This window comes from Aricia agestis, chromosome 10, assembly GCF_905147365.1.
Source record: "Aricia agestis chromosome 10, ilAriAges1.1, whole genome shotgun sequence".
Classification (NCBI taxonomy): Eukaryota; Metazoa; Arthropoda; class Insecta; order Lepidoptera; family Lycaenidae; genus Aricia; species Aricia agestis.
Window position 1 is genome coordinate 14,943,511 of NC_056415.1, and position 243,793 is coordinate 15,187,303.

The window sequence follows — 243,793 nt, forward strand, 5'->3', positions numbered from 1 at the left end:
AAAAAAGAAATAAGTATTGTATTAGCTAAATTTATAAATATGTGTGTTAAAAAAGGAGTATATCCGAATCTGTTGAAAAAATCTATAATCCGTCCTATTTATAAGCAGGGGAGTCATCTAGACTACAGTAATTATAGGCCAATTGCAATATTATCGGTTATCAATAAGATAGTAGAAAAGGTTATCGTATGTCAGGTAAGCCAGTATTTGGAGCAACACAAAATAATATCAGACGCGCAGCACGGGTTTCGGCGTGGGCGCAGCACCGCCACAGCCCTAGCGGAATTCACCGACTTTATCAACGACAGTCTCAACGAAGGTAAATTTGTAGGTGCTTTATTTATTGATTTTAAGAAGGCTTTCGACACCCTGGATCATAACGTTCTACTACGAGCAATGGATGAATGTGGTATCAGAGGTCCTGTCAATAAGTGGTTTAAGTGCAACCTAGAAGACCACACTCTTCGCACTCGGATAGACGAAGAGACTGGAGATGAGGTAAGCATAACAGATGGTGTCCCCACTGGCTCAGTATAGACATGAGGTACACAACTGGACCATAGGGTCCAGTTGGGTACCATGCATGTAAATCTATACATATAATAAAACTGTAGAAATGACAATTCTGTACATTAAAGATATCCAAAAAATAATAAGCGGGGACTGTTACTACATCGCTATGGAAGCCAAAACTGTGGTTAGTTTTTTGTCTGTCTGTCTGTCTGTCTGTCTGTCTGTCTGTATGTTTGTTCCAGCATCACACGAAAACTACTGATCCGATTTGAATGCGGTTTTCGCAGATATATTTGTCTTCTTCCATCTTAACATCTGGTGTACAAAAATTTTTCCCCCCACCTCTCTAAGGGGTCAAAAGAGGGGGTAAGATTTTGTACCAAACTTTTTTCGTTAACACGAAAACTACTGATCCGATTTGAGTACGGTTTCCGCAGATATATTTATCTTCTTCCAACTTAACATCTGGTGTACAAATTTTTCCCCCCTCACCCCTCTAAGGGGACCAAAGAGGGGGTCAAATTTTGTATCAAACTTTTTTCTTCAATAGACTAACTTCATATTATTAACTATATTTTCCAATTTAACATCTGGTGTATAAAATTTTTCCCCCACCCCTTTATGGGCGCCGAAGAGGGGGTCAGATATTGTATCAAACTTTTTTTTTAACATAAAAACTACTGATCTGATTTGAATATGGTTTTCGCAGATATATTTGTCTTCTTCCAACTTCATATCTGGTGTATAAAATCCCCCCCCCCCCCCCCCCCCCCCCACCCCTCAAAGGGGACTAAAGAGGGGGCAGATTTGGTATCAAACTTTTTTCTTTAATAAAGTTACATCATATTATAAACTGTATAAATAGACATAATGTTGTAAAATAATGTAAAAAGTCTGTCCTGCACCTGATCGCTCGCCGGTCGTGTCGGTCGTCCGTCCCACTGAGTTATGAGAGTAAAGGAATAGAGAGTGCTCTTGTGTACTGCGCTGACTGCGCACATACTTGGGCACTATAAAATTACTCCTGCGTAGCTTGCTTGGTTTCAATGAAACCGGCCACCGTCACCGAAACCGGTGTGGGAGTTATTATTATTATAAATGTGAAAGTGTGTACTGTGTACTCTGTCTGTCGGTTACATCTTTACGAATCACGCACAATCGGCTGAGTTCCGGGAAAGGGCATAGGATACTTTAAATCCAGAAAAGATGTTCGGTTCATCGGTCAACTAGTTATAATATATTTAAATTAAAATAATGGTAGAAGTACAATTGTGATAATAAATGGATGATTATTACTCATTCGTAGGCTGATCACCTGATTGTCTGACAAGTAAGATGATCCATGCGTCGGATGGGCATGTAAAAAGTCGGTCCTGCGCCTGATCTCTCGCCAGTCGTGTCGGTCGTCCGTCCCACTGGGTTATGAGAGTAAAGGAATAGAGAGTGCTCTTGTGTACTGCGCACACACTTGGGCACTATTAAAATCACTCCTGCGTACCTGGCCTGGTTTCAATGAAACCGGCCACCGTCACCGAAACCGGTGTGGGGGGTATTATTACTCATTCGTACAAGGTTAAAAAAAAGGAAAAGTACAGTGGGTTAATTTACGCATGTCAAAAACTATAGTGGGTTTTACGCACATTGCATAACCACCTAAAAATGATTATAACTTTTGTTGTTCTTACGGTTAGACTTTATTGTTATTGCTTTAAATGACACTGAAAGCTTATAATAGCATCTACAAAATATTTTATAACTTTTAAATGAAAATGTTTTGTATTTGTAGCCCAAATATTTTGGTAGCGGCATACGCTGTATTCGACGACATCTATATTTTGATAAACGGTGGGTGTTGTCAGCATCACATTATTAATTAGTATGAACGTCACAGTTTTACGACAGTTGGTTGATCCGAAACACGTAAACGACTACGACTAACTCGTTAACGTAATTCCAACGTAGATTCAGATTTTAAACTGACGACGTAATTTTCACGCGATGAGGCGGCGTAGAAATATCGGTCTAAAAAAAGATTGGCATATAAAAACTGGACATTAGAAACCACTCTACTGTCGCAATAAGTAGTTTGAGTAGAAATATACAGTAGACGGCTTTAAACTAAAGCTTGTTCTTACTACAAAAGATTTAAACACCCGTTGAACAGTTGATTAGAAAAAAATTCAGTACAAAATGGTCTCAAAACAACTGTTCAACAGCTGATGTTTAATTTTTTGTGGTCTGACCGTTAGTCTTTATTATTTAAGATGTGAGTGAAAGAACCAGATAACTAACATTTTATAGCTTATAACTTTAACAAACCTTGTGACTTACCTTCTGTATCATCTAGCAGCTAGCTAATATCTAGCTACGTATAAAATTCACAGTTTTTTTATTTCTAATTATAATTCCGGCTCAAAAACCTGCATTTATGCAAAAAACGGCTTAACTATTGCAAAGTTGTAACCTGTTACTTCCATTAACGTTTTCAATTGCTTATTATTTAAATAGTTTATTATTAAAAGTGATCAAGTACTGCAAAGCTACAAACGAAATCGGAGCCTCTTTCAGGATTCCGTATCCAAAGGGCAAAAACGGGACCCTTTTATTAAGATTTCTGGTTGTCTGTTTATCACAAGGATCAATGTAGTTATATAATAGTTAGGTAGACAGTTAATTTCTTTAAAATACTCAGGTAATGAGGGTTGTTGTTATTCTATTTGCCACCAGGTGCCGCGATGCAGCCGTCAGGTCTATCGTGATTCGTGTCAAACTGCTGTCATATTATGTGACGAGCTGTTCGGTGTCGCTAAGTAGCTATCATGTGTCACAATAATATGTCTATTTGAGAGGATAAACCCGAAGGCTACATCGCGGCACCTGGTGGCAAATAAAGTTTCATTAACCTCATTTAGAACCGATGCCGTGTTCAAGCAGCCAGCGACATCTTTATAATTCGGTTTGATTTAGAAAGCAATGAGTTCAGGCCTTCCATGAATGTAGCTACCAGTTCCACTTTGTGCTACTAGATGTCGCTTGCTCTATCATTCATAGACAAGTACCTATATAGTCCGTCAAGAAAGTGAAAAAATTTAAAAGTCGCAACATCGTAGTGTCATCCCTTTTTTCTTAGATTGAGTTGAAAGGGATGACACTCGATGTTGCCACTTTTTAATTTCTTCACTTTCTTGGCAGACTATAGCTTTGCAATGAAGTTTTTCCATATTTCATTTCAAGAGTGGATATTGCCGTAAGATGTTTCTTGTCAATTATCGTGTTAAACAGCTGTTATATGACAAGAATTAAATAATTTCGAGATGTCTGACATTGTTTGACACGACATTTAACATAAAAGACTCTACGGCCGGCTTAGCTACATAGCTGAGCTATGATAGCTCCTCATGGCAAATGAAATATCAACCATAATTTGGTCAGGTTTTGTAAAAGTCAATAAGTCAGTTACGACTGATCATTCAGCTGGGCTCGTCATAACTTTAATGAATTATCTGATACTTATACAAAACCTAACCCAGCCTAGCTTTTAAAAAGGGCACTGTCTAGTATTAGACCTCACCATCTAGTACTAGATACACACAAACACATTTTTATAATATTATTATTCATTCTTATTCCATATCGACTAGACGCCAAAAAGTATAAAAATGTTTGGAGACTTTTGTCAAAATATATTTTGTAACAAGTATTATATTTACAAACATCCAAGCCCTTATCTTTTGTTCTATGATGTTGACAAAAAGGTGAAATCTATTTACAATGGTATAGAACGGTTTATATATCCAACGAAATACAATTTAAAGCAGTTTATCCTAAAGGGTTGGGTCGGGATGGAATTTCGGTCCACCACAATGGAAACAAAAATTGAATTGTATCAAAGGCGAAGGTATACATGTAAATGTGCACTTATTTATACGATAAAGAACAAGGTGTACAGTGCAGACGGGATGCTGACTAGTAGCTGCTTCACTTCTGTGGTCTAGTGGCTTTTGACTCGGAAGTCATTAGTGGATTCTAGCGTCCAACTAAAAATGTTGTTTCAAAGCTAGGTTAGGACAATGTTGGCTGATCACCTGATTGTCTGACAAGAAAGATGATCCGTGCGTCGGATGGGGATGTAAAAAGTCGGTCCTGCACCTGATCTCTTGCCAGTCGTGTCGGTCTTCCGTCCCACTGGGTTATGAGAGTAAAGGAATAGAGAGTGCTCTAGTGTACTGCGCAAACTTGGACACTATATAGGCGTCCATTATCTTTAATTATGTTAATATTAGTGTTCAGCTGTATGTTTTTTTACATCCTTTGAACTCAACTGGTCTGCACTGACGGTAAGATTGAGCTAAATATGTAAATTTTACAATATATGAGGGAAACTTCTTGCCTTCATTAAAGTTGCCTAACTTTTTCAATTTTCTCCTCACGAGACTTAAGTTTTACATTATAACCTCTTTAGAGTGCTCCTCAGGTATTTATTATTCTTACTTAAAGTTGCCTATACACGTTCGTGTTAGGGTCAATTCATAATATGAACACAAAATATAACTTAGCGAAGCTTTTGGTTTTCTATCTTATTTTCCATAGAAAAATAAAATAGAAAACCAAATTGAAGTTTGAATATCTTTTAAATATTTTCTAATATATCCAAGATAACTGAATATTTCGAAACTCAGCATAATATGGCACGAATTATGTTGGACAGGAAAAAGATATATGTACAAGAAAAAGTAACGCCAAAGTTAGACTTATAATGATTGTCCTAAATAATCCTAAAATGGGGCTATTTATTTGACCATGCTTGATTTCGACATGCCAAGTTGAGTCTAAGGGTAAATTTACACCGTACCAAGACATATCGCGTCGCATGCTACAATATAACATCGCGATACAAAATGGAAATGTCAAGCAGTGACACCGCTTGACATTTCCATTTTGTATATCGTCGCGTCGCGACTCGCGTCTCATTACGTTTAGTTTTATTGTTAAACTAGATGACGCCCGCAACTCCGTCGCGCCAAAATTCGTTTATCGTGCGGGACACAACATTTTTCCGGGATAAAACGTATCCTATGTCCTTTCCTGGGACTCAAAGTATCTCCATACCAGATTTCAGCAACATCGGCTCAGCGGTTTGGGCGTGAAGAGGTAACAGACATACAGACAGACAGATACACTTTCGCATTTATAATTTTAGTATGGATGTTCCAGGTCTACTCAAACCGGAGCGGTATCCGCTACCGCCGCGCCGCGCCGTGGGTAGCGGTAATATTAATTAGTAAGGAATCGGGTACTCATCGGGATACCGCGCTACCCACGCACGGCGCGGCGGTAGCTAGCGGATACCGCTCCGGTTTGAATAGACCCTTAGACACATTCAAATAATGCTCACGGAGATTTGACATAATGATAGGATATTGTATTTATGTCAAAATCTTTAAATTAAACTCAAGTTTTCATTGAAAATCTCTAAGTGCGACCGTTATTCGTGTTTCTTAACTTGCAATTTGGTGAAGGGTTTACATGAAATGTTTTCTAAATAAATGGCGTCATAAATTGGGTCTCACATGTACTTGGCTCCGACTCCCAGGGCCGTCGTTAGATCAAGGGTTCCTCGAGACCTTCACAGACCTAGCGATGTGTAGATAGGGACGGCCAATTATACTATGATCCAAATCAGGGGACAGAACTTCATATTTAGCCCGGCCACGCATTATCCGTTTCTGATCGGAAAAATTCGGACGCCCGCCGGAACGCACTCTGCTCATACATTTTATTGTGGGCCCTCATACTATCAGAATTCTGACATGTCAAAATGTATAAAGGGGCGGGGCGTCTGAATTTTTCTGATCAGAAATTTGGATAATGTGCGGCCGGGCTTTATATACTTATTGTGAGTTAGAAACTCTGTGACTCGTGATTTGTTATTTTTTTAAATAGGGAAAATAAATAAGATCTACATGAATATTGAAAGTCCACCTATGGCTGTCCAAAGGGTCTGCGAACTTTACTTTATATTAACGTTAAAATATACTCGATTTACAAAAGGTCATTTAACAATGACTGTTAATACCTACCTGTGACGCAAAAAAATGGTGCCATGATCAAATCTCAAGATGATTAATCTTGTTGTAAAGCGTAAGATTGTTGTAAGGCCGGGGTTCATTAGAATTGAATCAACATCTACTGCGTACTGAGTATTGGATACTATTAGTTAAAATGTCAGTTCTCTTGATCCCTAGCTCTAGGCTCCTTCCCCGATGTGCTGGTGTTTGTCTCCCCTGGATTAGTGTAAGTGTTTCCACGTTCACACCTGCGGCCCGTCACATCACGTAAACGATACGACTACGTACCGTATACGTGAATGTCACGTTGACGAAAATATCACTTTTTCACCTTTTGAGAATATTAATTCTTTAGCGCACATGTAAACATAAGGCGCAGGTTTTGTCAACTACGAAAAGTATAGCCATGGATAAAAATCGAATAGAATCAAAGCTACCTATTTCTTTAGTGTACGAACACATTTCTATCTTGTTTCTACATTCTATAAGGATACGCTGTCGTTATAGCGTGACAGGAATACTTTTGTGGTGGGAATAGTTTTGGAGATGAATCGCTGGACTAACTTTCAACGGGTCGCTACTAGATTATATAGGTAGCATAATATAGTCGCTAGCAATTTGATATATAGCCTTAAAAGATATAGGTTTTGAGGTCAAAAAATAAAATAAACAACAGGGTTTGATACAATCATTTTTTTTTAATACGAGAAATACAAGGCTTCGAGTATAAGGAAATTTAACGACCTGTTTTTTTTTAACTAATATGCTTCAAGACCTACGAATAATAAAACTAAAAAAAAGTAACTCCGTCGAAAAACATGTTCTACAATACTTGTCAAAAATGTGTACCTAGTACCTAGTACCTACACATCTATATATATATAAAACTCAAAGGTGACTGACTGACATAGTGGATCTATCAACGCACAGCCCAAACTACTGGACCAGTGGTAAGGGCTGAAATTTGGCATGCAGGTAGATGATATGACGTAGGCATCCGCTAAGAAAGGATTTTGATCAAATCTACCACCAAGGGGTTAAAATAGGGGATGAAAGTTTGTATATAATAATACTTCTTAACGCGAGCGAAGCCACGGGCAAAAGCTCGTTTTCAATACATTTGCAATATTTAGGTGGCCTTCAGCGGTATCACTTTGTTGACGACGATCGACGTTCGGACAGTTCGAAAGGAACCAAATTTAAAACGGTAATAGTATGGGAGTTACGTTTCCTTAGTTTTTATTATTCGTAGTTCAAGACGTATTTAAAACGTTTAGCTCGAAATATTTTCAAACAAACACACGTCATTTAAATTTGACAATGACCATATCAAATGACTGATTAGTCTCATGATTAGTCATCAACAGTGACACCTCCAACAATAGATGATTTATTCGACCATAATGATCATGCGCAGACAATAGTAATGAAGTGGGTAACTAACAATTTGGAAACTTTCGTTTTTGCACAAATTGAGGCTTTAGGACCGGGAAAATGATTTGAAATCATAAAAATATGGATTCTGTGTATAGTTAGATATAATAGCTATATGATGAAGTAGGCAATTTACAAGGTTCGTTCAAATTATAAGCGAAGATTTAGTAATTGATCTTATGTTGCAAAATGTTAGTTACCCACTTTACTCGTTCACGTCTTTAATTCTGTAGAAATTAATTACACGCACAAAGCACTAGACGCCTTTGATATGGATATGTCTTACATATCAACTGTCCTAAACAATTCCGACTTTGACAAACGGCTTCTCTGAACCTTACTTAGAACTTAGAAATCTAGGCAAAGTTTCTAAGTTATTTACGCAGAAATGTATGATTACTGTTTTCTGTGAATCTTGCTCAGCTGGGCCTTATTCTCGTAATCTTGTCGTTTAATGTTTAGGCTTCCCTGCAGTTGTGGGACAAGAGTCAAGACCTAAATTTGATGTGGGCAAGATGTATTTTGCGAGGCCCCCTGATGGATGAAGAGGACAATTTTTTTGAGAGAAAGAATGTTTTGATACTTAAATTTTTATTTGCGGCTACCGCCCACGCCTTAAGCAACCTCTGCTCCCTTGGGTACTTAGTCAACTTGCATTAGATAATTCCGATCAATAAGTTATAAAAATAAATAAATTAGAATTGATTTAAAGCATTGCAAGCGTCATGTTACTTAGGTACCGTACGTTGCGTTATGTGAGTACCTATAAATTTTGCATTTCTCACTAAGCTCTCGAAATTATCTAAATGCAATTTGTCTTATCGAATCTATAATTCAAGGTATGAGAATCGCACCCCAAGTTTATAACTTTCACAGAATATATCCGTCGCGCTGTTGCAGAGCCTCTACGCACACGCTACATCGTAGCTGTTCTACGTCACATACGTCACGTTTGGATATTTTTGAGTCTCGTAAAAATAATAATAATAATAATAGCTCCCACACCGATTTCGGTGACGGTGGCCGGTTTCATTGAAACCAGGGCCAGCTACGCAGGAGTAATTTTATAGTGCCCAAGTGTGTGCGCAGTACACAAGAGCACTCTCTATTCCTTTACTCTCATAACCCAGTGGGACGGAAGACCGACACGACTGGCGAGAAATCAGGCGCAGGACCGACTTTTTACATGCCCATCCGACGCATGGATCATCTTACTTGTCAGACAATCAGGTGATCAGCCTGCATTGTCCTAACCAAACTTGGAAATAACATGTTTCCAACGCGGGAATCGAACCCACAACCTCCGAGTCAAGAGCCGCGCTCTGTACCACTAGACCACGGAGGCGTCAAAATATTAATTTATTGTCTATATTAATTTATTGTCAAAATATTGGCTGTCTCGTAAAAATATTAATTTATTGTCAATCTTATAGAGATTTTTAATTTTAAGACAATATAAGCGGTTCCTATTTTGCTTTCAATATAATTAAAATTTTTAGCAATTCGAATTAAACCTTAACCTGTTTTTGTAATACGTCGCTTACTGTTGTGCGAATTCTGTTTTGATAACTTCACAATAACAGTATATGAGGACGTAAAGTACTGGTATAGAAACGGTAAATAGCGTAATCATTTCTGCTTTGTCGCGTTCAATAAGTGTAATAGAAAAGATTTAGAGTTTACCGTGTTACGGCAATATCACCCCTATAGGTATAATCTTAAGACTATACTGTTACAGTGGCGGATCTAGCTGGCCTGCGGCGGACGCCCGTAAATCTGGGCACTCGCGACTGTCGTCGAACCTGCAATATACGAGAGTTATAGGACAGGAAATTAATTCTGTCGACGCAAGTAGGGTTAGGCAGGAAGCGAGGGGTGACCATGGTTTCGAGTGTTGATGGATATGCTATTGATATCATAAGCCGGTTCTTCTGGCCGGAATAATAAAAAAAGGTTGTATACTGTATAGGCATCATTACATACTCGTTAGAAAAGTGTATTTTTTAATGAAAGAAGGGGGCAAACGAGCAAACGGGTCACCTGATGGAAAGCAACTTCCGTCGCCCATGGACACTCGCAGCATCAGAAGAGCTGCAGGTGTGTTGCCGGCCTTTTAAGAGGGAATAGGGTAATAGGGGAGGGTAGGGATGGGAAGGGAAGGGAATAGGGGAGGATAAGGAAGGGAATTGGGCCTCCGGTAAACTCACTCACTCGGCGAAACACAGCGCAAGCGCTGCATCACGCCGGTTTTCTGTGAGGACGTGGTATTTCTCCGGTCGAGCCGGCCCATTCGTGCCGAAGCATGGCTCTCCCACGTATTTACCTAAACAAAGTCAAAGAAACATTTATTTAAATAAAGAAAAGTTTCTCAAGGCAAAACTGAAATCGTTTCGAAACAGCTTCCTGTGAAAATTAGATTGTTCATTATTTGTATAAATAAACATTAAACAATGATGAGATTATGCCAGTTAGCACATTATGCACCTTTTGTATGAAACAATTCACTTCAACTGGATATTATGAAAAATGATAGTCACCCTAACGAATACGACAAACGAAATCGATTTTTCTCATAAGCAGCTTAGATGGGCGGCTAATACTCAGCCCTAGGGCCCTTACAGAGAGGGCTATATGAAGGATTCCATTGAAATTTTTTTATGTCTGTCCACTATTCTGCAAAATGATGGTCACTGGCGCATCACCTATGATTTCTGCGTTTAATATCTGTGTTCGTAACAATATCTTTGGTCCCTCCTACACTATGTTACTAAATCTTAAGGACTTGTGTTAAATATATTTGGCTTATTCTTCTTCCTAGTCGTATCCTCATGGCTGAGGGACGTGACCACCAAAATTTGCTTTCTGGGATAAGGCTCTCCACCCTGTTTTTAACACCCTGATTTAAAAAAAAGGAGGTTATCAATTCGACGCGTATGTATGTAATATTTCCAGAACTGCCCAGTTTTTTTAATATATATGTCATATATATTAAAAAATAATCACCTCCCGACTATTTTAATCCAAATAATTTGGATTTAAGCTATATTTTGCATTGTAAATACTTAAAAACAAAAGTTTAAGTGTTAAAAACTATTGTTACTCTTCAACCTTTAGCAGTATTTGTGTAAAACTGTGTAATTTTGTAATATAAAATTCAAGTCAAGTGCACCTGTCAACGACTGGACGAATTCAAATAATTGGAGCTGGATTATTCTCAAGGACTGCTTAATCCCGGGGAGTATTGCTTTTTTTTTTAAAATCTTTAAGTCACTTTTTACGATAATTGTAACAATAAATCCACTCCACACCTCTCACCCCAGTGAGATACGTCCACAATCACACTTGGCTAAGTTTATTTCTCTCTTGGCTTGACAAGTCGTGGAAGCGAAGTTGTAGATAAAAACAACAAGCTCAGACAAACAGAAACACCAAATACTTTACATACATTATACAAGCAAAGAGACATCCTCAAAAAGACTCAGAATTTAAGTTTGCAAATTCTGAGTTGTACAGTTATATTCATATAAACTATTCAATTTGTCTATATAACTGTCTTCCGCACCTTGTTCTTTGTTTCTTTGTTTATTAGTAATTCTCAATTTCAATTCTATTCATTTCTTATCATTTTGCTTAGTCTTTCCATTTCCTTTGTAACTGTACATAAATGACATTACTTACATTAAAATATTGAGGCTGGCTTTTGCTTATAAAGTAAAAGGTGACTTGCAATATTAACTACCAAAGTCGTTTAAGCCTAACATACTAAAAAACCAATTTCAGTGCTTGGGAATGGACAGCAAAATGATGACTCGCTCAGCCGTGGCCCGCCGTACTGAGGAGCAACTTCGTGTGGCCCTCGCAGAACTAAAACAATATAAGGACCAGTGCCAAATGCTGTTAAGGGAGAGAGATGATAATGAAAAAGAAATGCTATCTGTATTACAAAAGAATAAAGAGTTAAAATTAGAACTTAACAAGTTAAGCTTGGACTTTGATGACATTCAGAAACAAAACATGGAACTACAGAGCATCGTCGACGGCTTCGACCAATGCAGGGAGGAGTATGAAAACACTCTCAAGAACTCGGCTAACTTAAAAATCAAACTGAATAATGCTGAGGACTATATTTTAAAGCTTGAAGAACAAATCCATGTTCAAAGTGCCACCCAAACACAAACTTTATTTGATGAACTCATTTGTAACAAAAGTAAGTTTGATTCTAACAGAAAATCATGTAACGTTGACATTTCTACTATTGATTTGACGGGTGACGATACATTACCACTGTGTAAAATGAATAGTAAGAAAAAATTAAAGAAATACATTAAAATCAGAAAGTGCATCAAACAATACTGTAAACTGTCACTGAAAAATAAAAAATGTATAAATAACTTATCAAAACTTGCTAAAGAAAACCAAAAATTGAATAATAATTTGCTAAATTGTAAAATTGACTTAGAGCAAATTAAATGTAGCTATGAGGCCGATGTATGCAACCTTCAGGCCGAAATTTCAATACTCCTCGACTCCTTGGATAATTTGAAAAAGAAATATGAATTGTCACAGCAAGAAATGCAGGGGCATATATCAGCTATGAATGATCTGCTGGAAGTGACTCATTACAATGAGGAGCGGGTTTACTCTCTATTGAGGGTCAACGGCTTCTCAAATAAAACAGATCGCTCTGTCTTAAATAAAGTAGCAGATATATGTTCCAGTCAGAAGGTGCATACTGAATGCCCAACACACATTACTTTGTTCAGTGACGAGTTAGGTAAAGATTTGGGTGTATATTTGAATAGAATGTGTATCGGACAATCTATCTCTAATTTTTGTATGCCCGGAGCTACATACAGTGAAATTTTAAAAAGGGCCTTAACTATGAATTATTGTCCGAATACTACATTAATAATTTTAGTTGGGAGGAAAGGAAAGGTAAATAGGAAACAGATGACTGAATTTTTGGACCAGTTATTTAGTATTGAAAATCTTAAAAAAGTTATCTTGTTTACTTTTCCTTATATACAAATGTTGCCAAAGAGTGATAATAAAGAAAATTTTGCTAGATATCAGCTGAACAGCCTTATGTATACTGCTGTAAATAATAATTGTATAATTTTGAATGACTCACATAAGGAATGTCAGGTTATAGATATCAATAATTTAGATTTTAAGGTATCCACAATGAAAAGAGATAAGTTCTTCTTATCTAATTTTTATAAACGACGTATAGCCAAGTTGCTATTTAACTTTTTATATATAAACCCAGCCAAGTTTTTGGCTTCCCCGACTACTGCTTTTATTGAGCAGAATATTAGTCATAGTGTTAACGATTTGGAATATGTTCCAAATATTTATTTAAATTAGATAATAAGACAATGGAGGACATCTCTTGCACAAATGAATTAAGTTCAAGTCTAAATGTTGAAAATCCTACCAATAACTTGATAGACTCAATTAAACTGAGGAAAAATAAATGTAATTTGATTAATCTGGTGCATCAGAATTTACAAGGTATGGTAGGTAAAGAACTTGAAATTGAGTTATTTTTAAAGGAATTTAACATTGATATTATGTGTATATCTGAACATTGGTTCAGATCACATGAACTCATTTTCAATTTCAATGATCACCAGATAGCAAGTTCGTTCAGTAGAGAAAATGCCATTAGAGGAGGCTCTCTAATTTTAATCAGAAACAATTTGAAGTTTAAGGAACGTAAGGATATCGTGAGTCTCTCTACTGAACGAATAATAGAGGTGGCCTGCATAGAGCTGAGCCATCTAATCATTGTGGGCGTATACAGGCCTCCATCAGGGTTATACGATTCTTTTGAAGTAACAATGGAACAAATTTTGTCAAAAATATGTGCATCTAATAAAAAGGTTATTATATGTGGTGATTTTAACATTAATTTATTAGATTTAACCTCCACTACTGTTAGATTCACATCTTTATTTCAATCGTATAACCTTTACAGTTTGTTTCAGGAACCTACAAGGGTCTGTGAGACTACAGCCACTTGTATTGACAACATATTTACTAATCTTATTCCTGATAAAAAAGAAATAATTAATAAGCTAAGTTCTGATCACTGTGGACAAATAGCTTCTTTTAATATGAAATGTGACAGTGACGCGAAGAAAAATCTTGTGTTTATTCCTGTGACCACAAAACGTATTGAGCAATTTAGAAGTAAATTAAATTCAAATATCCATTTATTGGATAGGTCACATAGCTCTGATGAAGCTTTTAATAAATTATTTAAGGTGATAAGAACTCAATTTAATTCAATATTTACTTCTAAAACAGTTAGAAACAGTAATAAAAAAACTAAATTTATTGAATGGGCAACAAAGGGGATTAAAATTAGTAGAAAAAGATTATATGAACTATATGATGAAAGGTGTAATAACAATAGTGAAGTATTTAAAGCATATGTTAAAAACTACTCAAAAACCTTTAGAAAAGTTTGCAAAGCTGCTAAAGCCCTGTACATAAAAAACAAAATTAAACACTCTCAAAATAAAATAAAAACAACATGGCAGGTTATAGCTGGTGAGACTGGAAATGTATCCTGTCGCAGCTCTGATTTTGAACTATACTTTGAAAATAAAAAGATTACTAATGATCAAGAAGTTGCGACGGTCTTTGAAAAGTTTTTTGCTGACATTCCGGTCTCAACGACAAAAAATTTAAATTCTTCACCTGAAGCTGCCGAAAAGCTACTCAGAGACAATGTAAAGGAGTGTGATGTCAATTTTAAGTTTAGAGAAATTAACCCCAGAGATATTATTGATACCTTTAAATTGTTGAATATTAAAAATACTGCAGATCTCTGGGGCATGTCTACAAAAATTATTAAATCAATAATTGATATCGTAGCTCCTCATCTAGCAATGATTTTTAATAACTGCATAAAAAATGGTGTTTTTCCTGACTTGATGAAGCATAGCAAGATTGTTCCTTTATTTAAAGCCGGGACTAAATCGGATCCCACTAATTTCAGGCCTATATCGATTCTACCGACCTTTAGTAAAATATTTGAAAAAATTATTTTAAAACAATTACTAGTGCATTTTAATTCAAATAATTTGCTGCACGATAACCAATACGGATTTACTAAGGGTCGATCCACAACGGATGCTGGTATAGGACTTCTTTATAGTATTTTTGAAGCTTGGGAGGAGTCGCAGGATGCCTTAGGTGTGTTTTGCGATCTCTCCAAAGCCTTCGATTGTGTTGAGCATGCTACATTGATCAGGAAACTGCGCCACTACGGCATAAAGGACTCTGCTCTCAGCCTTTTGACTTCTTACCTTAAAAATAGGACTCAAAGGGTTGAGGTAAATAGTAAAAGGTCCAATGGAACCAAAATAGAATTAGGTGTCCCACAGGGATCTATCTTAGGCCCATTTCTTTTTCTCATCTATATAAATGACTTACCTTATCTAGTAAAGGATAATAATAATGAGATAGTGCTTTTTGCTGATGACACTTCACTTATTTTTAAAGTGAAGCGACAACAGTCGAACTACGACGAGGTAAACAGTGCTCTCTCAAAAATAGTACATTGGTTTAATGTTAATAACTTACTTTTAAATTCTAGTAAAACTAAATGTATAAAGTTTACTTTGCCCAATGTTAGGCAAGTCCAAACCAATGTGCTATTAAATGATGAGAAGATGAATTTGGTAGATAACACTGTATTCCTAGGTATTACACTTGATAGTAAATTACAGTGGGGTCCTCACATTGCTAATCTAGCAGGTAGGCTCAGTTCTGCAGCATATGCAGTCAGAAAAATTAGAGAAATTTCTGACGAAGACACGGCACGATTAGTATATTTTAGTTATTTTCATAGTAGGATGTCATATGGAATCCTTTTATGGGGAAACGCTGCCGACATTAATACAATATTTGTGCTGCAGAAGCGAGCCATACGTTCTATTTATAAAATGTCTGCTTTAGAATCTCTGAGAGATAAATTTAAAGAAATTGGTATTCTAACTGTTGCTTCTCAATACATTTTGGATAATGTAATATATGTTAGAAAAAATATAAATAAATTTAAAGTTAAAAGTGACATTCACTGTAGAAATACTAGAAATAAGCACAAGCTGGACATGCCAGTGATCAGACTTAGTAAAGTCAGTAAATCTTTTAAAGGTCAATGTATACGCCTTTACAATAAAATCCCAGAAAACGTTCAAAATCTTTCCATTAATAAATTTAAAAAAGTAGTCAAAGAGCGTTTGTGTGCCAAAGCTTATTATAAGGTCAATGATTTCATAGAAGATGGCACATCTTGGGAGTAGGATGGCTTCTTGCAAGGCTACTTCTACATTATTATATTATGACTTACAATTATGTATGTTGACATTGTATATAATATTAAGTTACAAAATTGTAAACTTTATTTTAAAAGAATAATTTTTCTCTCACTTTTTTGGTAAAAAGTGGAACCCGTGCGAGTTTCTTACGCCGGTTCTTCTCGCCGGGGTAGTTCCCGAACCGGTGGTAGGCATCAGGTAGACATTCTGAAAAAATTTGATTCAAATTTACTCAGAAATAAAACATTTTTTTTTTTTTTTTTTTTTATTATATATATATATATATTGCATATCTATATCAGCTTCTGAACAAAATATGACGTGCCAAATTTCAAAAGTGTATGTATGTATGTATGCTTGTTTGTGCACGCATATCTCCGGAGCTACGAGTCCGATTTAAGTCATTCCTTCTTTATTGTATCAGGCATTGTTCAACTAAGGGAATACTGCAAGTTTCATCAAAATCGATTCAGTAGTTTTTGAGATAGGGAATTTTAATTCTTAATTACTTACGTACAATTTGAAGTCGGTTTTATCTTTTTAAAATAATAATAAAAAACATTTATTAACAATCTCAATACATATTTACATGGTTAAAAACAAAGAACACTTGGGAAGGCCTATGCCAAAGAGCAAGACAGTCAAGAAACCGGTGTCTAATAAATAAAAAAACATCTTTTTAAAATACTATTATTTAAATTGTAGCATTTTCACTATAACGTTCAATGATATTCTATGTTACTAACGTAACTAGATTGGAAGTTTACGGTAGCAACGCGTTGCCACTTCGAAGATGCCTGCAGGCATATCTCACATACATAATGACATAACGAATATATGAATTGACATTGTCTTTTGAAAAAAAAAGTGGTTACGCATTTCTGAGAATATTTTGTAAGACATTGCTACTCTAGTATTTTAGAAACTCATTGATAACGTTACAGACTCAAACAATGTAAATCTGTTTATTAATACCGATGTCAAAAGAGATTTATTAAATCACACATCAACCTTCACAAACACCTGCACAAAGTATTTACTGAAACTTTAAGATACTTTGAAGAATGGCGAGCACTTAGGGACTTTGTCAGTTGTTTTGCAAGTCAGGTGAGCTGTGACAGTCTGAAGAGCGGTCGTCGTGTGTAGGGTGCTTTACGTGTGTTTGTACAGTGGAATTGCTTTTTTACATACCGAAACATATGATAAACGCTGGAATACAGTACTATTTTAATGATACATAAATTTAGGCTTTTAAGTAGTGATATTAGAAATGCAAAAGTGTATGTGTCTGTCTTTTTTTTATGAAGTAAGGGGGCAAACGAGCAAACAGGTCACCTGATGGAAAGCAACTTCCGTCGCCCATGGACACTCGCAGCATCAGAAGAGCTGCAGGTGCGTTGCCGGCCTTTTAAGAGGGAATAGGGTAATAGGGGAGGGTACGGATGGAAAGGGAAGGGAATAGGAGAGGGTAGGGAAGGAAATAGGGTAGGGGATTGGGCCTCCGGTAAACTCACACACTCGGCGAAACACAGCGCAAGCGCTGTTTCACGCCGGTTTTCTGTGAGAACGTGGTATTTCTCCGGTCGAGCCGGCCCATTCGTGCCGAAGCATGGCTCTCCCACGTATAAATGTCTTTTACCTCTTCACGCCCAAAACGGTTTAATTGATTTAGATGAAATGGAGAAACTTTCAGTCTCGGGAAAGGACATAAGATACTTTTATCCCGCTTTTATGGTAGGAATGTAAGATGAAATTGATTACCACTAAACATATTTCATTTTTGAAGCGAGTATTTCATTAGCCTTTTTGTTAAGAATTGTAATTAATTCGTTTGTTTCAAGCCCCCTTCAACAATAAACTATTCACAACTAGGCCCACTGACATATATTGGAGGATTGATCAAAATCATTAGCCAGCCCGCACAGACTATTCAATGTTGATTTACCTTTCTATTGGACCTTATGTCATCAGGACAAGGGTTATAGTACAGGTAAAATAACCCTGAATGGTCTGCAAGTACCTGCAATTAATAATTCAATCCGGGCGCTACACGAAATGGGCGGGAGAGCACCTGATTGATAGATTGATCGAGTGTAGTGGGGTAATACACTAGTGTAACAAAGGATCTGTTTTATTAGCTTTGCTCGCCAAATACACTTTCGTCTAAAGGTAAGATTTAACTTCGTTCGCGCTTTGTTGTGCTGCCATGGAACCTTTTTTCCATAATGCAATACAAACTGTTTATGTAATTTCCTGGGACCCAAAAATAGAAAATTCTATGGAAATTGGTTTAGTTTACTCAGTGGTTCAAACCAAGCGTGAACAGGAAAAGTCAGACTACCCTCAGTACAAAGTTTCTTAAGTTCGTCGCTAAAATTCATGAATTCAGCAGATATTCTATTATTATCTTTCATAAAAAATTGTCCGGCTCGAAGGACCAAAGCGGCCATTACGACCGCAATACACTCAATTCAATAGAGCCTGATGAAGCAACTTGTAGACGCAAAATCACATTTAAACCCAAACAACTTACTCGGGGGGATATCTTGGAAATGACGAAAAATAACTTGACAAACAGAAATCTGGAGGGGAACGGCGGAAGGAAATATCAATCGTGATAGGGGAACGACTTACCTAATGACGCATTACTACCATTCAATACTTGAAGGTGACGTCTTAAACAGAGTTAAGTCTTAAACAATTTTGGTAATAGCACAAGCTATTCCCAACTCTGTTTCGGTAGGTTAGGGCACAATTTCGCGTGAAAGATGTTTGTAGTTATGGTGTTTTTGTCAGTTTGTCACGGGCAGATGGCTTCGCCACGTTCGGAAATCTATTCATTCTCATTGTCATGTCAGACGCAGTGACACTCCCTGACATTTCGTCACAGGATAAATAATAAGAAGTGTGAGTGGGCTTATATACAGACTTGTAAAATATTATAAGTTATAATGCTTTAGATTTTAGGGTGTGTAGGAGTTTCTTGCATAGTCTGAAAGTATAAGCGCTCATGACGTTGGGGCATTTTGATAAAAAAGTAGAAGTCAAAAATTACTCTTTCAGCGTTGCCACTTTTACAATAAACCTATATAAGAGACACATGAACCGCCTATCATTATTACTTTCATATGTTAAACCCCTATACGTCTATATAAAAATTATAAAGAGTTTTCAATGTCTGTTTGCAGAAGGTTCTAAAATCGCTGGAGTAGTTATGATGGCATCAACTGTAATAGATTTCGCAACGGAAAAAGACATTTATTCATTCCTCATGTCATGATAAGTACATATTACAGTAACTCTCTTATTGTAACATATTTTCCAAGCTGCACGACCGTAAAGAAGGTAAGAAAGGAAGAGAGAAATTTAAAAGAGCAAATCGCAAAGTACTAAATTGCTCCAAGGATATAAATATTTTAAGCGAGTAGAGAATTCCCTCTTCCGGGTGCAAAGCTTTTCACGATTCTTTGAATTAAATATTTGAATTTGAACCTTAATTTTATACTGTGACTAAATCGGTAGCAATAGCTTAGGATTCTTTAAATTATTATTGAAATCCATTATGCAAATCATTCACCAATCATCAGGCTTTCTGACATAATAGTAGGTGTAAAAATGTATGATGTTGATGCGTTAAAAATTGATATAAGGAGACTTTTTATTTTAATGATTACCTACTAAGTAGTTATTTAACGAAGACTTTGACAGTAAAAGTATGAACTTTTCCTGAAAACCCTCACTGATGTGCGCCTTAAAATGTCGCGAATAGGAAAAATGTAGTTTTAGTTTTTATTAAAATAAACCAGATTTTCTAGATATTTCACTATTTACTGTAGCTTATAGTTAGATTTCATCTCATTGCAGCGTTACCAACTAAACACATAAGCAAGTAGATCGCACTCTAAGCAAATAAGTCTCCGACCGAAGTTGCACAATACTTGTCAAAGGGCTGCAGTGGTGGAAAGGCTAAAAGCAAACAGCGAGAGGGCTAGGGCGGCACCACCTGTCATTGCTGCCAAACAAAGGGAGGTGAGTGGTGCAAGGGAGGCACTTACCGCGACGGCGAAAATTCTTGTAATCTTCGTTGGTATGAGGTTGGGAGAATCTTGAATCTTTTTTATCATTCTGTAAAACCAAAAAGGGTATTTTTACCTGATAATAAGGACTTTTATAATTATGTTAGTAAATATTTACAATGAAAAGCAATCGATAAAGGAAGACCATCTTTTGTAAAGTAAGAGCCATAACGATTCTTTTATAAGTTCTAAATTCCTAATGGATATATTAATGTTAAGTTGATAAAGAAAATTAAGGTTTTGATAACAACATCGGCATGTAACTAGCTCAAGAAGAAAAAGTATTTAATGAAGCAAAACAATCAAATAGTTTTGAAGAATCTTTTGCACTGACTTCAAACGTCTTTACCCGTTATTATTTTTTATTAATATACTTTTAACCTTTTATTTTATTTAAATATCTAACTCGCTCAGCTCATAACTTGGGCCTCGTCGGTCGACAGGTGTGTCGGATTGTCGATGACGTCACTTGAATTCTTGATGCCGGGAGTTTTAAGCTTTTAGCGCCAGAGTCCCGAAGACTAATCGAGCGGCGCTCAAATGTGCAGCCGAAGGGTTAGATGCACTAGGGTTAGGCACAGGGGTACACCCCTAAGTCTAGGGCTCTAAAATATTACAACTAATGGATATGAAGTGCCTTTGTGTGAACGCAATAAATGCATATGAGGAAAAGTTATTAGGTATTGATTTTTAAACGTACGTGCTATATGTAATATTATAAAGTATCAAGTAAGTTTTTAGATACTTGGTATAATATGCACTGTTATTACTATTACTAAGTTACTATAAAAGGCCGGCAACGTACCTGCAGCTCTTCTGATGCTGCGAGTGTCCATGGGCGACGGAAGTCGCTTTACATCAGGTGACCCGTTTGCTCGTTTGCCCCCTTATGTCATAAAAAAAGATGAATTCATTTTTTAATTGACGTTGACACTTTGAAACAAACTTTACAAACTTTGACGACCTCTGTGGCTCAATTGGTTGAGTGTGTGGCAGCTCAAGCCGGGGGTCGCGGGTTCGAATCCCGCCGACGGAACAAAAAGTTTTCAATGTTCCCGGGTCTGGATGTGTATTAAATATGTGTATGATATAATAAAAATCTTAAATTTATGTATAGTATAAAAGTATTAAATATATTTCCGTTGTCTGGTACCTGTAACACAAGTCCTTCAGGTACTTAGCACGGGGCCAGACTGACGTGGTGTGAAACGTCCATAGATATTATTATTATAATTAAACTTTATTTAAATATAGACTGCCAAAATCAAAACACTGTCTTCACCATCAGGTCAAGCCAGTCTATGCGGTAAGTATATTGGCATAAATAATGCAATATTGAATTCTCACTGTGTAAAAGTATTTGATTTCTCCGGCGAGCAACGTGAGCCATAATTACCCAGGCTCTCCGGGAATCCATAAGAATATCCGCCACGCCATCAACTGGGAGATTCACAAAGCTATGGAGTCGCTTTCATATTTTTTTTTTCATTCCGTATTCTAAATATCAAACTATCGTCTAGTTTAATTATTATTGTTGTCATTTGCAGTTTAGGCCTTAGGGAAAATGATCATCACACCTTGTAGGTAATATTTATATTATATTTGTAAAATTTTTATTCCTATGGACGCATATATAACTAACTAGTTGATGCCTGCAACTCCATCGCGCCAAATTTAGTCTATCGCGTGGGAACCGTACGTTTTTCCGAGATAAAAAGTATTCTATGTCCTTTCTTAGGACTCAAGGTACCTCCATACAGAATTTCAGCAAAATCGGTTTAGTGGTTTGGACGTTAACAGGTAACAGACAGACAGACATACAGACACACTTTTGCATTTATAATATAGCATGGATATACATACACATGCGCACAAGCAGATTTCTATCATAATATTTAAAACTTAGTCATAAGCAGTGCGTGATGGACCAATTAGTTTACTCAAAGAAATACACAATATCATATTTGAACAAAACAAATATTTTTAGATTCATTCTAATGCTCTTGTTCAAATTCGAAATAATAAATAAATTAAATTTTAAAATCAAATCTTCAAAATATTTAGTAAAAATGTTCGATACGGCTCCATATCTTTATTGTTCTAAAACTAGTCAGGTAATAGAATTACAACTCCTTGCCGCTGCACACAAAAACTGTGTGGGCTTCGAAACTTACTGCGCTCGCTCCAACAGTTCGCCATTTCATATGAAGCCTTGTATGGAATGCTAGTTTATGTTTGGAAAATACTCGTATTCCAAGCTTACCTACATCTGGGCACAAAACTTTCGCTAGAGGAAGGGATAGTAGAAATAGTTATTTAGGTTTATATCTACTTATATAAGTGGGAGAGCTATACTTCGGCACGAATGGGCCGGCTCGACCGGAGAAATACCACGTTCTCACAGAAAACCGGCGTGAAACAGCGCTTGCGCTGTGTTTCGCCGAGTGAGTGAGTTTACCGGAGGCCCAATCCCCTACCCTATTCCCTTCCCTACCCTGCCCTATTCCCTTCCCTTCCCTACCCTCCCCTATTACCCTATTCCCTCTTAAAAGGCCGGCAACGCACCTGCAGCTCTTCTGATGCTGCGAGTGTCCATGGGCGACGGAAGTTGCTTTCCATCAGGTGACCCGTTTGCTCGTTTGCCCCCTTATTTCATAAAAAAAATATACATATAATATATTTTATACTCTTATTATAAACATATTTCAGGACATTTCATGGGAGGTTGCACCCAAGAAAATATTCGTCGAATAGTTCTTGCGTGGATATAATTTATTTACATTCGAGTAAGACTGATCAAAAGCGTAAAGATTTGACTCAGCCTTAATTATAATAACCTTATAACATATTGTATATAGGTACTAGAAATATGAACCGGATACAGGCATGTATAAATATGAACCGAATACCTTATACATTTTAATCTGTGAAATACATGAAAAGCGCAGTAATTTACTCGCTAGGGCTTCCGTCTTGCGATCTATGAATACCATCATCAGACGGGGCGATTATCATATTTCAAGTACCAGTGTTGACCCCTGAGTTTCCTAAATTAGACCTTATTGTGTTAAGCATACGGGTTATTGTGGGAGAAGTATCGTGTAGGGAGCTCTTAGGGAGCTTAAGTCACCCCTGTCGATCCGCTGGTTTGTGTGGTTAGATGCATGCGAAATATTTGAGGTACAGCTATTGTTTTCCGCAATACAGAAAATGAAAGAAAAAAAAGTTTTTTTTAGAAAATCCTGAGTTTTTAGTAGCTATGGGAAACAAAAACTTAGTACGTTTTTACGGCAACAGAGTATACCATGAATGTAGCATTAGTTTAAGTGTATGCTTTATTATTTACCTCAACAATATTACCTACATTCTTTCACACACAGGTTTCAACTGTAATTTAATAGTTTAAATTACTAAAAAAGGATTAGTATCCTTTTCCCCAGGAGTTATAACAAATATATTATATAACTAGGTGGTTCCCGCTAGTCAGTTGCGCCAAAATAATCCGGGATAAATATTAGTGTCCTGGAAAAATTTATGGTTCTTGCGCGATAAACAATTTTGGCACCACCAAATTTCGGGCAAAATGTTGTACCTGTGCAATTATTTAAATACTTTGTCACGTTCCAAGTACTATCAGAGAAGTTGATTCATAGGCAAATGGGGGACCTAAGTTATTTAGTCGCGTTATGTGAAACCCAGCAGACAGATAACAAATCACAATTAACTTGAATTGACATAAGCCGATCAAAAGACGTGGGTCGGTCAACTGCCTATGAATCATTTTCCGCGATGGTACATGGGGCACCTAAGTAATTTAGTCGCGTTATGTGAAACCCAGCAGACAGATCACAAATCACAATTAAATTAACTTGAATTGACATAAGCCGATCAAAAGACGTGGGTCGGTCAACTGCCTATGAATCATTTTCCGCGATGGTACGTGGGGCACTTAAGTAATTTGGTCGCGTTATGTGAAACCCAGCCGACAGATCACAATTAACATTGAATTGACATAAGCCGACCAAATGACGTGGGTCGGTCAACTGCCTCTGAATCATTTTCCTCGATGGTACATATTTAATAGACTTTACCAGCATACAATCTTTTGGGCAACATTAAGTACAGTCAGCGTTCAAAAGTCCAGTAGCACCGTAACGACCATATTCGTTTGCCGGTATAGTGCGTATTTATGTGTGCGTCGTGTTACCGTGCACACACTTAAATGTCGTACAGTATCAATACAACAAAGTTTAAGCGTGTAGTGGATGAGAGACAAAGATAACATATATTTTTGTCTTCTTCATTCATTCTTCTTCATTTATGCACTGCAGTGTGTCAATAAATGCAAAAATGTCGTTGGACGCGTAAGACAGTTCATAGCTCCATCAGTAAATAGTTGGCCTCGCAAGGTTGAAATGGTCACGGTTCAAATCTCAGTTATCATAATTAGGTTTTCGTATTGTTTTTACAATCTCAGCATTCTTAAAATCTCAAATTAAGTATATTTTAATGAAATGACTATTTTGAAAGCTTTTTTTTAAGTGAGGATATTATTATTATATTTTGGTTACTTAGATAATTACTTATAATATTATATTATAAATACTTATATTATAATAAAACAACATTTACAAAAAATAAAATATATATTTATTTCAATGACATACCAACTTAACAATTATTGAACATAATTGACGGACGACGGTAAAATCTTTGATCCGCAGATCTATCAATATAATAATACCTATTATATCTATTGTGCTATCAATATTTCATGCTATTGAGGTTATAGTTTAATTATTCGTTTTCCAAGGAAAAGAGGATTAAAACTTAACCTCAATATAAAAACCTACCAATTTATTGGCCAGCACGATCCTTTGTATAATGCCCAATTGAAACTTACAAAATATAAATATTATAACAATTAACACTAATTATTGCGACATAGAAATACATTTTTAATTCAATAATAAGTATTAATGATTATTAATATTTTGTGTAACCTCCATTATTTTCGATACAACTAAGAAGACGTCTGCGCATGGAAGCCACAATATTCTTACAAATATCTGTTCCACGTAAGTCCTCCCACAACTGCATGCAATGGGATTTGAGCAGCTCCGGACATCTTTCATCGCGTGCTCGCCATCTTTGCACCATTAAACCCCATATATTTTCAATCGGGTTTAAATCTGGGGATCGTGCTGGCCACGGAATAACCTTAATATTAGAATGATCACTGAACCAATTGCGAACTACGGAGGCTCGGTGAATTGGACAATTATCATGCACAAAACTTATTTCGCTATCACCATACACATTTCGCACAGTAGGCAACATAATGTCCTCTAACACTTCCACATAATTTGCACTGTTGGCTCGCGTAGGTATAAATTCAAGTTCACCCGGCCCTTGCGCACTAATCCATCCCCACATGTTCACACTTATTCTGCCAGATTCAGTGTTTGATACGACGTTATTTTCACACCAACGGGTGTTATCTTTACGCCATAAATGTAGTCTTCCTTTTTGAGAGGATTTAAAAGTCTTTTCATCGGAAAAAATTGTTGTTTCCCAATCAAAATCTAAATACTCTCGTGCAAAGCGTAACCGTTCGTCTTTATGCCTTTGAGTCAAAAACGGTTATTTCGCTGGCTTTCGGTGGTGTAGTCCCTCGTCATGAAGTGCACGACGAACGGTGACCAATGACGTGTTAAATTCATCGGCAAAACGTCTTGTCGGTATGAAACCACACGTTTCATACTCCGCTGCCATATAACGCCGCTGAGTCTGGTTAATAAGAAGTGGCCTTCCACTTCGTTTACGACTCTGCAAGCCACCTTCTTCCTCGAATCTTTTCACCCATCGACTCACAGTATTTCTCTAAAAAAAAAGAACAAATTGTAAAATACGATTTTTACCAATGAAAAAATACACATCAAAATAATATAATTAATTTCTACTTACTGAGAAGCCAGTTTCGTTAGAAATTTGAGAAATATTCAGGCCATTCGAATATAGGGCCACAATATTAGCTCTTGCTTCGATAGTAATATTTGCTTGCATATTGGATAAATTGTAAATTGCAACAGTAAGAAGTAAGAACACAAACACTCGTAGCTGAGTTCACCAACCAACAACATTATTTTTAATATTTTGTTTTCTCCAAGCCTTTTTTTAATCTACCCTCACATTCTTTGCTGTGACTAGAATGTTACGTTTCTAACTAAAGTTGCTGTGCTTTTAGTTAGAAACGTAATTTTTATATTCTACATAGTTGTATCAATACTCATAGTTAATAATAATTTATAAATATTTCTCAAAAAGTGTTAAACGCAACACTTGGGTCGGATTTGATCCTGTAATTTAGCTGGTGATAATACTTCTTAGTAGACGCACTTGCTAAACCACTGGGCCACGGCATTGCTCGCGTGTTGACACGAAATTGACGATATGAATATACAGACAAACAAAGTGTATGTGTGTGTGAATTGTCTTTATGGAAAAAGGTCACAAGTAACGTTAAGTGTTGACGCTATCGTTGCGTTCGATTGCTACTGGACTTTTGAACGTAACTGTACCTATAATATATCTATGGACGCTTCACACCACGTCAGTCTGGCCCCATGGTAAATACCTGATGGACTTGTATTACGGGTACCAGACAACGGAAATATATTTAATACTTTTATACTATACATATATTTAAGATTTTTATTATATGATACACATATTTAATACACATCCAAGGCCTAGGAACTTTTAAAACTTTTTGTTCCCTCGGTGGGATTCGAACCCGCGACCCCCGGCTTGAGCTACCAACAGCCCACCACAGAGGTCGTTAAACCTATGCAATACTTTGTTTCAAAGTACATAATCAATTCACCAGCATGCAAACATGAAAAATAGCAACAAACATTGCGTCATCAGCGACGTAAAAGGATTCCGTGACAAAGACGGGAAGCTTTTCCGAACAATTACCATAAAAGCGCACACAAGTGCTTACACACACGTTCACCCATTTCCACCCATTTCACCCATTTTCACCCATTTACCTCCATTCTGTTTGTTTGTTACTTTTGTACAGTCGCGGATAACATTGTACTATCAGAGAAGTTGATTCTTATGCAAATCGGGGAGCTAAGTAATTTGGTTGCGTTACGTCAAACCCAGCTGACAGATCACAATTAACATTGAATTGACATAAGTATTCGACCAAATAACGTTGGTCTGTCAATTGCATAGGAATCAACTTCCTCGATGGTACTTTGACCTATCGTTACCTGCATCTTTCTGTTGAGTTGAAAATATCGCTGTTCCGTAAGTTCCAGGTTGATAGGAGGTTGATAGAATATCTATTCATGGAGTGAAAAAGAAAACATTATCCGTTTAGTGTACTCTTTATCTTTTCTTACTAAAAATGAGCATTTTTATTACTGCATAATATCATCTTGATCATAATATCTTCAAGTGTATTATATTGTATTATATTATATTATATTATATTATATTATATTATATTATATTATATTATATTATATTATATTATATTATATTATATTATATTATATTATATTATATTATATTATATTATATTATATTATATTATATTATATTATATTATATTATATTATATTATATTATATTATATTATATTATATTATATTATATTATATTATATTATATTATATTATATTATATTATATTATATTATATTATATTATATTATATTATATTATATTAAGTATATTATATTACATCTCATAAAATATGTTTAAAATATCTAATATTACATACCTAATATTTATATAGTAGTTTGATGAGACACGTATACTTGTCCATAGTGGATGTTTGAGTTTGGCTGGAACAGAAGGTTTCAAGACCTAATATTATTATGTCCTATTCTTGACACCGAAAGTTATATTAATTTATATAACATATAATTATTTACTAATTTCACAACGTAGTCTCAATTTGTTTTTTTAATTAATTTTGTTATTATGTTTCGTTTAGTACAATTTTGTATCCAAAAAAGCAAATCGTATGTTTTGTGCGATTCAGTGCCCAGATAAACTGATCCGGTTTATGGCGCACTATTTTATGTTGTTAAAAAAAACTGTGTTTCTAATAATAAATAAATAATTTAAAAAAAATCTCCAATATAGAATTACAAGTGTATCTTTGATAAGACCGGAAATATTTCTAAATCTCCTGATTTTATATCGAGTACGACGACCATTATTTCCGAAACCATAGTACACATTTCTATCTAAGCTGGCCTATAAGTTTTGAAACCAATAACAATTCTTAAACAGTAAATACTGTATTATCTTTTAAAGATTGCGACAGGCCATTCCATTTCAGAGATAGAAAACTGTTGCGCCTACTGCGGTCTTTTGAGCCTACAGATTCCATTTAAGCCGCTTTTACATTAGTCCTGCACAATGGCTCGCAAATACGGCGGGATTGTTTACATGTCTAGACGTAATACAGCCTGTCTACGGTCTACTGTCTACGTGCAAACATGTTTAACGCTCGTATTGTCAGCACGTTCTGTTCTCTTCCGGTTGTTTGTGTGAAAGTGTAAATTGTAGTTTTTACGAGGACATATCCTAATATCTCTATATATTAATACGTGAGCCAAAAACTTTGTATACCTTTTGACGAAAAATGGGGAAACGTAGATGAATGAAATTTTGCACAGTTATAGTTTATAATATGGTGAATGAGTGCATCGAGCTAATATTATTTTGAAATTATGCTTTTATCATACATTTTTTTAACAAATAAAACATTACACACACTACAACACACATACTAGGAAAAATGACAGATTTTTGAGTGACAAACCTATACATACGAATTATATTCTTTTATTTATGGTTGAAGTCTGTTGACAACAAGTTGACAAATTGAAAATGTATTATAGTTTTTTTTATTGAATCTGAGATACTATTAGACAATGCTTACACGGCCAGTCTGAGATCAGCTGAGGCCTGAGTCCCAGAGACAAGAGTTGAAAAAAATGTGATAAAGTCAATATTTTTTTACAAAATATAGGTAGAGGTACTAATGTCCTTGAAACTAAGGTCGAATTTCGACCATTGGGCGATCTCTAGTTATTATAAATTTGGAAGTGTGTCTGCCTGTCACTTACCTGAGTCAATATTGCTAACAGGTATGGAGATTTTGAGGCTCGGGACATAAGATACTACTTATTTCGGAAAAATGTACAGTCTCCGCGTAAAAAATGATTTTTTGCACAATCTAGTAAGTATAATTATAAGTTTTACAGTTTTTATTGCACTTTGAATCACCATTCAAAGTGCAATAAAAATCTGCGACTAAGCTTTGGAAAATCAACTTTTGCAACTTAATATTAAAAGAAACAGCTCGCTCTACTAATGAAAGCGAAAAACATTTTTTTCCGTAACAAAAATAAACCTAACACAGGGAGTGTTAGGTTTATTTTCCGACCGGCACAGCGGTGCGGCGTTGCCGCGCATCGTCTGACGTAGTTTCAGTTCGGAAGGCTTCGGCACGGTGTTTGTGTGCTTGCGACTAGACATATGTGAATTATAATTGCATACATTGATAAAAAATGCTATGAAATAGCTTTACCGCGGCATTCCCCGAGTGCCACACGTATTTTTAGTAAGGAGACGTTTATATCTTGCTCGATATATTTTCCGAAGTAACAGTATTTATTTCAGGTACAATTTCACGGTTTCTTCTCTACCTCAAGTTCTTATATTTTATTCCGCAGGTGGCATTGTTTCAGATGAAAGGGCCGGAAGCGGGCGAGGGATGTAGGGCGGGCGGAGCAGGGCGGAGGGCGGAAGGAAGGCCCACTAAATCAGCCCACTGTGGTACCGTGGTCTGCCGGACGCATAAATCCATTTTTATGCCAACAAAAACTTCATCTTCATTTTCACACTTGAATACCTTAGTGATTAATTAATGAATAACAATGCTTAAATGAGCGGTAAAAGAAGCAGGAACATAATATAAAAAAAAATGTTTTTCCTGCCTTTCATTTTCTAAGAAAAATATTTCAAGTGATGGCATTGGTGGTTGACAAGTAATATTATAGCTAATATTATAAGCAACATAATATTATACGTGGGAGAGCCATGCTTCGGCACGAATGGGCCGGCTCGACCGGAGAAATACCAGGTTCTCACAGAAAACCGGCGTGAAATAGCGCTTGCGCTGTGTTTCGCCGAGTTTACCGGAGGCCCAATCCCCTACCCTATTCCCTTCCCTACCCTCCCCTATTCCCATCCCTTCCCTACCCTCCTCTATTACCCTATTCCCTCTTAAAGGCCGGCAACGCACCTGCAGCTCTTCTGATGATGCGAGTGTCCATGGGCGACGGAAGTTGCTTTCCATCAGGTGACCCGTTTGCTCGTTTGCCCCCCTTATTTCATAAAAAAAAAGCAAGGTCATAACAATTATTATTTTCATTCGATACTATTAGTACAGCATATATATTTATACCTTGAAGCATATTTGGATATATATTTTACGACGGCCTTAAAAATAATAATCGTACCAGATTACATATTCAAAAAAGAAAATTGAATATTTTCGTCTAAGGTTTTTTACCTACACAAAGACACAATAATATCTAAACCGGTACAAGATTACAAGATTAAGGGCCTGTTTCACCTCTTCCTGATAAGGCTATCCACCACTTAACTTGACAGATGAAGTATGGAGAATCTGTCAAAACAGTTGTGAATAGCCTATTCGGCACTTTATCAGAAAGTGGTGAAACCACAAGTTAATTGGTGGATAGCCTTATCAGGAAGTGGTAAAACAGGCCCTAAGTCAGATGTCACGCAAACGTTATGGCTTAATAGCTTCAGGGTTTATTAAGGGCTCGGCAGATTTATATAAGCTACCTGCCGAATGCAGTTAAGCCATAAAAGCTGGTTTGAGGGAATTACAAAGTTTTGGGGGCAAAGTTTTAGTAGAAAGTAAGCGTGCGATTTGCTGAAAGGGTTATAACTTATAAGAATTTATCGTTTGTAACTCAATGCATTAGAATTTAGGTCAATCATAATAGACATAGGTATCCATACTTTCATACTAATATTATAAATGCGAAAGTGTGTCTGTCTGTCTGTTACCTCTTCACGCTCAAACCGCTGAACCGATTTTGCTGAAATTTGGCATGGACATACTTTGAGACCCGGGAAAGGACATAGGATACTTTTTATCCCGGAAAAATGTACGGTTCCCGCGCGATAAACGAATTTTGTCGCAACAGAGTTGCGGGCATCATCTAGTCTATTATAAATGCGAAAGCGTGTCTATCTGTCTGTCTGTTACCTCACGCCCAAACTGCTAAATCGATTTTGCTGGGTATTGAGATACTGTGAGTCCCAGAAAAGGACATGGGATAGATACTTTTTACCCTGGAAAAATGTACGTTTCCCGTGTGATAAACAATTTTTGGTACAAAAGAGTTGCAGGCGTCATCTAGTAATGAATTAATGAAATAATTTTATCTTCAAATTTTAATGTTGTGGATAATGATTTTGGTTGTGCATTTGCGTTAATATTATTTATTTATTGTGTTAGAACCATAAAGTTAATATAGGTACCTAAATAGAGAAACAAAGGCCTGAGCATGAGAGATGACAGTAGCACTCTTTTTTTGACGTTCAATCAGCACGTGCCGCACGTTGACAATTTAATCTCATAGAATTCATGTTCAATCATGCTTGATTGAACATGATTTTCACACAGATGAAAACCAATTTTGGTTTCGTTTGACAGCTCGAGATTGTTGCTCTATTCCGCTAGTTATATTATCTTTATGATTAGAACTTAGAATTTTATTAAGCAATAATTGTTTGCTGTCACAAATAAAACAAAATGAGAACACCATTTTGTAGTTCTTTAGGAAACGAATGAATCTAACTAAGAACGTACTTAAATGCAGCTTGCAATGTAAATAACAAAATAATAGAATCAGGAACACGAATTCGATGGCTTTTAACACATTTTTTCACAAATGAAGGCCAAACCTTGACAATTTACAAAAAAAAAACGTTTTTTTCGTTGGAAAATTATACTCACAAATTACTAGCCCTTGGCGCCAGATGGTGAAGGATGTTTAAAATTTCCTTTTTTTCATTACATTGAGATATTTAAAATTGGCACGCCTCGTCGGAGGGGCTCCGTCAAAGACATAATCACTCTGTAGGGCAACGCTTTCTGCTGATGAAAAATATGAATTCCACGTTCAATTTTATGTTTTGTACTGCAAGTTAATGTGTAATTTGAATGATACTCATTTCTGTATATAACTGGGAAATTCCATTCATATTTTGCTTAAGTGTGACGCAATATTATGTTGAGTTAAGGAGTGAGCACACTGAGACGGGCCGTGCCGGGGCTAAGCGTGCCGGGGCGCAACTCAAAAATCCGCCTCCATGCAATTTGTATGGAAGCGGATGCGCGTATCGCACACTGTTCCGGGGCGCATCGGCGCGGATTTTTGCTCGGCGGATTTCCGTCAATGCGACACGGCCCGACAAGACCCGCAGCGCCCCGGCAACAGTGTACTATAGCAAGCGGCGCGCAGATGTGATGCAATGCGGCCCTGCAAGCCGCGGCTCAAAATCCGTCAATGCGTTGCGCGCCGACCCGCCCCGGCACGCCCCGGCACAGTGAGCGTTAAAATCCGTTAATGCGATGCGACCCGACCCGGCAATAATGTGCTATAGCGCTTTTGCGCTGCGCTGCGCCCCGACCCGCCCCGGCACGTGCCGACAAAGTGAGCGCGAACCTTTAGACTGCAGTTAATGAAAAGTCTGATAGCACTCTTGCATTTTCTCCGGTTTTACGCATATTTTATTTCTCAAGAAAAACTTAGTTATGCAATAAAGACAATTAAAACTAATAGAATTAACTAGAAGCCATTCAAGTTTTTACATATAAATTAAAAATTAACTTATTACTCAGTTCAATACCTTAACTTGTGTAGTAAGAAGAGTGCCTTAAAAAAGCAATACAATATCTTATATATAAAATTCTCGGGTCACAATGTTAGGCCGCGTACTCCTCCGAAACGGCTTTACTGATTTTAACCAAATTTTATATTATGCATATTCAGCGGGTCTGAGAATCGGCTACTGGGTACTTATTATATTGATAAGTGCATTTGTTGAATAAATAATCGTAAATTATTACAACTCAAGACTGACGGCGACCATTGTTTGTGCGACGGGATAGCGATGGACGTTGCCATGGTGACATACTTATTTAGTCACTTCAATAAAATAATATGGGCGAAATACTTTATATGACAAAGAAACGTTCGCCGAGACAGCTAGTTGAAATATCTAATATCGACCCCTCTGGGTAGAAACGTCGTAAAAGCCATTTTGGCCAAAATGAGTTTTTAACGGTTTCTTACTCAGAATCGCGAGCTCTATCGATCTGTATATTCCAAATGTTAAATTCGCAAAAAAAAAAATGTCTTTTACAGCATTTTTCAACTCATTATAAACCCAGTTTTCTTCTTTGAAAATGTTGTAATGCGCAATTTTTTCAATTAATTTTTGAAATTTATGTAGTAAGCGACAAATTTTTAATTTCGTGGTTAATACTACATAATATATACAAAACTTGAAGATAATACTATCAAACATTTTGTAGTTTTTATTTTTTATTATTATTGCTAATGTATTTTGTTTGTCATAGTAGGATGTCATATGGAATCCTTTTATGGGGAAACGCTGCCGACATTAATACAATATTTGTGCTGCAGATGCGAGCCATACGTTCTATTTATAAAATGTGTGCTTTAGAATCTCTGAGAGATAAATTTAAAGAAATTGGTATTCTAACTGTTGCTTCTCAATACATTTTGGATAATGTAATATATGTTAGAAAAAATATAAATAAATTTAAAGTTAAAAGTGACATTCACTGTAGAAATACTAGAAATAAGCACAAGCTGGACATGCCAGTGATCAGACTTAGTAAAGTCAGTAAATCTTTTAAAGGTATACGCCTTTACAATAAAATCCCAGAAAACGTTCAAAATCTTTCCATTAATAAATTTAAAAAAGTAGTCAAAGAGCGTTTGTGTGCCAAAGCTTATTATAAGGTCAATGATTTCATAGAAGATGGCACATCTTGGGAGTAGGATAGCTTCTTGCAAGGCTACTTCTACATCATTATATTATGACTTACAATTATGTATGTTGACATTGTATATATAATATTAAGTTACAAAATTGTAAACTTTATTTTAAAAGAATAATTTTTCTTTTACTTTTTTGGTAAAAAGTGGAACCCGTGCGAGTTTCTTACGCCGGTTCTTCTCGCCGGGGTAGTTCCCGAACCGGTGGTAGGCATCAGGTAGACATTCTGAAAAAATTTGATTCAAATTTACTCAGAAATAAAACATTTTTTATTTTATTTTATTATTTGTACCTATGACATCCCGCTAGCAATTAATCTGACATTTTAATTTTATTCTGACAAAAAATTAATTGTATTATTATTATTGCTAATGTATTTTGTTTGTTTTTACCTGTGACATCTCATTACTTGTAATAATTATTCTGACTAAATTAGATTCTATTATTATTATTGCTAATTAGTTTCAACCGATGACACCTTGTTACTAAACTTGTAGTTATTCTCACAAAAAATTAATTGTATTGTCTTTTTTTTTCTTAATTGCAATGAAATAAAATTAAATATTAGTTCTTCTAATTAATTGTAAGTTTCTTTATTATATTAATTATTACATTAAATATTATAGTAAGTTAAGCATTTCTTATGGCACACTTCTAGTAACTTATTTTTAATGAAAGGAGCAAATACCTTTAAAACAGTTGCATACGCCTTTAATTAACTATTGTGTTAGTTTAAAACAAAAATGTATTTGTTTTTAAGTTAATAATGTTGTCATAATATGTTGTTGGTGTATCTTTAAATAAATAAATAAATAAATAAGTAGTAAAAGACACGTCACCAACAAATATGGCTTTATAACATTTTCTCGACTTCAAACATTTTTTTATTCTTTGAAGTTATAATAAACTACTATAGCTCAGTTAGCTTAGATTTTCGGACAGTTAATTAAATAGAAACTCAAAATATTCTACATTCAATAGTTTCAGAGATCGCATGGCTTTTACTACAAAAAATCTAGTTGTGAATGGCTTTTACGACATTTTTTTTTTGCTTCGCGATTATAACCATTTATTCATTTGGTTGTATAGTTTTTCATTATTTTAACGTAAAATTGTACTTTTCCGATAAACTTTAATAAAATTATTGAAATAAAATAAACTTTACCTCTAAATAATGCAAAACTAGGTAAGTATTTAACAATAATAGCTTTAGAAAATCAGTTCTTCGTATTTTTACTCTTGGTAATAAGTCTTTTGGTGGAAAACTTCCTTAAAACATTTTCTCAACTTACACATTAAACAATCTTAGATAGTAAAACTAAAAAAAACATGAAAGTTATTAAAGACATCTTTGGAAATAACCGGAAATTGTATACAAACTTAACAACAAAAATAAATGACATAATATTACGTAATTTGTTATTCAGTCAACTGTGTTAATTTTATTTTAATAATGTCACTGCAGTAACATTATTAAAATAAAATTACCACAATTATGATGTGCCATTCACTATTATTCCAATCTCTAATGTTTACTTTAGTTTAAAAAGCTAAGATTGTTTCGTATATCAAGTTGAGCAAAATATACCTGAGCAGTTTTCCTCAAAAAGATTTATACCATATGTTATTGATTGTACTGTCGGTTCTTGGTAGAAATTCATATTGAACACTAATAAAACACAACTTTTCGTGCACTTTTTCCACTATATTAAGATATTATTACAACTTTTAACAAATTACACGACCGGTTTCGAAACAATGATGATGATTTGTTTCGAAACCTGTCGTGTAATTTGTTAAAAGTTGCAATAATATCTTAATATAGTGGAAAAAGTGCACGAAAAGTTGTTTTATTAGTGTTCAAGATTTATACCGTCGACAATATTACGAATATATTACAAAGAACTGATTTTATTAAGATAATGTCATTATTGTTAAATGCTCACTATTTCGGCATAGTTAAAAGATTGTGTAGATCTTATATTGATAATGTTACTGCAGTAATGAGTGAGTTGACTGAATAAAAAATTACGTATGTCGTTTATTTTTTGTATTTTTTGTTGGTATGTTTGTATATGTCGTAGGATGATTTGATAAATCCGTGCTTTCGCGAAATCCCTAGAATTTTCGCGAAAATTCGATTTATCAAATCATCCTACGATGTCGTAGGATGATTTGATAACTCGAATTTTCGCGAAAATTCTAGGGATTTCGCGAAAACACGGATTTATCAAATCATCCTACGACATATACAATATCCTGTTATTTCCAAAGATATCTTTAGTAACTTTCATGTTTTTAGGGTTCCGTACCCAAAGGGTAAGAACGGGACCCTATTACTAAGACTTCGCTATCTGGTCGCCTGCTATCTGTCTCCAGGCTTTATCTTAGCAGGCAGGCCGCTCTAGCTAGACTTCTGAAATTTTCACAGATTGTGTATATCTGTTGCCGCTATAACAAAAAATACTAAAAATAAAATAAAATTAATATCAAAGAGGGGCTCTCATACAACAAACGTGATTTTTTTGGCCTTTTTTGCTCGATATCAATAATGGCACTTGAAATTTTCACAAAGGCCTTACTTATATGTGTAATTTAATAATTTATAATAATTTTTAAATAAAATAAACATTGAAGGGGGCTCCCATACAAAAAAACACAGAACCCTTCGTGCACGAGTCCGACTTATATTTGGCCGATTATTTTGATAATTTTATACCTATAAGTTTGTCGAAAAAGTACAATTATACATTAAAATAATGAAAAACTATAAAATAATTTGATATTCGTCACTAATGTTTGTCGCATTTAATACACAAATGACACTTTCTTATTATTACACTTGTCTTTTAATTAAAAAATACCTTCAATAAAACGTTGTTTTAAGTCTTATACAACCAAATGAATAAATGGTTATAGTCGTGAAGCAACAAAAAATGTTGTAAAAGCCATTTACAACTAGATTTTTTGTAGTAAAAGCCATGCGATCTCCGAAACTATTGAATGTAGAATATTTTGAGTTTCTATATAGTAAACTACCCGAAAATCTAAGCTTAATGAACTATAGTGGTTTATTATAACTTCAAAGAATAAAAAAATATGCGTGAAACAAAATTACGATTTTTGTTTTTTGGCCGTACTGTAAAATGGCTATTTGGCTTTTACGACGTTTCTACCCAGATGGGTCGATATATAAAACGGCTTGACCGATTCTCATTAAATTTTGTGAGCATGTTGAGTAGGTCTGAGAATCGGCCAACATCTATTTTTCATACAAAAAAAAAATATATATGGCAAAACAACGTTTGCCGGGACAGCTAGTAAAATATAAATATCAGAGTTAAAGAAAATGGTAAGTGCTTTCGATTACGCTATCCGTTTTTTGACTTGCCCCCAGTTTTTAGAAAAAATGTCGTCTCAAAGACTCATATCTAATTAAGTACTAATTAGCTATTAAATAATTAAAGTTATTTCTTGTTTTCGTTAGACCAGACTCTAGTCTCTACCATTCATTTTTACTTCACAATAAATGAGCCGTAAGCCAAATCTGTATCTCTAATTACACGGAGCTCGAAAATAAAAATGTGTAGACGAAAGGCTCTAAATCTAACCTTCCTTTCTAAGATCGAACCTTTTCTAGAAAATACAACGAGCATTCGCAAAGAAAAGGCCATTAAGTCGACAGGACAGCTGACTCAGCTGTTTTATAAATACCGCGGCTTTCAATACGGCAAAATCTTATTTAACAAAGAAGGTTTTTACAGTGCTTAAATATACCCACCTTTAAACAGATATATCCCTACTTCTCTTATCGGCATCACGCGTATGGCGTAAACAGCTGGACCAATTATATGTATATCGAGAATTTTCCCAGATAACCACTAGTCAACGGGAAAGGATACAGGATACTTTTTGTGATACAAAAGTACACGATTCTTGTGAAATTTCATTTTACAGACCAGCCTGCGTAGCATGGCACCATAGAAACGGTTTCTTTCTACGGAAGAATAGACAAAGTGACAGTTCGATAAGACAAAGTGACAGTTAGACAATGGAAATCCGCCATTTTGTCGATAAAATCTGTCAGTATGTCGATTCCTCCGTAGAAAGAAACCGTTCCTATGGTGCCATGCTACGCAGGCAGGTACGAAGTCGCGGGGCACAGCTAGTCTTCAAAGAAATAAAAAATTTTACCACCTCTGTATTTCGCGAAATACAATTTCGCAGAATAATCGCTTCTAATTGCGTATTGCCGAAGGGTGGGATTTGCATAATGTGCTCCCCGGGGAACCGTACTCCGCCTGAATAAACGCGAAACCGAGCACTATCGAGTTATGCCTCCGTGTCGTCAATTTTCCGGGAGATTTCCGCTTAGTTTTTTCACGGAAATACATAAATTTGAATATTGACTGGAATATTTTGGAGCGATTTCCTTTGAGATATTGTATAATTCTTTTGGAGAGCTTTTACAGAGAAATAAAAGTGTTAGCTACGAATACGGATAGGTAACCTTTTTTATTTACCTACTATTTAATTATTCAGGTTGGCTTTTACTTATTGTTGAATTAATCTAGCTAGCTTTAGGTTTTACGTCCTTAATAACTAAATTTTTCCCATTTTATTTGATAACACGAAAGTACATAATAAAAAAAATGTTTAAAGTTTTAGTTTGTAAAAATAAAAGAAATTAAAGCTACAAATATCAAATTAGTACAGGGAAAATTAAGATTTTCTTACTAAATTTTAATATTCATACCAATATCATTTTGTATAATTGAATTGCCGTCTAAGTATGAGTTAAGAGGTTTGAAACTACCAATAAAAAACAAATAGCGATAAAAAATACTCTAACAACTACAGACTGACAGACAAATGGTAGCATAAAATAACGCCTTTGCATCGCTTCAGGCGTTTTTCAGGAAGAATCCTTTGTTCAGTGAGTTAATATTAATACATATGTAAACGGCGGAGGCCTCAAATTGCCGGCCTGCGAAATGCGCCCTCTTATTAGTGGCGCGCCAGGCCCGCATACCTGATAGTGTTGCTACGTTAGATACTATTAAAACAGCTCCTTTTTACTTTTAGCAGGTTTTACTATTAAAATATGTATTACATTTGATGCTACACCTCTTTCAAGATAACTTTCAAGAAGATACATGTATTGGAGGTCGAAGATCTATTCAAAAGTCCCTATAAAACAGGGAACCGGCAGAGTGATTTTATTTCTCGTTTGAAATCGGAAGATCTTCCTTTGAAGCTTCCCAAAGAGTAAATGGGCAAAACAAAGTTTTCCACACAGAGACGTAGACCTACTACGGCTGATAACACCTAACTTTCCACAGCTAGTCTACCTACTTATAAATAGTTTAGCAAAAATTTGGAAGAAACTTAAAATCTTCTTACAAAATATAGCTTTCAACATCAACCGAGTTTGCCGTAACAAGAGTGCGATAATCGTCGATTGTTTGACGTCGGCATTAAAACAGAAATGTCAATATTTGAGCAGGGCCGGCATCGGCAGTAATCCGGCAAATACCGGCGTCCGGCTACCTGCCCCGGAATTTACACAAACTTCCCAATTCCAAAGTAAAGAGAGAAGAAATCCCTTCCTTGCCTTTTTACTTGCCATACATTTTTGCCCGAAATATTTTGATGTACGAAATAAAATTAGTAGCTTTACTTATTAGTAATTTACTACTATGATAACTCAAGTGTGTTTGTTACCTCTTCACGGGCACTAACGGCAGATTTATATGTAATTCCGTATATACAGATGCTGTGAGTCTGGAGAAAGGTTGTTTTATGCGTGATATACAAATTTCAAATGGAGTTGCGGGCATTTACTATTATTAAAATATCTTTCTACTTATACGTACACATCGTTGTGCAAATTGGAAGCATTAGTAGGACTAACATTTAAAAGTTTCTGAAGTTATCTAATATCTATAACTTAAATGGTTCCGGTAAAATTAATGGTGTTTTTTGAACTTTGCCGCAAGTATTTAAATAAATATATAAGACAAATACTTATATAAAATGCCACTACATGAAATGGGCTATAGGGTTCATTTTGCTCTACGTCACTACAAAGCAGTGGTGCAATGTTGGTAGAAAATGAAACCACGCAGATTTTTTTTATACAACAATCAATTAAAAAGTGATTTTGGCCAAAATGCAAGTTACGCCACTTCCGCTTTCACCCGTCGATATGTATAGAAAAATCTTTGTTATCTGATACTTAGACACCCCCTTCGAACCCATACATCAAACGGTTTTAAATAAGTATTTTTTGTCTCAAAATTGTCGTGTCTGATTTCTCGTGTGTCACGTATTTCGGTTCATTAAATGTCTGTTTGTTCCGATGTGGATTCCCTTTCAGAAGCCGTGGGTAATTGTCGTGAAATTTACATTCCTATGGAAAATGGTATCGGGAACATGTTCTTTATAAAAATGTTAGAGTACAATATTTTTTACAAGAATATTTTTTTCAAACTCATGCATGCACTCACTCTCAAAAATGCGAAAGTGTGTCTGTCTGTCTGCTACCTCTTCAACCAAAAACTGAACTGATTTTGCTGAAATTAGGAATGGAAATACTTTGATTCCCGGGAAAGGGCATAAGATTTATCCCGGAAAAATGTACGGTTTCCTCGCTATAAATGAATTTTGACGCAACGAAGTTGCGGGAATCATGTAGGCTGTAAGTTTTACTAGTTTATGACCTATTTACTAATCTATGAGGTCTATGATACTAAATATAAAACAACGTTTTCATTTCATTTTAATACGAATGAAAATCGCATGTATTTTCTATCACTGACATACAGTATGTTATTCACCAATAATATCATCTCACACGGAACACGTTAGGGCTGGTTGCATACACACGTTTTCCACATTCGTTTTCCTAATATAATGGCCGGATCCCACCATAGAAGGATCTTATTATTCTGGACTGAAATTTAGGCAACCCACTTGTAACAAATTTATTGACATACGTAATTATATATATAAAATACTTTTCATCCATTAACCAGCTCGGTAAAGGTCCTTCTATGGTCCTAGGCCATAATGTGGAATTTTAATTCGGAATTCCGTGAGTGAGACTCGCAAACGTTCGTTTTTCTTCACGGGCGAACGCGCTGGCTTGCACTCGAAACGTACGTGCGGAATTCGTTCCGTTCAGAGAAAAGGTGTGCGTCAGTATTTTCTACCGATTCTATGCATTCGAATTTTACGGAAAACGAAATCGGAAAACATGTGGACGCCACTAGCTTAAATCGCAGTGCTGTCCCGATGTCACGACGTCACGGAAAATGCGGTGTCACGTCGTGTTACGTTCACGCTCGGCCGGTCACGTCACACCTACGCTAGCGACGTTGTACTCAATTATTTCACGTCATTAACTTGTAACTTTGGAGACATTTTATGCCTACGTATGTTTAATTTAATGAAGATTTCGACATACAATGTACGGTGCTTGATATGTCAGAATTTCCAAAAATGTAAAGTTAAAAGTTAGAGCAATAATTAATTGCAAAATTTAACATCTGATGAGCAATAAGATTCTTATCCATACTAATATTATAAATGGGAAAGTGTGTATGTGTGTCTGTCTGTCTGTCTGTTATCTCTTCACGCTCAAACCGCTGAACCGATTTTGCTCAAATTTGGTATGGGGATACTTTGAGTCCCGGGAAAGGCCGTAGGATACTATTATAAACGAATTTTGGCGCAACTGAGTTGCCAAAATTACTCGTTATTAATTATTATTATGTAACGCCAACTTATTCGCTGCTGCAAGTAAAATAGACAGTACAACCCAATTAGCAAAAATATGATGATTGTAGGCTATGTTACGTGGGCCATTTTTTATCTACGCAAAAGTTCTGAATACTCTTATTTACATCGAATTAATAGTTTATACCATAAAGTTAATATACCTAGCGGAATAGAGAAACAAAGGCCTGAGCAAGAGAGATGTCACTATCAGTAACACTACGTGGTAAAAAGAGATGTGTGATCCAGCAGCACTCTTTTTTGACGTCCAGTCGGCACGTGCCGCACGTTGACAATTTAATCTCATAGAAATCATGTTCAATCATGCTTGTGTAAGTGTATACTTACACATATTTTTACACACAGATGAAACCAATTTCGGTTTCGTTTGACAGCTCGAGATTGTTGCTCTATTCCGCTAGGTATATTAACTTTATGGTTTATAAACGACAAAAATTCAAACATGCCAATAGGCACCCAAAATCTTTACCCCGCCAATCATGAATCACCTTTTCGTTTTTACGGTATTCTGCAGGTAAAAAGAGTGTTTAGTATTTTGGATTCTGTACCATTACCGCGGTACCAACTTCAGGTAAACAACATTCAAGAAAATCGTCGCGCTATCAATTCTCCCGATTTCGCCGCCACGTCGCGTCGCGTAGTGTAATGTATTCCCTCAGCGGCCCATAACTCACACTTCAGCAGGGGACCGCTTTGTCCCCTGATATATCGCACAACGTGGGGACAGTTTATAATATCACTGACCCGGTAAACGTTGTTTTGCCATATATTATACGTACTATCCATATCCATACTAATATTATAAATGCGAAAGTGTGTCTGTCCGTTACCTCTTCACGCTCAAATCGCTGAACCGATTTGAATGAAATTTGGTATACTGCTACTTTGAGCCCCGGGAAAGGACATAGGATACTTTTTATCCCGGAAAAATGTACGGTTCCCGCGCGATAAACGATTTTCTGCACAACGGAATTGCGGACATAGACTAGTCAAAATATATACATCAAGATCTGTCGAAAAAATCTAGCAGGTGGTTATTGGCACTTTCCGTGGCCCATTTTTGGCTTATTACGGTTGTAAATCATTATCTTAAAATGCTATAATCGTAAATATAGTTTTAAAATGCTATTGTCGGTTTCAAGCTTCACAACTGAGACTTTGGTATAACCATACGAATATTAGATATAAATATGCGAAAATATGTCTGCATGTGTCCAGTCTGTCTATTCTCTTACGTTGAAATAGCTAATTTAATTTGGTGATATTTGGTATTTACACACTTTGGATGCGGAAAAAGACAAAGGATAGGATACAAAGGATAAAGGATATGGATCCTACAAAAACGTAAACGAATTCAGAGCAACGAAGTTGCATAGCCATGGAAGACGTGATTGGATGAAGATGTGTAACTGACAATTTAAAAAATGTAGTTTTTTGCATAAATAGGGGTATAAGGAGCGGGAAAATAATTTAAAATCACAAAAATGTGGATTCTATGTATAGCTGGATATACTAGCTAGATGATGAACCAGGTAAGTTACATTGCTATTGTAAAAATATGTAAGTTACCCACTTCATTCACTCATGTCTATAATAATTGAAGAAGTAGGTATGTCTATTTTTTTTTAATGAAATAAAGGGGCAAACGAGCAAACGTGTCACGTGATGGAAAGCAACTTCCGTCGCCCATGGACACTCGCAGCATCAGAAGAGCTGCAGGTGCGTTGCCGGCCTTTTAAGAGGGAATAGGGTAATAGGGGAGGGTAGGGATGGGAAGGGAAGGGAATAGGGGAGGGTAAGGAAGGGAATAGGGTAGGGGATTGGGCCTCCAGTAAACTCACTCACTCGGCGAAACACATCGTAAGCGCTGTTTCACGCCGGTTTTCTGTGAGAACGTGGTATTTCTCCGGTCGAGCCGGCCCATTCGTGCCGAAGCATGGCTCTCCCACGTATACAAGGTGTATGTCATTTACCCTGTATACGTGGGATTTATAGTACGTCTAGTACTATACAGGGTGTAACAAAACTAAGCGAATAATATACGTTAGGGTGTGTACGTGTTCCTTGTAGAGAGTTCACTGTGAAAGTAGCAGCGCTGAAAGACCAATTTTTTTACAGTGAACTTTCTATAAGAAATACGTATACACACCCCAAAGTATTATCACTTAGTTTCGTTACACCCCGTATAATATAGTTTGAAAATAGCTGGCCATAGTTACTTATTTATTTACGTAAGTATAGGAAGTAATTAAATTAATTGTCCCCCAATTACAGAACAATATTATAGAGGCAATAAAGAAAATCAATAGAGAATTAACCATAATAACCCTCATCAAGGAAAGAGGCTAATTAGTACAAATACTTATATTATACACATTAAAATATTATAATTGTTCTTTTTGTGTTGGAAAATGGCAAATACGAAGTAGGTATACAGTTCACCTTAAAATTTATACAATTCTTCAATTGTTCTATCAATTAAAGAAGGGCGTTGACTAATTTTATAGCAATTACGTATACGGTTCTCAATAGATTTTTTTTGGCGTGTACTTAGTTGTATAATTCATTATACTTTGTCCTTGGTCTTTCGTCTGTTTGTAAATATTGTGTTTTTTTTTTTAAAGAAGGCAGGTGGCTGTAGCCCTGACGTCACTGCGACCCATGAGGATCTATTGTGACTCCTTCGCACTAGAGTATCCTCCCCAACCCTATACTGCTCATAAATTGAACGATATGGTTGGGGTTGGTGCCACGAATTTCCTCTGTCGACGAGTATTCGTGGCGACCAAGGTGCCTGTTCCTGCTCTGTAGTAGAGCAGGGCAGTCGAGGAGAAGGTGAATAGGTGTTTCATCCTCCTCCTCACAGAATCTGCAAGTCATTATGCTACAAATACCCATTCTGTTTAGGTTATGTGATGTGGAGAATAAATGTTTCTTATTCTTATACTTGTTCCACCAATAAAAATGTGTACCATAAGTAAGTAAATATATTGTGAATATATAGTAATCTAGTACCACGTCATTTTGTTAACTGCCGACTTTAAAATATTAAATGACATCCTAAGTATAGAACAGGGTGATGCAAATAACAGTTTATCAGGGAGACAGTATGTCACTTACATAATAACACAGTCGGATTCCTCAATATAGGAAGGTGACACTAACTACTTTAACCGTAAGTTTTTCCACTAACGGGCGCCGGTTAAAATTACAAAAGTCTGAAACGGCACTGTAAAGAGTCTGTTACCGTGCCGTTTCTGAGGCGGGACAAGATACGTCATTAAAAATATATTTCGCAAAGAAGACTTCCGTTTCCAGATTTATTTGAGCTGCGTCGAGTTACGTTGTTTGTGCAATTATTATACTCCTTGCGTTGTATATATTACTTACTTTTACTATATTTACTATACTATAATATTAAAAATGCGAAAGTGTGTCTGTCTGTCTCATACCTCTTCACCACTAAACCGATTCTGCTGAAATTTGACATGGAGTAATTTGAGTCCCTGGAAAGGACATAGGATATTTTTTGTCTCGGAAAAATGTAAAATAATTTTGGCGCAACGGAGTTGCAGGCATTATCTAGTAGTAATATATAAACGTACATTTTGAATAGTGATTCAGGTAACGGTCCAAATAAGCCGTGTTTTCGTCACCTTTCTGTTTAGGCCAATACAATAAATGTTCATTAAATTAAAGTTAAGTCACCAAATCTCTTTGAATGAAGTCATACGTTGTAGTATGTCAGAGTCTTGATTAACTTGAAGTTAAATAATCATTTAGCTTCCCTTTGACGGATTGGGATGTGGAACACCGTCCATTCCCAGCAATTTCTTCGTCATTTATGAAATTATAAGCCTATCATTACACTACTATTGACTTGTATCTATCCGATACCAGAAAATAAACCGTAATTCATACAAATTAAGGTTTGATATCGCTCAAGGCAGTGATTAGAGTCGACGTTTTTAAGCCCCAAAGGTTCTTTGTGGTATTGTAAAAAGACAGTGGAAAATGTAGGAGCCAATGCCAATATTTATTTTTAATTATCTTTGTGTTGGAAACGCTTTATTAGACAAAGAATAGGTAAGTGGGGGAGGGGGATAAAAATAAATCTAAATTATAAGCTGTGAATCCCTTGGCTTTGTAAGTCTTTGAGTCTTTGGGTAAAAATGTTTAGACGTTAGTTTTAGGAAATTTAATGTAGATAATAATTATTCAAGTACTATATTCGAAGTCACTAAAGAGATAATATAAATAATTTTAGAGTCTCAAGTAAAAACCTTGAAAAAGAGACCTTTCCCCCTCCCCCCACCGTCGGCTCATTCATCTGGACACCTTTAGGAACAACTGTACCAACTTTCAAAACTACATGAATTATTTGGTCTGAATTCCTTAATTTTGAATGAATAAAGATTAAAAAATTTAATGAATAACTAGCGACCCGCCCCGGTGTTGCACGGGTATAAAATATATAGCCACTGAAAAAATGACTAAGCCCGGCCGGACATTGTACGACATTTCTGATCAGAAACAGTTGAACGTCCGCGCTGTCTCTTACATTTTGTACTGAGCCGAGTGAGCTCGAACTCGCCGGAAGGATATTTCGGATACTGTGCGGGGTGGCGATCCGGCGGAATTCAAATGTTTCTGATCAGAATTTGGATAATGTGCGGCCGGGCTTAAATCGATAGCCTATGATCCTTCACGTGGTCTACTTCTTATCTGTGCCAAATAACATAAAAATTGCTCCAGCAGTTTTAAAGGGAACAAAGGGACATGAGGGGAAAAAAGCGACTTTGTTTAATAATATGTACTGATAATATAGAAGAAGTAAAACTTGTATGCGTTGCTAGGTGGTCTACGTCGTAGCACTCACGTGCTACGTAGCTGCTACGGCGCCTACGCTCATAGCCTGTCTACCGGCCGCACGCAGAGAATTTTAATCTATTTTTTTTTTCTTCGGGCATTAAAGGCCCAATTATAGATACCTTTAAACTAAAATACGTATAATGTTATAAACTTACTAGCTATTGACTCTGACAGACAGACATACAGACAAAAATTGTAAAAAAAATATTGTTTTGGTGTATGTACCCGTTTTATACTACATGCATATTATGAATGTATATATTAGATTCATATTATATATATAGTAAAAAACGGTTCTTTCAATATTACAAACAGACACTGCAATTTTATTTATAATATGTATACATAAATTACACTTTAATTACTTATCATTAATAATAAAGATTTTTATAGAAAATGTTTGGAGTTTATGTTATAATTTTAATTATATTTAAGTTAAATAATAATTATCATTAAGTATGCGTTGTTTGTGTTTTAAATTTTGAATTTACAATACGTGTTTCTAACTTTGACATGATTTGATTATTTTCGTTGTGTTTTGAAACTAAATAAAACTAATTCATAAAAAAATAACAACTGATAGTTCTTGTTTATACGTTTAACAATTGTTTAAGAAAATTCTTTTCAAACTTCACAAATAAATTAACCAACTGAAAGTCAACTAAAAGCTCTGAAAGGGTAAAGTTATCCAGGAGCTTACTGATATAATCTATAACCACAGTCTCACATACCAATACAATGGCCGCCGCGGTGTGTGGGACCACAAAGGGAGAGTATTGTTTACCTGTACATTAGTACAGTACCTACTGGAAGAGACTAAGCACATCAGAGACATTTAATTATGATTAACCTTCAATTTAATCAAGAGTTTGACGAATAATGTATGGGGCTTATGTGAAAATTTTGAATTAATTACAATTAAGTAAATAATGTTCCACTCTGAGTGCGGCAGTAAGCACTCAGAGATGAACATTAATCATCACTCAACTTTGACGACCTCTGTGGCTCAGTGGTGAGCGCGTCGGTAGCTCAAGCCGGGGGTCGCGGGTTCGAATCCCGCCGACGGAATAAAAAGTTTTCAATGTTCCCGGGTCTGGATGTGTATTAAATATGTGTATGATATAATAAAAATCTTAAATATATGTATAGTATAAAAGTATTAAATATATTTCCGTTGTCTGGTACCTGTAACACAAGTCCTTTAGGTACTTAGCACGGGGCCAGACTGACGTGGTGTGAAGCGTCCATAGATATTATCATAGATATTATTACTCGACTGTTATTATAAATAAATATTTTGACATAAGCCCCATATTTTCAGTCAAACTCTCCATTAAATTGAAGTTAAATCACTATTTAATATCTCTGAGTGCAGCCGTGAGTATTATTAGTTTTTCAATTTTTGTAGTTTTTATATGCTGGAAAATTTTATTTTTCTATATACTTTTTTAGGAATTACGCAGGATTTGGCGACGTCTGCCACACCCGCCTCACATCCCTATCTCTTAAATCTCAATTCTGTGTGGCGTGGCTATTATCTGCTCTTGAAGTCACAGTCTATCATCAAAGTAATAGCTCATAATTCACACCTTCATTATAGAAAAATTTTTGAACATCTATTTTGCATACAAACTTTAAATATTTCACAAATAATTTGCGAATTTCAATCCCGCGTCCAATCTCAAATATGAAAAATGGTGACGCAAAAAATATCCCATATAACATGTGTCAGCTTAACTTTTGAGGGATAACAGTCGCAGGTGTGCACATTAACGTGACACATCCAGGGTGACATATATCTGTGTTTGTTTGTTTCGGACGTGGACGATAAATTCACTGCTTTGTGCGATTTTCCGCCATTTTTTGTCGCTTTCATATATTTAAAAGCATCGCTTCTTGTTTTTTAATGGGCATTATTTAATGTGTGATTGTTTTTTGTTTAATTTCGTGCTGTTATTATTTAAATAAATAATAATTGTAGATAACATTGTTTACTTTTTTGTTGTAGTTAAAATTATGTAGCACCATAGACTTAATATATACTTAGCATTATAGGTTTATGTGTAGCATCGTAACGTAGTTTTTATTATAATACACTTTTCTAGTATTATTTGACCGGGCAAACATTCTTTTGCAATATAAATACATTATTTTGGGCATGAAAAATAAATGTTGACCGATTCTCAGACCTGCTTAATAAGCCCACAAACATCTCATCATAACTAGGTATTTCAGAGACTTTGGCAACAAATCCGGAGAGTCGAGATAGGTGAATATTATATACTAGACGTTCCGCGCGGCGTACACGCGCGTACGGCGTAAATTAGATATTACACAGACAAATTAGTCCACCAAAAAAAACCTATGATCCTTTACGTATTCCAATTGTAATATGTGCCAAATAACATAAAAATTTCTCCTGTAGTTCGTGAGATAAGCCCTTTCAAATAATTTCCCCCGTTTTTTACACATCTTCCTCTATTTTTTTTTCCTATTAGTCTTAGCGTGATAAAATATAGCCTATAGCCTTTCTCGATAGATGGACTACCTAACACTGTAAGAATTTTTCAATTCGGACATTAGCGCTTTCAAACAAACACAAACAAACTCTTCAGAATTATAATATTAGTATAGATTAAATAATTCGAAGAATAAAAATATCTGTTCTGTTACACCCTTAAAATCCATCTCCTTTCAAACAAGTATATTGAGCTACTAAAGTCCTTTATTCGAGTTCTGTTGACTTCACAATGCGTTTCAAATATACAGAATCTCAATATTCTCGTGTAGAGATAAATCGATCGATACATATAGAGATATACATTATACATATATAGAGACTCTCGGGGGTGCAAGAGCTGAATACGTCCCTTTCAAGATGCAGTCGAAGCCTTATTTATAATGTCAATATTAGATCTCCTCAGATATGGAATAAGTACGATGGGGATTTCAGAGAATTGCTTTTTAAATTCTTATTTTAAAGGGGTTGAGAAGAAAGAAGGTTCTAAAAAGCTGAAATGAAGAGCTAATTGTTGTTACTTTTCTGTAATACCTCGATCGTGGGAATGGCAGACACAATAGATTTTCAATTGTTATACTACAGCCGGGTGCCGCTTGGGGATTGATGGGCTAAATGCATTTTCGCTACATACCACTTTTACTGGTCCATATTTTGTTTAGAGTGCTCACTTGAAATGTATTCGTATGACGTAACTATATACCAAAGTATCGAAACTGACAAATGCATTTTGACCGAGCGCTCGGGAATAGGCATAAAGTTAATATACCTAGCGGAATAGAGCAACAATCTCGAGCTGTCAAACGTAACGAAAATTGGTTTTCATCTGTGTGAAAAATATGTGTATGTATACACTTACACAAGCATGATTGAACATGAATTATATGAGATTAAATTGTCAACGTGCGGCACGTGCCGTCTGGACGTCAAAAAAAGAGTGCTGCCGTCATGTATCACACGTCTCTTTTTACCACGCAGTGTTACTGATAGTGACATCTCTCTTGCTCAGGCCTTTGTTTCTCTATTTCGCTAGGTATATTAACTTTATGGGAATAAGATAACAATATTTAGCTTACAAGTGTCAAGCGGTATAAAATATGTTATGTAGGAGCTTAGCAATGAGAGTACATGATCAACGACCGGACTTTAGCGATTTTTGGGCGATTTCAGACGTAAAGTCACTTTGTATAGCATCGAATTTCCTCGACTGTATGAGCCCTGGACGTGGGAGAACCATGCTTCCGCACGAATGGGCCGGCTCGACTGGAGACATACCACGTTCTCACAGAAAACCGGCGTGAAAAAGCGCTTGCGCTGTGTTTCACCGAGTGAGTGAGTTTACCGGAGGCCCAATCCCCTACCCTATTCCCTTCCCTACCCTCCCCTATTCCCTTCCCTTGCTGTCCCTACACTCTCCTATTACCCTATTCCCTCTTAAAAGGCCAGCAACGCACTTGCAGCTCTTCTGATGCTGCGAGTGTCCATGGGCGACGGAAGTTGCTTTCCATCAGGTGACCCGTTTGCTCGTTTGCCCCTTATTTCATAAAAAAAGCCCTTCGAAGCCTCGCAGCTAGTTTTAATCTCTCGCCGGAACGTCACCCGGCAGGCGATAAACGCTTTAATGAAAACAAATTGAACGAGACTCTAAAAACAAACGCCAAAAATACGGATAGGGCGCGTTATAAGGACTCTCAAGTCTCGACGAAGATATTAAAGAATACTAGCTGTCCCGGCAAATGTTGTTTCGCCATATACAGCATTTCCCCCATAAAACATAATATTATTTCATTGAAGTGACTAAATATGTCACCATGGCAACGTCCATCGCTATCCTGTCGCACAAACAATGGTCGCCGTCAATCTCGAGTTGTAATAATTTACTATTACTTATTCAACTAATGTACTTATCAATATAAAAAGTAGCCAGTAGCCGATTCTCAGACCTACTGAATATTATGCATATAAAATTTAGTAAAAATCAGTAAAGCCGTTTCGGAGGAGTACGGTAACTAACATTGTGACACGAGAATTTTATACAGGGTGTAACAAAAATAAGTGATAATACTTTAGGGAGTGTACGTGTTCCTTATAGAGAGTTCACTGTGAAAGTAGCAGCGCTGAAAGACCAAAAATTTTTTTCACTTTTGTATGGGGAAACTCGTGACGCACGGGCCCTTGCCCATACAAAAGTGAAAAAAAATTTTCGTTTTTCAGCGCTGCTACTTTCACAGTGAACTCTCTACAAGGAACACGTACACACCCTAAAGTATTATCACTTATTTTTGTTACACACTGTATATAACCTGAAAAGTTGAATTATATGTAAATAAACCAGTAAAGCACAAAGATGATCGTGACGCCTTTTGCCTTTGTGTGCTTTCCCCTTCAAGCTCTATGTTAATCTATTAGATAAAAATTGGTCAAAGTTAAAGAACTTTTTTGTATTTAAGTGTTTTGCTAAGAAAGTGTTCCTGTCTACCTGTTTTTATATAAGTCTGTTTGTAATGCAATAACGTTTAAACCACTAAACCCTACCTGATGGAAAGCAACTTCCGTCGCCCATGGACACTCGCAGCATCAGAAGAGCTGCAAGTGCGTTGCCGGCCTTTTAAGAGGGAATAGGGTAATAGGGGAGGGTAGGGAAGGGAAGGGAAGGGAATAGTTGAGGGTAGGGAAGGGAATAGGGTAGGGGTAAGGGGATTGGGCCTCCGGTAAACTCACTCACTCGGCGAAACACAGCGCAAGCGCTGTTTCACGCCGGTTTTCTGTGAGAACGTGGTATTTATCCGGTCGAGCCGGCCCATTCGTGCCGAAGCATGGCTCTCCCACGTAAAAAATAATGAAAAATTATGATAAAATACATTATAACGCGTCCTTTCACCACTCGTCACCTCCGAGCCCTGAACAAATTAAATCAATTAGGACACCCTGTTGTCTCCCCGCTGTCCGCGTAAGCCGACTTTTTTATTTGTCTGTCCGTCTGTCCTGTTGTTTATCGCACAAATTAAAGACCGAAAGATCAAATAAATCTTACACATACTTTTTCGCTAATATGTGCTTTAGAACCTGGAAAGAGAAATTTCATTATTAAGTAGTATTCATTCAAGTAAATAAAAATTTTAGAAATTTTAGCGATAAAATATTATTATGTAGGAACTCTATTTATCGCTGGCGCAACACGATGCGAGACCGATGTTTTTATACTATATTATAATATACTAAAAACCATTAATCTATTATACTTAATAAAGTTAAAAGATGAAAGTATTATAACTTTGATAGAGACTAAAGTACAAGTAAACTTATTAAATTATCGGATCGGCGCTGTACAGTTTCCAAGATTTCTTCTTCATAAAATAAACATAAATATCGTGTGTCCTCAATAGAAACGTTAAAGTAATATATCGTCTATATAAAAACAATGTCCAGTTTCACAGTATGTAGTTTGTAGAATTCTAGCGGTCGCACAAAAAGAGCGCTGAAACCGCCGGCAAAAAGTTGGAACAAAGCGAAGTAGTATTGACAAAGTTGACCGTGTGTCCGGCCCTCTTTGTATTTACACATATTTTTTACTCAAAGTTTTTGTTTAACTTTTAAAACGGATTTGGTTTAGCGTGTGTGACATCGGTTATACTTTTTGGGGTGGTTTTAACATTCTAAATTTCTGGTGGTAAATAATGATTAAAATATAACACAACAACCCCCACGCGGGTTTCCTTTCTAAAGCCAGTATGGAAATAATTTTCTGAGTATGTACGCAATAAACATGAACAATCCATACTAATATTATAAATGCGAAAGTGTGTCTGTCTGTCTGTTACCTCTTCACGCTCAAACCGCTGAACCGATTTTGCTGAAATTTGACATGGAGATACTTTGAGTCCCGGGAAAGGACATAGGATACTTTTTGTCTTGTATTTCATATTTTACTTTTATCGCGACTAGCGATGGTCATCGCCACTACACTATATGACAGGTCACTAGCTGTGATCTTCCAATACTCTAAGACTCTAGAGTTTTGTTTTATGAAATAAAGGGGCAAACGAGCAAACGGGTCACCTGATGGAAAGCAACTTCCGTCGCCCGTGGACACTCGCAGCATCAGAAGAGCTGCAGCAGGTGCGTTGCCGGCCTTTTAAGAGGGAATAGGGTAATAGGGGAGGGTAGGGATGGGAAGGGAAGGGAATAGGGTAGAGGATTAGGGGTCCGGTAAACTCACTCACTCGGCGAAACACAGCGTAAGCGCTGTTTCACGCCGGTTTTCTGTGAGAACGTGGTATTTCTCCGGTCAAGCCGGCCCATTATTGCCGAATCATGGCTCTCCCGCGTCTAAAGAGACGTCTAGATATTAGTAATTTTTATGATTTCTATAATGTAATCAGTTTTCTATTATTTTGTAAAATTTACCGCAGCCACGTAAAGATCTCTTCTTCCATTTATTCGTACATCCGTCACTACTAACAATCAGCAAATGTGTCGCAACACTGACGAGTTGCGGCTGCGGTTGCGGTCCGTTTGTACGTAACAACGACAGGGAAACAACAGGATAACGGCAGAGAAACAACAGGATAACAACAGAGGCACAAATCCGCTTATTTCGTCTTTGCGGCTAGTTCATGCGGTGAGTGTATTCCACGTTTATTATTTCGTTCTACGGACGGTTTAAATATTTTAAACTAGTGTTCACTATAATATCTTTTGATAAAGAGTATTATTGTTAATTTAATCTCAAAATGTAGTAATCCTGTGGGATAATATGCATATCAACGTATTATTGCTTAGGATTAGGTATTACTTTTTGGTAAGAAGTCAAAAGTGCATTTTTGGTATGGCGATAGTTACTAGCCACGACATTAACGATAGCTATTTGCACCTCCGTGGTCTAGTGGTTAGAGCGTCACTCTCGACTCCGGAGGTCGTGGGTTCGAATCCCGCGTTGGAAACATATTATTTCCAAGTTTGGTTAGGACAATGCAGGCTGATCACCTGATTGTCTGACAAGTAAGATGATCCATGCGTCGGATGGGCATGTAAAAAGTCGATCCTGCGCCTGATCTCTCGCCAGTCGTGTCGGTCTTCCGTCCCACTGGGTTATGAGAGTAAAAGGAATAGAGAGTGCTCTTGTCTACTGCGCACACACTTGGGCACTATAAAATTACTCCTGCGTACCTGGCCTGGTTTCAATGAAACTGGCCACCGTCACCGAAACCGGTGTGGGGAGTATTATTAGCTATTTGCAGGTAATAGTTACAACATCGCAGGGGTACCGTACATTTTCTTTTGTAAAGACTCGAAAAGTCTCCATATCGTATTATTATTAAAACTAGTGAAGCGGTCCAAGTTTAAAGAGGTTACGGAAGGAAAGACTTTTGAATTTATAATATTAGTATGGATAGACGGTTCTTTCGCAATCGTTTACATAATGTAGTAATAAGTATTCAAAGGCGGATGATGCCATGTGCTATAATATTTCGCATAATCAACACAAAATTACACCCGCAGCTGTGAAATTGAAATAAAATTCTCGTTTTAATGTCCAATTTTTTCATAATATTTTATAATTAATTTTGTATTCTAGATAAAAAGCACAAAACTTTCTAAATGTATTAGGTTTAAATAAAAGTTACAGTTGTGTTCATTTCTTAAAACTTTAAGCATACAAGAGTAAAGGAAGAGGGAATAGTCTCGTGTACTACGAACGTACTTGGGCAACATAAAATAAGGCGTATGTAATGGCGTAGTTACAATAAAACCGGCCACCGTCACCGAAACCGATGTGGGAAAGAATGTAAGTACCTCTAATTAACCCATCAATCCTTGGGGATGGATAAGGATTGACGGCACCCGGCTGTCGCATAACAATTGAAAATATATTGCGTCTGCGATACCCACGATGGAGGTGTAAAAGCATACACGTTAACAAAAATATTTCCTGTTTATGATAATATGTAGTATATCTACCAATGATCTCTATATTAATTTAGATTATACTCCTACTATTTACTATCTACTATCGACTATCTCAAATCATTAATTCTCAGGATAATCAAAGGATCGATAAGACGGAGATGTAAGAAAATCTCTGAGAAAATAAATCTGCGCTCCATCGCCAGACTGGCGTCTATGGATCGTCCAAAGCTGTTTTACCTAGAAGTTTTACGAAAATAAACCTTATATTGTTGAGATAAGGGTCTTGTGAGAGGTTAAATAATTCTAAATAGATTTGTCTGTGAGGAATATTACGTATCTGAGGGCGACATATAACTTATTCTTTATAGATGTATTGACATATCATTTATTGTGATAATATTTCTCCACTCTTGTATGAAATTCTGGTTTATATATGACGATGGTTACTGCTCTTATGTAGTTCAGTTGCCATTACGAAAAACATATTTTCACACAAACGTAAGTAAATTTGAAAGCGATTACCTTTTCATGCTTATTACAGTAGCTGATTAGATGTTTGCTGTAAAGATGATTTGAGTGTTGGAATTTGGGTACACTGAATTTTTGGTCAACAGTTAGTAAGTACCATGCCACACGATGCGGTGCGGCGGCGGTGAGGCGCCTGACCGGTGCCGCTCCGGTTTCCTGCATATAAAAATGTATGGTATGGCACACGGCGCCGTCCGGTGCGCTCCGGCGCTGCACCGCACGCGCACCGGAATCGAGACGAGGCGGGGAGGGGTGTATGTATTGGTGGAGCTCGAGTCCGTCACTGCTACAGTACTGCAAAAGGTTCCGGTACCGCACTTACCGTGTGGTCGGTAGTCCGGCGAGATGACCTCCGGTGCGGCACCGCACCGCGTCGTGTGGCATGGCTGTTATATTTTGCTGAAGTCGCCTCTAGTCACACTCAGTGTTACGTAGCCGGGCCTACTAAAAATAAAAATATATTAAAAAAATATGTAGCATGGGGGCCGGCCGCCGTAGCACATTAGCTAAAATATTTTAAATCAAGAAAGTAGATCAAAAGTGATTATAATCATGTAGGAATCAGAATGTTGAAAATTTGATGAGCGTTCTACCGGGCGTCTTAGACCGGGTCCTGATTACGGATATCCGGGTGCTTTATTGGATTAGCTTTGATGTCCGTTTAGAGCGTAATAAAAAACGGGGAAGACCCTCCTTGGATTCTTACTTTAATTCCTTGCGCAGCCCTACATTGTAATTATAGGATGCAAGATTCTTTATGTTCAATTACTTAGATGATGTTTTTTAAATTACTAAAGTTCTCAATAAATAAATAAATAATGGTATTAAGAACGGTCGAAGTCTATCTGTAGACTTTTTAATACCATGAAGACCAAAAGAAAAAAATTACCCTACTAGCGAATTATGATATTAATTTTCTGATGACTTACGGTTTTTTGCAGATCTCTCGTACGGTGAAGTGAAAGCATCATGAGGAAACCCGCAAGTGGTTGGTCCCTGACGTATTGACTAGTTCATTCCTCTGGACTTGGCTATGTTGCGAGAATGCCGTATGCGCTTGGGCAACCATATGGTTGCCGGTACGGTACATTTAAAATCTTGTCCCAGGAGAAATATTATTTTATACGTTTGAAGAGTATAATATGATACTTCTCTTTGAAAGTACTGTATAAAGGTTATAGCACATTTATCAGCACACACGTGCCGAACACCCCGTATTTTAGAATTTATTGTATGAAAATATGATGTGAAACCTCGCACATTCGTCCGCACCGTACGCGCCGCATTTCGTATGCGGTGCGTTTGACGTGTTCGGCGCGTACGGAGCTGACAAATGTGCGCAACAGATGCTTTTTTTGTGATCTCTGTAATATTTATCTACTTAACATGCTCATTATCACAATAATAAAAACCTTGGAGAAATCCAACAATAAAATTCAAGTGTGAATTAAATTTTTATTCCTCGTGAGATTTTAAGGAGTTTTTAATTTGGCCCTCGGGGTTCGTCGAGAGGTTAACAAGTAAAAGTGAAAGGTGATAATGGCCACCATTTTGTCGGGACAAAACAATTCTTCTGTTTTGTTTTGTCTCGTCGAATTGTTTTTGGATAGTCCGATAGACGAAGCATTTTAATCGAGATTTAAAATCAATTGGGGTTGCTTGGGGCTTAAATGACTTTGCTATGAAAGCTTTACATTGTTATCACAAACTATTGGTAAGAAATTACTCAATTGATACTAAATGACAAACTTGCCACGTAATGTCAAAATTACTACGAAATCGTAGCACTGCTACAAAATGACAAAGTTGCTATGAAAATGTCACATGCTACGAAATCAAAGATTTGCTACGACGAAATGACAAATTTGCTACAAAGTCACAAACTTGCTACGAAAACTGATGTCTACGAGATTCGCACATGTGTCTACGAAAACTGTACAGATGTCTACGAAATCTGTACAGATGTCTACGAACTCTTCTCAGCCTACGAAAACTGTACAAAAAACTGTTATTTATCTAAGTCGAAAATAATGAAACTTAAGTCAAGTTACTTACTACTTCACGCGAACGAAGTCGCAGGCAACCACTATTTATATTGTGCTTCAACCAAAACATTTATTCCCGAATGCACCAAACTAATGTGAAATTAGAAATATGTTAGTGCGTCCACAGTTTGACTGTGATTTATTTTATGCATTTTATCCGAACAGAATTTGGAACAGTTTTAGTTTACTCGTGGTATGTAAGTTATGTTGCAGCATTTTGTACATTACAATATTATTTTCGCGATTCTAATGGTCAGATCGCACTGAAACGAAATGAAACGAGACGCGTGACTACTTTTCTACGACAATATTTTAACTATACAGTAGGTTGAGTTTTGTTAAATACTGTAACTTGATTTTTTGCGGAAAAAGAAAATTGTATCGCGCCCACAGAAATAAATCAAGATAGAACGGCTAAGCGGGTGGAGTACGCGTGTTTCAATTTTGCACAAGTGAGCAAGATTTGTTGAACGTTCATTATAGTCAGCGCACACGTCTCGACTTGATTACACCGGAGCGGTTGTGCAAAAATGCCTCATTGTGCAGTGTCTAATTGTAAAAACAGAAGAACGAAAGTGAATCGGTCAAATTGAGGCATTTCTTTCCACGGGTAAGTTATTTGTTCTAACTTCTAACTAAATGCAAAGCAAAAATTTACACGATCGAATTCTTAGCAACGCACGCGCGTCGCCGTTCTATCTTGATTTATTTCTGTGATTGCGCCCATCGGAGCAGTTAATTCATAGGCAGATGGGGCAACTACGTAATTAGTTTGCATCAATAATATAAATCCAGCCGACTTCAGATCACGACTAAGGGCGTTTGTGCACTACACGGAATTTTACCATCCGGCGCGGCGCGGCGTCCCGATTTCTTACATTTCGATATGGCAAACGTGAAAGTTATGAACGCCGGACGGTAAAATTCCATGTAGTGCACAAACGCCTTAAAGCTTCTTATAGAGTTAGTACTCTATAAAAACCTAAGCCTAGCTTTATTGCCCGCGGCTTCAGTCTTCACTCACGTTAAAAAGTATTATTATTATAAAGGTATCAAAGTCTCAGCCCAATCGGTTTAAAATTGACAAATACATACAAACTTTCATCCCCTATTTTATCCCCTTGGGGGTAGAATTGATCAAAATCCTTTCTTAGCGGAAGCCTACGTCATAACACGTACATGCATGCCAAGTTTCAGCCCGATTTGTCCAGTGGTTTGGGCTGTGAGTTGATAGATCACCATATCAGTCAGTCACCTTTGAGTTTTATATATACGGCAGCAGACGGCAGCCGTCGACGCGTGCTGTCGACAAGTGCCGTTTGTATGTAAGTGCCCTAACTTTGAATTGACATAACCCGATCAGATGAGGTAGGTCCGCCATCTGCTTAATGAGTTAAGCTCTTCGATGGAACTTTTTTGTTTGTATGAAAAACTAAATCATATAATTTCGGTATAGCTGTACTGGTAACAGCTACATAGAACTTTCTATAGGATGTGCCACAACCCACACGGCAGGTAATTTGCAATTTTATCACATAGTAAAGGTAACGCAGACACTATACAATGTACACACATTGTATTCCGTTTGTAACTCATTGCGTTACAGATAGCACTGGTAGTAGGGTGACCATAACTTCATAAGTTTGTAGTCCATTAGAAAACCCATAGAGAAGGACAAAAAAAAAGGTTTTGAAGTTCTATGTATACAATGGATTTTCTTGTCATTGGTTTATGCTGGAAAATCACAAAATGTGCTATGATAATAATATTATTGGGCAGCAGCGAGGGCTCTCTTATACGAATATTTCAAGACAAAAATTGGGCAAATCGGTTCAGCTGTTTACGAGTTTTAGCCAGACTAATAAAATTAAATATTTTTAATCACATAGATAGATAAATATGTTATTGTATGTTTACTGTTGGAGTTCTAAATCCATATCCATACTTACACTTACTTACAAACGTAAGTGTGTATGTCTGCCTCTCAATCTGTAACCTCTTCACGCCCAAACCACTGAACTGATTTTGCTGAAATTTAGCATGTATAATGTATATTGTAGATTCTTTGAGTCCCGGGAAAGGATATAGGATATTTTTTATCCCTGAAAAATGTACAATTCAATACAATATGTATATAATACAATTGCGGGCGTTATCTAGTTAAATAAATCCCATGGTCACCGTACAGCGGCGCTAATGCCCCATGGTAAAGTTTTTGCTAATCAGCCATCACACGGGTGCATCAGCTGAGTTATGGCGGACGCATGCAAATCTACTATCGCCGCGATCTCGTCGTAATTGCACAGGCGTTTTGTTTGCAAATTACTTTTAAACTCTCCCATATACGTGGAAGAGCCATGCTTCAGCACGAATGGGCCGGCTCGACCGGATAAATACCACGTTCTCACAGAAAACCGGCGTGAAGCAGCGCTTGCGCTGTGTTTCGCCGAGTGAGTGAGTTTACCGGAGGCCCAATCCCCTAACCCCTACCCTCAACTATTCCCTTCCCTTCCCTTCCCTACCCTCCTCTATTACCCTATTCCCTCTTAAAAGGCCGGCAACGCACTTGCAGCTCTTCTGATGCTGCGAGTGTCCATGGGCGACGGAAGTTGCTTTCCATCAGGTGACCCGTTTGCTCGTTTGCCCCCTTATTTCATAAAAAAAAACCCTTTACACACAATGTAATAAAAATATATATTATAGCATCGTACTTTATTATCGTATAGAGAAGTTGATAAGCTTTGCCCACACTGTGCCTTTTTTGTTCTTCAAAGGCATGCGTTATAGCGCAGTCAACATCGCACTTGTCATTTTCTTTCCAACGCGGGTGGATTTTGACGCATTCAATTATTGAATAATTATGCCAAACGAAAATTGAATAAAAAGATGATGACGAAAATTGAAGATGAAATTGCATAGCGTGGACATAGCTATTCATAGGCATGGCAGCCCAACGGAATTTGCTCGTGTTATCTCAAAAAGATCACAACTTACATCGAGTTTCAAATAACTCGACCAAATGACGTAGGTCCGTCAACTGCCTATGAATCAATTTTTTCGATGGTACAATGTTCATAGAAATCATGGTACTAGCTTTTAAGCCGTTCGCCGAAACCTAAGACAAATATTATGCTGAATTGAGGGTTTCATAGAAACCTTTCACTGTAAATGAAATGGATGGGGTTTTAACCTGGTTGCAACATTTTATTGTTTCTCAAAAATATACGGTATGTGACTAGAAGACGACCGCAACAACGTCGCGACAAAATTCGCTTATGACGCGGGAGCCGTACATTTTTCTGGGAAATAAAGTGTCCTATGATTTTTTTTAAGCTTAAAGTATCTCCTTTCAATAAAATTTGTTCAGCGTGAAGAGGTAATAGACAGATGGACAGACATATTTTCGCATTTATAATATGATAACATGTTTCCCGCAATGTCATGTCGCAAAAATAAATATTAATTTTATAAAATTTTTTAATGAGGATACTCGATACAAATTAGATTTATAAATAATTGAGTAAGTCACAGTACATAGTCAGTTAATTTTCTAAATCATTGACGGGGAAAATATAGCCTTCAAATGTTCAAAGGGAGGAGATAATTTGCTATTAATACTTCTAAATAAATATTGAAATGTTCGTACTTATTCAAATTTTATTGGATAGAAAGAAACGAGAAAGATTATTTGAATTTTGTGAAGGATTTGTCAAAGCACATTATATTTACATACTAGCAGCAAAATTTGTATCTGGCAAAAATCTGAAAATCTTAGATAATATAGAAAATAGATTGTTAGATGAAACTTAAAAGTACATACCTTTTCAAATACCTCAAGCCACCGAGACCAAAATAGTTCTGAATAGCATAACGTTTTTCTAAATTTTATGTAAATCAATTCAGCAGCTTAGACGTCAAGGGGTTACAAACAGACAGACAGTTTACCCTTCTTTTGCTTCGTCGTAGTCGGATAAGAGCCCCTACCCAAGACCTTTTCTTTATCGTTTCTTTATAGAATCTCCGATCAAAATGTACGGAATTGACATATTTATATTCGTCAATATGAAGTTGACGTTTGACTCGTGTAATTTCAATTTCATACATTTTGATCGGCTTGACAAAAGGTCTTGACTAAAGGGCCAGGTCGCTTTTATATTTTTGCCTCAGCACTCTTAAACTTTTTCCTGTATTTATCACTGCATGTCTATGTTCTATCAGATGTGCCCTTCGCGATCCCCGCACTTTAAGAGATTCCTTTAGCATAAAGCCCTTCAAGTAAATGCTTTGAGGGCTGTAAGGACAGGTAATTGATAAAGGGTTAGCTCTCAGCCATGTAAGTTTTTAATATCTCGTATCTTTTTAAATATTATGTATCATTACAGATGTAATTTTGCTGCAATGTTTTGACGGGAAACGTTATTTTTAATAACATTGTTAAAAGAATTGCTGGGTTTTCGTATGACCATTATAATATAATTATGATTAGGTAGTCAAGTAGGTAAGACAATCTTTCTAACGTTTTTTTAATTGTAACTTTTCAAATATACGGCTATCGTTTTCAGTTTTCAGTAGATAAATAGTCAAAATCATATTTTGTACTTACATTGGTTGTTGACTTACGGCCGTTCCCAATATATTTTGATCTATCTCTGGTTTTGCCCTACTAGAGATAGGAATAGCTCACAATTGACATAAAAATATTTTATGTCTAATGTGAGCTATTCCTATCTCTAGTAGGGCAAAACCAGAGATAGATCAAATATTGGGAACGGCCGTTACAAGGTGTATTGGCACGTTGGTGACATTGTCATGTAGAGGGTGCGAGGGTGAAACGGGGTTTCTAGCACGTTTCTAAGTAATACTTATCAATTTGTCTATTGTTAGTAGTTGGATTTTCACGCACCAAAACAGTTCGTAAGTCTGTAGCATCGTATTCTCCTTTCCCGTTTCTACTACAAAATCTTAAATCACACAATATTGATTACACAAAGTAGAAACGTTGTATCTTTTAACCCCCTAGTGCCATGTCTTTTGATTTCCCCTTCGTCACGTGTCGGCCGGCGTCACGGCGTCACCGCGTCATCTCGCGTCGCAGATCACACGCGCGTCATTCCTAATTGTTACCCGATAAGGGGTCGCTAATTGGTACGTTTTTTTGTTCTGTACAATATAATATAATAGGAAATAATTGAGTGAGTGAGGAAAGAAGTAAATATAATGAGATAAATAATAACGAGTGAGTTGTTAATAGTGCTGTTATATCGAAAATAAATAGTATTCAACAACAATGAAAGATCTATTTGAACCATTGATTTACAGTTGAGGTCTTCGTAGTGTTGAACGTATATATGACATATGAAAGGTTGTGTCACTGGTAAGAATGTGATGTAGAGCTTTGTATTACAATGTTGTGAATAAATGCTTAGAACTCTTATTGGTGCTTTCTTCATGGTCCATCGAGTAGCCGGATATTATAGAAGAGCCAGCAGCAATATGGAGAAATGGTAATAGGCAACTTTTGGTGAGAATAAAATCGGAATAAAATTATTGAGAATTTGTGAGCAGTTGCCTTGACAACCGATAAGCAAATTTGGTACGAACAATTTTGCGACTATGGAAGGGTCTATAAGAGTACAAAAGCATCTTCAGACACAAATTACGACAGATTACGCTAAGTTTCAAATATCATCTAAGAATAGATCGCGAGCCTATATAAATGCTCGGCTCGAGGGCTTAGAACAAACATGGATTCAGTTCAAAAAGAATCACTACGAGCTGCTGAGAAGTCAAGAGTTTTCAGATGATTGCGAGTATTTTAGAGACGTAGTATTTGAGGAAGTAGAGGAGGAGTATTTGCAATTTAAGGCCGCATTAAAGGAGAGTCTTTTATGTACTACAGAGGTTGTCCCTACCGCTGTGAACTTGCCCCAAATTCAGATTCCTAATTTCTCGGGAAAATATACAGAATGGTACACTTTTCACAATTTATTTGACTTGCTTATACATCGAAAATCCAATTTATCAAATATCGAGAAATTATATTATCTTAAGAGTTACCTAACGGGCGAAGCAGAAAACTTAGTTCGTCATATACCAATCACTGAAGGAAATTATGAAATATGTTGGAATATAGTTAAGAAGAGGTACAATAACAAAAGATACTTGGCAAATAATATATTGAATCGTTTGTTTAATCAAAATAGTCTGGCTTCTGAGGATAGCAAAGGGATAAAAAGGTTGTTAGATACAACGAATGAATGCTTGAGTGCCTTATGTAATTTGGATTTGGATACTTCCACGTGGGATATACTAATAATTTACATGGTGTCACAGAAATTAGACCGAGAATCAAAGAGGATATGGGAACAAAGAATCAGTAGTAACTTGGAGAATTTACCTTCATTAATGGAATTTTATGAATTTTTGGAAAGTAGATTTAGAGCATTAGAATTCTTAGAGTTAAGAGAGGGAAAGACACGCGTAGACGAAAGGAAAAGGACTCATGTTTTTGCCATCACGACAGTTGTATGCCCGTACTGCCAAAAAAGTCATAAGCTAGATCAGTGTCGATTGTTTCAAAAGCAAGATTTTGATACTAGACTCTACTTTATTAAAAATAAAAAATTATGCTACAATTGTTTTAGCGCCTTTCACAGGCTCTCTAGATGTAGACATTCTAATACATGCCATCAATGTTATCGTCGACATCACTCACTTTTGCATAGAGAGAAGGAAGTCACTAAGTCCTACTATTTTTCAAATAAGGAGATGGCTCTGTCAGGTGATGAGGACGAGGACAGCCTAATAGGACAAAAGCCTGTCGCCCAGGTACTGCTACCCACTGCTATAGTAGAAGTTAATACAAATAAGGCGAGCATGACTTTAAGAGCAACACTCGATCAAGGTTCCCAAGCGTCGTTTGTAACAGATAAAACGGTGCAGTTATTAGGTCTTCAGAAGTTCCCGGTAGACGAAGTTGTGACAAGTGTGGGGGGTGAGAGTCAGAACATACAAATTAACCACAAGGTAGAATTCCAGATACAGTCCACTACAAGTAAATACACGTGTAATATCGAAGCCTATGTTCTGAACGATTTATCCCCAACCCCCGGAACCGATGGTGTCGACATTATTAACTGGCCTGAATTGACATCCTTGAAACTTGCTGACCCGCGCTGTTTAAAAGCTGGTGAGGTAAACATATTGCTAGGCGCAGACGTTTATGGGCTTATTTTGGCTAATGGTATAATCCGAGATCCATCACATAGGTTGACTGCCCAGAATACGCATTTCGGTTGGATCTTGTCGGGTTGTGTTCCAGAGAGTACTCGTTACGCACGAGACAAATGGAGAGATGGAATTATTACTTGATATTGAGATTGGAAGTTTGCTCTTTGCCTAGGAAGTACCTATTCGTATTTTTTGTATTGTTTCTTATTATGGTTAAAGATTAATGTTGTTAATTTTTAGTTACTGTTTTGTACAGGGTCATATATTATTACATTTAGACGATAGAGTATGGTATCATATTATTTTTATATTATTTTTCTTAAAGATTTTAAGTTGCATTCTGTGTTAAAGCTAATTTAATAGTCAGTTTGAGACTATATTGTTATGTTGAGGAACAGCGCTTAGTAATGATAGAAGTGATAATATGAGCTATCGGCATACCATAGGTATGGTTCAGAATGGTCGATGTAAAGTATTGTGTATATTATAAGGATTTAAAGTATTGTTAAGAATATATTCAAGAAATATATTCATGGGGGGCGGTATGTTGAACGTATATATGACATATGAAAGGTTGTGTCACTGGTAAGAATGTGATGTAGAGCTTTGTATTACAATGTTGTGAATAAATGCTTAGAACTCTTATTGGTGCTTTCTTCACGTAGTGTATGCTTTATCATCTTAAATTCCGTTAAAAATTGGTTCAATAGTTTGTAATGCTCGCTGGAGAGGCAACTGAAATTCCCTGTGACCTCCCAGTAGAAAAGTACAAGCACTCACCTGGAAATGTGAGAACTGAAGGAATCACCAACGTCGGGGCTTCGCCGGCCGGCTAGCAAAACACTTCGATGAAACAATAACTTTTATTACAATGCAAAAAATATGTTGAGCTAGGTACAATTTAGTCAGTGAACCTTTAGTTAGGTTATTAGATTGATGGTTCTGAATTACTCTTTCAGATAATAACACGTACGCGAGGCTCTTCGTGGCGATTTTATTTTCTTCTGCGCTCGCGCTTTTGATGGGCTAGCGTGCGGATGCATGCGATGGTGCGATAATATTATAGCGTTCTCGGCATCTAGAACTGCCCCGGAGTAGGGCGGGCCGAAGGCTCGGGCGACGGACTGGGGAATCCGTCGCCTATCGCACGAGCTCTTCCGATAGAAGAGCGTCCGATGCCTCGGACCGCTCTCCCGGGGAAAGCGGCAGAAGCCGCGCGGATGGTTCAGCTATAGTAGAGCAGATGCCACAGACTGGGCCGCTGCAGTTTTCACCTCAGGCGGGTCCAGCGGCCCAGCGACTCGCGGAGAGGAGGCACCGTTGGATTTTGGCGGGTAAACAAGGGTGCTCCTCCTTGTCGCAGCACCCGAAGAGTCCCACATATCCAGGCGGCCCCCCAGGCTCTCGGGAATGCATCAAGCATTTCCCAACGAAAAAAAAGGCCGGCCGAATGCAGAAAATTGCCAAAAGTTTAAATTACTAATTAACTACGTTATTACTAGTACTAAGTGTAAGTGCTTCGTGGATCACCGGTTGTGTTCGACGGCTATTTCCGGATCCATTCGGCCTGCCATGCCTACGCTGCCCCGGGGCAGTTCTAGATGCCGAAAACGCTATTTGAAATTGAAATGTTAGGTATTGGTTCATGTAACATGTCTATTGTCTATACAAATATTGAAATATTTTTTCTTTAATATCATGGGAAAAGAAATTAGTTACCTAAAGTAAAATTTAATGTAATCTGGCAAGTAACGCGACGCCACATATCTATTATAGCAGTTTAATTTGAAACACGTAAAGTAACAGGCAGGCTGTATTCATTCTTGGCACAGTAATAGGATTTTCATACTAGAATCTGGCCAGCCATCTGTGCCCGAATCTTATTTGAGACACACGAGCATCGCGATTGCAGAATATAATAATTTTAGCACTAGAAAACTACGTCGCGAAAGTAGATAAACTATTATCTAGTTTAGTTTAGTATTTTAGTTAGTGAATAAGTAACAATAAAGCTAAATGAAAATTGAATACATAATATTATACGAATTACATAAAACCGGCCATATTTTGCGCACTCATATTATAGAGCATTTACTTTACAACATGGCTCAAGCATAATTTGGCCAATAATAAAACATTTGCATTGACATCATTAGTTTAGGTAACTATTAAGTAATAGCAGAATTTTAAGCTACACATAATTATTTTACCTATGCGTGAAGGATATTTATACGTGGGAGAGCCATGCTTCGGCACTAATGGGCCGGCTCGACCGGATAAATACCACGTTCTCACAGAAAACCGGCGTGAAACAGCGCTTGCGCTGTGTTTCGCCGAGTGAGTGAGTTTACCGGAGGCCCAATCCCCTAACCCCTACCCTATTCCTTTCCCTACCCTCAACTATTCCCTTCCCTTCCCTTCCCTACCCTCCCCTATTACCCTATTCCCTCTTAAAAGGCCGGCAACGCACTTGCAGCTCTTCTGATGCTGCGAGTGTCCTTGGGCGACGGAAGCTGCTTTCCATCAGGTGACCCGTTTGCTCGTTTGCCCCCTTATTTCATAAAAAAAAAAACCCTTTACACACAATGTAATAAAAATATATATTATAGCATCGTACTATCAGAGAAGTTGATAAGCTTTGCCCTACCCTATTCCCTTCCCTACCCTCCCCTACTTTATTCCCTCTTAAAAGGCCGGCAACGCACCTGCAGCTCCTCTGATGCTGCGAGTGTCCATGGGCGACGGAAGTTGCTTTCCATCAGGTGACCCGTTTGCTCGTTTGCCCCCTTATTTCATAAAAAAAAGGAAAAACTTTTGAGTTCCATACTTTTTTCGCCAACCATAATATCCGTGTGTAGAGAGTATTAAAGAGGTCGTTAAAATTCAATTGTAGTGGCTACCCCCCAATAACTCTATTGAGACTGCATAATTGCAAATCATTTGTGGGTTTTTTGTTCCCGTGGTCCATGGGGTAACCCTCGGGTCCGTGGGGTCCATCACAGCATGAACACCAAGAACAAGATAATTATTTTAGGGGAGATTAGACCTCATTGAAATGCACCGTGATATGTTATAGTTGCTACGGCTTCTATTTGTGTGCTTCATTTGCTACATAAGGGCCTGTTCACATTGCAACGACAAGAGGCGTTTCAATTTGGTACGGGCAACGGCAATGTGTAATTTTCTGTGTAGTAAAGTCGGTTTTTAGGGTACGGAACCCTAAAAACGGGACCCTATTACTAAGACTTCGTTGTCTGTCCGTCTGTCTGTCTCCAGGCTGTAACTCAAGAACGGTAATAGCTAGAGAGTTGAAATTTTCGCAGATTATGTATATATGTTGCCACTATAATAACAAATACTAAAATAAAATTAATATTTAAGGGGGCGCCCATACAACAAACGTCATTTTTTTACCTTTTTTGCTCTGTATTGATACAGAGCAAAAAAGGTAAAAAAAATGACAACAGGTAGGTACTTGAATTTTTCTCAAAATGACATATGTGTACTTTTAATATTTAATAATAATTTTAAAATAAAATAAAAAATTAAGAGGGGCTCCCATACAAAAAATACAAATTTTGTCCTAATTTTGCTCTATAATGGTACGGAACACTTCGTGCGCGAGTCCGACTCGCACTTGGCGCATTTTTATCAATCTCATCGCTTCTCTGTGTCCCATTGCAATGTAAACAGACCGTAACCTTCTATGAGGTCCCAATTCTCATACCTCGTATAGAATAGCGTAGAAAAAAATTGAATAAGTAGGTATATGAAAATTTGTTCCAAATAATGTTTTGACTTTTTAAAAGCTGCTTGTGACTTCGAACCCCATAGTACAGATTAGTAAATAGTTACCACCTACTTTATCTCTAAAAATGTACGATCGAGAAAATTAATTCCTAGGCAGTTGACAGATCAACGTTATTTGTCGGACCATGATAAGTAATTCAATGTTAATTGTAATCTGTCGGCTGGGTTTGACGTAACGCGACCAAATTACGTATGTCCCCCATCTGCGTAGTCCTAATCAACTAATCTTCTGATAGTACATAAAAAATTAAAAATAAACTTATTCATAATTAGTTGACAGATCTATTTATTTTGTTGATTTTATTTATTTTATTTGATGTTGGATTATGATAAAATTTTAAGGTGCCTCTTCACAATGGTCCATGCTGGCCCACTACAAGCCAGCGCCATTGTGTAAACGGGGTAATGGTGTATGATAGCATACGATGGCCAGTGGAATGCCAGGCAGTAATGAGCCATACGCCATCGTGTTTAACACCAAGTGATCGTAGTCTACAGTTCATGGTAGCCTGAGGTAGGCCATCGTGGGCCATCATGTACTGGGGGCTTGAGTTCCTAATAAGCTTACAACTTGACATAAACCTACTAAATGACGTAAGGGCCTGTTTTCACTTTGTAAAAACCGGCCCTTACGTCTTTAGTTTAGTGCGAGTGCAGGTGATTAGTGATTAGGAGAAAATAAAGGACTTGCAATAATCAGTCGCTGTCCAGACTTACCATTCACTGTTTACTAATCACCTGCAATAATCACCTGCACTTATCACTAACCAAAGTGAATTCAGGCCATAAGTCTACCATATCTACCTCTAAATCGATTTCTCTAATAGATTATTGATTTATTTCGCTTTTCAATATTAGTATAGAAGAGTAGATAATTCTAATAAGATAACGAGAAACATAAATTCATGGAAATGTTGAAGCAATCAAACAATTCAGTCGCCCCCTCTGTAATAAAGCTGCGAACGTTTTTATAGACGACTCAATAGATTGGCGTTAATGATTGTGATTACTCAGCAATGGTATTGATTGATCAGTATTAATGACAACAAAATGTTGCTTACATTTATTGTATTTTTATATTTTCAATAAATGGGCTTTAAATATCGGATACATTATTAGTTTTCTTTTACCGCCGTACTCAGAGATATTTAATTATTATGATGACCTTCAAGTTGATGAAGGATTTGGCAGATGGAGCTTATGTAAAAAATTCGAATTAATTACATTTTAGTAATAAATGTTCCACTCTGAGAGCGACAGTTAGTGTTACTTATTTTACTTTCATGTACCATCAGAAAAATTAATAATTCATAGGCAGATGCCGGAGCTGAATTTATAGTTAGGGCTAATATCAAGTCACTACTAACATTTTTTTTAATCTGTCGGCTGGCGTTTAAATCCCACTAAGGGCCTGTTTCACCACTTTCTGATAAAGTCCCTAATAAGCTATTCATAACTTTTTTGACAGATTCTCCATACTTGACCTGTCAAGTTAATTGGTGGATAGCCTTATCAGGAAGCGGTGAAACAGGCCCAAAATATCGTAAGTTCGTCATACCTGTGAATCAATTTCCCCTCTAGTACTTACATGTTCAAGGCTATTAGATATGACTGTGAGTGTGTGACACTACAGTACCGAACACTACAGTACCGAACCGAAGTTGTACCGTATTTATACTTCGGTTGTAGTCAGAAAAAAATCAGTGCTTTTAGCTAAATTGCCACCGCTATGAAGATTAACACTAAAGTGTCTGATAGACGTACGAACTTAAGGTACGCGGGTTTTAAGTTCGCGAACTTACTCGGCTCGCGTCGGTGACACACGGGAATCGCTCACACTGGATTACCATGCCCCGAGGCCCGCGGTTCGCGGCTCGTGGCTCTTTACTGACACACAGGCGATTAAGATCGTCGAGCCATAAGTCCGCGTACTTACTCGCACGTCTGTCACCCCCTTAAGGGCCTGTTTAACCACTTACTGACAAGTTAAGTGCTAGATACGCTATCCATAACTTATCTGACTGATACTCTATTCTATATTGTAGAATTTTACACAACGCATCAATAAAACGTGATAGTTCTGCCACTTGCAATTTGCAACTGTTGAGTGTAGAGTAGATATAGGCGGCGTACCGCTTACTATCAGTCGATCCACCTGCTCGTTTCCCCATCATTCTCAAAAATATTATTATCTAACAACGAAAGTGATGAGTCATGTCTTCTAAAGATCTGGACAATGTTAAAGATGATAAAGTAAGAATCCTTAAAGCGATGACAATCCAAAGTAGTCCTTAATAACGGGTATTTGTGTCGGAATTTCCATGAAGTATTTTCGAGAAAATTGTGAGGAATTCAGGGTCATCAAAGACAGGGAGACGGAGGGTAGATTACAATACGCCATTGTATAAGTATATTTAATAATGTAACTACATGTATTATGTTAAGGACAATGATATTCTATGTTACTAACGTAACCAGCGAATATTAAATCCATATTATATTAATCTATACTAATATGTATTATAAACGCGAAAGTATCTCTGTCTGTCTGTCTGTCTCGCTTTCACGCTAAAACTACTGAACCGATTGTAATGAAATTCAGTACACAGATAGTTTAAGGCCTGAGAAAGGACATAGGCTACTTTTTAACTGGAAAAAGGGGTTGTAATGGGGGGGGGGTTTATGCGTAAATTTGTTCAAAATAAGTTATTTCCAAAAATTTATAACAGATGGCGCTAGGAGTCGTCTAGATCGCGCTAGCGCTTGCTCTTACGTGTTTATATAAGAGGTGATACCATCTCGAGTTATATCTTTGATTGTCATACACGCTTTTTCAGTACTTTATCCATGCAGTGACGTAACCTTAAACCTATCAGCAGCCTATCAATGATAAAATATTATAGTTTATGGGTAAAGTTGTGTAATAAGGGGCTAAATAAGCTTTAAAATTTGGCATAAATAAAGTTTAATTTAAAATAATGAAATATTATGTGCACACTGCACAGCTGTTTGTGGGTATTTTGATTTAAGGGGTACTAGGGTTTTAAAAAGCTTTTGGCACCAATTTTGTTGACACCGCGCGCTTTAAACTGAAGTCCACGCGGAATAAATCGCGGGCAACAGCTAGTATGTATTATAAATGTCGAAGTTGCAGGCGACATCTAGAATGAACTATCGAGGAATAGAATAGAATAGAATAGAATAGAATAGAATAGAATAGAATAGAATAGAATAGAATAGAATAGAATAGAATAGAATAGAATAGAATAGAATAGAATAGAATAGAATAGAATAGAATAGAATAGAATAGAATAGAATAGAATAGAATAGAATAGAATAGAATAGAATAGAATAGAATAGAATAGAATAGAATAGAATAGAATAGAATAGAATAGAATAGAATAGAATAGAATAGAATAGAATATAATAGAATAGAATAGAATAGAATAGAATAGAATAGAATAGAATAGAATAGAATAGAATAGAATAGAATAGAATAGAATAGAATAGAATAGAATAGCATAGAATAGAATAGAATAGAATAGAATAGAATAGAATAGAATAGAATAGAATAGAATAGAATAGAATAGAATAGAATAGAATAGAATAGAATAGAATAGAATAGAATAGAATAGAATAGAATAGAATAGAATAGAATAGAATGGGATGGAATGGAATGGAACGGAATAGACCGAAATGGAACGAAACGGAATGGAATGGTATAGAATAGGATGGAACGGAACAGAACAGAATAGAATAGTGATAAACTTAATAATGGTAATCAGCACGAGACTTCCTGGCAAATTCAATCAGAAGATCAGAGGAGCAACAGTTCTGCACAAATCCCATAATTTTTACATATTTTGGTATTCGATATTTTTTACATATTTTTTTACATATTTTGGTATTCGATAACATTACGATTATGCGCTATCTACAGCAAGTAAGGCTGTGTTTCAAAAAGCTGAGCTGTTTCTATTTGATCTTTAAAACACATTCCTAACAACGCAGCAACGCAGTTCAGCTGCTACTCCGGTGGAAACGACGCCTTATATCCTCCTCTCTCAGCAGTCAGCAAGGCATAACGAAAACACGATATTGCCTTTAATTTCTCAGACAAATAATACCCACACCTACTATTTTAATATCAAAAGCCTTATATAACTTGTATTAGATATGAAAAAATGCAGAAATTCACACTCCCCTCGCAGATTAGTTTTACGAGGGAGGGTCCAGAGTGACACAATTACAGTAAGCCCTGCGCCCTGCGCCCGGCGCCCTAGAGGGATGGTTGGAGCAATTATCAAGGGCATCTCTAATTCTTCTGGTGCTTAGCATCATTAGCCCTGTTTATTTAAGGGATTTTTTGGGTTATCTACAAAGTTTTTTGATATTATAATGATAGAGGGATGTTTTTGTTTTTGAAATAAAAAACTTGGTTAAAACAACAAAATATTTGTGTTAAGTTGCAGTTTGTAATATAAGCAATATAGATATAGTTATTGAACACAAATTATTTTATTTTTATTTATTTTTGCACTTATTATGTTACCTAGACAAAGTGACAGATTTCCTTTTTTAATCTGTCACTATGTCTAATATTGTGTAGGAAGAAGCTCTTTGTGGTCATTGGTACAAAAGTGACATTATTAATAATTATAATATTATTAACTTAAGCTACTTTAGTGATTTCTGATTTACGTAAATATTTGGGCAAAATTGTTGAGACTTTAGTAGACTACCAATAAAACACTATTTTTCGTGCACTTTTTCCACTATATTCAGAAACAATTATAAATTTTAACAAATTACACGACCGGTTTCGAAATAAATAAATCATCTTCGGGTGTACTTAGTGTAGGTAGGTAAACTACTTTCTGAATATAGTGGAAAAAGTGCACGAAAAATAGTGTTTTATTGGTATTCAACATGAATTTCCACCAAGAACCAACAGTACAATCAATTACATATATTTAGTAGACTGTCTTATGATCAATGATATTCTACTTATACAGATCTGTTACGTTCATACTATTTTCCGGCTTAAATCTCTTCCGAACAACATTGACAAATTTGACAGATAAGTGAAACAATAGATACGAAATGCCATTTACATAAAAGAGACAGACTAAATAAAAGACGACCCAATTGGGTCGTATTTGAAGCTTCACAACGCGCGCGGTAGTAACATATCTGCTTTGAGTTTTTTTATATAATATATCATTGCATAAGATAGTGTTTTTGGTTAGGTACACTTGGACTAAATAGGTACCCTATATCTTATCTTATATCTTTAAACGAGCAATTCTTGCTTTACCTATAATATATAATTGGAATCTCGGAATCGGCTCCAACGATTTTCATGAAATTTAGTATATAGGGGGTTTCGGGGGCGATAAATCGATCTAGCTAGTCATAATTTTTATAAAATGTCATTTTATTCGTGTTTTATCGAATACCGAGCAAAGGTCGGTCAAATAGCTAGTTATATTATTATACTATTATGTTACTACCCAACAAAGCTTAATTCTTTTTAAATTGGCAATTACTTGCGTCAATCGCTAGAAGTAAATCTGACGTGGAATAGAACTTCAGACCATTCAGAGCTTAACATCTATGGACCTTTCTGCTGTGGACATAAGGATCATTATAGAAAGTCTAAAGGTAAAATACATTGGAATGCAGTATGGACTGGACCCCCTGTAATTTGGCGATGCCAGATAAGACAGTCTGCGCCAAATTGCAACGCCCGATTCAATTTGGCTACATCTATCATAATATAAAAACAGTAGATCATCTTCATACTAGACGAAAATCGGGCATACTCACAGCAAAATGGAATGTTCGTCAAACAAACCTCAAAAGATTTTTTTTTAAGATTTTACCAAACAAAACACGTTTGATGAATGTAGTTTGTAGTTTGATGAGCATTATTTATTTTGCATTGATATTGTATTATTTTTTTAAAACATAGAATTGAGGCACATATTCAGAGGCGGCAGAAGCGTGGGCGACGTGGGCCACCGCCTAGGGCCTTTAGTCACTACAAAAATAGCGAACATATAAATCAAATGATCTTCTCGAACATATACGAAAAACTTGCATCTTTGGTGAGCAACTTTAATTTTAAGGATACGGCTGGTCACTCTACTAGATAGTATTTACACTGTGTAGTTTTCATGTATTGATAACGTTTGATAAATTCTCATATGAATGTGAATATTAATTTTTTCGAATCATAAATTCCGACGCTCTCAATTTGTTTGCAAAATACCGACGGTCGATTCAAATTGAGTTTTTAGAGTTCCGTTGTAAGTAATAATTAGAATAATGAGTTATTTGGAAATTAATTTGTTATTGAATAATTTTGTGTTGAATAATCTAAAATTCTAATAAATTTCATTTATGTCATACAGTATACGAATAATAAAATACACTGAGGTTATTCCTTCTATATAAAGCCATTTCAAGACAACATTAACTCTTATTTTGACCGCATTTTTATGCTTGTCGCAAAAGAATACTTAATATTTAAAACAATAATATTATGCGTGTAAAGCTTCATGATCATCGGCTGTGTAAGTTTTCACTTAGGGGCTAACAAACAAACTTACATTCACAATATGTAACTAATATGATAAAATTGATAACCTAGGTACTAGTATATCCCTATTCCCTACTAAGATTTAGTAGGGAATAGGGATATACTAATATGTTATCACTTGTGCTACGAGTATGATGTGGCGTTTTCGTTACAGATTGCGTGGAATTCGGGTCGGCCAGAAGTTTTTGCTCGTTTGGAGTTGAGGCCTCTTTGTAGCGAAATATAGATTAGTCACGTTATTAAATAATTGATTCTGGTGGCTATGGTATCAACCACGAAGCAAGTCACTAAACTTCATAACAAATGTCAATTTTGTGAATAGGCTCGTGGTTTAGATCATAGTACCTACCATAGATATCACTTTCGTGAAATCAGCCCTAGCACAATTTTCTTTCGCAAAAATTTCCTCCACGCACTATAATTTTATATTATGCTCTTGGCCGAATGAGCTTTCAAACGAAAAAAACTACATCAAAATCGGCTCACCCGTTTGGATGCTACAATGCCGTGGACAGACATACACACATCTAGGCAGACAGGTAGACTACCAGACAGACAAACAGACGGATACGTCAAACTTTTGACCTCCATTTTAAATAATTTTAGTTGATCATTACTTATTAATTGAAATGTCTCCCAATATTTGTTCCTTAACCCTTAAACTCCCAGTATCTCGCTTCAGTCCATTGGACCCCGGCTGCTGAGTCATGTTACCCGTAAACCTTCGCACATGAAAGGGTTTACGATGTTGGCCGATACTAACGCCGTATCTCAGAAACTGCACGAACCCTAAAACGCTGACCGGTACCTTTCCGCTTTTATGGTTTTAAAGGTGCAATTTCTACCCCAACGTTAAATTTTATCAATTAAGGGTTACGTATATTAAATCTGTTTGTATACTTAGGTCTACCAGAATCTGATGGCAAAAAATGAGAAAAGAAATTGACTCTAACAATATTGGGGTAATTGTCGAATAAAACATTTTGTTCCCTTTTTTCTGCTTATAGCGGCTGATTTTGTGTGTGAAACATGCAAATATAAACATTTATCCAATGATCAAGGATATTTTTTGAAAATCTGCCATCAAACTTTGCCATCAGATCCTGGTAGACCTATAATTAAGCTTTGCTTTTTATTTACGTTAATTTTGAAGGATTTCATCAACCCAAAATAATGTTAAAATGAGCCAAACTCGTCCAAACTGTTTTAATAACTTTCTTCAATAATTGCTCAACAATATCTGGCCTACGTCTATGATCATTGCGCTGATGATTCGTTTTAAGCCTAACGAATATACCATAGGTATACCTTTTACAGTTATACATTACAATACAATAAATAAATATTATTATATATTGTAGCCTGTAGGTACTAGGTAATATTTTACTATTACCTATTCTATTGTATATTGTATGTATTATTGTAACCTACTTTCATACATTTTAATACAGAAGTATTCATCATGTAAATTTTACTGTAAACAAGTATTTTCATTTCCCAGGATAAAGCATTACATGACGTGAAAGATAACCCTGCGCTGTGCTGATGACAATCTATGGTGCAGAAATGTCCCATGGCGTATTATTCTTTGTTTTTAACGCGGAGATATTTTTCAAACAATTAACCCTTCCGCTGCAGATGTCGCGTTATCTTTTTTTTTGATAACTTTATGAACTTACATCCTTGGTTTTGCGTTAAAAACTCACTGTGCATTTCGGGGACAATACTAGATGTTACCCGCAAGTTTGTTCACGCCATAATTCGTAAATATCACGAAAATAGTACATTATTCTGCGGCCAAAACTATCCTTCTAGTTTTTATTATTCGTAGTTCCCGAATCTAAAAGTGTCTCTATCACAAATGTAATCATAATAGGCTTAGCGAAGACATACATACTATTCCTTAAAAAAATATCGGTAAGTATGGATAGTGAAGACAATTTACTTTAGCCAGACCTTAAAATCTTAATACTGAAATTTAGGTCCCGTTAACTTGGAGGCCCCGTTGACGTAAAGTTTAATCGACTATCTAGTTTACTATTGTTATTTTTAATTAAAATGTAGATTACTAATCCCAATTTCATAATTTACAAAATCATTTTTTATGTGACTCATGATGACAATGATTTCATCCTAAAAATGCAAATAAGAATGTTTAAATATTAACAAAAGCGTCGCCTCATCTCTCATCTCGGGGAATCTCTTTAAACCGCCATTTGCACTTTCCCGACGTCGCTAAATGAGAGATGAAATTTCATCTCTCTATTGTTGCGGTAAGCAACGATTTTAAATATAATCTTAGTTTTGTTGCTTAATATTGAACTTTTAAATTGTTGTCATAAAGATTTCGGGCTGTATTTGTTAAAATATTTAATTTTTAACAAATGTTACAGATTTTGTCTCCTTCAAACTCAAATATGGCAGAATATTTGATATTTTTGTTGCATTGATATCTTTGTCGCAAATCACAAAACTATAATCGTAAGATTTTTTTTTTGTTCTTAATTTTTTATAGAGAGTATCATAAGCTTTCCTTTTTCTTATCTCTCTCTCTCACACAATCACTAATATGGGTATTTTAATAATATACTTTCAAGACAAGTGTTATGAATGTCCATTCCATTTCATGTCCATTTTGTTGGAAAATTATTTTACTCCGTAGGGTTTTTATTCACAATTGTACCTGTCATTTCCATCTGTAAATAAGTAAAAGCGTAGTCGTGTAACACGGTGTCCGCGGGAAAATGGCCGAGGGAAAACAAAATGGATTTACCTGTATTGACAGGTATTGACGAAATGAGGGGCTCCGTCCAAATAACTGTAGTGACGTCATTTCTGTAATGTCACATAACGCCCTTTAGTCCAGTGGCTTAGAGCGCGGCTCTTGACTCCGAGGTCGTGCATTCGATTCCCGTGTTGGAAACACGTAATTTCCAAGTTCATTTGTCACAAAGGTCCCAAAATTACTTCATAATACGCAAAATATCACAAATCATCATCTTGATATTCTTTGACACAAAGGGTATTTGATAAATTACCTATTTTTATATCTAGGTCACATATCAAAGGACCTATCTAGATCAAAGGCATTGAAAGTATTTTGTGATTGATGTTCCTATCAGCCCTTTGTACTATCATTCTGAGTTATCTTGCACATGACAGAACCTTATTATGACCACATAATGATCATTTTTGTAGAAAAATTCTGAGATAATATTGCTCGGACTGTTGTCTCCCCATTTGTATAGAAAGGTTTGTAGATAATGTATTGCGACAAACAGTACAATGTTGGTCTCATATCTCGTAAAATATATTACCACTTTGTTGGGTCCCGTATATTTGGATATCGATGCTTTGATATAGGTAGGTTAAACAATATTCGTTTTGTGCATTGCACGAGTTTGGTCGGTCAGCCTGCGATCAGTCCGACTGGAGCGCTTGTCCTCATGAGACTTTAAAACGTTTATTTTGATGCTTTTAATATTCATACTACTTGAGAATACTAAGGCGTGGTTGTCTATGTATATAATATGTGTTTGCTAACGCAAGACTACATATACATATACGTACTTAATTACTTATTTTATATCCGGCAATACCGTTTGATTCTTTGAGTCTCGAAAATATGTATTACTTATTTACCAAACATTTTACATAACTATTAATTTTGATAGTAATTTTCGTATATTATGTTTAGGTAGTAATCTTTTGTTAGCAATGTAAGTAATCTTGATAGTGGTCCAACAGTCTCCCTTCACAAGTTACGGCACAAAAGTCTATCGATGGCTGGAAGGCGTTCCCGCAACACGATAATAAATAACACGAGGGCTGCCCTGTGCCTTGTGGTACGCCGTACGTGCTGCGGATAAGGTGATATTCTGGACCAGATTCAGGAAATCATGCAACTATTCACTATAGGATATAGTTGTTACCTAACTAGAATATAAAAATATGGTAGCTTAGGATATGGATAATGGACCTTTCAAGAACTCAAAGTAAACTGAAGTTCAGCTATTTAGCTGTGACAAAAACATTCATAGAGATTGTACGCGTGTTTTAGCGTCTGCAATAGAACGAAAAGCAATTAATGTAGTATTTATTACATTAAGTTATTAGTAGGAACAGTGTTTCTGGCATGTCATTATTGTACAGTCATGTACGTATATTATACCGTCGCACTGAAATGGCGTTAATACTTAAGAGGTCCGCGTAGCCTGTAAGTAACATAGGCTATGTTACATTAGTATTTAGTAATCTTTTTTTTAGCATAATCAATCTTTTACTTCAAAAGTAAGAGGGGAGGGGGGGATATTTGGCCACTTTAAAAGTGTCTTTCGCGCAAGCTATTATAATACACAATATACTATACAAGTATAATAGGTCTTATAGTTTTGGAGAAACTGTCCGGCTGCGACATACGAACAGACAGACAAACAGCCACGACGAATCTATAAGGGTTTTTTACCATTTGCTTTCGGAAAATAATTAAACAAAGTTGTTTAATTTTACGTAGCACATCCAAAATTAGTCGCACATTGAAGTAATTAATTACATCGTTCGTTCGATTCGGGCGCCGCCGTTTCTTTGGCACCGACCGGGCTCCCCTCTGTGACTTGTTACCGAGTAATATGTTGGCATTGTTGTATGTTGTACTATATCACATGTGTAATAAAAGCTTGGAAAATTTTTATTCAGATATAAAGAAAGCTCGTGAAGACGTCGAAAATTCGTATGTCCAAAGTTTAAAAACGACTGCTTTCAAAAAAATCCTTAGGAAGTAGATTTTTATTTTACGTATTATAGGGTTACTGGTAAATCGTGACATTTAGACTAATTGCAAACTTCACGCGAAGCGCCAAACATAAACTCCAAGTCTAAAAAAACTTATGCCTGAGAAACCGCCCCCTTACGCAAAGTGCAGCGTTTTTGACCATTATTAATCGTCTTTCTCTAATCTAAGAACATAAAGGTCACCGTAACACCTTACCGTACCGTAGCGTACCTTATAGGGACATCTACCTAATAACCGTTTGTTTTGGAGACAATAACCATTAGGGTACGCTTGGTGAACTATTTCAGCCTGGTTCTTCTAGTCAGGCATCCAATTTAAAATAAATATTTGAATATAAAGCACACTAATAATGAGTACAATTAATGCTTTCATTCGTCACATCAGCGGCAGGCGGCCATAATTGTTTGCGGGCTGTAATTTGTTGATCACAGACCGCGGCCATTTTGGCCAACTTTACAGGGTCGCCACGCGTCGTTACACTACTAATTGCGGTCTCACGCCTAACCCTTGTACAGGGCTGGCGATTGCTCATGAAACTTGTTAGATGCCCTCGAAAAGTCTATATTTTACTATATCCCTCTATCTGCTAAAGGTTACACAGCAAATAACGAACTGAAGGCAGGCCAGCCAAGCTGGCCAACGGTAACGCAGAACAAGTAAGTGGAAGAATTTGGGGAGGTATGCTAAAAACTATTTATAGTCACTCAATTTGTATAGATAGAGGAGCATCTGAAAGAGAGGGAACTACACTTGACACCTATGAAAAACAGCTACGTAAAGTGGATTTACTCCTTCCTTTTGCTGCAGCTGGCTATTTTTTTTTTATGAAAGAAGGGGGCAAACGAGCAAACGGGTCACCTGATGGAAAGCAACTTCCGTCGCCCATGGACACTCGCTGCATCAGAAGAGCTGCAGGTGCATTGCCGGCCTTTTTAGAGGGAATAGGGTAATAGGGGAGGGTAGGGATGGGAAGGGAAAGGAATAGGGGAGGATAGGAAAGGGAATTGGGCCTCCGGTAAACTCACTCACTCAGCGAAACACAGCGCAAGCGCTGTTTCACGACGGTTTTCTGTGAGAACGTGGTATTTCTCCGCTTGAGCCGGCCCATTCGTGCCGAAGCATGGCTCTCCCACGTATAAACTAGGCTAGGCTTCAAGATATAATTAAATACCAGCAGTGCACCTACAGCTCTTCTGATTTTGCGAGTGTCCATGGTCGCCGATACTTGCTTTCCATCAGGCGACCCGTTTGCTCGTTTGCCCCCTTACTTCATAAAAAAAATCATTTTTAGAGAACTTGAAAATGGCCAAAATATTTAACATTTAACTTGCAAATAGGTCAAATGACTAAAATGTCTTTACATACTATTAAACATAAAATATAATATTTAAGATGGCCGTAAAGTTTCCCACACTTTACAAACGAAGTGAACTGTTTAAGAAACGGCTTTATAACATCTTCAAAATCAATTGATCAAAGCATCAAAATCGTGGCATCCCTGCTGAAGGTTTTCGGTCAATTAGTTAGAGTTATATATACTATCGATAATAATTGGAGGCTTCGGCCGCTTTGTTCTTCACCCGTGAAACGTTTGATTTTCCACTCGTTTTGGACACGTGTTTGATTTTCCTCTTCTGCCTTTAGGTTTATTGGAAAAACAAGCTATAAAGTGTATTTACTGTGATTAAAAATAAGGGAGAATGACTGTAGAAGAATAGAGGAAAAGTAGAGTTTGGTGTTTTTGAAAATTGCATTTTACACTATGTAACCAATATGTCAATAATAGGATGTCGCAAGGCTTTAAAATAGGCGTAGCAACGAGAAAAATCTAGATATCTAAAAAATCTAGATAATAGTGTGTCTGTCTGATTGTCTGTCTGTTACCGGTCTCTTCATTGCTGAAATTTGGTATAGAGATACTTTAAGTCTCAGGAAAGGACAATATATTATGATATTTTTTATGCTGAAAAAATGTAAAATTTTCACGCGATAAATGAATTTATCCTGTGTAATTTTAAATAGGTACTAGGTAGGTACCTAAATATTATGGCCAAAATTCGTCGAGTAATAAGTTGAAAGGATCTTTATCCTGTCCCTCGCCATCTTGGGATATTTCAATTATAAGTTATTTTAACACGTTTGGTGGTCTTTGTGTCGACGGCATAAAGGTCCTATTAGGGGTGAAAAATTTCTAAGCCAGGGTTTCTCAACCTTTTTATGATGCCTTATAGTTCATTCTCTATGTTTATTTGTGTAGAGTCATGCAGAGCAATGGTCTTATAATAATTCAATTTGTGAATTTTCACTTGATAGCTCTTGCGAGCAAAGTTGACTTATTACATGATTACACACTCGCCTACCGTCTTACGAATTTTCAATCAGGCCACATGTGAATCTCTACTCCCCAACCTGACAGCCCCCTGGTGGATCCTAGGGGACCCGAGGTTGGGAAGTCCTGACCTAAACAGTCTGTATCGTGTATCTGGCCGACAGATCTCGAGCTGGTCACGCGCCACTGATCGACGGGAGATAAGCTACGGTGCGTTCTAACTTATTCCGAGATAATATCACTCTTAATTCATTGAAATAAAGGTTATATCCAAGGCAAAATAACATTAAATGGACTGTACGAAACTCAGGAAGTTCGTAGATAGAGAGATATTACTTCGTAGCTTATAAATTGACCCCTATGTGATTGAAATAAAGGTTATGATTGAGGCAAAGTAATTCTGGTTAGTACAAATTTTGTTCTGTTGTGGTTATGTCTTGGTGTCCACTTAGGAAACTCGTGGGTCTCCTTAATTTGGGATAACTTGGCAGTAGTCTGCATGATTTTCATCTTGGATTTAAGTGTACGTGACTGTAAAATTACTTATTGACCCAACATGTACATTAGGGTGGAGCGATAATGTATCAAGATTTTTTTAAATTTTTTTTTTAATGGCATAGCAATAGAAAGTTGCTCTTTGATGAGTAAATTCTGCATACAAAATATAGTTTACTTGTCTTGATGTTATGAGGTGCCCATTGAAAATTCGAAAAATACGAATTTTTTGAAAACATTGGTTTAGTTTTGACAAATAGTATTTTTCTATATTTGCTGTTCCTTGTAAAAAAACTACATTTTAATACGTTAAATAAAAGCCTGATGCCTTAGCCAAGACCTTTTCTTTATCGCTTTTCTATAGAATCGCCGATCAAAATTTATGGAATTGACTGAAAAATTCGAATATGACGTTGAAGTTCGACTTGTCTAATGTCAATTCTATACATTTTGATCGACGATTCTATAAATAATCGATAAAGAAAAGGTCTTGACTACAGGCTCTGGTTAGTGGTATCAATGTTTTTATCGAGAAAATTTAAATATTTATGATATATTATCAAGGAATGATCTTCAGAAAAAAGGAGATTGTTTGGTATTAAATTGTTTTTTTATTTCACAATTAGGCATTTCAAACAAAAAACTACTTTAATAGTTTGTTAATTACTTCTTCCATACAACGAATAACATCTCCTTTGAAAACTATATTCACAACTGTACCATCACAGCCACCTTTTCTGCCATCAAAATAAATTCTGCGTATACTTTTATATTTGCGATCTGCATCGTGTGTGTTGATCTGTTTTTCATTATTTCTCATCGCATTTTTAACGATCAATGACAGCACTAGAATCCTTTGATATAATAATGCCAACAATCAACATCTTTTAACACAGATAAAGAAGCAGATAAAGCTATAATAGCAGCTGCTCTGTCAGAGACTTAGGTACGATCGCATACGAGAGCTAATGATGGAAAATTGAATCTCTTTTTCTTGGGTGGCTGAGCAGCTACTTATTTTGGCGACTGATTAGCTTGTAGAAGCTACAAGAAGAAGCTACAATCACTGGAACTCGTTCTTTCAGTTGTTAAGTCATCATGCAAAGAACGAGAACAAGACGTCTGGTTAGGATCCATTATCTCTTTGTTACGAAGTCATTCTTTGTCTTGTATTTTTATTTTCTTCATATTTTTTAGTCGCATTTAAATCTAAACGGCCTATCATCATTTTTCTTGCAGTTCTTTAATCGAGTAAATACCTAATATACTTCTTTTTTTTGGGAAGCGACGCTTTTCGCCAGATAAGTAAAATTTCCGAAGCCAGTCTTTGGGATACATCATGAGCTGTCGGCTCTTTTTTTGTTTTGTCCAGCTTTAATTGATATTAATTAATAATTTTGTAATTTTTATAACAGAATTAATATGAGTTGGTAGTTGAGAAACTGGTAACTTCTCCGATAAACCAAAAACGGTATAACATGTCTCTTTTCGTGTTTTCACGACATATTATGACTGTAATAAAGAGAAATACTAGGTATAAATTATATCAAAAATAGTATTTTATCAACAATAAGCGAATAGGAATTTAAAAATACTACTTACAGTAGTTTATTTTCTTGTGGGTAGTGCTTAAAATCACTGTTTCTCACAAGCAGAATTACAATAATAGTGCGCACTTTATAGCGTTCAGACAACGATTGAAAAGTGCAATGAAATCACCTCTTCTGCCTCAATCTCCCCATCTATCTTAACAATATTCAAGCTTAAGCAGTCACGAACGTAACAGAATACACAGAATATAATTCAGCGTTAATTTCGCAATATTAGAAGTTGGTGGTTTTTGACAAAGTTTTTCGAATTTCTCTAAAGTTCATGACCTCTAAATTTATTATGATCTAAATAAAATTTTTAACGTATATTTGTGAACAGTAAAAGCAACTTTTTATATGTATGCCGAAACGAATATAAAAAAAAACATGTTTCGCTCCACCCTAATGTACATTAATGTATTACAACACATACACATTACACACACAAAGTAAAAAAAAATAAGCCCTAAACGCAAGCTATCAATCTGTGTGTTTCCTTAAAATTATATAAAATACATATTTTTTATTATGTTACAATAAATACTTGTCTTACCTTTTGTTTCACAAATCAAATTTTTTTATTCGTCCTTAATTATTAAGTTTGCTGAGATTCAGTATTGAAAATTAATGCCTTGCTTGAATTGATTCATTTGTAGTTTCACAATTTCGCTGATCGTTCGAGGCACTTCAAACTTACCGCGAAAGCCATCACCGACTACTATATAGCTTATATTTCTGCGGTGGTCAGCCACGTGTAAACTATTCTATTAACACGAAACAATATAAGTTATAATAAAGAAAGTTGTAACAATTTAAGTTGGACCGCATCGACCGCAACTCCCAGTCTCGTTAATTACGGAACAAACATTTACGGGGAGTTTACTTTGAGTTCACGTTGTATTTACGTTGTATCAGCACCACGGGTCATTTACCTGGAACTTATTATTTGATTTATATCTGCTGTGTAAAGATGTTGTCTTTTCATTGAAAGGTACTATAAGTAATTACAAATTTCAAGGTAAGGTAATTTGAAATTTGTGGTAAGAACCAGATTTTGTTAAGAGCTACTAAAACTCTAATATTTTTTGTAAATTCAAAGAGCTTTTGTTCAATTCTTATTCGTAAGAGGATATATCTTATTTACCTTCGCTTGCGATATGATTTGTATCCCATTTTTACTACAATTTTGATTTTAAACTTTTACTGTACATCTGATCAACACATGATATTTAATTGGTAGCTTTACAATTTACAGATTATTTACACTTAATTACACAAACATTAATTAACACAGCGTAACACAAATAACAAATAAATCGTAATACAGTAACAAAAAAGAGGTCAAAAACATCATAACACTCTACAAATCCCATGGACCACAAAGTCTAGTCCCCCGACACCCATCAGTCATGGGTCTTAATTGAGTAATGGCTGATGCGACACCCATGATGGATGTTCATCACTGATCGCTAAATATGACCGATCGGATGCATAGCTTAAGTTTATTTGGCATCTATTAGCGCTCAATCCGCTAAAATATACTAATTATAGGAGACTATAATACCTAGATGATGCATATAAGTCCATTATGCGCCAAAGTTAGTTTATCGCGCGGGAACCATTCTTTTTTCCGGGATAAAAAATATCCTATATGTGCTTTCTCGGGACTTCAAGTATCTCCATGCCAAATTTCATCAAAATAGGTTAAGCCAGGGGTTCACAAACTTATTTTGTATATTGCCCACTTTGAGAACAAATTAATTACGTTTTAGCGCCGCCATTGCTTCAATTTAAATTTTAAAATATATGCAGATGACATAAATCAAGCCTCTACAGTCCACACACCGCCTTCATTTTTTTTCTGGGTCCCACACCTTAGACCTTCAGCACCCAAAAGGGGGCGTTATCGCCCACTTTGGGAAAGGCTGGGTTAAGCGATTTGGGCGTGAAGAGGTAACATACAGACAGAAAGACAGACAGACACACTTTAACATTTATAAAATTAGTATGAAACTTGAAAGTAAGGACAAGAAAGTTGGTAATATTATGTTATATTTGTATGCTTTGAAAAATGTCTCCGAGGTAGAATCCAATAGTCGCACTGCGTCAGTGCAATAAAGTCAAACAGAGCACATGTACAGTCGGCAGCAAACATTTGATCACGGCGCGCATCTCGAGGTGACTATTGGCTCAATTTGTGCACGACACGTGCTCTACCCCCCACCCCCTGCCTCGGGGTGCAATGCGTTTATTATATTATATTCTTGTTGTATTTGGACTTTATAAACATTAAGTTATCTGTTAGAAAACTGTAGTTTAATAGATTTAAAACACAATTTGTCAAAAAAGTCGGTGGAATTAACAGGCCTTGTCCCTCAATAACAGGCGCCCTCTAAAACTTTAAGAGGGCGCCTAACCCCAAAAATCAAACATCGTCCTTCTCTCTTCACACTCACACCCGTCTTTCATTTGCCAGGTGAAAAAGAACGACGCGGATTCATCGCCAAATTAGTTTTTTCTCAATAACTCGATAAATATACAACATTTTAAAAACCCGCTAGGTCGATCTCTCAATGATAGAATTTTATACAATGTGTTAAAATATTAACTTAGTTCAATACACGGTTATGGCAATAAATGAAAAAATCGTGAAAATTAGATGCATCTTTGTGATTTTTTCTATCGAGAAAATTTTAAGATTTCGTGTTTTTGCTCAGATCGAATTCTCGGAAATATAATGTAGTATCTAATTTTATATAATATCATATTACGACGTTTTTCAATACGATTCTTAAATCCGGCAAGCTCCCAAATAAGATGTGTCACTCCAACATTGTTTTACTTCATAAAAAAGGGGACAAAAGTGATATTACTAACTATCGCCCTATCAGCCTTACTTCACACCTATATAAGACATTAATTAAAGTTATATTAAACCGAATCAACCATAAGCTAGATAAACAGCAACCGCCAGAGCAAGCCGGATTCAGACACAGTTTCTCCACCACAGACCACCTCCAGACAGTTAATCAAATCCTTGAAAAGTACTCGGAATTTAACAAACCTCTCTACCTAGCGTTTGTCGACTATACAAAAGCATTTCACAGTATTAAACACTCAGCAATATTTACATCCCTTTGTAACCAAGACATAGATCCCACCTACAATATAGAACTCCTTAGAATCATTTATGCCAATAGCACAGCAGATATAAAACTCAACACTACCGGTCCTAAATTCCGAGTACTCAAGGGCGTCAAGCAGGGTGACCCGCTCTCTCCCAAACTTTTTACCTGCGTCCTTGAAGAAATCTTTAATAAACTGGAAGGTCCCTGGGCGGCAATGGGCATTGAAGTTGGCAAGAAAAGGTTAACAAACCTTCGCTTTGCTGACGACATTGTCTTGTTCGCTGCCACAGCCGCGGAACGACAAATAATGCTCCAAGACCTGAGCGCTGCAAGCCTCGAGGTGGGACTAGCAATGAATAGGTCCAAAACTAAAATAATGACCAATAGCACGAAGCGTAGGGTTGAGGTAGACGCGCAAGAAATGCAATATGTGGACGGGTACATCTACTTGGGCCAGTTAGTCTCCTTTGAAAATAGACATGGGAAGGAAGTCGATCGCAGAATCGAAAACGCCTGGAGGAGCTACTGGTCCATGAAGACGCTGATGAAGGGGGATTTACCCATCTCCCTGAAGCGAAGACTCGTCGACATGTGCATTCTGCCCGTCCTAACCTACGGTGCACAAACTTGGTCATTGACCGAATTGCAAAAGTCCCAACTCGGGGTATGCCAAAGAGCGATGGAGCGCAGTATGCTAGGAGTTAAACTTCTCGATAAAATGAGAAACACCATACTGCGCTCAAAAACGGGAATCAAGGACGTAGGAGTAAAGACAGCAAAGCTGAAATGGGATTGGGCGGGACACGTAAGCCGCATGCATCCCGACCGCTGGGCAAAGATCTCAACAGAGTGGGTATCGAAAGATGGACACCGCCGCCGCGGCCGGCCTAGAAAAAGATGGCGCGATGAGCTACACTTCTCACAAACTAATAATATAATAATTGTGAAAGTATCAGTCCATCATCACTTTACGCTTACGCCATTAAATTGACATTAGTTACTCCTTGTGGAGTAGTGAAATTAATAAAAGAATGACTTGACTGGTCATTGCAAACATAAAATAATCTTCAACAAATTCTATTCAAATCTGACAAGACTTTATTCCCCATCGTAAAGACGAATGAAAACTGTCGTCACAAGCTATGAAAATATTAGACGAATTTAAGTGGTACTAAAGTTTTAAAGGACCTAAAGCTATATAAATGTTGTATAAAAGTTGTATAAAACCGCCACCAACAATAAACCAGAGGTAATGTCCCGATAATATCTGAAAACAAGATGTTTGTCAGCCCGGCGATTGGCTCGTGAGAGCATAAAAATGTAGACTTTTATGCTAAAATAAAAATGCAAAAACCATTAAGTATACTGAATCCCACAAGTGCCTTAATAAACTGACTTTGTTACTTCTTACTTCTGCTTAACAGCTGCACTCAGAGACGAATAATTAAATAAATAATTGATAGATAATGTATGGAGCTTAGGTGAAAATCTAGATTTAATTACAGTTAAGTACTTAATCAATATTCGTCACTGAGGGCGGCAGTCACAAAAGTAAAATTTGTTTGTTGGTAGCACATTGACTGGCTCAGTAAAATCAGCTAAGTTCGAGTCGAAGTCGCGCACGAATGGTTCCGTACTGTTATAGAGCAAAAATAAGCCCAAAATTGTGGTTTTGTATCTAAATATTAATGTTAATTATTAAAGTACACATATAATTAAGGCTTTTGTGAAAATTTCAAATGCTTACCTGTTGCCATTATTGATGTCGAGCAAAAAAGGCCAAAATAATTACGTTTGTTGTATGGGAGCCCCCGTTAAATATTAATATTATTTTGTTTTTAATATTTGTTGTTACAGCGGCAACAGATTTGTTAGAGCCGCAAAATATACACAATCTGTAAAAATTTCAGAACTCAAGCTATAGCGGTTCTTGAGATACAGCCTGGAGACAGACAGACAGACGGAGAGACAACGAAGACTTAGTAATAAGGTCCCGTTTTTTAGGGTTCCGTAGCCAAATGGCAAAAACGGAACCCTTAATATAGATTCGTCATGTCCATATTTTGTCTTTCCTTCTTATGCTAAGTGCTCACATACGGTTTTGCTCGATCGAGCAATCGAAACCCGCGGCTTGGGATTTCGTCCACACATTCAGCATTGCTCGATAGTTTCATTCTAAATCGATAAAATATTTAAATCCATCGAGCCGGCTCGATGCGAGCCTTCGAGCTGTTAGTTTTGCGGTCCACACAGTAATTATTACTCGATTTGGAGTAAAACTATCGAGAAAAACCGCATGTAGCATTAGACTTCTTTCCATCTTGAAAATAAACTCTCAGCATGTACTTACTCCCCGGAACACTTGCATCAATTTCCCAGACATTCCCGTGTCAATTGAATGTGGAATTTTCCTCGAATTTTCCGTGGAAATTGATATCGTAGCGGGAAACAATTAGAACGGGGAAAGGATATACGCGTTTAACAAATGATATCCCGATTCCCGTCTTGCTCATTAAAATGTGAAATCAAAATATCATTTGCACAGTGATTTTGCAGGGGTTGTGTGCAAATTAAGGCCCTAAGTACATTATTTATATTTCTATTATGAGATTTTTGATTACTAAAGGACGCCCACAACCATACATTTTCAACTATCATATGTCCTTTCTCAGGACTCAAAATATATCCATGCCAAATTTCAGCAAATGAGGTTCAGTGGTCTGAGCATGAAGAGGTATCAGATAGACGCAGACAGACACATTTTCACATTTATAATATTAGTATGGATAGTAGTTTCCTTTGAAAAGACTCCAAAGTAAAGGACCGTTTTGACGGCTTTAGACCCAATTTCACCAACCTCTGTTTGTTAAATCCTAACAAGGCATTACTTAACGGACCTTGGAAAATTAAACAGACTGTAAAATACTTATTTCCCACAGTAAAAATGTAACAGCGGATTAGTAAATGCAATGTTAAGTGAACAACGAGTGAACAACTATCAATTCGTTCATTCTTGTTATAAGGCGACGAAATTGCAATGTACAAGATTAATATGACATGTTTGCTGCAATGTGTCACTTTCTTCCATAGTAGTATAATAGTAGATAATGCGACCAAATTAAAATATCACTGATCGCATACATTTGTTACGCTATAATAGTTCTTTTTAATTTACCAGGTTAATAATTATTATCTGTCAAAGCTGAAAACATGAATCATAATACAAACTTTTATTTACATATTTCGGTTTGGTAATTTTGATACAAGTTCGTATATTTGCAATGTCAAGGAAAATCCGAAGGCTGAATTTTTGGCAAAGTGAAAATAAATAATTATTCATAACTATGAAAATAATTAATAATAAGGAGTAGTGGAAACATGGCGGAAAGACTCAAAAGTCAAAACATATTCTTTTATTGATATTGCATATTATTGTCTTTGAAAGCTGTTATTTTGACTCATATAACAGCCTGTTAAATATTTAACGGACCTCCATAGCAGGAATTAAATTTACGCCGTGTTAGGTGATTTAACATGACATCAGGGCATGGTGGAACGCTCGATAGCTCTAACAGGCCATTAACTGATTTAACAAGCCATTATTTATTTAACATTGCTTGATGAAACTGGGTCTTAGGTATAAAGATTATTATCTGAGGCGAATAGAGAGCGTGAAAAAGCGTGTTTAACGGACGGTTAAAAGTATGGTTCTGATATTAGTTGAGTAATAAACCTTAAGGTTTATTCTCTAAAGATCAACTAGGATCAGAGTCATCTAAAGATGACTTTCTGATCCTAGTTGCAAGCGACCGAGTCCGAGAAAAATTCAAAGAAAATGCCACTTTATAACCTAGGCTATAGGTTGCATTTTGCTGTACGCCACTACAAAGCAGCAGCGACACGGATCGCTATAACACGACCACAAGGATCGGAAAGTCACCTTTCTTTATAGTCTTCGACTTGTCAAGTCGGTGTTTGCTCCACTAAGCTTTAAAGCGTTAAACCTTTATAAGTTTTCCAAAAGTTCTGTAAAGTATAAGGTGAAGACAGGATCAAAAGTAAACTGAAGTTGAGATGCTATAGAGCCATCAAATAAAGAGAGATAATATAGATAAAATTAAGACGGGGATTGTTTCTTGTCTTTACACAAATATTACTGAACGGGTAATGAGCAACTTTAGGATGGTAATAGTTTAGCTCTGTAATTAACACCCACGCTACGTTTAATCTCGAAAGGTACATTATCAGTGTTTTACAGTGGATTTTTCAATATCAGAGTTTTCATTACTATTTCAGTGGATACTGTTATGATAACCATACCTACATAATATAAGCTAGAATCCTATACAGGGTGTAACAAAAACAAAGTGGTAATACTTCAGGGTGTGTATGAGTCCCCTATATAGAGTTCACTGTGAAAGTAGCAGCGCTGAAAGAGTAACTTTTTTTAACCTTCATATAATCGGCAAATTCATAACACTGTGGCGCTTCGCGGAGTTCAGTGTAAAAATAGCAGCGCTACAAATCACAAAAAATTTGCTCTATCAGTGCTGCTACTTACACTGAACTACTCTTTAATAAGGGACACACACCCTAAAGTATTATCAGTTTATTTTGTTACACCCTGTATGTCGTCGAGTTAGTTTCTTACGCTGGTTGTTCTCGCCGGGTTAGTTCCCGAACCGGTGGTAGGCATCATGTATACGTTCAGAGAACATTTGCAAAAATTTATTTTTATTCTAGAAACAGTATTTTTATCTAGATGCACAGTAATATCCAAGAAATAGATCATCTATATTCAAATAGGATTTAGTATTGCCGTCACAAAAGTATGGATTTAAACATGATTCCAATGCGATTTATCACAAAGGGAAGTTTCACAAAAGTCGCCATTCCCAGCTTGTTGATTGTGTGCATTCAACTGTATCTGTATTTTCTGTGTACTATGCAGTATTGTACTACAATATTAAAGAGAAGAGAGTAGAAAAGTTGCATTCGACAATTTTGACAGCGATGTGAACAGTTAAAACGTATGGGGTTTGATATATTTTAAAAGCGTCGCGTTGCTTAAGAGGAGTCCACACCGCCGTTTTTCCATACAAACGTTGTCCCCTGTTTCCTCCCTGGATAATGCCGGTAGAGTTATGATTTTTTTCCTGAATATCTATGGCCACTATTAGCATGTCCCTATGTTTACTTTTTTTTCGTAATTTTATTACTAAAAAAGATAAGAACGTCCAAAAACCCAAAAAAATGGCCAGATTTTCCTCTGTGTTAAAACACCCAGAAAACAAAACTGGCTAAAATATTTAAAAAAATAAAACATAGGAACACAGATCAAGCCTTGCTTTAATTCTTAATGAAAAAATTACTTTAATCGGTTAAGTTTTGGTTCTCCAAAACTCCGCTGATTCCTTCTGGAATCAGCGGACAACGAATCGAAGATTTTCTGTTCTTTTATTAGAACTTTTGTCGTGTTGTCTCTATCGCGCTCTGCGGTGGGAGACTTGAGATTGGTGAGACAGCAGTACATTTTCAAATACCTATTTTCAATTTCTCTCGCCCCTGGTGTATCCTCTTAAGAGGGCGACTAACCCAAAAAATCAAACATCGTCCTTCTCTCTTCACACTCACGCCCGTCTTTCATATGCCAAGTGAAAAAGGACGAAGCGGATTCATCACCAAATTAGGGTTTTTCTCAATAACTCGATAAATATACAACATTTTAAAAATCGGTTTCTCAATGATAGAATTTTATACAATGTGTTAAAATATTAACTTAGTTCAATGCACAGTTGTGGCAATAAATGAAAATTCGTGAAAATTAGATGCATATTTGTGATTTTTTTCTATCAAGAAAATTTTAACACATCGTGTTTTTGCTCAGATCGAATTTTTGGAAGTATCTGATTTTAGAAAATGAAACAATTCGGGGCTTATTTTCAAATATAAAAATGAATTATAAAATCGAAAATGTTCGTATTCGCGTGTCGCCCCTAATATAATAATGATGCTGCGCCATGCCTTTACAAGGTGTAACAAAACTAAGTGATAAATATTTAAGGTGTGTAATGGGGCCTTTATAGAGTTCGCAGCGCTGAAAGAGATACTTTTTTAACTTATGTATAGATAAATTAAAAAAAAATACTCGGGTGCCCGCCCATACAAAATAGCAACAAAATGCTCTTCTAGCGCTGCTATTTTTACAGTGAACTCTATATTATAAGGGACACATAATAATGCACACCCCAAAGTATTGTCACTTAGTTTTATTACAACCATAATATACATAATATTATCGTTGGTATTGGCGACTGGTTGCGCCGCCATGGTGTCACGATAATCCACGCATTCCATTTGGCGTTAAAAACGATCAAAACGCCTCGTACTTTGAGCGTTTTGGTCGTTTTTAACGCTAAATGGAACGCGGAGAATATAATATAGTCCACAGAAGCCAAAATACTATATTATTACTAAATAATTCAGATCGACCAAGGTACAAGCTCTCTGCCTAGCTGGTATGTGTTAAAAGATTGGCGCCCACCAATTTCACCTAGCTTTTCACAGCTTAAATCACTTGACCCCAGATTTTCATGTTTAATACCGCAAAAATAAGATTAAATGGATAACGCGGGATTAATGTAATGAATATTAAAACCATTACCGCGACCGTTACGAGGATACGAGATAAAATATGTACCATTTAAATTGCGTTATTATTTTTTAATTCTAGTAATCTAAATGCACCATAAATCCAAGATGGCGCCGCGTAGTCCCGCGAAGTCCCTGCAACATGGCGGGAAACGGGAATCACATGGGAAGCGGCGCCCGAAATTTATTGCAAGCTCCGAGATTCCGGGTAAAAGCGTGGGCGGGCTTTGGAAATTAATTCGCGATAAGATGTTTACGAGGGAACGTTTTGTGTTAAACGGAATGTAATACGTTGCAGTGTAAATATGTTGTAAATTGTGACATGCATGCACGGAGATTGCATCAGTAGCGGTAGCACGGCGACCAGCGGAAATGCGAAAGTATGGACAAACTGTGGAAATAAACCTAAGGTGCCATTCCGATCTTTTTTCGTTCCGAAAAATTCAATTAAAATGCCACTTTATGACACACTATAGTATATGTCATAATGTAGGATATTATTTGAATTTTTAGAACTATAGTCTGTCATAAAGTGGCTTTTTAATTGAATTATTCGGAACTAAAAAAGATCGGAACGGCACCTTAAGTTTATCTCCACAGTTTGTGACTATAGTCTGTCATAAAGTGGCATTTTAATTGAATTTTTCGGAACGAAAAAAGATCGGAACGGCACCTTAGGTTTATTTCCACAGTTTGTCCATACTTTCGCATTTCCGCTGGTCGCCGTGCTAGCACTACAGGTTGTAACAAAACTAGTGATAGTACTTTGTCCCATATAATAGAGTTTATTGAAAGTGGCAGCACTAAAAGAGCAATTTTTTTTGTGATTTGTATGGGCAAGCGCCCCTGCGTCATTATTTTGTATTTTTCCCATACAAAACTAAAAAAGTGGCTGTGACATACGGACGGACGGACAGACAGACAGACAGACATGAAGAATCTATAAGGGTTCCGTTTTTTGCCATTTGGCTACGGAACCCTAAAAAGGCAGCACTAAAAGAGCATTCTTTTGTGATTTGTATGGGCAAGCGCCATTATTTTTAATTTTTCCCACATAAAAGTAAAAAAAAGTTGTTCTTCTTCTTCTTTAAACATTCATACTTCGACACTATAATAATGTAGTTTGTAAAAGTATGTATGTCTGTCTTAAGCTTTGTGCCTCGATTGGTTCTAGCCATTAGCCTCATATCATCGTTTATCTTTGACCTACCATTAAAAGCTGCAAATTGATAAAACATTTGTCTTTGTGATGTTATCAATCTGTTGACGTGGCGTTACATTACAAGTTTTTTGTCTCGTGTCCACCGGGGGGGAGCAGGGGGTTGGGGTGAGACAGTGACGTAGTCCATTAACTTGTCAGGGGAGATTGATAACGGGAATCCCGTTACGTCACTATAGCGACTGGTGTATTTTCTGATTTATTTTACCTCTGAGTTAATTTGAGATTGAACCTTATTATGTTGAAAAAAAGAAGCTGAAACTACTGGTTACGTCTGCCCGTCACTAATAGAGTATAGTGACTGTGTTATTGCAATTAATGCGGAATTACTTTCTGCACGGGGAAAAATGAACGGTGTGTGTTTTAAGAGTTTTAAGCTAGGGCAACCTAGCTAAAAATTCCGAGGAATTAAGGAACTTAAACGTATTGTATTAAAGGTTTCGAAAATAAATGTACGTACAACAGGACCCTTAGACAAAGTCCCTTTCGTTAAAAACGACGACGAAATTCGTTATCAAAATGTATGGGAATTGACATTAGTCTTCGCAAGCGAAATGTCATTTGGCGATGACTTACCTATGTCAAACCGCATACATTTCAAATTCAAATTCATATCTTTATTTCAGACTACAGTGTGGTCCATTGGTTAGTATTACATAAATTAAAAATTATTAGGGTTATTTAAAAGAACAAAACATAACTTAAAGTAAATAATTAAAACTAAACTAAATCATGCACCTCAGTTCTTCTTCATAGTTCTACTATGAGCGAATGTATCCTGGAGGTCTGCTCTCGAATTCGTTCATTATCCGCACATAGTTCCTCAATATAGGTGCATGCGGATCATCTGCCACAAAAGCATCCTGAAATGCTGTTGTCACTTCCCCTTACGCGATTTATTAGAGATGCAGCTTTTTTGCGCATGAGTGCCCGGAAGCCATCCGTTCTTGCTTGTGCAAACATCTCGGACGCACTACAAAATCGGGGAAGTTTCAGCATCATCCTGAAGATATTGTTATGTTGGATGCGAAGGGTGTTTGGAGATGCTTTGGTATAGCTGATCCACAGGCCGCCCGTGTACAGATTCTGACAGAACGCTTTAAAGAGTGTGATCTTCACTTCATCCGTACAACGTGCGATTCTGCGGGCCAGCATATTACCTCGCACCGCCAAAGCCCTCCGCTCTCGTTCAATCTAGATCATGTTTAAGGTCGTCGGTAAGTATATGGCCGAGATATTTAAAATTGGATACTCTGTTCAGCTCCTTTCCGCCGAGATATATTGGAGGTATGGATTAGGGATATTTACCGGCGGCCTTAAAGATCATAATTTCACTTTTGTTGACATTATATGTCAGGCCATGCGAATCAGCGTATCTCTCGCACACCTTCAGCATCTCCCGAATTCCTCTCGCAGTGGGACACCTCAATACCATGTCGTCCGCGTACTCGTAGCTAATGTTGTTAACGCTAACACCACCAACCTTGCATCCGACACGCATATTGCTGAGCTCCACTATGAGATCATTCACGTACAGATTTAATAGCTTAGGAGACGATAAACCCCCCTGTCTCACACCGCAATTCAACCTGTACGCCCTAGAGAGTCTATTGGCCCATTTCACGTGATTCGTCTGATTCCGATACCAGTAACGAAAAATATTTATAATATCTACCGGTATACCCATGCTCTCCATTTTCTTCCAAAGTACATCATATGAGACGAGGCTTGTATAGTATTGAACAGTATGCTTAAGACTCAAGATAGCACTTTCAGTGGACAGTCTAGGTCTGAACCCAAACTGCCCAACATGCACTTCCAGATATTTTTGCAGATATGAGTCAAGCACACTGTCCAACACTTTAGCCACTACAGTAGCAAGCGATATAGGGCGGTAATTTCCCTTGTCCGAGATATCACCTACTCGGTTCTTGACAATGTGAACTACAATAGTTTTCATCATATCCGTGTTGTATGCAGATATTAAAGAGCAGAGCTAAAGCTCTCAGTAGATGTGTACCTGCGTATTTTAAGTGTTCGATACTAAGTCCGTCGTGACCGGGAGACTTGCCCCTGCTCATGCGCTTAATTACATCTCCCACCTCTTTAGCAGTAAACATGAGCACGGGCACCTCCCCCCGCACGTCGGACCCAGTAGTAGAACTGAGCGGGGACTGCACTTTAAAATGTTCCATGAACATATTCGCAATTCCCTCTTCATCGCTAATGCCATTGACACTGGTCGGGAGGCCAGGCTTAACATCGAACTTATTCGTGCATTTCCAAAATTTAACAAAATTTTTATCAGTTCGTAACTTAGCTAACATATTCATTTTGATTTGCTCTTGGTTGTTTAAACACCATTTTAACCGACTTTTAAAGATCTTACGTGATTCACACATCTGTTCATAAATATTACCAACTGTAGACCTTAAATGTGACACCCACTTTTTAAAGTTAAGCCTGACCACTCGATGAGCATCTTTTACATGCTTATTCCACCCACAAACCATTTGTTTGCGAGGCTTAGTATTAACACAACGTTTTGTTTTAATATCTGCCGTACTTAACACATTAACAATTTGTTCATATAAGTTGTCCACTATATTTTTATGACATATGACAATTTTGATAACGAATTTCTTCATCGTTTTTAACGAAATATACTTTGTATAAGGGGCCTGAATAGAAATGAGCGTTCGTTACGCAAAAACTATAAAGTATGAGCGTTCGTTACGCAAAAACTATAAAGTTTGACCATAACCTCTTCTCACTCAAAAGGCTAAACTGATTTTGCTGTGGTACCTATGGGCTATGGATATCTCCATACTATCATTTGAGTCCGAAGAAACAAATATACGCTTCAGAGGCTATAAATAAATTTTGGCGTAATGGAGCTGGTACAGGCTTTATCTAATGCCGGATATATCTTATTATAATATGATAATAAAGTCACTTATCAGTTATCATTATAGCACCTTTACGATATTTATCGTTTGTGTTTATGGGACACAAACGATCGGGACACGAACGAAGGACCAAATTCAATTTTTTTTCTCACAACGGTTTGTTTTCATCCCTCCAGTTTATTGAAATATAAAAGAGCACGGAACTAGCTTTACTATGCATGGGGACGAGATGAATTTCTGTCGGAAGTAAATTTTTATGCGTTTGATGTGTACCCTCCGAAAACCCGGAATATATTAAAGAAGAACATAAAAACTTCGGTGTATAATGTCTTTTATCTGCATGTTGTCGAATTGATTTTCCTGCTTATACGAATATTAGATGATGCTCGAGACTCCCAGGGGCCGATTTTTTTTTAAATTTGTCTCACCGTACATGTTTCGGGGAAGTATCCTATTCCTTCACCGGACTCAAAGTATCTCCATACCAAATTTCAGGAAAATCGGCTCAGCGGTTTGGACGCGAAGAGGTAACAGCTGACAGACAAACACACTTTCGCATTTATAATATTATCATGGATATTATGGATTATGGATATTATGTATATACCGAGTACTACTACTATCTACCTAGTACCTACAAAACATGCATACTCGTCTTAGTTCATTTAGATCTACGCTTTGTCATGAAACCACGCCACGTAAAAATATACTCACAAACAAACTTTTGACCAAGTTTTAATTTTCGTTAGCGAATTGAAAGTAAGAAAACAATTGATAAATCTTGGGATGATTTTAAAACGGTAGCAGATTTAATAAACAAAACTAGTTTAACAATTAAAGCTACTGCGTTAATTGAATACTCTTCTGAGTATTCATACGATTATTTTTTTTAAGTTCTAAAATCTAAAACATTGAAATAACCGAGAGGCGAGAAAATATTTTTTTAGTTTCTTTCCTTAATTCACGAAACTGAATATAAAACGATGGTTTTACCACCAGTAAAATATCTTTAACTAGAACTCAGTTATTGAATACTGAAGTAAGATAGTTTAGAGGTTGTTAACGACGCATTCAGTGGCCGAGGAGTAGATATTAGCATAAAACATCAAAACTCGCATTAAACTGTGCGCTCCCCAGCCCGCTAGCTCAGTCAACTGAGAGGACACAATTCATGAGACGAAGACGCTTACACTGATGATATTCTTACTTGTCTTTATCATAATTATTGCACCATAGAGCACATTGATTCAGAGGCAGTAGCATGCAGACAGACCGACGTCATTTGGTGGGATCATGTCAATGTTAATTATTGTGATCTGTCGGCTGAGTTTGACGTAACGCGACCAAACTACGTAGGTCCCCCATCTGCCTAGAAATCAACTTCTCTGATAGTGCAAGAAGGAATAAAAGATATCTTAAAATAAATAATGATAGACGTTTGAAGGCGCGCTTAGGTTATTCAATGTGCCTGTGATCTTTTGTAGGTGCATACTCGCAATCCTACGATTCCCGAGAGGTCAGGTGCAGGGCTGAATTTTTACCGACGCATAAAGCACCTTTCTTCTCAGACAATCAGGTGACTAGTCTGAAGTGTCCTATCCAAAATTGGAAACAATACGGTAATCGAACTCACGTGCTATAAGGCACTGGACAACGGATAAAAACTGTCTATGTCTAATACAGTCACGTTGTATATTAGACGGAGTGTCTAGCTAATCCATATACGTATCAAGGAAGTATTAAACAATAATCATCATGTAACACAAGCTAAGGGAGCAACCCTTTGAAGCCTTTTCTTGGCTTCTGCGGCTCGCAGCCCCCAGTTCTCCATTGTTCGTGTCGAGTTACATGCGCTTAGAGAATATGAAATGCGTCTATACTACGTTATAGACATTTTCTTGTGATCTGTTGACGCAAGTTAATACGACTGTGCCAGTGTCGAGGAACAACAAACAAACAAATATATAGGTACTTTATTGGGCAAAAAATTACAAAAATACTTACTTAACCCATCAATCCCCAAGCGGCACCCGGCTGTCGCATTACGACTGAAAATCTACTGAGTCTGCGATTCCCACGATCGAGGACATAAATATAAACAACAATTATTGGTAAATCAGACATGTACACAAAGGCGGCCTTATAACTTTTAAGCAATTTGAATTGAAGCGAAGCAAGAAGGAACATGAAGGAAAACCCGAAGTTTTCTTTTATCAGCATCGTTTTTCTTCATCAAGACCAGTATTTAGATAAATAAATCATCAGCAGTTAGTTTATTGACATGAAGAGGCAATGGTCAGTCGATTCAGTACAGTGGTGTATGCTTCCTAGCACCATGAAAGTGAGTTTTATATTATCACAAAAACGCCGAATTGCGCGACACAAAATTGCACGCTACTCAGCATCATATTGGTTGACTAGATGTACATTTAGTTTGCATCCAGTACCTAGTAGGTAGTTTCGCCAAAATTCGTTTGTAGCACGGAAACCATATATATTTCCGGGATAAAAAGTATCCTATGTCCTTCCCCGGGACTCAAGGTATCTCCATACCAAATGCCAGTAAAATCAGCTCAGCGGTTTGGGCGTCATGAGGTAACGGACAGAAAGATACACTTTCGCATATTTATAATATTAGCATGTTTATCACAAGTCAATATGGGTATGCTGTAAAATGCGAGAATCTCCCAATCGCCAATGCTTTTAACTTGAGTCCGAACTAATAGACTATACATTATCTGGCTACAGAAACACTTGAATAATACAATTATCATTTATCCTTCATCGTTTTATGTAGCGGAAGAAATCGGCACCGACAACTTTCGTCGGAAATGTTTTTATTGCCAAATACGTTTTGCGAAAATGTTAGTGGGGGAATTTTTTATAGTGACTCAACTTTGAGACGTGGATGATTTTTTTGTGAGGTGATTAAGAGGGCGAATAACCCAAAAATCAAACATCGTCCTTCTCTCTTCACACTCACGCCCGTCCTTCATATGCCAGGTGAAAATCGTTGCGCCAAATTAGTTTTTCTCAATAACTCGATAAATATACAACATTTAAAAAATTCGCTAGGTCGATCTCTCAATGATAGAATATTATATAATGTGTTATAATATTAACTTAGTTCAATGCACAGTTATGGCAATAAATGAAAAATTCGTGAAAATTAGATGCATTTTTGTGATTTTTTTCGATCGAGAAAATTTTAAGATATCGTGTTTTCGCTCAGATCGAATTCTCGGAAATATAATGTAGTATCTAATTTGAGAAAAATAACAATTCAATTTTCAAATATAAAAATGAATTATAAAATCGACACTTTAGGGTTAGTCGCCCCCTTAAGGAAAAATTATAAGACCTAAGTGTTTACGTTCGATCTTAAAACAGTAAATTATAAAATATCGGCATGGTAAGTGAAATCCGAAACAATAAACAAATAAAAAATGTTGAAAGACTGCAGGCTCTTCTCATCATTTTCCAATTTTCTCTCCTTTGATTTCGATAAAAACTGAAACTGATCTTTTCTGAAAATCACTAGCCGGGAATCGAACCGTTCAGTGTGATAAAAATAAACCCTGTATATTCAAACATTCGATTGTTTTGTTGAGGAACAAATTCTGGACTCATAGAACAAATTCTGTACTATGAGAATATACAAAAAGACGCATCCCCTATTAGGAGGGTGGTGCACATTCGTCAGACGACATTGTCTTGGGGGGAGCAGTGGCTCGGAACACTGTATCGCATGTATAAACGCCCTTATAAAAATAGCAATATAGCAGCCCGAGACTTATTTTATACTTGATATGACCTTTATTCCAACTATATAAGTATCACTGTCATTGTTACTTTGGCGGTAAAATAATTCCGAATAATAAGAACCAAGGTACATTATCCTATAGTGACATTGGAATAGACAATCGTAAAAGTTTTATGTCCTGCAGTGGCAAGGGTCCATAAAGTTACATCTGTAATGTTGCTATATTAAGTTGTTAACTGACCCAGCCGATGTATGCATTTTCTGAATAATATTATGTTAGATGACCCGTTAACGCCTCCGTGGTCTAATGCGTGGCTCTCGACTCGGAGGCCGTGGGTTCGATTCCTGCGTTGAAAACATGTTATTTCCAAGTTGGCTGATCTCTCGTCAGTCGTGTCGGTCGTCCGTCCCACTGGGTTATGAGAGTGAATTAATAGAGAGTGCTCTTGTGTACTGCGCACACACTTGAGCACTATAAAATTACTCCTGCGTACCTGGCCTGGTTTCAATGAAATGGCCACCGTCACCGAAATCGGTGTGGGGAGTATTATTATTATTATTAGATGACCCGGTGAACTTCGTATTGCTTTATACCTAATAATATAAACCCTGAACTTCAACAAACATTTCAATACTAAAATGGGCCAAATCGGTTTAGCCGTTCTCCAGTTTAGCGAGACTAACAAACAAAAATTTATTTATAAAATATTATAGATTGTTGCACATTAAAGGAGTGAGCACACTGAGACGGGCCGTGCCGGGGCTCAGCGTGCCGGGGCTCATCGCAAAAATCCGCCTCCATACAATTTGTATGGAAGCGGATGCGCGTATCGCACACTGTGTCGGGGCGCAGCGGATTTCCGCTCCTATACAAATTGTATGGAGGCGGATTTTTGCGATGAGCCCCGGCACGCTGAGCCCCGGCGCGGCCCGTCTCAGTGTGCTCACTCCTTAATAATCTTCTTTGATATAAGACACACCTTAAGGTGTCGCCGTGTTAAAGTAAAAAACCGTGTTGGATATGTTTTAGATTGCTTATTTTCTAATAGAAAACAAGCAATGGAACAGCAAAAAATGGAAAGGGCGTAAGCGATAAAATGGTTTTTGTCGCGTAATTTAAAAACCATAAATACATTTCATATAAGCTATGGACAAATTAAAGTGTATGCTTGAACCAATTATTTATGTACAAATTTTGGAAGCTTAAATCACTCTCCTCTGTTGGCAAAATAGGAATCCCTTTTTTTACAGAAGTATTTTTGATTGATTATTCTGTGTTATAAAAGTTGACCAATCGTGTTATGCTATGGGTAATTCAAAGACAAAGACATGATGAATACTGACAATGAACTTTAATTTCTTAGCTTTAGTCATTGCTGAGAAAAATCGATATCGCTACAGCCAAATTATCAAGGCGTCACCTTAAGTAACTCTAGCTTAACTAGCTATACAATAAGTACAGTACAGTTTGGTCGGATTATATTGTAACATCAATTTAGTAGTTTTTTTTTTTATGAAATAAGGGGGCAAACGAGCAAACGGGTCACCTGATGGAAAGCAACTTCCGTCGCCCATATACACTCGCAGCATCAGGAGAGCTGCAGGTGCGTTGCCGGCCTTTTAAGAGGGAATAGGGTAATAGGGGAGGGTAGGGATGGGAAGGGAAGGGAATAGGGGAGGGTAGAGAAGGGAATAGGGTAGCCGGTAGGGGATTGGGCCTCCGGTAAACTCACTCACTCGGCGAAACACAGCGCAAGCGCTGTTTCACGCCGGTTTTCTGTGAGAACGTGGTATTTCTCCGGTCGAGCCAGCCCATTCGTGACGAAGCATGGCTCTCCCATGTATAAACTCGTGGGAGAGCCATGCTTCGGCATGAATGGGCCGGCTCGACTCGAACGTCGTTACTCGTGATCTGTCCTGGCTTGATATTAGCTAAATTACATGGGTCCACCTTCTTGCCTATTAGTATTGGATCCGACCGTAAAATCCTGCAGGAATCGTTTTTTTCGATCAAATATATTTTAAAATAATCTTTAGAACGAATAGAATGGATAAATGTCGGGTTGCCTTGTCAAAAGTAGCCGCAAGTACCTCTAATTAAGTTGAATGTTCATGAGATAAATGCATAAATTTGCATGTATCTTTTTTTTCAGTAAATTTTACATCATTTGAAAGAAAATGACGTGACAAAATAAGGTATAAATGGTTGCCAGCTCTAAGTCGGCCGCAACCTAGGGTTGCCAGCCCGTAAACAGACATAGTTCTTCATCAAAATTGAAGCATCGATTTTTTTAATAATTTTGGTACAAAATTAAAGTTTTACGCATTTTGTACATGAATATGGTTGCCAGTTGCACGATAGCCGCAAACTGGGGTTGCCATCACTTTTGTATATGACAAATGTTTAGGCCTACAATTATTATGCCTAGCTGGATTTGAGGACGTCGAGAACCCGCAGGATTGCTATTTTTATTTAACAAGCGTTTTTATTTTTATGCGTAGTGTCCTGTCATTCCTCAATGTCATTCCTTCTTAGTTCTTACTTTTCTATTGAATTTCATTTTGCTCAATTAGAGGTACTTGCGGCTACTTTTAACAAGGCAACCCAACATTGATCCATTCTATACGTTCTAAAGATTATTTTAAAATATATTTGATCGAAAAAAACGATTCATGCAGGATTTTACGGTCGGATATATGCTTATACTCAAAATTAAAGATGTAAAATCAATTTATGTATACTACTCGTACATCCCTAATTTTTATGCTGCAAAATCATCACTCTTCTTCGCCGTAGGTGGGCAAAACAGCGTGAAGATATCGAAGTCTTCCCTGGTGGGTGTCAATCACCGTGCGCAGTGAGCAGTGAGCTCCCTTGTGAGTGCGGAACCGTGTTGGAACTACTCACCCAAATGATATGAAACTTATAGATCTGTGTAAGGATTAAGTAGGGGATGAAAAGTTTAAATGCAAAGAAACTGTAGAATATGCTTACCTACACACTATAAAGATGCATAGGTACTTACTAAATCTTCTTTGGTCCTGAGAACTGTCTAATGCCTTTTCAGCACCTTTCATATAAATCGGTAAAGCTTGAAAGCGTAACAGACTAAGGCCTAATTTCACCAACGTCTGTTAGCGTTAATGGCTCCTTAAAATGTCATGTCTTCTCTTTCGTTAGTATGAAAAACGAGAGAGATAATGTGATACTAATTCGAGCATTAACTTTAACAGACGTTGGTGAAATTGAGCCTAAACTTTCGCATGTAAACTTCTGGTTGTTATTCATTTATCGGCCAAGATCATAATCAGCATCAGCACAATACAGTGTTGTATTGGGTGTGGGATATAGACATTAATTTCTATTTTTAGGGTTCCGTACCCAAAGGGTAAAAACGGGACCCTATTACTGAGACTTCGATGTCTGTCCGTCTGTCTCCAGGCTGTAACTCAAGAACCGCTATAGCTACACTTCTGAAATTTTCACAGATTGTGTATATATGTTGCCGCTATAACAATTAACAACAAATACTAAAAACAAAATAAATTTAATATTTAAGGGGGGCTCCCATACAACAAACGTGATTTTTCAAACATTTTTTGCTCGTTATCAATGATGATAACAGGTAGGCACTTGAAATTTTCACAAAAGCCTTAATTACATGTGAACTTTAATAATTAATAATAATATAAAAATAAAATAAAAAATTAAAGAGGGCTCCCATACAAAAACACAACTTTTGGCCTAATTTTGCTCTATAATGGTACGGAATCCTTCGTGCGCGAGTCCAACTCGCACTTGGCCGATTATTTATTAGTGTTTACGCTAGAGTGCAGCACTAGCATAGACAGTAAACAAAAGGATTCGTTCTACTTTTGACAACGTTTCTGTCAATATTCCAATTTCTGATATGATGATGTGTCCAGCATATCGGATCTTGGTCAGATTTTTTGAATATAATATTATATGCTAGTAGCGCCCTCTGACGTAGTGTACGTACATAAAACAAATATTATTATAATTAGAAACCGCTTATCTAAAATTTGTAGGTCATTAAATGAAAAAGTTGATGAAGCATATTTTAACCACCATAAAACATAAATGAACTTTTTTAATTTGTTTGAAATCGAACAAGTCAAGCGCGAGGAAATTTCACCGCTGCTGGGTTCTAAACTAATAAGTAATAACTAAAATTGTTTTGGGAATTTTAGCACTCAAATTTAGAATCTGGGAATTGTGTATTGGGAATAGGATCATTTAAGCACTAAATATTATTGAGTGCGTGTTTTTAACACCCTCAAATGCTTTTCACTAATTACTCACCTTATTATTAAACCTAACCCTACTCTGATTTAGATTAAAATGCGTTTCTTAATAATCAATTATAAAATGAACTTTCAATTTTAAAAAACATGTTGTCTGGGTTCCGTAAAAATAAAAAATATATTTTTTGTAAATTAATTGTGGCTTTTAAAGGTAAAAAATAATTTAATTTTGTCAGAAACAATCATTACCTGGCGCTGATTAATTGGACACGGAAAGGCCGTAAAATATTAAAATGTACTTAATTATATTCAGTAATGTAAATATAAATTGACAATAATTTTGTATTTCATTGGAGAAATGGACTTAAAAATAAAGAAAAAATAATAAGTATTATTACTTATACAGTTGAAAATAAATTTTATTGGCAAATAGGTAAAAAGTATTTCGAGTAGAAGACTTACAAAAAAAATAATGAAATTATATATTTTTTAAGATATTGCATAGCTTTTATCGCATGCTTTGAGCGCGGTGACCGAATCAAGAAATTCCGTAACGAAAATTAACCTAACAACCCCCACTCCGACCGGCACAGCGCGGCAGCGGTGCGGCGTTGAAAGACGTGCATCGTCTAACGTCGTTTCAGTTCGGCAGACGTGTGTATACGTGACATGCTCATAAAGCTTAGACAGGGAACCCTAAATTCCGAAGCACTCACCGAGATTAGGCGCCGAAATATGGTTCCGCAGTAAACATAAACTTTTCGCCACCCACTAAGTATTCTGTTAAGAGGTTTTTAAATTTATTCACCCTTCAATTCGCTCCCGCGTCGAAGAAGTTTCGAGATTAAATCGACTGGAGAACTCCAAGTTAAGGGTTGAATTTGCATGAAGATTGCTGTGTGCTAAGGTATATTCGATAGCTGCGTACTCGCAACGTTGTCGAGGGAATTTAATGAGCAGCGCCCAGAAATAATATTTTGGTTTCAGACGTTAAGAGGATACACCAGGGGCTAGAGAAATGAAAAAGAAGCACACTTACGTGTAATATATAGCTGTCTTTTTTTTTTTTTTTATTAAATAAGGGGGCAAACGAGCAAACGGGTCACCTGATGGTAAGCAACTACCGTCGCCCATGGACACTCGCAACATCAGAAGAGCTGCAGGTGCGTTGCCGGCCTTTTAAGAGGGTATACGCTCTTTTCTTGAAGGTTTGCAGGTCGTATCGGTCCGGAAATACTGCTGGTGACAGCCCATTCCAGAGTTTTACAGTGCGCGGCAGAAAGTTACGCGAAAAACGCACTGTGGAAGACTGCCACTCATCAAGGTGATGAGGATGGTATGTTTTTCGCGTGGGACGATAGCGAAAAGTTGCAGGTGGTATGATTCCGAACAATTCCTCAGAGCACTCCCCGTGATACAACCGATAGAGGATGCAGAGTGAAGCAACATCTCGGCGTAATTCCAGGGGGTCCAAGCTGTTTGAAACACTATGGCAGTCAACAATTCGAGCAGCCCTTCGTTGGATACGATCCAGAGGGAGCAGTTGGTATTTTGGCGCCCCTGCCCAGAGATGAGAACAATATTCCATATGAGGCCGAACCTGCGCCTTGTAGAGTTGTAAGCGTTGGTCCGGACTGAATTACTGTCTCGCTCTGTTAAGAACGCCAAGCTTCTTCGAGGCTAATTTGGTCTTACCCTCAAGATGATATCGGAACTGGACTTCGCTCGATATGTTGACGCCAAGTATCTCAATGCTAGGGGAGATGGTTAAAGATGTGCCCTCGAAACGAGGATAAACGACCATTGGTGACTTTTTAGTGGTGAACGCGCAGACTTGTGTCTTGGCGGGGTTGAATTGGACTAAGTTACGTCTACCCCATTCAGAGACCTTCACCAATGAATTCTCCACCTTAGACACAAGTTCGTTTCGACTCTCAGTGACATTTTGCCGAGAAATATTAGGGGAGCCGGTATATACAGCATCACCTGTACTATCATCCGCATAGCAATGAATGCCTTTGGTTTGTAACATGTCATTGATATGCAGTATGAATAGAGTAGGCGATAGCACACAGCCCTGAGGGACACCAGCATTAACAGACTGAGTTTCCGAGCATTCGCCGTCAACTACGACCTTTATGCTTCTGTCTGCTAAGAAACTAGTGACCCACTTACATAATTTCTCGGGCAGCCCGTATGATGGAAGCTTTGATAGCAGCGCTTTATGCCAAACCCGATCGAAGGCCTTCGCAATGTCCAAACTAACAGCCAATGCCTCTCCCTTCGACTCAATTGCCTGAGCCCAACGATGAGTCAGGTATGCCAAGAGATCACCAGCCGAGCGACCCTTACGGAACCCGTATTCTTTGTCGCTTAGCAATCCCTGGCCGTCCAAGTATCGAAGAAGCTGGCTATTGATAATGGATTCCATTATCTTCGAGAAGAGAGAGGTTATAGCGATTGGTCTGTAGTTGGAAGGATTTGAGCGATCACCTTTTTTGGGGATCGGGTGCACCAAGGCTGTCTTCCAGGAAGCCGGGACGATGCCAGTGGAATAGGAGAGCCGAAAAAGACGCGTCAAGATCGGAGCCAACTCTGGAGCACACTTTTTCAACACAGTAGGCGGGATTCCGTCAGGCCCACTCGACTTTTGGATATCAAGGGAACAGAGGGCTTTCCGCACTGAGCGCTGATGAAACCGTATATCCGACATGATGCTCGTGCATCGCGGTATGGTCGGCGGTTTCTGCCCCCCGTCACCCAGGGTCGAGTTTGACGCAAAGAGCTTGCCCAAAAGATCGGCTTTGTCTTTTGCGTCCTGGGCCAACGATCCATTTCCTACGTGTAGGGATGGTAGGGTTGGCTTGCAGAAATTTCCTTCAATAGCTTTGGCCAGAGACCAGAATGCACGGGTTCCCGAGGGGAGGCACTCAAGTCTCTTGCCAATTCTATTGACGTGCTGTTGCTTTGCCCGAGTAATCTCTTTCTTGAGGGACCTAGAGGCAAGGTTGTACTCCTTTTTATATGTGCTGGTATTTAAATCCCGAGCAGACACTGCGTTGGCCCAGGATTGGTAAGCCTCCTGCTTCCGGCGAGAAGCTTTTTTAGGGGATGAACCAAACCAGGGACGAAATCTGCCGCCAGTTGGCACTACAGAGGTCGGAATGAAAAGTTCCATCCCCTGCATCACCACATCGGCAACAGAGTTGGCAGTGTTGTCGAGATCATCCGGCGAGAAGCACACGTGCCCCCAAGGATAGGATGCAAAAAACGACCGCATCCCATCCCAGTCTGCTGACTTGTAGTGCCACACACGACGGTATTTAACAGCGCGCTGTCTTAACACCGTCGTAAGTGGCACAGAACTCCTAACAAGGCAATGATCCGATGAACCAAGTGGTGCGGTTACGGATATTTGGTAGCCGTCAGGATTTGAAGTCAGTAGGAGGTCCAACAAGGAAGGATTCTGACCATCCACATCTGGGATTCGCGTAGGCGTAGTAACCAGTTGTGTCAAGTCGTTCGCAAGGGCAAAGTTGCAGACAGATCTCCCCGCGTGATCAGTTTTACTGGAATTGAGCCAGTCGGCGTGGTGGGCATTAAAGTCGCCAAGTATTATGATCTCTGCGGATGGGATCTGCCGCTGCACAAAATCTGAAGCAGCTTGTAGGTGCTCCAAGAGTCGGTCCGTCTCGGGGTCACCACTATGGGACCTATATAGGCACGCATAGACCCGAGGGTGGTCGTCGCAATCTATGCGGAGCCATAAATTTGATAGGTCCATGACCTCAAGATTGCTGAGGCGGCGAGAGCTGATATCATCTCTGATATACACACACACTCCAGCTTTGGGTAGAAAGGAGTGCTCGAGGTAATACCCTGGGTGGGAAAGGTATGATGTGTGACTCGGAGATGATATCTGCGTCTCGGTTAAAAAGAGCAAAGCCGGCCTTGCCGTCTCAAGGTGGTAATGGACGGCATTAAGGTTGGAGTGTAATCCCCTGATATTACAAAAGTCCATGTTTAATATCGAGGGGGGTGCCTTTGTGTGTTTGCTCTTGCCCCGAGCAGATTGGAGCGCAGTTTTGCCCTCCCCAGAATACGAGGGACAACCTGGACGTCCACGTTCAGTTCCAGGGGTTCCTGAGCATGGACGTCCAGAGAGGGATTCTCCAACGCAGTTGGTACCCTCCTGGGGTAACAAATTGTTTTTCAACTGCGGCATTTCTAGGGGGGGTAGGGGATTGGGCCTCCGGTAAACTCACTCTCTCGGCGAAACACAGCGCAAGCGCTGTTTCACGCCGGTTTTCTGTGAGGCCGTGGTATTTCTCCGGTCGAGCCGGCCCATTCGTGCCGAAGCGTGGCTCTCCCACGGGCAAAACTCTCCCTTACCTCAAGCCTATAACGCAGAACGCGATAGAGACAACTACAGAAAATCAACGATTCGTTGTCCCCTGATTCCTTCTCCAAAACTTAACCGATTTAAGTACTTTTTTATTAAAGATTAAAGAAAGGCTTGAGCTGTGTTCCTATGTTTTAGTTTTTTTTTTTTGTATAATCTAATCTGGCCATTTTTTTGGGTTTTTGAACGTTCATATCTTATTTAATAATTAAATTATGAAAAAAAAGAAAACATAGGGACATTGTATTAGTGGCCGTAGATATTCAGGAAAAAAATTATAACTCTACTAGCATTATCCAGGGAGGAAATAGGGGACAACGTTTGTATGGAAAAAAGGGCGGTGTGGACTCCGCTTAAGAGGATTAATCAATCTTGGACAATTTATGAAAAATAAAAAGAATATTAATATGTCCCCACTCCCCTCTACAAATTCGTCACGGAAATTATTATAGCAATTATAAAAATAACAAAAAATTAACCATGAATTACTTTATTTTGCTTGCGGTTTTAGGCTTTGCTTTATTCTACCTTATTACTGAATTTTCAGAATCACAAAATCAGCAAAAGCAGCAAAACAATCAGTAGGAATCGTTTTACGAATACGTAGCTGTGAACGTCCCTTGCTGACACCCTGTTCATTATTTATATATTAGGGAGTCCTGCATAAGTTTTGGAACTTTGGACTTGCAACTAGTTGTCTCCCACGGTTTAGCCGAAATTCGACAAGGCTGACCATTTCTACACCTTGGACTGTCAAAGTTTGCTACTGTCCACTCGACTGGCCGCATCGTACACACGTTTTCCGTCCTTACATAGCTATTCTTACAAACATTTTACCTACATACATATTAAGTGAGTATGTCTGCGAATTCACTTTAGAAGGCGTGTGAACCAGAACCAGAAAGGTATTATGCTTATTTTTTTATGAAATAAGGGGGCACACGAGCAAACGGATCACCTGATGGAAAGCAACTTCCATTGCCCATGGACACTCGCAGCATCAGAAGAGCTGCAGGTGGGAAGGGAAGGGAATAGGGTAGGGGATTGGGCCTCCGGTAAACTTACTCACTTAGCGAAACACAGCGCAAGCGCTGTTTCACACCGGTTTTCTGTGAGAACGTGGTATTTCTCTGGTCGAGCCGACCCATTCATGCCGAAGCATGGTTCTTCCACTTCTAAATAATATAAATATACTTTGAATCCGAATAGGACTTTCGGACCTATTCGGATTCAAAGTATATTATTATTTAGTATATTAGTATTTCGGAAATTTAACGTTTTTTAACAAAGAAAAACATTTACTTTAATAAAGAATATTTTTGAGTTTCTATAGAGTTAGTTTGTTGTTTTCAAATCATACTTACTAAACATAAACTCAACTTACACGTCTTGATATATCAACAAGATTTCAGCGTAATACTGTACCAAGTGTTTTCTGTCACGTGACATTTATCAGTCGCTACCAGTCGTACATCATGCGTTTTCACTCAGCACCATTCTAAATCATTTCACCTCTGATAGCACCTTATAGTAACCACATAAGGATCATTTTGCTAGAAACTTACAGAAAAATATCTGAATTCACCACTCACCGGTACAGTGGGCGCTAAAAGCTCTATTAGTTATCCTTTGTCCCGGTGTACGCGACTGTACACTGAATTGATACTTCAAAGTTTCGTTGCCCGACTACGACAAGGAAAAGAGGGTGATGATTTTAGCATTATATGTAAGTACCTATGTACATATTGTATGTGTTGTTACATCGTAGTGTCATGATGTCATCATGATCGGAGGTTCCGGGGGAGACTCCGGAACGAAGCGAGTCACGTCGCCAGCAAAATGTGAAAGTGTTAGTTTTTAAGTATATATAAAATATGTATGTTAGTTTTAAGGTATTTATTATATAACTAGATGTCCCTTGCGGCTTCGCCCGCGTAAATTAGGAATTTTACGGAAACCGTACATTTTCCCATAAAAAATAGCTCTTATTTCCCTACTCCCTTCACTTGGTTTACTCTATATAATATCTATGCCAAACATTGCCATAAAAATTGCTCCAGTAGTTCGTAATTTCTAATATTTCCCCTGTTTTTCCCATATTTTCCTGAGGTTCTTCGGTCGTATTAGTCTTAGCGTGATAATATAGAGCCTATAGTCTTACTTGATAAATTAGTTATCTAACACTGAAATAAGTTTTTAAATCGGACCAGTAGTTCCTGAGATTAGCACGTTCAAGCAAACATACTCTTCAGGTTTATAATATGTATTAAGTATAGATTTTTTTCAATTATCGCTTGACAAACTCGAGTCTCGATCTAAAAGACTATGAAAAGTACCAATAACAGGGTCATTATAGGCTCATAAGTCATAACCATGGGATGATGTATGGTATAATATGGTAGTGATGATGATGATGATGATGAATGTAATTTGCATAGTAGCATATGCTTTCCGTTCTTAAAACAACGCCGAAACTCCCAAACTTGTATATATAAAGAATCAGGAGTTCTCTCAGCACCTTCCGAACCACGGTATACTAGGTATACCTCGGTGCAAAATCTTACTTGTTGGTAGCATATGCTTAGAATACTTCTCACGAAACCGAAGTCACCACATGTTTCCCTATAAATTTTGAGGAGTTCCCTCGATTACTTATGCATCCTTCATCAGATCACCACTTTGTGAATATAATACCAAATTGGGATGATACCCTATATACCAAAAGAAAAATTTTGAAAATCGGTTAACAAACGGCGGAGTAATCGTTGAACATAAGAAAACAAACATATCACCTTTCCCATTTTGAAAGTCGGTTAAAATTGTAGCCTATGTGTTATTCTGATGTATAAGCTATATTATTGTAAAGTTTCATTAAAATCCGTTCAGTAGTTTTATCGTAAAAGAGTAACAAACATCCATACATCCAAACAAACTTTCGCCTTTATAATATTAGTAGGATTATATTATGTATTTTAGATTTAAGGTATTTGTTATATGGGCCTCTGATGCCCGAATTAAATGATTTGATTTGATAAACGAAGACGTCATCATTGATCGTTGTCATCTGATTTTATTGAAGCTTCAAAACCTTTTATAAATAAAAGGTAGTAAATATTTCTAAAGTTACATATTACATTACTGTTTTTAACATTTAATTCAGTAGATACCTGAATATAGCCTGAATAGCATAACTTTACATTTGGAAAGCCTATCTTATACTAGGTACTTATGATCCTATTTTTTAAATTATTATAGGTAAATTTATTTCCATTAGTAAGGACTAATGGAAATAAATATACCTATAAGTAATATAATAATAAAAGTATTATTAAACATAAAAGTAAACATAATGATAAAGGTATTATTATGCCTTTTGTACGTGCAACTTAAAATAATATTTAATTAAAACCTCCCTAAATGAAACCCAACCTAAACCAACTCAAGTTTTTTCCACACCATTCTGTGTAGGTAGTAGGTACCCAACTAAATCCTAAAAACGTTTCTAAACACAAGAACATTCACACTATAAGAAATGAGAACAGCCGTTAAAGTGAAGAGACCGCAGCCCGTATACTAGAGCGAAGGGCTAAGGAGCTCTCCAATTAGGTGCAGCCCTCACCACAAGGGCCAACACTAAACTGTCACTCGTGAGAAAACCCTTTGGATGTTTGTATTCCGAATAGTCTGTTTTGTGTGACGGAATGTGGAAAAAGAAATAAGTACTTACAAAAAAAGAAAATTTTAAGACACTCCGAAAAACAGAAAGTCTCAAAAATTAAGGAATGTGCTAATAAGTGTCAGGGAATTAGAATGCTAAACACTGAACTAATTATTATTACCTTTTAACACAGTATGATGATGAATTATAGATAAATAGTAGCTTATCTACTAATACCTATTTTGCCTAAAAGTGTTTTTATAACAGAAGGCCAATTAGCCAAGACATTTTCATATATGTATATATATATACAGCGGGGCTAAAATGGTCATATTTAGCAATTCCTCTCAATCAATTCAGTAAATGAATTGTCAAAACTGTCAAACTGACAAAATATGTCAAATCAGTACGAATTACTAGACATGAATTGCAAACAGACTTGCATTTTGCGATTTTTAAAAAATGAATCATAATATAATGATTCTGAATATGATTCTTCAAAGCGACTATTTTAGCCCCGCTGTTTATTTTGTGTATCAAACGCATTATATTGTCTGAACTAAGATATTATTTGAGTAACTTTTAATCCACAAATTAATATTTCACGTAAAAAGGAGATTAATTAAAGTTAAGCTTCGCTTGATCTTCCTCAACTTAAATTGGCGAAAATTAAATAAGTTGAATTGTACTCTCCCAAGACGCTCTTCCTGTGATCAAAGATGTACGCAGAAACGCACTGATCTGTATAATGGGGAGGATAAAACGAAATCTTTTGTGGCTTCGAACTGTCGACGACCGAATACTTGTGGATTGTGATATAGATTGTGTTTACTGTTTAGGCTGTTTCACACAGTTTCTGCGATTCGCACCACTCCGCAAAAATTACTTAGCCTCTCATCTGTCAAGCGCCCAAAATGGGCGCCAAAAAATATAAGGCAGCTTATATCGTTTCTCTCCTTGTCACATTTCTTACAACGTAAACAATAAAACGGAGATGCAAATAAAAAGCCGCTAGCACATTAGTGTGGCCCGATATTTCAAGTGTAAACATTAACCATTTTTTGTGATGATTTTTAATGAGAGTAATTAGAAATTGAAAATTTTTCGAAAATGGCGTGACGGTTAAGCCTGGTTAAGCTATTAGGTACCATCGAAGAAATTGATTCGTAAGCAGTTGACGGACCTATGTCATTTGGTCGTATTAAGTCAACTTAATGGCCAATTCAGACCGCAACGCTACGCGTAGATGCGTTTCTAAATTTGTATGGATTTTGCTAAGTAGGTACTCACATACGGTTTCGCTCAATCGAGCAATAATGTCGAGCAAAACCCGCGGCTCGGGCTTTCGTCCACACATTCAGCGTTGCTCGATAGTTTTATTCTAAATCGATATATTTCATTCCATCAATCCGGCTCGATCCGGTTCCATCAATCCTTAAAGCGGCTCGATGCGAGCCTTCGAGCTGTCAGGAGCTGTCAGGTTTGCGGTCCACACAGTAGGTAATTATTACTAGATTTGGAGTAAAACTATCGAGCAAAACCGTATGTGAGTACTTAGCAAAATGACAGATTTGCACGACGTCTCACGCAATTAAATAATTATAGGTTCGCCATCTGCCTATGAATCAACTTCTCTGAATATAGTACCTAGTAACAACAGCTGTATGTTCACTCGTATATATAGTTATTTGTAGCAAAAGGTCTATTTTAATTTAATAATCATTTTTTGGAAAAAATCTATTGTATGTAATCTATAGTTGTACTTGAAATATTATGTCAGCTATTCATCTAATGAATATGCGCAGAGCCCATAGACGGCCCCTTAATTAAATAAAAAAAAAAGAATATTCAGCAAAAAGCTTCTAGAACAGGTAGTTCTTTCAGGCTTTGCGGTTTTGGGGCATAGCCAAAACATATCAATATAGGTGTTACCAGTTACATTTCATGTACGAATTTTTGTCGTAACTCGTGCGCGATTCACGCAATAAGTGTGAAGCTGTATTTACAGGAATTCGTTATGTCGTGATCTGTTGTAAAGAAAAGGATTTATATAATGCCATTATTTTATTCATACCAATACCATAAATGCAAAAATGTATGTATGTCTGTAAGTTTTTAACACAGAAACCGCTTTGTTTCACCTTTATGTATTATCATACTTTCTGAGGAAATATTGTACAGATTAAGTCCAGAAAATAATAGGTTGTTACTCACCTAGTTATATAGAAAAATCACTACCCTTCTTGCTTCGCCGTAATCGAGTAACACGACGGTATCGTAAGAGTACTTACTATAAGTTTATTCAGTACTATCGTCAGTCCGTCGTCTATATCTATATATACATATTATAAAACAATGTCGCTTTTTTTTCCTCATGTCCCGTTGTTCCCTTTAATATTTAAAACTACGCAACGGATTTTGATGATTCTTACAGTGTTAGATAGCCCATTTATCGAGAGGCTATATTTTATCACGCTAACGAAGAAATAGAGGAAAATGTGGAAAAAAAACGGGGTAAATTATTTGAAAGGGCTAACTTGAACGCGCTATAGCTTGACCGCTATAAAGTCGACCCTCGTAGCATACTCGTAACATACTATAATATGCTACGAGTATGCTACGAGTATGCTACGAGGGTCGACTTTACAGTGGTAAAGCTTTAATCTCAGGAACTACTGGTCCGATTTGAAAAAATATTTCAGTGTTAGATAGCCCATTTATTGAGGAAGGCTATAGGCTATATTTTATCACTCTAAGACTAATAGGAGAATGTGGAATGAACGGGGGAAATTATTTGAAAGGGCTTATCTCGCGAACTACTGGAGCAATTTTTATGTTATTTGGCACAGATAAGAAGTAGACCACGTGAAGGATCATAGGCTATCGATTTTAATCATTTTTTCAGTGGCTATATATTTTATACCCGTGCGACGCCGGGGCGAGTCGCTAGTTGTTAATAATTAACAGCAGGATGTAGGGTAAGGCATGTGAGAATACAGGAGTGTGTTCCTAAATATTTATAGTGATGTCCTTATAGATGCAGTGGGTTACTATAATAGTCGGGTCGCCGAACTAAAATTCGGCCAATGTTTCTTCTCTTTCAATCTACAAGGTGTAACAAAACTAAGTGATAATACTTTAGGGTGTGTATGTGTTCCTTAATATTATAAAGAGTTTACTTTGAAAGTAGCAGCGTTGAAGAGCAATTTTTTTTGCGAATGTGTCATGAATTTTTCCACACAAAGGTGATAAAACAGTTACTCTTTGCGATTGTGTCATGAATTTTTCAGTAACTCTTTCGGCGCTGCTGCTTTCACAGTGAACTCTATGTATGAACCAATACACAAATAGTAACGTATTATCCGTTATCACTTAGTTTTGTTACACTTTGTATAATTGTATTTACAGGCAAGTGATATTATCATGCGAAGTCGTATAAGAGGTAGAATCAATAAACTTTCTTTTAGAGACGAATTTCTAGCTATTTTGCGATCGTGCTATGGCCAAATATCAACGTATATTTTATACAAATGTCATATGAGGTATTTAAAAAAAAAACTTAGTAACAACTAAGTACGTTTTGTCAGATTTTAAACTGCTGGACTGATTTTGAAGAAATAGATGTAGTGCTGCTCTACATCTCTAGTTTACAATATGACAATCATTATTGAATGACGCCAAAAAGAAAGTAAGTTTTTTTAATAAATATTGAAGGACTTAAGGCAAACAACGAATTTTTTTAAATATTTATTCCAAAAATTTAAAATCACTACTAAAACGCCTTTATTCTAAATATAATACTGCATCTATTTATAATACACATACGTAGGTACTATATTAAAACAATACCAATAACTATAATATCCACGGACCACGTTCGAATTAAGATTAACACAGGTGAAGTAAAATCAAAACATAGCAATGAAAATATTATGTGCCATTATATAATTAAAGTGTAGTTTGATGATTATCTTAATATATCTTCCTGATGTATATCGGCCTAGCATTTTGTTAGACACATGCTTCAGCATCTAGGTAGACTAGAGATCACCCAATGGTCGAAATTCGACCTTACTCGCAACGACATTAAGACTACTACCTATATTTTGTAAAAAATATTGACTTCATCATAGTTTTTTTCAATTCTTGTCTCTGGGACTCAGCTGCATAGCTAGCACAAGCACGTAGACAAACGAAAGAAACTAAATTTTGACAGTTTTACCGGAAAAACATTGGAGTAAAAGTTTCTTTCGTATCTCGATATCTTTCGCTTTTGAAAATCTATATGTCAAGCATGACGATCCGCTTTTGACATTTAGTTTCTTGATTCTGTTTTTTTTTATTATGGCACTTGGCTATAAAACCATGGCCATTGTCGAGTAAATGGCGGCAAATTCAAAAAATCGATGTGTAGCAACCCTGTCTATAGCCGGAATTATAGTTTTGATCTACAAACTACGAATAATAAAGTTCCTTAGTTTTTATTATTCGTATTCGTATTTTATTCGTATGGTTTTATAGCCGAGGTGCCTTAATTAAAAAAAAGAACCAAGAAACTAAATGTCAAAAAAAATAATTGCCGTTGCTTTAATGGTTGCTATGGAAAAAGTTTCTTGTCTTTGTCCACTGAAACTCAAGTCGATGGGTGGTGCCATGCTCGGGAAAAAGATATGTAGACATGGGAAAGAAACTGCCATTACTTTCTTCCGAAGAATCGACTGGGAAACCCCTAGCTATGCAGATCTCAGACTGGCCGTTTAATCATTGTCTAATAGTATCTAAAATTAAATAAAAAAACAATAATCCATTTTCAATTTGTCAACTTGTTGTCAACAGCTTCAACCATAAATAAAAGAGTATAATTCGTATGTATAGGCTTGTCACTCAAAAATCTGTCATTTTTCCTAGTAGTAGTGTCGTAGTGTATGTAACGTTTTATTTGTTAAAAATATATATGATAAAAGCATAATTTTAAAATAATATTAGCTCGATGCACTCCTTCACCATATAAACTATAACTGTACGAAATTTCATGCACCTACGTTTCCCCATTTTTCGTAAAAAGGGTTACAAGGTTTTTCTCTCACGTATTAATTTATAAATATACAATCCGATTAAGAATACAAAAAAATATTTCAATTTTAAATTTTTCGAACTGGCCGCATTTAAGCACACGCTGTGCTTAAATGCGGCCAGTTCGAAAAATTTTGAACGTTTGCGCTAGTCTCACGGAATTCCAAATCGAAATTTGGAAATTGAATGAAAACATGCTTTAGGGGGTAGTTTAGGGGACTCTCGGACTCTCCATTAACAACACCGAAATCCGTAAAATACTTTGCGTATGCGACCATCCGTATTGTGTTTGTGAAATTATTAAAATTGACATAAAAGTAAAAGTACATAAAGTTAATATACCTAGCGGAATAGAGCAACAATCTCGAGCTGTCAAAGTAAACCAAAATTGATTTACGTCTGTGTATAAAAATTTGTATACATATTATACACTCACACAAACATCTTTCTAAGAGATTAAATTGTCAAAGTGCCGATAAGTGCCGACTGGACGTCAAACAGAATATGGAAAAAATAGCTGTCATGTATCACACGTCTCTTTTTACCACGCAGTGTTACTGATAGTGATATCTTGCTTGCTCAGGCCTTTGTTTCTCTATTCCGCTAGGTATATTAACTTTATGAGACAGTATGCTAACGTGTTCCCTATTTAAAACTCAATTTGTTTTTTTTTTGTACTCTGAACTGTGAACCAATAATAATATTAATTATTATTTGAATAACTTGTGATTTATTATTCTGTGACACTGTTCTATATTAGATGTTACAATTCATTGTGTTTTGTAAAACAGTAGTTGTAACTAATGTATAACATCCGCATTGCTGGTGTGGATATGTTTATTAGTAAGGGTGTTTAGTTTCTGGCTAGAAAAAATTAAGGAGTATCCAGACTATGGTCCAGAGCGTCAGAGAAAAAAATTAAGGTAAGTTACGCTTAAACTTATAGTAAAAAATTGTGCACTGCATTGCCGTTTATCATCTAAGTATACTTACTAAATTAATGAAATACTCAAGCGGAGTTGTAGTGAATAAACTAATATTAAAGGTGCTAACTTAATGACATAAAATAATTCGCTGATACATCGTTGTTAATCTCTTAATTTATGACTAGAATTATAGTGTAAAATGTCTAAACAAATATATCCGAACATTACATAAAGTGTATCACAATTTGGTATAATCCAACTAAATAAAATGTCCGTTCACGCGCCGACTTAATTTGGAAAGCATCGCCTCTCGACAACGGTCGCGCAGTCGATCCTGGCCATCTCCCGAAAGATTCGCGACAAACTGACCAACATGTTCACATCATTGTTCCTACATATCCACAGATTCAAAATATCCTCCGTCGGCGAGCAAGTATTCGAGAAATAATAGTAGAAGGACGTCAACTTTAATTTCTCGGCTAGCATCCTCCAATCGTTCCCTTTCGAGGATAGCCCATCTAGAAGCTTGCAGAGTATCACTCGGTCCGATTTGGTCAAAACATTGCTCCTATAGTAGCTATTGTCGAGACTACAGCTGTTCCTGTGCGCGTCCCGTCGATACACGTAGTCGTACCTCCCCTCTTTTTTCGTCAGGGAGGAGTAATTAAACGGATTTTCGAAGATATTGATGCTGTAACCCATTTCCACGCCCGAGTAGCTGAACCGTTTATTGCAGTTGAAATGCGAGTTGAAATCGTTCGTTTTTAAACTGAAATTCACCGGATTTGATTGGTTTTGCTTTTGATAGATCGTCACGTTAAGATCTAGGCAATTCATCGCGTCTAGCTGCTGGAGTAGAAACACCGAATGAAGGGAGCGTATGTTCATATTCCATACGTGCGAAAAGGACAGCTCGCTTCGGCCTTCCGATTGGATCTTCCACCCCGCTCCCACGTCCCTGACATTGATGCACAAATCGGAGCAGTTTTCTTGGAAGTACATCGTTTTGGGATCGCAAAGCAGGAACCCATTGGAGCGCTTTTCGGTCTCGAAGCAATGGTGGAAAGCATAGGGGGTGTCGTTGAACACTCGTACATGTAAGTTGTAGTATCCATCCAGGCGTTTGCTAAGGAAGAGGGCTATCTTTAGCAACTTACCATCTAATCCGTCAAAACTTCGACCAACGAGAACAAAGTCGGTAAGAAATTCGCACACGATGTACGCTTTCGATGGATCTACTTGGGTGAAGATCGGCGTTCCTGGCGTCTCTTGTCCAAGCGTTAATACCTTTCTCCATTCCCTTGTATTAATTTCTTCAGGTTTCTGGAGCACTGAAAGCGTCCAGCTTGAGTTTTTGACGGCAGCGCAATGGGGGAACGTTAGTATCACCCCTTTTGGGAAATGGAAGTTCTTCGGACCACATCGTATCACGGGACTCAGTTGCGTTTCACCTGGGGACAAGAGAAGACGGACTTCATAATAGATTATCAGTTCTATAATTTACTTTAACTTTTTTTATGAAATTTAGGGCTTTAAGGCTTCTAAGGCTTGTTATGTGCCAAAGTTTGTATGACTTATCGGAAATAATAAAATATTATTTCATCTTTTTAGTATTATTTTACTATTACAGTAACAATGACAACTTGAAATCTTAAAATGCTATCGATGGATCTAGGCCAGATTAATTGAATAACTTTAAACAAAGGCTGTTATTTCAAGAGGAGTATTTTAGTAACTGGAGCATTTCGTCTAAAATATTTTGGAGCAAGATTTGGGTTAAAAGGTCATTTTATTTGGGTAACATCTAGGTCGGGTAAGTTTGGAATTCTATTCAATTCAGGCTTCATATAAATATAAGGGATTTGAAAACTTATTTTTCTATGAATGCAAACAATTTTTGACCGGCTTCTAAAAAGGAGGAGGCTGTATGTATATTTTTTTTAGTTTAGAGTTAAGGAATGTGCCGTCGTTTGCCACGTCTTTACGTATACAACTTTTTACCAAGCAAATCAACAATGTAGCTTATAGTAATTGCATCTCAAATGCTGAAATTTATAATGTAACAATTCTAAAGAACTTCTAGACGAGTATATTATTATTACATTTCTGTCTGTCTGACACCTTTTTACACGCTCAACCGCTGAACTGATTATTATGAAATCTGGAAATACTTTGAGCCCCGGGAAAGGACATAGAAAACTTTTATTGTATAGAAATAGACGACTCTTAAAAAAGACGAAATTTTGTTCCGGGAAACATCTAGTTCCGTATTTACTGACCTTCTTGCAATATCGGCTTGTTCCATTCCTCGTCAGTCACTTCTATGGAGAACAGTTCCTCCTTTTCCACCACCCCATCAGGAACGAAGAGGCTCACCCCACACTTCTCCAACTTCAGCCAATCCCCATCACCGCCTACTATTTTGGACGTCGCAGCCTCCAGGTAACTCAGTTTGGAATCAACTGACGCGTTGTTTTTCAAAGAAGGTGACATCTCTATACTATCGTTGCCGTATGACGAACCCGCTGGAAAAAGGTAGCCATTTTATTTTCTGTGCTAATTAGATAGACGCTTATTCAAGGTAAGCGTTAAGCGATTGCAAAGTGTAGTGCCTAAATGTTCCTCTTCACAATGGTCCATGCTGGCCCACTACAAGCCATCGCCATTGTGTAAACATGGTGTATGATGGCGGACAATGGCCATGTCAGTATTGTGTATGTACACTATATGGTGATGGCCTTCAGTGGGCCAGCATGGATCATTGTGATCGCCTTAATAAAAGCGTACTTTATATCGTTTCAATTTACTGTGAATTGTAATCCAAAATATGTAAGCAAAATATTGACCCTACAAAATAATGTGCTAAATATTTTCTTTATCGCACGAGGCTATAAATACAGTGCTCCCAAAGTGAAATTTTCGTAATTTTTCGGCAACCATCGTATTTCCCGAGCGGCGGAAGACGTCGCTGCAAGCGCTTTTTTAAACTTAACTTAACCCGCCAGCACTCGCGCCCCTAAAAATTACACGAGCACTCGCGCGTTGAGCATTTTGCTCACGTTTATAAATATCATTAAATATAAGTTTTACAGAGTAATATTTTTACTTTTTTCATTCTATTAAATAAAGTACACTTTATTTATTACAAAAAGTATATATTTAAAACTTTATCAACATTTATCTTTTTAATTTTCATTAACATTCATGACAAGAATTTTTTCAGTCACTTCAGGCGGTATGGAGGAAAAAAATTCACAAATAAAAATGTTTAAAAAAACTAAAACTTAGATATGTGGGAAGTATTAATCTTCATTATATTTCCGAGCTTTACATATATCACAAGAACACACTTTGCTCGGTACATAAAAAAATTTGGCAGTAAATGTAGGCCTTTTTTGGTCTTCCGGTTTTTGGGTCTTGGGCAAACCGCTCAGATTCTATTTGGTTTTTCTTGTCCTGGTTACCCAGATTCTAGTAATAAACATTTAATCACGTTAAAATAAGATGTTTCTGTAGAGGATGTACAAAGGTTTGCGAAAGTCGAGCACCTTGCTCGACTTTCGATATGACCACACCAAAATGCAGTCATTTTTCCGATCCCGAGCCATTTATAATAGAAATACGTAATAGTTTTCCTTAACAGTCATTTAAAACCATTATATTACATAACAGTAGCAGTAAAACTGTTTCATAAGGAAAAAAAGTACTTACGCCGATACCCGCGCGATGAGCAAAATGCCGCATGATGGTAAACGGCGCAACAAAGCTCGTCATACGAGCGAATCTGTATCCAGGGGTAGGGGACGAAACAAAACTCAGCTACTGAAGAAACGATGACCATAAACATAATTTTGACCAAATGGTACGTGTTTTAAATTTGCTGTGAGCAAAATGCTCATAGCGCGAATGCTCGCGGGTTAAAGAAAAACAGCGGTTTGCAGCGACGTAGAAGCGCCTGACGTTGCTTGGACATTACCATGGTAACGCCGCGATGGCTTCCCGGTGAGTTGTAGCACTTATTGACGGACCGGCGACAGCGGACAGCCACCGGCTATATGATATTTACTACTATTTCCTTTGAACAAGGTGCAAAATGCAAGTGCATTGTTTGGGGCTCTTACGTTTCATAGATTCGGATGTTTTCGTGATGACGACAATTAGCGAAGATTTCCATGCGCATTATTAATTTGGGAGTACTGTACATGACTTTAACATTGGTACTTGATAGCATATATTTTAATGAGTTAAAGCAAAGTATTAGCGAAATACACACACAACATACTAATGAATTATGATAATTCTGTTTTAGTGAATAAGGCATTTTTATATCAAACTATGAAGCAGGATACTACACTGCTGCGCTACTAATGTAAACAAAACAAAAGCCATGACCCGTTACAAAATTGATAGCTCTCTTAGATCCTGAACCGAGGCCGAGGTGCCGTAAGTCCTCTCATATTTAAAGAGCCTGTTACCTTATTTGTGAGGTTGGATCACTGACCTCTATAATACACTGGACAGGCGATCGCTATCAATAAAATGTTCCTATTTGAAAGTCGCCATATTGGCGCTGATTGCTATTTGAAAGCAGAAGTGCGTGTATTTGGAACTACTATTTTGCAAATGGCGGTTGTAATTCTCTATGTAATTAGTTCACAGTACGCTCACCGCGGCGCTTCAAATCGGCACAAAAATAGCTGTCATTTTGTACTGCATAGCCTGTCCAGTGTATTATAGAGGTCAGTGTGTTGGATGGACTGCTACTTGGCTTTTTAAAGAACTTATAACAGAAGTAGGCTTTAGATCACACGAGTTACTCAAAAATAAAGTATTTTAAGTAACTTTTTAATTCCCGACAAGTTTTAAGCCATTTGCATAGCTTTTCAAGCTAATCAAGCTAATCAATCATCATCAATCAGCTAATCAAGAAATTTCGTAACGTAAAACATCTAACGTCGCTTCAGTTCGGGAGACTTCGGCTCGGTGTGGCGGGGCGAAGTGCTCGCCGCACCAATTGGCACAACCGTACCGGTTGGTGCGATGTTGCCAGACTTCGGCACGGTGTTTGTGTGCATGCGACTAGACGTACTTTTGCGAATTATAAAAGTTAATAAAAATGCTATGCAATAGTTTTACCGCGGCAGTCTCCGAGTGCCACACGTATTTTTTGTCCTGAAAAATCGGACGAAAAAGCCATCAAGCTATCAATTTAATAACACGCCATTGCGGTGCATCAAGTGACTCACAGCTCAGGAAGCAGCTGGAGTCAGAGTGGTCTGACCCCGCGGTGCCCGCCGCCCTTACCTCGTGGTCTACCGGCGCCACGTAGCTGCGGAGATAACACTTATGTCAATGGGATAAGGTTGGTTTTTGTATAAAATTGGGACTATCTTGGTCCGGGATGGTCAAGAAGAATATTATAACAAGGGTCTGTTTTACCACTTTCTGATAAAGTGCCTAATAGGCTATTCACAACTTTTTTGACAGATTGTCCATACTTGATCTGTCAAGTTAATTGGTGGATAGCAGATATCAGGAAGTGGTGAAAAAGGCCCTTAGTCTTGCTTGAGTCTTGCCTTCTCCCCGAAACACAATATTAAATAGAGTAAGAGCCTGCGTCGGTTAGACCTTCCTCAGTTTAGGAAAGCTGAAAATTTACCTGAGGAAAGTTTGGCCGTCGCAGGCTCTTGGTCCAAAAGAGAAAAGATCGGGCTATCTATTCTATCTTACAGGTTCTGTCAACCAGCTCAAGCTATTTCTCTAGGAAGGAAAACTATTAACGAAATGGTGGTATAGTTTTTGCTTTTTTTTGCCAATAATAAATTATCACAAAGCTTGATTGAATCAGGAAGCGAAATTCGTGGTATCTTAGCAATAAATAATTGCCCAGTGTCTATCATAACTAAACTGATATCTTTAAAAACAGTTCGTATGAAATCAGAGTATATTTTTGTTTTGCACCATATTTTTTATCAAGATTTACAAAATAATTTCGCACGCGCGCAGAATAATTGGAAACGTCGAAAACAAAGAGCGTGCGATATTGAAACACGCTGTTTATGTACAGTACGCCCGCATATCACCCTGTATGTTTGATAACGTTTCATTTACATAATGGCTTTTAAATTCCAACATCGAGATTATAATATACCAATTTCCCATTGCCATTACGTTTATTATTATTTATATTATTTAATACCAATTTATACACTTAATTGTAATAAACTTCAATTATATCATAATTAAAAATGCTCAAATCCACAATCGTTTTAACGTAATTACCAATTTTATTTATTATAATTTTGCCGAAGCCAGATCTCGGTTAAATTACGATATAGGAAAATAAGTATCAAAAAGTTTGTTAAATAACATATTTTATACAGCTTAATATGAAAAATAGTAAGTAATTAAAGTTTGGACCATCAAAGAAATTGATTCATATGGCAGATACATAGCTGAGACATTTTTGCCTACGAATCAACTTCTCTGACAGTGCATGTTGAGCTACAAATCTACAATGGACAATAATAGGCGTGTACGAACTTGTAGAGGGCATGTTATACATTTACAATTTTAAATTAGTCAAAATTGACAGGTACACGACATGGGATACCATGGCAGCATAACAGTCATCCAACAAAATCATGGCGTAAAGGCCGAAAATGTAGAGGCCGCACATTCGCTCACAGATTATGCCATTATTGGGCAACACGTATGACGTCATACCTGTTAGCGAGATGCGGCACCTCATACAGGTGTTCGTGTCGGCGGTCGACGTGGAACTCCTCGTGGATGGTGAGGTCGGGCTGGTTGGTGAGAGTCCGCTTCATCACGCTGCCGAAGTAGTTGGAGCCTGTGGGATTGTATGTAGGAGAATGTGGTGCTTTGAACAAGGCTACATTGCTCTGTTGCGGTTGTCTTGAATCGCATCGTCGCAACTCGCGCCGCAATAAATACTCGTAACAAATCGTGCAGAAATGTCGCCAAACTAATATGCGGCCATATGAATTTCATTGGTCGCCACGAATACTCATCCACAGATGAAATTCGTGGCACCAACCCCAACCATATCGTTCAATTTATGAGCAGTATTGGGTTGGGGATGATACTCTAGTGCGAAGGAGTCACAATAGATCCTCATGGGTCGCAGTGACGTCAGGGCTACAGTCACCTGCCTTGTTTAATAAAAAAAATATGAATTTCAGAGGCAAGAACAAATTAGCATTCCCGTTTCGTTGTTTCTCAGCCAGTCTGGGGCACAATATCATAATTATCGTCGTCGTCATCGTCGCAAAGACGCGTCGACGACGCGGCACAGTGCAACGTAGCAATATGGTTTGAGAGTGGCATGAAAGTATTTGGATTTCTATTTTTTTTTTATGATATAAGGGGGCAAACGAGCAAACGGGTCACCTGATGGAAAGCAACTTCCGTCGCCCATGGACACTCGCAGCATCAGAGAGCTGCAGGTGCGTTGCCGGCCTTTTAATAGGGAATAGGGTAATAGGGGAGGGTAGGGAAGGGAATAGGGTAGGGGATTGGGCCTCCGGTAAACTCACTCACTCGGCGTGAAACAGCGCAAGCGCTGTTTCACGCCGGTTTTCTGTGAGGACGTGGTATTTCTCCGGTCGAGCCGGCCCATTCGTGCCGAAGCATCTCCCACGTACTAATATCTATATTATATTTTATTTCTATTTTACATTTCTTTATAACTCTACAGTGAATAAAGCAGTTAATCTGAAACAGAGTCTTTTCAAAATATTTAAACCTTGAACTTCGACTAGAAATCGTCCCAGGACGGGACACTAGTCACTACATTCATTACAAGTTTTTTTTATTCTTACCAGGCAGCGGTTTCGCGTAAGGCGACGTCTCGGCAATCTTCATCTTCATGTACTTGATGGTCAGTATGACGACCACTATGAATATGAGGAAGGCTACCGACAGAGCCACCAGCAGCGGCCAGTAGGAGGTACCTGGAAATGGAACCTAGGTCAATCATGTAACTTTTCTGCTACAGGGGAAATTTTACCTTGATGTTTAAAGTCATACGCGTACGAGAGGCAACTGTCGCTGGAAGTCAGCATCAGTATTATAATATTACTAGATGACGCCCGGAACTCCGTTCGTACAATTTTCCGTACAATTTTCCGCGACAAAAGTATCATTATGTCCTTCCCCGGGACTCAATCTACATACCAAAGTTCAGCAAAATCACTTCAGCGGTTTGGGCCTGAAGAGGTACAAACAGGCAGACAGACAGACACACTAATTGCATTTATATTATTATTGGTATGGATGTGCTTACTTAGACTAAGTAAATTGTTGTCACTTCTCATCATACCTCATGACGAGAAGAGACAACAAAAAATTTCATGTTAATAAAATAACTTTGTTTCGATTAGCTTCGTAATATTAATAATCAAGACATGAGTGGAAGAATAAGGTAAGTAACATGAAAAAACTTCCCTTTTTTTGCTTAAATAGAGGCTTTAGGGCCAGAAAAATTATTTGAAATATAAAAACTGTGGATTATATGTGTAGCCAGATATATTAGCTAGGTTATGATGTAGGTAAGTTACAAGTTTTATGAAAATAATAAGGGAAAAAATGAGTTATTGTCCGTATGTTACGAAATGTTACTTGCTCGATTCTTCCACTCACGTCTTCTTTTATTCGTATAGCAAATACAAAAAACTTTAGAGACGTAAATAATGTCGCAAACTACTGCTGCAAATAAACGGCATAGACGATTTTGTCACCCGTAGCTTGTACTTATATGTATTCTGTGCCCGTAGGCGCTATGGTTATAAGCATAGCTATAACGAATATAGATCGTTTGCAAAGCTATCCGTCACACAAAAAGCCCATACATAAAACATATCAGCCATTTAACAACCAACTCTCAAGGGATGTATCCCCTAACAGGTGGCCCTGCCCTTATCAATTACAACCATTTGAACTTCGAAGTCAAGTAACCGTTAATAAATGGATTGCGAGTAGATTTTTCTGTAAGCCGTATTTAATTCAACACGTGAATCGGGCTGCTTTTTACTTGGTTTATTTTAGAGCTATTTTTTTAGTGTGTGAAAATAAATGAAATATCGAATCGATCGATATAATAACCTAACCCAATCCGTATTAAAAAGATGTATAGTAAATCGAAAAGTCTTTGTATTTTGTAGACCTATAAAATCCCTTACCAAACCATCAATACTACGATTAAGCTGTCTTTTTGTGCCATACACACACACTCTTACGCACACATGCATGAAACTACGCTACTTTGCACCCGCTAAATTGCTTTTGATGCCTTTCATCACGAGTCTGATGACATGTGTCACTCACCATGGTGCAGGTGATCCGTCTTCGACGTCCGCACACAGAGCGGACACTGCGCCACCTGGTAGTCCTTGCCGAGGCAGGCGGCGCTGGACAGACACCGCCGGCGACGAGTCTGCAGGCAGTCGGAGTCACAGTGCGACCACTCCGACCATTGCGACCAGCGACCTAGAGAATGATCATGTTAATACTGGTATCGGTAATGGTGGTCGGTTTCATTGATGTAAGACTAAGAAAAGGATGCTGTCGTTAGGTGTTTTTAACGTGTGTGTAACACAAGAGCATTCTGATCACTTTTCAGTACTTATACTTCTTTTTACCGCAACCCAGTGGGATAGATGACACGAACGGAGTGACTTTCAGTCGATTCTACTAATCCGCCCTGAGGGCCTAGACAAGCGGCAAGCGATTATTATCGTAAACGCCAACGCCACAAAATGTATGGGATTTGACATAAGTATTCGCTAGCGAAGTGATGACTATATCAAATCGCATACATTTTGTTAGCGTTTACGATAATCGCTTGCCACTTGTCTACTAGGGCAGGACGCCGGATGTAAAGGGGCGTTGAAGGCAAACAAAATTAACTCTATCAGCACCTTGGACGCCGAAGAAATCTCGCCCGGGCGCTGGTAGTGTTAAAACCGGCTCCGACAATACACCATCATTACAGTTGTTTTGTAGTGTCGGTATAACAAAGCTTGTAAAAGGTATTCTCGTGAAATTCCAAACCAACAAAACGCGTTAACGTTGATCAAATCCTAAAAAATCATCTTTTGACAGATAGACGATTTCTTTTGACTGACGATTTGAGTTGACGAGTTGTTAAACACAAGAATCGAGAATTCTTGACTAATTTAAAGTGCCCGTGATTTAATAGTTTGCATGACTTTAAAGATCGAAGCCCACTTTGAACAAAACATGCTATTATGCTTTTGAATATAAAGCCAGTGGAATAAAAATTATGCACACTCCCTTGCTCATTGAAATACTCCAATTATTAGTATTTCATTGTTCTTGGCCACCCGTGTCCCGCGTCTCTCACACAGTATAAGTTTCATACAGTAGGGTAACTCGTCTGTGTTGGTAATCAAACCCGTTTAACACAGAGATAGGTATCGATATCATTCGCAACGTGACACTGCATATCAGTATTGATATACTTTCACGTTATCTGAATTTTATCAAATTACGAGTAGGTATAATTACAAAACCCAGTAAGGTCGGATATAATGCTACCAATTTATTTGGTACATCACATTTAAATCACACAGTAAATAAATAAAATCACAAATTAAAGAGGGTTCTAAGTTCGCACCATGTAACTACGGTTTGTTACGACAGAGTGGAAAAAAACCTAGTGGAAAAAAATATTAAAATACGAAGCTAACGGACGTTTCGTGCAAGTCGAATCTCCTATAGCGAAAAAAAAGTTTAATCAGTTCAATTTTCAATTTACTTATTTACACCTAACATTAGAATTAGATGTTACAAAATATGGACAAGTACGAGTATGTACTCGTAAAACTTGGTAAAATTCCTCTGTACATCGGAGCATAGAACGAAGTTCGTCTACTGTATATAATTATTATGATGTGTCCCGCGTTCACGTGGTGTGAATGCGTGTGACTCATTTCTCCCCCTCGTTTAATTCTATTGTTTTTGAGAACCATTTTTTCGATTTTGGAGTGCTTGTCACGATTTAAATGCTTTATTTTTAAATAAAAATTGTAGAACCGTTTTGTGTATGATCTTTGATTTAAATAGTCAATTCGTAGTTTTTAGTGATATAAAAATTCAAAAGTTAAAACCATTTTAGCACTGAATATGAACACTGCGTTATGGATTTTGATATTTAAATTTACCACTTACTGTAAACTTATAGAGCATTTATAGACTAATAGAAAGAGAATATTGATTAAAATATTATAATCGTAGTAGGATTATAAAGAAAGCATTATTCTATAAGAAACTTACCCATGATCACGTCAGATGACTCATCGGCCAGCTCATCCAAACTATCCACGTATACGTCTGAAAATAATGTCTTATTCAATTTATTACCAGCTATTTGACCGAGCTTTGCTCGGTATTCGATAAAACACGAATTAAATGACATTTTCTCAAAAATATTCCTAGCTACATCGATTTATCGCCCCCGAAACCCCCTATATACTAAATTTCATGAAAAAAAATCTCGTTTAAAGATATAAGATAAAATAAGATTGTGTGAAACTTTGAATTGAAACTGTAAAAACACAATAATTGCATTATACTATCAGGCTGCGTTTCAGCAACACAGCTCGGCTCAGCTCTGGTGGAAAGGCAGCCTAAAGGTGAGCAAACAGCGCCCCTGCTTATACTATTCTTTGTAACATTATTACAACTTCCTTACTTCTTCGATGCAGTATGTTCCTAGCAACCTTTTCCCATATCACTGCAATATGCTGTATCGCCTATAGTGGAGTCACTGAAGGTTTTCACCTCTGATTTCGTTGAACCTCCATCGATTTTTATGAAAATTGGTGAGTAGGTGGGGGATACCCTATGAAACAAAAGTGACATAGTGCCAAATTGCGCTTTTGCCCTGGGGGTGGATGCAAACCCTTCTCGGGGGTGAAATATTTTTATATAAAAAAAACACAAAAATCGATAAACAGACAAATTTTAAGCAAAATTTGTTTTATAAAGTTTTTGGAATAAATCAATACTTTCTGAGTAATTAAAGATCGAAGATTGTGATTTTTCGAGATACAACTACATGTTTTAAAATGCTTTTTCATAAATAACTCAAAAACTATACGTTTTTACGAAAAATGTGTTATAAACTAAATTAAAGTCAATAAAATAATAAATAAATGCCTAATTTTAATAACCTTCTAATTTTAATTTAAAGTGAAATATAGGTGATTATATGTATACTTTTTTTCAGCGCGTACTTTAATCTAAACACTCATACACAAATAACGGAAAATTGATGCATTTTATGACATGTACTTCCTGAACACTTTTTAAAGTACTTAAAATTACCTTTCTATTGAATACTAAAAAAAGTTAATAGCATTAAAGTTGAGCAAGTTATGATAAAAATAAGATGACACTTTGTTTTGGAAAAAATGAAAAATAAAACGTTCACCATTTCTACAATATCTCAAATTTATGGTTATCCCTTAAGACTTTTCTTTATTTTAGAATAAGTTATGACCTCAAAAAATTAACCTGCTTTAAAATGCTCACTTTTGAAAAATAAGATGATTTCATAAAATTTTAATTTTTCAAATTTTCGTAAATTTACTATATAAACTTTACTATATAAACTTTTAAAATATTGGATATTCGTAAAAAACATAAAAACAAAATTTGAGTTCATTTCCTAAAAAAGCTTTTGGTTTCCTTTTTATTTTTGTAGGATGAAAAATAGCCAAGATAGAGACGTATAAAGCCTAACTTTTACTGCGATAACTACGTAATCAGCACTTATTAATCCTTTTTATTTAAAAAATAAAGGGCTTTAAAAAGTGTTTCTTAGCATGACCTCAAAGCTCTTAAAATTACCTTTAAAACGTTTTTTAAATGAACCTGATAACTAAAAAATTAAGGGAGCTATGGTAATAAAACAAATAAATAATTTTTTGAAAAAAAATTGAAGCAGAGAATTGGTATTCTTAAGTTGTAGGAAAACGTGTCAATAGGTACTAAACTAAATACATGTCATGTATGGGTACGTGTATGTGTCTTTTCATGGCGGAAAAAGTGAAAGAAATGGTAAACATTTACTGGAAAAAGTGGTGAGGCTTTCGAGGATGACGCGGTCTATTGAATATTTTAGTATATTTTCTAAATTATAACAATTATAATTACTCCACACCGGTTTTGGTGATAGGCAGGAATAATTTTAGAGTGTTCAAGTGTGTGCGCAGTACACTAGAGCCTTCTTACTTCCTTTACTCTCAAAATCCCCACTAGGTTAGTGAGATTCGATAGAAAGAGGATAACCTGCTATTAATTTCAGATCAGTGGGAAAACAATAGACAATCATAAATAAAAAAATCGTCCAAGTGCAAGTTAGACTCACGCACGAAGGGTTCCGTACCACAATAGAGCAAAAAATAGGCTGAAAATTGTGTTTTTTTGTATGGGAGCCCCCCTTAATTATTTAATTAATTTAAATTTTATTATTAATTATTAAAGTTCAAATACAACTGAGTATGTCGTGAATATTTCAAGTGCCTATGTGTTGCCGTTATTGATATCGAGCAAAAGTTGCAAAAAAATAACGTTGGTTGTATAGGAGCCCCTTTAAATATTTAATTTAGTTTGTTTTTGGTATTTGTTGTTATAGCGGCAACAGATATACATAATCTGTGAAAATTTCAGAAGTCTGGCTATAGCGGTTCTTGAGTTACAGCCTGGAGACAAACACAGACAGATGGACAAACATACATCGATGTCTTAGTAATAGGGTCCCGTTCTTACCCTTTAGATAACGGCTCAGCTGCGAGCTGTGATGAACTAGAATAAAAATGTGTTTATTTTTTAACCGACTTAAAATTCGACGCGTATGTATGTAATATTTCCAGAACTGCCTAGTTTTTGTATAATAATATGTTAGTCTATTTCAGTGTCTGAACAAATGTGCAAAATTTCAAATATATTTATGTTTTTATGTTTGTGTTCGCATATCTCCGGAACTACAAGTCCAATTTTAGTAATTATTTTTTTGTTGTACTGGGTATTATTCAACTTAGGGAACACTACAAGTTTTACCAAAATCGGTTCAGTAGTTTTTGAGATAACGCAATTTTAATTCTCAACTTCGTACAATTTTGAAGTCGGTTTTACGAGGGCTGCTATTTATGTATCCGGAACTGGCCACTTACAAGAACAATATTTAAAAAGTAATTACAACATTTGAAAATAGAACTCTTTGGTTGAAGAATACATTTTGTTTCATGTGACTGTCAATTATTTTTCCATTGTGGCGTCATTTTGAAAATTGCGTGTCTTCATTTGCCATGGATTTAACGCGTGAACATTTTCGTGCAATGATTTACTACGATTTTCGGCGTGGGCTAAATCAACAACAGTGCTTTATTCAACTCACCGCAACTTTTGGAGATGAAGCACCATCAAAAACCACTGTTTATCACTGGTACAGTGAGTTTAATCGTGGGCGGTCTATGCTCACGGATGAAAATAAAGAAGGTCGCCCAAAAACAGCTGTTGTCCCACAAAATATAGATGCTGTGCGGGAACTAATAATGCGTGATCGTCATGTTACATATCGCGAGATAGAGGCGTCCTTAGGCATAAGTATGACGAGCATACATAAGATATTACACGAACATTTGGCTGTAAAAAAAATATGTTCGCGTTGGATTCCGCACAACTTGACAATCGATCAAAAACGGGCTCGTGTCGATTGGTGCAAAAAAATGATAAAAAAATACAACCGTGGTACGTCAAAAGCCGTTTATAATATCTACACAGGTGATGAATCTTGGATCTATGCATATGACCCCGAAACTAAACAACAGTCAACGGTGTGGGTGTTCCAAGATGAGCCGAAACCAACAAAAGTTACTCGTGCAAAAAGTACTTTGAAGCAAATGGTCGTTTGTTTTTTTGGAATTAATGGACATGTGGCTACAGTGCCATTAGAGAATCGTAAAACGGTTAATTCTGAATGGTATACGACCATTTGTTTACCAGAAGTCTTTAAAGAAATAAGAAAGGACAACCGACAACGCAGAATCATATTACATCACGACAATGCTAGCTGTCACACCTCAGCTGAAACAACTCAGTTTTTGGAGGGTCAAAAGATCGAATTGACTGGTCATCCGCCGTACAGCCCTGATTTGGCACCTAACGATTTCTTTTTATTTCCATACGCGAAGAACAAATTACGTGGTCAACGTTTTTCGAGCCGCGAAGAGGCTGTTGATGCGTTCAAAATGCACGTTTTGGAGATACTTCAATCAGAATGGAAAAAGTGCTATGAAAATTGGTTCCAGCGTATGCAAAAGTGTGTCGATCATCGCGGCGAATATTTTGAAAAGCAATAAAACCATATTAAATGATATATGTTTGTTTCTTTTTTTAATTCCGGATACATAAATAGCAGCCCTCGTATCTTTTTAAAATACTATTTAATTATAAGATAAATTAACGTTTCATCCGAACTTTTTTATCAGGTTTAACTAGCTGATAAAAAAGTTAGAACTATTATTAAGACAAGCCGTAGTTTTTAAGGATAAAAGATTTCGTAATAATTATAATTTTAATACATACTTAGTAAATAAGATTTTGCTTCGCTCGTGTACAATAATTTAATAGGCTTAAGCTTTTTAACCAATAGTTTTACAGTGATTTTGCATCAAGAGAGTAGTTTGTAAGTGTTGAAATTTCATCGTCAACCAAAAATTGTATCATAAATATGAAACAAACCCTGTATGTAATATTTAGAAACTCAGAAATACAAAAAAAAATTTCATAGTTTTTCCCCTTATATGAAAAACTAACTGGCTGTTAAAAGGGTTTAAAATTTCTTAGAATCATAAATCAGGCATAAAAATATTGAAAAAAACGTTTATTTTATCTAATTAAACACAATTACTAAAGCCAGAATGGTTAGATCTGCATTTTTCCTCCTTTTTTTTTTTTTTTTTTTTTTTTTTTTTATGAGATAAGGGGGCAAACGAGCAAACGGGTCACCTGATGGAAAGCAACTTCCGTCGCCCATGGACACTCGCAGCATCAGAAGAGCTGCAGGTGCGTTGCCGGCCTTTTAAGAGGGAATAGGGAAGGGTAGGGATGGGAAGGGAAGGGAATAGGGGATTGGGCCTCCAGTAAACTCACTCACTCGGCGAAACACAGCGCGAGCGCTGTTTCACGCCGGTTTTCTGTGAGAACGTGGTATTTCTCCGGTCGAGCCGGCCCATTCGTGCCGAAGCATGGCTCTCCCACACATGAAAAAGGGGTGAATTTCACCCCTAAAATGCAAAAAGCGCAATACGAGCGTATGTCACTTTTGAAGTAGACGGTAAAACATACTCAATTCCAAAATTTCATCCAAATCGATGGAGGTTCAACGAAATCGGAGGTTGTGCCTGATTTTTGCCTTCATTAACTGTACTACTATAATTGTAGAATTTGGACCCCATGGCGGATTACCGTTAAATGGTAGGACCCCATACTATTGGGGTATGTCATATGTGTGGTGGACTACCACTAACCTAGATCACATTCTAGACAGTCCTGCGTCTTCTGCACATTGGGCCCCACACAGGACTGACCACCATTGAGAGGGCGCGGCGCCGTGCAGGAGCGTATTCTGCGGCGCCCCCTCTCCTGCGAGTGAGCCTGGCCGGGGCAGAAGCAGTCGCCCCATGCCGACCAGGCTGTCCAGCCACCATTTACTAGGCAATTAAAATAAAATATGACACGACATAAAGTATTACAAAAATCTACTTTAATAATTGAATGTCACACGTCGCTAAATAACGAAAGTATCGTGGCGATGCGTCACATTGATGTTGACGTGTTGCTGTAATAACTAATAACATAAAAATTATGAGTTTCATATATAAAGTATAAATATTAGACATAAAGCAAAGAGTTTAAATAGAATTATTTGATATGAAGACGCGTAGCAGAGGCGTAGCAAGTGCTACGAAACCGCTACGAAGTTACGTACTTAGTAACAGCTACGAAGAACGTGCTACTTTTTTTCTAAGCTTCGTAATTTCGATTATAATTTCAAGTAAAACTGTATTAATTTTGTCAGTGATCTTCGTTTTTATTGTAGAAGCAATGGCACAGAGTATTTAAGAAAAAAATTTGTGGTTTCAAAATTCACTAGCAACATTTCATTTAGTGGTAAATCCACTTACCGAAGACTGTAAGCAGCGCGGGCTCGGACATGCGTTTGCCGGCGAGGTTCTCCGCCACACACGTGTAGTTCGCCATGTCCTGCGAATATCAATTGGTCTGTACTTGTTCCTTATTGCTACTAAACCTGGTCTTCTAGCCAATTTGCAAATTACTTTAAAAGCAGAAAAACTGTAGGAGGCAATGTAAAAAGGTATTGCTAAGTGGCACATATACAAGATGTTAGTGTAAACACCGTTATCCAATGATATTCTATTTACACAGATATGTTACGTCCATACTATTTTCCGGCTTAAATCTCTTCCGAACAATTTTCAAATTCCAAATTGCAAACATTGACAAATTTGACAGATAAGTGAAACAAAAGATACGAAAAACCATTTACATTAAAGAGACAGTTCTATTTTTAAACGTCGAATTGTATCGCTGTCTCTTTCTTCGCCTGAGCTATGACGAAAATTCGATTTTTTCCAGATTGTTCGAAAAAATAATTGAAAATGTAAATAATCGAGGTATTTATTGCAATCAAGACATGTGGTAAGAGAATCCATATGTTTTGTTTACTTTGAGTCATAATTGGTACATTTTTGAAACACGCACGACGACATTTTCAATTCATTTACGTAAGACAAGACGTGGCACGTTCGTGACTGCGCTCGATGCAGACTAAACAACAGACGGCCCAATTGGGCCGTATTTGAATCTTCACAACGCGCGCGGTAGTAACATATCTGCTTTGAGTTTTTCATCATTGCCGTTATCCTTGAAACCATCAAATGAGCCCGTCAAAATGAACAACTTTTTCTATGAGAACAATGCTGGGAACTCAAAAAATCCGTATTCATGTCCATACAAATTGCCGATCCGGGCATCCGTATGGGTATGAAGACGTCATTTTTTTTGAGTTCCCAGCATTGTTCTCATAGACAAAGTTGTTCATTTTGACGGGCTCATTTGATGGTTTCAAGGATAACGGTGTTTACACTAACACACTGTTTAAGCGATGTTTATGTTAATGCCATTCATTTTTGATTTCAAGCTTCACACTTCAAATTGTCTAAGGCTCTTGACCTAAGTCCAGGTTGCTCATATAAGAATGTATTGTCAGTGTTGGCAATACCTGTGTAGGTACGAAGTTAATATAAATGTAGATGTTGAATATAAAGGGAATGACATGAATTTTAGGAAGACTTTGTACGATAAGCAACAATTTAACGCTAGGATATGTTATGATTTACGTAATTCAGTACTTAGTTTATTGTTTTTAGAATACTAAATTATTGTAACTTAACTATTTTAGACTAAATTAGATGGTAGTTTTAATATTTAAATCTGGCCACACTGACAACGTGCAATCCCAAGGCTACGTTCGCTTCACTTGGAGTGGGGGTTGACGGGTAAAAATTGTGTATAAATACCCCAAGAGCGCAGTATGATGCGAATTTTGACGGAAGAACAATTGTAAGAGGAATCTCTGCCCGAAAGTGTACCACTGTATAATATTGTAGAATAAATGTATTTGAAAGTCATCATGCAGTTTCTTATCATCTCAGAAGAGGGAGAAAAATCCAGGTACGCTCACTTTATATTCACTTATTATTAAATTTCTTAACTGGGATTAAATATCTTTATTTCTCATAAGTGTAACGATGCTCCCAGATAAGAAATCTGAAAAGTAATAGTAGTAAAAGAGTTATCTAATGATAGCATACAATGATTTGAAATATTCACATACAATTAATATGAAAAGAATGTAGGGTACTTTTAAAATATTTTTCAAAAGTATGTTAACAGCTGAAAGTATCATGAAGGTGCAATCGCCATACAAATATATATTATTAGCTGTGTTCTGAAAGTCGATGTAGATGTTGCGTACATTGAGGTAAATCGTTTTAAAGTGCAGCATCTTCGTATAACAAACTTCTTTAACAATAGTAATTAGTACGCGGTGAGTATAATTGGTATGTCCTATCTATTTTTCTTTTGTGTAGTTGATGTTTCTTTGTAAAGTGTGTTTATTTAAATTGAGCCGACAGTTATTATGAAATGATTTTTACTGTAATGAAATAATTTTGTTTTCGATAATTTTAGATTATCAAATGTGAAATTTTTATATGAAAAATTAATTTGTGCATTCGAGAGTTATATCTTATAATGAAGATGAGATGTTTTAATTTACTTGAGTATTAGAGTATCTGAGATTTTTACAAGTAATATAAAATTATTTAATTCAGTCATTATTACTTTGCAACAAGAGGTATTTGAAAAATACGTTGCGGAGTAGAAAGAACTCGATACACGTAACAATCACGCACCACACACATAATACCTTCCACTTGGTCGAGGCTACTCTTCGACAGTGAATTTAACATAACACATTTCACTTGGTCGAGGCAACTCTTCGACAGTGAATTTAACATAACATTTTGACATCATTACACATTTCACTTGGTCGAGGCAACTCTTCGACAGTGAATTTAACATAACATTTTGACATCATTACACATTTCACTTGGTCGAGGCAACTCTTCGACAGTGAGTTAAGATTACATTTTAACATGCATCATTACACATTTCACTTGGTCGAGGCAACTCTTCGACAGTGAATTTAACATTACATTTTAACATCACTATAAATTTCACTTGGTCGAGGCAACTCTTCGACAGTGAGTTAAGATTACATTTTAACATGCATCATTCATTATACATGTCACTTGGTCGAGGCTACTCTTCGACAGTGCACACCACATGTAGTTCACATTTGGACTGCTTATAGCTGCAATTATACACAATTCGCATTACACTACTCCAATATAACTTTTATTTTTATGAATAGCAAAGAGCCTACATAATATGGAAGTTGATAAAATATCCTTTTTATTACAAGATTTCAAAACGCCAAAAAGAATATTCATAACTAGTATTTTTTTAGTGATGTGCAAGATTTTAGCTAATATATATTATCTATGATGTATTATGTAAATATTTGGTATAGAATTACTTAACTAATTGTTTGTTCAATAAAAGAAATAAAATAATTAATAATGACCTGAATGGTTGGACATGATCAAGTATTTTGCTTGGAAAGATAACCAAACAAGTAATATAGATAAATCGAACAACGATATCAAAATACTAATGCGTCCTAAGGCACACTGCTCTCAGATGAGTGAGCTCACTCTTTTCGAGAGTGATAAATTTTCGCGCTAACGATTGTATGGAATGCCTTTTCTAACATTCTAATTCTATGAAATCGAAATGGTTTATGCTAATATGATAGTATGAGATCTGTTTATTGCAGTTTATCCTTTTTATTGTCAATTTCAAGGGGTCGATTCAATAACTAGATCATTTTTGTTTTCATGAATGCTGTGGAGTGAACCATTGATTAAAGTTGCTATGGAGTGCAATATTGATTAAAGTTGCTATGGAGTGGACCACTGATCAAAGTTGCTGTGGAGTGAACCACTGATCAAAGTCGCTGTGGAGTGAACCACTGATCAAAGTCGCTGTGGAGTGAACCACTGATCAAAGTTAATAGAATGAACGTTTCAGAAAACCCAAAGGTATGTGCACTGAAAATTTTAAACCCAATTTCAACAGTATCATTTTCTTATTAAGAACTGTGGAGTGAACCACTGATTAAAGTAATAAAGTTTCTATTAAAAGTTTTGTTTTAAATGAAATTTGGAATAAATGAAATTTGGAATAAATGAAATTTGGAAAAAATGAAATTTGCAATAAATGAAATTTGGATGAAATGAAATTTGGATTAAATAAAATTTGGATTAAATAAAATTTGGATGAAATGAAATTTGGATAAAATGAAATTTGAATTAAACGAAATTTGAATTAAACGAAATTTGAATGAAACGAAATTTGAATGAAACGAAATTTGAATTAAACGAAATATGAATTAAACGAAATTTGAATTAAATGAAATTAGAATTAAATGAAATTTGAATTAAATGAAATTTGAATTAAATGAAATTTGAATTAAATGAAATTTGAATTAAATGAAATTTGAATTAAATGAAATTTGAATTAAATGAAATTTGAATTAAATGAAATTTGAATTAAATGAAATTTGAATTAAATGAAATTTGAATTAAATGAAATTTGAATTAAATGAAATTTGAATTAAATGAAATTTGAATTAAATGAAATTTGAATTAAATGAAATTTGAATTAAATGAAATTTGAATTAAATGAAATTTGAATTAAATGAAATTTGAATTAAATGAAATTTGAATTAAATGAAATTTGAATTAAATGAAATTTGAATTAAATGAAATTTGAATTAAATGAAATTTGAATTAAATTTGAATTAAATGAAATTTGAATTAAATGAAATTTGAATTAAATGAAATTTGAATTAAATGAAATTTGAATTAAATGAAATTTGAATTAAATGAAATTTGAATTAAATGAAATTTGAATTAAATGAAATTTGAATTAAATGAAATTTGAATTAAATGAAATTTGAATTAAATGAAATTTGAATTAAATGAAATTTGAATTAAATGAAATTTGAAATAAATGAAATTTGAAATAAATGAAATTTGAATTAAATGAAATTTGAATTAAATGAAATTTGAATTAAATGAAATTTGAATTAAATGAAATTTGAATTAAATGAAATTTGAATTAAATGAAATTTGAATTAAATGAAATTTGAATTAAATGAAATTTGAATTAAATGAAATTTGAATTAAATGAAATTTGAATTAAATGAAATTTGAATTAAATGAAATTTGAATTAAATGAAATTTGAATTAAATGAAATTTGAATTAAATGAAATTTGAATTAAATGAAATTTGAATTAAATGAAATTTGAATTAAATGAAATTTGAATTAAATGAAATTTGAATTAAATGAAATTTAGATTGTATGAAATTTAGATTGTATGAAATTTGAATAAAATGAAATTTGAATTAAAATAATATAAATTTGGAATGAATGAAATTTGGATTTAGATGGGTTAAACAAAATTTAGTGAATTAGATTAAATGAAATTTATTGAATTATTAATGAAATTTATTGAATTATTAATGAAATTTATGAATTATTAAATGAAATTTATTGAATTATTAATGAAATTTATTGAATTATTAATGAAATTTATTGAATTATTAATGAAATTTATTGAATTATTAAATGAAATTTATTGAATTATTAATGAAATTTAGTGAATTATTAATGAAATTTATTGAATTATTAAATGAAATTTATTGAATTATTAAATGAAATTTATTGAATTATAAAATGAAATTTATTGAATTATAAAATGAAATTTATTGAATTATTAAATGAAATTTATTGAATTATTAAATGAAATTTATTGAATTAATGAAATTTATTGAATTATTAATGAAATTTATTGAATTATTAAATGAAATTTATTGAATTATTAAATGAAATTTATTGAATTATTAAATGAAATTTATTGAATTATTAAATGAAATTTATTGAATTATTAATGAAATTTATTGAATTATTAAATGAAATTTATTGAATTGTTAAATGAAATTTATTGAATTGTTAAATGGAATTTATTGAATTGTTAAATGGAATTTATTGAATTGTTAAATGGAATTTATTGAATTGTTAAATGGAATTTATTGAATTCTTAAATGGAATTTATTGAATTGTTAAATGGAATTTATTGAATTTGATTAAGTGAAATTTAGTGAATTTGATTAAGTGAAATTTAGTGAATTCAATTAAGTGAAATTGAGTGAAATGGATTGAATTGAGATTTTAGACTGGAGTTGACTGAAATGGAAAAAAGTGTCTTTACATTCTGCCTTTCTAGAGGCCTACAAACTTTCGAAGCGGTGATAGTTTTTGAAATTCGACACGTGTTTCTTAACATTCTTGGCTACTGGACCATGTTAAGGTTCTTAAATTCGTTTTAAATAGATGTCAAGTCTTTACTGGGGCTTAAATAATTTGAATTTATTTCCTGAAAGAATGGTTCGTGCATTTGCTCCTACTAAAAATTAGTATTCAGAATGTTTTTGTTAGAAATTAAGAAACGCTGCAGTGAATATCCAATATTATTAATCCTGAAAGTTCAACATTCACCATGTCAATATTCGTGTCGCATCGTCACTCCTTGACTAGACTAGATAATAATGCATCTAGGTACATAGGTATAAATAAAAATTACTATGTTAAAGCACTTACTATGTTAAACATACAAAGCAATGGGCGTGACAGTTTTTCCATGTATCACAAAATATAAAGATTGTAGAATATAGGTGTTAGGTACTATTATTGGGCTCGCTTCGCTCGCCCCGATTATAATTGCCAAAGTTATGTCAACTGCAAATAACACTTCTTTGTGATTGATAGCGTTAGGAGTGAGTGAATCTAATATATTATTATTAATTATTATGTGAAACTTTCTCGTGTCGGTGTTTGCTCGCAAGCTCCTCCAGAGCGCCTCAACCGATTTTAATGAAATTTTGTATGTACATTCGTTGGACCTGAGAGTTTTAATCTGCTTTTTAAATATTGATACTAGAAATAATTTATACGGCAAAACGTTCGCCGGGTCAGCTAGTAGAAGTAAAAGCTGAAAGAGACTAAGAAACTTCTTTGAGGTAAGCTAAACTTATTAAGCTATAACGATTAAGAATTATAATGTAACTCTACTGGAACATTTTTGTGTTTTAGATATTTATTATTTTTACATAATATTGTAATTTGTAGACAATTGGATGAACAATTTTTAAGCGAACTTTTTGCTTTACCTCGTAAACGGTAGTGTCATTGAAAGCAATCAGTTTTGCGATCTACAAAATCAAACGTTTTTTTTGTCATATCCAGAAAAATGGCTACCACAAGATTCCTATCATCGATAGATCAAAGCACTGTAATGTTGTATTTCTGTTCTTATAAAACAAACTGTTCGCTTCTATTCGGTGGTATATAAAAATCGTATTTCTAGTCAATAATTTTAAGATACCTATTTAAAAAAAAATAAAAAAACTTCAAATTGTTACGATTACGAATAATACGGTAACAAAGAGATGAGACAATTCTATCTACTGTTACTGATGTAAACAATTACTAAGTGAAGATTCGATCCGTTTAATTATATTTCCTTAAATCTACTTCGGACTATAAGTACATATTGAGAAGTTTAAAGGGGTTGGCTTATATTTCTGGTCCACACTTTTAGTATTTTACTTTTAAAATTGTCAAATTCTACTGCATTAGTATTTTACTTTTAAAATTGTCAAATTCTACTGCATTTATCTTTGATTAAATATAGATTTTTTATAACAGTCTGTCGTATAGTATTTTGGTTATTATTCGTTGAAATAGAATTAGCAAAGCTGCTATCGAAGTAGAATTTAATATGATTTGTCAATGGGATGTTTTTCTTTTAATTCGTCAAGTTAAAGTTCCACGTGGTCGCTAGATTGAGTATTTGGTAGACAACAATCGATGATCCCAAATGTAAAACTAGACGCATTTATATTTTAAATTTTTAATGAATATGTAGAAAATAGTTAAGGTCAACTTGGGGAAGACCGGCAATCAGCATACTTTATTTGAATTGTATTAAACGTTCATTCGACACTCGGACGCTTTTCAAAATTTGGTTATGGCAAAATTTTGCCTACACATCAGGACGATATCTATTTTTAACCGACTTCCTTCATGTTAAATGGTTAATATTCTACTAATGTTACAAAATAAAAACGATAGCGATAGGTATCACAATTCTAAAAGTAAAAAATACTTTTAAGTTTAAGGTCAAAACTCCTTTACTTAATTATTATTATTATTGTTGGTATTGTAGTTTTCTATTCTCCTTTGTAAGAGTTTGTTCCAAAGTTGCGGGCTTGTGGCCAAACAACTATTATTATTATTATTTCTGACAAGTTACTTATTTAAACTACTTAGTATTACTAAACTGGCCTAAAGTATTTAAGGGTCATGTGAGATTTAGATTAAAGACGAAGCAAAAACATAGAAATGACTCAACATTATAGTTTTATGCCTGATCTGGAGCTCGTGGAATCTAGATTTAAAATGTTTAGAAATATAACCAAGTTAATCCCGAATTATTCGAGAACCGATAGAAAATTAGGCATGTATCACACTATCTCTGGTTTAGATGATTAGAAGAAAGTCATTTAAAATGATAATTAAATTACTCATTAATAATTCCGGTAATTTCTTGGTATTATTTAAAAATGTATCAATGCAGTCTGTGTTTTTATGATTATTAATAGTTAAGTTATATTTTTGCAGTGAATCTTAGTATTTGCCCTTGAACCTTTGCCTTTTGATTACCATAAGTTTATGTTGAACAAGATTTTATTTTAGAAAGAAGCATAGTTTATAAAATGCTGTACTATAAATGCTGTAATATAAATTGTTTCGAAAAATGTGATAAAGGCATTACATAAATAAGTAGGCTCTTTACTGCAGAAAAGCTTAACATGAAGATGTCATGGTTTAAACAAATTTGTTAATTTTGGGTAGTCTTGTAAGTTAATAAAGTGTATAAAATATATTCCCATCTCCACATAAAATAAATTTTAAATTACTTGATATTTCAAAATGTAATTCAGTATATACTTTCCTGGGAATATGATGATTACTATTTGAAGTTCTATATAGATAATTTATTATACAGTTAGTTTTTTTCTGGGAATATCAGATGATCACAGATCTATACAGATGCAAATGATAAATAAAATTAGAATCGGCTGAAGTGAAGTTCCATACTAGTAGCTTTAAAAGTAAAATTGGAAGACCAATAATTGTTAAAACTTCCAGAGGTTTATATCACCAGCGATATTTGATAAAGTACCTAAGATAGGTAATTTTATTTTGTTTTGTTTCTTGTGTGAGATGTTATTAAGTATTTAAGCTTATTTTTAATATTGCCGTTTGTTTCTATTAAGTTTTTTGTGATATATAATTTTATTTTCTTGACACTCGAGTTATGTAATTTCTATTAAATGAATCGCAAAGATAATTATTCTAATGCGCTTTTGTGTAGTTCACAAATTCAGCATAAGTAACTAAAATTTTAGATAGTTGTACTTCTATAATACTGTAATTACATTTGTGTTTTTATTGTTTCAACAATGTTGGTTGATATAATTGCAAAGCAATTATTGTACAAAAATCTTATAAGTTATATTAGTTTAATTAATGTTTGTATATTGTAATATTAATTATTATATTATATTTTATCATTCTACACGGTTTGTAACAAAACAAATAATTGTTTTTCTAAATGTAAAATTTAATTTGATATAAATAACAATAGGTTAGTTTATAGTGAAAATGTATAGATAACTAAAAATATGTTATATGTATTGCACCATTGATGATTGTTTTAAGAGTGCATCGGGACGCTGCACGTTGTCGGATGGCCGAATGTTATGATTTACGTAATTCAGTACTTAGTTTATTGTTTTTAGAATACTAAATTATTGTAACTTAACTATTTTAGACTAAATTAGATGGTAGTTTTAATATTTAAATCTGGCCACACTGACAACGTGCAATCCCAAGGCTACGTTCGCTTCACTTGGAGTGGGGGTTGACGGGTAAAAATTGTGTATAAATACCCCAAGAACGCAGTATGATGCGAATTTTGACGGAAGAACAATTGTAAGAGGAATCTCTGCCCGAAAGTGTACCACTGTATAATATTGTAGAATAAATGTATTTGAAAGTCATCATGCAGTTTCTTATCAGATACGTCTAACCAGAATGAGAAAAACAAAAATCATTCTAGTTTAGTTGGGTAAAAAAACTAGGAATCGTCGCTTTCTTCGCGTCTTGTGTATCTGTTTTACTCTTGCAGGGCCTTACTTACCAACAGCGACGCCTGTTTGATGACAAGGCTGCCCTCTTTCGACACTTGGACATTGTCGTCCTGGACCACTGGGGCACCATTCTTCAGCCAGTAGAGCTGGGCGAAGGGGGCCGCGGCGGGGGCCTCGCAACGGAAGGTCACCGGCGTGTATTGTTTTGCCAGTTGTGACTGCGGCGCCAGGGTGAAGTGCTTCTTTATGTCTGGGTTGGAAATAGATTAAATGATGTGACTAGCTAGCATATTGCTATAGTAGTTACCTGGGCCTAGAGACAAGTGTCAAGCGATTATCGTAAACGCCAACAAATTGTATGGGATTTGACATTAGTATTCGCTAGCGAAGCGATGACTTATGTCAAATCGCATACATTTTGTTGGCGTTTACGATAGTCGCTTGCCACTTGTCTAGTAGGGCTGAGGTAGTTACAAAGTTACTGTTTTCGTCTAATACGTCGTAGAAATATTTATGTACCTACTAGACGAATCCCGCAACTCCATTGCGGCAAAATTCGTTTATCGCGCGGAAACCGTACATCTTTTCGGATGAAAAATAAGGACTACAAGTATGAGCATAGTAAAAGGAGGGGAAGTAAGTTATCTTCATACAAAGGCACCGCGCGCGGCTTGTATGTGTGCGCCATAGTATCAATGCGTCGCCACGTACGGCACACAACAAAATCTCGGCGGTACCCACGAAGCTAAACTGGCCGACATTTTGTTGTGTGCCGTACGTGGCGACGCATTGATACTATGGCGCACACATACAAGCCGCGCGCGGTGCCCTTGTATGAAGATAACTTACTTCCTCTCCTTTTATGGTATGAGCATTCATACTAAATTTCAGGACTATCGGATTAGCGGTTTGGGCGTGAAGAGCTAACAGACAGACAGACACATTTTCGCATTTAATATTGGTATGGATAACTTTACTACTTAGGGCTTATAAAACAACTGTAGATACAGACAACATATTGAATAACAAAAAATACCTATTACCTTATTTACCTTAACCAAAAGATACTTTGTACAAGCTGACTAATGATAAGTGGTTAAGTTATCTTTCTCGGAGTTTGTGTAAAGTCATCTTTTTGTCTGCATAAATATCCTAGCGATGAAAAAATCGAAACCTACGGATATGCCACAGAGGAAATAAAAAGAGATACGCTGTGGGAATTAAACCTACGACTTCAAAGTCAAAGCTTTTAATATATATTAGGATAAAATTGTTCGGCGTGCATCCGTTGTCCGATTGCCATAACACAAGTTTTACTTAGCATGGGATTAGACGACGTGATGTACCTAGCTTTTATACTATTGTATATTATTGTATGATTAATAAAGAATTTGAATTTAAAGAAAGAATTTGAAAGCTCTAAACCACTAGACCACTATTATAGCCGGACTAAAAAAACATTTAATGACTACCTAAATTAAGTGCGGCCGTGTGTAAGCATTAGCATTATAGCCGTCCTGATTTGAGCTTAACATCAAAATATATTGGAACCAGAAAAGTAGCGTGCCTTGGTGCCCCGTGTAAAAATGTATTTGGGGGCCCTCAGAAAGCGTATATTACGCACCTTGTAGGCAATCGAGAGTCCCGTATAATTGATACGGCAGATACGGCGGTAACTACGCCCCTGATTGGAACAGAGCCTGTAGCCAAGACTTTTTCTTTATCCCTTTATTATAGAATCGCCAATCAAAATGTATGGAATTGACATGAGCGTTCGTTAATAAGACGTTGACGTTCCTCTCGTCTAGTGTCAATTCCGTACATTTTGATCGGCGTTTCTATAAAGAAGCGATAAAGAAAAATTTTCGGCTATAGGCTACATTGGAACAGAAAATATATTTTGTACTCACAAGCGATCTCAATAGTCGCCGGCTGGCTGCGAATCTGTCCGCGGCTGGTCCAGGCGAAGCAGGTGCACTGGAACTTGTCTTCCCCGAAGTACTCCTCCACGTGTTCCCTGGTCACCGCGTGCTCGCCCTCGATAATCCGGACCCCCGTCTGCGGGTCCACGAACTCGAAATTCAACGCTTGGGTCTTGATGCCGTTGCATTTGAAGTATACCTACAATATTTGTTTGCATTCTTACAGGGGCGGTCCTAGGAGGTGGCGAAGACGGCAACGACAGGGGCCTCGCTTTTGCAGGGGCCTCGCAAGGTGTTTTTTTTTTTTGGAAGACAAATCGCAAAGACCTGCCGCCCAGGGGCTAGCAAAGACCTTCCGCCCGGGACCTCGCAATGGCCGCCACTGCATTCTTAATATCAAAGATGTTTTCGTATTGTGTTCAGCGGTCGGCAACACGCGGCCCGCAAACGTCTAACTTGCGGCCCGTGAATGTGTTATGAGTAAGTTATATGACGTATAAAAAACAGTGTTTTCTAATATTGTCAGCTGTAGTAATTGCCTCTTATGAACATAGCTGGTTGTGTCATTTTATAACAAACACTAAACTTATTTCCCTTAATTATAATGTGTAAACGTATACTGAGCTTCTAGGGTTAATACGTGAGTATGAGACCTGCGGCCCGCCTTTAGATTGTTTTGCCACCTTGTGGCCCTTGCCTGCCAAAAGGTTGCCGACCGCTGGTGTAATTAATTTTAGAGTCCACTGTCTGTGTCTGTCATGTTTTTAATGTCATAGACAAAACAATGTTACTGGTAATAACTTAGTGGGATTTCGGCAAAGTTTGAACTTTGAATCATTATTGACACAAAACTTATTACAATTGAAGGAAAATAGAAGTGTAATTGAGCAATATCTCCCCAATAATAAAGTAACTCTTGATTAGATATTGATCATGACTTTGCGCAAGCAAAAGAATCTTCGAAAATAGCACATTGATAAAAAATACTCTATGACTTGCCCGTCGTTATCTCTATGTCTTTGCACTAATTAAATTTAAATTAGCCTACGAATTGCAAAGCTTATATTTCGTATCGAATAAGCTACAAAACAACCAGACTGATTTCATTTAATTAGACACATTTATTTAAAAGCAAATCACAGGCAAACGTTCTATAATTTTGTCCACACTGTGCCTTTTTCTGTTCGTCAAAGGCATGCATTATAGCGCAGTCAACAGCGAACGTGAGGCATGCCCGTGACGCATCTGACCGTATCCAAAACTTCAAAAAATAAAGTTTAAAAAACTAAAACCCGACTACTAAAACACGCTCTAAAAAGTATGAAACAACTAACAAGAAAACAGTTTATAGGGATATGGAAATGTTTAAAGGATAGCCGTGGTCGTATGTATGCCCCTTTATTATCTATACTAATATTATAAAGCGGAAGAGTTTGTTAGTTTGTTTGTTTGTTTGAACGCGCTAATCTCAGGAACTACTGGTCCGATTTGAAAAATTCTTTCAGTGTTTGATAGCCCATTTATCGAGGAAGGCTATAGGCTATATTTTATCACGCTGATACTAATAGGAGCGAAGAAATGGAGGAAAGTGTGGAAAAAACGGGGGGAAATTATTTGCAAGAGCTTATTTGAACGCGCTCATCTCAGGAACTACTGGTCCGATTTGAAAAATTATTTCAGTGTTAGATAGCCCATTGATCGAGCAAGGCTGCTATATTTTATCACGCTAAAACTAATACGAGCGAAGAGATAGAGGAAAATGTGGAAAAAACGGGGAAAATTATATGAAAGGGCTTATTTGAACGCGCTAATCTCAGGAACTACTGGTCCGATTTCAAAAATTCCTCCAATGTTAGATAGCCCATTTATCGAGGAAGGCTATATTATAGGTTATATTTTATCACGCTTAGACTAATAAAAACTAAGAAATAGAGGAAAATGTGGAAAAATCGTGGGAAATTATATGAAAGTGCTTATTTGAACGCGCTAATCTCAGGAACTACTGGTCCGACTTTAAAAATTATTTCAGTTTTAGATAGTCTATTTATTGAAAAAGGCTATAGGCTATATTTTACCACGCTAAGACTAATAAGAGCGAAGAAATAGATGAAAATGTGGAAAAAACGAGGGGAAATTATTTGAAAGGGCTTATTTGAACGCGCTAATCTCAGGAACTACTGGTCCGATTTGAAAAATTCATTCAATGTTAGATAGCCTATTTATTGAGGAAGGCTATAGGCTATATTTTATTACGCTAAGACTAATAGGAGCGAAGAAATAGAGGACAATGTGGAAAAAACGGGGGAAATTATATAAACTTTTTTATTATCTTAAGAACTACTGGAGCAATTTTTATGTTATTTGGCAAACATGAAGAATAGACCACGTGAAGGGACATAGGCTTTTTTTGCGGAAAAATGTACGGTGTGAAATTCCTAAACTACGCAAGCGAAGCCGCGCGGAAAATCTATACTTTTATAATAAAATCGTAGGAAAGTCAATTCTGTACATTGAATATTTTTGTACAATAAATAATATTTGGGATGTGATCTACTATGCTAACGCGGACGAAGTCGCGGGCAACAACTAGTCTATAATGAATCTGTTTTGCTATTGTAGGTGGCATACGACCACGGCTATCCTTTAAACATTTCCATATCCCCATAGATAATACATATATATATATACCATATCCCTATAAACTGTTTTCTTGTTTCGTACTTTTTAGAGCGTGTTTTAGTAGTCGGGTTTTAGTTTTTTAAACTTTATTTTTATTTCAATTATTTTGGGGCTAAGATTCACTCGATAAATTACAGAATATCAAGGCCCTTCTAATGGTACTGCAGTGGTCTTATTCTGATAAGTAGTAAAGAAGCTATGAACGAAAAGATGTGAATTATATGCAATCAGCTCATGAATACAGGTAAAGTCACAAGCAAATGCTAGTAATATATGATACCAAACACGACATATTTATCTTAACTTTATTTTTAATCTGTATGTTTTGTCCGCTAGAGGGCGCCACATTAGATTTTGTGAAACCCCATACCTATAGCCTATAACCAGCGGACAATTAATACGCTTCTAATGATAATATGTCATTTGTCGAATTCTGATAAGTAGTTTAGAAGTTACGAGGGACATGAACATACATACATACATATAGGTACATACATACATAGCCTGTCAAAATCATAACCCTCCTTTTGCTTTGTCGTAGTTGGGTAAAAATGACAATATTGGCGTTGCGTTCCTTGACGCATTCAGTTACTGAATGCGCCAATATGAAAGTTGATGACGAAAATTGAAGATGAAAGTGCACAGTGTGGACATAGCTAATTAATGACATATTTTCGCAGGTTTTGTCTTCACGCTCAATGTAAAATTACTTAATTTTACTTCATGGTCAACACGACTTACTTCCAACGCATTTGCCGCTCTACACTTCAGCGTAGCGGGTTTATTTTTTACCACATAAGTGTTCTCTGGTTCCAATAGGAACATGGGTAGGTTGTCTTTGGTCGTGTGCAGCGGTATCTTATCATCTGGCACACTCTGGTTTTCCTCGGAAGTTGCATCTGGTGAATCCTTGTAGTTAGTTTCTTTGTCGTAGTCGTAATCGTAGGACTCTTCGTCATCTTCTTCGGCATCTTCGTGAGTAAAAGCCGGCGGTAGAAAGTAGTCTTCTGGGTCTGTTTTTGGTACGGTCAGGAATTCTGATGGTTCTTTAACCTCCTGTGTGTCACCGCGACGATGACGGGTACCTAAAATTTTTGTAATAATTACAATCCTGTTAGTTATTTTACCTAAGAACTCTTATGATGTGGTCATTATCTTATATTGGTATACTTACTGCTGCACTCAGAGACGATTATTAACTGTAATTAAATGAAAATTTAGGGCCTGTTACATTCACCACTTCCTGATAAGTGCCGAATAGGCTATCCACCACTTAACTTGACAGATGAAGTATGGAGAATCTGTCAAAAAAGTTGTGAAAAGCCTATTTGGCACTTTATCAGAAAGTGGTGAAACAGGCCCTAATGGCTGGTTTACACGTATTAAGTTGATAAGTAGTTAACTAAATTTTAACTTAATTTTAAGTTGTTAATTGCATGTAAACACAAAATTTAGTAACAAGTAGCAAGTTAAAATTTAGTAAGTACTTACTAGATGACAAATAGAATTTAGTTACTACATATCTACTTAATACGTGTAAACCAGCCATAAGTAATATAGGTAAGCCCCATACATCTGTCAAACTCTTCATTAAATTGAAGTTTAATAATCATTACATGTCTCTGAGTGTGTCAGTAAGACAACTAGGCCCTAAAAAATTCTACAGCAAAGGTAAAAATTTTCTACATTGCTGTCGATGTTGTATAATGGACTCTAGTAGATACTCTTTTGGAAAAATAATGTTGAATGAATTGAATGACAATAAACTAAATAATTTTATCACAGTAAGTTTTAGTTAACGCAAAAACTACACTGTGACATTGACGATCGAGAAAGAGAGCTCTTTAAAGGGCCCACTACAATTAACATCCATATGGTGATAGTAAAAGTTTTCCATCGAAAAAAACCTACTTTTTCCCGCGCCCCGACCACTGATCGCCAAATGCACATGTATCACCAACAAAAACATCCAAAACTTCACTTCCATTTATATTATTTTGTTCACTCAACGCACTAGAACCGACTGCATTTTGTTCCATATTTTATTTTTAACGATCACTTTTGATACGCATATCGGAAAACTTTAATAGCCGAGGAGCGTGGTGCCTTCGCGACGGATGGTTGAAAACTAAGTTAGGGGTTGCTGAGCCGGGATTGAGAAAGTTTAGTGCGCATGTGCGTAAAGTTGGGGTGATGATGTACCAAATGTAGAGACGTCACATGATTGTTCAGAGCAAGCTGTATGGGTAAACAGAACGTACTATTACAATGCTAATAGCTCTAATGTCTTTATACGGTACATTTTGCAGATTCTGACTTTGCTCAGAAATATTATAAATTTAATGACGATTAAACTTCAATTTAATGAAGACTTTGACGTAATGAGTAGGTACATTATACGTACCTACCTCATATTATACCTAGTGAGGTCATTTGCTTTTCTTTAATTTTTTTGCTTCACCATTTGACAACCTAATTCATAATGTCTGTATGTTTACTATTCCTCTTCAAATTTTCACTGCTACACTATTAAAGCTCACGAAATCCCTATGGTACGTCGATGGTGTGATATGATCACTATGATCTTTATTTCAACGCTTTAAGGTTTAATCTCATAAGGCAAAACAACTTAAAGGACTATTATTATAGTCGTTAGCGGGATTGATGTTCACCTACTTTCGTTTCAATTTCGCTTCTAAGCGACGTATGAAGTAGTACATGACAATATTCTGGTATTCGCTTTCAATCAAGATTTTTTGAAAATAAGCGCAAAAGACATTGGGCAGATTGGGACCACCCTCCAATAGCAAGAAGGTACATATCACTGGACAGGTCCCCTCAATATGAACAACAATCACTATGGCCACCTTATAAAATAGCTTGGGTAATCAAGTAGCTTGGCTAGCCTTGGATAAACGTAATTTATTATGCCATGCCATGCATAAACAAAGATACCTACGATCATAATTAAAATTGTATCTTCCCGCGAGTTCTACGCGCTAAATACTAACACTCGGGAACCGCACATTTTCTCATAATTAAAAGTAGCTTTTGTTCATCCCCGCAGTCTGTATATTTGTGTGAATAACAAGATGAACGAAACAAGCAAATAGATAAATATTTCTTCCAATTTCTTCTCTATAGGTAATACTAGCAAACTTAGATAAACTCTATAGGATTTTCTTTACAGAAAAGAGTTAAATAGGTAAGAAATAAAATGCAATTAAGAGAAGACATGATATAATTCACGGCTTGGAATACAATACAATACAATACAATACAATAACACTTTATTGCACACCAAAAAAATACAAAATAAAATCATTTTACATATGACAGCATATACTGATGATGCACAAAAGGCGAACTTATTGCTAACAAGCAATCTCTTCCAGTCAACCTTTTGCTTATCGATTATCTAAAAGAGATTGCAAATATCGTGTAGGTGTACAAAACTAATAAACGGAGAAAAGTTTACTTAATTAACAATTAACTTGAAAAACAATAATAATAATAAAAGTAGCAACAAATTTATGTCTTATTTAAGAAATGGTGTCTTAACTTATTTTTAAAAATATTAATCGTATCAGCGCGACGAATTTCCAGTGGCAGTGAGTTCCAAAGTACTGCAGCACGAACAGTAAAGGATTTGGAAAATAGGGAAGAGGAATGGGAGGGGATTTCAAGGGTCAGATTGTTAGAAGAGCGTAACGATAGTTGGTGGGTGTCACGTAGGAAATTAAAGCGTTTTTTTAAGTATAAAGGTGTGGAAGGGTCAAACAGGATATTATAAAGGAGTGAAAGAGTGTGAGTGTCACGTCGGGATCGAATAGGAAGCCAGCAAAGCTTTCTGCGGAATTCCGAAACATGGTCATATTTCCGTAATCCAAAAATAAATCTAATGCAAACGTTTTGAAGTCTTTCCAGTTTATCTAGTAGCTCTTCTGTTAAATCGATAAAACAAACATCAGCATAGTCCAATATAGGTAACAGTATTGTGTGCGCCAGAGCAATCTTCGTAGAGATTGGCAGAAAGTTACCAAGTATACGGAGAGATGCATTAGCCCGAAAAACTTTACAACTAAGAGCATCAATGTGAGGCTTCCATGATAAGTTAACGTCAAATGTGACTCCTAAATTTTTAACGCTATCCACAAAAGGAATCGGGGAGCCATCGAAGCTCAGTATGGGAAGTTCCTGCCAAATTATTCGGGAGCGAAGCTTTGGACTGCCAATAATAATAGCTTGGCTCTTGCTGGGGTTAACACTTATACCAAATGATTTGCACCAGCTGGCTAAGTAGAGGAGGTCTTTATTGACGCGATCAACAGCCTCCTTCAGATCCTCGATGAGAGAGTGCGTGTATACCTGGAGGTCGTCAGCATAAAGATGATAGGATGATGTTAAGCGGCAACTGATCGAATCAATAAATATGGCGAATAATAAAGGAGAGAGTACACCTCCCTGTGGTACACCAGCGAATAGGTCAATCCAAGAAGAAAAGCTGTCATCGCTGCGAATACGCTGTCTGCGGCCCCTTAGATAGCTGTCGAACCATTTTATAACACACGGAGAAACGTTTAGTATTTTCAAAGCGGCAAGTAATATGTCAACATCAACTGTTCCAAAAGCATTTGTGAAATCAAGAAGGGTTAGGATGGTTAAGAGACGTTTATCCATATTATTGCGTATGTCCTCTGATATATTTAGCAAGGCCGTGGTTGTGCTATGACCTGAACGAAAACCGGATTGATAGGGATTAAGGAGATTGTTAGTACATAGGAAACGGTTAAGTTGATTGTAAATTAAACGCTCGAAAACTTTGGACAGGAAGGGAAGGATGGATATAGGACGGAAGTCCGTAAAAACGGAAGGGTTAGACTTTTTTGGGATAAGAATAACATCTGCATCCTTCCACATAGAAGGGAAGGTGCAAGTACGGATGGAGGTATTAAAGATACAGGTTATCGGAAAAATTAAAGAGTCGAGGATTGGAATAATCATTTTTCGTCCAATGCTATCACAACCTGCGGCATCAGAATCAATAGATTTAATCGCACGCTTTGTATCGTCTATAGTAACGTCATTGAAGGTGAACATAGGGACATCGTGGACAGGTGTATTGGATAAAGACTGAAGTGTATTGCCCTTTGTTGCGCTGTCAAAGGAAGGAGGAGATGAAAAATGACGGATGGCTGCGTCAAGGTCCAGGTTGGTCAGTGGAGAGCTGGTGCTATTTTTACCTATACCAAGTGACCTCAGAAAACGCCAAACGCGTGAGGGATCTTTTTCTTCTATAACAGCCTTATGATAATATCGCCGCCGAGCATCCCTGCATGCTTTGTTGCAACGATTACGAATGAGACGATATGTTTCCTTATTTGCATCAGACGGTTCCTTCCTGAATTTAAGTCTTGCGTTATTTCGTTTTTGCTGCAAAGATTTGATCTCCTCCGTTAGCCAAGGCGCTGGGCGATGCCGAATTTTAATGGGTTGAACTGGAGCATGAGTGTCATACAACCGCATTATTGTGCTATTTAATAAGCTCACTTGCTGATCTACAGATTGAGCTGCTAGAAGTAAGGACCAGTCTACATACTGTGCATCCTCCTGTAGCATTGCAAGATTAATCTTAGAAAAGTTACGTTGCATGACCATTTTTGATTTACGCTTGGGAGGGCATATGCAAAGAGACGCATAGATCAGATCATGGTAAGAGAAATCAATAGCATTGCATTGACCATGCTTTTCAATTGCACAAGAGGAAGAAACCAGTATAAGGTCAAGAAGTGAGGGTTCGCAATTGGGAAAGAAATGCGTAGCGGACGATGGTAAAATTTGCAGATTTGCTGCAGTGGCAATGGATCTAAGTCTTGACGCCCGCCAGTCATTTTTTATGAGGCATGTATTAAAATCGCCCATTATTAAGACTTTGTCGTATACAGGGATTAACTTGTCAGTAATGTTCTCTAACTCTGCAAAATAATTAATCTGAAGCGAGGGACTGTAAAACACTCCTAGAAGGGATTTGGTATTTGCAAGGGTGACTTCGATAAACAAGTACTCGGGTCCATTTTCGGGCTGTGGAGAAGTTAGAGCAACATTATAAGGTATGTTGGACTGCAGATAAATGGCAACACCACCGCCCGTTCTGCTAGAACGGTCATGTCGGATTAAGGTATACCCCGGCAGTGAAAACAATACGGATGGATGACACGACTTAAACCATGTTTCGGACACTAAAATAGCGTGTATATTTTGATTATAAAAGGAAGAGGCAAATTCATTATAGTGTCCTGGGATGCTTTGGGCATTAATATGAGTCACGTTAAACTTTTTGGAAAGATTTGCGAAAGTGGACGAAAGAGTTTCAGTAAGAGAGGGAATACTTTGGAAACTGTCGTTACTGGATAAACTCTGGAACTCTTCAGAACTGGATTCAAAGCTATCGCTCAGATTAATATTATTTGCTACTGCCATTGAGTAAATAATAATAAGTATAAAAAATAAAATAAAATACACAAAGAAAGCTACTAAGACTAAAACTATATTGTATTCTAAATTAATATAAAAATCTACTAAGTACATATTACCATCACCGACAAAAAGAAAAAGAATGATTTGGATGAAAACAAATAAAATCAAATAACAATAGTACAAACAAGAACATCACCAATACTAAAGCACCACAACTCAAAGGCAACTTAAAGCATAATAATTAAATAAAAATAAAAAATATTACAAAACAAAAAATAATAAAAATCAACCTTATTAGGTATAACACATTAATGTTGATCAATATAATATAAAGTACATAATATTAACTGATCAGGAATATTAATATTTAAATGAAGGCGTATGATCGTATCACAAACAACAGTATATATTAAGTCTATGCAAACAACCCTCAAGCCAATGCCATCGTGATTACCAACAAAAATAAAAAAAAACTTCAAATGTCATGACTGGTCATGACAGTGATCGACTTGTCAGTTGTTGTCAGTGTCAAAACTCAAATGTCGTATACCTATTTCAATGTGTTGGAGCTTTCAAAATCAAAATAAAAGTTTTTAAACATACCTTGGGTAAATGGAAACACAAAAATTGGACTTAAGATGCAAACAGCTAGAGAGTATGATACTAATAATGTGATATATAACTAAAAGGCGTTATTTCTTCTGCTTTCTTGCACGAGTTACATTTGTCTTGTCAAGTGGGAATTGTTTCGAAGTCGACGGTACAGCAATACCTGAGTTAGGGACTTGGTCGAGTTCAGTCAGTTGCTCCACTCGATGCCGGTTTCCCTCGTGGTCAAGTACATAAATGTAGCCGTCACGGGACCATGTCTTTGAAATTCCAAACCGCTTTCTGGCTTCAAGAAAGACTGCATGACGAGGCTTGGTTAGATACTCGGACTGCGTAACACCAGAACCCTTCAACTTGGTTTTGGAAAACCAAACCCGATCACGAACAGTCTTATTTGAGAATTTTATTAGTAAGGGCCTGGGTTTACTACTCATACGTCCCAACCGATGGCATTGACTAATGCAGGAACTATCAAAGTTTGGTACCTGAAGTTTGGTGCTGATGAGGTCAACAGCCTTACCACTTGCATCTTCTGTCTTCTCTTCTGGCACTCCGTGAAAAAGAAGAGTCTTACGGCGCCTATACAATTCTTGGCGTTCGGCTTCCCTACCAAGTAACAGTATTTGCTGCTGGATGGTAGTCAAGGCAGAGAGTATGAATGTCCTGAATGATTTAAAATCTTCTGGAAGGGCTGGAGAGATCTGTGCTGTTGCTGATGCTTTCTGTAGTTCAGCTTGGAAGGAATCCATAGTTTTGTGGAAGGCTTCGGATAGAGAGTTAAGTGTCTCCTTAACTGACTCCATAATTTTGTAGTGAATTACCGAAACTTATAAAGGAATTTAGTGCCGGCGATGTGTAAATTAAAGAGGTTTGTAAATTGACATTAAATTTGATTTATATTTAATAAAAGAATATTTAATTTAAACTTAGATGTAAAATTGCGTATTCACTGTTTTTGAATATTTGCATACTTAATATAAAAAATAAAAAGTTTACATAATTCAGTCATTATTGCAATTATATGTTTTTTTATAATATTGAGATCATTGGTTCTGTCATGCTAATTCTTTCGACGTTATTTTAAAACTAAAAAAAAACATAGAAACTCAAAAATTCAGTGTCTCCTGGGACCTAGCTAGATACTAATTTATCCCGAAAACCCACCACATGGGTACTAAATTTCATCAAAAATGTTTAAACTTACCTGACATAATATGCCATGTATAAAGTTATAGTATCCTATTATAATAATTATACACTTTACTTTCATGTAACATATGGTCTTGTTTATTTTATATTTTTTCCATCATAATATATTGTAGAATCTCAAATGTCATAATATTAATACGCGAACGAAACACTTTGTAACCCTTTTTACGAAAAATGGGGAAACGTAGGTGCATGAAATTTTGCACAGTTATAGTTTATATGGTCATCGAACTAATATTATTTTGAAATTATGCTTTTATCAAACATTACACCCACTACAACACACACACATGAGAAATGACAGATTTTTTGAGTGACAAGCCTATACATACGAATTATACTCTTTTATTTATGGTTGAAGTCTGTTGACAACAAGGTGACAAATTGAAAATGGATTATAGTTTTTTTTATTGAATCTAAGATACTATTAGGCAATGCTTACACGACCAGTCTGAGATCAGCTAAGTCCCAGAGACAAGAGTTGAAAAATAATAATGATAAAGTCAATATTTTTTACACAATATAGGTAGTAGTCCTAATGTCGTTGAAATTAAGGTCGAATTTCGACCATTGGGCGATCTCTAGTCAAATTAAACTTGCTTTTAAATATTAAACCCATAAAAACAATAAAATATGCAATAAGTATATTTTATACTATGACCTTTATAGTACTCAATCATAAAATTTTGTCTTATTAATTGCTTCATACTATAAGGGTGGGTTGCACCAGAGGCGTGGTTAAAGTTATGGTTATAGTTAAGGCTAACTTTAACTTTAACCTTAACTTTGACCACAGAATTTTACAGATGACACCTGGTCCGACAAGGCTTGAATTATACGTGGGCGGGGGCGCTGCTTTCAAAAATGGCGTTTTTGTATGATGACAGCGTTAGTTCCTTTTTCGCCACGTTCATTCAAAGCCTTGTCGAGCTCAAGGTTATGGTTAAACATGGCGTCCATTTTTGACTTTAACCAAAGATTTGACATTTTGCGTTGCAGTTAAAGTTAAGTATAGTTAAAGTTACAGTTAAAGTAAGTTGGTGCAACCCACCCTAAATATATAGGTTACAACTAAATATTAGGTACTCACACAAGAAACTGAGTTTTGGATTTTTTGTATGATTAATAAAATAATTTCTATCTATTAGACTATTATAATATGAAACTGCATATTTTTTTTACATACATAATCATTATATATAATATATTGAGTATTAAATTAGCAACAAATACTTAATCTAAAATCCTATTTTACAAAGTGTAGCAAAGTATATTACATAATATATTTGTCTCTATCACTGAAAATATGTAAGAAAGTGACTAAACCCATTAATCAGAAAAAAGAGACTAATCAGTAGGTTTAAAAGAGCACATCCATTTATCATAAAATAGATACATTAAATTTCAACAGTTCAAAATTCATAGTATGTTACAGTTTTGCCTGATTTCGGAGTTTATTTATAGGGGCATATTAATTATTCAACTAGCTTTTGCCCGCGGCTTCACTCCCATTGAGACATATTATTACTAATAACTCGATCGTCGAAAAACCAGACACAATTGCCACCGAGGCCGCTTGTGGCCACTTGGGAGTTGAAGCATTCATTAGGTATCAAATTCTCAGCCTGATTGTTTTGAAATTTACAAAGTTTCATACAAATTTTCATCCCCTATTTTATACCCTTGGGGGTGGAAATTATCAAAATCCTTTCTTAGTGGATGCCTACATCATAACATCTACCTGCATGCCAAATTTCAGCCCGATCCGTCCAGTGGTTTGGGCTGTATGTTGATAGATCACGTCAGTCAGTCATCAGTCAGTCAGTCACCTTTGAGTTATAAATATATTTAGATACACTTTTGATTGAATAATTTATTGAATTAATAAAGGTATGCTTATACGGGCAACTAAAATTGCTCCACTCCAGTCCATTCTCGTCAACTTTGACGTCACAACTACATCAAGCAATTTTCGGCGACAAGCAGCAATATTGCGCAATGCAGTTGGGCGATATGGCGCAACTTCATCAACTAGTTACTAGGCAATACTGTCATACACGAGCCCATGGGATATTCGTCAATTCGTATCGACGACATTGCGCGATATGAAATATCTGGAGCAATATCACCGAAATAATTGCCGCTATTTATTGAAATTGCTCCATATTGCTCCACTAATTGCTCCAGATTCCATTCGTGTCGCCGGGCAATTATTGCCGCAATTGTTGCCTGTGTAAGCGCTTCTTTAGCTCTAGTCAAAAAACTTCAGATACCAGACCAATGTAGCCATTTTATAATCATACAAATTGAGGACTACAAAACAGATCTTGAGTATTTGTTTACTAAACTAAACTACAACCTTAAATATAATGTCATAAATGCATTGAAGAAAATTATTTTACTTCTAACCTAGTGCCTAGCGGCGTTTCTTTTTGTCATGACGTCTGGTCCGGGAGCCTGAGGCTCTATGCCCCGGAGAGGACTGCTCCGAGCTGCAATCTTCGCTGTCTGTGTACGCCTGAAATATTTAAACAATAAAAGTATAATACATGTTTAAACTTTATAAAATTATTTAAAAGTCAATCTCTCATATTGGTTAGCAATTTGACTAGCATCAATGTAAATAGATTAAAAAAATAATTTTCAGAGATACTTAAATTATTTTTTTACAGAATTGATAAAGACAATGCAATTAAGAATTGGGTATCTACCACTCAGTAGGTAATTGTAAATTAGACCATATAAATCCTTAAGTACTGAATTGTAACTTAAATAAAATTAATCTGGCTTATAAAGAATTGAAGCAGTTTGAGGACACATACAGAACAGTGTATCATGCTCAAATAGAAGACTTTGGCAGGTCAATTTGGTAAGACTGTGGAAAGGCGAATAATGTTATGAAAAACATAGCATAGCCTTAGCATACCTTCCATGCTGCAAAGGCAGACGCACTATTGTATGCCCTCTTGCTTAATGTGTACCACAATATAATATAGGTACCACTACAACAAATCAATAGCTACCTTTTCATAAGGATGGGCTTCACTTGATTCATCACTTAAAGTGACACACACTGCGAGGCACAACATTTGGAATGCAGCGCCGATATACAGCCCGTAACGAATCAGTGTCCCCATCAGGTCTTCAGAAAACATTTCGTTTGGAATCATTTTGGGAACTGATGAAGGAATTACGAAATACGAATGCAAGCCGGACAACTCACGAGTTAATTTTTTGACAGAAGGGACTTTATTGTACGTCAATGAAGGGTAAATGTTAATTCAAACTTTAAATACAGTTATTTATTTACTAAAATATCGTTTGAAATCCTAAAAACGCGCACTTTCTGATAGACTTTTCTTTGATTTGTGAATTGTTATCAGTGTTGCCAACTATTCAAAACGTTTTTCCCCCTTAAGCAACTTCAAAACCCACTAAATTTCAACCAAAACTCCCCAAAAAATCAAAATATTTAAAATTACTTGGGGTGTGTTCTACTAAGCGCTCAAAACGCTGAAATACACCTTCAACAGGCCAAACGAACAAACAGGCCAGCAGTTTTTAAATATTTCAATATTTTTTTTCATTACTTACAACGACAGTAATTAATATAATATCTATCTATCAGTAGGCTGATAGATAGATATTATATTAGTAGAGTCGTACCAGCTGACACTGCTGACAGTAGGCTGTCAGCAGTGTCAGCTGGTACGACTCAAAAGACTATAAAGACATGTGCTTTTTGCGGCAGTTCCATTTTAAAGGTGGCTTTCGGATCTTTGCCGCAAGCGACCGCGACCGGTAAAAATTCAAATAAAATGCTACATAGAATATAGGTATCATTTTCTAGATACTGACATTTACGTAGCGACCCATACTGCCGCCGGCAGCGCGGGCGGCGTATAAGCTAGTGGCAGAGTAAAATGAAACCTATAGCCTATGTCATAAAATGGCTTTTCGTTTGAATTTTCGTCCGTCGCGGTCGCTCGCGGCAAAGATCCGAAAGCCACTTTAAGGTTGTTATTAAAAAAAAGTTCCATTCTTCAAAAATTTTACCCCCAAAAATATCCCCAAAATATTTTACCCCCTAAAGAACCCACCAAATGTATCTTTTCCCACTAAATTTAGTGGGAAATCCCCATAGTTGGCAACACTGATTGTTATTTGCACAGATTACTAGTTTAAATTTGTAGAGTTATTTGTATAATAAACTACTTCTTCTTCTTTATTTATGGCGGCCTCAGTGAGTTGCCAATGTCAGAGTGGCTGAGTTGACTTTGCTCTAATATTGTAGGTCTGGTGAAACAACAAGCGACAAGGTATACCTAAACCAGAGTAGACAGAACTATAGAGTATGCCGACTTAGAACTGATGTTGAAATTTTTAAATTTGACGTATTATGACGAAAATCGTCGCTAGGGTTGTTAAATTGTTACCTACGAATTTAAAACTATGACATATTCGCTGGACGTGTTTCTCTTTGGTCGTATTGTTGTTTGTGTTTTGGCACATGCGATTAAAATTGACAGAATCCAATTTTGAAATCTTTATTTTAAATAGGTATTTAAAAATAAATTTTATCAGCCAGCGCGAGGCACATTCCGTTCATAATCCTAGTGAAACCCGACGAATTTGACAGATATTAAATCCGTTTCTTTGCAGTCGAACTACTGGTAGTTATGTCTATTGGCATTTTAATAGGTCACATTTGACATCTGTCAGATTAATCTCTATAGTGAGGTGACTGGTGACTGGTGAGCTGCTTAAAAACATCGACCAAAACGAATAAATCGTATCTCTCCGCAGAGGTTTACCAACTAAACCCCCCCCCCCCCCCCCCATGCACTCATCAACGCTATACGCGAAGGAGCGGGATCGCTACGCACTCAACCGGGTCCTCCGCAGTGCTTGCCGCTTCCGGCACCACGTACACTGCAGCAACGAATGAACAACCTATTGCTTTGTTTAACAAATTCAACGATAAAGAATTAATAATGGTGACAACACCAACTACAGTCAACAGGAATTAATAATAGCGTAAAATCTCATTCAATTAAAATTGTTTTGTGTTTTGTTTAATCACATTATTAATAATATCTCCAAACTTCAAAGTACCTATGTTGATGCAAGATACAATTATCATAAGTTTTAAATTATTATAAAAAGTTTTTTGTGAAGTGAAATTACATTAATAATTAGGTATTACATTGAACATAAAAAGCAACCAAGGTCCAAGACTGAAGATCCATCGAAATAACAATATTTTGTTTAAAAGTATGAAAGTCTTCATAATTTAGATTTCGCGCACCGGCCGCGGCATGAGTCATGACTCATGAGCATTGAGCGAGTTGATGCTCCATGAAGTTCATTCATAAATGTGTGCGTATGCCGCTTCGCATGGACTAGTCTACAATGTCAAAAAAAGTGTGGTCATGGTCTTTGAGGACGGAAGTAGACGCTGGTTGTATGTGCCCTCTGTATCTATTAATAACTGCGTGTTACAGAGGGTACACAAGTTTAAATATCTAGGACATAATATGCTGACTTCCGACCTCAAGGACGATGACGACATAGAAAGAGAACGAAGGGCGTTGTCGGTTCGTGCTAATATATTGGTCCGCAGGTTTGCGCGCTGTACGAGGTCGGTCAAGATTACTCTTTTCAGAGCATTTTGCACGACCTTTTACACGTGCAGCATGTGGAACACATACACGCTTAGGGCTTACAACGCTCTTCGTGTCCAGTTTAACAACGCATTCAGAATGCTGTTGGGGCTTCCTCGCTACTGCAGCACTTCGGGGATGTTTGCTGAGGCACGCGTGGATTGTTTCTACGCCACTATGCGCAAACGATGCGCGTCTTTAGTGCGAAGAGTTAGGGGGAGTACCAACATCATTCTTGCTATGATAGCCAGTCGACTCGATTGCCCTTATGTGCGTCACTGCTGTGCCATATCTAACGGTATGGAGCAGATGTGATGCACAATGTAGTCAAAATAGGTATTATTATTTATTAAAACTTATAAAGATAATTTTACTAACATAATTTAAAAGCCTTTACTATAGTTTGTGCGTTTTATGATGATATCCGTGACACATTATCATTGACAATAGTAGGGAAGTTACCTAACAAAAATTAATCGACTGAAATTTCAGTGGTGCCGGCGATTTAAGATGACCGCCCTTTTTTATCGATTTCATATCGATTTAACAGAGTCAATCTCTATTGACATAAGTTCCGTTATGCATATGATATTTTTCAAGTGTTTTCGTAACAATAATTTTATACTCCTATTTCACAGTTAATATTTATAATTTTTATTAATAAGTTAGCACCCATTTAGCATCTTTTCATTTTTATTCATTTACAATTATAGGAAACATTTGTTTTTGTAGATGGAATATAATTTATTACATTTAGATTTTTTTTATTTTCTTGTAAAAATAACCCGTAGCAAGGAACATGAAAACTGTCACCCATATCATCTTAGATCGCACAAACTATAACAAATGAGTCTATGTAACTTGATTTAATAAACTATTTCTATTTCTATAAAACGGACACGGGACAACCCTAGTGAGTGAAGTGTCAATAGTGTCAAGTGACTCATCCAGAAAAAACAACATGGAGGCGCGGTGTTATGACAGCTCGGATACAAGTGATAAAAATAACCTCCAAAATTATATTGAAGAAAACATAAGTTCAAATTTAAACACGGCAATAAATCTTGCACCAGAAGAAATATGCAGGGAAGTCCAGGAGCTCAAAAGTTCAGACAAAAATGAAACAAGGCCAACAGAAAATAATCTGACAAATGATAGATTAAAAACCGAAATCTCAATTTTACAGTAAGTTTTATTAAGTTACTGTACTTACTATATGATTAAAGATATCAGTTGTTTATCCACGGGCAGTTATGAAATATTATGTATCGTTTGTGATCACAGTTTGTGATGAATGAAATCGGTCATTTGTCTATATGATTGCATCTCTTTCCCACTCACGAAAGTCGTGTTCGTGGTCCTTATCCCACTGTTTCATTTTTGGGCATTCTATTTTAGTACATTACCATCATGTTGGAGTTTGAATATCCTAATTTTCTGTTCACATATGACTTAACAATATTCGGTAATGATAAAAAGGTAACTGATATCTTTATCTATAAAGGGAGTAATGTCTGTGTAAAAATGACATTGCTTTATTATCATTATGGTGCTTTGCTAAACACATGAGTATTTGAGCTCCTTAGTAACCTGTTAGTTTTCTATATTTTTTGATATTGCTGATAATATGAGTAATAAGATACAATCCTTACTTCAAGTGATCATTTCACCGTGTAGCTCATTTGTGTATACAGATCTCTCCTATTTTGGACAAGAAATCTAAAAACTTAGTATGATTTTCTCTAGGTCTGTAAAGTGTGTTTGAAAATAAAATAATTAAAAATAAACTTTAATAATTTAAAAAATTGTTGGATGGCCAAAAATGAAGTGTTATTAAGTTGTTAGTAATTTTATGAAACGGCAAATTTAACAGTGACAATTTTTAAAATAAATTTTGTGATAAAATTCATATTTTTAAAAGTTGTGACAGTGACATGAATACTTGGTCTGATATTGTGAATAATTTTGCAGCAACACTAGTAAATTTACACAAGATGTGCCAACAATATCCGTGGAATTGCCAAAATCCCATATGGAGAAAATTAAGAAAAAAGTGGATGATAATAACCCTCGGTACAACTGTGAATATGAAGGATGCGGCCGGACCTACAGCACAATTGGCAATCTGCGAACCCACATGAAGACACATAAAGGTAACCTCCTTTTCTCTGACTAAGCTTAATTTTGTTACTGTCAATTACAAAAAAAAAAAAACAGTATTAGGTGTAGGGGTTATCTATACAATATGTCACATCTAAAGAGTTAAGGGGTCGACGAAGTTTTGTGACATCACATTTTAAATTTTAAAATATGATGTCATACTAGCATAGTATAAGGAGGAGTCTCTACCGTTGTGGAGGTAAGGCGAAATGAAAAAAAAATATTTGGCGGAATATTGCTAAAAATAATAACAAACTAAATTTTAAACTATGGATTTCCGCAAAGTAACACCTGATTCCATTAACTATTTAAAATCGGGGACCCTATTAGTAAGAATACCCTTTGTCTGTCTGTCTGTCTGTCTCCAGGCAACTGTGTATCTCAAGAACCGCTATAGCTAGACTTCTCAATAGTATCTGTTGCCGCTATAACAACAAATACTAAAAACAAAATCAAATTAATATTTAAGGGGGGCCCCCATACAACAAACGTGATTGTATGGCCTTTTTTACTCGGTAACAATAATGGCCACAGGTAGGCACTTTAAATTTTCACAAAGGCCCTGATTATATGTGTACTTTAATAATTATTAATAATAATAATTAAATAAAATTAAAATTTAAGGGCAATCCAATCCAATCCAATACAAAAAAACACAATTTTTGGCCTATTTTTGCTCTATAACGGACAACGGTACGGAACCCTTCGTGTGCGAGTTCAACTCGCACTTGGCCGATTATTTCGAGCTAAAGTCACTTTAGCCACTTGTTACGAAAAAAATTATAAATGCACCCTTTAAATACTGAAGTATCTGATCGATACCGCTTTTATTATTTGTATTACAGGCAAATGTAAAATGCTAACGACTAACAGCATACATAACCCGACCAAATTACGTAGGTCCGAGGCATCGGTCTATGAATTAATTTATCTGATAGCACCTCTATCACTTAACCAACTTAATGAACGATTATATTTTATTATTTACAGGTGAATACAGATTCGTGTGCCCCATGACGACTTGTAACAAGGCGTTTCTGACATCATACAGCCTGAAAATCCACGTTCGAGCCCACACCAAAGCGAAACCCTTCATATGCACGATAGCCAATTGTAACAAAGCATTCAACACGTTGTACAGGTGAGAATTTTTTGACTAGATGAGGCCCGCAACTTCGTTGCGGTAAAGTTTGTTTTGCGATAAGCGCGGAAAGCGTACATTTTTCCGTGATAAAAAGTCCATCCAAACCATCTAGAACATTCTATCAAAATTCCAAGAGGGGCTGAAAAAAATGCAAAAGTTATAAACAAGGTAAAGAAAAAAGAAGGGTTAGGTTTTTTAATATTTCCAAAACTATTTGAGATAATCAAAATTTGAAAGTAGATCCTTAAAGAGCAGGATATTTCCTAAAAAGAGTCCTACCTGTAAATAAACTGTATCAACAATCCTTATAATTTTAATTAAGGACGCTATCACATTTTTTCACAAATATCAGTGATTTTCAGGTACCTTTTTAAAGAATTAGGAGTCACACTGCAAGGATATTTTGGTTTCAAATGAAAGATAATACATATATATTCATCTCCACGTCTATACCATAAAATTTTTATAGCCGCATACAAAATTTTCACAACAAATACGTTTTAACCATCAGAATAATCGCAAAAGATTAAAAAAATGGGGTTTGATTAGGTAATTACAATAGATATGCAAAAAAAATAATTCCATCTTAAATATATTTTTCTGTAATCTTTAACAAAATCCTCGCATTATAATCAAAAGGTATTTTTTTTATTAGTTATCATTTAATCAATGTTTTAAATTTCAATTTAAAGAATGATTTGAATATTTTGAAGCCTATTTATGTTTTATTCTCATTTATAAAGATATAAAGGACTAATTAAAGTCATTTAAGTCAAAAAATCGTGCATATTCTCTATCATAGCTAAATACACTGAACTAAGGAAAATAAATATACAAAAAAATTGTTGCTTATTAATTAGTCCCATATAGCCCATATGAATAGCTAAATATTTTATATAAAAATGAATAACATTTCCATTTATAAGAAAAATAAGAAACGGTCTCAAATTTCTTCATACATTTTATAACGGTAAAAACGCGTAGCTCGGGTTTCGCGTGATTCGCCGCAATCTGCCACGTGAACTAAAAATATATTTTAACTGATTAAATTTTAATATTAGGGAATAAAAAAGTTTTGGGTACCAAGTAGACATACTTATCAATAAACAATAATCTGTCAACAAAACAAAATTATGACAATTAGTTTTTACACAATTTAAATTATTTAAAATTATCACAATTAGTATTTGTTATGCTTTTGTTAATTTGTTAATTGTCACCATTTTTATGTTGAACATAAAAACGCTGATTATTTTAAAAGAATAACACTATAATTTTTTTATTCTTTTGAGCTAATCTTAAATAGGCTCAAATTAAAGATATCCTCGTTGGAAAAATAAATTTTGAAACTCTTGGAATTTTGATAAGTAGAATTTTCTATAATCTAGATGGTATTCCGAATCAAATGAGTCCTAAATCATAATTTTCGATGCTGGAGATCAGGTTTTGAGGAAAATGGCACTTGTTAACCAGAGTATAAATAATATAATAATAATAATATCTATGGACGCTTCATACCACGTCAGTCTGGCCCCGTGCTAAGTACCTGAAGGACTTGTGTTACAGGTACCAGACAACGGAAATATATTTAATACTTTTATACTATACATAAATTTAAGATTTATATTATATCATACACATATTTAATACACATCCAGACCCATTGAAAACTTTTTGTTCCGTCGGCGGGATTCGAATCCGCGACCCCCGGCTTGAGCTGCCACACACTCAACCACTTGAGCCACAGAGGTCGTCAAAATGTATATGTCGCAGCCGACTGGCTTAAATAGCCGTTCAATCAAACAGCTAGCACTTTGACTGAACAACGCCATTCAATCACACGTCTAGCTTTTGTATTGAATAGTTTAGTCGCTCAAAACGTTCAACACTACAGCTGATTCAAAAGCCGCCGTCTAATTGAAGTAGTTCAGCGCGCACCGCTTCGGCGCTAGATGCGTTTTATTTACAATATGGCGGCAACTAGCAGGTGTTTGTTGGTGTTTGTGGTTGATTTTCGGAAAGAAAGTAGTTAATAAAAGTTACAAGTGTTATTAAAGAGACAAAAATTATTGTGGAGGCACATACGAATGAATTAAAATTTCAACAAATATTCGAGGAGAAATTACGGGATTATGAAAGGGATGGACGCAGCCTCCCCCGAAAGGGAGGTTCGGGGGGCATAGCCCCCCGTCAAAACAAAAACAAACACAATCCAGAAAGTCCAAAAGTTGGTTAGGTTAGGTTAGAACTTAGACCACAACACAAAGGGAGCCGAGCGAGTGCAGCGAGCGTGCTGCGGCAGCAGCCGGCGACCGCCGTCTAATAAAAGGGGGGCACGGGGGGTGCAGCCCCCCGCCAAAACAAAAACAAACCAGTTGGCTAAGCGTCGTCTAGCTGTAGTGTTGAACATTGTAGTCAATAAGTCGGCTAAACGACGTATAGCCGTGTGATTGAATGGCATTGTTCAGTCAAAGGGCTAGCTGTTTGATTGAACGGCTATTTAAACCAGTCGGCTGCGACATATACAGTGTACATGATGATTGCTGTAGCCTGGGCTTGTACCACGAAACCGTTTTGAGACACAAACAATCGAACAAGAATGCCGCATCCTTGATCCTACTCTAACAAACGTGAAATGACGTTGTTAGAGCAGGACGCGGCATTCTCGTCCGATTGTTTGAGTCTCAAAACGGTTTCGTAGTAGGCATACTTTATAATAATATTATAATATTTTTGAACGATTGTCCACTGTCCAGTAACCATGTTTGTTTAAGAGTTTGGCTCGCGACTCGAAATTCGTATCTTATTCCGACGTATGCGGTTTTACTAAAGTTGATACGTTATCAAAATGGCAGACGATTTCGTGATAACAGCAATTGTGATTTGAGAGTTATTTTTGTCGTATCCCAAGATATAAAGTTTTATAGCACCTGGCTGTGGGGTCGCTTCACACCAAGACGCGACGCGACGCAGCTTGTAGCAATATTATTATGTATGAAACGCTTTAATTCATATCTTGCCTGCGACATTAGTTTTAAACCTCACTAACATAAATTTTAAACAAACGGGGGCGGGGGGGAGTTAAAAATTATATTAAGTAAAATTAAATATATTCACAGATACATAAGTAATTATGTTGATAGGACAAGAGATTCTCTTTCCAAGCCAGTTCTCTTGGCTCAGTTACTCCCTCTTTCCCCTCGTCTTACTCCCTCGAGCTCTATCTCACACGCAATCGAAACGACATTCTACGCATGAAAATCAGGCCCCAAACTGATTTACTACGCCGCATGACAAATATAGTGGACGTGACCTTGCAAGGCCGTCACAAAAACTATCCAAAACACTTCTATTAATTTCCGATCATTAATCACACTTGTAGAGTTTATTTTCATCATATAAAAGAGAATAGGATAATAAAATATAACGTAAAACAATGTGAAGACACATACCAACGAGTAAAATAATTTTGATGTTTCTTGGTGAAAAACTTACGTGACTGAAAAAGATGACATCACTGGATAAATATTTCTTCTATCTTTTCAATATTTTCAATAGACAGATTGCACATTTCGAAAGAATTGTCGTAGCACTAGAATGTGATATAGCTGAAAATACAGACATTTATAGAATACTCAAGAATACCTGTTGACTGTTACATAATAGTATAAATCCTGATGTTTCACGGTTGCGGTCTGAATTGACCCTTATCACGCATACTGAGGCCCGTATAAATAGTCAGTACTTAAGATGCGACCCGGTCTCAAGACGCGATTCGGCTCTGTGAGTGGTCCAAATTTTGACGCCAACCAATCACAGAGCCGTGTCTTGAGAGTTGAGACCGAGATGCATCTTGAGTACTGACTATTTATACGGGCCTTAATTACTGGGGTGATGAGGTATGACGTCACATTGTTTCAGACTGCGCGCACACCAAAGACTGCACAGCGGCGACACTTTCAACTGCCAGGCGGGAGGATGCACCAAGTATTTCACTACGCTCAGCGACCTCAAGAAACACATTCGCACGCACACACAGGAGAGGCCGTACAGGTACACACATATCTATATATTAATACGTGAGCCAAAAACTTTGATCCTTTTTGACGAAAAATGGGAAAGGTAGGTGAATGAAATTTTGCACAGTTATATTTTATATGGCGAAGGAGTACATCGAGCTAATATATTTTGAAATTATGCTTTTATCATATTTTTTTAACAAATAATAGGTACATTACACACACTACAAGTTGCAACACACACACACTAGGAAAAATGACAGATTTTTGTGTGACAAGCCTATACATACGAATTATACTCTTTTATTTATGGTTGAAGTCTGTTGACAACAAGGTGACAAATTGAAAATGGATTATAGTTTTTTTTATTGAATCTTATATACTATCAGACAATGCTTACACGGCCAGTCTGAGATCAGCTGAGTCCCAGAGACAAGAGTTGAAAAAATATATGATAAAGTCAATATTTTTTTACAAAATAATATAGGTCCTTAGTAGTCCTGATGTCGTTGAAACTAAGGTCGGATTTCGACCATTTGGCGATCTCTAGTTATTATGAAGACTCGTAGTTAATTCAAACAAGTGTATGTCATGTAGAAAAACTTACACAATTCGATCAAGTTAAGTTTGCATCTCGCGATTTTGACTTGAGGATTCTTCTGTAATTGTATAAATCAACAATATCTTTTGTTTTTTTTTCTTACTTGTCAGAGGAAGAATTTGATATTTTATTGAAATTGATCTGAAACTACTGGGGTGCTAGACCGATTTTGATATGACCCAGATGTAGAGAGAACCATGCGGAAGCATACAGTTTTGGGGGCAATGTCGAACCATAAAAAATATGTTTCTTCAGAGTTTTAATAAATATGTTATCTTGTATGTAATAAGTCAACAACTAATATATCTTTACGAACGTAGTAACACCAAATAGCACGCGAATAATTGGTTAAGTAAATATTTTAGGCATATTCTAAACTGTGTTCCGTATGTTCTATTATAATAGTACTAGCTGTTGCCCGCGACTTCGTCCACGTGGACTTCAGTTTATAGCGCGCGATGTCAACAAAATTGGTGTCAAAAGCTTTTATAAAAAAAACCCTGGTATCCCTTAAATCAATACAGCTGTGCAGTGTGCACACCATAAGTATTTCATTTTTTTATATTAAACTTTATATTTTATGCCAAATTTTAAAGCTTATTTAGCCCCCCAATTACACAACTTTACCCATAAACTATTTATCATTGATAGGTTTAAGGTTACGTCACTGCACAGATAAAGTACTGAGTTATTTAATACCGTAGAATAGATATAACAATCGAAAAAAATCGAAGCTTAAATGTAAGATGATACCACCTCTTATAGAAAGACTTTTGAGCAAGCGTCAGTGCGATGTAGAAGACGCACGGCGCCATCTATTATGAATTTTTGGAACTAACTTAATTTGAACAAATTTACGCATTTTTACCCCCTTACAACCCTTTTTTCCAGTAAAAAAGTAGCCTATGTCCTTTCTCAGGCCAAATTTCATTACAATCGGTTCGGTAGTTTTGGCGTTTGGCGTGAAAGCGAGACTGACGGACAGACAGATATACTTTCGCATTTGTAATATTAGTATAGATTATGTGCACACTGCACAGCTGTTTTTGGGTATTTTGATTAATTAAGGGCCGCGCTACACCGGAATGGCAGCGGCGAGGCGAGCACTTTCAGCGCTGCCATTCCGGTTTAGCGGGGCCTTAAGAGGGGTACCAATTTCCAGGGTTTTAAAAAGTTTTTAAATTTGACACAAATTTTGTTGACACCGCGCGCTATAAACTAAAGTCCACGCGGACGAAGTCGCGGGTAACAGCTAGTTATGAATAAAAACAATATAATAATATAATAATAAAGTAGGTATGATTAGTTCTGTTACAATAATGAAGTAAAAAATAAAACGCCATCTGTTGTCATATATTAGAATTAAAATGTTGATTGCATTGATATATTTTCTGGATGGAATATAGGCCAACACGGTACACTCGAACTCCTTTATTTTAGGGCGCCTTCTGTTGTCAACTTGTCACATATATTAGAAATGCAGTAGGAGTTCTATAAGATAAGATAGATTGATTATTATTATACCAAGTGATTATATTATTAAACATAATATTCTAACGTGTTAAAAACTATAAACAAAAACATAATAACTAATAAGTATGATCAGTTCTATGTTACAATGAAGTAAAAAATAAAACGCCATCTGTTGAATCGTATTAGAACTAAAATGTTCATTGCATCGATATATTTCTGGATTTTTTATAATATTATACATAAAATATATTTAAGATTTTTGAAATATTATTTTAATACACATCCAAGACCCAGGAACATTGAAAACTTTTTGTTCCGCCTGCGGGACTCGAACCCAGGACCCCCGGGATGAGCGCTGGCCACGCGCAATGCGAATTCATTTTCATCGATATTTTCATGGAAATAAGATATTTTCCCACATCAAAATGTAGCCTATGTCCTTTCTCAGACTCTAGAATAACTGTGTACAAAATTTCATTACAATCCGTTCAGTAGTTTTGGCTTGAAAGCGAGACAGACATACAGACAGAGATACTTTCGCATTTATAATATTAGTATGGATTATGTTCGTTATAATTAAAATGTCTAGAATGTATTTGGGTTTAAGGAAAGAACTTATACAATAAAATATTGCTCGGTATAAAAAAAGTGTTGAATATGAGCTACCAAAAAAATGAAAAAAAAAAAAAACTTGAGAGGTGTCAAAGGACACCCGGATGGAACGAAGTTATAAAAAAAAGTCATCTATTGACGCCCAGAAATACTTACTAACAACGACACTTTTGTAGAATTGTAATAAAATTTATTTAAACTAATAAAAAAGTGTCGAGGTCAAGTATCGTTCCGTCTAGCCTCCTCTCGCAACGCCGAACGCGCCATAAGGAACTTCGTTCCAAAAAAGCGGAAAATAAAACCTCATCTGATCCGAGTTTTGAACCTTTTTATTGAGCCATCGTCACTTTTCACAATTTTTAATTTAGTTTTTTTTTTCAATTTCTGCAGCATATTTTCATGGTCTGAAAAAACGATGACTTAAAATGGCAAGTAAAATAAAAAAAAGACAGCACCACAGTAAGGCCAGTCAGTACTTAAGATGCGACCCGGTCTCAAGACGCGATTCGGCTCTATGATTGGTCCAAATTTTTACAGCCAACCAATCACATAGCCTGAACCGAGTCTTGAGACCGAGATGCATCTTGAGTACTGACTATTTATACCGGCCTTAGTAACATGTCTACTTAGAACAAATGACCTTAATCTTGAGTGTCGCAGACATGAGTAAAGAATGCTGATGGTAACCAATTCGATGTCGGTTTGTAAAGCCAGCGGCAGCTAGACCTAAGAGGATATTCTTAGAGTTATCCCGAATAAAACAAAATAAAAAGAATTAAAATGAATATCTGGCTGCCACTGGCTTTTACCAGTGCTCTCTTGTACTCAGTAGGAAGAAAAACTCGCTTCATAATCTATGGCCAAGAAAGGCCATCGTATTGGGATTTGGGATATATTCGGTTCATGTCAGATACGAGTCGACAAAACCACACACCCAATGATTATTGACATTTTTATCACAAAAACGTGCTTCGTCACTACCCGTTTGATTATAGCGGGGTTGGAAGTGTCCTATGCTTTTTGCCAAAAATAAAAGTATATCTATACAGGGTGTAACAAAACTATGTGATAATACTTTAGGGTGTGTACGTGTTCCTTGTAGAGAGTTCACTGTGAAAGTTGCAGCGCTGAAAGACAAAAAAAAATCACTTTTGTATGGCGAAACTCGTGACGCTCGGGCCCTTGCCCATACAAAAGTAAAAAAAAGATTAGTCTTTCAGCGATGCTATTAAATAGTTACAATTTCTTCAGCGTTGTTATTTTGTCAATCAACTCTACGCAGGGGACTCACATACACCCTAAACTCTAAAGCAGAATTTTTACCCAAAGTGTGGGTCGCGGGTAGATTTTGGGTGGGCCTTGAAACTATAGGACGATTGCCGTAGGTACTCGTTCGATTGTAATTTTACGGGTATCATTTAAGCTATCACCAATTTAATTAGTTTTGCGTTTCTTAAATAATAGGGTTTGTCCTCAAAATAGTAGATCTGTCACCAAAATGTAGTCACCAAACAATGCAAAATCAGTTCCACAATAAATCACCTAAAATCCTGAGATATAAGGTCTAGTACCAAATAAATGTTTTTGTATGTATTATAATAGGTGTGTCCTAATAAGTATTTAAGCAAACCAATTTAAAGAGATCACCAATAAATCATATTATGTTACTAGAAAATTGCATTAAGTTCAAATAAAAAATTAGGGTTGTCATCATCGTTTCAACCAAAAGATTCTGCTACTTAACTAGACTCCCAAGGTTCTAAATTTCCACTGGTAGTATAAATTATATTTAAATAAAATTTTTAGCAGAGTAGTAAATAAAACAATTAAAGTCAAAATAATCAATATTTATTGTTTAAAATAATTACCACTGAACAATCAGCGCTGGTTTAAAATAGCTGGCTTATGGCTAGCAGAATAGTAGATAAAACACTTAATTAAAGTTAAAATAATAAAAAAAAATCGAACCTAGTTACCTACTACCCATCGTTGAGGCCGGATTGGTAAATTTTTAAAGCGCGCCAATTTGTCTCCGCCCCTTTGATCATTTTTTCATTAAAATTATAAATTGATGTATTAAATTGGTAACGAATACTATTAATTTAATATCTGAACGAAATAAAATGTTACTACTGTATTGGTGACAAAATATCAAATAAAAAGGAGTCGCAGTCAGGGATCGATAATCGATTTATTTGGTGACAGATCTACCATTCTGAGCACAGAGCTATTATTTAAGTAACAAAACTGTTATTATAAGAACGAAGTTTATATTTATGTAATGCAATATAATTTTATTGGTTATCGATCTCTTATTTTACACATATTATATTAACATTAATTTGATAATTCATACCTGGGAACAATTTTTGTTTATCTGAGAACGAAAATATTTCGTGGCGATAGATCTATTTATTAGGTGATACAACTTGATGACAAATATAAATTTTGGTGATAGAAAATATAGTTCCCTAATTTTACTCGTTCGTTCGTCGTTGTGGGTGCGTGCGGGACGGGTCACGGGGGCGCGGCATTCGAACGCAAACGGAATTGTAAGTAAGTAAGGCTGACGATGATGATATAGTGGTGAACTACGATAAGAATTAACGGGTAAATGCTGCGGCAGCAACATATACCGCTGCTTTTTTGTCTTCATGACACAAACTGTACTGTTTTAAACTTTCTTGTAGATGGGTCGCGGTCTCGACAAGTTTGGGAAACACTGCTCTTAAATATTATCGCTTTTGTTTGTTACACCATAGGATTAAAACATTAGTACAGTACCCTAACATCAGTTTATATATTATTTTAACTGTTATAAAGTTAGTTTGAAATAGTGATGTATTATGTACCTATTATTATTTACTTCATCAGCTATCAGCGTCTTTTGGACAAAAATAACCATGCGTAGACTTGTCCGTCTTATCTGCGTCTCATGTTATGATGTTATTTGTGTCTTATCAACTTATGTAATGTTTTTTGTGCTGTGTAACGTTACGTGTACACTTTTATCTTAGCGTAGGGTCATACCGAGACTAGACACGACGCTGCAAAATTGCCAAATTATCGTTTCAAAAATCTCTACTTATAAGATTTACTTTGCGCTTCGCAGCCCGTTACAGTTCGAAATTCAAACTCTGGATTCTTTAATCGAAACGACAAAGAAGTAGCTTTGATGTTATTTATACTTACATCTATACATCTATACATATAAATAAAATTGGAGTGTCTGTTTGTAATATTGAAAGAACCGTTTTTTACTAAATGCATATTAATGTATACAGACACCAAAATACATCTATACATATAAATAAAATTGGAGTGTCTGTTTGTAATATTGAAAGAACCGTTTTTTACTAAATGCATATTAATGTATACAGACACCAAAATACATCTATACATATAAATAAAATTGGAGTGTCTGTTTGTAATATTGAAAGAACCGTTTTTTACTAAATGCATATTAATGTATACAGACACCAAAACAACATTTTTTACAATTTTTGTCTGAATGTCTGTCTGTCCGTCTGTTTGTTCCGGCTAATCTCTGAAACGGCTGGAGCGATTCTGTCGGGACTTTTTTAGGCACATAGCTGATGTAGTAAGGAATAACTTAGGCTACTTTTTAACCGACTTCCGAAAAGGAGGAGGATATATTTCACTTTTTTATTAAGAAACCTTAAGAAGGCGATTTTTTTCCTCTTTTTTTATTATCTTTGTTATTGATCACATTTTGCTGACGCGGACGAAGTCGCGGGCAACAGCTAGTCTTATATATAAAATTCTCGTGTCACAATGTTCGTTCCCGTACTCCTCCGAAACGGCTTGACCGATTCTCATGAAATTTTGTGAGCATATTGAGTAGGTCTGAGAATCGGCCAACATCTATTTTTCATACCCCTAAGTAATAAGGGTTGTTCACATTATTAAAAATTATCTATATGGCAAAACAACGCCGTCGCGTCGGCCGGGTCAGCTAGTGAAGATATAAATTACTAATTTAAAAGATACGATCACACTATTTAAAAGATACGATCGTGCTACGTCGCTTTTTAAATAAATAATCGAACCAAAAACTAATACATAATGTGTGACATAGTAGATAACAAAATTTTAATGACTTGTAGTATGAAGGAATATAATTATGTTTGTATGTCGTCTGATGAAGACACGGCAAGACTAGTTTATTTTAGTTATTTTCACAGTAGAATGTCTTATGGTATCCTTTTATGGGGAAACGCTGCCGACATCAATACAATTTTTGTGCTGCAGAAGCGAGCTATACGCTCAATTTATAAAATGTCAGCTTTTGAATCTCTGAGAGAAAAGTTTAAAGAAATTGGTATTCTAACTGTTGCTTCTCAATACATTTTGGATAATGTATTGTATGTTAGAAAGAATTTAAATAAATTTAAAACTAAAAGTGATAGTCACGGTAGAAACACTAGAAATAGGCACAAGCTGGAAATACCAGTGATCAGACTTAGCAAAATAAGTAAATCTTTTAAAGGTCAATGTGTACGCCTTTACAATAAAATCCCTGAAAACGTTCAAAATCTATCAATTAATAAATTTAAAAAAGTAATTAAAGAACGTCTGTGTGCCAAAGCCTACTATACGGTCAACGATTTCCTAAACGATAGCACATCTTGGGAGTAGGATGGCTGTTTGCAAGGCTGCTTCTACATTTATTATATGTGACTTACAATTGTGTATTCATATTGTATAGATTAAGTTATTTACATTGTAAATTTTATTTTTTTAAAAGACATATTTTCCACTTTTTTACTAAAAAGTGGCCCCGTGGGAGTTTCTTACGCCGGTTCTTCTCGCCGGGTTAGTTCCCGAACCGATGGTAGGCAACATGTAGTTCAACGTTCTGAAAATATTTGATTCAAATTTATTCAGAAATAAAACAATTTTCATTTATTTTATTTATTTTTGGTATTTATAACCAAACATACATTCCTTCACTTATTTGGTCCTAAAATACTGGTGGCAGTTCATTCCTGAGTTTTACAGTGCATGGCAGGATGTTACGCAAAAATGCACGGTGGAAGACTGCAACTCACCAAGGTGATGAGGATTGATGATGGTATGCTTTTCGCGTGGAATGATGACGAAAGCTTGCAGGATGTACGATTCCGAACAATAATAATAAAACCTTCCCAGTTCTCCGCTACTTTTATAACTCACAATAATAATAATTATTATGTTTCCACTTGTACTGGTGGAAGAATGACGCTTCTGTTCGAGCACAACATCAACACAACATCACGAAATCCGTCTGTACGGCTACCCTGGGACTAAAGAGCTCTGGCATTATAATTCTATAACACCAATAGTGAGTGTGAATGGATATATTTACATACTAGTTAATCACCTTATACCTATAACAAATATCTTCGTGCTAGCTATAGCGCGATGTAGCCGCCAAGCAGCGGCATCTGTTATCAAAATAAAGAAAGTAAACTTAATATAATAAAATTAGCGGCATAGATTGAAATGCAACCTAGTTGCCTAGTGAATAAAGTTGTATTTCATTAAAATTTACTCATTTAACGTAGTGACTTAGAGCAAAATGATATCTGTTACCGTGTTAATAAAGTTTAATTTTACTTAAATGTTTGTCAGCGTGGCGCGGCTTGTGATATAACGCGCCGTGAGAAGGGGTGGCTCGTGCTCGCTCGTAATAGCTGGCTCGGCGCGGCGCGGCTTGTGATATAACGCGCCGTGAGAAGGGGTGGCTCGTGCTCGCCTGTGGCTCGTGCTCGCTCGTAATAGCTGGCTCGGCGCGGCGCGGCTTGTGATATCACACGCCGTGAGAAGCCAGCCTATTGATTAGCGTCTCGTTGCTATTGTCATAATATTTTGTGTGCGAAAAGGAACCAAATTCAAAACGGATGAAGTATGGGAGTTACGTTTCCTTAGTTTTTATTATTCGTAGTCATTATTTGATGACTTTATTGATATATTATAATGATTAATCCTTTGATAATTGTTGTCAATGATATGTATAAAAAACCCATCCCTTATCGCCTGCGATAAGTGCGTATGTACTCTATTAGTATTTAGTACTAAGCAAGTAAACATGCTTAATATTGCTTATTCTTGTTTTTATAAAAAAAAAGCATTTAGGCAACTCATCATGTATATTAATACGCGAGCGAAAAACTATGTATTCCTTTCGACGAAAAGTGCTAATGAAATTTTGCACATTATAGTTTACTAGCTGTTGCCCGCGACTTCGTCCGCGTGGACTTTAGTTTATAGCTGTTGTTCCCGTACATTGATTGAGTCGTTTACGCGCAAATCAGAAAAGTATATTGTGTGGGAACCACACATTTTTCCGGGACAAAAAACATTCCTTGTCCCAGACTCAAATTAGTATCTCCAATCTCCATGCCAAATTTCATCAAAATAGATTAAGTAAATAGTTTAGGCGAGAATCATAAATAGCCTAAGAAAATTAAGCCGAAAATGGACGATCAGCGGAAATAATTCGTGTAGTTTTGAAAATCGCTACAGTTATTCCTTGAGATATCCAGATAAACATATCGAAAATCCCCAAGGGTGGGGGGTGAGCTAAAGGTGTAGGGGGGGGTCAAAGGACCCTTTTTTTAGATTTTAGCTCATAAGTCTAAAACCTGCACAAATAGCGTAACGGTTACTTCTAGGAAAACATTCTACATAAAATTTCCTTTAAATTTGATCCTATAATTTTTTTTGTATGGTCGATACTTTAGAAGTTACAGAGTGTTCAACTTTATATAGGTATAAAAAATGAGACGGTTTTATAAATAAAATAAAATTGGTATGTTTTCAAAATGTATTCAAAACTAGAAAATAATAATTAGACAGTCTTAATTAAATCAATAATTTTCTTCTACTACATCATCATCATCTTCACCTTCTATATCTACCAAATCTACAGGTACGCCATTTGTACACGAACCCAAGCAGCCGTTGCATACTAGACTGCACGTGATACCAGCTTTTCGGCATCCACAATTACCAGTGCAATCACTTTTGCAGCGACAAAATATTGACTTCAGCACGGTGTCAGGAGCTGGAGGATCATGAGTGGTAACAGGCTCGAGGTTTCCATCAGCTCCTCGCTTCCATCCCCACATTTCAGGAGGCAGTGCGTTACCTAACCACTCTTGTACTTGGTGGAACACTCGGAATGAGTGAAATTTTGCTGATCCTTTTGTAGGTGGGAGAGAGGAAAGATCTGGTTTGGATTTGGTGCTGGATTTGACAAAAACTGAGTATCGATGTCTGTTAAGATCAAGCTGATCAGTGGCTGCACGATACATCGTCAAAAACATCCTTTCTCCTGACTCTGCTATTTCTTCAGATGTTGATGTTGGATTGTAGAAGATGGCGGCAATATCCTTGATTTTTGGTTTTTGATCAAATAGCTTAACAACTGACACTTTGGCTTTCCTGTAAATAGCTGAAGTTGTGTCGCGCCAGGTAAGAAAGGAAAGAGAAGCATTTGCACTGCTTACGTATAGGGTCGTCCCTATCGCTCGTAGCTCTTCGATATTAGGCACACATACAAAACGTGTGGAAAGAGTGACTAGCATGGAATTAGTAAGAACTTCGTACAGCTGGAAGGCTTACTGTGCATTAAGCATGCGACGAGCGAGAGGTCATTAATCTTGGTCTGTCCCTTTCAAACTAGTGTAACCATGCTTCTTGCCTATGTGTAAATCTTAAGACATTTTAAAAGAAAATCGCACAACTGAGAAGCTCAGTTTAATAACAATTATTGAAATTAAATAATATTAAACTGAAGCAGGAAAGCGCAGTATTAAAACATGTCGTTTATATAATATTTATGCCTTATTTTATCGTTTTCTACGAAAAATGCTTTTTTCAATTTACTACCAATGTATTATCGTATATTTTACATGGCAATTGTGCGAAAGGGACAAACCAAGAAAATCGATTTCTCGCTCGTGCTCGCTACTATAAGGAGATATTAGTTAATAAAAATAATACTTTAGCACATGGAAGTAAGGTTCATTTTAATATTTCAAAATGATGAAGTAAGCCTTCCAGCTGTATAGTACTTCCTAATTCCATGGTGACTAGTCTAACGTTTTGTAATAATAGCAGCTAGGACAAATAATAATTATCTGTGAATAGCAGGTATTTGAATCAGAATAAGTTGTTTTCTTAGTCTCGGACGTTCGATGCGTGTTATTTTCGAGATTCGCACTTTTGAGGAATTTGACCCCCCCTGTAGTTCCTAAAGTATCGACCGTACAAAAAAATTTATAGGACATAATTTAGAGGAAATTTTATGTAGAAAATTTTCCTAGAAGTAACCGTAATGCTATTTGTGCAGGTTTTTTACTTATGAGCAAAAACCTAAAAAAAGGGTCCTTTGACCCCCCCCTACACTCTTAGCTCACCCCCCACCCTTGAGGACTTTTGACATGTTCATCTGGATATCACAAGGAATAACTGTAGCGATTTTCAAAACTACACGAAATATTTCCGCTGATTTTATTAATTTGATCGTACTAAAAAGTTTATTGTGTGGGAACCGTATATTTTCCGGGATAAAAAGTATCCCTTGTCCTTTCCCGAGACTGAAAGTATTGCCAAAAAGTATAATTGCCATACCAAATTTCATCAAAATAGATTGAATAGTTTAGGCGATAACCATAAAAGTTTATTGTGCAGGAACCGTACATTTTCCAGGACAAAATTAGTATTCCCTGTCCTTTCCCGAGACTCAAAGTATCTCCGTACCAAATTCCATCAAAATAGATTGAATAGTTTACGCGCAAATCATAAAAGTATATTGTGCAGTAACCGTACATTTTTCCGGGACAAAATGTATCCTATGTTCTTTTTTGGGAATCAAAGTATCTTTATACCAAATTTCAGCAAAATGGGTCCAGCCATTTACGCGTGATGTCGTGACCACGCAAAATATAACGTTCCGCGCAGCTTCGCCCGCGTAAATTAGATATTTCACAGACAAATTAGTCCACAAAAAATAGCCTATAATCCTTCACGTGGTCTACTTCTTATCTGTGCCAAATAACAGAAAAATTTCTCCAGTAGTTCGTGAGATAAGCCCTTTCAAATAATTTCCCCCGTTTTTTTCCACATTTTCCTCTATTTCTTCGTTTTTATTAGTCTTAGCGTAATAGAATATAACCTATAGCCTTCCTCAATAAATGCACTATCTAAACCTGAAATAATTTTTCAAATCGGACCGGTAGTTTCTGAGATTAGCGCTTTCAAATATGCCCTTCCAAATAATTTCCCCCCGTTTTCCACATTTTCCTCTATTTCTTTGCTCCTATTAGTCTCAGCGTGATAAAATATAGCATATAGCCTTCCTCGATAAATGGGCTAGCTAACACTGAAATAATTTTTCAAATCGGACCAGTAGTTCCTGAGATTAGCGCGTTCAAACAAACAAACAAAAAAACAAACTAACGAACTCTTCCGCTTTATAATATTAGTATAGTAATAATATCTATAGACATAATAATATCTATAGACGCTTCACACCACGTCAGTCTGGCCCCGTGCTAAGCACCTAAAGGACTTGTGTTACAGGTACCAGACAACGGAAATATATTTAATACTTTTTATACTATACATATATTTAAGATTTTTATTATATCATACACATATTTAATACACATCCAGACCCGAGAACATTGAAAACTTTTTGTTCCGTCGGCGGGATTCGAACCCGCGACCTCCGGCTTGAGCTACCGACGCGCTCACCACTGAGCCACAGAGGTCGTCAAAGTAATGGTGAAGGAGTGCATCAAGCTAATATTATTTCGCATCGAGTGAAAAATAACAGTTAGCACCGCGGTGCGAAACAGCGCGGACGTGATTTTTATCATGATCGCAGATTATTCCTACGTACGATAATATTAGCAATCGTATTTTTTAGCAAGTACGATTAATTTAATTATTGCTAATGGGCATTTAACAATTAATTATAATTGCTAATGCTATTTTTACCAACACTACTTCCCGGTGACTCGTAACTTACAGGTGTCTAACAAACTATTTATTTCCAGATGTCTAATAGACGGGTGTGGGAAGTCTTTCACCGCGTCCCACCACCTCAAAGCCCACTCCCGCACTCACTCAACGTCCCGGCCCTACGTGTGCGATGCCCCATCGTGCGGGAGACTCTTCACCATGCTCACCAGTCTGAGGGCGCATATGAAGAAGCACCAAGTAAGTTTGATACTGCTTCAAAGCAAAATAACAATAGGGGATATAAGGGCTCCCACACAAAAATTTCGCATCGCATCGTAATGACATTTTTATTATGAATTTTGTCGCAGATATATGCGATGCGAATTCGCAGTTATATGTGGGAGCCCTTAAAGCTGATCCCACATTTGTTTCACTGCAATTAAAAAATGCTGAGTTGGCTGGCAACTGGCAATGCCAGTAGAACAAGTTTTGACCAGTGGCCTTAGTTATGCTAGATAATAATTTGTAGCGGGTAGTTGTAGAAATGTAGGTAGATAAAAATAGTCACTCATTTATAGGACGAAGAAACAAGAATCCTTGTCGAGGAACTCGAAGACTAGCAAGCTTTTTATAAGCGACTCAACGACGTAAACTTTTGCTTGATCAACGATTCCTCAAAATTATTATAAATTAAAATAATTACGAATTTTAGATATACCATAAATAGTACGGTGATAAAAATAATAAATAGTGTAATGGCTTAGGCTTACCTTATCTTATCTCTGCTATATTACGTTTATGAAAATCACAAATTTAAGATACATTTTTATTTCAGCTCGAATCGGAAGAATGTACGTCCACGTCGGAAGTCACTACCGCGCCAAACGATGTCCCAAATTCCGAACTCATGAATTGGGACAGCCTCTTAGAGTCCTTCGGCAGAATAACGACAGAATCTAATTCTGAAAGCAGCCTAGAACACATTACCAACGTCATCAAACCCCTACCTCCTACGAACATAGATATAACGGAATTGCTTTTCGATAACGCGACTAATGCAAATAACACCGAAAATATACCTGTAGATTATGACATAACTAACCTAGACGATCTACCGCAGTTCGGATCTTCCAAGATAAACCCTCCAACGAATCCGTGGGTCGATGTTAGCAATCTGCAGCCTATTCAGCCGGTCCAGGCTTCCGACAAAATTGGGGTTAAATCCAGGGCTATGCAGCTGGCTCTAGCCAATGAGGTGGAGGTGCAAGCTCCTTGGGTGGACGTCACAGCCCTGGCGTCATCGATACAAGAAACTCCAGTCAGCATCGAAGACAAGTCCCCTGAAAGTATATTCACCCTAGCCACCTTCGTTCCGACGCACATGCAGAGCTACATAGATCTCAACACTGCTCCCACCGCTAACCTGGTCTCCTCCACCACCTTCAATTTGGACACGCCAAACATAATCGACGTTAGCGACAAAGTCTTCAACGATAGCCAGTTGGTGACCAACTTGGATATGAGGGAGGCTAGCACGTTCCAAGTGAACGATAAGGTTGCCGAAGATAGATGTCTCAACACTCCCTCGCCTCTACACGTGCAGCAGAAGATCGAAATCAATCCAGCCAACTCTGTTCTCTTCAATACGGATCTAGATCTCGAGGAAACGCTGCTGTTTAACAACGAACCACCTTCCGATATGTACGTGGTGAAAACAGAGAACATCTTCGGAAAGCGGATGGGCAGGAATCCTCTAGAGCAGCTCACAGCCGATGTAGGCATTTGTTCCTGCGTGGAATGCAAGTGCGAAGCCGACGATGGGGAGTGCAGGGATTGCGACGACCACAAGAAGCCCGGGACCCCCTGCAAGGAGGACAAGTGCTCCTGTGTGGATTGCAAATGCGACCACGCGCAAATGAAGTGCGCAATCGGCTGCGGTAAAGCCACGGACAACAATCACAACACCTTCATCGACTACCACAGAAGGCATAACGAAACCCATCTCGAAGAATTTGGGGTGTATACCCACAATACGGATGATACTCTAGTCGGGATGATGAACAACATGAAGTGTTGTTGTTCCAGCGACGCCGGTTGCTCGAACGGTGGCTGCACAAAAGATAGCAGTGGGAGTGCCAACAAATCCTGCTGTGTTACAGTTTGCCTGAAAAACCTGGACTCGTTGAGACAATACTTCGAACGAGACGTGATGGTGGCTCTCAAAACTCAAAACCTTACTAACTGACGCGCTTGACTGCATTTAACTTTGTACAAAGCCTAGTTCCTAGAGTAGTTAGTAGGCAAAGGGTGATAAAAAGTGCCTTATAAAATTAGAATAGTGTCATACGGGCACGGATTTGTGTCATCGGAGAAATGACTCGTAGTCATAATATGGCGGACTCACGATATTCGGTTAAGTAATGTCAAGTCAATGTTAGTCGTGACTCGTGATCATAAAGTTAATATACCTAGCGGAATAGAGCAACAATCTCGAGCTGTCAAACGAAACCGAAATTGGTTTACATCTGTGTGAAAAATATGTGTACGTATACACTTACACAAGCATGACTGAACATGATTTCTATGAGATTAAATTGTCATCGAGCGGCACGTGCCGACTGGACGTCAAAAAAAAAGAGTTCTGCTGTCGTGTATCACACGTCTCTTTTTACCACGCAGTGTTACTGATAGTGACATCTCGCTTGCTCAGGCCTTTGTTTCTCTATTCCGCTAGGTATATTAACTTTATGGCCGTGATTCGTTAGCTGGGCTTGACATAGCTCGACTAAATTACGTAGGCCGGCCATCAACATATTAATACAATGAGATTTTAACGTAAGCAATATTTTTGTGATATAGAAAAGGAATTAATTATATTTATCAGAATTTTTTACAATGTTTTATATCAATTTGTGATACTATACCAAGGTCTATCGTGCAATAACTTAGTAGTGTACTTAACTTATATATTTTTACAATCGAATTGTATTTATTGTGCCATTAATGTCACGATTCGGTGCTACTGTTAAACTGTGTCTTACGTATTTTAATATTAATAGCTTTGTACAAAATGTTGAATTTTATGAAATTTTAATTAGATTTAAGCACTCAATTAATGCTACTTCTTCTAGTCGATGTAACAAATAAAAGCTTTTTTGAAAATAATGGCTTTTTATTCTATGAGATATCTTACATATTTTATTTACCTTTAGTGGCTCTATATTTTGCTGAAAACCAAACTAAAATCTCCTGAGTTGTTTAAAGATCAGTTACTGAAACTTAATGTTAAGGGCCTTTTTCACCACTTCCTGATAAGGCTATCCACCAATTAACTTGAAATATCAAGTATGGAGAATCTGTCAAAAAAGTTGTGAATAGGCACTTTATCAGAAAGTGGTGAAACAGGCCGTAAGTTAAGTACAGTGGAGGATCAAGTCAACGCAACGTAGGTTTATTTTTTACCGACTTCCAAAAAGGAGGAGGTTTTTCTACATGGCCAATGGGCAATGACCATGGCCCATGCATAACTTGACAGTAAGTAGCCAAACTATAATTCCTTGTACAATTTAATAAAGGTGATTGATTATACTTTCAGAGCAATAAGTTGCTGAAAATGAAAAGTGGTAAGAAAAACATTCATCATCATCATATCAGCCTATAGTCGTACACTGCTGGACATAGGCCTCTCTCCAGAAAATCATTACCCAGCATAAATAGAGAAAAACAAGACCAAAGAAATAGTTGCTATGATAATAGCATAAACCTATACGACAGTATATATAATTCGAATATAATATAATAGAAACAGATATGTAGAAACTAACGAATTAACTGTTAATTGTATTAACTTGACTAACATTTATCTAACATTTTGCACGTTGATAAATCGACAAAATATGTGAAACACTTCTTGAATTGTATCAACCTCTGTACCATATTTATGCAAATAAAAAATTATTATTATTATTAAGTCTATGGATAATAGTACTCAATGTGTTGTGTGAAGAAGACGGAAGTAGTTCTCTTGGTAAGTGTCAACCATTACCGTGCGTTCAGTTGTTTTGTCTTTGACAGACTTTTTTGTAGATGACATACTAAATGATCAGTTCCATGACTACGGGCCGGGACAGATAAACACGATACGACGTCGTGTCGTACCACGATGCGACGTCGTTTCACGATGCGACGTCGCGTCGTGGGAATCTACGACGAGCATCGTAAAAAACTACGTCGCGACATCGTAAGTCGTAACGTGCCACGATACACGGCACGCCGCCGTCGATACAATGCAGGGTGAACTGTCGTAGTTAATTTCGAGAAATGGACCGCACTAGACGCGTCCTGCCTGTTTTGTCCCATAGTACGGGACGCTGCTCGAATAGCCTTATTAAATGATCGACTTCAAATTAGTGTCCGTTATCTTTGAATTTTGAATAACAACTGTGGCACTGACACAAGAACGCATCGTGAGTTTCTACGACGTGACGTCGTGCGGCGTGCCGTGTCGTCGCACGTTACGATGTCGCGACGTAGTTTTTTTACGATGCTCGTCGTAGATTCCCACTTCCCACGACGCGACGTCGCATCGTGAAACGGCCTAGTGTGTTTAGACCATAAAGTTAATATACCTAGTGGAATAGAGCAACAATCTCGAGCTGTCAAACGAAACCGAAATTGGTTTTCATCTGTGTGAAAAATATGTGTACGTATGACACTTACACAAGCATGATTGAACATGAATTCTATGAGATTAAATTGTCAACGTGCGGCACGTGCCGACTGGACGTCAAAAAAGAGTGCTGCTGTCATGTATCACACGTCTCTTTTTACCACGCAGTGTTACTGATAGTGACATCTCTTTTGCTCAGGCCTTTGTTTCTCTATTCTGCTAGGTATTTTAACTTTATAGTTTAGACCTACGTTTAGACACTAATATTTCATAGCGTCTCCGCTGTTTGACGTTAGTTTCGCCGTCGACCGAGAGATGGCGCTTTCACTGCCCGATGAAAGTGGAATGTACGCGGAATGAAACGGCGAGTAGCTAGTAGCGCCCGCGACTCCAGGACTCCCGTTATAAAGTCGGTAGTTTGTCCGGCCACTGAGCCGACCGCACGCCGCGAATGTGCTTCGAAATTCGAATTTCGCGTGTATTCTGTGCCGCACTTCAGTGAGAAATTAAATATAATTATAAAAATGTGCAAAACAAGTTTATCCCTGTACATCTATGCGGTGAGCTATTGTTTAATTCTAGCTGTAGTTTTCTTGTTTTATTACAGGTAATTCGGAAAACACCACAAATTTTAGGGTTAAAAAAACAATTGCGCTTGAGGCCCAATTTCTGACTGTTCCATAATATGTACCTACTAATATAGGTAGTAAAAAACCACCTAACTGCAATTAATATTGCAATTATTATTAGGAAATTTAACTCAAAATACAACGAAATAAAAATTTGCAGCACAACGCATAAAATTAGGTACCAGGAATTCAAAATTTACGGTCCTTTTCAACAATTAAAAAAATCTTCAATTGGTAACTTTAAAACAATTCTTGATAGAAATCTAAATTTATATACGTTTAACAAGTGAATTTTAAAGTGTTTATGACCCGAACAGGCTCATGATTCACCTTATCACCTAGTTATAAGTGTGTGACTTTCTTTTTGTAAAAAAGTAGAGCCACTTCCGCATTCGAAATTCAAGTCCTCCCAAAAATATTGTTAAACGATTTCCTCATAGGAAGTTTTAGGGTTTTAAAATATTACAACACTTATCATAGGAGATAGACAATGATAAGATTCAGCCAAATCTAAAATAAAATTTAAAGAAAATCGCCAATTTTGAGGAAAAAAAAACAAAATGAAGACAATTTTTTGGTTTATCGACGATATTGTTTAAGGAAATTGTCAGGGAGTGGAATAGAAATTGTTTAACTCGTGCTATTTCTTGCGTTATTATTTAGTAACAGTGTCAATCAAAAAGGAATATTATAAATCGCGAATAAATTACTTACATCACGAATTAAACTTTAATTCAGAATACCAAGTAAGTACTTAATTGTAGAATGAAAGCGCTGCACTAAAAATGTAACAACTTTGTCAAATCTATTTAATTTTGCAAATAAATCTAAATTTAAATGATAATAATCATTCTAAAAATCTTAATGCAAAAGCGTAGATCAAAACAAAACAAAAAAAAAAACAAATTAAACCTTGAGAAATAACAACAGTCTGAACGCAAAATCCTAGAATCAAACAAGAAAAAAAAGTTATCGTCTTCGCGCGTTCGAACGTTCGATACATAAAATATGGAGGCATAATTTTACGAGCTTTAATGGTCGACTGAGTCATTGTCTATGCATTCGGAGCGTACCGTTGAGGGAGATAGGTAAAAAGGTTTGAATCTGCGGGTAATGTTATCTAAGTTTACTGTTATGTTGTACTAACGTGTTGCTGGCAGGTTGCTGACCTACGTTTCCTACACGTTTCCCATTGCTTTGTTTTCTTAACGTACGTTGTTTCTTCATTGGGAACCTACAAAACCCTTGGAAGTTTTGCTATACCTATAATAGGTATTTTTTCCTGGAATTGTTTTTTTTTAAGGAAAAAAAAGATTAGATTTTGTTTTGTTGGTAGTCTTTAAAATTTTGGAGGTAAAGTTAAATTTCTTAAAGAAAAATTGGTCTAGCATCTAATAAGCCGTTTATACACATTGATAAAGAACATAATATTTTGATCATAAAGAAAATGATAAAGGGTAAAGCTAAATTATATGCAGGCTTTGTAGAGTTTGATGTTTCTTAACTGCGCACAAATATTATACAAGCTATAACATAAGGAGGGTTTTGTTAATTATTATTATTACCATTTGTAGGAATTAAAATATGTTAGTTATTAATTTATAAAATAATATAAATTTACCTGTAAATCAAATAAATTTACCTAGTCGAGCTATTGTAGAGGTTAATAGAAAAGGATGAGCTTAAGATTAGGAAAATGTGGAGTTGTCTATTACAGACTAAACTGTTTTGAACTACTGCTCAAACTATTATTTCCTATCGATTTCTGTAATTTATGTTTCGATCACATGTTTATATATATGTGATCGAAGGATGTATGCGTAGCATTATTGCAACGCACACATCACAATTATCTTAAAAGAATGAAATAATTCTTATTCTTTATTAGTGCCTTTTTCAGAATTTGACTAAGCCTCAACTATTTTTTAACTCAATCTTCATTCTTTTGATGTCGGTGCCAGCTAACTTAAGCGTAAGTTCTCTATCAAGAATCTCAGAAATTTTCTGGGCTGGTCACCACTTTTCTGCATATGATATCAAATTCGGATAATAGTTTAATACTTAATACCTTATATTATATCAACGTAAACATTTTGAAAATTGGTCCACAATCGGTAGAGTGGTCGTTGAACATATAAAAAAATACAAACAGACGAACATGTAACCTCCTTTTCGGTAAGTTACAAAAGCAAAGGGTTGGATAACCTACCTCCTACCAAATATATGTAACAGACTGCGAGTCCACTACGCCCCTTACAGCACTCAACATCTCACGCACACGTGCAACGAAACTACGCCTTACTTCTTACGCATATCCGGCTTCACTTTTTGTTTGAAAAAAGCATGTTATTTCCAAGTTTGGTAAGGACAATGTAGGCTGATCACCTGACTGTCTGACAAGTAAAATGTAAAAAGTCGGTCCTGCGCCTGATCTCTCGCCAGTCGTGTCGGTCTTCCGTCCCACTGGGTTATGAGAGTAAAGGAATAGAGAGTGCTCTTGTGTACTGCGCACCCACTTGGGCACTATAAATTTACTCCTGCGTAGCTGGCCTGGTTTCAATGAAACCGGCCACCGTCACCGAAATCGGTGTGGGAGCCATTATTATATTGTAATTAATTAGGGACTGAGGTGCTCATGGGTACCAAATGATGGACGACACCGCCGTGGCCGGCCTCGAAAAAGATGGTGCGATGAGTTAGAAACCTACGAGCCAGGTTGGCCTACGGCTGCGTTGGATAGAGAGAACTAGAAGACTTTGGGGCAGGCCTTAGCCCAGCAGTGGGAAGTGGGATATCTGCACAGAAGCAGCGTCAAGCAAGCTAAGTAGAGCAGCAATATGTAAGCAACTAGGGACACTTTCACTACATTTCACTTATTACGTTGACAATTAAATACTTTTATGTAATCAAATCCCTTATCACTTATGACACAAACACAAAACGACTGAATCTTATATTATGTGCAATGTGCTTTTGCACAAGCGGTATAAATTGCACAGTGCACACTTCACATACTAGGATAAGAATAGAGAAAAAGTACCAAATTTTTCGTTACTCAGTCGACAGGAGTCACAGAAATCAGTTAAGGTTATGAAAATGTTGAGTTACCCGATAGCAATTCTGCCGTAAGAGAAAATGTAGAGTTGAGGAAATCCTGATAGTTTGTGATGTACAATTGACTCTAAAAGCTAGATTTTTTGTAAAAATAAAACTACGAGCATTTTTTCAGTAATCGTGTTTTATTTTCGTCTTGAGTATTAATTAATCTTCATGAACTGAAGTTACTTGTGTAAAAAAATTAGTTTTCTAGACCTTACAAATTTTGAGATCTAGGTTTAAGTATGTAGTCAAGTTAGAGTCAGGTGCATTCCAAATAATAGCTTTACAATGTTTTGCCCTTATCTAACAAGCGACAAAAACTTAATACTGTATCAGTGTGGATGTGTTTTAATAATATTCCCTTAAAATTTTATGTGTATTGTATTTTGTGTCCCGTAAATGATGCTGACTATAAACAGAAATCTTTCTTCAAGGGTTTAGCTTTATTTCGTATAGTAAATTACAATAATTTTATTTGAGTAAAAGTTTAAACTATATTATGTTATAAATTTATACATACTTAATATCTGAAATAAAGCTAGCTAAAAGCCGAGCTTTGTGAGGGCTCGCGTCGTTTTTCTGTATGATATAATATTATAATAATCTTTAAGTCAGTCAAGGTTTCGTTACTTACTATTAAAATATTTAATAAAATCCGAATGGGCCTAAGATTCTCTATGCAATATGCATAGAGAATATTATATACAGAATATAATTCGGATTTTCGATGACACCTTAGTAATCTTACTGAGATATTGTCATCGAAATTCCGAAAGTGGATTAGACTCACTACCAAATAGGTCATTTTTTAACTTACTAGTTACTTTTTAACCGGCTTTCAAAAGTGTTAAGATAAAAATCGAAACAGGTTTAAACTTGGCCCGAATGTCAATTACTTTTGGCCACATGCAACAAAAAATTGTGTCGACAAAAAGTTAATCTAGATAAAAAACTTTATAATCTAGATGTTTTTTGGGGTTTTCGGCACTTACACGGGGTGTACTTTGCCAATGACAAAAATCTAAACATTGTGTACTTATGTAGATACCACATTGACGTAATTATATTATGCAGCCTAATTAAAAGTTGAAGTGAAGCGAGCTTAAAAATACAATCCTTATTGCTATCTATATCTAGAATAATTTACCTAACGGAGCTCCAGTCCACCACAATAATCCTGATTTTTTGACGTTTTAAGTTCCTGATAGACGTACGAACTTAAGGGGGCGACTAAGCCTAAAGTGTCGTTTTTATAATTCATATATTTTATACTTGAAAATAAGGCCCGAATTTTTTCATTTTCTAAAATTAGATGCTACATTATATTTCTGAGAATTCGATCTGAGCAAAAACACGATATCTTAAAATTTTCTCGATAGAAAAAAATCACAAAGATGCATTTTCACGATTTTTTCATTTATTGCCATAACCGTGCATTGAACTAAGTTAATATTTTAACACATTGTATAAAATTCTATCATTGAGAGATCGACCTAGCGGATTTTTAAAATGTTGTATATTTATCGAGTTATTGAGAAAAAACTAATTTGGCGATGAATCCGCGTCGTTCTTTTTCACCTGGCGTATGAAAGAAGGGCGTGAGTGTGAAGAGAGAAGGACGATGTTTGATTTTTGGGGTTAGTCGCCCTCTTAAAGTACGGTACGCGGGTTTTAATTTCGCGAACTTACTCGGCTCGCGTCGTTGACACACGAGAATCGCTCACACTGGATTACCACGCCCCCAGGCTCGCGGCTCGCGGCTCTTTTCTGACACACAGGCGATTAAGATCGTCGAGCTATAAGTCCGCGTACTTACTCGCACGTCTATCGCCCCCTTTCCATGTTACCCATCTCACCATTCTGACTGGCAGTTTTTTCACTTATCTGCAGCTTGTCACTATTGTTTGTTAAGCTAATACGTATTCTGTGCTATTGTGTCCAGCGGTGGAGGTAAAAACGGCCAATCGCCAAAAAGTGTGTGTACACACTTTTTTGGCGATTGGCCGTACAAATCGCAAAAAAAATATGCTATTTCAGCGCTGCAACTTTCACAGTGTTTAATAAAGAATGCATACACACCTTTAAGTATAATACTTAGTACACTTAGTTTTGACTTTTGTTACACCCTGTATGCACTTGCGATGTCTATTGTGGTTTGCGGCAGCAAGTGACAAAAATTAGTGTCTATGCGGTATTGTATTGACAGACGTATGAATTAAGAAATTAAAAAAAAACAGCTTTAAAAAGGAATGAAATATCAAATAATATTTACTGACTGTTACTGACTTTAAGTTAAAATGATTCCTAAGTGTAAAGTAATATTTTATGCTTTTTAACCGACTTCCAAAATGGAGGAGGTTATTAAACTTGTTTTGGTTATAGTGCAGAATAATTGCTATCAACATGGGATTATAATTATGATATATCCCAATGAATAACATATTCTATGAATGTCCTCTTGGATGAGGCCGTAAATATGAGCTCAAAGATGAAACCTCCATTTTGGGTTCATACCGAGCTCGGCTTCTATATAATCCAGGTGATGCTGCAGCAGCAGAATGTAAATATTTATTTATCTACGCCTTACTGGTTGTCGCAATTAAAATGAGCCCAAACACGAAACCTCTGCTCTATGTTGGTAAGGAGTTGGGTATCCTATTGATTACCAGGTGATGCTGCACCAGCTGCAGCACTAAGTCAGCTTTCCATTGATGTGTATTTATTCATAAATGTCACAAACTCACAATCTAGAATGCAAATATAAAACCCATCAAACGATTGTAGTTAACGGCCTTTCACAAACCAGGTAAACCGCGATTTTCCAGCACTGAGCAGGCTGATGATGAGGAACTATAGCCATGAACACTCTCGATCATGTCAGCTTTCAAACAAAAAAAAAACTAGATCAAAATCGATCCACCCGTTTGGATGCCACGACGCCACGGACACAGACAGACAGACACGTCAAACTTATAAAACCCCTCTTTTTGGTCGGGGGTTAAAAAGACTAAAGAGTAGTCAAAAGACCCCTACTTCAGGGCTGATAAAGCCCGTCACAGACTTAAGCTATAATATATATTAATATATTTATAGCTAGACATATTTTCTATAGTAAATCCACATGCCACATAAATATATATTATAGCTGAGTGTGTGGTCACGCGAAATTAGTATAGAAAATATATATTAATATGCCGACCTATAAATTAATATATTAATATATATTATAGCTAAGTCTGTGACGGGCTTAAGACGTGTAAGTCAAATATGAAAATGACAGCTGACCGAGACCATCCGAGTCACACTTGAGTCTTGACTCTTGACACCTGACACCGATTTACAAGTGTGAGGTCAATGACACACGTGCAATCTGACGCCACTTTCTTGCTCTTAGCGATTGGACCCACGTCTTTCCCGATATCTTTTTGCACTATTATGTTCTAGGAAACACTATTATAAACGTATTAGAGATCTTTTCCTATATTGCTTTCCAATATAAGTAATTTTATCTACTTTTCTATAATAATACTTATCAATACTAATATTATAAATGCGAAAGTGTGTCTGTCTGTATGTTACCTCTTCACGCTTAAACCGCTGAACCGATTTTGCTGAAATTGGGTATGAAGATACTTTAAGTCCCTGAAAAAAAAACATAGGATACACTATATCCCGGAAAAATGTACGGTTCCCGCGCGATTAACGCATTTTAACGCAATTTTGCAGGTGTCATACAATATATTATTATGGTAGAGTCAATGTAGAGGCTGATATTATGTTATAGATTATTATTATCAATGCAATGCGACGTTAATAAAAACATTCCATTTTTACCAGTGACACTCATAAGTTACGATATTATGTTTTGATAATGATAACTAATAAGAGAGACTGGAAAATACTGGCTATTACCGGCTTCAAAGTTAATTAATATGGAGACTAAACTATGTATAAAAGACAGCAAATACCTCATCTACATACAGCAAATAGCTAATATGGTATAAAAATGATTCAAATTAAAATATACGTTTATCGCGCGGGAACCGTACATATTTTCGGTATAAAAGTGTCTTATGTCCCAGGACTCAAAGTATCTCCATACCAAATTTCAGCAAAATCGGTTTAGTGGTTTGAGCGTGAAGACGCTCGCATTTTTAATATTATTAGTAAGTATCGACTATCGATGGATTAGATAATATATTATTTTAAAACTGACATTAGTTTGTGATTTTCGCTAACGTTTAAATTCTTTAAAGTAATATCTCTCGCAAAGTGTCCCATTTACCTAATATTTTATTTAATAATAATAATATTATGTATGTACTGGATTAGGATTTAGGAGTCAAGCAACTCAGAAGTCAGAATTAAAAGTGAGTTTTACTATTCTTTAATCTTTTGTTAAGTTCACGTTTATCTTATATCTTTAAACGAGCAATTCTTGTATATATATATATATATATATATATATATATATATATATATATATATATATATATATATACATAATTGGAATCTCGGAATCGGCACCAACGATTTTCCTAAAATTTAGTATATAGGGGGTTTCGGGGGCGATAAATCGATCTAGCTAGGAATGTCATTGTCATCGAATACCGAGCAAGGCTCGGTCAAATAGCTAGTTTATAATTAAATGCTGAACAGGGTTATTAAACTCTTTGTGTTATTATATATTATATGCTTATTAGTTATTATGTTTTATTAGCTGTGTAAATACATTAACTTTAAACTCTACATTCAAGAAAAAAGTGAAAGTATGATGTTGGAATTCGGAAATACAAATTCGAAAACACAAACACGTCTTTTTAAACACTACGGTACCTTTTTTGTCGAAAACCTTTCCTAAGTTTTAATTCTTTTTGCAGAATGATTCATGGAGTCTAGGTTTTGTTTAAGGTCTCAGTGTTTATGGTAGCAAATTGTGGTTTTTTCTTATGTATGGCTTAACGAATTTTAATGAAATTTTGATTTGCTATCCTAGTAGTTTAGGATTTTTATCATTATAAATTTTACTTTTTATACCGATAATATTATACATTTTTCCTACTTTTTATCCGCGGGCCAAACCGAGGAAGCAAAGACTTGTAAACTCATTAAGAGGATACAACAGGGGCTAGAGAAATGAAAAAAAAGTACGTGTAATATCTATAGCTGTCTCCCTTACCTCAGGCCAAAACTTAACCGATTTAAGTACTTTTTTCACTAAAGATTAAAGAAAGGCTTGAGCTGTGTTCCTATGTTTTGCTTTTTTTGTATAATCTAGCCAAATCTGTTTTCTGGACTTTTGAACACAGTGGAAAATTTGGCCATTTTTTGGGTTTTTGAACGTTCATATCTTATTTAATAATTAAATTATGAAAAAAAGAAAACATAGGGACATTGTATTAGTGGCCGTAGATATTCAGGAAAAAAATTATAACTCTACTAGCATTATCCAGGGAGGAAACAGGGGACAACGTTTGTATAGAAAAAAGGGCGGTGTGGAATCCTCTTAATTCAGAGCTTTACTTCTATATAACTAGGTGGTACTTATATTTTATTCTTTATTCAAATTCCTAAATTAACACAGGTTATTTTCGCCCTAATACAATTCTCGCCAAAGTCGCGGCCATCTTTAATATCATTGAGGTCACGAAGGACCACAATGAAAGTGGTAGGAAGTGTGTTTTGGGGTTACGGAGTCAACCCACATACCGCAGTCACGACGAACAGCCATAGACACGACTTTATTAAACTATTTACTATTTAGGTTTATCGTGAATCTATATAAGATTAAGATAGATAGACTTAATTAGATACTATCTAGCGGATAAGCAAGTAAGCATGAAGCCGTAAGTCAGCGTAAGCAGAAATTAACTTGCCAGATAATTTCATAGTGTGTGTTTACAAAAGGTTTTATTTGCGATAGGAACACTGTAAATTCAAATTCAAATTCTTTAAGCATACTTTAATATACAATAGTATAAAAGCAAGGTAGCGTACATCATGTCATCTAATCCCATGCTAAGTAAAAACTTGTGTTATGGCAATCAGACAACAGATGCACGCCGAACAATTTTATCCTAATATATTATATTATTTACACATTCACACACACAATCACACTACACTTTATCACGTTAAAATTCTTTCGGCGACGTGATGCGCGCTTCATTCGGGAGCCTCCCCCGGAACCTCCGGTAAACTACACCGGCGGGCCAGAACTCAACTCCTCCACCTCGAAGATGGATAAAACTTGAGTCGGCACTCTCACCACAAAGGAGCTGAAATTCACTTTGTGGCGAGAGTGCAGACGCTCCACTCTCAAGGTGTGCAGGCGCGGCACGTAGAGCGGCGTCGCGGGCACCTCGCTCCGCAGGCGCAGCTCTTGTGCAAAATGTCAAAGAAAGCAGCAGTGTTAACATCAAATGGCTGTTTTAACTTCTTTCCGAAAACGTATGTGTAGCAGCTACTAGCTGCTTTAATCAGAATGCAAATATATGCGCGACAAGCACCGCTACATAATATTATTTTATGAACCATAAGTCTAGTCTTACCCCACTATTATATTGGAAATCTAACTTGAGCTACATACCTCCTCGTATGACTTTTGGCCGAATTTAATTTTTAGTGTAGGGTTACACGTGGTTGTGTGCTCCATCTGGATTCTGACATCAGTTCAGCGGGGCTCGCAAAGTGGTCACTCTGCTTGCAATTCATATCTAGTAATTCGCACTAATTTGATATTCGTCAGTTTGACAGTTTTGACAATTCATTTGCTGAATTGATTGCGAGGAATTGCTAAATGTGACATCAGTTTTGTGATTTGTCAGAAATGACGGGAGAATATTATCGTCTTAACTCTCCGGTTGATTACCGGTTGATAGGCTGATATTTTTTTATAATACAGTATTAGATGACGCTCGCAACTCCATTGCGCCAAAAGTAGTTTACTGCGTGGGAACCATGGGCGTACCCAGGTTCTGGGCCAGGGGGGGGGGGGCAAATCAGATTTTTCATAAGCTAGGTGTTTATAAAGAATAAAAAAATTAATATTTTTAGTTGTAATTAAATATTGTATTGCAAACAAATGGTAAAATTCGTTTTCTTAATTTTTAATTTTTATATATTTAAAAGTACTAGATAATATACTTAGTAGGGACGTCAACATGTTCCAGGGGGGGGGGGGCATCTGTCCCCCCTGCCCCCCCCCCCCCCCTCGGTACGCCCATGGTGGGAACTGTTTATTTTCCCGGGACTCAAAGTCTACGGGTACTAATATTATAAAGCGGAAGAGTTTGTTTGTTTGTTTGAACGCGCTAATCTCAGGAACTACTGGTCAGATTTGTAAAATTCTTTCAGTGTTAGATAGCCCATTTATCGAGGAAGGCTATCTTAGGCTATATTTTATCACGCCAAGACTAAATATAGGAGCTAAGAAATAGAGGAAAATGTGGAAAAATCGAGGGGAAATTATTTGAAATTGCTTATTATCTTAAGAACTACTGGAGCAATTTTTATGTTATTTTTCGCGGAAAAATGTACGGTTTCCGTGAAATTCCTAAATTACAGGGCGAAGCTGCGCGGAACGTCTAACTTATAATAATATATCCCAGCCAAATCGGCGTAAAAAGACACTTTCGCATTTATATTATTAGTATGGATTTTTAAGCTATCCTTCTGACGTCATTCTAATAAATATGTGTATATATTCCAGGCGATCGTGTGCTATGTGGTGGGAGAGTGCGGGCCGCGGCTGAAGTACACATGGGGCGACGCCCTGCAGGGCTCCGAATGTCCCGGGCCCGATGGAGCGCCCTACCCACGGTAAGGGCCAAGAATACCCTAGGACTCCACGCAGTAGCGGCGTTAGTGGGGAGGGCGACGCTAGGCGACCGCCCAAGGGGATAAAAAGGGGCGCCGAAAGCAAAAAAAGGGGGCCGCTTTTTCTTGCATTACCAGCAGGTTGGGCACCGAAGAAATTTCGCCCAGGGCGCTCTACCAGCGCCCACGAGTTTATTCATATTATATATTATTAATAGTAAAAATTATTCATATTATTATATCGCTCGCGGAGCCCCTATAAAGGCTTTGCGGAGCTCTAGCTAACCCTAGGTAAGAGTTTTCATCCAGCAGCGTGGTAAAAAGACAATACCAGTTGCAAGTTGCAACTTAGTTGTGTATACATTCGTTTATTGCGTTTTGTTTGCGATAAAAACTATAATAATATCCTATGTTACCGGGGTCCGGGACTCAAAGTATCTTCAAAACCAACACACAATTTGACAGATTGGCAGACACATAATAGCATGGATTGTAGATAATTCATAATGTTTAGCTAACTTCATTATTATCTAATATCTTTAAACGAGCAATTCTAGTATATATGTATATAAATTATATAATTGGAATCTCGGAATCGGCTCCAACGATTTTCATGAAATTTAGTATATGTATAGGGGGTTTCGGGGGCGATAAATCGATCTAGCTAGGAATCATTTATAGAAAATGTCATTTTATTCGTGTTTTATCGAATATTATAATGTAAATAAAACGAGTTCGTTAATTGCTATATTTCCTGATAATATCTCATATAGCGGCTTTATAATCAGAGCAACATCATGCTAGGCTTATTATATCTCAGTTTATCAATTCGCTGGGCCTATACTTACATATAGTTAATAGTAAATAACCTACCCTGGTGGGTAGGTTGGTACCTATAATAATAAAAAGAGCAGCTAAGTCAACAAACTCTGCTTTTCCGCTTATAAAAAATAGAAGCTAGTTTTATATTTTCCGTTTACTTTTATGAATTAGTTGGAACAATTTAATATACTTACATAAACTTTGTCTAGTCTTTCGGTAGTTGCCGAATTTTATTACTATACTTAGCTAAACTATAATCACTATCGACGTGATTTTGCTAATCATATTTTGATGTCATGATATCACAACTAAGTAACTCTACCATCAGTTTAAAGCTATAGTTTTTGTCGATACTGGATACCGACTACGTACATATCTAGTACTAGCTGTTGCCCGCGACTTCGTCCGCGTGGACTTCAGTTTATAGTACTTTATAGCGCGCGATGTCAACAAAATTGGTGTCAAAAGCTTTTATAAAAAAACCCTGGTACCCCTTAAATCAATACAGCTGTGCAGTGTGCACACAATAAGTATTTCATTTTTTTATATTAAACTTTATATTTTATGCCAAATTTTAAAGCTTATTTAGCCCTCCGATTACACAACTTTACCCATACACTATTTATCATTGATAGATTTAAGGTTACGTCACTGCACAGATAAAGTACTGAGTTATTTAATACCGTAGAATAGATATAACAATCGAAAAAAATCGAAACTTAAATGTAAGATGATACCACGTCTTATAGGAAGACTTTTGAGCAAGCGTCAGCGCGATGTAGAAGACGCACGGCGCCATCTATTATGAATTGTTGGAACTAACTTAATTTGAACAAATTTACGCATTTTCACCCCCTTACAACCCTTTTTTCCAGTAAAAAAAGTAGCCTATGTCCTTTCTCAGGCTTTAGACTATCTGTATACAAAATTTCATTACCATCGGTTCGGTAGTTTTGGCGTTTGGCGTGAAAGCGAGACTGACAGACAGACAGACAGACAGAGATACTTTTGGCGTTTGGCGTGAAAGCGAGACTGACAGACAGACAGACAGACAGACAAAGATACTTTCGCATTTATAATATTAGTATAGATTATGTGCACACTGCACAGCTGTTTTTGGGTATTTTGATTAATTAAGGGCCGCGCTACACCGGAATGGCAGCGGCGAGGCGAGCACTTTCAGCGCTGCCATTCCGGTGTAACGCGGCCCTAAGAGGGGTACCACTTACCAGGGTTTTAAAAAGTTTTTAAATTTGACACAAATTTTGTTGACACCGCGCGCTATAAACTAAAGTCCACGCGGACGAAGTCGCGGGCAACAGCTAGTTAGTTAATATTAACGTGTATAACAATCGAAAGAATCGTAAAACCTACCTCAACATGGTACCACCTCTTATAGAAATACGCATGAGCAAGCAATAGCGCGATCTAGGGGACTCTTGGCGCCATCTGTTTTGAGTTTTTTGGAACTAAGTTAATTTAACCAAATTTACGCATTTTCACCCCCTTACAACCCCTTTTTCCAGTTAAAAAGTAGCCTATGTCCTTTCTCAAGCTTTAGACTATCTGTGTACAAAATTTCATTACAATCGGTTCAGTAGTTTTGGCGCTGTTGTTTTTGAATTTGATGTCTAAGTTGGTAGGTGAGTTATTAGTTAATAACGTGTATAACAATCGAAAGAATCGAAAGATCTAGCTCAATATGGTACCACCTCTTATAGAAATACGTATGAGCAAGCAATAGCGCGATCTAGGGGACTCTTGGCGCCATCTGTTTTAAGTTTTTGGAACTAAGTTAATTTGACCAAATTTACGCATTTTCACCCCCTTAAAACCCCTTTTTCCAGTTAAAAAGTAGCCTATGTCCTTTCTCAGGCATGTGTACAAAATTTCATTACTATCGGTTCAGTAGTTTTGGCGTGAAAGCGAGACAGACAGACAGACAGACAGAGATACTTTCGCATTTATAATATTAGTATAGATAATATTCTAACGTATTAAAAACTATAAACAAAAACATACTAACTAATAAGTATGATTAGTTCTATGTTACAATAAAGTAAAAAATAAAACGCCATCTGTTGAATCGTATTAGAACTAAAATGTTCATTCCATCGATATATTTCTGGATTTTTTATAATATTATACATAAATTAATATGTTTAAGATTTTTGAAATTTTATTTTAATACACATCCAAGACCCAGGAAAATTGAAAGCTTTTTGTTCCGCCTGCGGGACTCGAACCCAGGACCCCCGGGATGAGCGCTGGCCACGCGCAATGCAAATTCATTTTCATCGAAATTTTCATGGAAATAATATATTTTCCCACATCAAAATGTAGCCTATGTCCTTTCTCAGACTCTAGAATAACTGTATAAAAAATTTCATTGCAATCGGTTCAGTAGTTTTGGCGTGAAAGCAAGACAGACAGACAGACAGACAGAGATACTTTCGCATTTATAATATTAGTATGGATTAAACATCATATTCTAACGTATTAAAAACTATAAACAAAAACATACTAACTAATAAGTATGATTAGTTCTATGTTACAATAAAGTAAAAAATAAAACGCCATCTGTTGAATCGTATTAGAACTAAAATGTTCATTCCATCGATATATTTCTGGATTTTTTATAATATTATACATAAAATATGTTTAAGATTTTTTAAATTTTATTTTAATACACATCCAAGACCCAGGAAAATTGAAAACTTTTTGTTCCGCCTGCGGGACTCGAACCCAGGACGCCCGGGATGAGCGCTGGCCACGCGCAATGCGAATTCATTTTCATCGAAATTTTCATGGAAATAAGATATTTTCCCACATCAAAATGTAGCCTATGTCCTTTCTCAGACTCTAGAATAACTGTATACAAAATTTCATTGCAATCGGTTCAGTAGTTTTGGCGTGAAAGCAAGACAGACAGACAGACAGACAGACAGACAGACAGACAGACAGACAGAGATACTTTCGCATTTATAATATTAGTATGGATGGCGATTTTAGTTCCGCAAGTGACCGCTAGAGGCGCTGTAAAATTTGCCATAAATACTAAAAGTTTATGTAGTCGGTATCGAATATCGATAAATACTATAGCTTTTTTTATGTAATAAGGGGGCAAACGAGCAAACGGGTCACCTGATGGAAAGCAACTTTAAAGTCATGGTAGAGCTAAATAAAGGTCTGTTATCTGTAGCTCGGAGTATGTAAGACGTAACTGTACCTGTCGTGGGAGTTTGTCTGTCAAAGTTCAACGACAGACCATTGAGTTGAGATATAAGTACTACGTAGTAACTTATATCTTAGTGCGACAGACATTGTTTCTACTAGCTCTTCAATCGTGCCACATTTTACAAGATAACTTTGAAATTAGTACTTACATCTACCCCGCCAAGACGTCTGAGCGTTCACCACTAAAAAGTCACCAATGGTCGTATATCCTCGTTTCGAGGGCACATCTTTAACCATCTCCCCTAGCATTGAGATACTTGGCGTCAACATATCGAGCGAAGTCATCTTGAGGGTAAGGCCAAATTAGCCTCAAAGAAGCTTGGTGTTCTAAACAGAGCGAGACAGTACTTCAGTCCGGACTATAGATGCTGGCGGGAAAGATTCCGAATTATTCCCGTCGAATACTTCGGAAGTATTCCGAAATATTCCGAAACTTTGGGAATATTTCAACTGTCAAAAAAAACGAGGAAAATTGCGCTTGGAAGCTGTAAACTATTTATCTTTAGTTGTGTATCTAAGAATATGTGATGCCGGTTACTAACATTATTAGCCAAGCGGCGAGAAACGGCTTTTTTGGCTTATTATCATTACTAGCGATAAATAGCGGCTGGTAACGGCTTGTTACTTTTCTTTGATAATACCTAATCATATGAGTTCGTTTATTTTTTATGGTTTTTATTCTGATTTACTTACAATAGGATATATTAGTATGGATATAAGTAATAAGTAGGTAAGTATAGATCCTCGATCCCATTGGCCATTACTAATTTATAATAAAACTAGATGACGCCCGCAACTCCGTTGCGCCAAAATTCGTTTATCGCGCGGGAACCGTACATTTTTCCGGGATAAAAACTATTCTATGTCCTTTCTCGGAACTCAAAGTATTTCCATGTCAATTTTCAGCAAAATCAGTTCAGCGGTTCGAGCGTGAAGAGGTAACAGACAGACAGGCAAACAGACGCACTTTCGCATTTATAATATTAAACCTAGAAGTAGGTATAGATAAACAATTTATATTTTACTTAAGAACGTAATGTGCCACTGAACAAATAATTCACTCAACCACCACAAACCACAAACAAACACGTATATTTCCATTAAATTATTCCGGCGAAATATTCGACGGAAACATTCGATTGCGGGGTACGAATCTTTCCGCGGGGTGAGGGAAAACTTCTCCGGGGAGCATCTCCCTTCCGCGCCGCCGTCGCCCGCTCACACGACTCGCTCGCCCGTACGAGCGGGCGACGGCGGTGCGGAAGGGAGATGCTCCCCGGAGAAGTTTTCCCTCACCCCGCGGAAAGATTCGTACCCCGCAATCGAATGTTTCCGTCGAATATTTCGCCTTGGCAGTTGGCAGTCGGCGCGTGCGAAGCGGTGATAGCGGCCGGCGGGCGACGCTCTATGCGCGGCGGCGATCGATGATTGATGCAAAATACGATTTTTCAGCATAAATAAAAATTCATATTACTTATTTTTTTTTATAAAATTCATTTTGAATAATTCAAATTTAAAGAAACTTTCCCAGAAGTATTCCGGAATTATTCGGAATTTTTCAGAAGTTTTGCAACTATGGTCCGGACCAACGCCTACAACTCTACAAGGCGCAGGTTCGGCCTCATATGGAATATTGTTCTCATCTCTGGGCAGGGGCGCCAAAATACCAACTGCTCCCTCTGGATCGTATCCAACGAAGGGCCGCTCGAATTGTTGACTGCCATAGTGTTTCAAACAGCTTGGACCCCTTGGAATTACGCCGAGATGTAGCTTCACTCTGCATCCTCTATCGGTTGTATTATCGGTTGTATCAGATGCTCTGAGGAATTGTTCGGAATCATACCATCTGCAACTTTTCGCTATCGTCCCACGCGAAAAACATACCATCCTCATCACCTTGATGAGTGGCAGTCTTCCACAGTGCGTTTTTCGCGTAACTTTCTGCCGCGTACTGTAAAACTCTGGAACGAACTGTCACCAGCAGTATTTCCGGACCTATACGACCTGCAAACCTTCAAGAAAAGAGCGTATTCCCTCTTAAAAGGCCGGCAACGCAGCTCTTCTGATGTTGCGAGTGTCCATGGGCGACGGTAGTTGCTTACCATCAGGTGACCCGTTTGCTCGTTTGCCCATCATTTAATAAAATAAAAAAAATCTTTTATACGTTAACCCATGACATAAATCTTTTACCTGTTGTTAAAACAACAAAATGTTTAATGCATGCTAGACCATCAGTTATTATAATAATTAATAAATAATAATGTATGCCATTTTTGAGATAAAACTATACTTATTTTCTTTTAGAATTTAGATAAATAAATAAAAAATACCAAAGATATTCTAAAGATCACCACGTCCGCGTCCTAACTCCCATATTATTATATTATATTATTAATCTTTTCATTTTATTACAATTGTATACAGCATAACAGTATAATTTTAGCAACAGAATTCGAAAAGATCATCCTAAATATTATTATTATTAATAATATTATTATTATTAAAAATATTATTATTATTAAATATTATTATTATTAATAATATTACGAATTACGATTATTCTAACGAATGCGCATAAAAATACACGAAAAAGCGCGGTCTTACCACAATCACCCATTATCCCATTGACAACGGGCTACGTTACATAATATGAGACGAATAGATAGATAACTATCTCTTTCGCACTCGTTACGATTAGGCCGCGTAGATGCTCGGCAAGCGTCGGCTATCTTCGCCCGAGACCGGCGCGCTACGTAACCGGTCATGGACATTCGTGATTCGACGCGATTGTGAGTAATAATGGTATTGTGCGTAATAACTACAGTTTAAGTGCTAAATAACAACAAAAGAGACCTTACTTATACAAAAGCGAGTTCGTATGGATATAAACATTTTATTATCAGTGTTCAAGTATTGAAATTACCGAGAATACGCTATAAAATCCGAGAATTTACCGGTTGAATTGTACAGCAATGGCCGACGTCGATCGAGACGAGTTTTACCAGCGAGTGAACGAAGCGTTGAACGATGAAACCGTGGCGCCGAACGCGTTCATATTCACCGCTAGCAAATACTCCAGACTGGTTCAAGACGTGAAAGAAGCGAAGGAGAAGACGAAAAAACTCCCTCGTGACTACAGACTGGTGAAGAGGTATGATATCATACAGACCCCCGACGGCGAACGGCTGGCTATGGCGAAGTTGACCGGTCAAAAGACGCAACAGATATTCCTGCGAATGGAGGAGTTGTATGACGTCATACATAGCTACCACCTGAAGCTGAACCACGGAGGTAGGAGTAGAATGATGATTGCGATTAAGCCGATTTACAAAAACGTGACGTCGAAACTGGTGACATTATACTTGTCCATGTGCCAAGGGTGCAAGGACAAGCCGAAACGATCTGCGATACGACGAAGCGCGGCCGACGAAGACGAGGCCGAGGGTTGCAGTTCGACGAGGGGAAAGAAACCTAAAACGGTGGATCCTTTAGGAAATAGCAAAACTGAGTGCGATTCGGATGACCAAGAAAGCGACAGCGATAGAAAGGTTTACCCGGAGTTGTTTTCGAGAGGACAGTTCGATATTATCGATGTCACGACAAAAGATGAGCCCTACAAACATTTATTGATATACCGAGACCTCGTCACTCGGTACATTCACTTGAAACCCATAAAAAGTACGAAAATCGACGAGTGTGTCGATACCCTTTTGGAAATATTCCTCACATTTGGCGCACCGAATATTCTGCAATCTAAAAACGGAATCTCCGTTACTAACCAGATTTGCCGGCGAATGTACCCCCTATTCCCCGATATTAAGGTCGTGAGTGCAGTGGCAGACGGGGCACAGAATTTTAAGCGGCAAACCAACAAGGACGTTTTGCATCATTTGGGTGATTGGCTTAAAGTGAATAACTCACAGAAGTGGCACCAAGGCGTGAAATATGTGCAGTATATCTTGAATAACACTTTCATCGAGGCGATATGTAGGACATCCAATGAAGCCGTGTTTGGTTGTAAACCCAAGATGGGATTAGCTTCGTTTATGTCCAAAGATGAATATGACCACATATCGACTGAAGAAGAATTACAGACTGCACTAGAAGAGAGAGATTCGGACAAGACTGAGCGATTGTTGTTAGAAGAGTCTTTGATTCCTTCGGATAGTTTCAATATAAAACTGGAAACGGATAGTTATTCAGATGATTGTTGAATTTTCGTGAATTGACTAATGATTGTTGTTCTTTCTTTCGCGATAGCAGGTAATTATTAATATGGCTATTGTTATTTTAATTTCAGAATATACTTTGTAATTAAAAAGTCTAAATAAAATCACAGAATAGATAATAGTACAAGTAATAAAAGAAATAATACGCGGTGCACTTTTATTTTGTAAATTTTAAGTTATTTCTTTAATTATTTTAGCCCCGAGCAATAAAGGCGTAATATCAAAAATAGTTTTGTTTACGAGGGACAAAATAAGCTAATTTGTTGATAGTGTAGCTTTTTTCCAAAATAAGTGTTTGAAGTGTCTTATGAAAGTTAATTTTTTTACCTATTTAGCCATATCAATATTATTGTAATAGTGTAATAATTTATTGAAATAATTGAAAAAATGTATAATACAACTAAAGAGCGATATTGTTGTAATTGTAAAATTGTTTATTGACTTTATAAAAACACCAAACCGCTTGAGATTTACGGCTGTAAGAACATAATACGACGTATTTTTCGCTTTAGATTTCGAGCGTACTAGCCGATTACTTCTTCTGGGGAATATTACAGCGAAAACTTAGCTGTATCGTATCTTCACCGGCTTTTTTTGTTATGTTTCATAGAGTAATGCAAGAATACAGTTTTAGTCGTAAGATAATTTTCCATTCAACAAAGCTTTTGTCATTTATTATACCCAAAATGTTATTAAAAAAATTAAACAAATAGGGGTGATATACTAATACTCAGAGAAGCCAAAAATCAAATAACATTAAAAAGGGCGTAACCGGCGTTTACCGCTTAATAGCAATCTTTCGGACCAATTCTTTCGGGTGCTGAATACTGATAAACAGGACATAAGCTACTTTTTGAGGCAAACAATACTATTCACAATTTTGCTATAACCTATAACATCATTCGCCAAATAAAGACGTTCACATGAAAGTTCTAACCGTGCCATCCCGTTACAACTCGTGAGAAATTTCCCATTATACCACAATATATTCTTAGTCATTGCTATAATCTTACACTTGGCACAAAATAATTCCATCAAGTGGAACGTGAGACGAGTCACGACTAAAACAAAGGACTCATCAGACTCGAGCTATATAGATTATTCTGCAGATTACATTGCACATTGTAATTTGATATTTTGTCTGTATATTTGACATTGCGTCTTGCGACCACCAGACTAGTCACACATTTTTATATAAGTACATTTTGGGTATTACAAAAAGATAAGCTTTGATTATTAAGCTATTACACAGCTTTTAACGCAGGCACCGAACTAAGAAATTCTGTAACAAAACTAAACCTAACACCCCCCCCACTCCAACAGGCATAGCGATGCGGCCTTGCAGTAAATCTTTTAACGTCGCTTCAGTTCGGCAGACTTCAGCACGGTGTTTGTGTTCGTGCGACTAGACGTATGCGAATTATAATTGCTTAAGTTGATGCTATATGCAATAGCTTTACCGCGGCAATTCCCGAGTGCCACACGTATTATTGTTACCCTACTACTAATGCCCTAAAACCTACATTTCAGGCACCTAGTGAACCGAGCTCTCAAGACCGGACTGGGCGCGTCGATGCGGCAGGGGCGCGCAGCACGGACCCTGGACCCTCAGATCATGAGGAGGGCGCTGCTGGACGCCCACGCCGGCTACTCCGAGGGTGTGATGAAGCCGGGGAATAGGACTGGTGAGTTGGTGACGATGATGATTGATGAGATACTATAGCGGGCAGTACAGTCGAACCTTGACCCTGGGTTCACGAAGAGGGCGCAGCTGGATGCTCATACTGTATACTCCGAGAGGGTGATGATAATGGGGAACAGGATTGGTAACTTGGTGGTGATGATGATTTGAGAGTAAGTATAGCGATTGGTAGAAATTGTTGGCCCTACAGTCAACTGCAATACTACTTTATTTTGCTATCGGAAATATGTTTTACAATAAACCTAGACTGCTCGAAACTTTATGACGCACAAATTAAAAACTGAATTTTGTCTATTTAATGTTAGTCGCGGTGTTCAGTTTTTGCTAAGGCTTCGAAGACACGTTGACGGCAGTCGACGGCAGCCGTCGACTGCTGTGTCGCGTGCCAACTACAAGTGCCGTTCGTCTGTAAGAGCGCTAAGTTTAACATAACGCGAACAAATAACATAGGCCATGAACGTACACATTTTACACAACTAAACCTACTAACTTCTAACCACACTTCCATAAATTGTACCATTCCAGCGCGCGCATCCAACCCCGACACGTGCGGCGGGGGTCGGCTGTGCCGCACGCGGTACAACACGACCGCGCCCATGTACGGCGTGTCACTCACCAGCGGCCAGCCCGTCACCATCGTGCAGAAGTTCCCCGATCTGCTGCAGCAGGTCGTCTTCGAGGTGTGCGAGTGAGTATACTGAGACTGTGACGCGGACGAAGTCACAATGAGGGTGTTTGATATTCTATTTGCCACCAGGTGTTATGTAGCCAGGGTCCATGGGCGTATATAAGGGGGGGGGGGGATCCTGGGGGTCCATTACTATCCTTCTCTATCTTACTTGTCCAATCGACAATATATTATGTAGGTACCTATCCACCGATTTTCATCGGAGAGGTACATGTATTTTTTTTTCTATTTACAATATAACTAGCTGTTGCCCGCGACTTCGTCCGCGTGGACTTCAGTTTATAGCGCGCGGTGTCAATAAAATTGGTGTCAAAAGCTTTTTAAAACCCTGGTACCCCTTCAATCAAAATACCCAAAACAGCCGTGTAGTGTGCACATAATATGATTTTTTTTTAATTAAACTTTTTTATACCTTTTAAAGCTTATTTAGCTTTACACAACTTAGCTGCATAATGCATTACACAACTTTAGCTTTGCCCAATAGCCAATACCCATAGGCCATTAAACTATTTAGGGCGGATTCGACCAAACTGGAGTAAAATTTTACTCGAGTATAACTGTCTCCTAATCTAAGAGTAAGCTGGTTTTGCGTTTTTCCAACTTCTAATCCAAGAATGAGGTAACGGGAGTAAATAATTAAACGGGCTATTTTGGTGGAATAAATATTAAACTGAGAATAGTTGCACAACAGGGTTCAACTGTCACGGTCGGTGTCATTGTGAACTATAATTGACATTTTATTTCATACTCTTTGAGTAACTTGGTAAAATGCAAACGATTATACCCTAGAGTAAATTAAAGGAGTAAAATTTTTCTCATGATAGTTATACTCGTGTAACTTCAATATTTGGTCGAATCGGGCCTTAGTATTTATTATTGGTAGACAGTTGTTTCTGATTTTTATGTTGGTACGTGAGTTATTTAATAACATGTATAACAATCGAAAGAATCGAAAACATAACTCAACATGGTACCACCTCTTATAGGAATACATATGAGCAAGCGATAGCGCGATCTAGGCGACTCTTGGCGCCATCTATTCCAGTTTTTGGAACTAACTTAATTTGAACAAATTTACGCATAAACACCCCCTTACAACCCCTTTTTCCAGTAAGAAGTAGCTTATGTCCTTTCTCAGGCTTTAGACTATCTGTGTACAACATTTCATTACAATCGGTTCAGTAGTTTTGGTGCTGTTGTTTTTGAATTTGATATCTAATCTAAGTTGGTAGGTGAGTTCTTAGTTAATGACGTGTAAAACAATCGAAAGAATCGAAAAGAGTAGTTTGACATGGTACCACCTCTTATAGAAATACGCATGAGCAAGCAATAGCGCGATCTAGGGGACTCTTGGTGCCATCTATTTTAAGTTTTTGGAACTAACTTAATTTGACCAAATTTACGCATTTTCACCCCCTTACAACCCCCTTTTCCAGTTAAAAGTAGCCTATGTCCTTTCTCAGGCTTTAGACTATCTATGTACAACATTTCATTACAATCGATTCAGTAGTTTTGGCGTGAAAGCGAGACAGACAGACAGAGATACTTTCGCATTTATAATATTAGTATAGATAATATTCTAACGTATTAAAAACTATAAATAAAAACATAGTAACTAATAAGTATGATTAGTTCTATGTTACAATAAAGTAAAAAATAAAGCGCCATCTGTTGAATCGTATTAGAACTAAAATGTTCGTATTAGAAATTGCATCGATATATTTCTGGATTTTTTATAATATTATACATAAAATAAGTATGTTTAAGATTTTTGAAATTTTATTTTAATACACATCCAAGACCCAGGAACATTGAAAACTTTTTGTTCCGCCTGCGGGACTCGAACCCAGGACCCCGGGATGAGCGCTGGCCACGCGCAATGCGAATTCATTTTCATCGATATTTTCATGGAAATAAGATATTTTCCCACATCAAAATGTAGCCTATGTCCTTTCTCAGACTCTAGAATAACTGTGTACAAAATTTCATTGCAATCGGTTCAGTAGTTTTGGCGTGAAAGCAAGACAGACAGACAGACAGACAGAGATACTTTCGCATTTATAATATTAGTATGGAATTCAGCAGAAATAGTGTGGATTAAAAAATATGCATTAATACTTCCATCGTGCATCGGCATCGTGGGTATCGCAGACACAATAGATCTTCAATTGTTATGCTGGCAGCCGGCTGCCGCTATTGGAGATTTATAGTTTAAGAAATTAATTAATTATAATAGCAATCAAAAATAATAGTCATTCAAAACTTATTTTAAAAAGTTCTAAAAATATTACTTTCGTAGTCATAACTTTTAAAGCTTTTTTGAAATTAGGATTATAATAATGAAGCACGATAGTCTATATCAAATCAATAAAGCAGCACCCGGCTGTCGCATAACTATTGAAAATCTATTGTGTCTGCGATTCCCACGATCGAGGTAATATTTACGTGGACTCTCCGGGCGAGTCTGTGGCACTGATAATTAAATCTCTCCCCTACCGCACGCACACCCGCGCATCGCGCCTTGACGCCCAATTCGCAACGTGCAGCAGAAATCGTAATATTTTAATTTCGCCATAACATTAAAACCAAACGTCCAATTTTAATCATTCAAAGACCAAATATTATCTACATTAACTGTACTTAGTGATGAAATAATTTATTTTGATAAGGGTCAATAGCATGATTTAAATAAACGCATTTAAATATAGTCCAAAAAAAATTCTAGATTTTTTAATAAAAAAATGGTTATTGTGCCTCACTCAACATAGATAGGTATAGTGTGTCGCGGACTTTTTTGTAGATATTTAAAAGATCTATAATTACTTTGAACATTTTATGCCTCTTTCTTTTATAGTTTAGGCAGCGTACGCAAAATAAGTAACTTTTCTGGTTGATTTTTTAAACCTTGCGTCCGAAAATCCCAAATATCTTACGGAACCTTATATTTTTCCAAAATAAAAATTAGCCTATGTTCAGCAGAAATAATGCAGGATTCCAATGGTAAAAGAATTTTTCAAATCGGTCCAGTAGTTTCGGAGCCTATTCGACTCAAACAAACAAACAAACAAAAAATCAAATCTTTCCTCTTTATAATAGTAGTGTAGATAATAATTATCAAACTGTCCTTAGGCAGAGTAGGTATTTAGGCTGCTGCAGAACCCTTCATGGGCGAGTCCAACTCGCACTTGGTCGCTTTTTTACGTTAGGGACCCCACCCTTATCAAAGCTATTACGCCCGTGCCAGGGTCTATCGTTGTCATAATATGTAATACTATGCCTATTTGACACGATAGACCCTAAGGCTACATAGCGGCACCTGGTGGTAAATAGAATATGAAACACCCTCATTGAGTGTATGTGCGTGTGCGTCAGCGAGAGCGTACGGTCGTGTGACTATATTTATATTTAGAATACATGGAGAGCATAATATACTTATTATACTTAATACAGAAAATATCGCCTGGGGTGTAATTCATATTAATTTGAGCTGTCTGTGTAGATATTATATGACTGTTTCTGAGATATTTATTCGTCATTTTCCAATTGTACAACTGTTTTAATTCAACCCAGATACATTGTACTATGTAGGTACTTTTGCTTCTAATGTGGTGTTGTGGGATTCTGATGCTAGTTCCAGATCGATGATAAGTCAAGAAGTAGGACAATCGCTAAAACAATAATTATTGTCTCAATAATTCAGAAATAGAACAATTTGAAGTCTTTATTTTTATCTCAGATTTAATTTTGATTTCTAATTATTTCAGGTCCACAGAATGCTCGCTGGTCCGGGGCACGTGTACGCAGACGTACGTGCCTTACCTGTTCCTGGTATTACCCCTCGGGCCCGTGACACTAACCGGACAGGACTACGTGCTAGTTGAGTCTGGCTGCGTGTGTCGGCAGGACGCGCTGTAGGGCTTTGACGTTACAACAAAAAAGTTAAAATGTCACATTTGACGTTTGAACTTTTTAAATTGTTTTCAAAAAGTTCGAACGTCAACGAACAACGTCCTTAGAGCGTGTCCACACGGGCGTTGCGTCAGCGTTGTGTCGACGCAGCGCTGCCGTTTGACGCATAGCCGGCCATACGGGCGCTGCGTTATCGCAGCGTTATCACGAAGCAGTCTTAACGTCAATACCCCCTCCCGCTTCGTCTCGGGGGCTGCTGTCCGTCATGTGTGCGTTGCGACAACGCAGCGCGCTGTGTGAACACCTTGGTTATTTGTATGTAAGACAACGCAACGGCAGCGCTGCGTCGACGCAACGCTGACGTAACGCGCCATGTGGACTGACTCTTAGATCAAATTTTAAAAAGTAATAAAAACAAACGTACTAGTAAAATGTGCTTTGCCATTTGATTACACTGTCACAGCAAAATTACACCTTCTTTTTCAAGGCATAGTTAGGTGTAGTTTTGTTGTAAGTTGTAACAGTGTAATCAAATGTAGCTTAGAAGAATCAGAAGGAAGCTTTTTGTGAAAGCCGCTAATTAACTTATGTAAAAAAGCTTCTGAATATTCTGTAAAGACGTTAACTACTTGACCTATATTCAATTTCATTGAACAAATGCATATTTCTAGTAGAACTTGGCCTAGGAAACCGTATTTCACCCTTATCATCAAATAAAAGCTGATGATTGATAAATAAAGTCGATTTGAAAATAGGATTTGTACTGACGAAAACGCTTTTGCGGTACTTCCGATTTGGATGTGACGTCATCAGACTTCTAATTTAATATCTTTTATTTATTGCGCTCGTTATATGTAAGTTTATTTGTACATAAATAATCAGAAGAAGCCTAGAAAGATTTCTAAAATATATTTTCTTAAATAATTCAAATAAAACATCAGTTTTATATATTATCTCCATTTATTGATGAAATGGCCAAAAGTTTTCAACATTAAAAATTATTTGATTATTTCTAATTTCATAATTAATTATTTTACAATTTTTGGGCACTTTTAGACACGTACATTTAGCACATTAAAAATGTTCAATAAAAAGAGTTTAAAAATACAAAAAGTATGACGTCACACTATGGCGGACAGTGTTTCGGCGGCATATATAAGGCATATTTTTCAATCAACATTTTTATGGGTTTCTACTGTGTAAAATATTAAAATATTAGTTTTTTTTTGTGAAAATGAATGATTAAGAAGCGATTAGCATGAAGAAAAAAATTAGGTCAAGTAGCCTATTACACTCAGAGAAATGTATTCATAGATTTGCCCTCGTATTTGGTCGAGTTATGTCAAACCTCGCCGACAGGATCACGACTAAAGTTGACTTGACAAAACCCGACCAAAAAACGTGGTACACAGGTTTGATATCCGCACTGTAGTTGTCCAATGTAGCGACTGTGCTTTGGATGTCTATTGAATTGCGTAAATATGCCTCAAATTAGTTAATTTATTAATGTAATAATATGCTTACTTATTGTTTTAAGATTTGACGCCAAAAGAACTGTGGTTGTTCATAATAAATCCGTCCATAGATCATAGATGCTAATATTTTTTTAAGCATTTCAAGGCAAGATTTACGTAACTCAATACTTTAGCCTAAATTATTTTATTTTGTAGGATTCGAGTGAAGAATGAATAAGTTATTCTAAGTTGTAAAGAGTAGGTTGTTAAGAAAAATCTGCATTTAGAAAATTATAAGAGGAAATTTCATTTACTTATCATTAAAGCCTGTTTTCTTGTACTTCAATTGAGTACTAATTTATTCATTGTAGAATTGAAAACGTAAAGGAAGTTGAATCATTCTGCGTTTGCATTTTTCAAGAGCAAGTTTTATTTTAAATTGATATTACTTTTCCATGACTTAAGAATCTCTCAACGAATCCCGTTGTATACATTTAGGGCCTCTTTCACCACTTCCTGATAAAGTGCCGGATAGGCTGTCCACAACTTTTTTGACAAATTCTCCATACTCCATCTGTCAAGTTAAGTGGTGGATAGCCTATCCAGCACTTATTAGGAAGTGGTGAAACAGGCACTTAACGTATTAAAATAATAATATAGTAACTAATATAGACTGAATTTATTATTGTTAAATTATTTAAATATTTATTCTCAGATTAGTTACAATTGCATTTATGTATTATTTAAATTATTTTTTAAATTTTAATGATGCAACGAATATATCAAAGAACATTAAAGTTTTAATATAATATGTGATTTATTTTAATTTTGTCCCCATAGTTTAGATATTAATAATTTTTATTTTATTTGACGTTCATTATTGTGTTAATATTATAATACCTACCCGAGAAAGCTTTATGTTTAAGAAATATACAAAAAAGGGAAAAAATCAAGAAAACAAAAAAAAAATGATGATTATGAAAACAATGATATTATATAAAAAAATATTTTATTAATTTATTTTCATTAGATTTAATTGAACCTAAAATATACCTACTTATAGAACTATTTTATCAGTAGCCTTATATAGTAGGACGTCAGATCTTTTCACTAGATCAAAAACATGTTTACAACAATAATGATAATATGTAAAACCGAGTATCAAAATATGTGATAATATACAAAGATTATAATATTAGGTATAGTCTTTACTCTATAGAATAAATAAAAATATATGGAGGTGAGATAAATGATGTTTCTAAAACAATAAAACATAAAGATGATGAAATTGTTTTAAATGACACTTACATAAATATTGCTAATGATAATATAATAGAACACCATGAATAGAAGTAATATACTAAATTGACATCGAACAGATTATGTTTAATATGAGCAAACAAATAACAAGAAAAATACGATAACAGAGATGACGATTTTTCTGATATGATGTGTGATATTATACTATAAGTATATGTAAGTAGATTAAATTAGTATAAAATATATGAGATGTTGACAAAATAAGGCTGACATAAAATAAATTTTCTTCAATGAAGCTTGTAAATTAGTTGGCAAACGAACAACCTAATGCCTGATGGAAAGAGCTCATGAACAGTTGCAATACTAGAGGCGTCTCAAGTGTTTTTGTGTCACTTATCTAAAATATTAGCAAACTTATGTTCGACCAATTGCTAAACCAGTGATTCTTAACCGGTGGTCCGCGGACCACTGGTGGTCCCTGGAGGCATTCCAAGTGATCCGCGAAGCCATCTTAATAATATGTGAGAATTCAGAAGTAAGTAAAGACTAAAGAGTATGCACTATGCAGTCACAAAAGTCCCATTAAAAGTAACTTTTAGATTTGTGCCAAATAAAAAAATGAGTGCTAATTATAAAGTTGTGCTTATTTTCTTTTCAAACAACCCTAAGTTTAGGTAAACCAACCGGGTGGTCCCCGGCTAACAAACATTTGGTAAAATGGTCCCTCATGACTAAAAGGTTAAGAACCACTGTGTTAAACATTTTCCTTAGGTTCTTCAAAATATTTTAAGACAGGACTTGACCGCATCAACTGCAGATATACTTGCAAGTTGCAACCCATTATGTGTGGGTGCACACAATTCACTGCGCTTTGGCTTTCATCGTATGCCTTATAACAACTTGTTCTATGATACATAATGTCTTAAATTAATATACATAAGTCGTGTTCCTATGTCTGACTATTCGTAGCGGTAGTACTGCTGTTGCTGCGGTTGTTGCGGTTGCGGTTGAGGTTGCGGTCTGTATTGCTGTGGTTGCGGTTGCGGTCTGTACTGCTGTTGAGGAATCTGCTGCTGGGCTGGCTGCTGCAGCTGTGGTTTCGGTGTGGGGACCTTCACCACGATGTCTGTTGGCTGTCTCGACACCTGGAAATTGTCAGTCTATTTAGTAAACAAGTAGAAGGCATTATAGATTCGACTTTGAGAACTACCTTACAATACTACCTCCCGGACCGACGAGCATCCTCCTGTACCTAATTATAGGTTACAACCATAAAGTTACTATACCTAGCGGAATAGAGCAACAATCTCGAGCTGTCAAACGAAACCGAAATTGGTTTTATCTGTGTGTAAAATAGGTGTACGTATACACTTACAAAAGCATGATTGAACATGAATTCTATGAGATTAAATTGTCAATGTGCGGCACATGCCGACTGGACGTCAAAAAAGAGTGCTGCTATCATCTATCACACGTCTCTTTTTATCACGCAGTGTTACTGATAGTGACATATTCTCTCTTGCTCAGGCCTTTGTTTCTCTATTCCGCTAGGGTTACAACTTACAAGTTATATCAAAATATCATTTATCGTTACAAGGTGCGCATTGTAATGCTCGGTTCTCCTGCCTCACTGATGTAATGCTCGACTCTGTATAACGTTACATTATACGCGAATGCTCCCGGTGAGGGACCTTTTCTGTCGCGCCACACTCGGAGTTATTTAATGCTTACTTACTAATTTACAGGATTTTAAGGCGGAACCGATCATGAAAAAGGAGGGCAAAAGGTAGTCATAAATCTCAAACACAATATCAATAAAGTTTCATGTAACACATTGTAAAATTACTTTCACAAGGCTCTAGTAATAATAATTGGGTAATTTTCACGAAATTCCGAAATTCTTGTCCTTGGAGTTTATAGAAAAATCCAACAAAGAAATGGATGTTACTAATGTTTCTATACAATCACCATAACTATACCTAAAAGTTTCACATAAGATTTTAGAGCCGTATAAATAAATAAATAAAAATGCACAACCATAATGTTCCTAATATCATTCCCTCACTGTGTCCCGAGTACCAATTTTATTTATTTTTATTTACCAAAAAAACACAAAAATCATTCTAATCATATTCGAGTAGGTTGGATTGTTTAAAAATATTATAAATTTATGGGAAAAACCGAAATTAGCGTTACAAAGTGATAAACGCGTTAAAAATTTGAATATTCATATGCGTCTCACAAAAATAAATCATTCCCTCACACTATTACTGGCAGTTGAATTATGAACGCATTTTAAATAGAATACGAACGCTACCATTAGTTTTTGAAAGTTGGCACTAATGTCAATTTATCAAAATGGCGAATTTTCTGTGATTGTGTTCGGGTGTGCGCTCCAAAAAGATTTTATTAATTTTATTGTTAAATAAACTTTTTGATCGTCATTTCATCACATTCTAAAAAAACAAAAGGTAAGTACTATAACTGATTATAAGTTGCACAGATAAGATGACTTTTGGGAGTAATTTCCTCAAGCAGAAAAATTGTTTTAAAAGTAAGGTTATGTTACGAGTTCTTTACGGTTATTCTTTATTTCATCATTCCCTCACCATCATTCCCTCCTAAAAATTTATGGTGAGGGAATGATAATATATTATGAGGGAATGATTTTTCGGTGGGCTAACTGGCTTTTTTTTTATTGTTTGCTTTTATTAATACTTGAATTCATTGCTGCAATATTGTTGTAGGTTAAAAAATGTCAAGAAAGAAGAAGATAAGCAAAGAAGAAGCTAAATTAAAAAAGCGAGAATATGACCGAAAGCGCAGGGAAAAAATGAAAGCTGATCCTGTAACACTTGAAATACTTCGCGAAAAAGAAAGAATTAAATACCTAAAAAAAAAAGAAAAAGGTCAAGTAAAACCTATATCCGCAATGAGTTCCCGAGAAAGAAGGCAAAAAAGGAAAAACTGGAAGAAAAATAGCCAATTATATAGAGACAAAGCAGTGAAAAAGCGAAGGAATTTAGCAAGACTGTTAGATGAGACACCACCTTCTAGCCCAGGACCTGGACAAAATAATGATGAATTAAGAAATCTGGCAGTTAATAGGAGAAGGCAGCAACTCAGAAGACGTAGAGGAATACTTTATGCAAGAATATCTAGATTACAGGAAAGACTGAAACAAGAAATAAGAAGAAAAGAGAGATTCCGTAAAAATGGCATTCACAGAATACACATGCTCAGTGATAGTCCTGTCAACCAGTACAAGAACAAGTTCATGTTTCACCTAGTATATCATCATATAAATGATTTTTTTCCGGGTGCGACATTTTTTGCGTGGAATTATTCAGAACCAGGCCATGGCAAAGGTGCTCCTGATGGTGTAGGTGGCACATTAAAAAGAACAGCTGATAAAGCGGTGGCTGAAGGCAAGGACATCGTAAATTTGCAATCTCTTAAAGAAATTTTGTTGGCAAGATGTTCTTCAATAAAGCTATTTGAAGTTACCACTGCTACTATCGCGAAGATAGAAGAATTAGTCAAACAGTCAACCATCATTGCTACATTTCGTGGAACCCAGAAAATTCGTCAATTTGTCTTCAGTAATGATGTCTTGGAATTTAGAAGTCTTTCATGTTATGAATGTGCAGAAAAGTGTAAACATGGGATATTACAAATCTTCAAAACGTTACATTGAAAAACCAAAGTCCTTTGAATTAAAAACACGTAACAAATCTTATGATGATGGACATTCGTCAAATGATGTTATTTGTACGGACAGTAATATCACTTATAATATTAGTGATTATGTACTTATCAAATGGGACGAAAATTTTCACCCAGGGGAAATAATATCAGTTTTTGAGGAAGGCGCTTTAGTAAAGTGTATGAAAAGAGGAATTAAATCTTGGAAATGGCCTAAAATCAGAGATGAACAGTAATATGCCTGGCATGACATTCTGAGGAAAATTGAGCCTCCAAAATTAATCAGTAAGGGTTGTTATTTTATAAAAGACTAGTTTTTTTAGACTAGTTCAAAATATCTGATTAAGACTTGTAACTTTGAGACTGAATCGTTTAGGATTACAAATTTTAAAAGTAGGTAATTTCACTCTTTAATAGTACCTACTAAATAAGAAGTATTTTTTGTTTAGAAGAAAGCCAGTTAAGTTATAGATTTTGTTTTGTTGATTTTGATACTAAACATTCATTTTATCTATGAGATTAAAGTTTAAAATAAGAAGTTTTTCTGTTATTAAAAATGCTGTTAGATAAATCTTTAAGTTAGCAAGGATTTTGTTGTCATTGTTATTTAATTAAAAGCCTTAATTAAGTGCCATAATAGATAAAAATAAGTTTAAATTAGAGTTATGCCAAAGTGCTGCAATGATTTTGTGATTTGCTAGAATTACTTATTAATCTTACTTATTGTTTCAGAAAAAAATTTCATTTAATAAAAAAATTTTATTGAAAGAAAACTAATTTTATTTAAAAAGCTTCATGACTTGTACTCTGTAATAATCATTCCCTCACTTTAATTGTCATTCCCTCACTTTGATTTTTTTTAATGTCCTCATAACTTTCATAAAACGCGTCAATTTTTGGGACCACTACATAATTAAATTCTAGTTACATTAGTACTATCAAATTCACTTAAAATAAATATCAAAAATTTTTAATATTTTTTGTCATTTTAAGATAGCCGAATTTCGGAATTTCGTGAAAATTACCCAATTATTGATCTAGATTTTAGATATTTGTTTGTACAATTGTTAATCGGTACAAGAACATGAATTGGACTGAACCATTAATTCCATCTCCACTCATAAAGTTCAGTTACTAGACTTACCTCAGCCTTGAATCCCTCTTTCGGGTCAGCGGTATACGTGACAGTTCTGATGAAGCCGTCGCTGTCGACGACGGAGTAGGAGCCCTTAATCACATTCCCTTCTCTCTGCTCCTTGCGGTTCTGGTAATTGGTGTATTGGTCGTCGTTGACGTCGAAACCGAATTGATAGGATGGGCTGGGCTGTGGATTGTTGATGATGTTAGATAAGAGATGTGAAAGGTCACAATAGAATATCAGTCTTTTGTCATAAATGAAAAAGGTTATAAAATTCATTTAGAAGTTTGTGGTTTAAGACTAACAATGTATTCTAAACTTTAGATATTATATAATTTTAGCATTTTAATGATTTACCTTCTTATACAAGAGGATTTTTTTACTGTAAGTACATTTAAAGCGTATTTTTATTAAAATACGCTTTAAATAAAACTATAAAACTTAATACAAAATAATAATAAGCGACAGCAGTGACTGTATATATTAAAATACGCGCAATATCCATTTACAGAGATAGGTACGAAATAAAACCAAAAGTTTTGGTTCTAATACTGCGCCTTGCGGTACACCTAATTAGTTATTTATATATCGACGATGTAACCTAATAACTCAGTAATTGCTACAGCAAATTACATAATAAACATTAAATATATACCAGAATCTCCCTGTTCCTAGTCGTTATGTGACCGAGACTCAGTGAAAGTTACCTCGGTGAATGTAAGATCAACGTATCGAACACTTAGCATAGTTCCAAGTTAACTGCAGGGGTTCTATGAGAATGATCCTTATGTGGTTGACATAACGTTCCTGTCAAAGGCAAATAGCTAAACACTATAAAGTATCAATATTATAAGTAGGTTTACAAGTCGGTAGTTTACGATATCGTTATTTGATATGTTTATGTTTCCGGCAAATGCTATCAATAAGTAATTTATGACGATATAAAATTACTATTAATTAGTAGGTAATTGGAGATACGGGAACATCAATATTAATAATAGCTAATTAGACAGTATTATGTGGCAGCTTTGGAAATTATTGAACGAATTGCATTTATAATTGACTTTCTTAATTAATTTCTTATTAGTATTCTGTTAAATAAGTGTTTTGTTAAAAAAACTAGGAGCTACTGTTAAACTTAGTTATAAAATAGTAAATACGTACGTAGAAAATATTAACTCATCTGTAATTTAATTAAAAATCAAAGATTCTAAAGGTAAACCAGAAGTTGTACTTCTATGCCAATAACCTGAAAAGAATTCCAACTGGAAATTACCTATACTTCATAATTAGCACTCTACATAAGGCAATGACACGACGGTGAAAAGTAGTTCTGCCAATAACTAACGTGGAAGTTATCTAGATCAACATAGCGACATGCACTAGATTGAGTCATTATTAATTTCTCTACAAATATTTGAGGAAGCTTTTATTATGTATTTCTATGTTCATCCTCACTACATTTTGGGTCTATTAACTGACTTGAGTTTATGTGCCCACAACTCTGTCCGCGTAGAAACTCCTCTATCACGCAGGAACCGTCAATTTTGCCATAGACAAAACTATCCTACATCTGTTTTCTGACTTGAGATATCTTCATACTAAATTTCATCTAAATTAGTTCCTTGTGTTAAGCATACGTCATCATGGAGCTACTAGACATGGACACAATTTATATTATGGAAATACAATTTATAATATTTCTGAATTTAATGCTATAAATATGTTTTATTTATTAATTGGTAAATATGAGCTCCATCACTATTAACTAATGGAAACTTAATTTTTACTGTCAGAGAACTTGATCAATTATAGGCGGATGGCGGACCTACGTAATTTGGTCGAATGTCAAACTCAGCCGACAGATTGCGCCTTATAATTGACCGACCGACGAATAATCCGACCAAATAGCCTAGATCCGTCAACTGATTATGAATAAATTTCTTGGATGGTTGACAAACACAAGTTCCACACATCACATATCCAACGACCAACATGTGGTGTGACAATACTTACGTCATAGTCTTCCGGTTCCCTCTGCTCCTGCGGTTGCCGGTACTGCGGCTGTTGGGGTTGCTGGTACTGCTGTTGCGGCTGCTGGTACTGCTGTCTTTGGTATTGCTCCTCCCCCTGGACGTTGTAGGGCTGGAACAATTGTGATAATACTTAAATGATATATTAGTGTCTTTTCTAATAAGAGCTATTGACTATATTATTTGATATGCGAATTAGAATATAATGCTAATAGGATCTAGCTAGACTTAGTTACTATAACAACTACTAATCTTCTTTTCCTTGTATACAAGGAAAAGAAGATTCTAAAAAGAATGTTCGTGTTCCAAAATTAAGAGAAATCTAATATATAAAAATAAGTCGGGTTTTCCTTCCTGACGCTATAACTCCAGAACGCACGAACCGATTTCCACGGTTTTGTATTCGTTGGAAAGGTCTTGAGCTCCGTGAGGTCTATAGAAAAAAATATTCAGAAAAAACTTCAAGAGAAAAGCAGGAAAACAGAGAAAATCATTTTATGGCAAAACAACTTTTGCCAGGACAGCTATTCGCTAATAAAACTAAAGCTAATGCTACGTGACACGCAACACCAATCACAAATTAACATAATTTGCCAATCCTTGTTGACAATTAATTGTGTTCTAATCTTCAAATAGGGTTTGCGAATAATGTTTTGTAGAATATGTTGACTTTAAAGATCCATACTAACATTATAAATGCCAAAGTCTGTCTGTCTGTTACCTCTTCACGCCCGAACAACTGAACCGATTTTGCTGAAATTTGATATGGAGATACTTTGAGTCCCGAAAAGCAATATAGGATAGGTAACTTTATATCCGAGAAAAATGTACAGTTTCCGTGCGATATACGAATTTTGGTGCAACGGAGTTCTATGTATGTAGAATCTACGAATATATGACTGTGCGTAAGGTCTACCATAAAATGACTAGTCTACTCACCAGTCTAGCTGGTGCTGGCTGTGGCGCCGGTCGTGGTATGTGCTGCGCTTGTGCCTGGCCCTGGGCGCCGATGTACTGTCTCAGCAGATGAGGTGGGATGCCTTCTTCCTGCTGAAATTGAGAGTTACTTAGTTTGATATCTTCTTCTTTCTAGTCGTATTCTCATGGCTGAGGGACGCGACCACTAATATTTGCTTCCGGGATAGGGCTCTCCACTTGCCTCTGCCTAGTTTAAGGCTTAAGGCAGTAGGAGTGTCAGTAGTATTTTTAGTAGAGTTTTTGTGGGCATTTGGCTCATCACACACTGCTGCGGCATGCCGCATGAGCCATGACCTATGTTGGCAAGATCGACTCGAGATTGGTAGCCACTAATCAGCCATGAAAACCCTTTGAAAGACAAAATATATTTATGTCCTGGGACCCGCAAAAAATAATTTATTAGATATTATTATATAATATACCACCGCTATTTTTTCAATTTCTAACTACTTGTAACAATATTGTTGGTAAAATCATAGTAACTCACGCACGTCAAAAAAATTACATCACAGTTAAACAATATCAGTTTTAAAAAGGAGTGCAACTTTAAGTTAATTTGTCATTAGGTAACACTTGACCCACATAGTTAAGGGTCATACAGCACGACATAAAACAATAAAAGATTGAGTAAATGTAACAAAAAACTTTACATGCAAATTTTATAGCTCATTTGCTTGGAGGTCTGCTGAAATTTAAATATGAATGATGCGTGGAAAGTTTGAAGTAGGTAAAAAACAATTAGACGTGACTTAGTACTTACAAAACATGAGATCTATAAATGAGTAGGTACTTCATAGTTTTTGGTTATTAATTATATAAAACTAATATTAAATTAAATCCTCATACCTAGCTTGATTTGAATAGGCATTCTTAGTAACGCTAATGTAAAAATAAGCAGTAAGTATACTTATAAAATAACATATTTTCCTGACTGACAGGCTGATTCATTATGCTGAGCAAAAACTATTAAAGTTACAGCCACGAAATTTGGTGAGTAGGGTTGTTTTATTAAGTAGACATTCACTAAGGACGGAATTTTGGAAATTTTACTCCGAAGGGGGTAAAATAGGGGTTGCAAGTTTAAATGAAAGTGCGTCATTTCTTAAGTTAGAAACATGAATGGACCGATTATGAAAAAATGAAAAAAAAAAAACATGAAAGTTTGTTTTTGGGCTGCTGATTAAAAATGAATGGATACGTGTTTAAGCGTTTCTGGAAATTCTACCCTCAAGGGGGTGAAATAGGGGTTGAAAGTTTAAATAAAAGTCCGTATAATAAAGAGTCTGGATTTGAATATTATGCGTTCACGCGCACGAAGTCGCGGGCAACAGCTAGTTTACCAAAAAGCTTGAAGTTATTTTGTTCTAATTTAACACAACAGAAATTATGATGATTGATGATATTATGATTTTGATGGCCATTTCTAGAGATTTAGTGTATGAAGCTTTGTCCACTTAGTGGGTAAGTAAAAACCAGGACCATAATTATTATGAATTTTGTAAGTCCCAATTAGGAAGCACTTTATGTAGGAACCGGCTAGGAACATATTTGTTATAGTTATAGCTTGGAACATGCGAAGAGAAAGTCAATGGAGAATCGTTAAACTACAAGAAGTAACCACAGTATGAAAATACACAGTAGACTAACATAGCCGTATTTTGTTTAATGCAGAAATAGCTGTACATACTCGCGCAATAACTAATTAACTTTTACCCCCTTAGCTACTAATAAAAATATTTGAGCTGCGGATATCTATAAATTATCTGTTTCTGTCTGATTGATATTTCGCACATTGGAAAAGTCACATGACAGACAAGATGACAATCCTTTAAACTATTTAATCTTGTATATATAAAATTCTTGTGTCCCAATGTTAGTAATTATCGTACTGCTCCGAAACCACTTTAATGATTTTTACCAAATTTTATATTAGGCATATTCAGTAGGTCTGTATAATAATAGTAAATTTTACAACTCGAGACTGACGGCGGCCATTGTTTGTGCGACGGGATAGCGATGGACGTTGCCTGGTACCATATTTATTTAGTCACTTCAATAAAATAATATGGGCGAAATACTTTATATTATGGCAAAACAACTTGGCCGGGGCAGCTACTATTTACTAGTAGTACAGTATTAATTATTATAATTATATTCTGTATTTATATGCGCGATATTTGTTCTCATACATAGGGGTGGTATAAAGAAAATTATCTTTAAATGTTTTAGAGAAGTCTTGCATGCTCCCGACGATTGTTACTCTACTGTCTACTTTACTATTGTGTAGTAACGGCACTAAGATCGTATCATAAACAAGTTCATGTTACACATTTAATGACTGTACTGAATTACTTAATATTGTGTAACAGTCTGACCCAGAGCATGTGATTGCATACAATACTTTTAAACGCTAAATGTAGAGCGAGATGAAATTCAGGCTTCAGATGTAATTAAATATTAATGCAATGGTTGCATTGCACAGAAAAATTTACAGACTTACGGACACATTCAGAAAGATGTAATGTATACTTAACTTTAATTTAATGAAGATTTTGACATAAACACATGTAAGGCGTTTGTTTTTTATAATTATTGACCAAACTATTCATTTAATTAAAGTTACTAGAGATCGCCCAATGGTCGAAATTCGACCTTACTTGCAACGACATTAGGACTACTACCTATATTTTGTAAAAATATTGACTTCATCAAAGTTTTTTTCAATTCTTGTCTCTGGGACTCAGCTGATCTCAGACTGGCAGTTTAAGCATTGTCTAATAGTATCTAAAATTAAACAAAAAAAACAATAATCCATTTTCAATTTGTCAACTTGTTGTCAACAGACTTCAACCATAAATAAAAGAGTATAATTCGTATGTATTGACTTGTCACTCAAAAATCTGTCATTTTTCCTAGTAGTAGTGTCGTAGTGCGTGTAACGTAATAATCATAGACTTAATATATACTGTCGAATAATTAATAAGAAACGTTGTGTGTTTTTCTTCTGACAGAATACGTGCTTCTCCAACTTGTCTATTTCACTAGGTACCTATGTATTACAAAAACTTAGGCGCACAAGTCTGTTACAATTTTGCGGATATGAGCAAAATATTTGGTCCATAAATATTTAATATTATTGACATGCCTTTTTCACACACACAAAAAACGAGCGATTTTACAATAAGTATCTTAAATTATTACGATGTTAATTAATTCAGAGATTAGCTTCTTTACAGATGAAAGATTTCGTCTGTGGTAGACTATTAATTACTAGTAGTTTAGAGCTTTGCTTTGTACTTGGAGGGCGTAGGTTCGATTGTATTTATTATTGGAATATTATTTTTTTATCCAGCCCTACCGAGATTGAAATTAAAGTGAGAGCATTTATTTTAACACCTCTATTTTGTTGACAATAATGATGAATTTATGCACTTAATCAGTCGTAATTTTATCTAAAATATCACTGACTGAATCAAATAAATAATAATGGCACTTTTCACGTTTACTATTCCAAATTTAAAACAACAAATCCACGAAGAAAAAAATGCGTGCTGATAATTCGAAATTTAAAAATATTTTACTTTTTAAAATACTAACTTGCTCCTGAATCTGGTACTGCGGTGCGGCGAAGGCACAGCCGAGCACAGCCAACAATATACACCGACGAATCATTTCACACACTTGGCTCTCAATTAAAAAAAAAACACAGCACGCGCGGCGAAATTACAGCAATGTGGGTATGGTAGGCCACTCTCACTTTATATAGAGGCACCCCTTCTAAGGCGAGGGAAGGAGGCAGATCTAGTGCATAGTCTTATTAGTATTCAGTAATTCTAGACCCAAATAGGTGACCCACATGTGAGTTTACTTAATGTACCTGTTTGTAATTTCTTGTGTACAGAGTTTATAAGATTATTCTTATAAGAATGCTCTACTATATAAATAAGGTATCTAAATTAGTTTTGTAAAATAATTAAATACCGTTAGTTACTTTTTTAGATATAGGACAAACAGCAGTAATGTCTTACAACCCAAATTATAATGTAGCTTATGATATATTATGTCAACTATTGATTTGTTTTTATTCTTTTCCATTAGTATCGGATATTAGAAATATTGTAGGTAGCAACAGTTTAGTGCTACGGTGGGTCATACATGCGTACCTAGTCTTCAAAAATCGTAATGAGAGATAGAGAGAAGTACTCATTATTGATTAACTACATTATGGAAAAATATTGCTTATTTTTTAATATTCAGTCATAATATTATGACAAAGATAAAATAATAGAGTCTCAGTGAAGATTCTTTCGTAAATCTCACATTCAAATTCAAAATCAGAGACACGTCAAATTTATAACACCCCTCTTTTTGCAATGGATTGTATAATATAATATTATGCTCCGCTATATCAATTCCTACACCCATATTTTTATACAACTCTCCTACCAATTCTTCAACAATGAACTACTCAAAACCATATTCAATTTTCAGCTTAGGTAAAGCCTATTCAGGCTATATGCCATTAATTTTAGTTAGCGCAGCTGTCATTTAGCCTTATACATGAACAATCGGCTACGCCTATACCCGAAGGCCAAAAATCTGTGCCAAAGTTTATACTGTCACGATTAATTAATAAACTAGACGGAACCCTTCTGGCAAATCAACAAGGCTATTTTGGCGCGTGGCAATTAAAACTTATGTCGTTAAATGTCACTCGAAAGAGATAGTTTAACACTTGACTCGCTCACCTTTCTGACAATATCATCCGATAATATTCTATAACATCCTATAATCCATACTTAATATTACACTAACTTATAAATGCGAAAGTGTGTCTGTTTGTAACCCCTTCACGCTCAAACCGCTGAACGGATTTTGCTTAAATTTGGCATGGAGATATTTTGAATCCCGAAAGGGCAGTATAAGGATAGTTTTTATCCCGGAAAAATGTACGATTCCTGCGCGATTTACGAATTTTGGCGCTACGGAGTTGCGGGCGTCATCTAGTATCCAAGGGCGTCGCCAAGGGGGGGGCAGGAAGGGGCAGCTGCCCCCCCCCTAGAGATTCTAAAAAAGTTGCTAAATATAATGCAAACAACGACCACTATAATATTAAAATCTGGTAATTTAAAAAAATGTGAGCACCAAAAAATTGGGGTAGGTTTCTGAACCTTAGCCAAAGTCAACTTGCCCCCCCCTGCGCCATCGGCTGGCGACGCCTTTGCTAGTATCCTATAATATCCTACAATATTATTCCGTCATAAACGTTATTCTAGTGTCTATAATATTATTATTTGATGGAATCTATGAAAATGAAGAGCTGCTTAACGTACAAACCCTCATGACAATATTAACTCTTACGTGGGAGAGCCATGCTTCGGCACGAATGGGCCGGCTCTACCGGAGAAATACCACGTTCTCACAGAAAACCGACGTGAAACAGCGCTTGCGCTGTGTTTCGCCGAGTGGGTGAGTTTACCGGAGGCCCAATCCCCTACCCTTTTCCCTTCCCTATCCTCCCCTATTCCCTTCCCGTCCCATCCCTACCCTCCCCTTTTACCCGATTCTCTCTTAAAAGGCCGGCAACGCACCTGCAGCTCTTCTGATGCTGCGAGTGTCCATGGGCGACGGAAGTTGCTTTCCATCAGGTGACTCGTTTGCTCGTTTGCCACCTTATTTCATTGTAGTTCTGTAATTCGCGATATTAGGTGATATTAGCGAGGAGAATTTCACGTTTTTTCATTTTCGTTGTCAATAAAAATCAGTTCAGTAGTTTAGAAGTAAAGACCTATAAACCATGTCAATGTTAAGAAGCTAGTATATGCATAGGCTCCCAAAATCACTTCTCCTTTTTAACCGACTTCCAAAAAGGAGGAGGTTATATGTTCGGCTGTGGAGATTTTTTTTTTTTTGAATTTTCCGTTGGGTAAAAAAATAAAATATTGTGACTTTATGTAAAATGCATTACACATTTACGTTACTTTACTTATGAAAAGATACAATGAATCTTTATTAATTAAGTTAATATTTAAATCAAGCTTGATTTAAGGAGCATCTAAAACGCTGTTTATAATTTTTGATCTTATTTTCAAAAAAAGTTTTGTTGCAAAACTAATCGTGTTACCTAAAATTACGTCAGATAAATCAAACTGAAAAAATGTAATTTCAAATTATTTTATGATTTAAACTGCAAAGAAGTGGGTTAGGTTGAATAACTACAGTTATACAATAATTATTATTATGTTAACTAGATGTTGCCTGTGAATTTGTCTATACGAAAGTGAATCTAACGGGAACGTACATTTTGGTGGTATAACAAGTTACCTATTTTTTTCGGCGATAGTTTTTTTTTATATGTATCCACCATTTATTGAAATCGGCTAGCATTTTCGAAGTTTCTTCAATAACCCGACACATGGTTTATCCCATAAGTAAAGCAAATATACCTATAAGCGGAATAGAGCAACAATCTCGAGCTGTCAAACGAAACCGAAATTGGTTTCATCTGTGTGTAAAAATATGTGTACGTATACACTTACACAAGCATGATTGAACATGATTTCTATGAGATTAAATTGTCAACGTGCGGCACGTGCCGACTGGATGTCAGAAAAAGAGTGCTGCTGTCATGTATCACACGTCTCTTTCTACCACGCAGTGTTACTGATAGTGACATCTCTCTTGCACATGCCCTTGTTTCTCTATTCCGCTAGGTATATTAACTTTATGGTTTATCCTAATTTTTTGTTAGACAAAAAGTTAGAAGTTCTTTTAAACTTAAAACTTATTACTGAAATCAACAGATTGGCAGTCTTTTTGCTATAATATTATATTTATTACAAACATAATTATATTATACCATTATACGTAATAGTTAGCCGTACGTAGCATAACTAACGTAATAATTATTAATTTAATTATAGTTATTGTTATGAATGCATGTGGTATTTTAGGTTATTAAGTTTAATTAAAGTTGTATAAATTCTTATAAAAATTACGGTACTGTACACCCATCTTTTCGACAGCATTTTTAAGTAGCTTGTAAATTATTAAAAAATGAATATTTCTTTATTTTAACTCTATCATTTTGTTATAGAAATTAATATTTTAAAAGGGATATATTATATTTTTAGAAAATATGATCCATAATGTCCCGAAAAAACTGCGTTTAACAAGTATAATGTATATTATAAATATTTAGCAGCTAGAATTTAGAAAACTATATTATAATACCAGTTTGGTAAAACATTTTTATGTATATACTAACATATTTATTTTGTTATATTTCCTCGCCAGGATTCGAACCAGTGACTTTCACCACTGAACCCGAGAGTTTCATGTGCGTTTTGACATTCCGTGCGATATGTGAAAAGTAGTTCACGGCCGACAGTAACTCGAATCCCGCTCGATCGGGTTTCGGTATCGAAACGATTGCGACGGGATCACGAAATATGCCCTGAATAGGCACTAAGGGAAAAGAGTGTACTTACTCGTAAGGTCGGTCCATTAATTGTGTGAGGCATTTTTGAGGATTTTTTGACCCCCTTGGTGAGATTTTAAGAGAGTCCATGGCCCAATGGGTAGACCTTTGGTTCGCACTCGCAGAGGGTGCAGGTTCGATCCCGGGTGGAGGCGAGAACCAATGAAACATTTTCTGATCTCAAGTATTATTATGTTAATAATACGGACACTCATACGGGGAAGGAAAACATCGTGAGGAAACCTGCACATAGTTGGTTCCAGACGTATTGACTAGTTCTTTCCTCTGGACTAGGCCGACTGTGTTGCGAGAATGCCGTATGCGCTTGGGCAACCACACTGACATTTAAAAATCTTATCCCAGGCACAGTATTTGAGAAGTGGTTACTTTGCTCTGAAAATCTAATCTAATCTATAAAAATAAGTTGGGTTTTCCTTCCTGACGCTATAACTCCAGAACGCACGAATCGATTTCCACGGTTTTGCATTCGTTGGAAAGGTCTCGGGCTCCGTGAGGTCTATAGAAAAAAAAATTCGGAAAAAACTTCAAGAGAAAAGCAGGAAAACAGGGAAAATCCTTTTATGGCAAAACAATATTTGCCGGGACAGCTAGTACTGTATAAATCATCCACAACGAATTTAAAGGCCTAGTTTTTGGTGAGATTCTGTAAGATTTTCCTCAACCCTAATTTCAAAGTCTATGTTTTGGCTCTACAGTGTGTAACAAAAATAAGTGATAATACTTTAGGGTATGTACGTGTTCCTTGTAGAGAGTTCACTGTGAAAGTAGCAGCGCTGAAAGACGAAAAATTTTTTTTACTTTTGTATGGACAAGGGCGCGAGCGTCACGAGTTTCCCCATACAAAAGTGAAAAAAAAATTTGGTCTTTCAGCGCTGCTACTTTCACAGTGAACTCTCTACAAGGAACACGTACACACCCTAAAGTATTATCACTTATTTTTGTTACACCCTGTATATGTGTTGATTATTAAAAAAAACTTCATTTGTTTCATGACTTTCATTTAAGACAATTTTTTCAAGACTTCATGTAGAAAGAAATTTTAATGCAATTTGACACAGTTAAAAAAAATACGTATTAAAAAAATACGTTACTACGACCCCTCGATTTTCGTGATATTATTTTTTATTTTGTGATCCATAAGAACCGTATATTTCTACATACATATATGTAACCTATTTTCCCACCATGTTACCTGTAACTGCGCAACGTTTCGACAGGTTTTGATAAAACTGCATGAAAAACTACCAACGAAAATTGGTTTGAACGAGATCTAGCTCGTAGTTTTCTTATACGTCATAAACGGTAAACCTTAAATTAAATTTCATTAAATCAACTGAAATATAAAAATAAATCAAAAACCTTTTAATTTCATAAAAATAAACCTTATTGCTGCTGCGGAACCTTTCATGGGCGAGTCCAACTCGCACTTGGCCGGTTTTTATGCAAGTGCCTAAGGAACTGACATTTGCATGTGCTTCAATTTTTTTTTAAATTGTCTCTGATCGCATCCGGTATTATTGTAGTCTTTAGTCTATGGTAATTGTTATAGTTAACTACTGAGAACCTACTAGCTTCCGTAGAGCGAAAGTGTATTGCTTCCTTAACCAATCATAATCTTTTTGCGTTAAGTTGGCAGTATAATATGATCATAACAAATTATGTTTCATCTATGTTCATGTCAACCAAATAAGTTGTTACTAATTTTATTAGTAGATGCTGCCCGCATTTTTTACGCCAAAATTCGATTTTGGCAACTTTCCTTTCCTGGGGTTCAAAATATGTCCATAACCACGCGAATCTATTCAATAGTTTGAGCGTAAAGAGATAACTGACAGACAGATAGACGATTAACACGTGGGAGAGCCATGCTTTGGCAGGAATGGGCCGGCTCGACAGGAGAAATACCACGGGCTCACAGAAAACCGGCGTGAAAGAGCGCTTTCGCTGTGTTTCACCGAGTGAGTGAGTTTACCGGAGGCCCAATCCCCTACCCTGTTACCTTCCCTACCCTCCCTACCCTATTATCCTAAAGGCCGGCAACGCACCTGCAGCTCTTCTGATGTTGCGAGTGTCCATGGGCGACGGTAGTTGCTTACCATCAGGTGACCCGTTTGCTCGTTTGCCCCCTTATTTTATATAAAAAAAAGACGGCTATATTCACAGACAGACCGATACATTAACCATCACATTAATAAGTATGCACCTTATCTGGCGTTCGTTCTAAATAACTCTTATTTAATATACCGTTCTACTCTTATACAGTAATAGTTGTATTACAATGCAACTTATACAATAGATACAGTTACAGTTTGCCAATAAATTACATGCGCTTTATATAACGTCTGGGACTTGATAAGCTGTAACCGAGCTGCTGGAGTGTCGCAACACCAGCGTGACACCACGTTGTTCATGATACGCGGCCCTTTTAATATCATAATATATGTATGTATTAAATAATATGTTTTCGTTTTCTGCCTATAACACAAGCCCATCAGGTACTTACCACGGGGCCAGACTGACGTGGTGTGAAGTGCCTATATAAGTAGATATTATAAAGGGGTATGAAGATTTTTGTATGGAGCCTGGCTGACCTACTTTCCGCCATTGTGTTTTTCCGCGTTCACGAATATTAAAAAAAAAATATATTCGTGAACGCAGAAAAACACAATAGCGCTACGGTAGGTCGGCCAAAATCTTCGTACCCCATTGTTTTATTTCTATGCAATTTGGATCGAATCAGAATGAAATTCTCTCTTTTTAGAATGTCTACGTGACGGCCTATCGACGCAGTGGTAACTTACAGGTACATATAGTACATAATTATTATGTATAGTTACGGTATATATATTTTTTTGTGATATAAGGGGGCAAACGAGCAAACGGGTCACCTGATGGTAAGCAACTTTCGTCGCCCATGGACACTCGCAGCATCAGAAGAGCTGCAGGTGCGTTGCCGGCCTTTTAATAGGGAATAGGGTAGGGTAGGGAAGGGAAGGGAATAGGGGAGGGTGTGGAAGGGAATAGGGTAGGGGATTGGGCCTCCGGTAAACTCACTCACTCGGCGAAACACAGCGCAAGCGCTGTTTCACGCCGGTTTTCTGTGAGGACGTGGTATTTCTCCGGTCGAGCCGGCCCATTCGTGCCGAAGCATGGCTCTCCCACGTCAATTTATATGTATAATCACTAACAACACACATACTCACCTTTTGCCTTTATAATAAATTAGTGTGATAGTATGATGTGTTTAAAAATATACGCTAAAGACAGATTTTGATGAGTTTGAGTTACTTGCTGTCGCGAAATTTATCTCGATCAACTTGTCAATCTAAGTTCAAGTTTAAGTAAATTAAAGTCTTCATGTAATCATGACGTATAATCTCACTTTTAAGGTTCCGTATTCAACAAGGAGCCCTTATAGTTTCGGTCTGTCCGTCCGCCTGTCTGTCCGTCTGTCCGTCCGTCCGTCTGTCTGTCCGCAGTTTTTCTCAGAGACTATAGGACCTACAAAGCTGTAATTTGGCATCAATACACATATTAATGATGCCGACAAAATAGTCATCTTTTGTTTCCATTTTCCCCCCTCCCTCTACCAGTGATGTGAAAAAATTCACGGGAGTAGGAAATATGCTAATTTTAAAAAGAAAACTATCACGGCTGAGAAGTCTCCATACATTTTTGAGTTATATTCGATCAACTAAAAAAATGTATTCGACGAAGTATAAAGGAACTTTTCGTTCAAATTCTTTTGAACGTAACTGAGATGATGTTGTTAGTTGTGTAAAACACGTTATAAATGTACATTCATTAACCATACAAAAATTATCAAAAACTAGCGTTACTACGGAACCCTATATTGCGCGTGGCCCGACACGCACTTGGCCTGTTTTATCCGTAAAAGTGACTTTCGAAACTATTCTAACCTATAAAAAATCGGAGCAAGTTAAACTATTTCGTGCGCTATTTAGGTATTAAGATTTGTTACCATAATAATAATAATTACTAAGTAGATATATTGAATTTTATTATACATTTTATTAGACTTAAGTAATTTGCTGTCATATTGTAATAGTGCAGGTATTTTTAACGTCCAACTTTATGTGTGTTGCTAAATAAGCATTGCAAGTATGAGTATGTGACCGCACCCCGGTGGATATCGCCGATCTGTGTTTTGTCATGTACTACGTGATTTTTGTAATAATTAGGTATGTGAAATACCTAACTTAGATAAGCAAGATAGGTGGAGTCTAGAAATCATTGGTAAGACTAACTGAAGTAGGTATTTCTAAGCGCTACGGATGATTGCACAACCGAAAACACGGCGATTTTTTTAAATGAAATAAAGGGCAAACGAGCAAACGGGTCACCTGATGGAAAGCAACTCGCAGCATCAGAAGAGCTGCAGGAGCGTTGCAGGGTAATAGGGGAGGGTAGGGATGGGAAGGGAAGGGAATAGGGAAGGGAGTAGGGTAGGGTATTGGGCCTCCGGTAAACTCACTCACTCGGCGAAACACAGCGCGGTATTTCTCCGGTCGAGCCGGCCCATTCGTGCCGAAACTTGGCTCTCCCACGTCGATACAATTTGTATCGAGAAAAGATTCACTGTATCTTTAAGCCACTGTTTTAAGCTATTGCATAGCTTTTATCGCGGGCTTTGAGCTCGACGACCGAAATAAAAAAATCCGTAACGAAAATAAACCTAACACCCCTTCCACTTCGGTGCAGCGTTGCCGTCCATCGTACTATAATTTAATAATTTGATAAAAATGCTATGAAATAACTTTATCGCGGGCCGCGGCTGTCCCCGAGTACCACACATACCTACTTTTTTTTAAATATATTTGATACTCAGATAATAATGTAATAATAAATTATTTATTTTATATTTAATACTATTTTAAGCGGCTTAAGGGCCTGTTTTACCACTTTCTGATAAAGTTCCGAATAGGCTATCCACAACTTTTTTGACAGATTCTCCATTTTTTTTTATTAAATAAGGGGGCAAACGAGCAAACGGGTCACCTGATGGTAAGCAACTATCGCCCATGGACACTCGCAACATCAGAAGAGCTGCAGGTGCGTTGCCGGCGTTTTAAGAGGGAACACGCTCTTTTCTTGAAGGTTTGCAGGTCGTATTGGTCTGGAAATACTGCTGGTGACAGTTCATTCCAGAGTTTTACTTGATCTGTCAAGTTAATTGGTGGATAGCCTATTCGTCACTTATCAGGAAGTGGTGATACAGGCCATAAGTAAAATAACTTTAATAAAAGGTTATACGTTTTATAGACACAGACAGACTGTAACATAATATTGATCTTTTATCGGAGATTAAAAAAAAGTATAAAATATGTGTAACATACTCTTTATTATCACAGATTTCTCAAAATATCCATTCATCCAATTTTTTTTTATAATAATATAATATCTATGGACGCTTCATACCACGTCAATCTGGCCCCGTGGTTCAAATACCTGAAGGACTTGTGTTACAGGTACCAGACAACGTAAATATATTTAATAGTTTACTTTTATACTATACATATTATATTTAAGATTTTTATTATATCATACACATATTTAATACACATATAGACCCGAGAACATTAAAAATTTTCCATCCATGCGCGTTGAAGTCTTTTATAAGGCGCATGCAAATTCTAAAGTTACTTTTATTTTTGGTCCATTTATCTTATTAATTAAATTGAATCCTATTCCATAGTTTTCATTTATTATCTTATATTGATATAAGAGGTGCCTGCGTCATTTTATCCAGCACTGGATTAACACTGTTTTACCACTGGATTCTGGACTGGAAAAAAACAGAGCCTTTGGCCAAGACTTTTTTTATCACTTCTGTATAGAATTGTAAAAATGTATGAAATTGACATCGGACTTCATATTGTCGAAGGATTATGTCAGTTCCATACATTCAGATGATTCCATATAGTAGCGATAGAGAATACGTCTTGGCTAAAGGCGCAGAATAGCAATCAGAGATGAGAACACTTGCTATATCAATATACTTTAAAATTAATCTTAATCTAATCTACAATTAAGTATACAACAAAATGAACCGACGTGACGACAACAACAATAAAACAGTAGTGCTCGAATCACGGCGCGAATTTGTTCCCAACGTGGTGTCGGACACCCCACTTGTAGTTGGCGTTCTTGTCCGTCTTCACGAAGGTGTGGACCGGCCCGGTGACACCGTTCGTGTTCCTATGGTCGTAGTCGTGGTCGTGGCCGTGGTCGTGGTCGTAGTTGTGGTCATGGTGATCGTGATCGTGGACGAAGTCGTGATCGCGCTTCGGCCGATCCCATTTCGTGGGCGCGGGCGCAACTGAAAGACAAACGAAAACGTATTCAGAATGGCATTGATAAAGCTATGGATCCTATATAAAGAAAAGAAAACTAAAGCTTATACAGGTTGTGATAAAACTAAATGAAAATATTTTTAGGGTGTGTATCGGTCCCCTATTTTAACTTTTGTATGGGACAATTCACGCCGCCGCGCTGGGGCGCTTGCTCATACAAATTACAAAAAAAAAATCACAGTGAACTCGATATAGGGGCCCCATACACACCCCAAAGTATTATCATTAATTTTGTTACACCCTGTTTAGATAGAGACCTTATATAGAGAATACAAGCGTAAAAATATGTATGATGCGCAGGTGGCTTAATAACTACGCTATCTCCTCTTCCGTTTAAGATTGTGTTAAAATATATTATGGTCACGGAACGGACAGACTTTAATGTGCAGTTTTGCAGGTTTCATTCCTTTTTACCACTCTTACCAGGTACTCTGTGATGTGGTAGAGGTGCGTATCTGACGACTCTTAGTGGTCTCCGGACTGGATAGTAAGGGACCGACCACGCCGCTGCTGCCGCCACCAGACAAGCCAATATTATCTGTAAAATATAAAAAAGCTGTATAATTATTGAAAGGTTTTACTAAAAGTGTTATCCACAAAAAACCTGTCCGCACATTATCCGAATTTCTGATCAGAAAAATTCGGACGCCCTGCTCCGCTGATATACATTTTGACACATCAGACTTCTGAATGCGGGGTCCACAACAAAATGTATGAACAGAGTGCGTTCCGGCGGGCATCCGAATTTTGTTGATCAGTCAGGCTTAAGCCCGCGAATTGTTATTTCTTAAAATTGGATTTGTTGTTAAAGCGTGTAGAGGTAACAAAGAAACCGATGGTATAAAAACAGGGATAAAAACTATGGTCTTATGGTTGGCATTGCGATGCCTTTGAATAACATTTATCTTAGTATCTGCTGCACTCAGAGAGATTTATTGAAAACTAAAATTAAAATATTGGGGTTTAGAAAACTTCGTACATTTTCTATCAAACTCTTGCTTAAATTAATGTCGAGATTCGTATCTCTGTAAGTCGGATCGTAAGTTAGCCAAAAGTTTTCATAATCTGCAAACAGAATCACAATATTAAAAAGTAAACCTATGACCTACAGGCATACATATTCCGTTGCGAGACCCAAAATGCCACCTTAGGGCATTTGCGAAACCTCCTACACCTCTTGCATAAAAACACTCACCAATCTAGAGCAGTCCATGTCAGATAACAAAATGGTGATTCGAGCTCAGTTCGGCTCTTATAAACGAACAAAACAATATCGCTTTCTATTCAGCATTTTACGGTTGAACGCGTGACGATTCGGTTCAGGTAAAAGCCATAGAAATGCTGTCTAATTCCTATAGATTTAGCCACAGATAGATTTAAAAAATAACTACAGTTGTAATAATTCTGTTTCATAAATGTAAAGATGTAACTTACAATACTTAATCCATACTAATATTATAAATGCGAAAGTGTGTCTGTCTGTCTGTTACCTCTTCACGCCCAAACCGCTGAACTGATTTTACTGAAATTTGGTATGGAGATACTTTGAGTCCCGGGATAACACATAGGTTACTTTTATCCTGAGAAAATGTATGGTTCCCACGCGATGGACAAATTTTTGGCGCATCAGAGTTGCGGGCTTCATTTGGTACTGCTATAAACTGAAAACAAAATATTTTTATTTACAGGCTGCAAGGATTTCGATCGATTCTTTGAACATTTTGCAGTGTTTGTTCATATATTTTAAGTTGGTAGTACTATTAAAAATAATCGGCCGAATGCGAGTCGGAGTCACTCACGAAGGGTTCCGCTCTGTTATAGAGTGAAAGTATGAAAAAATCGGCCAAGTGCGAGTTG

General features: G+C 36.4%; 6 protein-coding genes, 1 long non-coding RNA gene and 1 pseudogene across 9 annotated transcripts; 3 read left to right on the forward strand and 5 right to left on the reverse strand.

Moving 5' to 3' along the window:
• Positions 1-96,952: 96,952 nt before the first annotated feature.
• Positions 96,953-97,815, reverse strand: LOC121731224 (annotated as a pseudogene).
• Positions 97,816-120,917: 23,102 nt separating this feature from the next.
• LOC121731137 (netrin receptor UNC5C-like) lies at positions 120,918-154,857 on the reverse strand. Its single transcript, XM_042120490.1, has 13 exons — positions 154,661-154,857; positions 153,491-153,834; positions 150,059-150,269; positions 148,199-148,398; positions 138,344-138,422; positions 137,687-137,869; positions 132,426-132,482; positions 130,455-130,616; positions 128,951-129,082; positions 127,833-127,959; positions 126,353-126,435; positions 123,386-123,631; positions 120,918-122,557 (listed from the first exon to the last, which is right to left on the reverse strand). Exons 1-13 carry the CDS (start codon positions 154,734-154,736, stop codon positions 121,395-121,397), a joined length of 3,063 nt encoding a protein of 1,020 aa, XP_041976424.1. The 5' UTR covers positions 154,737-154,857; the 3' UTR covers positions 120,918-121,394.
• On the forward strand, positions 133,128-150,799 carry LOC121731138. Its single transcript, XR_006036198.1, has 3 exons — positions 133,128-133,138; positions 149,213-149,219; positions 150,722-150,799. It is a non-coding gene; the product is annotated as an uncharacterized LOC121731138 (long non-coding RNA).
• Positions 154,858-163,201: 8,344 nt separating the features above from the next.
• On the reverse strand, positions 163,202-164,394 carry LOC121731225 (protein anon-73B1). The gene is made up of 2 exons (XM_042120579.1): positions 164,068-164,394; positions 163,202-163,562 (listed from the first exon to the last, which is right to left on the reverse strand). The coding sequence occupies exons 1-2, from the start codon at positions 164,212-164,214 to the stop codon at positions 163,461-163,463; spliced, it is 249 nt and encodes an 82-aa protein (XP_041976513.1). The 5' UTR covers positions 164,215-164,394; the 3' UTR covers positions 163,202-163,460.
• Positions 164,395-167,668: 3,274 nt separating this feature from the next.
• LOC121731039 (zinc finger protein ZXDC-like) lies at positions 167,669-189,155 on the forward strand. 3 transcript variants are annotated; one of them, XM_042120356.1, is made up of 6 exons: positions 167,669-167,892; positions 168,679-168,860; positions 169,858-170,008; positions 173,933-174,064; positions 186,787-186,949; positions 187,527-189,155. In XM_042120356.1, the coding sequence occupies exons 1-6, from the start codon at positions 167,669-167,671 to the stop codon at positions 188,934-188,936; spliced, it is 2,262 nt and encodes a 753-aa protein (XP_041976290.1). In that variant the 3' UTR covers positions 188,937-189,155. The 3 variants fall into 3 exon arrangements, with proteins under 3 accessions (XP_041976290.1, XP_041976292.1, XP_041976291.1); XM_042120358.1 differs by lacking the exon at positions 167,669-167,892 and adding an exon at positions 168,088-168,186; XM_042120357.1 differs by lacking the exon at positions 167,669-167,892 and adding an exon at positions 168,261-168,453.
• A 2,729-nt stretch (positions 189,156-191,884) lies between these two features.
• LOC121731226 lies at positions 191,885-217,750 on the forward strand. The gene is made up of 5 exons (XM_042120580.1): positions 191,885-191,920; positions 202,800-202,909; positions 212,725-212,879; positions 213,422-213,584; positions 217,349-217,750. Exons 1-5 carry the CDS (start codon positions 191,885-191,887, stop codon positions 217,497-217,499), a joined length of 615 nt encoding a protein of 204 aa, XP_041976514.1. The 3' UTR covers positions 217,500-217,750.
• A 3,416-nt stretch (positions 217,751-221,166) lies between these two features.
• On the reverse strand, positions 221,167-231,733 carry LOC121731013 (cuticle protein 8). The gene is made up of 5 exons (XM_042120303.1): positions 231,659-231,733; positions 228,023-228,133; positions 227,067-227,195; positions 225,057-225,236; positions 221,167-221,352 (listed from the first exon to the last, which is right to left on the reverse strand). The coding sequence occupies exons 1-5, from the start codon at positions 231,731-231,733 to the stop codon at positions 221,167-221,169; spliced, it is 681 nt and encodes a 226-aa protein (XP_041976237.1).
• A 9,939-nt stretch (positions 231,734-241,672) lies between these two features.
• On the reverse strand, positions 241,673-243,149 carry LOC121731228 (protein catecholamines up-like). The gene is made up of 3 exons (XM_042120584.1): positions 243,132-243,149; positions 242,360-242,474; positions 241,673-241,902 (listed from the first exon to the last, which is right to left on the reverse strand). The coding sequence occupies exons 1-3, from the start codon at positions 243,147-243,149 to the stop codon at positions 241,673-241,675; spliced, it is 363 nt and encodes a 120-aa protein (XP_041976518.1).
• Positions 243,150-243,793: the final 644 nt, after the last annotated feature.

Excerpts from the sequence above, each read along its gene's own strand:
- LOC121731137 (XM_042120490.1), bottom strand. The coding sequence starts at position 154,736 with ATGGAAGTGAAGTTTTGGATGTTTTTGTTGGTGATACATGTGCATTTG. Across the intron at positions 132,483-137,686 it reads CTGTCTAGAATGTGATCTAG|ACGTATACGTGGATAGTTTG; the intron begins GTTAGTGGTAGT and ends CATTATTTTCAG. Across the intron at positions 127,960-128,950 it reads TTACGCGAAACCGCTGCCTG|GCTCCAACTACTTCGGCAGC; the intron begins GTAAGAATAAAA and ends ACAATCCCACAG.
- LOC121731225 (XM_042120579.1), bottom strand. The coding sequence starts at position 164,214 with ATGATTCCAAACGAAATGTTTTCTGAAGACCTGATGGGGACACTGATT. Across the intron at positions 163,563-164,067 it reads AAGCCCATCCTTATGAAAAG|GCGTACACAGACAGCGAAGA; the intron begins GTAGCTATTGAT and ends TAAATATTTCAG.
- LOC121731039 (XM_042120356.1), top strand. The coding sequence starts at position 167,669 with ATGGAGGCGCGGTGTTATGACAGCTCGGATACAAGTGATAAAAATAAC. Across the intron at positions 170,009-173,932 it reads GCATTCAACACGTTGTACAG|ACTGCGCGCACACCAAAGAC; the intron begins GTGAGAATTTTT and ends ACATTGTTTCAG. Across the intron at positions 174,065-186,786 it reads ACACAGGAGAGGCCGTACAG|ATGTCTAATAGACGGGTGTG; the intron begins GTACACACATAT and ends ATTTATTTCCAG.
- LOC121731226 (XM_042120580.1), top strand. The coding sequence starts at position 191,885 with ATGTGCAAAACAAGTTTATCCCTGTACATCTATGCG. Across the intron at positions 202,910-212,724 it reads GATGGAGCGCCCTACCCACG|GCACCTAGTGAACCGAGCTC; the intron begins GTAAGGGCCAAG and ends CCTACATTTCAG. Across the intron at positions 212,880-213,421 it reads GAAGCCGGGGAATAGGACTG|CGCGCGCATCCAACCCCGAC; the intron begins GTGAGTTGGTGA and ends GTACCATTCCAG.
- LOC121731013 (XM_042120303.1), bottom strand. The coding sequence starts at position 231,733 with ATGATTCGTCGGTGTATATTGTTGGCTGTGCTCGGCTGTGCCTTCGCC. Across the intron at positions 228,134-231,658 it reads AGTACCAGATTCAGGAGCAA|CAGGAAGAAGGCATCCCACC; the intron begins GTTAGTATTTTA and ends TCTCAATTTCAG. Across the intron at positions 227,196-228,022 it reads AGCCAGCACCAGCTAGACTG|CCCTACAACGTCCAGGGGGA; the intron begins GTGAGTAGACTA and ends CAATTGTTCCAG.
- LOC121731228 (XM_042120584.1), bottom strand. Across the intron at positions 241,903-242,359 it reads ACCACATCACAGAGTACCTG|TTGCGCCCGCGCCCACGAAA; the intron begins GTAAGAGTGGTA and ends TTTGTCTTTCAG.